This window comes from Phocoena sinus, chromosome 1 (assembly GCF_008692025.1).
Source record: "Phocoena sinus isolate mPhoSin1 chromosome 1, mPhoSin1.pri, whole genome shotgun sequence".
NCBI lineage: Eukaryota > Metazoa > Chordata > Mammalia > Artiodactyla > Phocoenidae > Phocoena > Phocoena sinus.
In genome coordinates, this window is record NC_045763.1 from 116,777,795 (window position 1) to 117,066,152 (window position 288,358).

General features: G+C 39.4%; 4 protein-coding genes and 2 pseudogenes across 4 annotated transcripts; 3 read left to right on the forward strand and 3 right to left on the reverse strand.

Annotated features, from left to right (window-relative positions):
- The first annotated feature begins 989 nt into the window (after nucleotides 1-989).
- Nucleotides 990-141,660, forward strand: LOC116760030 (putative olfactory receptor 10J6). The gene is given in 5 exon segments (XM_032644222.1): nucleotides 990-1,269; nucleotides 1,272-1,482; nucleotides 82,645-82,650; nucleotides 140,711-140,957; nucleotides 140,959-141,660. Coding segments are annotated over 5 exon segments (1,446 nt in total).
- On the reverse strand, nucleotides 66,653-66,835 carry LOC116760039 (annotated as a pseudogene).
- LOC116760033 (olfactory receptor 10J5-like) lies at nucleotides 90,291-91,186 on the reverse strand. Its single transcript, XM_032644234.1, is given in 2 exon segments — nucleotides 90,291-90,679; nucleotides 90,682-91,186. Coding segments are annotated over 2 exon segments (894 nt in total).
- On the forward strand, nucleotides 105,491-106,618 carry APCS (amyloid P component, serum). Its single transcript, XM_032643478.1, is given in 4 exon segments — nucleotides 105,491-105,643; nucleotides 105,966-106,034; nucleotides 106,191-106,545; nucleotides 106,548-106,618. Coding segments are annotated over 4 exon segments (648 nt in total).
- A 35,370-nt stretch (nucleotides 141,661-177,030) lies between the features above and the next one.
- On the forward strand, nucleotides 177,031-177,464 carry LOC116762678 (annotated as a pseudogene).
- Nucleotides 177,465-252,882: 75,418 nt separating this feature from the next.
- Nucleotides 252,883-260,616, reverse strand: CRP (C-reactive protein). The gene is made up of 3 exons (XM_032613043.1): nucleotides 260,553-260,616; nucleotides 253,374-253,496; nucleotides 252,883-252,983 (listed from the first exon to the last, which is right to left on the reverse strand). Exons 1-3 carry the CDS (start codon nucleotides 260,614-260,616, stop codon nucleotides 252,895-252,897), a joined length of 276 nt encoding a protein of 91 aa, XP_032468934.1. The 3' UTR covers nucleotides 252,883-252,894.
- Between the last annotated feature and the right edge of the window lie 27,742 nt (nucleotides 260,617-288,358).

Consider the following 288,358-nt stretch of genomic DNA (forward strand, 5'->3'; position numbering starts at 1 on the left):
ACTGATGTGATTTACTTTACGCAAAAAGCCTTTTTCTGAATATGCATAAGAAAATCAAAATATAATTTAAATATACCTTACAGGAGCTTACTGTCTAAAGGGACCAAAATGTGAAATATTACATGAATTGGACTGAGAGCTATCCTTCAACAAAATGATATATCTTTATTGTAACTCTGTTCTTTATATTCAAGGTCTGCTCTTGCTTTAGATGAGGGACACCTGAATTTGCTGCATCTTCCCTGGTATAATTGTTTACCTCTGCAGAGTAGGTGTATGCCTACTCACAAAGTTGAGTAAGGCTGTAAATCTGCCTTCTAGTTTAGGGAAGATGAAGATGTAGCATAGTTTACAATATACATGAGTGAGTGCTGTGAAGTGTCAGCCGACTTCCATCATTCAGACAGCAGTGGAGAGAGGATGGTGCTTGGTTAAGATTCACCTTCTCCTTCTTGAAAACAAGATGAACATTTCTGAGTCTGCTTTGCTTCTGCGTCTTAAAGGATGTGCAAGGGCGTGATTCATAGTTTTGAAATAAAAGAAGTCTCCAGTCGATCCCTAAACAAATTGTTTTCAAGCATCAAATGAAAATTTCAGAATACAATATGCATTGATGGAGGGGAAGACATGCATTAGTCTTTGAAGAATGGGGACGATTTAAATAAGAGCAGGAAAAGAGGAAGGGCATTCCAGGTGACAAGGAGGAAGAGTAGGTGAAGTGGGAATGTACATGGTTATACAGTGGGGGTGGGGGGAAGGAAAATTAGATGATTCTACTATGCATAGGAAATTGTAATAGATGGCCACAGAACAAGAATATTTTAAGCAAAGTTAAGTAAATCCAAAGATCAACTTCAGTCCACTGGGAAATGTATCCGCAGGTTTACAGCTGAGAATGAAGTTCAATCAATTTCAGAAATGTGATTAAACTGCTTTACTAAAATTATGCAACTTTTATTCTTCTACTTTTCCGATTTAGTGACCACCCAATGAAGAGGGAGAACCACACTCTCACCACTGAGTTTGTTTTGCAAGGTTTCTCCAGCTTCCACGAGCACCAGCTCACTCTTTTTGTGGTATTTCTTACACTGTACATCTTAACCCTAGCAGGTAATATAATCATTGTGGCCATTATCCGTATTGATCATCATCTCCACACCCCCATGTGCTTCTTCCTCAGCATGCTGTCCAATTCAGAGACTATATATACATTGGTCATTCTCCCAAGGATGCTATCCAGCCTCGTGGGTATAAGCCGGTCTATCTCACTGGCGGTTGTGCCATACAGATGTTCTTTTTTGTAACCTTTGGGATCACTAACTGCTTCCTGCTCACAGCAATGGGATATGACTGATATGTGGCTATCTGCAACCCCCTGAGATACACAGTCATGATGAACAAGAGGGTGTGCAACCAGCTGGTGTGGAGGGTCTGCAGCATTGGGCTGATTGTAGCTATGACACAGGTGACACCTGTATTTAGGTTACTTTTCTGTGCAACAAAGGTGGCCCACTTCTTCTGTGACATCCGACCTGTGATGAAGCTATCCTGCATCGACACGACTGTCAATGAGATTCTGACTTTGATCATCAGTGTTTTGGTGCTCGTTGTGCCTATGAGTCTGCTCTTCATCTCTTAAATCCGCATTCTCTCTACAATCCTCAAGATCGCCTCAGCCGAGGGCAGGAAGAAGGCCTTTGCTACCTGCGCCTCCCACCTCACTGTGGTCATGGTCCACTATGGCTGTGCCTCCATTGCCTACCCCAAGCCCAAGTCAGAGAACACCAAGGATCAGGGTCAGCTAATCTCAGTGACCTCCACTGTGATCACCTCCCTGCTGAACCCTGTGGTGTACACCCCAAGGAACAGAGAGGTCAAGGATGCTCTGCTCTGGGCCATCGGAAGGAAGCTTTCCTGACAATTTGGGAACTGTTCTTCTGAGGCTCTTAGCACCCATTCTAAGCAGAACTATGAGGAGAAGAGCCCCATGTACTTGGCTCCCAGAGACCTGGCCCATAAGGAGGAGGAGAAGAGAGGAACAGAAACAGCATCTAACCGGGAGTCTGAAAGCTTTAAATATAGCCCCTGGACAAAGTGCTGGCCCCATTTTTGTGGATAGTTAGATAAACGAGGACAGTATATGCCTGAAGAAGAGGTAGAGGAGTAATGTGGACCAAGGATTTTTCATTGGCCTTTTGGTTTTCTTGTGGCTCTCCACTTAATGAAGACAACAGGGAGTCCCTTAGAAAAAACAGAATCCAGGACACACATTCTTCCCTATAATCCCTTCCTTCCTACTTAAGAGCATGAGAATTGCTCAACTTGGAGTCTCTGTCGCAATCTGCTTGTACATGACATATCAAGTCATAAATCACTGTGTGGACATGAAAAGTGGCCTCAGAATGAGATAGCCCAGGGGAAACAGATTTCCTCTCCCAGCTGCTTTAATTTATCCCAGTTTCTAGCAAAACTGTTTATTAAAGATGGTGACCACAGACAGTTTAATTAGAGATCCTAGCAATTCCAAATCTTGTCAGCCATATTAATAGCCGTTTGAGGACACATTCCAAGATCCTACTGGGTCAGTTCAGCTGCTGTTAATTCAGAAAGCATGTAATGGGTAACAGGAATGAACCAGGCTGTGGGCTAGATCCTGGGGAAGGAAAGATGAAAAAAAAACCTAATGCCTGGCTTCAAAAAACTCAACTCTAGTGGCAAAGACAATTTTTTATTTTTTTGCAGTACGCGGGCCTCTCACTGTTGTGGCCTCTCCCATTGTGGAGCACAGGCTCCGGGCGCGCAGGCTCAGCGGCCAAGGCTCACGGACCCAGCCGCTCTGCGGTATGTGGGATCTTCCCGGACCGGGGCACGAACCCGTGTCCCCTGCATCGGCAGGCAGACTCTTAACCACTGCGCCACCAGGGAAGCCCCACAAACATTTAAAGATATAGTTTCAATTCTTTATGTCAAGTGATATATACAAAAGATCGAAGGGGAATGGGAGGGAGGGAGAGAAAGAAAGAGAAACTCTGTTGGAGATGCCAGGGAAGTCTTCAGAGAGGAGGTGATCTGTAATCTGGACTGGTTTTAAAACAGTTACAGGAGACTGTCTGATGGGCAAATTGTTGAAGGAGAAGAATTCCAAAACAAAGAAATAATATTTCACATGTATGAAAGTTAAGAGAAATGTTTAGGAAATGGAACGTGACTTGGCATGCTGACTTCAGGGTACAAGAAAGGAAATGAAGGGAGATAAGACCAGAAAGTTGGTTGGAGTCAGATTGTAAAGGCCTTGTTTGTTGAACTAAGGAATTTGGCTTTAACTTTTAAACAATGGGAATCATCTAAGACTCAGGAAAACTCGGATTCAGTTTATGAGGCATCTACGTGAACTTTTGGCATCCTTATTGTCCTTACCTAGATCCACTGAGACATCTAAGAAGTTGTATTAATCTATAGACACTAAGCCGAGAAAATCACGGGGGCAAAGAGAATGAGACTAGAGTATTTAGAGGTCATACACAGAAATAATTATGCACTTAGGATGAAGCTGAATCAGGCAATCACAGAGAGCAGGAGAGCAGAGGCTGATCGAGGAATTTCAAGTAGATTTGGGGTTTGGGATCCAAATGAGTACCCAGTGAACAAGAACAAGGAACTAGCTGTCAAGTCAGTGACTAGGCTAGACCTCAGACTTGGGGTCATGATAGCTCCAGGACACAACTTTCACTAGAATTAAACGGTGGGCTCAAAACTCAGAAAAGCCTTCAAAAGAAGATACAGAGACCCAAATAGCACATGTATCTGCTCTCCAGACCATAACAGAACTACCATGCCCTCTCTCAGGGTCTATAGAGGCAATGGTAAAAATCAAACTATACCTAAAGTTCCCTAAGAATATAAGGTGGCTGAAAGAAATGAAGAGAAGTTGTTAACTGGCAAATAAAAGAACTGAATAATTAAAAGCAAAGTATTGCAGGCAAAGTGTTTGACAGTCATTCAATAAACATACATAGAATCTTTACTATATGCCAGATACTGGGCTAGACATGGAAAATATCAAGATAATTCTGCACTAATCCTTGAACAAAGGAGCTCCCAGTCTAGCAGGGGATATGGGCTTATGCAGAACTCACCATAATACAATGTGATAGAGAAATGGATAAAGTGTGCTTAATGTTTATGACAAAGACATAAGCCTTGGGATATATTTTTGTGATTTATATAAAGCTAATCTCATCAAGCCAGAAAGGGCCCTGCATACTGAGGTTCAGTGAAATAAATGTTTGTTACCTGGGCAATAAGGCTGTCTTGATCTAAGTATGGGGCCATCTCCTAAGGCCGAGGGCTATGTGGCTGTGGACGGCCTCATGCAGAGTAACTTATCACTATGGACTTCTAGAACATTTATTACCCAGGTTTTCCAGAAAACTTGTTTGAATGGAATAGCTTCACAGTCACACATCATAGAATCATATGTTTTCAATAGCCCTTGTCACACCCCATCAAGGTCCCGGCCACAGAACTTTTTCTGACCTGCTCAACAGTTCCAGCCTCTCACTGAATATTTGGCTGGATTAAACAACCCAAGAGGAATCCTCCCTGTTCCCCAGGATTATTTTGGTTACTACTCATGCTCAAGATCATCTTATGGCAAGCAACTCTTCCATGATATGGTCCTTAACACAAAACGCTTTCCCAGACATCATCTCACTAGGTCCTCAGAACAATCCTAGGAAGGAGGCAGGGATAAGGCTCTCAAATCTACAGATAATAAGGCTAAGACAGAAAAGGGGTGAAGGCAGAATTGAACTTGCACCACTTAGCTGGCATTTTCTGTTTACCCAGAGTATATCACTACCCAAGGGCAATTCATAGTATGGATAGTAATGTACCAGAGAAATCAAGCTAAGCAAAATTCAAATTCCCCAGGGCCTCAAACTTCCCAAATAAAGCAAAACCTCATCCCTGAACCTTTTTCAAAAGAGAAGAATCCTCTATGGAATAGCCACCTGGGATCCTCATTCTAGCCAATGCAGACCCCCAAAGGAAGAGCATTTCCAGCAGCAGTTCAAGCTGTAGAGTCTTATTCACATAGAACCAGTTAAGATTTTAGGGAACATGAGTATCCACTTTCTCCAGTATTAAATCAAATCAGAGAAAAGCATTTGGAACTTCACAAGCAAACCTGGCCCTTACTTAAAGAGGTTAGGTCTAGTGCTAAGTGCTGGGAGTACAATAGTGAATTATGCTAAATATAATATAGGTAATATATAAAATGCATACTATAATATATAAAATATAATATATAACATATATTTGGCAGACTGATGACTGCTAAATGAAAATTTTAAACAGGTAATGAGAGCACAGAAGTAAGAAAACTTTAGTTCTAATTAATGTTTTTGAATCAGAAATACTGGAAGACAAATTCAGGTTCTTGGCCAGTCACCCAGTTCACTTCTCCTTCATCATGTATCACACCCTATTAGCAGTAGAGAGTGAGACTATGTAGTAGAGAGATTTGAAGTCTCTACTGTGGCCAATAGCTCTTTTGCTTGTTAGAAAACCTCCAACATCTCAAGCTTTAACTTTGGTAAGAAACTCAATTCCAACTCCAAGAAAAATAAATATTCTTTATCTCTATACTTTCCCACCCCTATTGAGCAAATCCTATTTGCTTAGCCAAATCTACTTCTCTTTGGAGGAGAGTTCTCTTTTGGTGAATGCTGGGACCCCATGGTGAACTTTGGTTTGGAGCCCATTTGTACCAGTCACCCACTGCAGCTGCAACATGAGGAATAAGACTTGAAGTCAGTAGACTGATTTCAAGCCCTGGGTCTCTCACTTATTAGCTCTGTATTCTTGGCTGAGTCACTTAAATTTCCTCTCAATTCCACAAGGTCTTGTGAGTGAATCTAACCACCATCTCATTCAGGGAAGTGTGGGGAGATGCAAGGCCTTTAGGATGAAAGTAAAAACGAGATGAGATGGAGGGAATGCAGGAGAGAATACTGAAATAGACTGCTGACTCATTTCTCTAGCCTTTCACTTGGTTGTTAACTTTTTTTTTAAGTGAAGTACACTTGACATGTTATATCGGCTTCAGGTGTACAACGTAGTGGTTCAACGTTTATATACATTATGAAATAATCTCCACAATAAGTTTAACAACCATCTGTCATCATATAAAGTTATTACGATATTGTTGACTATATTCCCTATGCTGTACCTAACATCTCCATGACTTATTTATTGTATGACTGGAAGTTTATACCTCTTAATCCACCTCACCTATTTTGTCCATTCCCCTACCCCCATTCCCCTTGGCAACCACCAAGTTTTGTTTTCTGTAACTATGAATCTGTTTCTGTTTTGTTTGTTTACTTGTTTTGTTTTTTAGATTCCATATATAAGTGAAATAGTAAAGTATTTGTTTTTCTTGGCCTCACTTATTTCACTTAACATAGTACCCTCTATGCCCATTTATGTTGTTGCAAATGGCATATTTCATTTTTTCCGTGTGTGTGTGTGTGTGTTTGTGTGTGTGTGTGTGTGTGTGTGTGTGTGCGTGTATCACCTCCTCTTTATACTTCTGTCTGCCAGTGGGCACTTAGGTTGCTTCCATATCTTGGTTATTGTCAAATTATGCCGCAGTAAAAAAAAGCGGTGCATATACCTCCTCAAATTAGTGTTCTCATTTTCTTTAGATAGATACCCAGGAGTGGGATTGCTGGATCATATAATAAATGTATCTTTAATTTTTTAAGGAATCTCCATACCATTTTCCATAGTGGATGCAATTTACATTTCCACCAAGTGTATAAGGTTTCCCTTTTCTCAACAACCTCGCCAACACTTATTATATTTACTATCTTTTTTTTATAGTAGCCATTCTGACAGGTGTGAAGTGATATCTCATTGTGGTTTTGATTTGCATTTCCTGATAACCAGTGTTACTGAGCATCTTTTCATATGGTCTGTTGGCTAAATGTCTATTCAGGTCCTCTATCCATTTTTTAATCAGACTGCTTGTTTTCTTGTATTGAGTTGAATGAGTTCTTTGTACATTTTGGATATTAACCCCTTACCAGATATATCATTTGCAAATATTTTTACCCATTCAGTAGGTTGCCTTAATGTTTTGTTTATGGCTTCCATCACTGTGCAAAAGCTTTTTAGTTTGATATAGTCCCATTTGTTTATATTTAATTTTGTTGTTCTTGCCTGAGGAGACAGATCCAAAAATATACTGCTAAGACCAATATCAAAGGGATTTTACTGCCTATGTTTTCTTCTAGGAGTTTTATGGTTTCTGGTCTTACATTTAAATCTGTTATCTATTTTGAGTTTATATTTGTATACAGTATAAGAAAGTGATCCAATTTCATTCTTTTGCATGAAGCTGCCCAGTTTTCCCAACACCATTATTGAAGAGGCTGCCTTTTTCTCACTTTATATTACTACCTCATTTGTCATAGATTGACCACATAAGCATTGGTTTATTTCGTGGCTCTCTATTCTGTTCCATTGATCTATGTGTCTGTTTTTGTGCCAGTACTACACTATTCTGATTACTATAGCTTTACAGTGTAGTTTGAAATCGAGAAGCATGATACCTCCAGGTTTGTTCTTTTTCAAGATTTTTTTGACTATCTGCAATCTTTTGTGTTTCCATACAAATTTTAGGATTATTTGTTATACTTCTGTGAAAAATGCTATTGGTATTTTGCTAGGGATTGCATTGAATCTGTAGACTGCTTTTGGTAGTATGGTACTTTTGACAAAATTATTCTTTCAATCCATAAACACATTATATCTTTCCATTTATTTGTGCCATCTTCTATTTCTTTCATCAATGTCCTATAGTTTTCAGAGTACAGGTCTTTCACCTCCTTGGTTAAATTTATTCCTAGGTATTTTATTCTTTTCAATGCAATTGTAAATGAGTTTTCTTAATTTCACTTCCTGATAGTTCAATATTAGTGGATAGAAACACAACAGATTTCTGTATATTTGTATACTGCCACTATACTGAATTCATTTATTAGTTCAAATAGCATTTTGGTTCAGTCTTTAGGTTTTTCTATTTATAGTATCATGTCATCTGCAAACAGTGACAGTTTTAATTTTTCTTCTCCAATTTTGGTTCTTTTTATTCCTTTTTCTTGTCTGATTGCTGTAGCTAGGACTTCCAATACTATATATGTCAAATAAAAGTGGTTAGGGCTTCTCTGGTGGTGCAGTGGTTGAGAGTCCGCCTGCCGATGCATGGGACATGGGTTCGTGCCCCGGTCCAGGAAGATCCCACATGCCACGGAGTGGCTGGGCCCGTGAGCCATGGCTGCTGAGCCTGTGTGTCCAGAGCCTGTGCTCCACAATGGGAGAGGCCACAACAGTGAGAGGCCCGTGTACCACACACACACACACAAAAAGTGGTGAGATAGGTCATCCTTGCTTTGTTTCTGATATTTGAGGAACTGATTTCAGCTTTTCACCATTGAGTGTGATGTTGGCTGTGGGTTTGTCATATACGGCTTTTATTATGTTAAGGTATGTTCTCTCTACATCCACTTTTTTGAGAGTTTTTGTCATAAATGGATGTTGAATTTTGTCAAGTGCTTTTTCTGCACCTCCTGAGATGATCATATTATTTTTGTCCTTTTTTTTGTTAATGTGTTGTATCACATTAATGGTTTATGGATGTTAAGCTATACTTGCATCCCTGAAATGAATCCCACTTGATCATGGTATATGATGTTTTTAATGTATTGTTAAATTAGATTTGCTAATATTGTGTTGAGAATTTTTGCATCTAAGTTCATCAGGGATATTGGCCTGTAATTTTCCTTTTTTTGATGACTTTGTCTGGTTTTAGAAGTAGGGTAATGCTGGCCTAGTAAAATGAGTTTGAAAGTATTGCTTCCTCTTCAATTTTCTAGAATAATTTGAAAAAGATTGGTATTAACTCTAGAATTTGGTAGAATTCACTTGTGAGGTCATTGGGACCTGGACTTTTGGTTTTGGGGAGTTTTTAGATTAACAATTTAATTTCATTACTATTTATCAGTCTATTAAGATTTTCTATTTCTTCATGCTTCAGTCTTGAAAAATTATATATTCGTTGGAATTTACCCATTTCTTCTAGGTTGTCTAATTTGTTGGCATATAATTGTTCATAACAGTCTCATGATGCTTTGTATTTCCTTCATGTCAGTTGTAATTTCTCCTCTTTCATCTCTGATTTTATTTATTTGAGCTCTCTTTTCTTCTTGATGAGTCTGGCTAAAGGTATGTTGATTTAATTTATCTTTTCAAAGAACCAACTCTTAGTCTCATTGACTTTTTTCTATTGTCTTTTTAGTCTCTGTCATATCTACTTCCACTCTGATCTTTATTATTTCCTTCCTTTTATTAACTGTGGACTTTGCTTGTTCTTTTTTCTCTGGTTCCTTTAGGTGTAAAATTAGATTGTTATATTTGAGATTTTTCTCATCTCATAATGGAGACCTGTATCATTATAAACTTCCATCTTAGAACTGAGTTTGCCACATCCCATGGATTTTGGAAAGTTGTGCTTCCATTTTCATTGGTCTCAGGTAATTTTTACTTGGTTCTGTTTTTCAGAGTTTTTTCTTGTAGTTGATTTCTAGTCTCATGCTTGTAGTCAAAAAGATGCTTGATATGATTTCCAACCTTCATTACATTTACTGAGACTTGTTCTGTTGCCTAGTGTGTGATCTATCTTGGAGAATGTTTCATGTGCATTTGAAAAAAAGGTGCATTCTTCTATTTTTGGATGGAATGCTTTGTATATATCTATTAAGTTCATCTTATATAATGTGTTGTCTAAGTCCAATGCTTCCTTATAGATTTTCTGTCTGAATAATCTATCCATTGATGTAAGTGAGGTGTTAAAGTCCCCTACTATTATTGTGTTAATGTCTATTTCTTTCTTTATGTCTGTTAATATTTGCTTTGTGTATTTAGGTGCTGTAATGTTGGGAACATAGATATTTATATGTTATAACCTCTTGTTGGATTGATCCTCTTATTTATCTATTTTTTATTTTTGGCTAAGTTGGATCTTCACTGCTGTGCAAGGCTTTCTCTAGTTGTGGCGAGCAGGGGCTACTCTTCGTTGCAGTGTGCAGGCTTCTCATTGCAGTAGCTTCTCTTGTTGCAGAGCATGGGCTCTAGGTGTGCAGGCTTCAGTAGTTGTGGCATGTGGGCTGTAGAGCACAGACTCTGTAGTTGTGGTGCATGAGCTTAGTTGCTCCACTGCATATGGCATCAAACCTGTGTCCCCTGATTTGGCAGGCAGATTCTTAACCACTGCACCACAAGGGAAGTCCCAGATTGATCCTTTTATAATTATGTAATGCTCTTCTTTGTCTCTTGTTACAGTTTTTGTTTTAAAGTCTATTTAGTCTGATATAAATATTGCTACTCCAGCTTTCTGTTTCCATTTGCATAAAATATCTTTTTATATCCCTTCACTTTCAGTCTGTTAGTGTCTTTAGGTCTAAAATGAGTCTCTTGTAGGCAGCATATAGATGGCTCTTTTTTTTATCCACACAGCCATCCCATGTCTTTTGATTGACACATTTAGTCTATTTACATTTAAAATAATTATTGTTAGGTATGTGCTTATTGACATTTTGTTAATTGTTTTCTAGTTGTTTTGTACTTCTCTGTTTCTTTATTCTTCTCTTGATCTCTTCCCTTGTAATTTGATGACTATCTTTAGCTTTATGTTTGATTTCCTTTCTTTTTTTGTATATCTATTAAAATTTTTTGTTTGTGGTTATCATGAGGTTCATATATAACAACCTATACATATAGCTGTCTATTTTAAGTTAATGATCTCTTAAGTTCAAATACATTCTAAAAGCCCTACCTTTTCCCTCCCCTCCACCACCACATTTTATGTTCTTGAGTTCAGATTTTATATCTTTTAGTTTTACGTATCCCTTAAGTACTTATTGTACATATAGGTTATTTTACTACTTTTACCTTTTAACCTTCATATTACCTTTGTAAGTAGTTGGTTCATTATATTTACCATATGTTTGCCTTTACCAGTGAGACTTTTTCTTTCATAATTTTATTTCTAGTTGTGTCCCTTGGGTGTTTTGCACTACTTCGTCTTTCAGATCACTGATCTGTTCTTCTAGATCATCTAATATACTGTTGATTCCCTCTAGTGTATTTTTCAATTCAGTAATTGTGTTCTTCTGCTCTGATTGGTTCTCTTTTGTATTTTCTTTTTGTTGAAGTTCTCACTGTGTTCATCCATTTTTCTCCCCAGTTTTGTGAGCAACTTTATGATAATTATCTTGAACTCTTCATTGGGTAGATTGCTTATCTCTATTTTGTTAAGTTCTTTTTCTGAGGTTTTATCTTGTTCTTTCATTTGGAACATACTCCTCTATCTTCTCATTTTGCCCAATTCTCTATGTTTATTTCTTTGCATTACATTCATTACCTCTCCTGATCTTAGAGAAGTGGACTTATGTAGGAGATCTTCTACAGAGCCCAGGAGCACAGACCCCCTGCTACCAAAGCTGAATGCAGCAGGGGTGTTCCCTACATGGGCAGCATACGCCTTTCTGGTGTGGCAGGGCTGACTGTTGCAGACACATTAGTATGCAGGGCTGGCCCCCAGCTCATCTGACTGCAAGATCCTGCCTCATGTAGTTGATGTGGGCATGCTGGTAGGTGAGGCATGTTCCCAGTATGGCTGGTTGTGAGGCCCAGTAGCATACTACTGCAGCACATGCACTGGTGGACAGGGAAGGACCCTGGTGTGAGTGGCTGTGTGGCACAGCAGCATGTAACAGCAGCAGGCTCACTAGTGGCCGGTATTAGGCCCTGACATGGCTACCTGTGAGGGATGGCCATGTGCAACTGCTGCCCATGTGCATGACTGGTCATGTTGTTGTTGGTGTTCTATTAGTGCAGTTCTCTGGTGGGCAGGGCAGGCCCCCAGTGCCGTTGGCAGCAAGGCCCAGCATCACCTGACTACCACAGGCATGCTGGTGGGTGGGGAAGGCCCCCAGTGTTAATAGGCTAGAGGGGGAATTCCAAAATGGTACCTGTCAGTGCCAATGTCATCATGGTAGAATGAGATCACAAAAATGGCTGATGTCAGCAACTCAGTCATCAGGGGTAGTCCCAGCTGCTTCTTGTTTCTCTGGGAGGCTCTCCAAGATCAGTGAGTGGGCCTGACCCCACTACCTTTCAAACTGCTGCCTTTGTGCTAGGACTCAGAGCAAGTGAGGTTTTGCATGCAGTGTTAAGAGTGGAGTCTTAAATTCCTATAGCTTTCTTGAACATAAGCCCTGCAGTTTTTCAAAGCCAGGTATTTTGGGGCTTGTCTTCCTGGTCCTTGACACCTGGGCTGGGGATCCCAATGTAAGGACTGGACTACTTGCTCCTTGGGGAGGACCACCATGGTTTTGATTTTCCTCCTATTTGTGGGTCACCACATTGGGAGTGTGGGTGCTAACTAGACCTTTTCTCTGTGTCTCCTGTTTTGTTGCAGTTCCTTCTTTATATCTTTAGTTGTGAAAAATCTTTTCTGCTAGTCTTCAGATCACTCTTAGAGATAGTTGCTCTTTAAGTAGTTATAATTTTGGTATGCCCATGGGAGGAGGTGAACTCAGGATCTTCCTACTCTGCCATCTTGATCCAGAACCCCTGTAACTTCTTGATTTAGTATATTTATAATACAGAACAATGTAGACTCTAGGATTTTTCTTACTGGGGAAGTCTAACTAAAGTTCTTATTTCTAATCAAACTAGGAATGAATGGATACTAGTGTTTACTCCATATAAATTTATTTAATCAGAGGAAAATGAACTTGGAAGTTGTCACTCCATCCTTATAGCAATAAAAGCTGGACAAACTGAAAGTCAAGAACTTTTCTTGGACGTACCAGAGAACTAAGGTTGTAGGTCAAACTGCCAACTGGATATCTAGACAGATGGCTACATCCAGAGAGACACAGTTGAAATATTCTTATCTGATGCAGGAACCACTAAAGCCATAAATCAGAATTCTTAAGTGGTAATTTCAATGAATCGCTGCAGGCTGAATATAGACTAACTTGAAAGTGAACAGCTCCTAGGAGTTGCAATCTTAGGGGAACCCCCACACTTTCATGCATCTTGCCTTCAGGAATCCTACCAGATTCTCATAGTGAAGATTCAAGAATGATCCCTTCATGGCTCTAGCAGGGGAAAGGGAAGAGTAATTACTGTAAAATATATTCAGATCCTTCTCCATAACAAAGACCTACAATGTCAGGGAAAACAACCTTGCTACAGCCTTATCACAGGTTCTGGAAGGAAATTCCTCCATCCAATCAACTCCAGCCCTTCCTGTGTCAATGAAGTGGGTGGGGCGGGGAACAAAGTTAACAGAGGTCAGAAATTCAAGGAAATATATAGGGAATTCCACAGATGGGGAAGGGAGTGAGGACCTGGAGAAAATACTGGAGAAACACAGGTGAAGGTCATGATCCTGAAACACTGGCCCACTTAAAGATTGAAATTGAACAGGAAGATAATAAACTTCTCCCTACACCTTACCACCATACCAACAGGGGTTCAGTGAAATAACAGTGAATTACAACAGAGAGGGCTGCAAGACACAGACTATACAAAGAGAGAAACCAACAAGGACACTAGAGGAATTTGAAGCCCCTGGCCAGATTAACATAAATCTTCCCTTTAAAACATTAAATTCCTATTTATATCACTTCCTGTTACTCAGTATAACATGACTAGCTTATAACAAAAAATTACCAAGTCAAGCTGAAAGAAAAAAAAAACAGTCTGAAAAGATGAATCAAGCATCAGAATCAGATTCAGATATATCAGAAATTTGGAATTATCAGAGAATTTAAGTAACTATGGGAATTTAAAATATATGTTAAGGGCTCTAAAGGGAAAAGTAGACAGTATGCAAAAACAGATGGTTAATGTGAGCAGAGAGAAAGTCTACGAAAGGATAAAAATAAATCCTATAAATCAAAAACAAGGTAATAGAAATGAAGAATACCTTCCATGTGCTTATGATTAGACTGCACACCACCAAGGAAGGGATTAGTGAGTTTGAAAATTTGTCAATAGAAACCTTCCAAACTGAAATGTAAACAGAAAAGAAAGGAAAAAAAAAAAAAAACATAACATCAAAGAACTGTGAGATATACAAAAAAATATAACATATTTGTAACTCCTGTTGGAGGAGAAGGAAGAATACAACAGAAGATACACTTGAAGTAATATTGCCTGAGAACTTTCCAAAATTGATAACAGCCATCAAACTACAGATCCAGGAATCTCAGAGAACATCAAACAGGATAAATATGACCCCTTCCCCAAATAAAAACAAACAAAACACTTAGGGATATTATATTCCAACTACAGAAAACCAAGGACAAAGAAAAAATCTTGAAAGAAGCCAGAGGGAAAAACGAACACCTTACCTATAGAAGGACAAGGGTAAGGATTAATACAAATTTCTTGTCAGAAATCATATAAGCAAGAAGAAGGTAGAGTAAAATATTTAGTGTTCAAAGGAAAAAGCCATCCACTTAGATATTTACATAGAGCAAAGTTATTCTTCAAAGAAAAATATCCATCCACTTAGATATTTATACAGAGCAAAATTATTCTTCAAAAGTGAAAGAGAAATGAAGACTTTCTCAAACAAAAACTGAGAGAATTCATTGCCATCAGACCTGCCCTTTAAGAAATGTTAGAAGAAGTTCTTCCTGAGGAAGAAAAATGATATAGATAAGCATAAAGGATCAACCTAAACAAAGGAAGAGTATAGAGAATAAATAAAAGTACATAAAATATAATACTTAATTTTCTTATTCTTAGTTGATCTAAAAGATAATTACTTGTTTAAAGCAAAAACAGTAACAATTAGTGGAATGAATGAAAGGAATGTCACAAGGAACAGAAGGGAGGAACTGGTAATACTCTGCATAACATGTGAAGCAATACAGTGTTATTTGAAGATGGAGTTAGATCAGTTAAAAGTGTATACATAATATAAATCCCAGGGTAACTATTAAAAATGTTTTCAGAAGAAAAATTGGTATGTTAAGAGAAGAGACAAAATTGAATCACATAAAATGCTCAATTAAAATCACAGAACACCAAAAAGAGGGAAAAAAGAAATAAAGAATAAATTCAATGAATAGAAAGTAGTTACAAACATGGTAGATATTAACCCAAAAATATCAATTCACTTTAATTGTTTAAATACATCAAATAAAAGATATATCATCAGAGTGGATTTTAAAAATAGGATAAATCTATAGGTTGTTTACAAGAAAGCCATTCAGATAGCTTAAGGAGATAAAGAAAAAGATATGACAGGATAACACTAATCAAAAGAAAGGTGCAGAAACTGTATTAATTTCAGACAAAGTAGAATTCAGAACTAGGAAGATTATCTAGAATAAAGGGTATTATATAATAATAAAGAGATATATTCTACAAGAAGACATAGGAATATTAAATGTGTATGTACCTAATAAAAGAGCATAAAAATATCAATACATAAGGAAAAACTTAGAAAAGAGAGAGATGAATCTATCCTATTATAGTTGAACACTTTACCTTTCTGTCAATAATTGATAGACTAAGCAGGCAATACATTCGTAAGGTACAGAGGAACTAAACAGAACTATCAATCAATTTTATCTTAATAGTTGACATTTATAGGATTGACATTTATAGAATCCTCAATCTAAGAACAGTGAAATACAAATTTTTCTTAAGCTCACATGTAATATTCACCAAGACAGACCACATTCTGGGCCATAAAACACAACTAATTTGAAAGAATAGAAATCACACTAAGTATATTCTCAGACCAAAATGGAATTAAACCAGAAATCAACAACAGAAGAATAGCTGGAAAATTCCCAAGTACCCCAAAGATTTCAAAATTTCTAAATAGCTCATGAGTCAAAGAAGAAGTCTAAAGATAAATTTTGAAAATATATTTTGAAATTAATTAAAATAAAAATTATCAAGATTTGTGGGTTGCAGAGAAAGCAGTGCTTAGAAGGAAATTATAGCAGTAAATTCATACATTAGAAAAGAAGAAAAAATAAGCATCAATAACCTAAGTCTTGTCTTAGTAAACTAGAGAAAGAAAAGCAAATTAATCCTAACACAGGCAGCAGAAATAATATTAGAGCAGAAAATAATAAAATTGAAAACAGAAAAATAATAGAGAAAATCAACAAAGCCAAAGCTGGTTATTTGAAAAGATCAATAAAATTGATAAACCTATGGCCAAACCAACCAAGAAAAGAGAAAAGACACACATTGACAATATCAAATGAAGGTGGGGTCATAACTACTGACCCACTGATATTAAAAGAATTATAAAGGAATATGAAAAACTCTTTGCCCAGAAATTTGATAACTTGGATGAAATAGGTCAATTCCTTGAAAGACACAAAGTACTACAACCCATGTGAGAAGAAATAAAGTGAATAGCCTCATATATGTTAAAGAAATGAATTAATAATTAATTGTTTTCCAAAAATTAAAGTGCCAGGGTCAGATGGTTTCACGGATAAATACTACCAAATAATTAAGGAAGAAATAATACCAATTTTCCACAATCTCTTCTAGGAAGCAGAGGCAGAGAGAACACTTCCTAAGTAATTCTATGAGGTCAGTATTACCCTAATACCAAAACCAGATACAGACATCAAAAACAAAAAAAGAAAAAGAAAGGAAAAATAAACAGCTGACTAATACTTCTCATGAATATTAATGAAAAAATCTTCAACAAATACGAGCAAGCTGAATCCAACAATGTATGAAATAAAGTATACATCATGACCAACTGTGATTTATTCCAGGTATTCAAGGCCAGTTCAAGATTTGAAAATCAATCAATGTAATCCACCAAATTAGGGGGCTAAGAAAGAAATTATATGATGTCAATTGATACAGAAAAAGCATTTAACAAAAGTCAATATCTATTCCTGAAGTAAAACTCTCAGCAAAAGAGGAATTGACAGAGGAAATTTCTCAGTTTGATAAAGGACATTTTTAATAACTTACAGCTAACTTCATACTTAATAATGAGATATTGGATGCTAGCCTCCTAGATCAAGAACAAGACAATGATGACCCCTCTTGTCACTCATATTCAATGTCATATTAGAAGTCCTACCTTGTGCAATAAGACACGAAAAAGAAATAAAAGGTATACAGATGGGCAGGAAGAAATAATACTGTCTTTATTCACAATTGACATGATTGTTTATTTAGAAAATCCCAAAGGATCTACAAAATTCTTCCTGAACTAATGAATATGGCAATATCATAGAATAAAAGGTCAATATACAAAAGTCAGTTGTTTTCTTATATCCCACCAATGAAAAATCAAAATCTAAAAAGAAATATTTACAAAAATGTCAAAAATAATAAAATACATATAAATCCAACAAAAATGTATAGGATCTTTATGTGAAGACTATAAAACACTGATAAGAGAAATCAAAATGATCTAAACAGACAAAGACTATGTTCCTGGATTAAAAGACTTATAAAGATGTCAGTTCTTTCCAACTTGAGCTATAGCTTCACACAATCCAAATCAAAATCTCAGTAAGCTATTTTATAAATAACAAACTGATTCTCAAGATTGCATGGAAAGGTAAAATATATAGACAACACAATACAGAAGAAAAAACTTGATCTGAAAACTACCTAATTTTGAGGCTTACTATAAAGGTACAATATTCAAGACTGAGTGGTACTGGTGAAGGAAAATATAGATTAATGGAACAGAACAGAAATTCCAGAAATGACCTACATAAAATATAGTCAACTGACTTTTTTACAGAGGCAATTCAGTGGCAAAATGATAATCTTTTTGACAAATGGTGCTGGAATGGTTGAATACCCATATATCAAAAACAACAAAAACCCCTAGATACAGATGTTACACCTTAGACAAAAATTAACTCAACATGGATCAGAGACTTCAAATGTAAAATGCAAAAACTATAAAACTTTTACAAGAAAATATAGGAGAAAATTTCTTTAACCTTGGGTTTGGTTATGACATTTTAGATACACCTGTAAAATTATGATCCATGAAAAAAACATGGTAAGTTGGACTTTATTAAAATTGAAAACATCTTGTGAAAGACACTGCTACAAGATGGTAAAACAAGTCACAGACTAGGAGAAATATTTCCAAAACATTTATCTGATAAAATACTTCTATCTAAAATATACAAAAAACTCTTAAAGCTCAGCATTAAGAAAACAAGTAATCCAATTTAAAAAATGGGCAAAAGAGCTGACAGCTCATAAAAGAATATCTACAGATGGTATAAACATATGAAAAGATGCTCAGCATCATTTTTCATTAGGGAAATGCAAATTAAAACAGCAGTGAGATATCATTACAAACCTATTAGAATGACTAAAATCCAAAAGAGTGATAACAACAATTCCTGGTGAGGATGCAATGCAGCAGAAACTCTCATTCACTGAGGGTTGAATGTAAAATGGCATAGCCACTTTGAAAGAGAGTTTGACAGTTTCATTCAAAAGCAAATATATTGTCACTATATTATCCAGCAACCACACTGGTAGGTATTTGTCAAGTGAATTAAAACTTCTGTCCACACAAAAACCTGCACACAAAGTTTATAGTTGCTTTCTTCACAATTGTCAAAAACTGGAGGCAACCAAGATGTCTTTCAGTACGTGAATGAATAAACAGTTGTACATCCATACAATGAAATACTATTCAGAGATAAAAAAAAATTAATGAGCAATCAAACCATTGGAAGACATGGGTATATCTTAACTGTATATTGCTAAATGAAAGAACCCAGGCTGAAATAGCTATACATTGTATGGTTCCATTTATATGACAGTGTTCAAAAGGCAAAACTGAAGAGACTACAAACAGATAAATGGTTGCCAGGCATTTGAGAAGGAAGGAAGGTTGAACAGAAGCATATGGAATTTAGTGACACTATTCTGTATGATATTATAATGGTGGGTACATGACACTATACATTTGTCAAACCCATAAAACTTTGCAGTAGAGTGAACCTTAATGTAGGGAAATGAAAGAAAAATCATTTAGGAAATTGAGATCCCAGAATGCAATGCAAGCTGAAGAAAAATAATCTAACTGTATTACAGATGTACAAAACAACCTCACTGAAGCGGGCAAGGGAAAGGTGCTAACTGAAGTATTTTGGAAATGAGTGAAGTCTGTAGGACTAAAGGCAAAAGGAACTACACATAAGCACTCTCTTCTAATGTTTAAAACTGTTTCCCACAGGGGTTCAGGTTAAGAATTCTTAAAGTGCTGTAAATTTATACTGGAATTGAACAATTAAAATATGGATGCCAGATGGTGGAAACCAGATTTTTCACTGTTAGGGTGGGAAGTTACAGACAAGCAAGAGGAGAAGGCTAGAATGATCTACATGGTAATGGCTTATGGAAGCCCAGATCTTGGTTTCTAACACCAATCTCCAATAAGAGGAATTATCCTTAGATAAATGGTTGGTTGTAGAACTAGGTCAGTAAATATACACAATGAGCCTGCAGCATCTTGTAGTGCCTAAAGGTAAGAAAGCGTTAAAACAGACAACTCAATGATTTCGGTTTGTCAAAGGGACAGAAGAGCCAACTGAAAGAGCTTCCAATAGCCAAAACTGGAACAATCTAACATATAAAGTAGTATTGGATTATAAACCAAAAGATAAAATAAATAACCACAAGTTCATACTGAAATGGCATAAATAAATTACTGAATAACTAAGTGGGGGAGAAGAGATGAATCTCCTGGGCAGAACTCCAAATAATTTTTACACATACTCCACCCTCAAGGAAGTGGAGCATAACTTCCTCTTATTAAGAGCAAACTGTACATAGTGATTTTCTTCCAAAGAGTACAATTAAACAGTGAGATAAAAAGAGTAACTTAATTCAGAAATCTATAAAACACTACCTCATCCAGGTAATCAAAATTAACATCAACAGTGATAAGTCATATTGATAGCATGCTCCCTAAATACAATGTGATGAGAATGGCACTTTTTCTCTGTGGTCTTTCTCCCAAAATCTATAACACCTGGTAATTTTCCTTTCCCTGAAGTTTACTTTAACTGGTATTAATATAGACACTCCTATATTCTTTTGATTGATTTTTGCATTATTATTATCTTCCATCCTTTTATTTTCTACTGGCCAGTATCATATTTAAAGTTAGTTTCTACTAGACAGCATATGGTTGGGTCATGTTATTAAAGCCACTCTACTGATCTCTGTTTTAATGTGGTATATTTAGAATATATTTATACCATTTACATTTAATGTAATTATTGACATGTTAGGTACAAGTTCACTATTTTATATTTTGTTTTGCATTTTATCTGTTATTTTCTTTTTCATGCTTTCCTGTGTGTTAATTTAACATATTTCAGAATTCCATTTTGACTTTTCTATAGCATTTTGAGTGTATCTCTTTATATAGTTCTTTTAGTGGCTGCTCATTAGGTAAACAACAAAGAATGGAGTTGATAGATCATATGGTAAGTATACATTTAACTTTATAAGAAACTGCCAAACTGTTTTCCAAAGTAACTGCACCAATTTGCTTTCCCAATATGAATTCAAGTTGCTCTCCATTCTTGTAAGCTGTTGGTATAGTCGCTATTTTTTAGTTTAGCGATTCTGACAGGTATGCAGTTGTAGTATAGTGATTTTACTTTGTATTTCTTTAATGGGTAATAACATTGAACAACCTTTCATGTATTTATTTGTCATTCTTATATCTTTTTGGTGTGGTGTCTGTTTAAATAGTTTGACATTTTTAATTGGATTGTCTTCCTACTCTTAAATTTTGAGAGTTTTTTATACAGTCATCCCTTGAATGTGGGGGATTAGGGGTGCCCACCCTCCACACAGTCAAAAATCTATATATAACCTTGCAGTCTGCCCTCCATATCTGCGTTTCCACATCTGTGGATTGAACCTACCATGGATCATATAGTACTATAATATGTATTTATCGAAAAACATCCACGTATAAGTGGACCCCCACAGTTCAAACTAATGTGTTCAAGGGTCAACTGTATATTTTGGATACAAGCCTACTGTGAGATATGTTATTTGAAAATATTTTATTCTAGTGTGCTGTTTGTCTTTTACTTCTCATTAGTTACTTTGACTAAGCATTTCTTAAAATTTTTGATAAAGTTCTGTTTAATAATTTTGTGTTTAATGATTATGGTTTTGGTATTGTGTCTGAAAACTTGTTGCCTAACTCCATTTCATGAAAATTTTCTAATAAAAATTTCATAGTTTTAGGTTTTACATACAGTTCTAGGATATATTTGTGTCAATTTTTGTATAATATATGAGGTTTAGGTCAAGGTTCACTTTTTTACATATGGGTATCTAATTGTTCCAACATCCTTTGTTGAAAAGTTTATCCTTCTATGAAGAGCAGTATGGAAGTTCCATTAAAAAAAAACAAAAAACAAAAATAGGGCTACTATGTGATCCTGCAATCCCACTCCTGGGCATATATCTGGAGAAAACCATAAATTGAAAAGATACATGCACCCCAGTGCTCACTGCAGCACTACTTACAATAGCCAAGACATGGAAGCAACCTAAATGTCCAACAACAGATCAACAGATAAAGAAGATGTGGTATATATATATATATATATATATATATATATATATATATACAACAGAATATTATTCAGCCATAAAAAAGTGAAATAATGCCATTTGCAGCAACATGGATGAACCTAGAGATTATCTTACTAAGTGAAGTAAGACAGACAGACAAATATCAGATGATATTGCTTATATGTGGAATCTAAAAAAAAGAGAGATACAAATGAACTTAATCTACAAAACAGAAATAGACCCACAGACATAGAAAACAAACTTATGGTTACCAAAGGGGAAAGGAGGGAGGGATAAATTAAGGGTTTGGGATTAACAAATACACACTACTATATATATAATAGGTAACCAACAAGGGCCTACTGTATAGCACAGGGAACTATACTCAATATTTTGTAATAACCTATAAGGGAAAAGAATCTGAAATCACTTGGCTGTACACCTGAAACTAACACAACATTGTAAATCAACTATACTTCAGTAAATTTTTTTTTAATTTTATCCATCCTCCACTGAATTTCTTTTATACTCCTGTCAAAAATCAATTCTACATATTTGTATAATATTGACTATTCTCATTCAGGAATATATCTCTTCTAAGATCTACCCCCACACACATACACACACAATCTCTTTTGTGTAATGCTTCATTTTGTCTTCATTTGGTTCAATTATTTAGGAATTTTAGCAACAAACAGACCCTATGCTGACATCTCTGCAGTATATATGTCTCTGCAGTATTCTCAAAAGAGTGGAGAAACTTCCTCAACCTGCATTGCTCCTTATTACCTGAAAGCAGAGACAGACTAGCTTACGCATGCCCTTCATAAAACCAGCTTGTCCTGCAGCCCCTTTTCCAGATATCACACGAAAATATAGAAAACATGACATTCCTCTCCACTCTTCCTTCACCTCCTCCACCCCTATACAAAACCCTTCACAGAAGTTCTTTCACATACAAACTGTTTTATGTAAATGGATTCCTGTGGGCCTGACCCTGACATGTCTGAATCCCAATGGAAACACAACTTAGCCTCAAAATGAGACACTCATACTACATTCAGAATATTTTTCCATGTTTTCAAAATGTCACCAATAATGGGCTTCCCTGGTGGCACAGTGGTTGAGAGTCCGCCTGCCGATGCAGGGGACGCGGGTTCGTGCCCCGGTCTGGGAAGATCCCACATGCCACGGAGCAGCTGGGCCCGTGAGCCGTGGCTGCTGAGCCTGTGCATCCAGAGTCTGTGCTCCGCAACGGGAGAGGCCACAACAGTGAGAGGCCAGCGTACCACAAAAAAAAAAAAAAGTCATCAATAATGAGACGACTGGAGCTTGAACCAAAGTGATGAGAGCAAGAATGGAGAGGAAATGTTACTACAAAGGATAAACCAGGCTCTAGTCCCAGATTCAATACGAAGCACAAGGAAGAAGGTGAAATGCAAGCAAGATCACTCATCCTCAGTGGAAAAGCATGAGGTGATTCATAAAAATATGAAATATGGGTGAGTTCAGTTGTAAATACACGTTGAGTATGAGATGATTATAGAATTTAAGTGGAAATATTCTGCGGAAAGTTGGAAATGTAGATGAGAACCTCTGAGAATATAAAATGGGGAGCTGTCACTATAAGGTGAAAAAGTTAAGCTGTGAGAATGAATGATTTCTCCGAGGGAGAAATCAGATAGAGAGAAAAACAAAAGACCAAGGATTGAACCTTGAAATTAATGAGTAGCGTTCAAGTGGCTGACTATAAAGACTGGGTGGCAAAATATGTTAATTTAAGCAGAAAAGGGCTAATTGAAAAGGGGCAAAGAGCTTTCCTCTGCTGCAGGCATCAAATTAATTTTAATATATTTTTTATTTGTTTGTTTTGCTTTGTATGTTGTTGTTTTTACTGTTGTGTGTTTCTCTGCTACTGACGCTCAGTAGCATCACTATCCCTTGACCTTGCCTTGCTTTATCCTCTTGAAAAGGAAGGAAACTTTCTGATATCCATGGTCTAGGAAAGCCAGAATACCGAAATTTTACACTAACAACGGTACGATACCCTGTAATAATCATTTTCCAATTTTACCCTTTCAGAAAAGAGATCATCCCTGCTTTCAGCAGTTATATGGCTACCAGATATTTTCTGATTAATTATTTGCATCTACACACAAGTATTCCTTGCAAAACAACCCTAACAGATTCCTTATATATCCAGGAACTCCACAGATTATACACAAGGTTTTCAAAGCAAAGTTTTCAAAATAAGTGCTTAGTTTTCCAATTATAAAGTAAAATATGCCCATTCTGGAAAAGTTAAAATGATATAAAAATACATAAGTATACTGGAATGATTCAAAAATCCAACTAACTGGACATCGCAGTAAGCACATTTCCTATAGTCTTTTTTAAAATATTACTGAGATATATTTTGTATAAAAAGTCACATTGTTTTTTCACTTACTATAGTAAAAGCTTTTTTCTATACTATTACAGACTCTTCATAAGTACTTATAATATTTAAAGGCTTCAAAATGTTCCATCATATAGCTGTCCAATATTTTTAGTCATTAATTATGTTTTAGCACTTGGACTTCCATTTCATTTTTCTTCAGTACAAAAAAAATTGTAGGAAATTATGGGCTCTAATTTTTAAAATAATCCATTTTGAGTCATCCTCACATGAAACAGATTTAATATGAATACCAATTTCAGTTAAATGCAAAAAGATGATGTTTCACGGGATTCTAATATGTTCAGGTTTTCTCTGCATATGAAATTTCCACAGTGCACAAAAATGGTCCAATGATTTTTTTTCTGGGTAATGATTACAAACCTAGAGTTAATCCTTCCCTTCAGTGTATTAACCCCAAATCTCTCTTCTAATAACTCTACTTCCTTTCCCTTAAAAAATATCATCCAAATTACTTTCAACCATTGTCTGCCATAAAGTTCACTTTTGGCTTTTGGTTATTTACAGGTATCCTATACAGTGATGAGAGAAGAACATCTATCTTTATTATATTCAAGTACACAGATCAATGTGCCTAGTGCTTTAAGAAATTATCTTAAGACTTTCCTGATGTTTGCTTCTGGGACTTGATTCTAATGAAACATGCACACTGGGGCTGAGGTATGTGGAATTCTAGGCAGATGGTTATGACTGTGAGTTAAAAATTAGCTGACCAACAGTTTAGAAAAACTTTTCAACTAAAGCAATTTTTACAACATGCAATCTGAGAATAATATACCAATAGTTTCGAAGCAGAGCCATAGAGTGTTTTCTTCACAACCTTCCCTGCTTCTCTTTCTATACCTTATGCTCTCCTTTTGTCTCCTTATCCCTCTTTACCTCCAAAGTTATAGTGAAGATCTTCAGTTTGGCCCTTCTATGGCATCACCAGGCTAGAAGAGACATGGAATGATCTGGCACGAAGTCTTCATTTTATAAGTAAGGTACCTGAGTCTTGAAAAATTTGAGGAACCTGTCCAACAACATGCAGCTCCTAGTCCACGGCTGATTTGAAAGTGGTATATTTTCCAAAATACTATGCTGTATCAAAAAGGTGGATAATTAAAAGCTGAAAATGTATTTCCCCTGGGAGGGTAAATCATTCAGTAGAAAAATGTGAGATGACTTTAGGCTTTAATTTTTAAGAAAATTTTTGAAACTACAAACTCAAAGGCATGAATAAGACAGAGGAAGAGCTAGGACATAAGTCTGACTCAGGATTCCTCTGCCCCACCCCAGGCACGGTGAAGGGAAGGAATCCTGCCTTACCATTTCAATCATTGTGAATATTTAAATAATCTTGTCTTTCCCAGAAATCTTGTACTGCAAACTTGTAAGGCTTACAGGTTAAGGCATTTTTGCCAGGTTGTAAAAAACTCGCACATACTCTCTCTTACCCTAGGATAAAACTTCCAATATATTTTTTTCCCAAAACAAACAAGAACTTCCCCAAAGTGACTTTTCCTCTGTTTTATTTACATAAATACTTTTAAATGGCCATATGTCTTACTAAAAAAAGGGAAGAACAAAAAGGAAAATATTAGGTTCTGTTTTTTTGGGTTCCCAACGACACAAGTCAATGAAAGTTTAAAAATAAGATCCTCTGTCTCTCCCAGTGTGACTAAGCACCAAGAATCATGTTTTGCACAACCCAGTTCACCATTAAATATCTATGGAAGGAAAGAAATACCTAAGGAAAGGAGTAACAAAAGAAGGGAAGGAAGGAGAATGTTATTTGAGCTATAAACAAAGAAGGGATAAAAAAACCCAACATGGTTGAAAACTAACCATGTGTTGGACATTTGACTTATAGTCTTATTTTATGCTAACAAATAAAATAGAGATTTTATCTGTACTTAGCTGTTGAAGGCAATAAAGCACAAAGTTCATATCTAGTTAAGGGGCCATGAAGAGAGAGATTCAAACTCTTACCCCTTCAGTTTTCCCTGTCTTCATGACCATATTTTGCTTGAATTATTGTAACAGCTTCCTAAGAGATCTCCTTGCTTCCATTCTTGCTCCACTCAAAATAGTCACTACTCAACAACCAGAGCCTTTATAAAATGTAAATCAAATTGTACTGACCTCTGCTTGAATCATTCCGGCGGCATCCCTTTGTACTTAGAACAAAATGCAATGCCTTTCCGAGGTCTGCAAAGGTCTACCTGACTTGACCTTTACTTTTACCTCTAACCTCACAACCACACTACCTTCCTTCTGTTCCAAGAATACCAAGCCTAAATCCAGCTTTGGGTCTTTCAACTTGCTATTCCCCTTGCCTGCAATGCTCTTTCCCCCACATCCGGGGACAGCAGTTCATGGCCAGCAGGTCAAATTCAACTCCCAGACTCCTGCCTGTTTCTGTAAATAAAGTTTGATTGGTACACAGTCACCGCCTTTCATTTGTTTTATCCATGGGTGCTTTCACAGGTCAATAGCAGATTTGAATAGTTAGGACAGAGACTACAGGAGCTGCAAAGCCTAAAATATTTACTATCTGATCTTTTCTCAGAAAAAAAAAAATTGCCAATTCCTGCCCTAGATTATGGTTGGTTCTATCTTGACACTCAGAAGACGTTTCCATCTCAAATGTCACTTCCAAAGAGAGGTCTTCCCTGACCACCCACTCTAGAGTAACTCCTTGCCACAAAATCATGCCATCTTGTATTATCGTCCTTATAGCACTTATTTTACCCATTTATTCCTTTACTTGTTTCTTATCTAATTCCCCTCTTTAGAATATGTGTTCCAGGAGAGTTATGACATTCTAAATCTTATTTACAACATTTGTCAGTTATTAACATATAATAATCTCCTGATAAATATTTTTAATAAGTGAATACATGATGGAACGCTTGGTTTTTATTATTCCAATTCAATATTTTCCACTATGTTATGATGTTTTCTAACAACAAAAGAATGTTCCGGCCAAAGGAAAGAATAATGTATAACTAAGCAATTTTTGCTCAATCCTGCAGATCTATTTCAGATTCAGCAGAGACAGACATCACATCTCCCTCAGGAAAACCATAAAGTCTATGAAATGCAGAGTACACATTTGTAGGGTGCATGCAACTTAATTGTCAGGGCCATATCACAGATCTATCTGTAACAACCAGACAAAAGCATCTGGAAGGTTTCCATGGGAAGAGGAATTTGTTCTGGGTGTGCCCTAGAAAACACTTCAAAGCAAGCAGTTTGTCTTCTGAGCTCAGCAACTTTGTTTTTCTCCTTACAGCAATCCCCTCCTTCCAATAATGCAATCTCTGTCCTCCTGCTGACTAATACTGGTGTATTCAAGACACCCAGTTCAAAGCCCACAAGCAAGACAGCCACCTGTGCTCCTGACACTCTTTTCCTTTCAAAGTTTACGCCTCTTAAGGCCCAGTCCTAAAGACCTTCATTTGCTACTGAAAGTTGATAGTAATACACTAGTCAGGTAAATAAAGAGCTGATGGCAAGTCAGCTCATGGATTGCCCCTCCCTGAGCAAACCCCTGTCCCAGAAAGCCAACTGCCTTCATTTAAATGGTCATTAAGGAACAACGTGTTTCAAATCCTTTGGTGAGCCAAGTTATTAACTTTACCTCCAGGATGTCCCTGAATGTGTAATGCACTACTAACCAATTCTTGTTTGGAGTCAGAATGGCGCTAACTAAATGAACATCTGCAATCACTTTACAAGGCTGTAAAGTGAGTGTCTAGGATTAGATGATCTTTAAGTCCCTTCAATGACAAAAACCTATGCTTCTAAGATGAACATCGGAGACTTCAGGGCAGTGCAGAAGTATATGGAGTATGGACATTGAGGTCACATTGATGGGAGTTGTAGTGTTGTATGGTTTGTGGAAAATTCTTTAATCTTTCACAGCCTTGGGTGTCTGGGTATACTATGGAAATAACAATGCCCACCTCCTCTGTGGTTATGAGAATTGTAATGTGCTAACTGCATATAAAGCACTTAGAACTGCACCTTGCTAACAAATGGAAGCTATTTTCATTAGTATTTTTCTAATATGCTCTAGTTTCAATAAATCTGTGGTAGTACAATACTGAATATTATTACATGAGTTATATTTTTTATGAAACTATCATCTTAGAGAGGAGGTAAGACATACTAGCAATAAATTTCAGAAAACTGGAAGAGCTGAGAAGAGTTGATAATATGAGCCAACACAGATAGCTCATGTATCAGAATTCAGGAGGCTAATTAGCAGTTCCACCAATGAATGATGACCTATTGTTGACCTTAATTCAAAACACCTGTTCTCAAAGGGAGACTATTAAGGATTGGAGGGGAGATGGGGTTGAGTTGGCCTTTGTCTTTGAACTGATAGACTGCTCCTGATAATGTAAACTAAGTGAAATGTCTTATTAAAACTAAGATTTAGAAAGGAAGATGAAAGCTGTAGGTAGTTTTTTTTCAGTCCAAATGTGGTTAGAGAGTGACTATCCTATGCTGAGGAGACTTGGGACTTGGTAAAGCTCCTTATTACATTTACCAAAGTTCTTAGCATTGAAAACCATTACTTTCTAAACTTATCCAATTTATTCTGTGTAATGAAATGAAGAAAATCATACTTTCCAAAATTCCTCTCAGGGAGACTTTGTATTTATTCAAAAGAAATTACTTTCTTTGGAGTATGAGACCCTAAGGAAATGTTCAAGTAACACAATACAGCAATAAAAGGATGAGGAATTTTAACAAGAGGGAATTCCGGAGAGGGAGAAAGGGGCCAGGGAGGCACGAAGATGAGTGGGTGAAAAGAGTAGGAGGGAGAGAGAACCCCTACTGACTGAGTGGCAGAGAAGGGAATTAAGAAAAGGTTAGAGGGGTGTTAGATTGTTTGCTTTGAGTGTGCAATGTAAACCCCTTCTTCTGTTTCCCCTAAGAAATCTTCAAGAGTGCCATCTTTATTGCTCACCTGTGATTTTATGGATTATTTTGTAGACCTGAAGAAGGCCTGAGTTCTGTGTTCAAGTTAGCACAGTAAGAAAAGAAAATGTTCCTGGGAATCATAACTTAGAGAACAGTGGGGATGGAGGAGGGAGAGCTAATTTCTAAGTCAGACATAATCATATTTCTTTATGGTTTCTCATAGTTTTAATGAAGTTTGTTTTTTTTTTTTAATTACCTCATCTGTACTAGTATATGGAAAGTTAGAACCAGAGAGGAGCACTCAAAGTGTGATAGGAAGACCCTCCCAACTTAGAAAGTGGAGTTCAGGGAATAGCTCTGTAGCCTTCCCAACAGAATTCTCCCCACTCTGCCAGAGACCTTTCTAGCTTATCCCTTGGAGAATTTTATACTTACTTTATCTATGGCAGTGCTGTCCAAAAGAAATATCATGCAAGCCGCATATGTAATTTTAATTTTTCTAGCAGCCAACTTAAAAAAATATAAAAATAAAGTAAAATGAATTTTAATAATTTAATTTAACATTTTATTTAACCCAATATCTCTAAAATATTACTATTTCACCACGTAATAATCAGCACAAAATTATTAATGAGGTATTTTACATTTTTTACACAAAGTCTTTGAAATCCATTGTGTACTTTATACTTACAGCACAGCTTAATTCAGACTGGCCACATTCGAAGTGCTCAATAGCTACATGTGGCAAGTAGCTACCATTCTGGACAGCAATTAATTTAAGGTGTGAATTCTATACACAGTTATAATCTCAGACAAGTAGATGTCATTTCCAACTGTACCCATGGACAAACTGATAGTGAATTCATGTTTGGAATATTAATTATATAGCATTTGGACATGGAAAATTTATTCTTGAATTATGAGTAAGTGGTTTAAGCGAACCAAACGATTATTGCATATTATTACATGCAGCTACTGAAATAGGCACTTCCACATATTACCCCATTTAATCCTTTCAAAAAACACCTGATAAATGATCATTATCGAGATTGAAACAGTAGACCTGTGCCCAACATCCACTTCACCCTTCTTCTAGTTTGCCTTTCTGAAAGGCAGAGAGTGGAACGCTGAACATTGTGTTTCCCCGACTCCCTTGAAACTAGGGTTCTCAACATGATTTAGATTCAGCCAATCAGATACACATATGTGAGATTTGAAGGCTGGAAGTGAAGCAGAGACTGCATTTGGGGAGGGGGTGCATTTTTGCCATTTCTACAGGCACAGGAACCGATTTTTTGGCAGCAGAATAAAAGATATGCCACTGCCCAGTCTCTATCTGGATATTGAGAAGCAGGGTCCTGGGCATCCATGTTGCTGGGGCAGATCAGAGCAAATACAGCATGGCTCTGGAGGAGGTGGCAATAGTGGCAGCCTCTTTCTAATTAAGTGGACTTTTGAAAGTTGTGGTTTCCCAAAGATAGCCATAAATCCTGTATGCCCTAGAACATTCTGCATCCTGTGAAAACAAAAACAAAAACAAAAAGCAGGAGTTTCCTGCATGACTCAATTCTGCAGTGTGAATGCAGAAGTTATTCCTCAGTGCTCATGGCTAGGTTCTGTTCTTCTCTCCCAGTGGCTCCATAAGTCATTTCCACAGACTACCATCCTCACCCATCACATCAATGATATGCTGATTAGGCAGGGTGAGTTCAAGATGGGTAGCACACTTGAGGGCTTGGTAAGACACATGCACTACGGAGAGAGACAAATAAATCCTGAATATTGAGAAATTTGCCATTTCGGTTTGAGAGGTCCATTGGTCAGAGGTATGCCATGACATCCCCTCCAAAGCAAACAACAAATTGCTATATCTCGTTTCCCTTACCACAAAGTAGAAAGCAGCGACACCTGCTATGCCCCTTTGAGTTCTGGAGGCAATACAGTCCCACATGGGTGTAATGTTCTGGCTCTCACATTACATGAGAAGCTTCCAACTTTGAGCAGGGCCTACAATAGGAAAAGGCTCTGTTGCAGATCCAGGTTGGGGTACAATCAGCTGTCACTTGGGCTATATGATTTGGCACACCTTACTGTGTTGGAGGTGTCAGAGGTAGGAAAAATGCAGCGGCGAGTTTATAGCAAACTCCAGGAAAAGGATCACAACACAGGTCTCTGAGGTTCTGGAGAAAGGTTATACCATCTAGAGCAGAGAATTACACATTTTTGGAAAATCAGTTCCTGGCATTCCACTTGGACCCTAGTAGAGAAAGAATGTTTGACAATAGGACACCAAGTGACCATGCATCTAGAAATGTCCTTTAGGAGCTGGATCCTGTTTGACTCTCAAAGTCAAAAAGTCAGTAACAATCCATTGTAAGATCCAATGGTACTTATGAGATTCAGCACAAGCAGGACCAGAAGGTACAAGCAAGCTCCCAAAACATGTAACCTAGATCCCAATGTCATCCACCATGGTTGCATCAGCATCACCCTCCCTTAACTCACTCTGATGGTTATGGCAGGGGGGCTCTGTATAGCCAGCTAAAAGAGGGGTGATGGGAGCCCCAGCTTGGTTTATGGCTGTGTTGGCTCAATATGTGGGTGCAAGTAAAAAATACATGATGACTGTATAGCATCACTCAGGGGTGGCCCTCATAGACAGTGGAAAAGAAAAGTTTTCCCAGTTAGTGAAGCTTGGGATGGTGCATCCAGTCATTCACTTTGTGCTTAATGAGAAATATTCCAACATTAGACTGTAAATGGCCTCATGAGCATAGCAAATAGTTTAACTAGTTGACCAGGTACCTGAAAGGAAAAAGACTACCTACAGACAAGGAAGTCTGGGATAGGGGCATGTCAATGGACATACAGGAATGGGCATCAGGTGTGAAGATCTTTGCATCGCACATTTATGCCCACCAGAAAGCATCAGCCATTAAGCAACCAAGTAGACAAAATGACTCAGCCAGTTGATATTAGCCAACCTTTGTCAGTGGCAACACTAGTCCTGGCTTGATGGGCACATCTGCCACTGTGGCTGATGTAGAGGTTATGTATAGGCCCAAAAACATGCGTTGCCACTTACCAAGCCTTCTGTAACTATGATCGCCTCTGATTACCCAATTTCCAGGAACTGAGACCAACAATGAACCCCCAGGATGGCACTATTTCTCAAAGAGACAAACCAGCTATTTAGTAATAAGCTAATTATATCGGGGTCTTACTTCCTGGAAGGGCGAGCACTTTGTTCTCACAAAAATAGAAGCTTATTCCAGCTAAGGGTTTGCTTTTCCTGCCTGAAGGGCCTCAGCTTCCACCACTACCAGGTGATTTACAGAGTACTAGATCCATGAGCATGGAATCCTGCATCCATCCTGTATCCATTCTACACAGCATCCAACAGTTGGACCTCCCTCACAGCAAAGGAGGTGCAGCAGTGGGCCCATGACTGTGGGATCCCCTAATTGTATCACATACAATTCAGAAGCAGCCTGACAGAACATTGAGATGGCCTGCCACAGCTATAGCTGGAATATCAGATCAGAAGTAACATTCTCCAAGGACAAGGGACTTTCTGCCAGAATGCAGCATATGCACTGGATCAGAGACAGTACCGTGTCCCCCGTAGGAAGAATGCATAAGTATAAGACTAAGGAGTGAAAGCAGAGTAACCCTACTTACCATCCTTCCCAGTGACCCCCTTGGGAGAATTTGTACTTAAGTGTTTTATTCTGAGCTGAGGAGAGCTGGAAGCCCTGGTCCTCAAAAGGGGCACATCCTGCAAAGGATACAGCAAGTGTGCCATTGAATTACAACTTATGATGCCACCTGGACTTTTTGCATCCAGAGACTAGCAGGCAAGAAAAGGAGTCATCCTGGTAGGGTTAATCAACCCTGATCAGCAGGAAGAGGTAGCAATGCTTTTACATGATGGGGACAGGGTAGAAGATGTGTGGAACTTGATGATCCACTTGGATACTTCTTGGTACTCCCTTGTCCAATTGTGATTATAAACGGACAAGTCAGCAACCCCCTCTCTGTGGAGGATTTGATTACCAGGGACTCAGAAATCTCAGGTGTGGAGGTTTGTTGACACCAAAAGTAAGCCACCAAGACCATTAGAGGTGATAGCTGAGGATGAGGGAAACTTAGAATTGATAATGAAGGAAGGAAATGATTAGTATCAGCTGTGGCTCCAAGACCACCTGCAGCGATGAAGGTTGTAATTTTTTTCCACTAGGCTCCATCTTCTAGGTGTCCCTTCAAGAACAGAGACTGAATGGAACCTTTGATGAGCTACCTCCTGAATGTACATTGAAAATGGATCTGTGCAATGTAAGTGGTGGACTGTGGCAGACACGGAGATAGACTGCTCAGAGTCCCCCTTCGGGAGAGGATTTGTCACCTGAATTTGAGGAGTATGGATAGCTGAGAGCCTCAAAATGTTAACTCCTTCAGATCCTCCTGGACTTGTGAGTCAGGGTGACACTCTTATGGGGATCCGTCCAACCAACACTGTAGTACAGTGGCCTAGCCATTTCTACCAATGTGGGATTCCTTTAATAATTGTTAAATTCTCCAGTGTTCCCCACTGGGCTGGCAGAAACTGTCAAATATAAACCATGATCTGATGACTCACCCTCCCCAACCTTGCTTCCTCCCTTTTCCTTTCATAGGTGTTTCTCTACAATAATCCTTTGCCCGCCTATCTCCAATTCAGATTCTGTTTACTAGAAGATCCAGCCAAAGCAAAGGGTTATCTTCTCTCTTGGTAGACAGAAAGCTTATAAATAAATACATAAATATAAAAATATAATGTTAAAATGTGATTTCTAATGAAATAATACAGGACAAGGGGACTGTGAGTAATAGAGGTACTATTATTAATGGGCTAGGCTTTTAAGGTTTACCTGAGAAGATAGAATGTGAGTAGAGACCTAAATAAAGCACAAATATATAAGACATACAAATAAATATTTGAAGATAGAGTCTGCTTGTCTTCTCCCACATCCATCACACTGAATTTTCCCAATCAACCTTAGCCCTGTTTACTCCATTCTTAGCTAATGGTCTGGTATTCTGCATTACTGAGACTATCAAGACATTTTGACATGGTTTCCTTCAAATCACTTCTCTTAACTCAAATATCTCTCTGTATCTTTATTCTTCCTTTCTTTGCCTGTGACCCTCTCTCTGGGGACGAAGAGTCTGCTCTCATGGCCAACACTAATCTCTCCATTTGTAACCAAAGACAAGCAATGTAGTGGTGTTCTCAACTGCCAAGGAAAAAAAATACGCATTTCTGCCTCCAGGGAACACTGCCATTTTCACAGAGTGTGAATCAGAAACTGCTGATGCTTCATAAAATAAGACAGATGAATCTCAGCACCACACTGCAAAGGACATGTTCAGTAAAGTGTTCGTTAATTCATCACGTAGTGAACACCTGTTTATGTGCCTGGTTTTAGCAGTGATAATAGAAAGATAGCAAGGACCCCAAATCTCCCACCAGCTGTCTCCTGCTATAGATTCTTAATAGGGTATATCAAGAATTCTTAATAGGACATATTCTTATAGATTCTAATAGGGCATATTTTGCACAGATGACACTCTAGGGAAATGCATACAATATCTTATTTTGATGACCTGGGCTGGTTCACATGTGCTGCTTGCAATGTCCTTCAGCCAATCTAACTTAAAGTCTAGACTTAAAGCCTTAGAATTACCTCTGTCTTTTTCTACCAGGTCTACTATAGGAATTTGACTGGATGATTTTTTTTAATGGAATAGTACAATGAGGGACAAAAAGATGATCTTAAGAGTGAGAACCTGTCTTCCTAAGGCCCAGAGAAAAATGACCCAAGGAGCTCACTCTAGGCTTTCCTCTGTGCCCAGTACTGTTGGCTTTTACTGGTACAGGGATGATCCAAAGCCATGGCAAGTAGATGTTATTGCTGGTCCAGCCTCATTGGAAATAAGACAGAGAGCAGCAGTAATAATCCCAACTCACAATCTTCTTGACAAAACACATCTAACCTCTTTGATCCATCTGCTGTAAAATAAACCAGTAAGATAAACCCACTCTTATCTCCCCAACATCAATGCTGAATCATAGATCCCCAAGAAATTTAAGAACTTCTTTTATTTTTTTATGGCTGATAGTTACACCTGTTGTCAAGGATTTATCCTGCTTTTCATGACATGTCAGAAAATAAATATCCATATGATAAACAATTGAGAAAGCAATATTATATGAAGTCCAGTATTTTCTATGTCTAAGTGGATCAGATTTTAAATTCAGTTAGTACTCTTGCCATTGTTGTCTGGATCACTCTGAAGGGTGGCCTCCACTTACAAACATCACCCACTTAAAACCTGCAGCTCCAGCTTCTTCCTCTCTCCCACAACGATTTCATCCCTATTTCTGAAATTGTGATCTCCTGCCATTGTGGGAACAATGAAAACTTTGGGAACCATGGGAATCATGGAGATGAAAATCCATAGAAAATCTTTGTCCACTTCACAAGTGGATGAATTATTTTCTCTAGTAAAAAAAAAAAAAAAAAATCAAGTCTGCTACTTGTCCAGAATCCAAATATAGCCCCATAAACTTTGAAACAATTCCTTCAGGTGTATAACACACAATTTGCAATGTGTGTCTTGGGCACGATGTCTACTCTGATCCTAAAAAGTCTTGTGAAGTGAGCACATTCGGAACTATTAGCTCCATTTTATTGAAGGGAAATATGGTACACATTTTTGTGAATCTGCCAAACTCCAAATTCTTTCCTCAGGGTAACTGCCTGAATCCCCAGTCTCTATGGTCTTCTCTTCAAAACCCATCTTTGTATAATATGACGCTATCTCTGGTCAAAGTTGGTTGAATTAGGAAAGATCGCAACTGGATCATTCTTATTCCCTCAATTAGTAATCTGGAAGTGGGACAGAAAGGGAGATGGGGAGAAAAATGTGTAACAGAAATGGAAACAAAAGAAAGAGACAAGAAGTGGTGGGGAAAGATGAGAAGAAGCTGTCCATGTAGGTGGAACTGTAACGTTACATTTGAGGGCTTTCATCAGAAAAACAGTCATGGGGGGTGGGGAAGAATTACCTAGACTTCAGAGAAAAAGAGAGACCAAAAAATGAGGAAGAGTGCTAAAACTTCAACTCCATGATCTAATTTCTTCCTGAAGTCTTGACTATATTCTTGTCTGTGAGCTTTATGGGATGTTGCCATAACTCACATTGAACTTTTCCTTAAGCAAGGCCTGATTTCTATATTGGCAACCAACATGAAAAATAAGATTCAGAGTTATTAAATTTATACAAGATCACAATGTCAGGTAATAGTTCAAAAATTCAAAATCAAAGTCCAGGTCTCAGACTTCTAGTCAATTAATTATGAAGAGTTATTCTATGCTAGAGACATCTATTATACTTAAATCAAGAGATAGCACAGAAGGTCTTGTGCATTAAATTCAGAAGGAGAAAGACAGCACAAAAATGGAAAAAATCTAAGATGACTGTAGTAGGTTGAATGGTGTTCCCCCAAAGATATGTCCACCTGGAATGTGTAAACGTGACTTTATTTGGAAAAAGTCTTTGCAGATGTAATTAAGAATCTTGAGACGAGATCATCCTGGATTAGGACGGGCCTTAAAGCCAGTGACAAGTGACCCTATAAGAGAAGGAGAATGTGTAAGAAGACACACAGGAGAAGTCAATGTAAAAAGGGAGGCAGATATTGTGGTGATGTATCTATAAGCCAACAAACACCAAGGATTGTCAACAGCCACTGAGCACTCAACACCAGAAGAGCGGCAGGAAATGAACCAGTCCTGTGGATGCCTGGATTTCAGACTTCCAGCCTCCAGAACTGTGAAAGAATACATTTCTGTTATTTTAAGTTACCAACTTTGGGTAATTTGTTATAGCAGTAAACCAGCAATGATTACAGCCACAGTAAACTAATGTAATGATTAAAAGTATAAATAAATATAAAGAATGGAAAGAAATTAGAGACTGAGGAGTTAAGAATAAATTATGGGGGGAGCTTCAAGATGGCGGAAGAGTAAGACGTGGAGATCACCTTCCTCCCCACAGATACATCAGAAATACATCTACACGTGGAACTGCTCCTATAGAACACCCACTGAACACTGGCATAAGACCTCAGGCCTCCCAAAAGGCAAGAAAGCCCCCACGTACCTGGGTAGGGCAAAAGAAAAAAGAAAAAACAGAGACAAAAGAATAAGGACGGGACCTGCACCAGTGGGTGCGAGCTGTGAAGGAGGAAAGGTTTCCACACACTAGGAAGCCCCTTCGCGGGTGGAGACTGCAGGTGGCGGAGAGGGGGAGCTTCGGGGCCGCGGAGGAGAGCGCAGCAACAGGGGTGCGGAGGGCAAAACAGAGAGATTCCCGCACAGAGGATCGGCACTGACCAGCACTCATCAGCCCAAGAGGCTTGTCTGCTCACCCGCTGGGGCAGGCAGGACTGGGAGCTGAGGCTCAGGCTTCGGTCGGAGCGCCGGGAGAGGACTGGGGTTGGCGGCGTGAACACAGCCTGCAGGGGGTTAGTGCACCATGGCTAGCTGGGAGGGAGTCCGGAGAAAAGTCTGGAGCTGCCGAAGAGACTTTTTCTTCCCTCTTTGTTTCCTGGTGCGCGAGGAGAGGGGATTAAGAGCGCTGCTTAAAGGAGCTCCAGAGACAGGCGCGAGCTGCAGCTAATAGCGCGGACCCCAGAGACTGGCATGAGACGCTAAGGCTGCTGCTGCCGCCAACAAGAAGCCTTTGTGAGAGCATAGGTCACTATCCACACCCCGCTTCCGGGGAGCCTGTGCAGCCCGCCACTGCCAGGGTCCCGGGATCCAGGGACAACTTCTACGGGAAATCGCACGGCATGCCTCAGGCTGGTGCAACGTCATGCCGGCCTCTGTCACCGCAGGCTCACCCCACATCCATATGCCTCCCTCCCCGCGGCCTGAGTGAGCCAGAGCCCCCGAATCAGCTCGTCCTTAAACCCCCTCCTGACTGAGCGAAGAACAGACGCCCTCAGGCAACCTACATGCAGAGGCGGGGCCAATTCCAAAGCTGAGACCCTGTGAGCTGTGTGAACAAAGAAGAGAAAGGGAAATTTCTCCCAGCAGCCTCAGGAGCAGCGGATTAAATCTCCACAGTCAACTTTATGTACCCTGCATCTGTAGAATACCTGAATAGACAACGAATCATCCTAAATTGAGGATGTGGACTTTGGGAGCAAAGATATATTATTTTTTCCCCTTTTCCTCTTTTTCTGAGTGTGTATGTATATGCTTCTGTGTCATATTTTGTCTGTAAAGCTTTGCTTTCACCATTTGTCCTAGGGTACTGTCCATCCTTTTTTTTTTAACTTTAAAAAATTTTTTTCATAATAATTCTTTTCTATTTTAATAACTTTATTTATTTGACTTTATTTTATCCTGCTTCTTTCTATTTTTTCTCCCATTTATTCTGAGCCATGTGGATGAAAGGCTCTTGGTGCTCCAACCAGGAGTCAGTGCTGTGCCTCTGAGGTGGGAGAGCCAACGTCAGGACACTGGTCCACAAGAGACCTCCCAGCTCCACGTAATATCAAACGGTGAAAATCTCCCAGAGATCTCCATCTCAACGCCAAGCCCCAGCTTCACTCAATGACCAGCAAGCTACAGTGCTGGACACCCTATGCCAAACAACTAGCAAGACAGGAACACTGTCCCATCCATTAGCAGAGAGGCTGCCTAAAATCATAATAAGGCCACAGACACCCCAAACCACAACATCAGACATGGACCTGCCCACTAGAAAGACAAGATCCAGCCTCATCCACCAGAACACAGGCACTAGTCACCTCCACCAGGAAGCCTACACAACTCACTGAACCAACCTTAGCCACTGGGGACAGACACCAAAAACAATGGGAACTACAAACCTGCAGCCTGCAAAAAGGAGACCCCAAACACAGTAAGTTAGGCAAAATGAGAAGACAGAAAAACACACAACAGATGAAGGAGCAAGGTAAAAACCCACCAGACCTAATAAATGAAAAGGAAATAGGCAGTCTACCTGAAAAAGGATTCAGAATAATGATAGTAAAGATGACCCAAAATCTTGGAAATCCTGGAAATAGAATGCAAGAAATGTTTAACAAGGACCTAGAAGAACTAAAGAGAAAACAAACAATGATGAACAACACAATAAATGAAATTACAAATTCTCTAGAAGGGATCAATAGCAGAATAACTGAGGCAGAAGAACAGGTAAGTGACCTGGAAGATAAAATAGTGGAAATAACTACTGCAGAGCAGAATAAAGAAAAAAGAATGAAAAGAATTCAGGACAGTCTCTGAGACCTCTGGGACAACATTAAACATACCAACTTCTAATTATAGGGGTCCCAGAAGAAGAAGAGAAAAAGAAAGGAACTGAGAAAATATTTGAAGAGATTATAGTTGAAAACTTCCCTAATATGGGAAAGGAATTAGTTAATCAAGTCCAGGAAGCACAGAGAGTCCCATACAGGAGAAATCCAAGGAGAAATACGCCAAGACACATAATAATCAAACTATCAAAAATTAAATACAAAGAAAACATATTAAAAGAAGCAAGGGAAAAACAACACACAAGGGAATCACCATAAGGTTAACAGCTGATCTCTCAGCAGAAACTCTGCAAGCCAGAGGGGAGTGGCAGGACATAATTAAAGTGATGAAGGAGAAAAACCTACAACCAAGATTACTCTACCCAGCAAGTATCTCATGCAGATTTGATGGAAAAATTAAAACCTTTACACAAGCAAAAGCTGAGAGAATTCAGCACCACCAAATCAGCTTTATAACAAATGCTAAAGGAACTTCTCTAGGCAGGAAACACAAGAGAAGGAAAAGACCTACAATAATAAACCCAAAACAATTAAGAAAATGGGAATAGGAACATACATATCGATAATTACCTCAAATGTAAATGGCTTAAATGCTCCCACCAAAAGACACAGACTGGCTGAATGGATACGAAAACAAAACCCATATATATGCTGTCTACAAGAGATCCACTTCAGAAGACCGAAATAGACATTTCTCCAAAGAAGATATACAGATTTCCAACGAAGATGTGAAAGAATGCTCAACATCATTAATCATTAGAGAAATGCAAATCAAAACTACAATGAGATATCATCTCACACCAGTCAGAATGGCCATCATCAAAAAGTCTAGAAATAATAAATGCTGGAGAGGGTGTGGAGAAAAGGGAACCCTCTTGCACTGTTGGTGGGAATGTAAATTGATACAGCCACTGTGGAGAACAGTATTGAGGTTCTTTAAGAAACTAAAGATAGGACTTCCCTGGTGGTGCAGTGGTTGAGAGTCTGCCTGCTGATGCAGTGGACATGGGTTCGTGCCCTGGTACAGGAGGATCCCACATGCCATGGAGCGGCTGGGCCCGTGAGTCATGGTCGCTGAGCCTGTGCGTCCAGAGCCTGTGCTCCGCAACAGGAGAGGCCACAGCAGTGAGAGGCCCGCGTACTGCAAAAAAAAAAAAAGAAAAAAAACAAAACCTAAAAATAGAACTATCATACGACCCAGCAATCCCACTACTGGGCACATACCCTGAGAAAACCATAGTTCAAAAAGAGTCATGTACCAAAATGCTCATTGCAGCTCTATTTACAATAGCCAGGACATGGAAGCAACCTAAATGTCCATCAACAGATGAATAGATAAAGAAGATGTGGCACATATACAATGGAATATTACTCAGCCATAAAAAGAAACGAAATTGAGCTATTTGTAGTGAGATGGATGGAACTAGAGTCTGTCATACAGAGTGAAGTAAGTCAGAAAGAGGAAAACAAATACCATATGCTAACACATATATATGGAATCTAAGGAATAAAAAATGGTCATGAAGAACCTAGGGGTAAGACAGGAATAAAGACACAGACCTACTAGAGAATGGACTTGAGGATATGGGGAGGGGAAAGGGTAAGCTGTGACAAAGTGAGAGAGTGGCATGGGCATATATACACTAACAAACGTAAAATAGATAGCTAGTGGGAAGCAGCTGCATAGCACAGGGAGATCAGCTCCGTGCTTTGTGACCACCTAGAGGGGTGGGATAGGGGGGTGGGAGGGAGGGAGGGAGACGCAGAGGGAAGAGATATGGGAACATATGTATATGTATAACTGATTCACTTTGTTATAAAGCAGAATGTAACACACCATTGTGAAGCAATTATACTCCAATAAAGATGTTAAAAAGAAAAAAGAATAAATTATGATAGCCTGGGATGTTCAAACTACAATGTCCACATGAGAAGGCGAGGGGTTAACAGTCACTTGATTCTGCTTTGGTCATCTAGCCTTTATTTAACAGCTATGAAGTGCCAGGTGCAGAGTCTTTGTAGAGGATACAGACAGTGGGAGAAGGCTGGGCCTTAAGGACCTCACAGTTTGTGAGCCTGTATTGGAGTTGGGCTGTTGAGGTCCAGCCTACTAAAGAGTAAGTATTATTCTGAAGGTTTTTTCAATAAAGGATTATTGAGTTTTTTCTCTTTTTTTCTGCTATGGCTTTATCAGGAATAAATAAAACATCTTCCTTTTTCCCTTCTTCATTAACACCCACATATATATTATTTGCCCCTCCACCACTCCCATCACCCCAAAAAAGAAACATTGAGATGTTTCTCACTCTAGAAACTCCTTAATGTGGCAGAGGTAAACAGTGCTTTTTGCATAAGTTTCAGAACTAGAAACCTTTGTGTTTCAAAAATGGAGCTCACCAAGGTGATCAGAATGGCTTGTCCACAAATGGGAATGATGGAGACTGTGGCTTTAAGGGGAGAAGTAGGTGGCACAGCTCCAAGGGAGTTTAATTCCCTAGAAACAGGAAAGGATTTGACGGATTGAAAGTGCTTGATATATGGAAATCTGCATGTTCCCCATACACAGAAACCCATAAATATAAAGATCTCAGAGAGAAAACAGTTGTATGAATACCCCTGGAAACTAAACTCTATAAAAAACAGTTTCATATTATTTTGAAATTAGAATATCTAAGGGCATCCTTTATTTGTTGCTTGCTGAAAGGAGAAAAAGTAGATCATGGGACATGAACAGTTTTCTTCCCCTCCTCTTTCTCTTTTACAAAAAAAAAATAACCTATATGATTTGCAGAGTAATGAGTCAGATTAACATATGGCTGGGGATTCCCTAGTGGCACAGTAGTTAAGAGTCCGCCTGCCAATGCAGGGGACATGGGTTCGAGCCCTGGTCTAGGAGGATCCCACATGCCGCGGAGCAACTGAGCCCATGAGCCACAACTACTGAGCCTGTGCCCTAGAGCCTGCTAGCCACAACTGCTGAGCTCACATGCCACAACTACTGAAGCCCATGCACCTAGAGCCTGTGCTCCACAACAAGAGAAGCCACCATGATGAGAGGACCACGCACTGCAACAAAGAGTAGCCTCCACTCGCCGCAGCTGGAGAAAGTCCACACACAGCAACAAAGACCCAACACAGCCAAAAATAAATTAAATAAATAAATAAAATTTAAAAACATATGGCTGATTAGTTCATTTGCAATTTGAATGAAAAATTCAGTCTTCTATAACATATAATGTGTAACATTTTTGTACATAAAGTGAACACAGTATGTATTATATGCTCCCCAAGTGATGGTTACATCTCAGGAGAACTTACATAACTTACATAGAAGTTAGGTATTTAATAAAAGAATATTCTGGGATGAATTTGTGACAAATAGCTCCAAAAGAACCTGTGAATATCTCAAGAAACTTCTTGCTTCTTCTTAACCTCTTCTCATTCACCTTACTAAGGAAAGAAATGACCAGCTCTGTACCATGAAAATACAAACAACCTGACACAACAGAAATCTTTCTTTCTGGGGTTTTCCATTATAAATTACATCTTAAAAAAATTTTTTTTTGATCATGGCTAAATGAAATATTTTAAGATTATAATTTCTACCCACAACACTAGTAAATAGAGGTCCCTGTGGCCAAGCTGGCACAGAGGTGAGCTACTTCAAATTAACTCACAGGTGAGGCATGAAACATCTACATCACTGTCCAAAATTCAGTCTGCCCACATTTTCTGGACTGCATAAGACCTGAGTCCAGTACAATCCAGCAGAGGGAAGGGAACCAACTCTGCAACTTCTCATGGGCTTTGATGAGTGGGAGTTTGGTGACAAATTTAATTTGATTCAGAAACATAAAGATATGTGATATTTATTGTCCATAGAGACTTGTGAATTGATTCAAGCCTATTACTGTTGCATGTGGTGAATCTATGCTTAAGAAGGGTAAAAAGTAGGATAATTGGAGCAAAGTTAAACAATATTGACTAAAGACTCATCTTTTGATCTCTCATAATGATTTACTCATTATACTTAATAAAAAAAAATTAAACTCCATTTGATCCATCCATAGCTTTAAAAACTGTGATCTACTATTAGTCTATAAATTCTCATTGGTATTACATCTTCTAAGAGCACATGTGGAATACATATTTCCTTAGCTACCAAGTTTGAAAAGAAAACCCACTGGTACCCAAACCAATTGTAGTAAGCTGGGCCGTCACCCTTATAATTACTGCCACCCCAACTTCTACACACTCTCTCCTCCCTAACAGCCCACTAGAGCAGTGTGTCATCTCTGTGTGTTGCGGTGACAAGCACTGGTCACTCTCTGATCACCAGATGAGTCTCTCTGGGCCTTGAGCTTAAGTAAATTTGTTCTGTTCATGATTCTCTTCTTCTGGTTGCTGAAAATACAATCCTACAGACTCAGTACTGTGACATTTCCTATTTGCTTCCATTGCTGCCGCTGCTGCTACTGTCTCTCCCCACTGTCCCCAATGGCCTTGCTCTCAATATCTAGGAACTGACTCTTAAGGCATCCAAGATCCCAACCCCTCTGATCCAAGTCCCACCCCAGCCCCTTTGGTCAGGTTTAGAAAATGCATATTTTATTGCATAAAATATCAATTGCCTCGAACACAATAAAATCCTGAGAAGTGTTTGTTGCCTAGCCTTTAAAAAGTTTATTGAGCACCTATTGATCTGTTAGTGAAACAAATTTACTGTGCCCATTTTGTTATGGGCAATGAACAAAATGCACAAAGTCTCTGCTATTTTTCTGGTAGATGGAGACATACAATAAATAATTGGTGAATAAATATATAACATGTTAGATGGTAATAAATGCTAAGGAGAAAATCACAGTAAGGCAAGGGGGACAGGAAGTGCTAAGGTTGGAGCTGGGGGAGTCCTATTTTACATGGGACAGTTCAGAAAAGCATTACTAAAAGGTATCTGCAGCAGAAACTTGAAGGAATGAGGAAGCCAACCATGCAACTTTTGGGGGAAAAGTATCCCAGAAGAGAGAATCATGTAGCAGAACTGTGCTTGGCATGTTGGAGGAATAGCAAAGAAGACTGTATGGATGAAAGTCATCTCAAAGAGTAAAGGAGTGAATGGGTTAGGGCAGTGCTTCTCAAACTTGGCTGTGGAGTTTTAAAAAAAAAAAAACTGATGCCTGGGTTCACTGCCTCAGACTGTGATTTAGTTGGTCTAGGGGCATGGCCTGACATCAGGATTTTTTAAAAGCTAGCCCAAGAGATTCTAATGTATAAGAAAGTTTGGACTACACAAATACAGTAAGGTAAGGTTGCTTAGCAATACTTTGGCCCACAGAGGGTCAGTGTCATAGAATGAGATTAGTCAGAGTGGTTGTGTATTTTTCTCCAACTAGTTCTGCTGCCTGTGTTAGATGCAAAGTAGTTGGAAAGTTGGATTTAACTAGGTTTGGAGGTTTTCCAGGTGAGTGCAATGGGGAAGGAGAGAAATAAGGGAGATGAGAATCTATGCAAGAGAGTGATTATAATGAGGGACCAAGGAATCTAAGTTGGGTAAGGAGAGAAGTTAGGACTTGAGGGGAGTGAGGAACAGTGTTAAGATCAATAAGCCTCTACTTCTGCCCCCGATTCTGATGTGTAGGAGTTTCCCCCACACCATAAAGCAATTCCCCACAGCAGCTGGATGCCCAATTCAACCCAATTCTGACACTATCTGCCCAGATAGCATCAGATTCCAAGGTTAAGGGCTCAGTCCCACAAGACTGCTTTCTACTTCAGATGCCAATCACAAGTCCAGGGTGTCACTTGTGCTTCAGACCAACAACCTATAGATCAGAGATTCCCGCGACCCGTTCCTCGTGTTCAATTAATTTTCTAGAGCAGCTCACAGAACTCAGAGAAATATTTCACTTATTACAACAGCCAGAGGTAAGAGATGCATAGGGCAAGGTATGGAGAAAATGCACAGAGCTTCCATGCCTCCTCCCTCCAAGAGTGCCATGCTCCCCCAAATCTTGGCTTGTTCACCAATCTGGAAGCTCTCTGAAGCTAGTCCTTTTGGGTTTTTATGGAGGTTTCATTGCAAAATGGATTAAATCATTGGCCACTGGTAACTAAACACAATCTCCAGCCCCTCTCTCCTCCCTGGAGGTGGGCGGTGAGACTGAAAGTTCCAACCCTCTCATCACATGGTTGGCTTCCCTGGCAACCAGCCCCCATCTGTAGGCCCTTTCCAAAATTTACCTCATTAACATAACAAAAGGCATCTTGATTGCTCTCATCACAGGAAATTTGAGGACTTTGGGAGCTCTGCTAGGAAAAGGACAAAGACCAAATATGTATTTCTTAGTATAAATTACAATAGTACAGAGCTCAAGTCCTATTTGGGCTGAAGATTTGTTCCCTTGGGTACTGGAGAGTTGGAAAGGGAGGCAATGGTGGGTTTAGAGATTACAGAGGGGATACAGTAATTGATAATGGAAAGATCCAGTGTACAACCACAGAAGTAGGTGATGGAGGTAGAGTGAGAACAAAACTCAATGGGGGCTAAGACAAAAACCAAGAGGCCAGAGTTTTGGAAGGAGAGTCTATATGCTTATCAAAATCACTAAGAATTAAGACAGTAGCACTATAGAGAGTGAGTAATCTAGGAGTTTAAAATATTCAAGGAATGGAAGGGAGTAACCAAGAGTGTCTACAAATGACAACAAAGAGATGTCCAGACAGTAGAGTCTGACAGCAGGAACTTCAAAGCTGAAAGGTTTTTGAGGAAGAAGGTGGGGAATTGAACTGGAAGCAACAATGAGGAGCAAAGAACTATCCCATCCCCAAGCTCAATTACAACAAAGGATGAAGGAGAGACAATGCCTGCTACATAAGGCTGCGGAAGAAGCGATGCCATCAAGGAAGAGCCAGGTTTCAATGTGAGCAAAAAGGTAAAGGAAACATCCAAGAGAAGAGGTTTAACATACAGGGATTTTGCCAGTGATGGGTCATGGGTTCCCCAAGGGAAAGGTTTGGGAGTTAAAAGTGTGGGAGGGCAGGTCAGACTGTAACTAAGGATCTGGGTCATGAAGGATGACTTGGTGTACTTTCTGTTGGTATGTGTAAAGCCTTTCAAACAGTGCCTGGGTTAGAGTAAGTGCTGTATAAGTGTCAGATGTTATTAATACTATGGTGACTCATGTGAACAGGGATATAGGTCACGATGGCATTGGTCCCAACAGACTTTTGGGATGATGATCTTCAGCTATCTATGATTAGGGGTGAAAAGATGAGGATAGAGATCTTTACAAAAGCATGTGGAGTTCTGGCCTTGTATCAACAAGGAAAGGGAATGCAGAATACTGGATAAACAAAATCTCATAAAATTAAAGAAAAGCTATTAAGAAGGAAAAAAAATCCATAAACCTTTGGAGAAGAAGAATGCCTTCAGGAGACTTGAAATTTTTAGAAACTCCTGAAAGCTAGAAAACAACTTGGCAGCAGAGAATACTGGATGGTGATGGTAACTTATGTACACACATTCTCTGATACTCCTCCCTTCAAAAGGTGGAATTAATTCCCCTCCTCTGGATGGTGGCCTGGCCCATACTTAGTGACTTGCTTCTAACAGAATAGAATGTACAAAAGCAATGGCATGTGACTTCTGAGACTTGGTCATAAAAGACATTTTGGCCTTCTCCTTGCTCTTCTTCTTGGATCGCTAGCTTTGGAGGAGTCCAACTGCCACATCCTGAGGATATTAAGTAGTCATATGTAGAAGCACACCTGGGAAAAACTGAGGCCTTTCTCCAACCACCAGCTCTAACTCACCAGCCATGTGAATCAGCCAACATGCAAGCAGATCAGATGGGCCCAGGCTAACACCTTGACCTCATGAGAGTCTCTGAGTCAGAACCACCCAGCAAAGCCACTCCCAGAGTCCTGACCCACAGAAACTGTGAGATAACATTTATTGTTGTTTTAAACTGATAAATAACTTTTAGGGTAATTTGTTATGCATCATTTGATGGCCAATATTTTATCTTTGAGCTTGATGTTAGACAGGACATTTTTTTTTTTTTTTGGCCATACCACGTGGCGTGCAGAACTTCCCCGACCAGGGATCGAACCCATGTCCCCTGCATTGGAAGCATGGAGTCTTAACCACTGGACCACCAGGGAAGTCCAGGACTTACATATTTTTAAATAGAAATTTTTCATCTTCCCCTTACTCTCTTTTGGGGGGTATGCACATTATTCTCTACACCCTTAAGCTAGATAAATACCATTTTAGGAACAGGATGGTAGTGGGGTAGCGGGTAGAGATCTTTTTCTTCACCCACTTACTGAGCTTTAACTAACAGACGTCTCATCCTGAAGTAAGCCATGCACCACGTTTGGAGAGCAGAAGGTTTAATTTCTTTTTTATAACATCCCTCAAAACATAGAAAAGAAACAAATTTCTTAGTCTAATAATGCTCAGGAGTTAAACTAAGAGGAATTCACTCTCAGCAGTATAAAAGGTCTGATTGTCTATAGATGTTTGACCCTGGGGCCATACCTCTTCTGTTGTTTTCATTTCTACTACAATTTATTGAATTTTCCTTTCAAGCTACGTACTTGTTGCAGCAAAACAATTGCTACTGTATAAAGAAAACACCAACAATTTTCCCCTTTTGCCCCATCCCCAAGGCAGTCAATGTTAATGGTTTGTTCTGTAACTTATTACCCCCTTTCTATATGCACATGGACAAAGATACATGTTTTCTTTTGTTTTATTTTCACCTGTCCTACACCACATGCACTAGTCTTCAATATGCATTTTTCCTTATTTTATAGATGTCACTTCATATTAATACAAATAAATCTAATTCATTGTTTTGTATAACTGCATAATATTCCATAGTATATATGGACTATAATTTATTCAACAATTCTATTGATGATTAAAACATTTATGATTAAAAATACAGTACAAAGTTTTAGGTATATTTTTACCTACTGGAACGTATATGACTATAGAACTTATCCTTCAGTGATCTATGAGTTGATGGTAAATTTTAAGTTTTGTAATAACGTTCCAGCTAATTGTTAAAAATGCTGTAGCCTTTCACAGTTGAACCACCACTGTGTAGGAGTTCCTGTTTCTCCATATTCTTGACAGGGCTAAAGAGTTACAAAGTTCTGCAATTTGGGAAAAATGGTATCTCAATACTCTTTTGATTTCCATTTCCCTATTAGTGATGTTGAACATCTATTCATGTGTTTTGGGACACTGACCATTCTTTTTGTCTTCACAAATTTTCTGAAAACAACAATGAGAAGGTAAATGTTTTATTTTGTTTTGTTTTTGCATTTTTAAATTAATAGGCTTTAGTTTTCAGAGAAGTTTTAGGTTCACAACAAAGTTAAGCACATAGTACGGAAGTTCCCACATACCCTTACCTCCCCAACACACACACACACACACCCAGCCTGCCCCACCATCAACATTTGTTACAATCCATGAACCAACACTGATACATCATTATCAACCAAAGTCTATAGTTTACATTAAGGTTCTTTGTGTTGTACACAAAATTTTGACAAATTTATAATAACATATATCCACCACTGTAGAATCACACGAAATAGTTTCACTGCCCTAAATAAAATCACTTGTGTTCCACCTACTGATCCCTACCTCATAACCCCTGGGTGTGTGTGTGTGTGTGTGTGTGTGTGTGTGTGTTTGTGTGTGTGTGTATCTATTATATACTATATTGTCTAATATATAATTATATATATATTATATATATATATGGCTTATATATATGGTGTGTATATACACATACACTTAAGTTTTCCAACACACTTTTAAGAGAAAGTTAGGTTCTGAAATAGACAGATGTGGTGGAAGTGGCTCCCAAGGGCCTCAGACTGTGTTCCCCAATAGGATGGTGCCACTGGTTGGATTTCGTGTTCTGGATAGACCGTAGGCATGGCTTCAGGGTCAGACAGAGCCTTAGGCTGAGCTCTGCAATCAGACAGGGCCATAGGTTGAACCCAAAGTTGGCTGGGGCCACAGTCTGGGCTTCGCAATCAGGTAGGCCACTGGTGATGCTCCACTGTTGGGTAAGATCCCCGGCTAGGCTCTCTGGTTGGACAGTGCGTCCAGCTGTATCCTGCGGTTGGGTGGGTCTGGAGACTATTCTTCATGGTTGGGCAGGTCGCTCTCTGAGCTACCTGGTTGGGTGGGGCCACAGGTTATGCTCCATGATTGGATGGGTTCATTGGTCGGGCTCTCTGCCTGGATGAAGCCACAAGCTGTGTTCAGCAATCATGCAGGGCCATAGGCTGGGATCTGAGGCAGGGGACACAGGTTCGAGACCTGGTCCAGGAAGATCCCACATGCCACGGTGCAACAAAACCCGTGTGCCAGGGACACTGTTTAGGCTCCCTGATTGTGTGAAACTAGAGGCTATGCTCAACAGTTTTGTAGGGCTGCTGGCTTGGCTCTTGGCTATAAGATGGGCTCCAGGGCTACCTGGTTTCTCGGGCCAAGCCTTCCGCTCTGATGGGACTGGGAGGCTATGATCAGCAGTTGCGTAGGACTGCAAATTTGCGTCCCTGCCTGGGTGTGGCTATAGCATAGACTCCATGGCCAGTAGAGCCCACTGGCTAGACTCTACAGATGGGCATATAGAGTCACTTGGGCACTGCTACAAACAGGAATATGGTCCACCAAGATATGACTGAATCTCTTCTCTATCTCTATCTGATCCCCAGTGATCCCCATGATACAAGATCTGAGTGGGCATCCCAGAAAGTATACCCAAAGCTGGGGGAGCTAGATGTCCACGTTGCTCTCTGTTCCCAGTGGGGCAAATGTAGACCCCAGGGAGCCATCCCTCAGTGTGGTGCTGTGCCAGTACAGGGAGGGGTGATGCCGTCAAAGTGAAACCTCTCCTCTTACCCTTCCAATGAAGTCCTTCTCTATCTCTGTGTTCTAGGAGGTCACTTCAGCCTTACTCCCAGGGATTTTTACAATTGTGTCTTGTCTATGGATAGTTGATAGTTGGTCTTCTTGTGAAGGAGACTAAAGTTGGGAATGACTTATGTTGCCATCTTGATGTCACCTCCAGGGGCTCCCAGAGCACAGCCAAAAGGGGCAGGAGTCGGTAAGTCCACTTCTAGGTCCACAGCCAAGACCACGGTCTGTATGCATATCACCTGATGCATGGGGGGACATGACTCCTCCTGGGTCCCTTGGTGTATGGTGCTGGTGATAGAACCAAAGTCAAACAGGACTGTAAGGCTTCTCTGGTGGTGCAGTAGTTAAGAATCCACCTGTCAAGGCAGGGGACACGGGTTCAAGCCCTGGTCCGGGAAGATCCCACATGCCACAGAGCAACAAAACCCATGTGCCACAACTACTGAGCCTGCACTCTAGAGCCTGCGAGCCACAGATACTGAGCCCACATGCCACAACTACTGAAGCCCGTGCGCCTAGAGCCGGTGCTCTACAACAATAGAAGCCACCGGAATGAGAAGTCCACGTACCGTAATGAAGAGTAGCCTCCGTTCACCGCAACTAGAGAAAGCCTGCGTGCAGGAACGAAGACCCAATGCAGCCAAACGTTAAATAAATTTATTTATTTAAAAAATAAAACAGGACTCTAGCTAAGTTCACAGGGGGACAGAGCTGTTTCCAGATCTGCAGTTGGGACCACAGTCAGAGAATCAGCCACCTCAGTAAGAGACTGCCTCAGTCTTGGATTGCACTGGGATTTCACAATCTCCTAACTGGATCTGAAAGCTCACACAAAGGCCCTTTTGTCTGAGAATTGATGCCTAATTATTGTTGTTGAGTAGGGGATATAAATGAGGGATGTCTTATTTGGCCATCTTGCTGACATCACCCTCCCCAACTTATTTTTTGAGAGTATGACCTTATATTATAATCTGGCAAGGACAATAGCAATATTTAAAACTGGTAATACATCAAAATCATGTTGTATTTATTCCAGGAATACAAAATTGGGTTGACACTTCAAATCAATCAATTTATTTCACCACAATTACAGAAATAAGAACTGTATCATCATCTCAATGGATGCAGAAAAAGCCTTTTATGAAATTCAGCATCCAATCAGGATGAAACTCTTAGTAAACTAATACCATATGAAAATATTGAAAATATACTGTAGAGCACAGATTTATTTTGTGACATCATTCTGGCTGTTTGAAATGTATTTTGGTTAACTCCTTAATTTTCCTTTGTTCAGGGTAATGAAGAACTGATTAATGAAGAGCTTAATAATTATATGTGAAAGACCTGTTTACACACAAAAAAGCATTTCACAAGCTTGACAAGGCGTTTGAGAAATTAACTGAGTTGAACGGGTAACTTGAAACATAAGCAATGCAAAAGAAGTATTAGAAATATAAGGAAGACATTCTAATAGCAATCAAATGCTAGTCATATTTATTTCCCAGTTTGTGGAAGGGGCTTGGTGACACAAAACATTTCACCCAGAGTTCAAAGATAAACTCTTTTCTACTACCCTAGAATATCTGAACCGGACAGAATCCCAGTTAGTCAAATCTTTAATCACTTCCACAAAGAATGGCCCTTATGGAACCCATTCCCAAAGGAATCCTGCTCCTGTACCAGAACAGTCTTAGGATGAGCCCCTACAAAGGGTCTCTGCCATAGACCCTTCCTCACCAAGGCCTTCCCACAGACCAGAGCCTATCAATGGGCCAGGAAGACTCCCAACACTAGCACTGATGAGCACTGGAGTGGCTAAGGCTTTGAGGATTTCAGAGGCAATATTGTAACCCCATGGTACAAACTGTTTTCTCCAATTCTAGTCCTAACGAGAACTGATTCACCATTCTTGCTGGAAATGCTAGAGACAAGGAGCCTGCAGTTAAGGGAGAAGTCAGTGAAGGCTCAACAAGAAAGAACACGTTTCTGCTGAAGTTTCTCCAGCTGTAGAATCAAGCTCACACAAAAAGTAATAGATTCTCTAGGGAACAAAAATCCTCTTCTTATCTACCGAAAAAAGACAGAAGCAGAAAAATGTTTACCCAATAAAATGTCAGGTAGCAAAAAGAATGGATGAAAACTTTTTATGAGCAATTGCTTTCCTCCTTTTCCTTCACATCCTCTGGCCCCCTCCACCACCTCTCCTACCTGTCTGAGCAAAGCCTAAGGCCAACGGCAGTGTGGGTACATGTGACATAGCTCCATCACAAAGTGTTATTAAGCTTCTTGCCAGTGAGTAGGAGCTTCTGTCACAAAGCTCAGACCTTTCCGAGTTTACACATATGGAATGGGAGGTGGGAAACGTTGCAGAGTACCAATAATCTGTGAATGATTTTTTTACTTCTGTACACAGGTGCTAAGTTCCTGAGCTTCTGAAAGGGAGGAAGGGAATGACCCTTGGCTGAGAAATCAATGCTAATTAATTATTTAAAATATCAGTTACTGCATACATCCTAACCTCTGTAGCCCAGATTCCAGTAATGAAAAGCCCCAGAGTCATTTGAAAGCATTCCAGTCCAGGTAAGAGCCAGAATAGAGAAAGGATGGATACAGCTAACAGCACAGGGTCCCAGGAGCCCAAGTTTGGAGGTCCCTGTTTCACTCTCAAAGTACTGCTCTGCTTGACTTTCCCATTGTCACTGTTAAGTCCTCTTTAGCAGTGGGAAGGTATCACTGAACTCTGGCCTGTTGGCTGTGGGCTGTGACTCATAGGGCATGCATGCTTGCTTCTCTTTTCCTGCTCAGAACCGTCATTCTCCAAAATAATGCCCTCCATCTCCCCCACCACCCACTTCCTCATGCTTTCTGAGTACTCACTATGTATCTAAGCATTGCTAGGTGCAGAGGTGGATACCAAGAAATGCACAACCTAATCTCTGGCCTCCAGAGGCTTACAATTCCTCTGCCACTATAAATTAACTATAAATTCCCTTTTAAAGTTCCTGTCATGCCCTTCATTGCACTCAATCCCCTTTCATCACTGTCTTTACAGTCACGCAAGAACCTCTCCCTCTTTTCTTAAGAGCTAAATAAAAATCTGATTCAGAGCCATTTTTTCTCTTTGTCAGGCTCATTGCAGTATGGTTGGCTGTAAACTCTGATTCGCCCACATCTAAACTGTGAAGCTGAGGATTCAGGGTACACTGGACGCTCAGGGTGGAAATGTGTGATTGGTCTCTTCTTCCCATGTCACTGGTCCCAGGGAGAGACTTGGACAGCCCTGTCTTCAGTCTGCTGGCTGGCATTCTTTGGTTCATTTCTTCTTTGCACACCATTCTCGCACTGCATCATCCCTAAGGGGTCTCCCAGTCTCCCCTGTACTCAGCCCCCAACCTCATTCGGTACCCTCACACTCAGCATATTGTGTCACCTCCTATTTTATAGAGAAGATTTAAAGGGTCTTTCCATTTGGAACCCAAAGCCTCATACATTAACCCTCCCTCTCTGGCCTGCTCTTCCCTGGAGAAAACATATCCCTACTGCTGCTCAAAACCTAGAGATAAGAACAAACAGTCCTACAAATAATTTCTGCTTCACAGAGCACAGTCTGAGGAGGACATTGAAGCTGCTGATATTTCATATATTAGGCTGTGGAGTCAGCATCAGGTTAGGGGGGAAATGCACTAAGTTGCTAATTCTGCAAATAGTATTCTCTATCATCTTAAACTTTCACAGCTTAATTGTAATAAATTTAAATTTCATAATTTAATAAATTTCTGTTCTCAAGTTTTAAATCTTGCTATTAATGAACTAATAAAGACTTATTGGTGCCTAGCACAAATTTGCATATGGTAAGATGCTCAATAAATTTCTTAGGAAAGCATATTTCCCAAGTGCAGCTACATTTTGTTTCTTTTCTAATAAAATTCTGACATTTAAAACTTTTTAAAGTAATCATAACTGTAATCATATGACTAAATTCATAATGGTTCTTAAAGATGATTGCCTCTTTTTCTTCTCACTACATCAGAGTTCCTTCTACTACTGCTGTGATCATATGTAATTTTGGGGAAAATCTGGAAGCAGATTTCAGTGGATTCCCAGAAAAATGTTTTAAACTCTCAATATTTAACAGTAAGGAAACAAACAATCCAACTAAAAATAGGCAAAAAAATTACATCCATACCATGGAATACTACTACTACATGCAATAAAAAAAGAATGAGCTGTTGAAGTATGCAACAACTTGGTCAGATCTATTTACATTGGGTTTAGTTGCCCTTCATGATCTAGTTTTTTACAAGATGGAAAGACAGACTGTTGACCTTCCTGCTAACTTTTCTAATCATATATAAAACTTTACCACTATGATTTCTCCCTGAGCACTGCTTTAGCTGCATCACACAAATTTTGTTATGTTTTGCTTTTACTTTCATTCAATTCAAAATATGTTCTAATTTTCCTTATGATTTCTCCTTTACCCATGGATTATGGTGTTTAGGAAAGTGGTGTTTAATTTCCAAATATTCAGGTATACTCCACATGTATTTCTGTTATTGATTTCTAATTTAATTGCATTATGGTATTAGAAGATACTCCATCATTTTAATCCTTTTTAGTGTAGTCAAACTTGTTTAAATCCCAGCAAATGACCTTGGTGAATATCCTATGAACACATGAAAAAAAAATGTGTATTCTGTTTTTGATGAAATATTCACTAAGTGTCAATTAGGTCAAGTTAGTGGAAATTGTAGGTCTTCTTTTTTTCTTCTTCAATCTATTTTTTTCTTCCATGTTTCTTCTATGTCTTCTTTTTCTTTATATTTGTACTTATATCTACTACATGTTACATCAATTATTAAGAAAGAAGTGTTGAGATCTCCAACTACAATTGTGGATTTGTCTATTTCCCCTTTTAGGTATATCAGTTTCTGCTTCATTTACGTTAAACTCCGGTATTAGGTGCACAGACATTTAAAATTGTTATGTCTTCTTGATAAACTGACCCTTTTATCATCTTGAACTGTTTTTGTTTATCTATGCTAATATTCCTTATCCTGAAGTCTACTTTCCCCAATATAATTTATCCTCTGAAGCCTATTTTGCTGAGTGTTTGTATGGCATATATTTTCTATCTGTTTATTTTTAATCTACCTGGTATTTATATTTAAAATGCATTTCATATAAATATCATATAAGAGGTCCTGCTTTTTTATTCATGGCAACAAATTCTGTCTTTTAATTAGATGTTTAGTCCATTTATTTTAAAGTAGCTGTTTACACAGTTGAGTTTAAGTCTCCCATGTGGCCAGTTATTTACTATTTTATCTGTTTATTGTTCCTTCTTTCCTAGTTTATTTTGCAAAAATCATGCATTTTTAATATTCAATGGTATCTAGTTATCTTGGCTTTTTATCTCCCCCTTCTCCTCCTTCTCCTCCTCCTCATCCTTCTTCTTCATCATATTGTCCTAAAGTTTACAATATGTACATTTAAATTACCAAAGTCTGCCTTGAATTCACATTATATCATTTTTACATATCATACAAGAAAACTGAACAGTATAATTTCACATGTTCCTTCTTATTTGTGCTTTTTGTCATTCACTTTACTTCTACACATGTTATAAACCCCATAAGAAATTGGTTTTGTTAGCATTACACAAACAGTTATCTTTTCAGAAAAACTTAATGAGTATCCAAAATAATCTTGAAAAAGAAGAACAAAATTGGAGGACTCACATTTCTCAATTTCAAAAACTTACTACAAAGCTAGAGTAATCAAGACTGTGTGCTACTGGCATGAAGACAGATATACAGATCAATGGAATAGAACTTAGGGTCCAGAAATAAACCCATATACCTTTTAGGTCATTATAACAGTGTTAAGATAATTCAGTGGGGAATAAAGAGTCTTTTCATCAAATGGTTCTGGGACAACTGGATATAATGGACATCTATAGATTACTTCAACAAACAGCAGATTACACATTCTTCTCAAGCTCACAAGTTCACCAATATAGACTGCATTCTGGACCATAAAACACAATTTAACAAATTTAAAAGAATAAAAATCATACAATATCTGCTCTCAGGCCAAAATGGAATTAAACTAGAAATCAGTAACAAAAAGATAATTGTAAAATCTCAAAATACATGGAGATTAAACACATGCTTCCAAATAACACATGGGTCGAAGAAAAATCTCAAGATAAATTTTAAAATATTTTGAACTAAATGGAAATACAACTTATCAAAATTTGTGGGAGTCAACAAAAACAGTGCTTAGAGGGAAAATTATAGCATTGAATACAAATATTAGAAAAGAAAAAAAGATCTGAAATCAATAATCTAAGTTTCCACCTGTGGAAACTAGAAAAAGAAGAGCAAATTAAACCCAGAGTAAGTGGAAGAAAATAAATAATAATGATTAGAGCAGAAATCAATGAAATTGAAAACAGAAATCAACAGAGAAAAATCAATGAAACCGAAAGCTAGAAAGATCAATAAAATCAATAAGCCTCTAAGCAGGCTAATCAAAAAAAAAGAGAGATAGGACCCTAAGTACTAATATCAGATGAAACAGAGGAGATCACTACAGACCCCATAAAAGGATAATAAAAGAATCCTTTATTGAACCACTCTATGCCCACAAATTTGATAATCCAGATGAAATGGACCACAATTCCTTGAAAGACACAGCCTGTAAAAATTCACACAAGAAGAAACAGACAATCTGAATAGCTCTATATCTATGAAAGAATTGAATCAAAAATTAATAACCTTTAAAACAGAAAGCACGAGGCCAGATGCTCAATGTAAGTTCATCAACTGCAACAAATGTACACCCTGATGGGGCCTTTTGATAATAGGGGAGGCTACGTAAACGTGGGGGTAGGAAATATATGAAAAATTTCTTTATCTTCCTCTCAATTTTGTTGTGAAATTAAAACTATTCTTAAAAAAAGTCTTTTTTAAAGTTTTATTTTTGTACAATTTTTAAAGGTTAGAAATAAAGTCAGTTAAAAAAAGACAACCCGGAAAGGGCCTTCAAGATGGTGGAGGAGTAAGATGTGGCGATCACCTTCCTCCCCACAAATACATAAAAATACATCTACATGTGGAACAACTCCTCCAGGACACATGCTGAATGCTGGCAGAAGACCTCAGACTTCCCCAAAGGCAAGAAAATCCCCAGGTACCTGGGGAGGGCAAAAGAAAAAAGAAAAAAACAGAGACAAAAGAATACAGATGGAACCCGCACCTCTGGGAGGGAGCTGTGAAATAGGAAAAGTTTCCATACACTAGGAAGCCCCTTCACTGGCAGAGACGGGGGTGGGGGTGGGGGTGGGGGTGAAGCTGCAGAGCCACGGAGGAGAGCACAGCAACAGTGGTGCAGAAGGCAAAGCAGAGAGATTCCCGCACACAGGATCGCTGCTGACCAGCACTCACCAGCCTGAGAGGCTTGTCTGCTCACCCACCAGGGTGGGTGGGGGCTGGGAGCTGAGGCTTGGGCTTTGGAGGTCAGACCCCAGGGAGAGGACTGGGGTTGGCTACATGAACACAGCCTGAAGGGGACTAGTGCAGCACAGCTAGCCTGGATGGAGTCCAGGAAAAAGTCTGGACCTGCCAGAGAGGCAAGAGACCTTTCTTTTGAGGTGCACAAGGAGACAGGATCCCTTCCCACTGTGCCCACAAAAGGCAGAGCACTGCCTAAGGGAGCTCCAGAGATGGCAATGAGCCGTGGCTATCAGCTCAGACCCCAAAGAAGGGAATGAAATGCTAAGACTGCTGCCACTGCCACCAAGAACCCTGTGTGCAAGCTCAGGCCACTGTCAACAGCCCCCCTGGGAGCCCATGCAGCATGCCACTGCCAGGGTCCTGAGATCCAGGGACAACTTCCCTGGTAGAACACATGACACACCTCAGGCTGTTGCAATGTCAGGATGGCCTCTGCCACCTCAGGCTCACTCCGCATTCCAATTATGATTACCATACCCCCATCCTCCCCACCCCCCCCCCCCCCCCCCCCCTGGCCTGAGTAAGCAACAGAGCCCTAATCAGCTGCTGCCTTAACCCCTACTGTCCTGGGTAGGGAACAGATACCTGAAGGCAACCTACATGCAGAGGCAGGGCCAAAACCTACGCTGAACCTCAGGAGCTGTGCAAACAAAGAAGAGGAAGGGAACTTTTTCCATGCAGCCTCAGGAGCAGCAGATTAAATCCCCACAATCAAACTGATAAACCCTGCAACTGAAGAATACCTGAATAGACAATGTATGTTCCTAAAATTGAGGCAGTGGACTTTGGGAGCAACTGTACACTTCAGATTTGCCTTCTGTGCCTAATTTCTTTCTAGTTTTATGTTCACCTTAGTATACTATTTAGTGCTTATTATCATTGGTGGATTTCCTGGTTTGGTTGCTCTCTTCTGTTTATATATATATATATATATATATATATATATATATATATATATATATTCTTTCCTTTTTCTCTTTTTCTGTGTATGTGTATGTTTCTTTGTGTGATTTAATCTGTATAGGTTTGCTTATATCATTTGTGCAAGGGTTCTGTGTGTTCATTTTGTTGTTTTTGTTTTGTTTTTCTCTTCCTTTCCTTCTGAGCCATGTGGCTGGCAGGGTCTTGGTGCTCAGGCCAGGTTTTGGGCCTGAGCCTCCGAGGTGGGAGGGCCGAGTCCAGGACGTTGGACCACCAGAAACTGCCTGGCCCCAAATAATATCAATCGGCGAGAGCTCTCACAGACAAATTTGTCTCAACACTAAGACCCAGTTCCACCCAATGGCCAGCAAGCCCCAGTGTTGGAGGCCCCATGCCAAACAACTAGCAAGATAGGAACACAACCTCACCCATTAGCAGACAGGCTGCCTAAAGGCATATTAAGTTCACAGACACTCCAAAACACACCACCGGGGGCTTCCCTGGTGGCGCAGTGGTTGAGAGTCTGCCTGCTGATGCAGAGGACACGGGTTCGTGCCCCGGTCTGGGAGGATCCCACATGCCGTGGAGCAGCTGGGCCTGTGAGCCATGGCTGCTGAGCCTGCGTGTCTGGAGCCTGTGCTCCACAACGGGAGAGGCCAAAAAAGTGAGAGGCCCGTGTACCGCAAAAAAAGAACACACCACCGGATGTGGCCTTGCATACCAAAAGGACAAGATCCAGCCCCACCAACCAGAACACAGGCACCAGTGCCCACCACCAGGAAGCCTACACAAGCCCCTGAACCAACGTCACCCACTGGGGCAGACACCAAAAGTAACAGGAACTACGAACATGCAGCTTGAGAAAAGGAGACCCCAAATACAGTAAGTTAAACAAAATGAGAAAGCAGAGAAATATAAAGCAGATCAAGGAGAATGGTAAAAACCCACCAGACCAAACAAATGAAGAGAAAATAGGCAGTCTACCTGAAAATGAATTCAGAGTAATGATAGTAAAGATGATCCAAAATCTCAGAAATAGAATGGAGAAAATACAAGAAACATTTAACAAGGACCTAAAAGAACTAAAGAGCAAACAAACAATGATGAACAACACAATAAATGAAATTAAAAAACTCTAGAAGGAAACAACAGCAGAATAACTGAGGCAGAAGAACGGATAAGTGACCTGTAAGATAAAATGATGGAAATAACTGGGTCAGAGCAGAAAAAAGAAAAAAGAATGAAAAGAATTCAGGACACTCTCAGAGACCTCTGGGAGAACATTAAACACACCAACATTAAATTATAGGGGTCTCAGAAGAAGAAGAGAAAAAGAAAGGGTCTGAGAAAATATTTGAAGAGAGTATAGTTGAAAACTTCCCTAACATGGGAAAACAAATAGTCAATCAAATCCAGGAAGCAAAGAGAGTCCCATAGAGAATAAATCCAAGGCAAAACACTCCAAGAAACATATTAATCAAACTATTAAAAATTAAATTCAAATAAAATATATTAAAAGAAGCAAGCAAAAAGCAACAAATAACATACAAGGGAAACCCCTAAGGTTAACAGCTGATCTTTCAGCAAAACCTCTGCAAGCCAGAAGGCAGTGGCAGGACATATTTAAGGTGATGAAAAGGGAAAAACCTACAAAAAACATTACTCTACCCAGCAAGGATCTCATTCAGATTTGATGGAGAAATTAAAACCTTTACAGAAAAGAAGTTTAGAGAATTCAGCAGCACCAAACCAGGTTTACAACAAATGCTAAAGGAACTTCTCTAGGCAGGAAACACAAGAGAAGGAAAAGACCTACAATAACAAACCCAAAACAATTAAGAAAACAGTAACAGGAATATACATATCGATAACTATATTAAAGGTAAATGGATTAAATACTCTAACCAAAAGACACAGGCTTACTGAATGAATACAAAAACAAGACTCATATATATGCTGCCTACAAGAGACCGGTTTCAGACTGAGGGACACATACAGACTGAAAGTGAGGGGATGGAAAAAGATATTCCATGCAAATGGAAATCAAAAGACAGCTGCTGTAACAATACTCATATCAGACAAAATACACTTTAAAATAAAGACTATTATAAGAGAAAAAGAAGGACACAACATAATGATCAAGGGATCAATCCAAGAAGATATAACAATTGTAAATATTTCTGCACCCAACATAGGAGCACCTCAAAACATAAGGCAAGTGCTAACAGCCATAAAAGGGGAAATTGACAGTAACACAATAACAGTAGGGGACTTTAACACCCCACTTTCACCAATGGACAGATCATCCAAAATGAAAATAAGGAAACACAAGCTTTAAAAGTCACATTAAACCAGATAGACCTAATTGATATTTATAGGACATTCCATCCAAAAACAGAATACACTTTCTTCTCAAGTGCTTGTGGAACATTTGCAAGTATAGATCATACGGGATCACAAATCAAGCCTTGGTAAATTTAAGAAAATTGAAACCTTATCAAGTATCTTTTCTGAACAAAACACTATGAGACTAGATACCAATTACAGGAAAAAAAAACTGTAAAACATAAAAACACATGAAGGCTAAACAATACACTACTAATTAACCAAGAGATCACTGAAGAAATCAAAGAGGAAATCAAAAAATACCTAGAAACAAATGACAATGAAAACACGATGACCCAAAACATATGGGATGCAGCAAAAGAAGTTCTAAGAGGGAAGTTTATAGCAATATAATTCTACCTTAAGAAACAAGAAAAATTTCAAATAAAAAACCTAACCATAGACCTAAAGCAATTAGAGAAAGAAGAACAATAAAACCCCAAAGTTAGCAGAAGGAAAGAAATAATAAAGATCAGATCAGAAATAAATGAAACAGAAATGAAGGAAACAATAGCAAAGATCAATAAAACTAAAAGCTGGTTCTTTGAGAAGATAAACAAAATTGATAAACCATTAGCCAGACTCATCAAGAAAAAAGGGGGAGAAGACTCAAATCAATAGAATTAGAAATGAAAAAGGAGAAGTAATAACTGACACTGCAGAAATACAAAGGATCATGAGCGACTACTACAAGCAACCATATGCCAAAAAAATGGACAACCTGGAAGAAATGGACAAATTCTTAGAGAAGTACAAACTTTCAAGACTGAACCAGGAAAAAATAGAAAATATGAACAGACCAGTCACAATCACTGAAATTCAAACTGTGATTAAAAATATTCCAACAAACAAAAGTCCAGGACCAGATAGCTTTGCAACTGAATTCTATCAAACATTTAGAGAGGAGCTAACACCTAACATTCTCACACTCTTCCAAAATGCAGCAGAGGGAGGAACACTCCCAAACTCATTCTATGAGGCCACCATCACCCTGATATTAAAACCAGAGAAAGATGTCAGACAAAAAAGAAAACTACAGACCAATAACACTCATGACATAGATGCAAAAATACTCAACACAATACTAGCAAACAGAATCCAGCAGCACATTAAAATGACCATACACCATGATCAAGTGGTGTTTATCCCAGAAAAGCAAGGATTCTTCAGTATATGTAAATCAATCAATGTGACACACCATATTAACAAACTGAAGGATAAAAACCATATGATAATATCAATAGATGCAGAAAAACCTTTTGACAAAATTCAACACCCATTTATGATAGAAACTCTCCAGAAAGTAGGCACAGAGGGATCCTAACTCAACATAATAAAGCCATATATGACAAACCCACAGCCAACACTGTTCTCAATGGTGAAAAGCTGAAAACATTTCCTCTAAGATCAGGAACAAGACAAGGTTGCCCATTCTCACCATCATTATTCAACATAGTTTTGGAAGTTTTAGCCACAGCAATCAGAGAAGAAATGAAATAAAAAGAATCCAAAACCAAAAAGAAGTGAAACTGTCACTGTCTGCAGATGACATGATACCATACACAGAGAATCCCAAAGATGATACCAAGAAACTACTAGAGCTAATAAATGAATTTGGTAATGTAGCAGCACACAAAATTAATACACAGAAATCACTTGCATTTCTATACACTAACAACAAAAAATCTGAAAGAGAAATTAAGGAAACAATCCCATTTACCACTGCAACAAAAAGAATAAAATATCTAGGAATAAACCTTGCGAAGGAGACAAAAGACCTGTATGCAGAAAAATATAAGCCACTGATGAAAGAAATTAAAGATGATACAAATAGATGGAGAGATATACCATGTTCTTGGATTGGAAGAATCAACATCGTGAAAATGACTATACTACCCAAAGCAATCCACAGATTCAATGCAATCCCTATCAAGCTATCAATGGCATTTTTCACAGAACTAAAACAAAAAATTTCACAATTTGCATGGAAGCACAAAAGACCCCATATAGCCAAAGCAATCTTGAGAAAGAAAAATGGAGCTGGAGAAATCAGGCTCCCTGACTTCAGACTATACTACAAAGCTACAGTAATCAGGACAGTATGGAACTGGCACAAAAACAGAAGTATAGATCAATGGAACAGGATAGAAAGCCCAGAGATAAACCCATGCACATATGGTCACCTTATCTTTGATAAAGGAGGCAAGCGTATACAATGGAGAAAAGACAGCCTCTTCAATAAGTGGTGCTGGGAAAAACTGGACAGGTACATCTAAAAGAATGAAATTAGAACACTTTTTAACACCATACACAAAAATAAACTCAAAATGCATTAAAGACCTAAATGTAAGACTGGACACTATAAAACTCTTAGAGGAAAACACTGGAAGAACATTTTTGACATAAATCACAGCAAGATCCTTTTTGACCCACCTCCTAGAGAAATGGAAAAAAATACAAAAATAAACAAATGTGACCTAGTGAAATTTCAAAGCTTTTGCACAGCAAAGGAAACCATAAACAAGACCAAACGACAACCCTCAGAATGGGAGAAAATATTTACAAACAAAGCAATTGATAAAGAATTAATCTCCAAAATATATAAGCAGCCCATGCAGCTCAATATCAAAAAAACAAACAACCCAATCCAAAAATGGGCAGAAGACCTAAATAGACATTGCTCCAAAGGAGATGTACAGATTGCCAACAAACACATGAAAGGGTGTTCAACATCACTAATAGTTAGAGAAATGCAAATCAAAACCAGAATGAGGTATCACCTCACACCAGTCAGAATGGCCATCATCAAAAAATCTACAAACAATAAATGCTGGAGAGGGTGTGGAGAAAAGGGAGCACTCTTGCATTGTTGGTGGGAATGTAAATTGCTACAGCCACTATGGAGAACAGTATGGAGGTTCCTTAAAAAACTAAAAATAGAACTATCATATGACCCAGCAATCCCACTGCTTGGTATATACCCTAAAAAAAACATAATTCAAAAAGAGACATATACCACAATGTTCATTGCAGCTCTATTTACAACAGCCAGGACATGAAAGCAACCTAAGTGTCCATCGACAGATGAATGGTTAAAGAAGATGTGGCACATATATACAATGGAATATTACTCAGCCATAAAAAGAAACGAAATTGAGTTATTTGGAGTCAGGTGGATGGACCTAGAGTCTGTCATACAGAGTGAAATAAGTCAGAGAGAGAAAAACAAATACTGTATGCTAACACATATATATGGAATCTTAAAAAAAAATGGTTCTTATGAACCTAGGGGCAGGACAGGAATAAAGATACAGAGGTAGGGAATGGACTTGAGGACATGGGGAAGGGGAAGCTGGAACAAAGTCAAAGAGTAGCAATGACCTTTATACACTACCAAATGTAAAACAGATAGCTAGTGTGAAGCATCCACGTAGCACAGGGAGATCAGCTCAGTGCTTTGTGATCACCTAGCGGGGTGGGATGGGGGGGTGGAAGGGAGACACAACAGGCAGGGAATATGGAGATATATGTATACATATAACTAATTCAATTTGTTATACAATAGAAACTAACACAACACTGTAAAGTAATTATACTCCAATAAAGATGTTTAAAAAATTAAATTAAATTAAAAAAAAGACAACCTGCAGAAGGGAAAAAATTATTTTCAAATCATATCTGATAAGGGTCTAGTACCCAAAATATATAAAGAACTCTTACAACTCAAAAATAAAAAGATAACCCAATGTAAAATATTTAAAATCATCATTTTGTACTGAAACACTTCAGCCTTATTGTTGAAAAGTAGTTTATATGCATGGACCTAATAATTCTATATTCTCCATTCTGTTACAATTCATATGTATTTTATTATTCCATAGCCATGGCATTTAGTTTAATGTAGATTTATGGTAAACCTTTTTATTCTCCTTTCTTCTTTGTAAAAATTGTTTTGGCTGTTCTAGGTCTTTTGCATGTACATATAAATTTTAAACTGACTTATCAACTTCTATTTTACAAAGCCTGCAGGAATTTTGGTTGAGATTGTTTGAATTTATACACTAACTTAGGGGGAACTGACATGCTAACAATATTAAACTTCCAATCCATGTGCATAATACATATCTTTACTTATTCATGCTTTCTTTAATTTCTCTCAGCAATAATATATAGTTTTCTGTGAAGATGTCTTCACATATTTGTAAAAGTTATCACTAAGTATTATTTTTAATGACTTTTAATGATATTTAAAATTGTTTTCTAATTTTTGCTATTATTTAGAATACAATATATTTGTATATGTTGGTCTTGTATTCTGAAAACTTGTTAAATTTACTTTTTAATTCTAGTACATTTTCTATTAATTTCTTGATTATAAACAGATGAGATCAGGCACATTTTTTTTTTCTATAAACAGATGAGATCAGGCACATTCAGAGTGGTATGGCCATAGAATTTTTCTATAAACAAAAACAGACAATGTGTGAATAAAGACAATTTATATTTATTCAATGATACAATTCATCAATTGTAATGCCTTTTTAAAATGTCTTTAATTCCTTTTCCTTACTTTGTTGCCCTAGTTAGAAACAGGACAATATTGAATATAAGTGATAAAATGTACCTTTGCATTACTCTTGTTCTAAGAGATAAAACATTGTCTTTCACCATTAATTACAGTAATATCTGTCAGTTATGAAAATTCCCTTCAATTGCTACATTGCCAAGATTTTTTTCATGAATGCAAGCTAAACATTATCTATTTTTTTCTGAATCAGTCAAGTTAATCATATATGATTTTTTCCCTTTATTATGAATATGGTGAATTTCATTGATTGATTTTCAAATGTTAAACCCATCTTTTATTACCGAAAGTAAACCTACTTGTTCATGGTGCATGATCCATTTACATATTGTTAGATTTTATTTACTAGTATTTTCTTAACGATTTTTGCAAGTATGTTTATGAGGGATATTTTTCTTTCATTATCTTTTTATGTGTGTTATGTGTAAAGACCGTCTGGTTTTGAATTTGAATGAAGCTGGCCTCATAAAGTGAAAAACACTCTCACTTCCTCCCTAATCTGGAAGTCTGTGAAGAATTTGTACAAGTTCTGTAAATCTTTGATAGAATTTACCAGTGACGCCATTGAAGCCTGGAGTATTCTTTGTGGGAGAATCAAATTTAATTTATTTAACAAAAATAGGACCACTCATATTTCTTTTCTTTTCTTTTCTTTTTGTGGGTCTCACAGGTACATTTATTCACGCACAAGGGCATCAGCACTGCTACAAGTCAACACAATGTCCCATGTTTGTGACCTGCCTACAACATAGACAGACCAACCAACATCCCATTCAAAGAAAGCTGGTTAATGATGACCATGAGCAGGCACAGGACCAGAAGCTTTCAAGGCTTTACTTCTTTTATCAGCACTCCTGATTTTATAAAAGATGAAGCCCATCAACCCCATTCCTACCCAAATCTCCTGGTAAACTTGGGTATAGTAGGGCATCATGGGGATCTAAACGTTCTTAATAAGGCTTTGAAGCATCTCGGGCACAGGATCAGCATCTCAGGCCACCCTAACTCACAACAGACAACTTGGAAAGGTCACTGAGTGCACAGGCACTGCATGGGGCCTGCTGGGAAAGCAGGACCACTCGTATTTTCTATTTTTTCTTGGGTCAAATTTGATCATCTGTGACTTTGAAAGACTTCATCAACTTCATGTAAGTGGTTGAAGTGATTTACACAAAGTTTCTCATAATCTTCCTTTCTTTACCTTTTAATACATACAGGATCTGTAGTAATCTACCCTTTTTTTTTTTTTTTTTTTTTTAACATCTTTATTGGGGTATAATTGCTTTACAATGGTGTGTTAGTTTCTGATTTATAACAAAGTGAATCAGCTATACATATACATGTGCTCCCATGTGTCTTCCCTCTTGCGTCTCCCTCCCTCCCACTCTCCCCCTCCCACCCCTCCAGGCGGTCCCAAAGCCCCGAGCTAATATCCCTGTGCCTTGCGGCTGCTTCCCCCTAGCTATCTACCTTACTACGTTTGTTAGTGTGTATATGTCCATGACTCTCTCTCGCCCTGTCAAAACTCACCCTTCCCCCTCCCCATATCCTCAAGTCCGTTCTCCAGTAGGTCTGCGCCTCTATTCCTGTCTTATCCCTAGGTTCTTCATGACATTTTTTCCCCTTAAATTCCATATATATGTGTTAGCATACGGTATTTGTCTTTGTCTTTCTGACTTACTTCACTCTGTATGACAGACTCTAGGTCTATCCATCTCATTACAAATATCTCAATTTCATTTCTTTTTAAGGCTGAGTAATATTCCATTGTGTATATGTGCCACATCTTCTTTATCCATTCGTCCGATGATGGGCGCTTAGGTTCTTTCCATCTCCGGGCTATTGTAAATAGAGCTGCAATGAACATTTTGGTACATGACTCTTTTTGAATTTTGGTTTTCTCAGGGTATATGCCCAGTAGTGGGATTGCTGGGTCATATGGTAATTCTATTTGTAGTTTTTTAAGGAACCTCCATACTGTTTTCCATAGTGGCTGAACCAATTCACATTCCCACCAGCAGTGCAAGAGTGTCCCCTTTTCTCCACACCCTCTCCAGCATTTATTGTTTCTAGATTTTTTGATGATGGCCATTCTGACTGGTGTGAGATGATATCTCATTGTAGTTTTGATTTGCATTTCTCTAATGATTAATGATGTTGAGCATTCTTTCATGTGTTTGTTGGCATTCTGTATATCTTCTTTGGAGAAATGTCTGTTTAGGTCTTCTCCCCATTTTTGGATGGGGTTGTTTGTTTTTTTGTTATTGAGCTGCATGAGCTGCTTGTAAATTTTGGAGATTAATCCTTTGTCAGTTGCTTCATTTGCAAATGTTTTCTCCCATTCTGAGGGTTGTCTTTTGGTCTTGATTATGGTTTCCTTTGCTGTGCAAAAGCTTTGAAGTTTCATTAGGTCCCATTTGTTTATTTTTGTTTTTATTTCCATTACTCTAGGAGGTGGGTCAGAAAGGATCTTGCTGTGATTTATGTCATAGAGTGTTCTTCCTATGTTTTCCTCTAAGAGTTTGATAGTTTCTGGCCTTACATTTAGGTCTTTAATCCATTTTGAGCTTATTTTTGTGTATGGTGTTAGGGAGTGATCTAATCTCATACTTTTACATGTACCTGTCCAGTTTTCCCAGCACCATTTATTGAAGAGGCTGTCCTTTCTCCACTGTACATTCCTGCCTCCTTTATCAAAGATAAGGTGTCCATATGTGCGTGGGTTTATCTCTGGGCTTTCTATCCTGTTCCACTGATCTATCTTTCTGTTTTTGTGCCAGTACCATACTGTCTTAATTACTGTTGCTTTGTAGTATAGTCTGAAGTCAGGGAGCCTGATTCCTCCAGCTCCTTTTTTCGTTCTCAAGATTGCTTTGGCTATTCGGGGTCTTTTGTGTTTCCATACAAATTGCGAAATTTTTTGTTCTAGTTCTGTGAAAAATGCCAGTGGTAGTTTGATAGGGATTGCATTGAATCTGTAGATTGCTTTGGGTAGTAGAGTCATTTTCACAATGTTGATTCTTCCCATCCAAGAACATGGTATATCTCTCCATCTATTTGTATCATCTTTAATTTCTTTCATCAGTGTCTTATAATTTTCTGCATACAGGTCTTTCGGATCCTTAGGTAGGTTTATTCCTAGATATTTTATTCTTTTTGTTTCAATGGTAAATGGGAGTGTTTTCTTGATTTCACTTTCAGATTTTTCATCATTAGTATATAGGAATGCCAGAGATTTCTGTGCATTAATTTTGTATCCTGCTACTTTACCAAATTCATTGATTAGCTCTAGTAGTTTTCTGGTAGCATCTTTAGGATTCTCTATGTATAGTATCATGTCATCTGCAAACAGTGACAGCTTTACTTCTTCTTTTCCGATGTGGATTCCTTTTATTTCCTTTTCTTCTCTGATTGCTGTGGCTAAAACTTCCAAAACTATGTTGAATAAGAGTGGTGAGAGTGGGCAACCTTGTCTTGTTCCTGATCTTAGTGGAAATGCTTTCAGTTTTTCACCATTAAGGATGATGTTTGCTGTGGGCTTGTCATATATGGCCTTTATTATGTTGAGGAAAGTTCCCTCTATGCCTACTTTCTGGAGGGTTTTTATCATAAATGGGTGTTGAATTTTGTCAAAAGCTTTCTCTGCATCTATTGAGATGATCATATGGTTTTTCTCCTTCAATTTGTTAATATGGTTTATCACATTGATAGATTTGTGTATATTGAAGAATCCCTGCATTCCTGGAATAAACCCCACTTGATCATGGTGTATGATCCTTTTAATGTGCTGTTGGATTCTGTTTGCTAGTATTTTGTTGAGGATTTTTGCATCTATGTTCATCAGTGATATTGGCCTGTAGTTTTCTTTCTTTGTGACATCCTTGTCTGGTTTTGGTATCAAGGTGATGGTGGCCTCGTAGAAGGAATTTGGGAGTGTTCCTCCCTCTGCTATATTTTGGAAGAGTTTGAGAAGGATAGGTGTTAGCTCTTCTCTAAACGTTTGATAGAATTCACCTGTGAAGCCATCTGGTCCTGGGCTTTTGTTTGTTGGAAGATTTTTTTTTTTTTTTTTTTTTTTTTTTTATGCGTTACGCGGGCCTCTCACTGTTGTGGCCTCTCCCGTTGCGGAGGACAGGCTCCGGACGCGCAGGCTCAGCGGCCATGGCTCACAGGCCCAGCCGCTCCGCGGCATGTGGGATCCTCCCAGACCGGGGCACGAACCCGTGTTCCCTGCATCGGCAGGCGGACTCTCAACCACTGCGCCACCAGGGAAGCCCTGTTGGAAGATTTTTAATCACAGTTTCAATTTCAGTGCTTGTGATTGGTCTGTTCATATTTTCTATTTCTTCCTGATTCAGTCTTGGCAGGTTGTGCATTTCTAAGAATTTGTCCATTTCTTCCAGATTGTCCATTTTATTGGCATAGAGTTGCTTGTAGTAATCTCTCATGATTTTTTTATTTCTGCAGTGTCAGTTGTTATTTCTCCTTTCTCATTTCTAATTCTATTGATTTGAGTCTTCTCCCTTTTTTTCTTGATGAGTCTGGCTAGTGGTTTATCTATTTTGTTTATCTTCTCAAAGAACCAGCTTTTAGTTTTATTGATCTTTGCTATCGTTTCCTTCATTTCTTTTTCATTTATTTCTGATCTGATTTTTATGATTTCTTTCCTTCTGCTAGCTTTGGGGTTTTTTTGGTCTTCTTTCTCTAATTGCTTGAGGTGCAAGGTTAGGTTGTTTATTCGAGATGTTTCCTGCTTCTTAAGGTGGGCTTGTATTGCTATAAACTTCCCCCTTAGAACTGCTTTTGCTGCATCCCATAGGTTTTGGGTCGTTGTGTCTCCATTGTCATTTGTTTCTAGGTATTTTTTTATTTCCTCTTTGATTTCTTCAGTGATCACTTCATTATTAAGTAGTGTATTGTTTAGCCTCCATGTGTTTGTATATTTTACAGATCTTTTCCTGTAATTGATATCTAGTCTCATGGCGTTGTGGTCAGAAAAGATACTTGATACAATTTCAATTTTCTTAAATTTACCAAGGCTTGATTTGTGACCCAAGATATGATCTATCCTGGAGAATGTTCCATGAGCACTTGAGAAAAATGTGTATTCTGTTGTTTTTGGATGGAGTGTCCTATAAATATCAATTAAGTCCATCTTGTTTAATGTATCATTTAAAGCTTGTGTTTCCTTATTTATTTTCATTTTGGATGATCTGTCCATGGGTGAAAGTGGGGTGTTAAAGTCCCCTACTATGAATGTGTTACTGTCAATTTCCCCTTTTATGGCTGTTAGTATTTGCCTTACGTATTGAGGTGCTCCTATGTTGGGTGCATAAATATTTACAATTGTTATATCTTCTTCTTGGATCGATCCCTTGATCATTATGTAGTGTCCTTCTTTATCCCTTTTAATAGTCCTTATTTTAAAGTCTATTTTGTCTGATATGAGAATTGCTACTCCAGCTTTCTTTTGGTTTCCATTTGCATGGAATATCTTTTTCCATCCCCTTACTTTCAGTCTGTATGTGTCTCTAGGTCTGAGGTGGGTCTCTTGTAGACAGCATATATAAGGGTCTTGTTTTTGTATCCATTCAGCCAATCTGTGTCTTTTGGTGGGAGCATTTAGTCCATTTACATTTAAGGTAATTATCGATATGTATGTTCCTATTCCCATTTTCTATATTGTTTTGGGTTCGTTATTATAGGTCATTTCCTTCTTTTGCATTTCTTATCTAGAGAAGTTCCTTTAGCATTTGTTGTAAAGCTGGTTTGGTGGTGCTGAACTCTCTCAGCTTTTGCTTGTCTGTAAAGGTTTTAATTTCTCCATCAAATCTGAATGAGATCCTTGCTGGGTAGAGTAGTCTTGGTTGCAGGTTTTTCTCCTTCATCACTTTCAGTATGTCCTGCCACTCCCTTCTGGCTTGTAGGGTTTCTGCTGAGAGATCAGCTGTTAACCTTATGGGGATTCCCTTGTGTGTTATTTGTTGTTTTTCCCTTGCTGCTTTTAATATGCTTTCTTTGTATATAATTTTTGATAGTTTGATTAGTATGTGTCTTGGCATATTTCTCCTTGTATTTATCCTGTATGGGACTCTCTGTGCTTCCTGGACTTGATTAACTATTTCCTTTCCCATATTAGGGAAGTTTTCAACTATAATCTCTTCAAATATTTTCTCAGTCCCTTTCTTTTTTTCTTCTTCTTCTGGAACCCCTATAATTCGAATGTTGGTGCGTTTAATGTTGTCCCAGAGCTCTCTGAGACTGTCCTCAGTTCTTTTATTCTTTTTTCTTTATTCTGCTCTGCAGTAGTTATTTCTACTACTTTATCTTCCAGGTCACTTATCCGTTCTTCTGCCTCAGTTATTCTGCTATTGATCCTATCTAGAGTACTTTTAATTTCATTTATTGCGTTGTTCATCGTTGCTTGTTTCATCTTTAGTTCTTGTAGGTCCTTGTTAACTGTTTCTTGCATTTTGTCCATTCTACTTCCAAGATTTCGGATCATCCTTACTATCATTATTCTGAATTCTTTTTCAGGTAGACTGCCTATTTCCTCTTCATTTGTTAGGTCTGGTGGGTTTTTATCTTGCTCCTTCATCTGCTGTGTGTTTTTCTGTCTTCTCATTTTGCTTATCTTACTGTGTTTGGGGTCTCCTTTTTGCAGGCTGCACGTTCGTAGTTCCCGTTGTTTTTGATGTCTGTCTCCAGTGGCTAAGGTTGTTTCAGCGGGTTGTGTAGGCTTCCTGGTGGAGGGGACTAGTGCCTGGGTTGTGCTGGATGAGGCTGGATCTTGTCTCTCTGGTGGGCAGGTTCACGTCTGGTGGTGTGTTTTGGGGTGTCTGTGGCCTTGTTATGATTTTAGGCAGCCTCTCTGCTAATGGGTGGGGTTGTGTTCCTGTTTTGCTAGTTGTTTGGCATAGGTTGTCCAGCACTGTGGCTTGCTGGTCGTTGAGTGAAGCTGGGTGCTGGTGTTAAGATGGAGGTCTCTGGGAGATTTCCACCGTTTAATATTATGTGGAGCTGGGAGGTCTCTTGTTGATCAGTGTCCTGAAGTTGGCTCTCCTACCTCAGAGGCAGAGCCCTGCCTCCTGGGCTGGAGCACCAAGAGCCTTTCATCCACACGGCTCAGAATAAAAGGGAGGAAAAGTAGAGAGAATTATTAGAAGTATGAGGAAAGAAAGAAGGAAAGGAGGAAAGGAAGGAAGGAAGAAAGAAGCAAAGAAGGAAAGAAAGGAGGGAGGGAGGGAGGAAGGAAGGAAGGTAGGAGGGAAAGAAGGAGAAAATGTAGAGAGAATTAGTAGAAGTATGAGGAAAGAAAGAGGGAAAGGAGGAAAGGAAGGAAGGAAGAAAGAAGCAAAGAAGGAAAGAAAGGAGGGAGGGAGGGAGGAAGGAAGGAAGGTAGGAGGGAAAGAAGAAGAAAATGTAGAGAGAATTAGTAGAAGTATGAGGAAAGAAAGAAGGAAAGGAGGAAAGGAAGGAAGGAAGAAAGAAGCAAAGAAGGAAAGAAAGGGGGGGGGAAGGAAGGAAGGAAGGAGGGATAAGAAGGAGAAAATATAGAGAGAATTAGAAGTTTGAGGAAAGAAAGAAGGAAAGGAGGAAAGGAGGAAAGGAAGGAAGGAAGAAAGAAGCAAAGAAGGAAAGAAAGGAGGGAGGGAGGGAGGGAGGAAGGGAGGAAGGAAGGAGGGAAAGAAGGAAAAAAGACAGAAAGAAAGAAGATACAGTAAAAATAAAATAAAGTATAATATAGTTATTGTACTAAAAAATATTTAGAAAGAAAAAAAAAAAGAACAGATAGAACCCTAGGACAAATGTTGGAAACAAAGCTATACAGAGAAAATCTTACACAGAAGCATACACATACGTGTTCACAAAGAGAGGCAAAGGGGGAAAAATCATAAATCCTGCTCCCAGAGACCACCTCCTCAACCTGGGGTGATTCGCTGTCTAAAGGAGGGAAGGAAGGAAGGAAAGAAAGAAAGAACGAAGGTAAAGTGCAATAATGTTATTACAATTAAAATTAATTATTAAGAAAAAAAAATTTTTTTTTAAAAAAAACCATGGACGGATAGAGCCCTAGGACAAATGTTGGAAGCAAAGCTATACAGAGAAAATCTTACACAGAAGCATACACATACACGTTCACAAAGAGAGACAAAGGGGGAAAAATCATAAATCCTGCTCCCAGAGACCACCTCCTCAACCTGGGGTGATTCGCTGTCTAAAGGAGGGAAGGAAGGAAGGAAAGAAAGAAAGAAAGAAAGAAGGTAAAGTACAATAAAGTTATTACAATTAAAATTAATTATTAAGAAAAAAAAATTTTTTTTTTAAAAAAAACCATGGACGGATAGAGCCCTAGGACAAATGTTGGAAGCAAAGCTATACAGAGAAAATCTTACACAGAAGCATACACATACATGTTCACAAAGAGAGGCAAAGGGGGAAAAATCATAAATCCTGCTCCCAGAGACCACCTCCTCAATTTGGGGTGATTTGTTGTCTAAAGGAGGGAAGGAAGGAAGGAAAGAAAGAAAGAAAGAACGAAGGTAAAGTACAATAAAGTTATTACAATTAAAATTAATTATTGAGAAAAAAAAAATTTTTTTTAAAAAAAACCATGGGCGGATAGAGCCCTAGGACACCTGTTGGAAGCAAAGCTATACAGAGAAAATCTTACACAGAAGAATACACATACACGTTCACAAAGAGAGGCAAAGGGGGAAAAATCATAAATCCTGCTCCCAGAGACCACCCCCTCAACCTGGGGTGATTCGCTGTCTAAAGGAGGGAAGGAGGGAAGGAAAGAAAGAAAGAAAGAACGAAGGTAAAGTTCAATAAAGTTATTACAATTAAAATTAATTATTAAAAAAAAATTTTTTTTTTTTAAAAAAAAAAAAAAAAAAAAACGATGGACGGATAGAGCCCTAGGACAAATGGTGGAAGCAAGAGTATACAGACAAGATCTCACACAGAAGCATACACGCACACATTCACAAAAAGAGGAAAAGGGAAAAAAATCACAGATCTCGCTCCTAAATTCCCCTTCTTCAATTTGGGATCACTCCCTGTCTATTCAGGTATTCCACAATGCAGGGCACATCAAGTTGATTGTGGAGCTTCAATCCGCCGCCTCCGCGGCTGCCGGGAGTGACCTCCCCCTCTCCTCCCTGCTCTCACAGCTCACAGGAGCTCAGCTTTGTACCCGGCCCTGCCCCTGCGCGCAGATCGCTGGAGGGCGTCTGTTTTTTTGCTCAGACAGGACGGGGTTAAAGGAGCCGCTGATTCGGGGCCTCTGGCTCACTCAGGCCGGGGGTTGGGGGATGGGGGAAGGCGGGGCACTGCGTGCGGGGCGGGCCTGCGGCGGCAGAGGCGGCGTGACGCTGCGGCAGAGGCCGGCGTGACGCTGCACCAGCCTGAGACCCGCCGTGCGTACTCCCGGGGAAGTTGTCCCTGGATCCCGGGAACCTGGCAGTGGCGGCCTGCACAGGCTCCGCGGAAGAGAGGCGCGGAGAGCGACCTGTGCTCGCACACAGCCCCCCTGGTGGCGGCAGCAGCAGCCCCAGCGTCTCCCGCCCGTCTCTGGGGTCCGCGGTTTCAGCCGCGGCTCGCGCCCGTCTCGGGGGCTCGCGCCCTCAGCCGCGGCTCGCGCCCGTCTCTGGGGTTCGTGCTTTTAGCCGCGGCTCGCGCCCGTCTCTGGAGATCCTTTAAGCAGCGCTCTTAAACCCCTCTCCTCGCGCACCAGGAAACAAAGAGGGAAGAAAAAGTCTCTTGCCTCTTCGGCCGGTGCAGGCTTTTCCCCGAACTCCCTCCCGGCTAGTCGTGGCGCACCAACCCCTTCAGGCTATGCTCAAGCCGCCAACTCCAGTCCTCTCCCTGCGCTCCGTCCAAAACCGAAACCCGAGCCTCAGCTCGCAGCCCCGCCCGCCCCGGCGGGTGAGCAGACAAGCCTCTCAGGTTGGTGAGTGCCGGTCGGCACCGATCGTCTGTGCAGGAATCTCCCCGCTTTGCCCTCCACACCCGTCGCTGTGCACCACTCCGCGGTCCCGAAGCTCCCCCCTCCGCCTCCCGCAGTCTCCGCCCGCGGAGGGGCTTCCTAGTGTGTGGAAACTTTTCCTCCTTCACAGCTCCCTCCCACTGGTGCAGGTGCCGTCCTTATTCTTTTGTCTCTGTTTTTTCTTTTTTCTTTTGCCCTACCCAGGTACGTGGGGAGTTTCTTGCCTTTTGGGAGCTCTGAGGTCTTCTGCCAGCCTTCAGTAGGTGTTCTGTAGGAGTTGTTCCACGCGTAGATGTATTTCTGGTGTATCCGTGAGGAGGAAGGCGATCTCCACGTCTTACTCTTCCGCCATCTTCCCGCCGACCTTCATCTACCCTTTTTAATTGTGACTTTTTTTCTTGGTTAGTCTGACTAGAAGTTTATCAAATTTGTTTATTTTTTTAAAAGCTTTTGGTTTCTTTTACTTTGTTTTCTATTTAATTCATTTCGGTTTTCATCTTTATTATTTATTTTCTTCTTTTCAGTTTGGTTTTAATTTCCTCTTCCCTTTTAAGCTTCTTAAAGTGGAAGCTCTGATCATTGAATCTGGACCTTTCTTCTTTACCAATATAAGCATTCAAAACTATAAAACTCTAAGAACTGCTTTAGTTCTATCACACAAGTTTTTATATCTTGCATTTTCATTCACTTTAAGATATGTCCCAATTACCCCTGTGATTTCTTCTTTGACGTATGAGATATTCAAAAGTATGTTGTTTAATTTTTTAAAATTTGTGGATCCTTCCATATTCATTTATTTCTAATTTAATTCAATCATGATCGTGCAAGATATGTTATATAATTTTAATCCACTTATATTTATTAAGACTTATTTTAAAGCCCAGAAAATGGGCTACTTTGATGATTGTTTCATGAACACTCAAAACATCTATTTTCTCTGAATATGAAATTTTAAGTTTGTAGACTTCTTTGTTTAGCTTGTTAAAGATATTGTTCCATTGTCTTCTGACTTGCATTGTTTTTAAGAAGTCTGATTTTTTTCTACATTCCTCTATACATAATTTTTTTCTCTTGCTGCTTTTAAGATGTTTTCCTCTTCTTCATTGGTTTCAGCACTGTGATTTGTCTGTGTCTTGGTATGTGTTTTGTGTGTGTGTGTGTGTGTGTGTCTGTTTCTCTTACTTGCACTTTATTGACCTTCACTATTATGTGGGTTTATAAATTTTTATCATTTTAAAATAGTACTGCTGGTATTTATCCAAATATTTTTACTGCACTCCTCACTCTCTATTCTTTCTTTCTGGGATTCTAATTGGTTTTATATTGGGTTGTTTGAATTTTTTTCCACAGGTTCCTGAAACTGTGTTTCTGAACTTTTATTTATGTCTTCCTTTCTTGGTAATTTCTATTGCTTTTTCTTCAAGTTAAATTATCTTTTCTTCTACAGTTCCTAATCTGCTATTAATCTAATCCAGTGAAATGTTCTTTGCAGATAATGTGTCTCTTTTATGTCTAGAAGGCACATTTGTTATTTTATATCTTTCATTCTTCTCACTATATTCATGGTTTCTTTTAATCCTTGAATATATATGTAATATTTGTAAATGTTTTAACATTCTTGCCTGCTAATTCCATCACCTCTTTCATGTATGTATCTCTTTCTTCTGATTTTCTTCTGACTATAAGTGACATTTTCTGCTTCTTCATATACCTAATAGTTTTTTTTGTTTGTTTTGTTTTGTTTTGTGGTATACGGGCCTCTCACTGTTGTGGCCTCTCCCATTGCAGAGCACAGGCTCCGGATGCGCAGGCTCAGAGGCCATGGCTCACGGGCCCAGCCACTCCGCAGCATGTGGGATCCTCCCGGACCGGGGCATGAACCCGTGTCCCCTGCATTGGCAGGCAGACTCTCAACCACTGCACCACCAGGGAAGCCCTACCTAGTAGTTTTTTAGTGAATGCTGGAGATTTTGAATTTCATGTGTGGTGTGCTGCATTTTTTAGCATTGAACATTGTTCTGTTGTGTATAGGTTACTTGTGGATCCTGTTGAGCTTGACCTGATTGAACTCTCTGTTTGATAGGGCAGGACTCAGTCTTTACTTTAGAGTTAGAGTGGCTCTATTCCTTAGGTATGGTCTTACTAGGGTCTCACTTGAGGGCCCAGGACGTTCAGCTAAGCTTCTCTGCTCTAGTTTGTCAAACACCAATGTCTCGCAGCCAAATGTAAACATTAGAACCTCTGTTTAGCTCACATTTCCCCATAATAGTTATATGCCAGCCTTCTAATGCCTGGCTCCACATACGCATACCTTAGTATTCTGCAAAAGACCAAGAGATGCTTATGCATAGTTCTGCAGGTTTTATTTTGTGCAGCTTCCTCTTCTCTGCTACTCTGCTCCACAAGTTCCAGCCACATTGCCATCTCTAAATTTCAACATTTGTCTCCTCAGCTCATGCTTAAACTCTATGCCATGTTTTGCAAAGAGCCTCTAAGCAAAAGCTCAGGGCAATCATGGAGCTTAACTTTTGTGTTTTTATTCTCTCCAGAATCACAGTCTTTCACTGCCTATTGTCTAAAATCTGAAAACAATTGATTCATACGTTTTTCCCACTTTATTTTTTTTTTTATGGTGAAAGGACTAATAACATAGTAGTTGCTGCTTCCTGAGTGGAAGGAGCAATATATAATTGATGTTACACTTTTCTTTGTGTGCCACTTATCAATTTATTGCCCTTCAACTTCAAATTTGCCTTCATTGCTTGCTCTAAAGAAACTGAGCTGGGCCCTTGACAACTGGTACAATGTTAAGCTTTGTCATTTCAGAGCACTATTAGACACACTGCAGGAAGAAGGGACTTTCCATTTCCATTATGCTCCATTTGGCAGTTTTCTTCAGCATGACTTGGCTTCACCAGCAGCAAGTTCCTGCAACATGGGCAGATATTCCAACATCCAGCTCTGCAGTGCATGGCAATCAATAGCACCCCAAAATAAGCAATTTTCCTCAGCATCCTTCTTTGCATAATAAAGTATTTCCAGCAAGATACTACCTTCAGAATAGCTTTCCCCAGTACACTAGAGGGCAGATTTCTGGCACATTCCAAAGTGTGGATTTCCACCAAGTTCTCCCAGCATGGCACATTGCAATGTCTCTGTCATACAGTGGGTTGATGCTGTGCCCTCTCCAATAAGGTCTGGACATTAATCCTTATGCAGGAAGGGTTGTCTCTTCCTCAGGTGTTTGTTGAGTTTTTAAACATTCATCTTTATTAAATTTTCCTGAATGCACACATGAGGGTTCTGAATCAGCAGATTTCTTATTATGCTCACCACACAATCAACAGTCAGAATGACATTGGATCATTAGTCTCTCCGCATTTGCAACCCTGCAAAGTGATATGATAAGAACCAGATGGAAAATGTATTCTACACAAGTGGCAGGACCATTCTGTATGCAAGAGATGGAGAAATATAAATGTCTTCCATTTATACAGAGGAAAGAGATTATTTTTCTCTCTCTCCTTCTGAGAGAGTCTCCTTGGAGACAGGATGCAAAGAATCCTTACTCTAATCTTTTGTTATGCAAATACATCTTTCCAGGAAGAAGATAATAGAGTGTCTATGGCTTTTACAACCTAGAAATTTCTTCATGGCTCCAGGTTCCACCCCTTCTGAAATGTAAACAAGCAGAGAGATAATGCTACAGCTTAGGTGCCTTACCAGAAATGTAACCTTGTAGCTCTTGGGGAGATAAGAGAAGCTTATTGTATGAAAGCAATTAGCTCCACCATCAAAGAAACAAATGGTGTCAGACCTAATATTCATTGTAAGGAGTAAAATGTTCCTAGGAGAAATGAAAGCAAAGCTTCTACTCTGATAGTGTATGCATTTCCATGGCTCAGGAAACTGAGGTTTTTATAGGATCACTAAAAAAATCTAGAGAAAATTTATTTCCCACAATACCCTATCTTAGCCCTAGGGATAGTATCTGTTCCTTGTATCTGCTATTCTTGTATTATTTAGAATTATCTTAATTACTATCTAATATCTTATTGCTCCAGTTCTTTGTTATACCTACTAATTCTTTATATTAAACTCCCTATTCAAATTACCAAGTGACATTTTTCTAATTGGGCCTTGACTGATATAGAATTATAACTTACCCTCTTATACTTATGAAGGCAACAAAGTAATTGCTACTTTCTGTTCAACAGATCCAATTTGCACAATGTCATCAATACACTAGTACATGTAATATTCTATGAAATGTCATGACAGACAAGATTTCTGTGGTCTATATTATGACAGGGAGCAGTAGAATTGTCATAGCCCTAAAACAAGACTTAAAATACACTACTGGCACTGCCAGGTAAAAGCAACTGCTTCTGATTGTACTTAAAATTTGTATGGAGAAAAAGTTATCCAGGTCAATAGCTACTTACCAAGTGTGACATGCTATGTGGATTTGCTCCAGTAACGACACTACATCTGGGACAGGAACAGCAACTGGCATCACAATCTGATTAAGTTTACAATAGCCCACAGTCATTTTCCAATACACATCTGACTTATTCACAGGCCAAACTGGAGGAATTAAATAAGGATGTGATAGCTATTATCGCCCCTGCTTTTTCAAGTCGTTTATGGTACCATTCATCTCTACAATTCCCACAGTAATGTGATATTGCTTCTCATTTACTATCTTGAGAGGGGGAGGAAATTCTAGGGGCTTCCACTTAACACTTCCTACCACATGGCCTGTATGTCAGGGAGGCACTGTGAGGAATTCTAACAGTTACTGAGCATGTCTATTCTAATTTTACATTAGAGAACTGAGGAAATAATGACCGGGTAGGTCCCTGAACCAACTGATCCACTGTGTGTGAGACCAGAGCTAACACTACGCCTATTACCTGACTTGAGTCAACACAGTGGAGCATCACAGTCTATCAACCAGTTTCCAAACCTATGTCAATTCAAAGATCAAGAGTTCCTTTACTGAAAGGGAGGCCAAGTCTCCTTGAGGAAGTACCCTGCATCATTAATACAAACACACACTGTAAATCTTCCACCAAACCTTCCCCCAAAGGGACTTATAGCCATATATTAGAGTGACTTCACCAAGTAATAGGAAATACCAAGACCTTTCAAGGATTACTTGACACTGGCCCAAAATTTATGCTAACATTTTGGTACCCAAAATCTCACTATGGCTCATCAATCAAAATGATGGCTTATAGGGGTCATATGGACAAAATGACATGCACTATAGATGTCAATCAGCCTTTCTCCCCAGCTACCTCAATGTTTGTTCAAAGGCTCCCATGAACAAAATGGCCATGTTAGCAGAGATGAAACCTATACTTAGGCTCAACAATATGGACTTCCCCTTATCAAAGCTGACCTGGATAACATCATTGTTGAGCACCCAATCTGCCAAAGGCAGCAACCAATAATAACCCCTAAATATGACATCATTTCTTGTTAAGAAACAGCCTGGTGGCAGGTTAATGATGATGGACCTCTTTCATCATGGAAGGGGCAGAAATCTGTCTTTGCTGGAATAGACACAAATTCTGAAAACGGATTTGCTTTCCCTACCTGTAATGCTTTCTGCCAGTCCTACTGCCTGTGGACACTCAGAATGCCTTAACCACCATCATGGCATTCCCTGTAGCATTGCATCTGGTAAAGGAATTCATTTCACAATACAGGAAGTACAGCAATGGACTCATGCTTATGGAATTAACTAGTCTTACCACATATTCCATTATCCAGAAATAGCTGATGTATTTGAAAGATGAATGACTTACTAATGACTCAGTTACTCCACCAACTTTGAGATATCTTAAAATGATAGTGTTCTGTTTTAAATCTGTATGTTCTGAATTGGACAATTATATAGCCAGAATTCATGGGTCCAGGAGTTAAGGGGTGGAAGTGGTAATGGCTCCTTTTACTCCCATTTCACCTAATAACTCACTTGCAGGATTTTTCTTCCTGTCCCAGCATCCTTAGCTCCACTGGTCTTAGTTCTCATGGGCAAAATATTTCTAACCAGGGAATGGGACAGAAATAATTAAATTTAATTAGAAGGTGAGATGGTCACCTGGCCATTTGTGACCGCACACATCACTGAACCAACAGTAATCCCATGTTACAATTAATCCATTATATTAAACTTTCTTTATTCAAATTGCTGTGTGATTTCTATCTCCTGAATGGACCATGACTGATAACACTTCTTTTTACACTAAGCAATCATATTTTCTAAGCACTGCTTTAGCTGAATCTCACAAGTTTTAATATCTTTCATCTTAATTTCTATTCAATTCCAAATATTTTCCAATTTCCCTTATAATCTATTCTTTAACCCATCAGTTTTTAGGCTGTGTGTTAATTTCTAAATGTTTTTCCCAGATTTTTTTTGTTTGATTTAGAATTGAATTCCACTATGGTCACAGAGCATACTTTTTATTATTCCAATCCTTATAAATATATTGAGTCTTATGATTCATATGTCCACTCTTGCTTCCATGTGCACTTGAATAAAGAGTGTATTCTGCTGTTGTTGGTTGGAAGATTCTATAAATATCAAAAGGTCAAACGTGGTAAAACGTGGAACAGCTGTTGTATATGCTTATTTACCGTCTACTCATTCAATCAATTGCTAAGCAAGTATTGAAATCCCCAATCAGAATTGTAAATTTATCTATTTCTCTCTTTAACTTAGTTTTTGTTTTATTTATTTTAGAACTCTATTACTAGGAGCATGTATATTTAAGATTGCCGTGCCTTACTGATGAATTAGCTTTTATTTTAATAAAATATCCCATTTTATTTATGATAATATTTCTTGCTTTGAAGTCTACTTTGTTTGATATTAATGAAAAATGAAGGTGAAAGTAAAGGCATTTTAAGATAAGTGAAAATTGGGATAATTTCTACACTACCAGAAATTGCTAAAGAAGTTCTAGAAGATATAACCCCTTCAGTACAATTAGAGTTTGCATGGTATATCTTTCCCTACACTTTTTCTTTCAATTTATCTGTGTATTTTTGTCAAATTTCTTTTTTAAAGAGTGTATAGTTGAGTCTTGCTTGTTTTTATCCATTCTGACAACATCTGCCTTTTCACTGACATGTTTAGTACAGGTGACTCTTGAACACAGGTTTGAACTGCACAGGTATACTTATAGATGAGTTTTTTTCAATACATATATTACTATGTTTACAATCTGAGGTTGGTTGAATTCACAAATGCAGAACCACAGATACAAAGTGTCAACTGTAAAGTTATATGTGGATTTTCGACTGCTGGGATGGGGGTAGTAGGGGTGTGTTGTGAGCACCCTTAACCTCCACATCACTGAAGGGTCAACCATATACCTAGGTTGAATACAGTTCTCAATGCCATTGAATTTCAGTCTACTCTTTTACTATTTTTTCTATTTGTCTCATTTGTTAGCTGTTCCTCTGTTCCTTTATTCCTTCTTAAATATTAATATACTTCTTAAATATTAAAATACTTAAATATTTTTAGTATTCTATTTTATTTCTGTACTGCCTTCATAGGTATACCTCATTGCATTATTCTTTTCATTATTGTTCTATGGGTATGCATTCTTAACTTATTACAATCTTTCTTAGTTAAAATTGTACCACTTCTTGTTAAACAAAGGCATCTTATAACAATATAGTTATATTTACCTCTTTCTTTATGCTATAGTTGTTACGTATATGACATCTATATATGTTATAAGCCTCACAATACTACGTCATAATATTTTCTTTAAATTATAATATATTCTTTAAAACAACTGAAAGAAAAATAAGATACCTTTGTTTACTCACATATTAACATATCTTCATTCCTCTTTATATATCCATAGTGATCTTCATTCCTCTTTATATATCTATAGCTTGCATCTGGTGTCATATCCCTTCAGTCTTAAGAAGTTCCTTTAGCATTTCTGGTAGTGTATAATTGCCTCAATTTTCACTTACCTGAAAATATCTTTATTTCACATATATACGTAATTTTTGAATGATATTTTTTACTGGATATAGAATTCTGACTTAACACTAAAAACGTCACTCAACTGTTTTCTGGTCTCTATTGTTTTCAATTAGAAGTCAGTGAAATCATTGTTCCCTTGCATGTAATTTACCACTTTAACCTGGTGACTTTCAGGACTTCTTTTTTTTTTTAATTAATTAATTTATTTATTTATTTATTTTTGGCTGTGTTGCGTCTTCGTTGCTGTCTGCGGGCTTTCTCTAGTTGCAGTGAGCGGGGGCTGCCCTTTGTTGCGATGCACAGTCTTCTCATTGCGGTGGCCTCTCTTGTTGTGGAGCACGGTCTCTAGGCACACAGGCTTCAATAGTTGTGGCACATGGACTCAGTAGTTGTGGCTCATGGGCTCTAGAATGCAGGCTAAGTAGTTGTGGCACACGGGCTTAGTTGCTCCGTGGCACGTGGGATCTTCCCAGACCAGGGCTCAAACCTGTGTCGCCTGCATTGGCAGGTGGATTACCAACCACTGTGCCACCAGGGAAACCCTTAAGATTTCTTTATCTTTGATTTTTAAAGATTCAGCTCTGATGTACATAGATTTGATTATTTTTATTTATCCTGTTTGGGATTCACTGAGATTCTTGGATTTGTTAGTTTATATTTCTCACTAATTTGGCCAATGAATCTCCAGATATTTTTGTGACACATTCTACTCTCTGAGACTCCAATTACATGGACATTAGAATTCTTGTATTGTTGCATGAATCATTGAGACTTTTCATTCATTTCTTTTCTGTTCTTAGATCAATAGAAATTATTGAATTTGATCTTCAAGTTAATTGACCCTGTCTTTTACCAATTACAATTTTCTGTTAAGATTAGTCAATATTTCATTTCAAATATTTCAATTTTCAGTTCTATAAATTCTATTTCCTTCTTATTACAGCTCTCATTTCTTAACTGAGATTCCACATCTGTTTGTTCATTAAGAGCATGGTTTCCTGTAAATCTTTGAACCTATGTATACTACCTGCTTTTAAGTCCCTGACTACTAATTTGGGCCATCTTAAGGTTAACTTATACAGACTATCTTTCTCTTGATTATGGGTCATATTTTTCTGTTTATTCCAATGTTGAGCATTTAATTGTATACTGGGCATTGTGGAGGATACATTATAGAAATACTTGGATTCATTAATCTTGGTGCACTTGCCATCTTTGAGTAGGCACAATGTCAGGAAGTCTCCCTACAGCACAGTGTTTGGACTTGCTAAGTTCATTCACCTTGACCTGAATCTTCCAATACACGAACGGATGAAGTCACCAACTGAGTCATGTCATTCTCTTTCTTGGGGTTACACGGTACTCTGTGTATAGCACTAATCGCACTCTAATGAAATTGGCTGCAAGCAGATTGTGAGCTACTCAAGAGCAAGGCTCAGGTCTTATCTCTGCATCTAGTGCCTAACCCAGTGCCTGATACTCAGAGTGGATATGCGTGTCATATTTGTTGACGTAACAAAATGAATCATTTAAAAAGTCAGAAATCATACAATGCTAACACAAAATTCACAAAATACTGTAATATGTGGGTCATTTAACTCTGTTAACTCAAAGACTCTTAACATAAGCTCAGTTTCAACCGACAATATCAATGAACCACAATACAAGGTAATTTTAAATGCTTATGGTAAACATTTAAAGAAATATATGCATGAGGTTCAATATACTTTGTTTACAAAGGCAGGAATGAAAACAGAACATCTCAGTAACAGTCTATCAATACTGACTGAAATGAAGCTCCAGGATCTAAAACATAAAGTTTACTCATTCATCATACCTTATTCCCTGATTAGAATAAATTGTGTGTTTGAGCATGTAAATTCCCTGATTAGAATAAATTGTGTGTGTGTTTGTACAGATGGATGGAGTAACAGAAAGAGCATGGAATTTAGGATTAATAGATCTGTAACTGAGGCTCCATTTTTAGTCCTACTTCTATCTCTAATTGTGTATGTGCCCTTAGGAACGTCCCTTAATCTACCCCCAGTGTATTTCTCTGAAAATGAGGTAGTAATATTTATCTTACACAGTGCTGTTAGTATAAAATGAGGTCATAAATGTGAAAGACCTTTGTGAACTGTAAAGAGTTACATAAATATTAGGGATAGTTATAAAATAATTCAAATAAAGCATTATTATCAATACCTTTGACCATGGCATTCATCACATCTAAAACTCCCAAATGTTATCTCTCCCCTCACAAAAATATATGTGCATACTTACACACACACGCATGAACACATACACTACCACACATGTGTACATACTTCATTCAGCAGCAGCATCAAAACTGATATGGGATCATGCACGTTTTAAATATGCCTTTTTAAAAATTAAGCCCTGTGGGTCACTTACTTCCTATCTTAATATGGCTTAATATTATCCCTCCTGCCTACCTCCCTCCTCTCTCCTCCTGGAAACATTTATACTCATTAAGAAAATGTTTTATTCTACTTACTGTTGGTAGGGCTGCAACTATATTCTCTAATCCATCATGCATTGCAAGTAGGGAGTGTGAAAGGATATCAGGTGAAACTGGTTTTTCTCTAGAGAAGCTACAAAGTCAACACTGTGAAAATCCTATTTCAGAATGTTTAAGATCTGTAATAGTCTGTTTCACATTTTTTTTTCTAAAAGGTTAAGTATTAAACTATCTTAACTCTTGGTTTTATATGTCAAGCTATCAAGCAATCAGTTTCGAGCCTGTTATTTTTCTGGTTATGGCTAAAACATACTAACCTAGTATGAATCCAGTTTCCTTCCAAAGAAGGCTTTTTTCCCTCCAGCCCAGTTTTAAGTGACTAATTAACAAAAATGCATGAATGTCAACTGAGCTTATGGAACAAGTGAGAACTGCTTATAGGCGATCCTGCAATGGGGAAAAGTAATTTCAACTATGCTCCCAAGGTTGTCACCTCTATTTTGTCATTTTCTGTTAGTTTACTTTAGGTGAGGGAAGTCTATATGGCAGGCAGAGGGAATATGATATGATATGTCTATCCAAACAAAAAACTGGAAATTCCTGGACAAGACCTTATACTTAATATTTGTTCACACATTCATCTTTCCAAAGGTTTATTAAGTACCTATTATTTGTCAAGCTAATATTCAATACAGCAATGGGCATACAGAGATGAATAATACCCACCTGCTAGTACATCTAGCTTTTTCAGGCTTGTGTGTCTCTGCTCAGGCTCTTTTCTTTCCCTTGACTGTCCTCCCTCATCCCTCCCTCAGACTTCAATTGACCCAATGCCACAAAAAGTTAATTAAATATCACTTCTCTGAATTATTTTCTGACCTTCTAAATAGATTTGACCAGTTCTCTATTTTGCACAACACTCCTGACCCCAAACAACAATCCTGTATGTATGCCTATAGCAAGTTTTGGTATTCTTTGCTATTTTGTCTGTCTTCCCCATCAGACTGTGAATAACTTGAAACAGAGTCCCTGCATTACTCGTTACTGTAACCCCGCAGCTAGTTAACTGCTTAACACACAGTGCTTGAGAAATATACATAGACTGAATAAATAACTGACATTATGGTTATTTTTCTGATGCACAGAAGAGATAAACAAAAAAAAGTGCTAAAAGAAAAGAGGTATTTGCAATGCACAAGAGAAGCAAGATGAAGAAATATGGGTAGAGTGAGACATTAGAGAATTATAACAAAAAGAAAGAAGATAATGAAGATAGCCCCCACATTAACGAGCAATCTAAGTAACATGCATAATTACAGGAGAGAGCAATAAAACGATTCACTGTTCCTGATTCATTGTACTGGAAGGATATGAGACCACATAGGCCTACCCACTTTTGTACTATTTGTTGCACTTCTCCTGTAGGAGCTGCTTCCTCCAGTGAGTCTAAAGTCATGCAAAGTGTGTAAAACAACTAACATTAGTGGGCAATTCACTCATGCATGAGGTGTGAGGGGGAGGGGCAAGAATGATATTTAAACACTTAGGGAATGGAGGGGACGGGATGGGAGAAGGCCAGAAAACTTTCAACACAGAAGACCACATGTGCCTTCTGATATCTCTCCACCCCCCATTATCCCTCATCCTCCCAGCTGAGAACCACACACACCTTCTATTTCCCCAACTTAATGAAAAATAGCAGTGCCCACATAGGCAAAAGTGGACAGGGTCAAAGAGTGCTTCTCTAAGAGAGTTTAAGGAAATTATGGAAGCAAATGATCTATAAAAGAAGAAAATTGGATTCTGTGGTATATTTCTGCTAGGATTTGAGGGAAGAAATACTTATACCAGAGAAAATTCTTTGAGAATATGATGGAAATGACACATTCATACTTGTGCAAAAAATCTAGTAAATAATTCCATAAAGTTCAAAACCCCTCTAAGCCCTTCCAAACACTACTCCTCAAGGCACTATGAACCTCAGGTTGAGATACCTCTCCTAGAGGGATACCCAGCGATGTTTATCACGAGACTCTGACATCAGCTATGATGTCACCCAACTGTGAGAGCCTGCAACGAGGGACACTGGACAAAGAACCCCAGCCCTGTTGACCTCCTCACATCAGGATCTGTGGAACAGAGAGTAAATTACAGGTCACCTAGAAGATGCAGCAATACTATTTCTGTGGTTCAGAACAAAAAAATAAAACTGGAAAGTAAGGGACAGGAACTACCCTGGGGATGGAATCACAATGGAAGTGTGTGAAAAGACATGTTGCCATATCAGTGTCACTTGGTATCTTCCAGCTCTGTCTCAGAGCAGAGATAAACTAGTAGTAAGATCCACAAAAAATATTCCCACATGGACTTCCCTGGTGGTGCAATGGTTAAGAATCCACCTGTCAAGGCAGGGGACATAGTTTCGAGCCCTGGTCCAAGAAGATCCCACATGCCGCTGAGCAACTAAGCCCACGCGCCACAACTACTGAGCCTGCGCTCTAGAGCCTGCAAGCCACAACTACTGAGCCTGCATGCTACAGCTATTGAAGCCTGAGCTCTAGATCCTGTGCTCCGCAACAAGAGAAGCCACCACAATGAGAAGCCCATGCACCGAAACAAAGAGTAGCCCCTGTTCACACCAACTAGAGGAAGCCCACGCGCAACAACGAAGACCCAATGCAGCCAAAAATAAATAAATTAAATAAATTTACAAAAAGAAAAGTCTATTAAAAATATATTCCCGGGCTTCCCTGGTGGCGTAGTGGTTGAGAGTCCGCCTGCTGATGTGGGGGAAACGGGTTCGTGCCCCGGTCCAGGAAGATCCCACATGCCGTGGAGTGGCTGGGCCTGTGAGCCATGGCCGCTGAGCCTGCGCGTCCGGAGCCTGTGCTCCGCAACGGGAGAGGCCACAACAGTGAGAGGTCCGCGTACTGAAAAAAAAAAAAAAAATATATATATATATATATATATATATATATATATATATATATATATTTTCCCACAACCTTCCTCATTGAGGATATAAAATAACATAGCATGAATATGCTTATTTTGATATAAATTTTATTGGGAGAAGGATAAGTTTGCACTGTTGCTGATAGAAGGGAATTCAATGACATTTGCCTTAGACTCTGCAATCAGAATAGCCAGTATCTAAGACAACTACTTCAATGCCACTGCAGTTACTACATAGAAGTTTTAAATCTGAAAGGCTTCCATAGGTTGAAAAAAGAAGTGTGTTTATAACAAGTACATCTGGATAAAAGTGCAGTTACAGAGAACAGCCACCAATACATTCTCTCTCAGCTTAGCCTCTAGGAATAACAGAAATTTTTACCTTGATTGCAAAGAAGGAAGGGAGACACACAGAAATGAATACTAGCTAAGGAGCTAACATGGCTGGATAATGAAAGAAATGACCTTTTTTGCTGAGGCTGTTCATTCTTCAATCAGCAAGAATTAAGAAAATCGTTTCTGAAATGACTGTCACGGGGTAAATGATTTAACTTCTGAGGATGAAAGCCATCCTCAGGCTGTCTCTGCAGCTTCATTTCCTAAGACCTCTTTCACATCTGTTCCAACTGCCTTTTCTCCACTTCTCCTTACCAGACTAGGTCAAGGATTTGACTGTCTGAGAACAGCCAGGTAAAGTGAGGGCCAAAAGAGGTTTGCAAGCAGAACTCCTCAGGCACAGAAACGAGTAGTCTTAATCTGGCTTGGAATGATTCTTGTATCTGGTAACAAAATTTGACAGAGCAAAAACCTTGCTTTCTGCTTTGCCCTTAGAGCATGAGAAGGAAAAGCATTTCAACTCTTTGACATTATTCTCCACAAACATTGTATTTGATGAACTTGTGAATCATGGCATGTTTGTGAGTAGACACACATTACACTGGACCAAAGTTCTCCTGACAAAACAATTCAACCTGTTAAGAAATGTTTCTGCCCACAGCTCTGCATAGGGCATCCTTGACCTCCTTGTTCCTCAGACTGTAAACAACAGGGTTCAGCAGAGGAGTGATGATGGTGTAGGTCACAGAGAGAAGATCTTTTTCTATTTCATTTTCTGACTTGGGCTTGAGGTAGGCAATTGAGGCACAGCCATAGTGGACCATGACTGCAGTGAGGTGAGAGGCACACGTGGCAAAGGTCTTCTTCCAGCCCTTGGTTGAAGGTAACTTAAGGATGGAAGAGATAATGAGGATATAGGAGGGGAAAAACAGGCCCACAGGAACAAAAATCACATATGAACTTACACCATAATTGATAATCTCATTGATAGTGGTATCAATGCTAAAAAGTTTCATGACTAAATGCCACAGAAGGGCAAATGGAACATGGCCATTATATGGAGAACTGCCATAACCAGAACAGTGCCAAAGGACACACAGACTAACCTAGCACACACTCCTTTGTTCATGAGGACTGTGTACCTCAGGGGCTTGCAGGTGACCACATAGCGGTCATAGCCCATAGATGTGATCAAGAAGCAATTATTAGTGGCCAAGATGACAGAAAAGAACATCTGGGTTGCACAGTCTTACAAGGAGATAGGCTGGTTATGAAAAATAAGACCAGAAAGCACTCGTGGGACGATGACCAATGTGTACACGGTCTCAGAACTAGCCAGCATGCTCAGGAAGAAGTACATGGGTATGTGGTGGTGACGATCAACACAAATGACGGTCACAGTGATGATGTTCCCAGCCAGAGTGAAAATGGAGATGCTAAGGAAAACCACAAAGAGGGTTATCTGGTGCTTTCCAAAGATAGAGAAACCCAGGAAGATGAATTCTGCCACTTCTGTGAAGCTCTTTCTCTGCATTCCACTATATCAGTGCCCTAAAGCAATAAAAGGAAGCAGTCATCGAGGGGAAAATACCCATCAGCAACTGGACTTCACAGCAAGGGACAATGACAGCTGAACTGAGAAAGTGAGTCCAATTCCCCCCTTGTGACCAACAAGCTCACACGTATATCCCTGGCACAGAAAGAAAGATAACTACTTTTGTCTCTTTGGGTCTTATACATGTGAACATGATCACGATGGAGCAAACTTCCCCTGTGCATGAAGACTTCCAAGCAAATGCTCACCACACACACACCATAGTGATGTTAGGAAGGGGAAGAGAACAGCCAGGAAAGAGTCATGCTCTGTGTCCCTATCAGTAATGATATCCACCACTTAAAACAAACTCTAGGAACAAAGGGCTCACTAATAAAGTGCATGTCAAGAAAATGATAAAAGTGAGAGTTTTGAGGGGGATATAGCAGAAGGAAGTAGACTTGAAGATGACGAACTGTGTTAAGCAGTCCCTGGATCTGGTGACAGGGCCACCAAGAACTTTTACACAGTATTTCAGTTGAGTTCTGAATCTAGAAACCTCATTTCAGAGAGAGAATGTGGTCCAAATATGTCACCACACCCTCAAAGAACAACTACAGAACAACTTCTGTTGTGATCACTCTACTGAAAGAGTTCACTCAAGTCCCGCCACAGTAATCATTTTTGCTGACCCCAGTAGTACTTTTAAGAACGAAGTCAGGAAAAGAGTTGGGTAATTGGGAGAACATTGTTTAGTTTCCACTGTGATAGGAAAGGATTAGGACAATTCAAGGTGTGGACAAGGGAATGTAAGTACCAGAGTTGAGAGAGGAGGAGAAAGGAGTCTGCCAGCTACTTGGAGCTGAACTGGCCTACCAATTTTTTTTTAATTGGAGTAAAACTGCTTTACAATGTTGTGTTAGTTTCTGCTGTACAATGAAGTGAATCAGCTATATGCATACCTATATCCCCTCCCTCTTGGACCTCCCTCCCCCCCTTCGATCTAGGTCACCACAGAGCACTGAGCTGAGCTCCCTGTGCTATACAGCAGGTTCCCACTAGCTATCTATTTTTAAAAATCTGGTGAACACAGAATTTGATATAATTACAAGAAACAGAGTGCACTAGTCCCCTCTGTTGAAAAGCAAGAGTACACAACCTGTGTGGACAGCATACATCTGATCCTGTGGTTCTCTACAGTGACCATTCCATTGTTCTCCCTCCTTTCATTTTCAGAATTACTGAAATAGACTTCCTCTCCTACCCCCCATAATTCCCTGAAAGTTGGCTTCATCACGGTCCCTCCCACAAAACTGTTCTCTCAAATGTCAAAGAAGTCTTCACTGCTAAAACTGTCAGACTTTGCTTTTTCCTCTTTCTCTCGTCCTTCTGATTCATTTTACACTTCTGAAAACCCTGCCTCCTGGAAATATTCTCTGACCTTGGTTTCCATGACACCACACTATTTTTTCTCTTTTCTCAGCACTCAGTTCTCTTCCATGAAGCTGCTCATTTCACCTATATTGTAGTTGGAAATGTTGTTCTTTGGTCAATCCTTGGCCCTTGCTACTTTCTCTCCACGCTCTCCTCAATTTTTTCAGTTATAATTTCTAAATTAATTGCTCTCAAATCTCTATTTCCATCAACAGTCTTTTCTCCAAGTCTATGATGTACCTTCTTCTGGACTTCTCTACTTGTGGGTCTTGCTGACATAATAAATTTTATTTTTTCAAAAACTAAACATCTACCCTCTTAGATTTGGAAAAGCCTCTCCATCTCAACTTCTCTGTCTTCCTCGATGACCTCACCCATATTCCAGTCAATCAAGGTCAGCATTTTGGAGTCATATCTACCTCATCATCACAGTCAATGGAATTCTTCCTTAAATAATGTCTACTGTCTATTCCATTTTCTGGATTCACAATGACCCTCATAAGATTAGGATACCAAATCCTCTAGTCAGGATAATAAAACATATGCCCATTCTAAAATGTATATGGAAATGCAAAGAACCAAGAATGCCACAGCAATATCAAAAAAATTTTTAAAGTTAAAGAACTTACACTACTGCAGTTGAAGACTACAGTAATCAAGGCAGCATGGTATTGGTGTAAGGATAGACATACAGATCAATGAAACAAAACACAGTCCAAAAATAATCCACACATATACGATCAATTGATTTTTGATAAAGTTCTAAAGTATCTCAATAATAGTATTTTCAACAGTTGCTGGAACAACTGGATATCTAGATGGAAAAAAAGTAAACCTCAAACTTTACCTCATGCCATACACAAAATAACAACTCAACATGAATCAAAGACATAAATATAAAAGTTAAAACTAAAAATTCTAGACAAAAATATGATAAAATCATGACCTTGGAATGAGCAAAGTTCCTAGATACAAAATAAAAAGCATAAACTATAAAAGGACAAAATCACAAATTGAACTTCATCAAAATAAAGCTTCTATTCTTCAATAGACATTGTTAGAAAAATGAAAAGGAAAGCCACAGACTGGGAGAAAATATGCACAATATATATTCTGAATAAAAGTTTAGATATATGTAAAGAATTCTTACAACTCAATACTAAGACGTATTTTTGAAATTGGAAAAATAAACAGACATTTTACATAAGAAGATATACAAATGGTCAATAAGTGCATGAAAGGATACTCAACATCATAACATCATTAGCCACCAGAGTAATGTAAAATAACACCATGAGATACCACTATACACTCACTCAAATGGCTAAAATTTAAAACAAGACCTAATATTGTCAGGGAACTGAAAGAACTGGAACTCTTAAACATTGATGGTGGCCATGTAAAATGGTACAACCAATCTGTAAAACTGTTTGGCATATTTTTAGAAAGGTAAATATATGCTTATCCCATGATTCAATATTTTTTCTAAGTATTCACACAAAAGAAATTAAAACACGTGTCCACACAGAGACCTGTACATGAATGTTCCTAGCAGCTTTATTCCTAAAAGCCAGAAACTGGAAAGAACTCGAATATTTATGGTGTATCTGTGTAACAAAATACTGCTCAGCAATAAAAGGAACAGATTACTAATACAAACAACATGACAGATCTTCTAAAACATTATAATGAATCAAAGAAGTTAGATACAAAAGAGCACATACAGTGTAATTCCATTTATAGGACACTCTAGAAAATATAATTTTATTCTATACTGCAAGGAAACAAACAGTAGCTGCCAGAACTGTTAGGGAATTGACTGCAACAGAACACTAGAGAACTTTTAAGGATGAAGGAAGTGTTCTTGATCATGATGGTAGTTATACAGGTACATAAATTTATCAAAATCCACCAAAATGTATACTTAAATTGGTACATTTTGTTGTTATTTACACTGCATGGTATTTATCATACTGTATAATATTGTATAGTACAATATTATGTAATCTATTACAGCTCATCTAAGTTGATTTTTTAAAAGATTCTCATTTGGCCACAAATAAGATCCTAGGCCTGCAAATCTGTCACTGCTAGATCCACAGTTCCTTAAGGTCTCATTGTGATGTAAGAAACATGGGAATTTTCTAGGACTTGGAAAATCTGGAACCTGATCTGGAAACTGCCAATGTCAAACTGCCAATGTCAAAACATGAACCACTTAAAATTATTCTTGGTATACCCCTCTGATAGGAAGAAGCTACTCAAGAATTTGTAAAAAGTCAACAAAAACAAAGAAGAAAACAGTGTGAGACAATGAAAGATGAGAGAGACAGAGAGAAATGTATTTGTAGATTCTCCTCTTGGGAAAATAAGAGCACTGAAATGGAGTAATATACGATGAAAAGATAGCATAGCAAATGTTTTAATCATGAAGATTACATTCCAAATAAAAGAAAAGGAGAAAAAAAGTTTGAAGATGCAATAAGAATTGCATTTATAAGGAAAAACGCTATTACAGAATTTATTGATACAACGAATCATGTACATTACTTATTTTTTTAACATCTTTATTGGAGTATAATTGCTTTACAATTGTGTTAGTTTCTGCTGTATAACAAAGTGAATCAGCTATACATATACATATCCCCATACCTCCTCCCTCTTGCGTCTCTCTCCCACCCTCCCTATCCCACCCCTCTAGGTGGTAACAAAGCACCGAGCTGATCTCCCTGCATTACGTAGCTGCTTCCCACTAGCTATCTATTTTACATCCGGTAGTGTATATATGTCAATGCTACTCTCCCACTTCGCCCCAGCTTACCCTTCCCCCTCCCCATGTCCTTAAGTCCATTCTCTACGTGGGTGTTGTTATATCTGTCCTGTCCCTAGGTTCATCAGAAGCTTTTTGTTGTTGTTGTTGTTAGATTCCATATATATGAGTTAGCATATGGTATTTGTTTTTCTCTTTCTTACTTCACTCTGTATGACAGACTCCAGGTCCATCCACTTCACTAAAAATTACTCAATTTCATTTCTTTTTATGGTGAGTAATATTCCATTGTATATAGGCACCACATCTTCTTTATCCATTCATCTGTCAATGGACACTTAGATTGCTTCCATGTCCTGGCTATTGTAAATAGTGCTGCAATGAACACTGTGGTACATGACCCTTTTTGAATTATGGTTTTCTCAGGGTATATGCCCAGGAGTGGGACTGCTAGGTCAAATGGTAGTCTAATGGTAGTCTAATCTAATTTTAGATTTTAAGGAACCTCCATACTGTTCTCCATAGTGGCTGTATCAATTTACATTCCCACCAACAGTGCAAGAGGGTTCCCTATTCTCCAGCAGTTATTCTTTGTAGATTTTTTGATGATGGCCATTCTGATTGGTGTAAGGCGATATCTCATTGTAGTTTTGATTTGCATTTCTCTAATAATTAGTGATGTTGAGCATCCTTTCATGTGTTTTCTGGCAATCTGTATATCTTTCTGGAGAAATGCCTATTTACATGTTCTGCCCATTTTTGGATTGGGTTGTTTGATTTTTTGATATTGAGCTGCTTCTATGTTTTGGAGATTAATCCATTGTCAGTTGCTTTGTTTGCAAATATTTACTCCCATTCTGAAGGTTGTCTTTTCATCTTGTTTATGGTTTCTTTTGTTGTGCAAACGCTTTTAAGTCTCATTAGGTCCCATTTGTTTATTTTTGTTTTTATTTCTATTTCTCTAGGAGGTGAGTCAAAAAGAATCTTGCTGTGATTTATGTCATAGAGTGTTCTGCCTATGTCTTCCTCTAAGAGTTTTACAGTGTCTGGCCTTACTTTTAGGCCTTTAATCCATTTTGAGTTTATTTTTGTGTATGGTGTTAGGGAGTGTTCTAATCTCATACTTTCACATGTACCTGTCCAGTTTTCCTAGCACCACTTATTGAAGAGGCTGTCTTTTCTCCACTGGATATTCTTGCCTCCTTTATCAAAGATAAGGTGAACATATGTGCATGGGTTTATCTCTGGGCTTTCTATCCTGTTCCATTGATCTATATTTCTGTTTTTGTGTCAGTACCATACTGTCTTGATTACTGTAGCTGTATAGTATAGTCTGAAGTCAGGGAGCCTGATTCCTCCAGCTCTGTTTCTCTTTCTCAAGATTGCTTTGGCTATTCAGGGTCTTTTGTGTTTCCACACAAATTGTGAAATTTTTTGTTCTAGCTCTGTGAAAAATGCCAGTGGTAGATAGGGATTGCATTGAATCTGTAGATTGCTTTGGGTAGTAGAGTCATTTTCACAATGTTGATTCTTCCAATCCAAGAACATGGTATATCTCTCCATCTATTTGTATCATCTTTAATTTCTTTCATCAGTGTCTTATAATTTTCTGCATACAGGTCTTTTGTCTCCTTAGGTAGGTTTATTCCTAGATATTTTATTCTTTTTGTTTCAATGGTAAATGGGAGTGTTTTCTTAATTTCACTTTCAGATTTTTCATCATTAGTGTATAGGCATGCAAGAGATTTCTGTGCATTTTGTATCCTGCTACTTTACCAAATTCATTGATTAGCTCTAGTAGTTTTCTGGTAGCATCTTTAGGATTCTCTATGTATAGTATCATGTCATCTGCAGTGACAGCTTTACTTTTTCTTTTCTGATGTGGACTACTCCTTTTCTTTCTTTTTCTTCTCTGATTGCTGTGGCTAAAACTTCCAAAACTATGCTGAGTAACAGTGGTGAGAGTGGGCATCCTTGTCTTGTTCCTGATCTTAGTGGAAATGCTTTCAGTTTTTCACCACTGAGAATGATGTTGGCTGCGGGTTTGTCATATATAGCGTTTATTTTGTTGAGGTAAGTTCCCTCTGTGCCTACTTTCTGGAGAGTTTTTATTGTAAATGGGTGTTGAATTTTGTCAAAAGCTTTTTCTGTATCTATTGAGATGATCATGTGTTTTTTTCTCCTTCAGTTTGTGAATATGGTGTATCACATTGATTGATTTGCATATATTGAAGAATCCCTGCATTCCTGGGATAAACCCCACTTGATCATGGTGTATGATTCTTTTAATATGCTTTTGGATTCTTTTTGCTAATATTTTGTTGAGGATTTTTGCATCTATGTTCATCAGTGATATTGGACTCTAGTTTTCTTTTTTTGTGACATCTTTGTCTTGTTTTGGTATCAGAGTGATGGTGGCCTTGTAGAATGAGTTTGGGAGTGTTACTCCCCCTGCTATATTTTGAAAGAGTTTGAAGTGGATAGGTGTTAGTTCTTCTCTAAATGTTTGATAGAATTCACCTGTGAAGCCATCTGGTCCTGGGTTTTTGTTTGTTGGAAGATTTTTAGTCACAGTTTCAACTTCAGTGCTTGTGATTGGTCTGTTTATATTTTCTATTTTTTCCTGGTTCTGTTTTGGAAGGTTGTGCTTTTGTAAGAATTTGTCCATTTCTTCCAGGTTGTCCTTTTTATTGGCATAGAATTGCTTGTAGTAATCTCTCATGATCCTTTGTATTTCTGCAGTGTCACTTGTTACTTCTCCTTTTTCATTTCTAATTCTGTTGATTTGAGTCCTCTTCCTTTTTTTCTTGATGAGTCTGGCTAATGGTTTATCAATTGTGTTTATCTTCTCAAAGAACCAGCTTTTAGTTTTGCTGATCTTTGCTATTGTTTCCTTCATTTCTTTTTCATTTATTTCTGATCTGATCTTTATGATTTCTTTCCTTCTGCTAACTTTAGGGTGTTTTTGTTTTTCTTTCTCTAATTGCTTTAGGTGTAAGGTTAGGTTGTTTCAGATTTTTCTTATTTCTTGAGGTAGGATTGTACTGCTATAAACTTCCCTCTTAGAACTGCTTTTGCTGCATCCCATAGGTTTTGGGTTGTCATGTTTTCATTGTCATTTGTTTCTAGGTATTTTTTTGATTTCCTCTTTGATTTCTTCAGTGATCTTTTGGTTATTTGGTAGCATGTTGTTTAGCCTCCATGTGTTTGCATTTTTTACAGGTTTTTTTTTTCCTGTAATTGATATCTAGTCTCATAGCGTTGTGGTAGGAAACAATATTTGATACAATTTCAATTTTCTTAAATTTACCAAGGCTTGATTTGTGACCCAAGGTATGATCTATCCTGGGGTATGTTCCATGAGCACTTGAGAAGTGTATTCTCTTGTTTTTGGATGGAATGTCCTATAAACATCAATTAAGTCCATCTTGTAATGTGTCATTTAAAGCTTGTGTTTCCTTATTTATTTCATTTTGGATGATTTGTCCATTCGTGAAAGTGAGGTGTGAAAGTCCCCTACTATTATTGTGTCACTGTCGATTTCCCCTTTTATGGCTGTTAGCATTTGCCTTATGTATTGAAGTGCTCCTATGTTGGGTGCATACATGTATGTTATTTAAATCTGAGTGAATCTGTTAAGGAAAGGGAAAGAATTTAAAATATGCAACTTGGGCCAATCTCCTGAAACATGATATTACAGGAGAATTACTCCTGCAGAAAATGAACAAACAAAACCCTATTGCCTCTTCTCCAGAGACCTTGAAACAAACTGCAAGATGCCAGGGACTGTTTAAAAATTTGTAAATATTATAGGTATGTGAAGAAGCCAGAGAAAGAAAAACACTTGATCATAGGATGGGAAAGAATCTGCTAGGCTGTGCTCTTTTTAAATTTTTTTCCCAAGACATGAGCCCAATTGGCATCTTTGTAGTTTCTCACCCCAGCACTCCAGATCCTGGCCCAAAAGATCTGCAAGAGCACAAGGGACTAGAGCTTGCTTAAGTTATAAAGACATGCAGGTATCCCCAGCTCCTTGCAAAACTAATCTGAAAGCATCTACAAAAACAAAAAAAACTGGGACTTCCCTGGTGTCCAGTGGCTAAGGCTCCACTCTCTCAATGTAGGGGGCCAAGGTTTGATCCTTTGTCAGGGAACTAGATCCCCCATGCCACAACTAAAGACCCCACAAGCCACAATGAAGATCCCATGTGCTGCAACTAAGACCTGGTACAGCCAAATAAATAAATATTTTAAAAAAACAGGAAATTCCCTGGTTGCAGAGTGGTTAAGAATCTGCCTGCCAATGCAGGGAACATGGGTTCGAGCCCTGGTCCGGGAAGATCCCACATGCCGCAGGGCAACTAATCCTGTGTGCCACAACTACTGAGCCTGTGCTCTAGACCCCACGAGCCACAACTACTGAGTCCACGTGCCACAACTACTGAAGCCCGCATGCCTAGAGCCTGTGCTCCACAACAAGAGAAGCCACTGCAATGAGGAGTCCGCGCACCACAATGAAGAGTAGCCCCCACTCGCAGCAGCTGGAGAAAACCCACACACAGCAACGAAGACCTAAAGAGCCAAAAATAAAGAAAGAAAGAATGAAAAATAAATTAAAACAAATAAACAAACCCTCGTGCTTCTTCAGGGATTTATAATCTTATAATCGCTTACTCTCTCTAGATAGGACTATAGCCTAGAGAAAGAGAGACACATGATGTGCACGCTGGCCCTGAAAGCTATGTCCGTAGAAGGAGGAGAAGGAAAACCTATAAACTCAGACATCATGAGAGGAATCTCCAAGGAAAAGCCATGTTGACTAGCCCTGCTCTCCTGGGTCTCTTTTCCTCAAAACTTCCTTAGTGTCTCAAGGGAACCACTATAGTCAGATTCCAGACATGTGTCAAGGGATCTTACTAAAAAGGGGACTTCTTTATTTTTCCAAGTGGTTGGTGCTTTGTGATCCTGAAACCATCTTCTCAGATGGCTTCTCTATCCCTATCCTGGACTTGAGAAGACAGAGGATTAGCCTCCACAGTGTTTCCAAGAGAGAGCACTTATGTAAATAAATCCAATATTTCCCAAGGACACACGTTTGTTAATAAATTCCATTTTAGCAAGATAGATTTTCTTAGCCTGAGTATTAGTAGTTAGATCCCTTCTGGGAGACTTTCCAACGGGTGTGGCGTATTCCTGGCATCTAGAGTTCCCTAACTTTGCCCCATGCCCACTCCTGTTGACTGATCCAAGTCCCTTTCCCCTGAGAATCCTTTAAGATTCTTCTGAGACTGTAGCAAATTATGTTGTAATGTTTCCATTTGATCTATGCTTATTCCTCTCTTTCCTACATGGAAGTTATAGAATGGTGTAAAGGCTTTAATGTACTTTTCCTTCTTCCTTACACCTTATGGTAGAAGGCCATTTCGTCAGCCTAGAATTATGCACTCTGATTTAATATAAACACACACACACACACACACACACACACACACACACACACACACACACCAGGATCAGATGCAAGCAGTCATCTCAACTATGGTGTCTGATTCTATTCAGTTAAATGTCCTTAAACCTCCAGAGCATTTCAGTGGAAGTCAGAATAAGGAATTCTTGAGTAGCCCCAAATCCTACTCTACCTTATGTTTCAAATCCAGTAACCTCTTGTTTCAGTCTTTCCCTGAGTTTATAGTGACCTTGATATCTTGCATAACCCTTGACTTTACAAGCTATCTGAAGCACATTCATAAATTCTTTAGTTAATCCTCAGTTATCTCCAACATCTCTGCTTTCTCCTAGCCTAGGTTTCTCTCAGCTCTGACAGAGGCAATGCCGTTACTGATTCCCTTTCCCCCACACTTTTTTGACATTTTTATTTTAACAAGATTTCGAATTTATAGAAAAGTTGCAAGTATAATATAAGGAACTCCTACATACCCTTTTCCTGGATTCACCAATTGTTTATATTTTGTCCCATTTCCCTCATTTCTAACTAAATTAAGTTGGACACATCATGCCCCTACACTCTTAAATACTTCTGTGAGAGTTTCCTAAGAAAAAGGAAATTCTATTACATGGCACAATAAAACTACAAAAATACTGAGTCAAGAACCACTATCTCACACCTCAACACTTACTGGCAGGAAACAGAAATTAAGACCCAGAATTCAGTTTTGCACATCACAAATCCAATGCTTCCCCTTCTGAAATGGAGAATACCCTATTCCTTCTTTGATTCTTCCTGACCCAGTAATGTTTTCAACCAGGGCCCTGAGAAAGGATAACTTATCCTAAAAAAGAAAGAGCAAGAGGAGAATTAGACACGCCCCCCACCTTACCTCTCCTCCTTCCGCCTGATCAAGAACATTACTTCCCAAAGAAACTGGTCTCTTCAAGTGAATGATCACCCAATACACACGTCCATCTAGAAAAATCTGCAAATGTTCACCCCCATTTTTTCCACGTCCCAAATAATTTCTCTTACTTTCCTTTTTACTGCGACTCATCTGCTTCCCAGGCAGGAATGAATACCACTTTTTCTCTCTAGATCCCTTTTTTTTTCCCTCAAACTTACAGAAAACTTGAAGGTGCAATATAAAGAACTTTTTTTCTTGAACCTTTAAAGTTGTTGACACAGGGCTCATCACCTTCAAATACTGTAGTATTCCCTACAAACAAAGACATTCACCTACATACTACAAAGAAATCATCCCAATCAGGAAAGTAACATTGACTCATCACCATCATCCAATCCTCAGATCTCATTCAGTGTTTTGCCAGGTGTCCCAACCATACATCCAGCTCAGACTCAAGGTTTGCATTTATTGGCATGCTTTATTAACTTTTAATCCAGGAAAGTTTCGCAGTCATTCCTTGTCTTTCATAACCTGGATATTTCTAAAGATTACAGGTCAGGTATTTTGTTAAAAGTCCCTAAATTTAGCAGCCACATAGAACAGGGAGATCAGCTCAGTGATCTGTGACCCTCTCTAGAGGGGTGGGATAGGGAGGGTGGGATAGGGAGGGTGGGAGGGAGACGCAAGAGGGAGGAGGTATGGGGATATATGTATAGGTGATTCACTTTGTTATAAAGCAGAAACTAACACAACATTGTAAAGCAATTATACTCCAATAAAGATGTTAAAAAAAAAGAGAGAGAAAAACAAAAGTCCCTAAAGTTTAGTTTGTCTAATGCCTTCTCATGATTAGACTCGGGTTATGGATCTTTGGCAGAACAGAAGTGATGCTGTGTTCTTTCACTGCACGCTATCAAGAGACACATGGTTCTGAATTATCCCACTTCTAATGGTGTACAGTTGGATTGCTTAAGGTGGTAGAAGTCAAGATTCTCTACTTTGAAGTTACTCTTTCTCTTTTAAATTAATATTTTTCAGGGAGGTAGTTTGAAACTATATAAATATCCTGTTTTTTATCAAACTTAATTATTCATCTATATCATTTTAGTTTCATTGCTTACTGTTTTATTCAATGGGTTATAATTACTTTCAGTTTGTATTGATTATTAAATTATTTCCAGTGGGATCCCCTTCAAGCTGGTTTTGATGTCCTTTTGACAGGTCGACATTATAATTTGATGATTTCCTTCCTTTCTGGCAAAAAAAAAAATAAAAAGTAGTCTAGGCTCTCTCTTGTACCTTCCCTGCCTCAGACACGGAATTAGCTATTTCCTCAAGCATCCCTGGTTCTTTTTACTGATATACAGTATGTAGAACACAAGATCTGGATCTGCTTCCAGGCACTTGCATTTCCCCAGGAAACAGCTTTGGGGACACACACGTGCACACACACACACACACACACACACACACACTCACACTGAAAACCATGAGCTCACAGCAATACCTCTAATTTCCATCTAACACTACAGGATATATTCAGGTTTTCCACATTTTCGCATTGGCAATTCTTTTCCAACAGTAAGAAATCAGATGCCCATTATCCTTCATATACTTTCTTATTTTCCAATTCCCTTGTGCGTAGCTAACCTCCCTTCCTACCATTGTCCCTCACCTGCACAGATGTTCTCCTCACCCTGCTCCAGCTCCCAGTCCCTGGGCTGGCTCCTGCTGCCTGTAATACAAATGGTCACTCCTCGGCCCTCTACATTTGCACTTGGTCACCAGTGTTCCCCACTAATTCCTTCCTCTGAGTATGAATGTCTTCTTTGCTGGGTCCCATATAATGGATTTAAGTCTAAATCTTTCAGTAAGGAAAGAGTTAAGGAGAGGAAAAGGAAGAACCTTATTTGTTTGGGGCGTTTTTCACAAACTACACTGGTAATTTGTTGATCTACAATGAGAAATTGTAAGTATCAGGCATCTGTTATGTTCTCTGAACTCTGATAAGAATCTTTAATCCATGGGAATAAGCATAGCAAGGTGCTTGACTCAGTATTTTCCCTTCTTTTCTCTTAATTGTCTCTTCACTATTTTTTTAACTCTACAAATTTGTATTACTGCTTGTTTAGTTCAAGAAATATCTAATGAGTCCCTAACATACACGAGGCAAAGTGCTAGATGATGGGTGGGATCCAGAGACAAGAAGGATAAAATAGAATCTTTTGTAAGGTTTTCTAAGGATGTTCAGATTAATATACAAATAACTGTGAGACAATACTGTAATACCAGAAAATGTCATAATAATGATTTTTCAAGAACTTATTCTGTAAAAAGCACTGTGTGCATTTACTACCCACTAAAACCCCACAAAGGAGGGCAGTTATATTACTGTCCTCACATGAGGAGCTGCAGGGTCAAAAGTTTGAATGCCTGCTTAAGTTTGCAAATTTAGAAAATAAGTGAGCTGGATTTGGAATCCAAATTTGTCCAAAATCTTTGCCCTTCATCACTATGGCATTCAGAAGATGGAAACATCCCATCTTATCAGATCAGGAGAGACTTCAGGAAGCAAATGGCATATAAGGTAGACTTTTAAGAACTGGGGTTTTAAGAAACAGATATGCCTGAAAGCTACTTCGGTTACAGAGAAGAGAATGAATCAAAGGATTTAAAGGAGAGACTCAGGGCATGTATCCACAAGTAGAAGAGGTTGAGTGCACAGTGGGATTTGTGGAAGAAGTAAGACAAGACCAGTAGATTGGGAAAGAACTGTGAATGGTTCTAGACCCCAGGATAATGAGCCTGCATTTCATTCAAGATGCAAAAGGTAACCTAAGCCCAACTCAACTCTAAACCTCACCAAGGCTGTCAGAGGAATGACAATGTGGAGGACTGCTTCCAGGAAGTGGCAGTTAGGGTCTGGCCAGCTCAGAGGATTCGAACAGAAGGAAAAAAGGCTTCTGGAAGGTGGTTACTAAGTCAGGGCAATCAGTCCCAGAGGTTGGGAGGCAAGATGAAGTAAAGAGGATGAAGTGCTGACCAAAACAAAAGGGGAGTGGGCAGGAGGAAAATAACCAAAATAAGATGTAGAGCAGTTTAATGGGATTAAAAGTGGAATAGATGGAATAATGTCTGTGTTTAAGGAATTTCAGTTTGAAATATGGAGAGGAGAGCAAGGTTAAGTTATTGTAACTCCAATACATGATGGTTCAACTACAAAAGAGATGGAGGTCACTAGATGTAGCCCATCAAAAAAGTCACTCTCTTATCTGCAAAACCTAAGTACTGCATGGCACACAAGAGATGTTCACAAAAATTGTGTGTAGTGAGTGCACACCTGAATGGAAGGCAGTATTGCCACAGATAGACATTGAACCTCACCTTGAGAGGCTGGAGGCAGAAGAAAACAAAACTCTCAGATTCTGACATCTCTGAGGATAGTGAATGAGGGTCTGGGAGGGAAAGGGTCATGAGAAAGGGGAAAGGAAAAGGGACAGATGAAAGATGAGTCAGAACAATTCTTCAGAAACCAGAGGCAGTGTCCTCCATTGCTCTGAATCTCTGTAGCAAAGTGCTGGCATATCATATTGATTTAGTAGGGGAGGAGTGGATTCAGTGTCTATAGCAGAAACCAGAATCCCAGAATGTCCCACAAACAGACTACTTCACAGAACAAAAAGAAGGAAAGGTCCTGCACCCACAGCCCATGAGAGGCCCAAGTTCAGGGAGATACCCCCCCCCATGTGGCTCAGGAGCTCCCAGCAGAGCACACAGCCATCAGCAGAGGGGCCCCTGGAGGTGGAGTCAAGCCCTCCTGATGTGGCCGGCATGGCCCCTCATCTCATCTGTAACACTGCAGCTCCACACTACTCTCTTCCCAGCACCAGAATCTGGGTCAGAGTGGGGTGGAGCTCTGGCAGTGCCTTGTATCTAATAAGTAACTCCCACTGATTTTCCAGCCCTTCCTTCCCCACCAGTAGCTCTGACTGTTGGCACGAGGGGGCAGGCCTGGAAAATCACTCACACATTATTTGTGCTCTCCATCCCCCATCCTCACCCAGAGGTGCAGATAAACCCTGAATAGCCTGAGGTCTAAGAATGAGAATCTCTACATGGGTGAGTCAGAAGCTCTGTAGATAACCAACCACTATGCTGTGTGCTACATTTATTCTGGTCACCACTGCTTCTCTAACAGCCCCAGGCCAAGGATATGTAGCCACTGCTATGGGTCTCTGTTCTCACCAATCTCCCAGAAGCCTTTGCTCAGACAGGTTGGAAGGTCAGAGTATATGAGTCTGTGCGGTAAGGAAGGTGGGAGGGACCATGGGAAGGAAAGACTAGAGATTGCTGAATACAAGACTAAATTTATGATTTCTCCTGTTGACATTTTAGTTGAAGATTGCTGTATTTCCTTCTTTCTCTCACACTCATGAATAGGAAGGTGTTTATTTTTCCTAAATGGCCTAGTAACACTCATGTGAGCTTGATCACACAGCTGGAAAAACCTCTGGAGAACTTCACTGTGTGCCTTTGTGCTTGCCCTGACCTCTCTCCATGCCTCTAGACTCTTCTACAGATGCAGGCCAAGAATAATGAGATGATCATTTTTAAACCTAGTATCAGAGAGTACCATGTTATCATTGGGGGTGACAAGATTTCCTCCAAGGTCTATAAAGGGTTCCTTGCCCTGGTGCACATCTGTGCCAGTAGGGAATCCTCCTCTGTTGTTGCCGAACTCTGAGTCAACAGGTTGCTTTAAGTGATAAAGGGACTGAGACAGGATTACTCTGTGGGGGCTTACCCCATATTGTCCTGGGGCAGAAGCAGCATTCCTGTAGAGGTGGGCTGATCAGAGCCAGTCCTCTGTGAGAGGGATTGGGGATTTGTATCTGTCCATCTCCAGAAAAGACCTGTTTGTGTATGAAGGTATCTACATTAGACCTGTATCTGCCCAGACAGGTGGGCCCTGAACTGTAGGATGCAGGATCATGTGCTCACAAGCTCCAGAAGTCAAGTTGAAGTTCTGCTCCAACAGGACAAAGATAGTGGGAAGAAAAATTACCCACAGGAAAGACTACCTCTGAAGACAATTATACTTATGCCCTATGCTATTGCTGTTTTCTTTGAATTTCCCGTCTACTGAGCCGCTTAATTTACAAGAAAAGTACAATGACTCCTAGCATTTGTTCAATAGTTTTCATGGCCCAAAACACCTCCCATTTAAGGCTCATGTTTTTGAGTTGTGCTGTTATTCAGAAAATAAGGAACAACAAGGATATGATAAAAACAAAATTTGTTGTAAGGGGAAAAAAAAGTAAAGCATTTAACACTTGATTAGTAGAAGTTTTTAGACTTCTCCCTCAACGGAGTTTATTCTCATTCTACTCACAACTGTTTATTTCTATGGAATTTAATTGAGGGCCTGCTAAACTGGATTTCTGGGTCACAGTTAATAGAACAGAAAGGTAGAACAGGTCTGGGGTTGCTCTACTCACTAAGAGCTGTGGCTCCTCCTTCCTTCTGGCACATCCTCAGACCTGATCTAATAAAATGCACATCTGGAAACTAGGGGAGCAGGGCTGTCTGGTGCCACATAACTCAAGGCAAATCTTCACCTCCAGTAGCCCCTGGAGCACTGTAAAATAATCAGTGACATAAGTGTCCCAAAGTCATCAAGAAAATACTACATGCTGAATAATACTCATGTCACCTTTGCTTAAAACCCTCTAAGATTCCCAGGCATTTACGGTAGAAGTCAAATTTTGGCAGGGAATAGGGTTGCTGCAGGATTTGACTACCTGTCTGAAGGTCCACCATATAAAATGTTCAGCCTACTGACTGGCATGTAATAAATGATATTATAATTAACAATATTAGCATACTATATACATTGCTTATATTACTGTTGTTGTTTTTATGTAAAATACGTGGCACACTGTCCTGTTCTTAGTTGGTGCTTAGGGAGAATGGGTTTCAACTCTCTCAATTCCTTTCGCAAACAGAAAAGAGCAAGAGATGCTAGATTTAGGAGGGAGTTCAGTTAAGCATGTCACAGGGGCACTGGCCATGGTTGCAGAGAATGGAGTCAATGAAGATCAGAAAGCAAGAATTTAGGAATAACCCAACAGTTTAATCAAACTCCACCCCCTCAAAAAAGTTGAAACCAACCGGTGACAACTTAACAGGAACAGATGAAAGGCACATAGGCACAGCACAATGTAATGAACACAGAAGATTCCAGAAACAGATGATCACGCTAGAGAGTTGCCTCTCTATAAAGAATTCCTAAAAACTGAGGAAGAGCTGCCACAATGGGTTTCTTACAAGTCAGGTCCCATGAGCCTCCCCACCAAGTAGGAGGGAAACGGTAAGTGAACTAGGTAGGCAGGTGTTTTATTGATATGGGGAATGTTTAGATTCCCTTTGCTATCTCCTGACTTAACCATATATTTTCTGTTTATGATGTATCTCATGACTCTATATTTTGAATATAGTAGTCAAATAAAAACCAGACATGACCCTGCCTATTCTATTTAATGAAATATAATGACGATAACTTTCTGCAAACATTAAATTAATGCAAATTCTGAAGGAATCAGGGAGGGAGGAAAGATAAATGTTTCATTTTTGTTTACAAAAGTATCATCTCCTAATTGTTAAAAGTATAGATAATCTAAGAGAAAGGGGTTCCTTATATCCAGAATATAGAACATTAAAAATCTAGCAATGTCCCAAACCAAAACCACAATCATTCTTTATCAATACATTCAGTCCCATGTAATTAATTCTTGTTCTGCTTGATCTTGGGTGAACAGTTTAATGAACCTGTCAGTTTCTCTGTTAGAGTTCTAGAAATCCTGACTCAGTCCAGTGGTATGGTTTCAAAGTTACAGAAGCAAAGCCATCAGAATCCTGTAGCCCAGAGTTCTTGTCATAGTCTTTTCCAAGGGACTCTGAGAAGACAAAGCACTCTGGCCTGTAGATAATTGCAAATGCTTCCCCGGAAGAACCAGAGCAAAACAAAAACTATCTGTGGGTGATGCTAGACTTAAAACGGCATGGGTAAGATATGATAAAGAGTTAATTTAATAAGAATGTTTGGTTGTTTCTATGACACTCAACATTTTAAAATAATTATTAGAATTATGACTGATTACATTGGACATTTCATTAATTCTAGGAAATTAATACAATTTCTGAAATACTTACATTTATATTAACCCATACAAATATAACCTAAGTTAACATCTCTTATTTGACAATGCCTTTCCATATAATCCAACCTATCAAATAAACTAAATTAGTTTAACATCTCTCTTTTTACAAAGTGAGAGAACAAATCCTCTGAGACTTTCCAGGGGCCCTCTAGGAAATCTCAAAGTCAGTTTGGAGTCAAGAAGATTTCATTTAGGATTTGATTTGGGGAAGGCAAAATTGTCAAAACTGTAAAACAAACAAAAAAACCTTAGCTCTTTTAAAAGTGATAAGACTTGGTTCTCTTAAATAATCAAGAATAAGGTTAACATAAGGCACAGGAAATTATGCTGATAAGACAGAGAATCTTTGTTTCCTAGGTGGATGACTTAAAAAGTAAAGAAAAATCTTTTAGGATCTATTAAGAACAGACCAACAAACCAAGAAAACTCTGTTATATTAATAGAAAGAAAAACAGATTCTAGTTTTGCATCCTTATATTTTTGAGCTCATTTTTTTAAAACCTTATGAATAAATCCATTCAATCTCAGCCAGCTTAACCACACATGAAATTACTTTTCCTCTAAACCTCCTACAACTTTCCATATCCATTCAGGTTTTTTTCCTTTATTCTCTTCTTTCTCACTCAGGGACAACCAGTCACTTCACCTCAGGACAAAATTATTCTATTTTTCCCTTAATGAAAACACATGCCTCATACCTTGCAAAAGTTTCCTTATGAAAAACACATCCTACTTTTTTGTATACTTTGCCTAAAATGTTGTTCCCCTTATAATTTGTGGTAGTTTTATTTTCATACACTGATTATACTATTTTAACCATTAGTAACCCTTCTTTTATAGAAAAAAGTCTAGGACGTAGACAGCTGTGAACTGCCTGTCACACACCAGCATTCTGTGATAGACTTGCAATTTTTTTTAATATACCATCTCACAGTTTTATAGGTCCATGCTTCCTCATATTTTTCTATATGGTAAAAGGAACGTGTTGACAGACTCAAATATATTTAGCTTCTCTATACCAAACAAAATTTAAAAGCCAAAAGCATATAAACTTAAATGTAAGTTCAGTAATGAATATTTCAGCAATTTATGTTACTTAGAAATGGTTGAGATGTTTAATGAATATCTGTTATTTAACTTAGCATAACTCTAAGGTTGTAATTTACCAAAAAAGATTCTGGAAACAATTTTTAGGCAGACATATTAAACCATTACACAAAGCTGGCCATCATCTCCAGTTATTTCCCCGTTAACTCTTTGTACAGCACACGCATGTTAGGCAAGCGTCAGGAAAATATAAACAACAACAACACAAAAAAAACTGAAAAAAATAAGTTAAATGCTTGGGAGTTTTTTGTTTGTTTTACTGTTGTACTTGATTTACATAAAGCAGTGGCTATCAAGCAATTCATTTTTATTCCATCTTTACTTGTACATTTGTTTTTAGATTGAATTTACAATTTTTATAATCTTAAACATCTAGTAGATATCATATCACCCTGTTTGACCAGTAAACCCAAGTAGAATAAAAATGTACGCTCATACTGTAGTCAGTGCTGATCATCAGAAGGCATAGCTGTTTTTATTCAGTCAATGGCATTAAAATAGTCTTCAAAGATTTGCTCAAATCACAAAAACTTGAAAAGCATTTGGGTTAGTTCCTATATTTCTGGAAGTGTTGGTAATATTTAATTTACATAAACACTCATTTACCTCTAAGCTGATTTAAACAGAGCTCCTCTACAGGACTTTATAAATTTGGTAATACCACCCAGAGGTAGGAAAATATCACAGATGCATAACATATTTACACACATACATAAACATACAGGTGCAAAAAGATCTTATACCTTTTTTCCATCTAAAATTTGAGCCATGAGCCAGGTACACCCAGTAATACAAAAGCTCACTGGGGCTTCCCTGGTGGCGCAGTGGTTGAGAGTCTGCCTGCCGATGCAGGGGACACGGGTTCATGCCCCGGTCTGGGAAGATCCCACATGCCGCGGAGCGGCTGGGCCCGTGAGCCATGGCCGCTGAGCCTGCGCGTCTGGAGCCTGTGCTCCGCAACGGGAGAGGCTACAACAGTGAGAGGCCCGCATACTGCCAAAAAAAAAAAAAAAAAAAAAAAAAAAACCTCACTGGTGTATTTACACTCTCTATTTATCTAAATTGTGTTTTTGACAGATAGAACAAGTCAAGGTTAACCACTCAATACGGGGGTTAAATCCTTTTACCAGTATTCGTGGAGATTTTTAAGATCTTTTGCCCTGTCGTATGGACACAGGACTACATTTTAGGTAAGAGACTGAGGCGACATGAAGCAGCTGTCTAGATGTCTCCAAAGTCTGAGTGGATAAAATAGCCAGTCTGTTTCCAATTGGCCTTCTTCATTTTTCTTTTCAACCTCACGCGATTGCTTTTGGGCATCCCCAAGTCCCTTGAGAGCCCTAGTGGGGGCAGGGAGCATAAGTTCAAGTGCCTGAGGGGCTGAAGTGAGAAGTAAGAGGGCCCAGCAGGGTGAACAGAGGATGGGGGAGGGAGGGGCTTGAAGAGGGGCACAAAGGATTCAAAGGAGCTGAAGGAAATATTGAAGGTGATGAAGGAGGAAGGGTGAGTGGAAGCAATGGGAAGGGAGAGGTCTCGGGGGAACCAGTTTGGGGAGATCTTCAGTTTCCCAAAGAGGTCCTGAAGTTCCATATCAACCTTAGTAGAATCATGCCAACAAGAAAGGAAGCAGAAGTTAGCAGAACATATAGTCATATGGGGTTCAAGAAGGGGGTTTCAGTTGACTGAGAAGCTCCAATGGGAGAAGCAGAATCAAACAGAGAAAATAGAAGCTTCAAAAGATCCAGGAAAAAAAAAATTTCCAACCTAGGAGTCAAGGAGTGGATCCCCACTTGACCATTACTCAGCCATAAAAAGAAATGAAATTGAGTTATATGTAGTGAGGTGGATGGACCTAGAGTCTGTCATACAGAGTGAAGTAAGGCAGAAAGAGAAAAACAAATACAGTATGCTAACACATATATATGGAATCTAAGAAAAAAAAAACAAAGGTCATGAAGAACCTAGGGGTAAGACAGGAATAAAGTCACAGACCTACTAGAGAATGGACTTGAGGATATGGGGAGGGGGAAAGGTAAGCTGTGACAAAGTGAGAGAGTGGCATGGACATATATACACTACCAAACGTAAAATAGATAGCTAGTGGGAAGCAACCGCATAGCACAGGGAGATCAGCTCGTGGTTTGTGACCACCTGGGGGGGGACAGGGAGGGTGGGAGGGAGGGAGACACAAGAGGAAAGAGATATGGGAACATATGTATATGTATAACTGATTCACTTTGTTATAAAGCAGAAACTAACACACCATTGTAAAGCAATTATACTGTAATAAAGATGTTAAAAAAAAAAAAGAGCCAGGAAGAAATTTTCTAGCCCAGGAAATCAGAAAGTGAATTTCCATTTGAAACAAAGAACCAAGGACAGGAGTCAGGGATTGAACAAATCTCTACTCGAAACAAAGAGCCAGGAAGAAAGACTTACAGCCCAGTAGGTACCCTGCAAAGAAAGAAGCCTGGGCCTCTAACCCAGCTTCTAGAGTATACTGAGAATCTTAAGAACCAAAATCTGTCAATGGACTGTCATCTGGGGCACTGGTTCAAGAGCTGGACCCTGAACAATCAGACAGGAATGAAGACAGAGTCTTCAAAGGTGCTGGGTGTCAGGGCCTAGGTGAGAAGTCCAGGGGTCCAATGATGCATCTGACCTGATCCAAGTCATGGCACCACTACTGCCAAAGAAAAGCCAGAGCCAGGCAGTAGGTAAAGTAATAAAAGTAGGTCTTACTCAGAAATATTGCATTGGGGGGAAGAGACCTCAGCATAGAACTGGGCTCAGTTCCAAATGCAGCATGGACAAGTGGGCATTTATAACCAAGGAGGAGGGTGGGGGTCAGTATGTTCCAAAGAGGAAGCATCGGGGTAAAGGAGATTCTGGTTCAACTAACTTGACAAAATTCTTGCTGACGGCAGACCAGGGTGAACAGATATCAAGGGTGGGGGATGATGAACTGGATTAGATATCGAGGGTGATCAGATATAAAGTGTGGGGGATTGTTTCTCAATTGACTTGGCAGGATTCTTGCTAAAACTGGGTGATGTGGGCCTTACAAGGACAGACACAGAAGCCCAACATCAAAGCCTAGTTAAGAAGAGGGCTTCGAGAAGCCTGACTGAAGTCTGGTCAAGGAGAGAGCCTTTGTCACCTCAGACCCTGAGAGAAGTCCAGGAGGCAGGTGGGCTAAAAGTCAATACCCCTTCCGCTGGACTCATGTGGGAGGAAGAATGACATCAAGAGGAACCAAGGACCCCTCACTAAAATTTCCTTTTATACACCTGGTCACTATCTCTGGAAAATGCAGGGAAGAGGATGAAAACAGGAGACAGTGTCCAATTATTCCAGAAGGTTATCAGCCAAAGGCAATGACTTATATTATCAGGTCAGACTAAGTTTTAAACTAAATAGAACATTTTCTCCCTGTTACCTGCTGAGTCCTGGCTCATGTAGAAGACCAGAGAGTTACAGTGTGAGTAAATTACTCCACCCCACTACACAGATATGCCTACTGGGAACTTATGGAAATGTGTGTTAACAAGGATTTTTATAATGGTAAAGGCTGTGTCTGTCTTATAGACCCCTCTTCTGTGAAACATGGAGAAGTTCTCAGAGCTAACCATACAACTTTGATATCCCATACCATCGTATTCATTCACTCATTCACCTAATTAACCACTATTTGTTTCACAACTACCCTGAGCCAGGTGCGATGCTAGGCACAGAAGATATGAAGCTGAGAAAAATGACACTGGTCCAAGGAGTTTTGTTACTGGAACAAAGTCCTCCAAGTCAGTAATTAACCAATGTACTAAACAATGGCTTCTGAATTTTGACCTTTCTCCAATCTCCAAGTAACGCTATACCTCTTCTTTTTCACAATCTCTCTGAAGAATAGAGAAACCCCTTTCAGAAATGTTAATTCCCATTGGGAACGTCTATAAGTCACAATAATAATAGCTTTTCTTAACAAATCTAATGGTGTTAATTGAAGTGAAACTTCTGGACATCTTTCTTGAGTACTTTCTGTAACTGTCAGATACACTGGCAGTGATGGCAAAGGAAGAAAAAAAAATCTCAGCAAGGAAAAACACTTGTGGCATGAAAAATCCACCAGAAAGAAAGAAGGATATGGACAGCACAGAGGCCTAGAATCATAACTGGAGAAAGATATCAGAGTCAGAGATCATGATAATTTCTGACCCTTCTGGTTGTCCTAAGGTCAGTCAAGACCTAGGAAACAATGGATATACTTAATGCCCTATGATAAATGCCCAGTGGGCAGAGCCATAATCATTAGCATCCAAGTCCTTTTTTTTTGGCCCTCTGCTACATTCGTAAAGGGATCTTCTTACTATATAGGAGTCAACCTGGCTCCAGAATAAGCTGCTTTTCCAAGATAAAAGCACATATGATAATACCCTACCCCATTCCTCTCTTTCCACAGTTTACTTAGGTAAATTCAGTGTAAATTCCTGAACTTAGAGTTAGTAGTAGACTACTTGTGCCTACAGTAAAATTTAGCTTCAGGTTGAATTGGGATGAAAATAACAAAAAGATGTGGCCTGGAAGTGCTAATCGTTAGTTCCTTTTGGAGTGGGAGACAACCTTTTTGATGACCCGAAGAAACACCAATGCTGACATGGAAAGAGAAACCAGACCTGGATCACTTTTAACCACTGACTTGAGAAAGGTAATAAGTTCATTGGGTTATAAATTGACTTCATTTGGGCTTCAGAGTTTTCTAATACCCTCCCAGGCTATGCATACCAGGTTGCACCACATGAAATTATTACTATTTATAGTTAAAACAATCAAATATCAGCAATTTCATGAGGTTCAACCTAATAAATGCCCAGAGAAACAACGTCACAGTTGGGGCAGTACCGTATTTACATCTGGAAAAATACAACAATAGAAGTCAAGGTTGACTGATACACTGCAGCTGATATATTACATAAGGCCTGTGAGCTACAAAAGGCCCATTCAGCTGTATCCGCACTAGATAAATGCCCTCTGATGAAAACAGAATATGCTGCAGAAATGTCTTCCTTCATTGTGCCCTCTTGGGTACCATCTCTCCCATCCCACAAGCATGGACAGACAGAATAAAGCATTCAGAGAGAGAAGAGAGAAGAGGGAGGGAGAGGGAAAAGGAGGAACAAGGGGGAGGTAGGGGAAAGATGTTATGTAAGTTTAGAGTGCTTTCAGCTGCCAATACCTGAATTCTTTCTGGATTGACAATGGCTTAAACTAAAGAAGGTATTTTTTCCTGTCTCACATACTAAGAAGTTCAAAATAGGAGACCAAGGGTGGTGCATTTTCTTCTTATTTTTATTGGAGTATAGTTGCTTTACAATGTTGTGTTAGTTTCTACTGTACAGCAAAGTGAGTCAGCTATACATATACATATATCCCCTCTTTTTTGGATTTCCCCCCCATTTAGGTCACCACAGAGCACTAAGTAGAGTTCCCTGTGCTATACAGTAGGTTCTCATCCAGGGTGGTACACTTTTAATGTTTCCTTCTAAAACAAGTTGACTCTAACTGCAGAGGTCACAAAATGGCTTCTGCAGGTCTAGCCTTCATGTTCATGCTCAAGGCAGGAAGAAGAGAAGACAGCACCAGAAATATCTATCCTATTTTTCAGAAAAGCAAGTTTCCAAAACTGTGTTACATGGACACCTACATGAAAAAAGATGCTGGAATAGTGGGTATTTGGTGGCAAGCAAGGTTATGGCATCATTGAGTTTTCCTGAAGCAGCACTCCAGTATGACCGGCTTCATGCGTTTCAAGAGACAGCTGTGGCAGCCATGGCAGGAAGAAAACTGTGTGTTCCAGAGTCTGGCCATTAGCTATGCAGCTACTAAGAGGCTTTGCCCCAGCAGCATCAATGGCTTCCTGAACCTGGATTACTTAGAGTGGCCTCCTGATCCCTTTCCTTCCTGACTTTTGCAGAGACAGAAGCACCCCTGGCAGGCTTGTTCAATAGTCTTGTTCTGGGAGTTTCTAGAGGCCCAGCCTAGAGTCTGCTCTCCTGTCCACAGTTTTGTAAACATTTAATGACCTCTTTTAAATCTTTCTATTTATGGTTTCTGCTTCCTGCACCAGGGCCCTAACTGATGCACCAGCCTATTTTCCCTGCCACAGGTAGTGAGGTGGAGAGGCAGCTTTGTGGTGCCTCAGCTTCTGCCTAGGACTGTAAAGGAGAAACTAACAAGAATTAATTTCCTTAGCTACCTAAACTTCCCCAAGAGAACACATATTTACTCTCCAGGTCAAGCTTTAATTGCAAAGATCTGAATCTTTATTAGTGTTCATGGTTCTGACATTATTTCTTTCCTGAACAAAGGACACTATGTTTGTATCCTCAGGTTTTGGATTTCCTCTCTCGTTAGTTTTCTTTCTCTTATATAAAATGATTTCAGGACTAATACTCTGATGCATGGCTACATCACAGGGTATTCAGCCTCTGGAATTTGTAATAATTTTTGGAAGCTGTTTCGCTATAAAGAACAATTTATTTAGAATTTGTTCATGGATTTCTCCTTTCATGGAGTTACATTTAAAGAATAGAGACTGTGGGGAGAGAGAGATGTACAGCACAATTTGCTGTAATTGTGTGTTTACTCAAGTCAGTTGTAGCTGGTCCTGACCTGAACCTCAAAGCCATCAGAATATAAGCTCTCCAAGGTGAGGGAACATGTAGACTTACCACTGTGTGCTCAGCACCTAGAAGAGGGTCTGAGACATACTGGGGGCTTAATAAGTGTTGAGTGAATGAATGTATATGGACACCTCAGAAACCACTCCCCACCCAGCCTCCAACACCAGTCACCAGGATAAAGTCATTGGAAATGATACCATCCTCACCTATGTGTGCATGCTGGCCTTCATCTTCTTACTCGGTGTACATGGTTTGCTCTGGATAAGATGATCAGAGTATGAAGAAAGCAAAGACTGTGGCTAACCCTGGGACCCAGAGGGGCTCCTTCTGGCTCTTGGACCCATCGCTTTCCAAGATCAGTCTCTAACCTCAGTGAAGAAAGCCCTAAATCTCACTGCTAAAACTTCACTAGATTGCTCTCTTACCCCTAAACAGAGGCAGATCAAGGTATGGATTACTTAGGCAATTTCCCAGATTGCCCACTCTAAATGGTACTTAAATAGCACTAAGATGTGAAGAGATAGACAGAATTATACTATTTAAGAAATTAGATTTGAAGAAATATTTTTGCAGTTGAAGGATATGATGAGTGTGTGTATGTATGTGTGTGTGTGTGTGTGTGTGTGAGAGAGAGAGAGAGAGAGAGAGAGAGAGAGAGGAGGATAAGAGTGCCAAAGAATATGCTTATGTAATAGATACTCTCTAAAGAGCTATGTTAATAGTTTAAAACACAAACATTTATTACCTTACACAGTTTCTGAGGGTCAGGAATCCAGGAGCAGCTTAGCTAGTGGTTCTGGTCCAGGGTCTCTCATAAGGTTGCAAACACGATGACACCCAGGACTGCAGCCATCAGAAGGCCTGGTTGGCACTGGTGAATCCACTTCCAAGATGGCTCACTTACACAACTGTTAGTCAATGCCTAAGTCCCTTGCTGGATCCTGGCAGAAGGCTTCAGTTCCTCACCAGTTCCTGGGTGCCCTCATGACATGAGTGATCAAGAGCAGGTGAAAGAGCAAGCAGGAAATGGCAGTGCTTATGACCCAGTCTCTGAAGTCACACCCTGACACACCCACTTTTCTCTACTCATTAGAAGTGGGTCACTAAGTCTAGTCCAGACTCAAGGGAAAGGGATTAAGCTCGCCTTAACAAAGGGGGGCATATCAAAGAATTTATGGACGCTGTAAAACAACAACTCTCTCCTAAGAAAGGTGGAAATGGTTAAGTATAGGGTGTTTGCTAAATTCAGCATGCAATTTTAGGGCTGTCAGGGGGAATACACAGAAGATTGGAAGAAGTTTGCCTTTCTCGTTCCTCCCCAAGAGTGCCAGAATTTTCCTCTAAATTAATGATTGACAACTATTTAAATAATGCTCTCCAGCTTGTGAAAGAAAGCATACAAAGATTAAAAGATAAGGCAATTGGACAGCTCAAGCCCCCTTTGGCCTTCCTGGCTCACATAAGGGGAGAAAAAGAAAAGACTAAAATTTTCAGAGCTGGAGGAATCAGACTCCCTGACTTCAGACTATACTACAAAGTTACAGTAATCAAGACAATATGGTGCTGGCACAAAAACAGAAATATAGATCAATGGAACAAGGTAGAAAGCCCAGAGATAAACCCACGCACCTATGGTCAACTAATCTATGACAAAGGAGGCAAGGATATACAATGGAGAAAAGACAGTCTCTTCAATAAGTGGTTGCTGGGAAAACTGGACAACTACATGTAAAAGAATGAAATTAGGACACTCCCTAACACCATACACAAAAATAAACTCAAAATGGATTAGAGGCCTAAATGTAAGACAGGACACTATAAAACTCTTAGAGGAAAACATAGGAAGAACATCCTTTGACATAAATCACAGCAAGACCTTTTTTGATCCACCTCCTAGAGTAATGGAAGTAAAAACAAAAATAAACAAATGGGACCTAATGAAACTTAAAAGCTTTTGCACAGCAAAGGAAACCATAAACAAGATGAAAAGACAACCCTCAAAATGGGAGAAAATATTCGCAAACAAATCAACAGACAAAGGATTAATCTCCAAAATATATAAACAGCTCATGCAGCTCAATATTAAAAAAAAAAAAAACAACCCAATCCAAAAATGGCCAGAAGACCTAAATAGACATTTCTCCAAAGAAGACACACAGATGGCCAAGAAGCACATGAAAAGCTGCTCAACATCACTAATTATTAGAGAAATGCAAGTCAAAACTACAGTGAGGTTAACTCATACCAGTTAGAATGGGCATCATCAGAAAATCTACAAACAACAAATGCTGGAGCGGGTGTAGAGAAAAGGGGACCCTCTTGCACTGTTGGTGGGAATGTAAATTGATACAGCCACTATGGAGAACAGTATGGAGGTTCCTTAAAAATCTAAAAATAGAATTACCATATGATCCAGCAATCCCACTACTGGGCATATACCCACACTGGGCATAAAACCACAATTCAAAAAGACACATGCACCCCAATGTTCATTGCAGCACTATTTCCAATAGCCAGGTCATGGAAGCAACCTAAATGCCCATTGACAGACGAATGGATAAAGAAGATGTGGTACATATATACAATGGAATATTACTCAGCCATGAAAAGGAACGAAATTGGGTCATTTGTAAAGATGTGGATGGATCTAGAGACTGTCATACAGAGTGAAGTAAGTCAGAAAGAGAAAAACAAATATCATATATTAACGCATATATGTGGAACCTAGGAAAATGGCACAGATGAACCAGTTTACAGGGCAGAAATTGAGACACAGATGTAGAGAACAAATGTATGGACACCAAGGGGGGAGAGTGGTGGGAGGTGGGGGGTGTGATGAATTGGGAGATTGGGATTGACATGTACACATTGATGTGTGTAAAACTGATGACTAATAACCTGCTGTATAAAAATATAAATAAAATAAAATTCAATTTTATATACATCAAATTAATTAGATATAAGTACTGTATGATAAATCAGAAAAAAAGACAGGTGAATGTTAAACCTGGTTATTATTATGTTTTCTGTGAGCCACTGGACTTCTTCTACCAGCATTTGTATCAAGACTATGTTACTGAAATAAATTCTGAACTCATTACTTTAAAACCCTGGTCAGTGCAGGGACTAATGGAAAACGTAAGCTATTGATTTCTGTAGAAGGATTGCAAGTGTTCTTAGATAAGAAAAAGAATAAAGAAAAAGGTTACTGAAAAGGAAAATGAATACATTTCCCTCAAATCATTTTAAGGTACATAAAGAATATGAAAGTCAGGATAATATACATGGTCTTCAATCTCAAACATGCCACAGTTACTTTGCAAGAAAGTGGGAAAGTAGCTTGACCTCTGGACTATAATGAACTGGAGTATCTCTTTATTTATTAATAAAGAAACATTTTTAAAAAGACTAAAATTTTTCTGAATAAACAAAGATTTAATCACCTCTCCTCTCCAAAACCTTACCACCACATCAGACACCCAGTCTAGTAACAGTGGATTGCAAGTGAGAGAGCTGTAAGACAGACTCTATTTAAGAAGTTTGAAGGTAAATCCAAAGAAAAGAGGGAGGAAAAAAACAAGGACACTAAAGGAAACTGACACCTACAGCAAATAGTAAACACAGCTTATCTCTTAGCCGGATAAACATGTCTGAAATCTCATACTAAAGACCTATTTACTTCAGTTCGTATTACCTATATTATGCTTAGCTTACAAGAAAAAAAGTATAAGATGTGATACAAGATGGGAAAAAGTCTGAAGAGACAAAGTAAGCAGCAGAACCAGACACAGATATGGCAGAGATTTTGGAATTATCAGACTGGAAATTTAAAATAACTATGATGAATATGCTAAGGTTTCTAATGGGAAAAGTGGACAACATGCAAGAACAGATGGGCACAGTAATCAAAGAGATGGAAAGGCTAAGAAATAATCAAAGGCAAATGTTAAAAATCAAAAACACTTTAACAGAAATGAAGGATACCCTTGATGGACTCATCAGTAGACTGGACACAGTCAAGGAAAGAATCAGTGAGCTTGAAAATCCATCAACAGAAACTTCCCCAAGTGAAATTCAGAATTAAAAAAAAAACAGAGAGAGAGAAGAAGCAAAACAGAATATCAAAGAACTGTGGGACAATTACAAAAAATGTACTATTACACACACAATAGAAATATCAGAAGGAGCAAAAGGAGAGCTATTTGAAGTAATAATGACTGAATTATTAATGACAGACACCAAAACATAGATCCAGGAAATACAGAGAATACCAAACAAAACGGATACCAAAAAATCTACACCGAGGCATATTATATTTAAACTGCAGAATATCAAAGGCACCCAAAACACTTACCAACATATGCATAATCATAGAATCAGAGAAGAGAGAGGGGAAAAAATTCAAAAAAATAATGGCTGAGGGCTTCCCTGGTGGGGCAGTGGTTAAGAATCTACCTGCCAATGCAGAGCACAAGGGTTAGAGCCCTGGTCTGGGAAGATCCCACATGCTGCGGAGCAACTAAGCCTGTGCACCCCAACTACTGAGCATGCCGTCTAGAGCCTGTGAGCCACAAGTACTGAGCCCACGTGCTACAACTACTGAAGCCCACGTGCCTAGACCCCATGCTCCACAACAAGTGAAGCCACTGCAATGAGAAGCCCACACACCACAATGAAGAGTAATCCCCACTCGCCACAACTAGAGAAAGCCCATGCACAGCAACAAAGACCCAATGCAGCCAAAAAAATAAAACAATAAATAATAATAATAATAATGACTATTTCCCAAATTTGAGGGAAAATGTTAATCTACACAGACAAGAAACTCAACTCTAAGTAGTATAAATACAATGAAATACCCATTCAGATACATCATTGCCAAAATGTCAAAAGCCAAACACAGGAAAGAAAATCTTGAAAGCAGCAAGAGAAAAACAACTCATCATGTACACAAGAGAATCCCAATCAGATCAACAAATGACTTCTCATCAGAAGTAACTGAGGCCAGAAGACAGTGGGGTGGTAATATTCAAAGTCCTGAAAGAAAATACTGTCAACCGAGATTCCTATATCCAGCAAAACTACCTTGCAAAATTGAACACGGACTTCCCTGGTGGGGCAGTGGTTGAGAGTCCGCCTGCTGATGCAGGGGACACGGGTTCGTGCCCTGGTCTGGAAAGATTCCACATGCCGCGGAGCAGCTAGGCCTGTGAGCCACGGCCGCTGAGCCTGCGTGTCCAGAGCCTGTGATCTGCAATGGGAGAGGCCACAACAGTGAGAGACCTGTGTACCGCAAAAAGCAAAACAAAACAAAACAAAAGAACGCAAAATAAACACATTTCTAGGTAAACAGAAATAGAATTTGTTGTTGACAAGCCTGCCTTAGAAGAAATACTACAGAAGTTCCTCAGGCTGAAAGGAATTGACATCAGATATAATTTAAATCCAATGGGGAAAAAAACCAAAGAACTCCATAATGGTAATTATACCATCTTTTATAGTTACCTATATAATCACATACTTTTCTTTCTTATCTACATTTATTAAAAGAGAAAGTACATAAGACAATACCTAAGACTTTCACTTCCAGTAAGCTGAAGTACTTTTCCCTACTCTCTCACTAAGTACAAATGAAAACCCTGGACATTGTATATGAAATAAACATAAAAAGACTGAAAGATGGAGAGAAGGAGGAAGACCAGTTAGAGACCACAGGACCTGAGGAATGACACAGTGGGGAGCTCACTGCATTTTCTTTTGGCCTCATACACCCCAGACCGCAAACTCAAAAAGCCGGTGACCCGAAAATATCAATGGGTGCAGACACACAAAAGCATCCTGCTGTCAACAAAGGCTGAGTGGACGACCTGGACTTCCACCCCCACCTGGCAATAAAGAGGTGGCCATTCCCTCCCTTCAGAGCAGTGTAAGAGGAGGCCTGCTGAACCGTAAGTTTAAATAAGATCCAGAGTCTTATAATACTAAAAATATTCAAGTTTCAATCAAACATCATTCATCATACCAAGACCCAGAAATACTTCAAATTGAATGAAAAAAATACATTCAGATACCAAGCCCAACATGACACATAGGCTGGAATTATCTAATAAGGATTTTAAAGAAGCCATCATAAAAATGTTTCAATGAACAATTACAAACATGCTTGAAACAAATAAACTAAAAAAAACTCAGCAAAAAATAGGAAGTCTCAATAAAGAAATATAAGATATAAAAGATGAAGCAAATAGAAATTTAGAACTAAAAAAATACAGTAATCCAAATTAAGGATAAGTTCAACAGAAGAATGGAAAGAACAGTAGAAAGAATTGGAATTTGAAATAGAACAATAGAAAGTATCCAATCTGAACAACTAAGAAAATCAACTGAAAAACAATGGATAGAGTCTAAGGAACAAGTAAGACTATAATAAAAGATCTAATGTTCATGTCATCAGAGTGCCAGGGAAAGAGGAGAAAGAGGATGGAACTAAAAAAATATTGGAAGACATACGATTGAGAGTTTCCCAAATTTGTCAAAAGACATAAACCTACAGACTCAAGAATCTGAGCTAACCTCAAACAGAATAAACCAAAAAATATCCACACTGAGACACATCATAGTCAAACTTCTAAAAACAAAAGGCAAAGAAAAAAATAATTGAAAGCAGCCAGAGAGAAATAATGAAAACAATTTGAGTGACAGTGGATTTCTTGTCAGAAACTGTGGAGGAGAGGAGGAAGCTGCACAATATTTTTCAAGTGCTGAAAGAAATGAACTGTTAACCCAGAATTCAACATCTAGTGAAAATAGTCTTCAGTGATGAAAGAGATAAAGACATATTCAGAGAAAGGAAAGCTAAAAATGTGTCACCAGCAGACCTACTCTAAACGAATGGCTAAAAGAAGTTCTCTAAATTGAAAGGGAATAAAAGAAAAATCCTTGGAATATTAGCAAGGAAGGAAGAACACAGTAGGCAAAAATATAGGTGAAAATAATAGACTGCTCTTCTCCTCTTGAGTTTTCTAAATTATGTTCGGCGGTTGAAGAAAAAATTATAACCCTGTCTAATATGGTTACCAGTGTATGCAGAGGAGATATTTAAGATATATATTATGAATAGGAGGGTAAAGGAATCTCAGTCATAGTTATGTAAATCTATACACGTGATAAGATGACATAGAACTACACACACACACACACAATACCTATGTCAAATTCCTGGTTTTGATGTAGTACTATGATTAAGTAAGAGGTAACCATTGGGGAAAACTGGGTGGAAGGTACACTAGACTTCCTGTACTATCTTTGCAACCTATTCCTGTCTCATTCTACGAGGCCAGTATTACCCTGACCCTAAAACCAAAGACTTCACAAGAAAATGAAACTCAGGCCAATATCTCTTCTGAATGTAGGTGCAAAAATCCTCAACAAAATAGTAGCAAATTGATTCCAGCACAATATAAAAAGGATTTTACACTATAACTTAGTGGGAACTAACCCAAGAATGCAAGGTTGATTTAACATTCAAAAATTAATTATATGGTATATCCAAACACCAGAATATTATTTAGCCATAAAAATGAATGAAGTACTGATACCAACTACGACATTGTTCAGATGAACCTTGAAAACTTTCTGCAAAGTGAAAGGAGCCACATGAAAGACCACATATTGGATGATTCCACTTATATGAAATGTCCAGAAGAGGCAAATCTACAGAGACAAATTCACAGAATAGTGGTTGCCTAGGGCTGGAGGCTGGAGGGAATGAAGATGACGAGTGACTGCTACTAGGTAGAGGGTTTCTATTTAGGGGAAGAAAAATGTTTTAAATTTAGATTATGGTGATGATAGTGACTCTATAAGTAAACTAAAATCCACTAAATTGTATATTTAAACAGTGAATTCTATGAACTATAAATTGTATCTCAATAAAGTGGTTTTTAAAAACCACAAAAGTTCCCCTCACCCCATATAAGGAACAAGCTTGCCCACTTCCCACCCCCTAGGGAGGGAGAGAGCAAAGGAACCTGTCACTTGTTCTTGCTCCCCACTGCTGCAGCAGGGGCCCCAATAAAGCCTTGCCTGAAAAAAAAAAAAAACACACAAAAGTTTTTTGCAATCTGTGTATAATTTAACACAGAGGCAACACCCCTCCTGCTCAGAAATTCCTGAGGATGTTAACACACCACAGCTCAAGACATAGTAACTATCCCAGGAAACTGGTAAATGTGTATGCTTTGTTTACAAAGGCAAAGAAGAGGATAATACCTTTGAGAAATTTCTAGTAATAATGTTTGACCAGAGATATATTTGGACCAAGAAAGGATATGTTCAATTATCAGAAAACTGACTTATGTGCATATTAGTCCTTATCCTGTGAGAATGGATAAATGTGGTGTTGTGGGCAGGGAGAGAGACAGAGGTGTGTGTGTGTGTGTGTGTGTGTGTGTGTGTGTGTGTGTGTGTGTGTGTAAGTCTGGATATGGAATTTAGAGTTAGTCCACATGGGTCTGAGGCCCAGTTCTTTCCAAGCCCCATCCTGTCACTTATTGTATGAACTTTGGTGGGTCTCTTCATTTTATGGGTGTGGGCTGTGGAGTCAGAGAGCCTGAGTTCAATCTCAGGACTCCACTCCCCAGGGTGGGTCCTAGGACAAGTTGCTCAAACTCTGTGCCTAAAATGCAACGTATAACATTACCTATCTCCGGACTTCCCTGGCAGTCCAGTGGTTAAGACTCCACGCTTGCACTGCATGGGGCGCGGGTTTGATCCCTAGTTGGGGGACTAGGATCCTGCATGCTGCGTGGCGCGGCATGCATAAATAAATAAATAAATATTGATATTACCTATCTCATAGGGTTGTATGAGGATTAAAAGATTGGACACATAAACAACTCAGAAGAGTATCTGGCTTATAAGTTAGCTCTACCCATAGTGATAAGAGCAGCAGCAGTAGTAAAATAGGGAAAATAATGCTTGTAAAAGTATTACACATCTCAAATTAGAAAATGCAGGTAAAATAAGAGTTTTAAAATTAATTAATACATAATTTTAAGGAAGTATTTAAGGAAATATTATTAAGTAATGTGATTTCCTACTACAGTGTTTGTCACTTTCTAGACCTTCCAATATTAGTTTCCTTCCCCCAAGGCCACACCACCCCACACACAGACACACACAGACACCAGCAGACTGAATTGCAGACTGGTACCTTTTAAATCTGCTTTTATAAAAACCTTGTCTATGTGCTAGGCCCATCTTTTGGGCCTCTAGGACTCATCTCTTCTGCCACCTTCTCTCTTCTGCCAAAGGCACTTGTCACCTTCGTGAAGACTTTGCTTGACTTATTGTTGGGTTTGCTGCAGCTATTTCCTCCCTTAATGTTTCTTTTTTTTTTGCGGTACGCGGGCCTCTCACTGCTGTGGCCTCTCCCGTTGTGGAGCACAGACTCCGGATGCTCAGGCTCAGCGGCCATGGCTCATGGGCCCAGCCGCTCCGCGGCACGTGGGATCCTCCTGGACCGGGGCACGAACCCATGTCCCCTGCATCGGCAGGCAGACTCTCAACCACTGTGCCACCAGGGAAGCCCCTTTAATGTTTCTTACAGGTTGAAAAAAAGGAGTAGGAGGAGAACGTGGCCTAAGCTACAGAGGGATCTGATGCATGAAAAAGAGCCCATGGATTTCTTCTTTTCCAGCATGTTTTTCCTCCTTTTCACCCCGAGATAAAGAAAGACTATAAGGGGGCCAGAGGAAATAAGGTCAGATGCTTCTACTGGCTACAGAACGCCAAAATACACAAACACAAGGCCCGGTACTTTGTAAATGCTCATCAGTTCATCCATCCCAAGTTGTATTAAGAGCCCTGTGCCGGGTACCAGGAATGCAGAGATGGATGCAAGCATACCTGTCCTTCTCAAGTTTCTTCAAGTTTGAGCTAGCCATGCTACTTCCTTTGCTTACCCTCATCTTTCTCACCCTACCCAATTTCAGTTCACCTATGTGAATACCCTAACCTTCCATCCTGATTTCATCCTCTCCTGGACTACACCAGGTAGAACTGAGTGCTCATTCCTTTGTGACCAAACTCTCCCCCCACGGTCCCTACCACCCTGACCTCCCCTAGCTGTGTACCTATCCCAGCTTCTGCATATAGACACACCTCAGACATACTGCGAATTCAGTTCCAGACCATCAAAATGAAATGAACATCACAATAAAGGGAGTCACAAAAATGTTTTGGTTTCCCAAGTACATATGTTTATACTAGACTGTAGTCTATTAAGTGTGCATTATGTTAAAAAAAAAAGTACATAACTTAATTAAAAATATGATCCTGTTGGTAAAAAGCCACTCATCAGCTTGTTCAACACAGGTTGCCACAAACCTTCAATTTGTAAAAATGAAACCACAAGATCTGCAAAGCACAACAAAGCAAAGAGCAAAAAGATATGCCTACCTTTTATTATTATTACTATTATTTTAACATGATGGTCTCTCTCTTGAGAGCCTGAGCTCCTTAGGGATACAGAACCTATCTGGCTTAGGACAGTGACTGGTACATTATAAATACTCAGCACTTATATTTTGAGTGAAAGTATGACAAATTTCCTACTAAAAGCTATATATATTTTAATGGAATACACCATGATAAATAATACTAAAATACTTAAAATATGTGCAAACAACTGTGGCAGCAGACATAAAGGAGCAACTAGTGCTGCCTGGGTTGAGCAGAGAGTGGAAAAGAGAGTAGTTGTCAATGATGCTGACCATGATGATGACGGCAGCCCCGATCAATCTATTTTCTATCAGGCACTCTTCTTGTCACTCCTCTCTAGCCACACAGGACGTCTCGCCATTTCTCATTCTGGGATTTTCCTGACTTCAGCTTTTGAATTGCTTTGTGATGATTTTGATCGAGATGTATCTAAAGATGTATACGTGCACGCATGCGTGCATACAGCACTGCAATATAAAATATACTACTTACTATGGGTCTGAGTCAAAATAGTTTTACAAAACCCTAATCTAGAGCAACAGATTTTTATCTTTGGTATATGAGAGATTTCTTTGAGAATATGATGAAAAAATGCACACGTGCCCACACTCACAATATTTTGCACACAATTTTAGGGAGTTCACAAACCCACTGAAACCCCTTCAAGAACCCCTTAAGGATCTGTGGACTTCAGCTTTAGAACCGACCCTTATGGTATATCAGATGCTGATCCTAAGACACTAGCATCACTTATTAACCCTCCCTGTCTTCTGTGTGAGACAAAAGAGAGATTCCAGGAGAAGGCAGCCCCTATGCCTGGGACCCTTGACCTTCAGCGGTCTGTTGAAGAAAGAAAAATCACAAGTGGTCAAGGTGTGCCTCAATCTTGATTTTGAGGTTAAAAATATGACAAAAGTGTAAGATAGAAAATGAAAAGATTGGCCTTGGAGTTGAAATAACAATGGGTCATTTATATCCAAAATATAGGAATGTGTAAAAATAGATGTTACTATACTAGCCTTTTCCAATGTATTTTCTAGTTCTAACAGTGGAGGTACATAAATATTTCTTAATTAAACACATAACCACCCGTCCAAGAGACAAAAGTGTAAGTTATGAAAGAGCTCTTCAGAGGCAGAACTCCATCGGGAAAAGACATGGGACACAAATAAACTTTCAGCCCCTGCTCACCCGTCAGACGGGAAACTGGGCATTGCTGGGCTCAATTTATTAGAAATTGCATTTCACACCTAGAGAAGAGCAATCAAAGTCACTTGCCCAGAATTAGCCATTGCCACTCCAAATAGCTACCACATAGCCATTATGGAATTAACAACTTTCAAAGGCTTTAGAGCAGGGGTCCCCAACGTTTTTGGCACCAGGAACCGGTTTTGTGGAAGACAATTTTTCCATGGACCGGGCGGGGGGTGGGGTGCAGATAGTTCAGGCAGTAATGCAAGTTATGGGGAGCAAGTGGCAGAGGAAGCTTCGCTCGTTCACCCGCCGCTCACCTCCTGCTGTGTGGCCCGGTTCCCAACAGGCTACGGACCGGTATTCATCCGTGGCCCAGGGGTTGGGGACCCCCGCTCTAGAGGGACAAGAAATTTTTGAGAAGAGGAGTTCTCGATGAAGGCACCATTCCTTGAGAAGGGACACCCCTCTGTTCTCCCTGTGCTCAGTTTCCAGGGCTGCAATAGTAATGTTGTTTTAAAGGGTCTTTGTTTTCTCCTATAAAAGTAAAGGGTACTCCACCTAAATACCCACTCTTTAAGTGGCCAGTGGGGATGAATTCATGGAAAGAAGGGCCTCTCTTTTTGCAATTATTTATTTTTCCATCAGCAAATGGTTAAGGAGAGTCTTTTTGAAATGCTTATTAAGGATCATATAACTGAGATCATGGAAGTGGGGACAGTCTCAGGTGGTCCCTGGGATTCTTTAACTGAAGTCACTGGGTCACCATCACTGGGTCTGCTCCACGCACAGGCAAAAGTCAAGTACCAAATGGCCAGGTGAGGTGGGAGCCAGGAGGATTTTCAATTAAAATGCCCCCACATAAGAAGAAGTCATCAAAGTGCTCCTGGAGTATTGCCGTCTCGGCAGTCACGTGTACCCTGATCAGAAAGACTGGCTTCTGCCTTCTTTCTGCAGCATGAGTAGAAGAGCAGGTTAAGTGCTTGATCCAGTTCACAACACAGCTTTCTATTTGGTCTACGCATGAGCTGTGAAATGTTCGTAAGGAGGAAAAACATTGGCCAGGACTAAAGGTCTCCTGATGAAATGAGTCAATCTGTTAAGAAATGCTTCTGTCCATAGCTATGTACATGGTATCCTTGGTCTCCATGTACCCCACACTGTAAACAACAGGGCCCAACAGCAGAGAGATGATGGTGTAGGTCTCAGAGATGGTCTATTTTCTACTGAACTGACCAGCTCGGTCTTGAGGTAAGTGATAGAGGCACAACCATATCAGGCAATGACCATGGTGAGGTGGGAGGTACAGGTGGCAAAGCCCAGAGACGAAGCGATCCAAAGCATGGTGGAGGTGATGAGGGCGTCAGTGCAGGAAATGTAAACCAAGCCCATGAAGCCTGAACATATGTGTGGGGAATAAAAAACTGTTTACTCGGGGCTTCCCTGGTGGTGCAGTGGTTGAGAGTCTGCCTGCCGATGCAGGGGACACGGGTTCGTGTCCCGGTCCGGGAGGATCCCACATGCCCCGGAGTGGCTGGGCCCGAGAGCCATGGCCACTGAGCCTGCGCGTCTGGAGACTGTGCTCTGCAACGGGAGAGGCCACAACAGTGAGAGGCCCCCATACCGCAAAAACAAACAAACAAACAAACAAAAAACTGTTTACTTCATGGATAGGAGTAGCAATAAAGGAGTGTTTCATGGCAGGAAGGAGATCACAAAAGAAATAGGCCACCACAGCATCACAGAAATATAAGTGGAACAGGGATGACATCTAGACAGCTGCTATACCTGGGCCAGTACTAAAGAAAACACACACCAACTGGGCACACACCCCCTTGTTCACAAACTCTACACCTCAAAGATTTTCACATGACCGCATAACAGCTGGTGATGGTCAAGACGACAAAGAACAGGAGGATTGTTCTGAGACATGAGACTTGAGGGTACTAGGGAATGAGGACCGATGTATATGGTCTCTGAACTAGCCTGTGTGCTCAGGAAGAAGGATGTGGCCAATGTGGTGAGAACCAGGACAGTGGCATTTCCTGACAAGGTGAAGATTCGCACAACAGCACTCATGACGACAGAGGTGCCCGTCAAGGTGAACTCTGTCAGCTTCTGTGAGCTTCTTTCTCTGTATTCTGTAGTTTTAAGGATGTGAATTAAATGGGTGAGCATGGGAAAATTCTCTTGTACTGACATGGACTCTAGGTGCTGGGCAGAAACATGACATAGGGCAAGATAAGATGACAAGAGTGAAACAAGACAGTTCTAGCTAAGACCTCTTGCAGCCGCCCAAGTGAGAAATCTGCCCACGTTTCTTCAGTGCATGTATTCTCTGTCACTACAGGCTGAGAAATGCATTCCTATACATAGAGAGGGGAACTTTTCTCTTCAACATACTTAAGACACAGTCACACCGAGTTCCTGCCATTATATTTTTTCTTCTTTTCACAGCTCCTCCCCCAGATGCTGTTCTCACAAAGGGATGATGAACAGCAAGGAAGTGGTTATGGCCAGTGGGTTCCAATGAATAAAAAAATTTTAATGGATTAAAAAAATCCATTTCAGCAATCAAGATGAATTTTATAAATACAAGGTTGAAGATGAGTGATGCCAAATAAATGAGTGATAATTGAGGGATGTAGAGAAGCATAAAGACTGAGAAATGGATATTGTGACATTCTAGAGGCGCATGACAGTTGAATTCTGAAATCAGAAGTGAGATTTCATTGAGGGAGGCTGATCTAGACAGAGGCCTGAACCCAAAAGGAGACAATGACAAATTCATCAGGCAATTTCTTTTATAAATGAACCCTGAAATTAAGACCAAAGAACTGAGATCAAGGGAAGACTCCCATGTACCAACAGGACCTAGAAAGGGAGAGGCCCATCTGTGACTGTGCCAGAATTGGGAAGGGCAGGTAGGAGTCAGCCAGCAGCCTGGAGCTAGAATTTAGAGTCTGAAATCGCTTCTTTGGTGGAAAGGTCAGTCATAATCTCAGGTGAACACTGATTTTTCTCTGTCACTGGGTGAAACGTTATGCAGTGGGAAGCAGAGACACGACAGCCTCTCTGTCAAAAACAGACCATCTATAATCTGCATGGGAAACACACAATGGATCCTGAGTCCCCGATAGAAATCTTGCTTCTTTCCTTTTGATCCTTGTCAGAATTACTGCACAGGTTCCTAAGGAAGGGAAGACCTCCCTTTTTCTCCCTCCATCATCCTCTTCAACGTGGCTCCTGTCACACACCCTTTAAGGAAATTGCTCTTTCAAAGGTCACCGATGAAATTTTTATTGCTAAATCCAGCATCCTTTCTACTTAGATCTCTCTGATGCATTTAATACCACTGGACACTGCCTCCTGGAAACTTACATTAACTTGGTTTCCATGACAATATACACACCATCCTTCTGTCTACCAAACATTACTTTTTGTCTTTCTCCCTGACTCTCCCTTGCTTCTAACCCTAGGAACCCAAATGTTCCCTCACATCAGTACTTGGTTCCTTGACCTTTGCTCTCTTCTTCCTTCCACTGAAAGAGATAATCTTTTTCTGTTTCATCATCACTTATACGTTGATTCCTCTGAAACCTCTATTTCTAATCTCAAGTGGCACTCACATATTTCAAGTTCTCCACTGGCCTGTTCTACATGTAGGTCATACTATCATTTCAAATTTAGCATTTTAGGAACCAAACTTATCATTTACCCTCCACCTCCTCCAAATGAACTCCCTTTCAATTGTTTTATCTGCACTAATAGCACCATATTTTTCCAAATCATATGCAATCAGAAGTTTAAGATATGGGACCAAATTAGAGTTTACTCTATGTATCTTTTTTTTAATCTCAGATTTGCCCTTTTTCTTTTACCATAAGACTCTGCCATCAGTCTAAGATTATTTACCTTTGATTTTATTCAACCACCCGTCAGGGTGATAATCAGTTACTCTTGCTGTCTCCATTGCCTCTTTGCTCCATCTACTACAAGTAAATGCTCTTAAATTTCCTTACGGCCAACAGAACATATGGCAAATAATTCTTTATTAGCACCAAAATCCTCTTCTCTTCTCTGACCCCATGTTCTTTTCTCCTTCAATCTCTTCCTATCCAGGCTCTCCCAGTGGTTACTGTGACTTTGTCTTCCATAAATATCCCAGGCTTTAGAAGGAATCTTTCAAGTATTCTTTAATCCCTCAGGTAATCTTCAGTTAGGTCTCGCATCTCTGCCTTCTTCCAGATCTGAGTGTATGCCACGCCCTCTTTGCAGCACTGCCAGTGCCCTCTCCTCCCATCCTCTCTGAAGGCACACTTTACTGCATGCCAGCTGATGTCACCAGGACAACGCTACTTGAGGCACACGGGTGACCCTGCTTCTATTCAACACTTGCCATCTTTCCTCCCCTATCCTCAGTCTTTCCAGAGCCACCCAGACAGGAACCAACACCTCTCACCTGAATTTTCACCGGCAGGAAGGTACCCAGGAACCTCTCAGCAACCACAAGGATTGGCTCACCTTGAGAACTCAACTCAGTTCTACAGACCCAGGATTCATTTTCCTATATTCTGACGTCAGAACCTTCCTTCCTGCAACAGAAAGAATCCACAGTTTCCACTTTGGCTGCTACTGAAGCTCAGGCTAGTTTCCTCCAAGGCATAAGAAACATATTTGAGAGAAGGAGACTAAAGAACAGAATCAGGCCCCACCTCCCCTCCCTTCTTCCCATTCTACTCTGAAACCTACTTTCCAACCCAGCTGGTCTCTTCACAGTGGCTGAACATATATTTTCACGTCCAGCTATAAACTCTGGCACTCGATCCTATCAGTCATATACACTTATCATCCCCCAGGCCAGCTCCATAGCCTCATCTCCCATTAGAGAAGATGCTCTTCTACACTGATCTCCAAACCATCTTTGGTGGACAGAATGATACTTTAGTAATTTTTGATGAAAACTAGAAGCAGTTGCTGGACTCTATATTCTCTAAATTTTATGGCATTCATTAATTAACATATGGGAAAGGGAAGAGCCTAGTACCTGGGTTCCCAGTAAAGGTTATCTCCCAGCTCTTACTTACAGCAGATTCGCTTATGCTACTCAATTGGATTCTACTTTCTGTTTACTACTGTTCTATGTAAAAAGTCTCCACCCTGCTTGAATCATGTGATTCCACTAACATACACTGGGCTCCTTTCATGTGCAGAAATAATAGCTAAGTAAAACAGGTGATATAAAAAGGAATAAGACCTAATGCTCAGCCTTAATCAAGAGAGGATAAGAGATAAATACACTAATAGCTATAATATGAGAAAGACATGGTGATATCCATAAAAAGATTCAAAATGACAATAACCATCCAGACATTTTTCCACGCACTTTATGCGATTACAGTATCCCATTGATGTTCACAATAACACCGTGAGGTGGATAGTTTTATCTTTGTTTTGAAGAAAAGGAAAGCAAGGTTCAGAGAGGTTGAGCGGCTTTCACAAGACTCAACCACTAGTATTATGGGTGCCCCCCATAATCTGGTCTCCGCTTACCTCTTTAAGATACAACTCTTAGCATAGCAATTGGCTTCCCAATTATAACACTACAAAATAATTGTGAGATGTTATTATTAGTTATTTTCATTACTATGAAAACCATGGAGCAGAGTGTCTGGCATATCCTCAACAGATATTAAGTCCCTTCTCAGAGAAGCAAGGACCCCAAAGAAAATTTGCCTGCGTATGAGAAATAAGGTAGGCTTTGTCCACAGATAACAGAATATGAAGCCAAAAGACAGCATCCAGTGGGGCTTCAGAATAACCGAGCAATTACTTTATTTACCTATTTATTTATTTATTTATTTATAGCTGCATTGGGTCTTCGTTACTGCGCACAGGCTTTCTCTAAGTGCAGCGAGCAGGGGCTACGCTTCATGTGGTGCATTGTCATTGTGGTGGCTTCTCTTGTTGCGGAGCACAGGCTCTAGGCATGTGGGCTTCAGTAATTGTGGCACACGGTTTCTGTAGTTGTGGCTCACTGGCTCTAGAGCACAGGCTCAGTAGTTGTGGTGCACGGGCTTAGTTGCTCCACACCATGTGGTATCTTCCCGGACCAAGGCTCGAACCCATGTCACCTGCCTTGGCAGGCAGATTCTTAACCACTGTGCCACTAGGGAAGTCTCCAAGTGATTACTTCTAACTCATGTGTCCATTCACCCAGGATGGACAAAGAGGCAGCCACCAGACCCAGTAAAGTAGGTTGGAGCATTTAGCAACACGGCCCCAGGGCTGGGCTTACCAGAAAAGTCTATAAAGGACTTTGCCCTAATGAGAGGGCTTGAAGCTCTCTCTATGTTTTATATGGGAACTGTGGGGAGGTCTGAGGTTAAAGCAACAAGGTCTCCTTGAGTCTGGGATATGCCTTAGCTCAGACTTGAGTTGGGTGAGGATAAAAAAAGAGATTTTCTCTTGTCCTCACTAGAAAGCAGCAATGTATAGTCACCTTTGGAGAGTAACATGGAGATTTTCTAGGCCTTCATGGTACTTCCTCTACTTACAAAGAACAGGTATCCAAGAACATTCGAAGAACATAAGGAAAACTGAAACATGACCTGAGTCACCTTTAATCCTTACCTTGATGTGACTAAATAGCTGATTAACTTATAATCTAAACTCCATTTGTGCTCCAGACTTGTCCACTTAGGTTTTGTCTGACCGTGGCCATTCTTCTGTGAGTTCAATATGGGAGATGCAAAGCGGCTCCACCATATGTTGGGGCAGTGGTCAAGGTACACACATCATGTCACATACAACCACAGGATACAAAGCAAAACGAATCTAATGTTATTGATAAATTACACTGAGGCCCATAGTCTACAAGGGGCTGATCCAACTGTGTCTGGAGCAAGGAGGCAAAGACAAATGTAAAGCATTTCATCCAGAGCTCTAGCTGCTACAGTAACTTCTCATTGTAACCTCATGGGGTTCTTGTGAGGATTAGATGTGATGAGACATTCACAGCACCTACTCAGTACACGTTCTGGCACCAAGTAAGTGCTAAGTGTCAACTAAGACACAAAGGAAAATGAGAATTACCACCTAAAACTTCAAATCATCTGCTTTAAACTTCTTGGTATATTCCTACAAACAAAAAGAAACATTCATGCTCTATTTTCAGTCTCTGCTCCCAACCCTAATCCTTCCCTAACCAAACCCGTGTATGTCTCCTGCTAGTAGCAGAAATGGGATAAGTTCTTCCCATAGACACTGAGGGGCACCACATCTGACTTTTATACAAGTACATTTTCACCGATAGTAACTAAACAAGGGCAACACACTAACATGGATTCAAAAGAACAAAAGATAGTGCCATGTGACATTCAACACATCTTTGTCTGAGTTGAGCTATTTTTCTCCAGGAGAAAAAGAAAGAACCAGGCCATGTGAGACCAAAGCTTGCCCAATATTCCCTGCATGATTCATTTGTAATGAGATCTCCCAGCTCATTTCTGGATTCTGACTCCACGCAGACCCACGGGATGCACAGTAAGTCTCTTGGCAAATGAACCCTGGAGACAAGAGCTAGACAACAGGAATTCTCCTCTGAGAGTCCCTTCCAAATCAGATTTAAAGGGGCAGCTCCTCGAAGGTCAGAGGTGCTCAGGGTGAATGTGTCACCCTGTGCTTCAAACAGAGTGCAGTGAACTGTAAGTGACCTAATAATGTAATAAGGCTGACCTAGAATCTAATAAGGCTGAGTTTTGTAAGGTACCAAGATTCTATTATTTCTTCTAGCAAAAAAATGACAATCATCAGTTTTCTTGGCATTGCAGTGACGTCTTGTAAGTAAGTCATAATTGCCTGCTATGCTCTAAAACCAGAAAAGAGCACAGGCAGATTCTACAGACTCAAGAAGGTGGGGGAATTCCTTCGAGTACGAGAAGGCTTCTGTCCCAAAGAAAAGTCATCATTCTCTTGTTTATTCAAATAGTTCCCATAATCACCATTTTCTTAAGAAGTCAGCTCCTCCATTTCTGGATCCTTACACCTATTTTGTTTAATGAAAGGAAAAGAAAGGAAAGGACAGAATGGCAAGTTTGGCAAAAAGACAATGTCATTATTTTTTTAGCTGCACAACTCTTTTTAACACAAAATTATAATTATAGAGACTTCGACTACCTTGCATATTTTACTTTTTAAAACAGATTCTGTTTCTAGGCACAGATTTTGCTTATAAAGATGTAGATAATTTTAAGTACCCATGAGTTTTGTCATAATTTCTTCCCCTTGCAAATGGTATTTCCTTTATACCCTCAAATTATTTTCCCCCTCTATCTTATTTTTCTTTTTCCTCTAGTCAGAGTATCGGCTTCATGACTAAAATTTTGATGCATGAGCACATTTCAGTATTCTTACTCCCCCACAGGGCTTTTGTCCTTCTGGAGTATTTAAATCATTTTGAAAGCTCCTTTCTATTCTATACTATGCTTTTGAGATTGTCTACTTGTATGTCCCTCACACAGAAACACCCCGAGGGTTCAGGCACAGAGAGGAACCAGATTTGGGTGGTAGAAGGGCTGCTGCTCCAGTACCCAGCTGCAGTCACTTCTGGCTGGGGTGACTCAAAAGAGCAACCAGGGGGAAAAGAGGAGGCAGCCATCTGGTGCTAAAATCATCCTTAAGTTCATTGACACCTGTTCCAACTGCTGAGAACTCATCCCAGCCAATCTCCACCAGTGGAACTGACCTACCCGTTCCACACACTTCTTCGGCCCCGTGGTGCTCTCTATGACCTATCCTCCCCTCCCCTCCGAAGGTGAACACTGGGGTCTGTTCACCCAATGTCTTCCATGCAAGAATGGAAGACACCCCAGGAGGACTCACAATGTGATCTACTCCCACATCCCATACTTCCCCATCTCCTTCACTGGGGCCTGCCTCACCTCCAGGGGCAGTAATAGCCCCGTGTTGGTCATTTCAGCCACACAGTCCTTGACAGTAACAATTTTGGATTGCACTTCAAAAAGAGACAGGTTAGGGCTTCCCTGGTGACGCAGTGGTTGGGAGTCCGCCTGCCGATGCAGGGGACATGGGTTCGCGTCCCGGTCCGGGAAGATCCCACATGCCGCGGAGCGGCTGGGCCCGTGAGCCATGGCTGCTGAGCCTGTGCGTCCGGAGCCTGTGCTCCGCGACGGGAGAGGCCACAACAGTGAGATGCCAGCGTACCGCAAAAAAAAAAAAAAAAAAAAGAGACAGGTTAAAAAGTGAGATAGGAGGCAATTGCTCTTAATCTGTATTCTTAGTCTTTAATGCTAAAACATCCCTGGAGATGTGACAAGATGGAGTGAACCGCACCCTAGAACTACTGATGTGGACAGCAATGGTCGGGAGGAATACTTGGAAAAATATTCCAAGAGTGATGAGTGTGTGACACCTACTCTAGTAAGTACAGCTAACCACCAAAGTGCACTTTATGGAGGGTGAATCCCACTCACTACAGGGCTTTTTGTTTATTTTGGCTAAAGGGCATGTGGAAGCTTGGGCTGTGCCTGAGTTCCTCTGGAAGGAGAAATGATAGCTCCTCCTAGTGGCAGAACATCACCCTTCCCTCACCTACTACACAACTTGCCTCTAAATAACTACTAACACGGAAAGCACGCTGCTTTGAACATTTGCATTGAACATTTGCATTATGTGCTCCCACGTGTCTTGAGCTGGCCTTCTTTTTGCATTTTTTCCCTCAAGTTCTAAGAATATCCTGCCTTAAGATAGTCTTTCATTGTCTGTTCAATCCAATTCAAATGTTCACCACAGGCAATAAACTTATTTCTCACCCCTCTTTTTCTCCTGGGCTTATGTACCTGGGCCACATTCCCTGGTCATCAGCCATCCTGTTTATAACTTCACAATTTATTCAAAGAAAGTAACTTTATTTTTACCTGAGGTATACTTATAGCATATCCAGCTGATTCGAGGTGAAAGCAGTACTTTTCAGGCCCTAAGGACACCAGGGATTTTCTTCCTCCTCCTGACTCAATTCAGCTTTTCTTCTTCTTCCCTACTCCAAATATGTCTATGGCTTTCCTGGCTTAATACTTTCTTAACCATTTTTTGTAACTCACTGCAATAGGCTCATCAGGAAAGGGGAAAGGCACATACGATCTGCTGTTCTCATCAATGACATGTTAAAAGTTCTTTTTTGTTTCCTCCCTGTAACCAGGCTTTCCAGCCCAAGACTCTACTGAAACTGGCCAGTACCTCACCAGTGACCTCCTTCTTCCTCGATCTAATATCTGTTCTCAGTTGTCATCCTCCTTGACTTCTCTAAACTATCCATGAGCTATACATTTATGCTCAAAATTAAAATAACGGCCATAATCCTCATAATCTCACCATATATTATAGGTGAGATTCCTATAATCTCACCCCCACCCGAAGATAACGGTCAACCCGTGATAATATCAGCTGTATATTCTTTCAGACTTTTTGCATATATAAATATATGCATTCACACACACAGACACTTTTAACCATATGGCAACCCACCGTGTTATTGTTCTTTATATAGCTTTCTATTGCTCTTATTTAATGCATTCCACACATCTGTCTATGGAAGTACCTTAGAGTAGCATTGTTCAACACAACTTTCACCAAGGAAGGAAATGTTTGATATCCGTGCTGCCCAACAGAGTAGCCACTATTCATGTGTTGCTTTTGGGCACTTGAAATGTGGCTAGTGGGACAGATGAACTGAATTTTTCCTTTAATTTTAAGTAGCCACAGGTCTACAGCTCTACCTCATCCTTCCTAAAAAGCTGCTTAGGTTGCACTGACACTCTTTCATCTCTACCTATCCAATTGGTATCTTGGCAGCCTCTTAATATAAATTACTTGAATTAGTGGCACACTCATTTCTACTTTAAATGTCTACCTTCTTATTTCCCACAATGGTACTTTCCAGAATATCCACAACATTTTCTAGATTGTGTTTCCCAGATTCCTAGGAATCTAGATTCACTAAGAATCTAGAATGTTTTCTAGATTGCTACTGTAAGTTTCCTAGATTTGCCAAAATCCTCCAGCCTGCTAGTGTTATCTTGTTCTTTGCAGAAAATGGTTCAAACCGCCATTTGATATGTGGTGGCGATCCCAGAGTCCCTCACCAAATTTCCAGAAAATACTGTGTGCGCTTGCAAGGGGGAAGATAGGACAAGAGAGGCCCTGTACTTCTTCCAATCATTACTAGCAAGATGTTTTCTTCCTCCCTCTGGATTTTACCTCTTGCATATGGTACCCTTTTTCTGCACTGCCATCACCCAACTCTCTCCACTTTTCCAAATACCACTAACTCAAGATTGTACATATGACAGCTGTAAATGAAAGTTTGGGGCTCTTGGGGGGTTTTACATCACAATATAGTTTAGCAAACAATTTAAAATCAATTATTACACCTCTTTTATTTTTAAAATTCCCTCTGCCAAAAAGAAATCGGTTCTTTCTTTCATTAAAGTTTCAGCCTTCTGACATGTTGCTGGTCCTCCTCTCTTTTCCAACAATTTCCCCCTTTTCTCCTTATTTTACTCACACCTAAACCCTCAACCCCCTGTTAATACTTTTACAACAAAGCAACTTTGCCAACAGTTTGTCTCAGCTAGACCATCCTGGCTGAGCCCCCCAATACCTCAACTTCACTCCCACTAACGTGTCCCTAAAGACCAGCTCTCCTGAGATTAATTCTGCTCCCTGTACACTGTTCCCAGAAGTTTTTCCTAAGTGGCACCAGTGATTTTAATTCAATAAGTCTAACTCTTTCATCTCCATTTTGTTGTGCCAGCTTCTCGTACTTTCCCTAGAAGATAAACAAAGGCAAAGCTGGGATGGTGGAGGCTCAGGTGCCCTGCAGCTTACATGTCATTAAAAGAAACAACCTTCCATCCACGCTCTACAAAAACAACAACATATTCAGGATAAGAACTTGAAAGGATATGTGAAGTAGTCTCACATATTGGTCATTCCCTAGAGGCTTAAGAAAAGATTAAGGAGACAGTAAAAATTGAAAAAAGGGAGGAGGCTAAAGTAGCCATAGAGCTATGCCAGCACCCTCCTGATTATACAGTGAGGAAATAGACTCGTGTGTGTGTGCGTGCATGTGTGTGTGTGTGTGTGTGTGTGTCCCCACACTTCTCTCTCTATCCCTGTTTTAGAGGCCACGATGGGAATTTCTCCATGTTGACTCCCTGCATTGCTTTCAGGCACTGAAACTGAAGAATGCAGAGAAAAAACCTCACAGAAGTGACAGAGTCACAGAAGTGACAGAGTCACATTTTCCTAGGATTCTCCAGATTCCATGAACACCAGATCACCCTCTTTGCAGTTTTTCTCATCCTGTATACATTAACCCTGGCTGGCAATGCCATCATCGTGACCATTATCCACATTGATTGTCACCTCCACATGCCCATATACTTCTTCCTGAGCATCCTGGCCAGTTCAGAGACTGTGTACACATTGGTCCACCATTCCACGGATGCTCTCTGGCCTCATAGCCCAGAACCAGCCAATCTCCTTGGCAGGCTGTACCACTCAAGTGTTCTTCTTTGTTACCTTAGCCATCAACAACCGCTTTCTGCTCACAGTGATGGGATATGACCACTATGTGACCATCTGCAACCCCCTGAGATACACACTCATCATTAGCAAGAGGGTGTGTGTCCAGCTGATGTGTGGAGCCTTCAGCACTGGCCTGGCCATGGCAGCTGTCCAGGTGACATCCATATTTACCTTACCATTTTGTCACAGATTGGTTGGTCATTTCTTCTGTGACATCCTCCCTGTCATAAAACTCTCCCGGATTGATACCACTGTCAATGAGATCATCAATTTTGTTGTCAGTTTATCAGTGATCCTGGTTCCCATGGGCCTGGTCTTCATCTCCTACGTTCTTATCATCTCCACCATCCTCAATACCGCCTCAGCCGAGGGCCAGAAGAAGGCCTTTGCCATATGTGCCTCCCACCTCACCACGGTCATGGTCCACTACAGTTGTGCCTCCACTGACTACCTCAAGCCTAAGTCAGAAAATTCTGTAGAACAAGACCTCCTTCTCTCAGTGACCTACACCATCATCACTCCCCTTCTGAACTGTGTTGTTTACAGTCTGAGGAACAAGAAGGTCAAGGATTCCCTACGCAGAGCTGTGGGCAGAAACATTTCTTAATCCACTGACCCTTTTTATAAAGAGCAGTATGTGTTCTCATTGCATCCAACCTCACAAGTCTGTCCTGTGCAGTCTATCCTGTAATGAGATGTGCACAACTTGCTTCAGCACCCTTATTACAAAAATCACCATCTTTGCCTCCACATATTTCAAACTTTTGTCCAGGCATTTTCAACTGGGCATTTAAGAGGTGAGGAAGGTGGGCATGATTTTTTAAAAAGCATACCAGATTTCCAGGGTAGGGCAGGGGACTTCTTAAAAGCATATTAAATGTGGTCATTTTATGTTTGAAAAAAAATTTTTTAATCTCTATTACTTTCAAAATACAACCTGCAGAAAATAAAACTGGATAAAATCTTCCCAGCAGGATAATAGTAAACAGTAAGGAAGAAAATTATACTAGAACCTTTGGGAAAGGTGAGATGCATGTTATTTTTTTTAATTAAGAAAGTTGGAAATCACTGGTTTAGCCCTTGAAATTTCAGCCTTTATTATTTGATTTACCCTAGAGGCTTTGCTTCCATCCAATATGGTCTTCAGAATGCTGACCAAGGCTGTAAATGGTGAACAGCTCTTGTCTCTCTGTGCTAATCCAGTTCTCTCTGGCTGCTGGTTCTCTCCATGGAGTCAGCTTCTCTCTAGTCATGAAGAATAACAAGTTGTTCAAAAAAGAGCTCTACCCTATTTGGAGTGAGAATCATAAAGGTATTCTTCATTGGCACACACCACGGCACTTCCTGGATAACACCAAAAAGAAAAAATAGAACAAAACCAACAGCACCAGCAGTCAGAAGTAGTTCAGAGATTTGTTTAATCACTCAATTCACCAAAAAAAGGCTAAAAAGAAAATAATCTCTACTTCTACTAGTGTCTCTTTAAGGAAACCATGTTTTTCCCCAGGGCTTCCCAGGAGTTTTTCTGGTTTCATGCCACTGGTACATACCTGCTATACTGTTGTCTTGGGTGGTGCTAGGGGGAGTCAAAGACTCTTTTGTCCGTGCATCTTTCTACTAAAGTATTTTGTGTTAAAAATGTTTCTCTGCTCATCCCTTAATGTTCTTTGTCTTCTTACTGAAGGGAGTGATTTCCTTTCCCTCTACTGAGAAGGGGTAGGTAACATCCAAGGAGCTCATCTAGAGTACAATCTAGCTTTACAGACTTTTGAGATCCTAGGTGGGAAGACCATACTTCTTTCAAGGTCTGGTCATCTCTTTCTAGCTTCTGTCCAGTGTCTTTGAAATTTCTGCAGCATAAGAAGCAAGGCTTCCTACAGAAGCTTTTGAGAGGTCAAGAGCTCGGTCTGAGAGTCCTGGACTTGTCATAGGTCTTCCCTGACAGTGCTCTCAGGATCAGTCCACCCCGCAGCCATCCCCCCCCACACTCATAGACGACATCCCCTGAGGAATAGACGCATGCCTTCCTCCAGAATGAGAATGAGTCTCCTTGACACTATAAACGGACCCCCTCTCACTACCACCAAGACTACCTATAGGGCTGACTCTTAATTGTTACCCATCCTCCTCAATTCCCTCTGGACTAGCAACTGCTCTTAGATCTGTCCTTTTGTATGAAGAAGGAAGGCTGTGGGACAGGGAGGGTCAGTGTGAGCAGGAAAGTGGGGTAACAATGAGAAGCTGGGTGGTGGTCAAACCTGTTCTAACCATGTGCAGCTGCAGCGGCTGCCTCCCCCTGCTCATTACTCCCTTTCGACTTCTCCACTGAGCCATTCTTTCAGCAGTCCAGGGATCAAAGACCAAAGGTTTCTCCAGTGTTCTTCCTCCATCTCAATGCCCACAACAACAGATACATCACATGCCCCATGTGTAATCAGAAGTTAAACATCAGAGTTGGGCCCAAGCAGAGCTGCCAGAAAAGATGAGTCTGAAACCTTGAAGGAAAAACATCTCCTTCTCCAGATCTGTTGCCTACAATGACTCAACTACATGTGCAATTTATAAAAATATATGTGCTGCTTTTTTTAGATAATAAGCTGCTGCATTATGTGGTAGGAAGGGTAGATGACCTGGAATCACAAGTCCTGAGTTCAGGTCCTGGCTCTATCCCCATCAGCACATTTTATGAAGATAATGTTTTTCATTCTGCCTCACTAGCCATCAAAAACAGTTTTAATGCCCTTACCTATTTATCCTGTGCTGTTATCCTGTTTATAAATGCTGCCTTACATTTTCTAGAGCAGTATCATTTACCTCATTCCCACCTAGGCAATTTGTTGATCTTTCTTATTTGCCCCAAAAGTTCTTTGTGCAAAATTATATTAGGATAGCACTTTTCCCATTGTGCTTTCGTTGCTTACTTGTGAGTCTGTTTCTATCACTGAATCACAAGCATATTGGGATCAGGAACTGTTTCTCTCACTGTTAATCCCTGTGCCTGGTACAGTGCTGGGTAGAATGGGTGCTTAATAGTCAAGTACCGACTGTGTACCAAGCACTATGCTTGGACTTGCTGGCAAGTTTTGATCAGCTAGACACACCTGCCCTGCCTTTCTGTGTCCTCTGCAGTTGGCCCTCACCTAAAAACAAAGAGTAATAAACAGATTCATAGCGACAGGGTCACTTGGTTCTATACTTCCTCCTTCCCTGGATTTTCTAATAAGCCAACTGCTCAGTTGCTTCAAGACCCTTCTCACTGTCAGTATTAATTTAGTCATTGCACTATTAATCCCTTAGCAACACAGAACTAAAACAGTTGAGTTTTTTTCATTAAAGAATATGGAGTTACCATTAAAAAAATCATTTCTACCCATACTACGGTATAACCTTCAAAGCTTATTTAAAAAGAAATAAGTTTTTAAACAAAGAGTGATATGCTATATAAAATTAAGAATCAGGACACTTATCATAAGGTCCTAAGTAAAATAAGTCAGACAAATACTGTATGAGCTCACTCATATGTGGAATCTTAAAAAAAAAAAAAAAAAAAAAAAAAAACCTCATAGAAAAAGAGAACAGGTTGGTGGTTGCCAGAGGCAGGGTTTGGGGAAATTGAATGAAGGCAGTCAAAAGGTACAAACTTCCAGTTATGAGATAAATTAAGTTCTGAGGATGTAGCAAACAACATGATGACTCTAGGTAACAATACTGTATTACATATTTGAAAGTTGCTGAGAGAGTAGATCTTAAAAGTTCTCATCACAAGGGAAAAAATTTTGTACCTACATGTGGTAATAGATGTTAACTCGTGGTATTCATTTTACAACATCTATATATATCAAATCACCATGTTGCATACCTTAAACTTATACAATATTACATGTCAATTAGAGCTCAACAAAAACTGAGGAAAAAAAGAATCAAGATATCTCCAAATTACACTTTTGGGAAAATGACAGACAAATCCATTATGAGGCCAACAATTCTTCCAAAATGTTAGATTTTAAATCATTTTATGGCAAACGCTCAGGCCCCCTTTTAACGGGGCACTCACCACATCATTTTCCAGTCCCTATTTCTCCTGCCACGAAGGTAGTAAGAGGGGAGAAAGAAAACACGGAAACACCGCCCATCTGCCATAAAAAGCTTGGTTGTGGGATTAGCTCTGGAAAATGGGAGAGGAAAGAAATAGGCAGGAGATGACACTGAGGTATAGATTAGCGGCATATGTCATGTGGCTCTAGCTCTTCAGAAACTCATCTCTGAAGGGAACAGGAGTTCCAAACCAGTAAAGTGAGTGGTATACAGCAGAAGGCAACTGCCATTTACTGAGGGTTTACTACATGGCAGGCACTATGCTAAGTCGTAGTCATATACATTATTTCACTTAATAATACTTCAGCTTTATAGTACTTTGCATTTCACGACAGTCTTCAAATATAATATCCTACTTTCTCCTTTCAATAACCTTATGAGGTATGCATTTTTATGCCCACATTTTAGGTTAATGGTAGAAATGTCAACTGACTTTTGCTTCAAGTCACACAGTTGGTAACTGACTGAACTAGAACTGATACCACGATCCACTAGTTGACTTCAAACTATGTCTTCTTCACTGTATTACCACCATTTCTCATCTGTAATCTTTTTGAAAGACACTATATTCTTTGAGTTACTCTGGTTTCATTCTGGACATCACTGCCACCAAAAAGTCTTCTCTAAATAACTTACGAGGTGTTCCTTCCATGAGCTACCACACCCCTCTAAGCCGGTGGCTGCCTTAGCAGTGCATTCAAGTTGCCCATTTCCTAGTCTGCCTCCCTCACCTCACAGCAAACCCCTTGACAGAAGAACTGCTTCTGTATCCCCAGTGCCTAGCACAGTTCTTGGCTTAAGACAGATCAATAAATATTTATCAAACCTGAAAGCTAACTGCATAATGGGCCCCTTTGAACCTGCTTCTTGATGGCTAAGTATTGACGAGTGTCCACTGCTCTCCTGTGCTGTGAAGCATCCAGGCTCTCTGGATGGCAGTTTTTGCCTCTGTTTGGAAGAGCTCACAGATTCTTCTGCTTTGGAAATTTTGGGTACCTTCTGTTATTCCTTTTTCTCCTTTCTTGTTTTCCGGATATGAGCTGTCACATTTCCGAGCTGTCCGTGTGCTGGACTGCAGCAGCCACCCTTTCTTACACACAGTCTCCAAATCATGGCTGAGGAATAAACGCAGAGGAGCCACACAGAGAGGCAAAATAAGACTCCCTGAGAGAGAGCATTGCATGAAGCAAAGAAACAAGAATCTGGAATCAGACTGCATGGGTTCTAATCTTACCTCTGCCCCTCACTAGATATTCTCGCCTCTCTAGGCATCTATTCCCAGATCTTTCTTAATGGGGTAGTGACAGTCCCTAAAATTATTCCCACTTTTAGAGCTGGAGTTTAGCAAAGTTAAGTAAAATTTGATCAATTCAGGAAAGGTATATTGCATGCTAGACACTGGGGCTAGAGTAATAGTAAGCTATCACAATCCCTGCCTTCCTAGTGCTAAGAGGGGTGTCCAAAAATTAAGCAAGTAGTGATAAATCTTATGATGTGAGAAATACTGGATGCTATTGGAATACATATTGGTGGGTTCTAACCAAATCTCAGGGGTCAGGGAAGAGCAAACTGAGGAAGTAGAGTCTAAGCTTAAGATCTGAAGGCTCGGTAGGAGTCAGCTCGATGAAAGGTTGGGAAAGGTCTGCAAAAGCAAGATCAAAAGTGTATTCTAGGCAGAGGAAGCAGCACTTGCAAAGCTATATAAGAGAAGATTTGAAAAAATTATAAGAGTTTAATAGAGCTGGGGTATAAAATTCATGGGATGTAGACAGAAAAGCAAATTGAAAAGTTGGTAGCAATCACATGAGTAACCCATACTACAGAGTGCGTATCCTAAAGACACTGAATAGTATTTATACGTCCTTAAGTAAAGCAATGATGTGGTCTATTCAGAAAGCTCACTCTGCCAGCAGAGGGGAAATAAATTACAGAGGGGAACACTGGCAAAAAGACTGACTAAGGAGTTATTATGGGACCACAAAAGTCAAGTGATGGTAGACTGGGCTGGTGAGGAGGCTGATGGAGAGAAATGGACAGGCTTGAGAGTCTTGTGGGAGGTAAGACTGACATTTCTTGGTTATGGGTTAAATATGCGGGGGGAGTAATGGAGTCAAAGAGGACCTTGAGATTTCTGGCAAGTGGGTGGACTGTGGTGTCCTTAACCAGTACAGGAAACCCTGGAAGAGAAGCAGGTTGGGAGGTGAAGAAGGAGACAATGAGTTTGATTTGGGGCTTTTAAGGTTGAAGGGTCTGTGAGTATTCAAGTGGAGACATCCAAGAAGCTAGATCCATAGATCTGGAACTCAGGAGACTGTTCTGAGATAGAGATATAGTTGTAGGAATCATAAATATATAGATGGTCATTTTTAAATGGGAATGAATGGTTTCACTCAGGGAGAATGTGTAGAAGGAGAGAAGTCCACCTCAAGCAGAATGCTGAGGAGTGGCAGAAAAGATGCGATCCTGGTGCAGGGATGTAGGGGTGGTGCTGACAATAAACTATCAGGAAAGCAAGAAAGCGAGGAGAGGAATTCTCCGTTCCATGTGCCAAAGTCCTCAGTGATTGGTAAGTTCTATTGTTCCTTGTGGATGGGAGAGGAAGCCTTTCTGGTTCCTTCTACTCCCCAGTACCACTGCATGTAACCCTGCATGGCATGTGGTGCCCTCCTCCCCACGGGGCTGTGCGTATAAGTGACAAAAAACTGCTGCCAGTCTCACCTGTCCAGTGTCGGGTGGTCTGTGTCTGGGCATCTTATACCATGTAGAGCGGAGGGAATCCTTCACCAACAGGGTGAACGGCTAGTGATCAGAACACAGGGTAGATGTCATGACAAGAACATATGAGTTTCTTATGATCAAACGAACTCCACTGAGTGGGCTGGGCTTGAGTTAACTTGCAGGTTCCTCAGGTGAGGGCAGTCTGACAAGGGGGCCCAGCAGCAAAAGAATACCCATGTCTCCTGGAAGTAGGATCTCAGAGGGAGGGGACTCTGAAGTCTCATGTCAGGGAACTGTCTGAAAGTTTCTGTAGGGCCTTCCAAAGAACTCATGCATGTGCCGGAGCTGCACCAAAAATCTGTCAATGACAGTGAGTGAACCATGGTAACCACTAATAGTGTGGCTACAAACAAGGCTGTCAATTGAGTTAAGAGCAACTTGTCTCTGTCCCTCTGCTTACTCATCACCACACCTTGAAGAGCTAAGTCTCAAAGCAGTGGGGAAGTTTCAGAACCAGACTAGCATTTCCCCCAACCATAATTTCCAAGGTTGCTAAAGTAGAAAAGGAAGATAGTGAAATAGTAGACTCTGCCTTTCTAACCCCCTACCCACAATGCAAACAGCTGGAGTAGGAGGAAAATCACACAAACCATTGTCCCCACTGAATTTGTATCCCCAAAGCCACAAGTCGGCCCACTACAGGGCCAGCAGAGCAGGGGATCTCAACTTTTACTAATTGAAAGAGAAGTAAACATTGTGGACTCTGCCCCAAATAGCATTAAAAGGCAGGAAACAAATTCTACAGAGCCTGATTGGAAACAGAAGTTGAGGCGGAAAAAATCAAAATGTTTATACCTATCCAACTGTGTTAAAAGTGATCGATAAACTGATTACACATATAGAATTTTGTGAAATTGTTTAGCTCTCAGTGGAATCCATCTAGTAACGTGTGAGATTTTGTTCACCCTTCAGAAGTAAGAGCTTTGTACACATTTTCAAAACTATTATTCAGATGTGCACAGGACTGTACCTGCCATTTTGCAGAAGCTCAATAAACATTTGTTGAATGCGAACAAATGTGTGGATGAGGTTGGGCCCTGAGTGCAAAAAATGGGGCAAACTATGAATGAGGCTAAGGTCTTAACTGGCCTAAAACAGAGCTTTGCCTGTATATGCAAGACTCCTTTCTCTCAGGCAAAAAAAAAAAAAAAAAAAAAAAAAAACTTTCCCATCCAAGTCTGTAGGAATGAAGGGAGCAGGGAAGAGATATTAAATTTATCTGATTATTTAGTTGTGTTCCTTCTCAGGCACCTGTATGATCAGAAGAACAATAAATCACAGACCTGGGTTTCATATCTGATAGACCCTTCCCATCCCTTTAATTGTACCTCTCTCCCATCCCCAATCTACTATTATTTCCCTTATTTAAGGCACCACGAGCCCTCTGATAAACCTTTGAGAGCTAAGTGCTAAGAGCCAACAGGTAAAGAACAAAGCCTCCACTGGGCCTGATGTAAGCGATGCACCTGCCACACCAGGAACAAAGGCAGCTTCCCCCAGTCCGCACCAGAGACTCACATCTTCCCGGGCCCGGTTCACAGGCTGCCTCCACAGGGCTCTTGAGAGACGTGGTGAGGTTGTAGTTTGACAGATTCCTATATGGCTAATTAACATTCATAATAAGAAACAAACTTGGACTTGTAAAGGTAGTCTGTAGGTATCATAGGACAGTCTTTACACAGCTGAAGTAGTAAGATTCCAACAGGAAGTCCAAGGAAATTATTAACTTCCAGTTCATAACAAATTACATGACCATTCTTCATTTGGAGACCTGCACTATCACTGCTTTTGAGACAGGTTTACCTTCCTTGAGCCTGGATCTATAATGATACTTTCCCGAGCCTTCTTCCCCTAGGGGAAGAGAAAGGATATGGCAAAGAAGGAAAGAACATAAAGATGAACAAAATATAACAATATGAAATTTTGGCTGTATATACTTATATTTGAACATTTCGTCTTTTGTTTTTTCCTTTTCTGTAATAGAAGGGTTGGCCTATAAGGATTGAAAACATTTCTTCTATTATTAATGACTTGGCCCTGTTTCAATATAAGCTATTGGAGTTCTTCCCAGTTGGATAAAAGGGGCTGAAAGTGGGAAAGGCAGGAAAGGAACAAGGAAAAGTGGAGAATTCCAAAGACTGGGATCCAGGGAGAAAAGTGACTCAAGAGACGAACCACTGCCTAGGAAGTGATAGCCAAGCCGGTCTGGAGAAAAAGCACAGGGAGGGAAGGGCATTGTTTGGGCACCTCGGTGCATCGAGATGCCCTATGGATCAACTGCCCAGCCTCCACACATGGCCCACACAGAGGGCTCATGTCAAGTGATGTTCCAGTCTTCACCCATAGAAACTTTGATCCACCTGCACCTGTTCTGCACCTGCTGACCAGGGATCTAATCCGTGCTTTTTAACTGTGGCAGAGTATTCTACTATATTCGTTTAATCCATCCTCTAGTAATAGACATCTAGTTTGGCATTAATCCTCTTCTGTCACTAACAATGCTGCAGTGAATAAACCTCTTCACACTATCTGACACATGTGCAAGTATAAAGCCACATGGACAAATTCTAAACACAGAGCTTGATGGAAAAAGTAAGATACAAGTATATAACATCGTAATTCCATAAACCTACCTGAAAATGCATGCATATAAAACCAATAAATTTCTAGGAAAACATGCAAAAAAGATACACATTAAAGACATTAGAATGATTATGGGAAGGTATAAGAGAGCTAAATCATCTCAACTGTAACAGGAAGTTAAGAGATTAAATTTGATAAATCAATAAGTAGCATAGAAAGAGAGAAGTAAATACCAGAAGGTATAGCTAAATGAATTACTTCTAGGAAGTAGGATTTAGGGGTGAGGAGGGATAAAGAAGGAAAACTGCTGTTTTTCATTATAAGCTTTTTAGTATTGCTTGATTTTTAAACTATGGGCATGTATTACCTTAATAAGAATAAAATTTGGAAATAAAGGTAATAAAAGTCAAAACAAAAAAAATTAGCCCTAAGGGCAAAGATATGGAAAATAATGTATTAAGATTTTGAATTTCAAATCCAAGGGAACTTTTTAAGGTTTAAATGTTTATAAAATTAAATTTCCCTCTAGGAAAATTACATTACCACAGTAATAAATGAGACTGCTCTTTTCCTCATATCCTCACTAACATTAGGAATAAACTTTTTAAAAAGTCTTCATGGTAAGTTTCTGAAGAAAGTTAGGGAGTGCTTGTTTCTTCAAAATGGATATTTCTGACATTACTCTCAAATATACACACACACACAACCAGCCCAGCTACAAATTTCTGAGGCCCAGCAAAATGAAAATGCAGGATCCCTTGTTCAAAAATTACTAAGAATTTCAAGGCAGCACCAGGAGAGCTTTAAACCAAGTTCAAGGCCCTTCTAAGTACAGGCCTGGGCAACTGCACAGGTCACAGGCCCATGAAGCCAGCCCTGCAACATACATCTATTTTCTGCCGTTGAATTTCTGAAGGTGAAGAACCTGGGAATTTCCACTTTTAATGAAGAATCTCAGGTGTTCTTAATCAGGGTTCCCAGGAACTATACTTTGAGAACTGCTCTAGACCCACCCATAAGGACCAGAGAAGCACTGAGAGGCACCTCCTAATGACAAAGAACAAGTTTAGCTGGCTTGAAAAAAAAAAGAGCATAATTAACCATAGAGCACTTCTCAGTCTTAATTCACCAGTGACATGAGATGAAGGAGTTGGATTACAAAGGACCCTTGAACAACACAAGGGTTAGGGTGTCAACCCTCCACTGCATCTAAATTATAGTCAGCCCTCCGTATCCACAGTTCCTCCATATCCAAAGATTCAACCAAATGCAGATCGTGTAGTACTGTAGTATTTACTACTGAAAAAAATCCACATAAAAACGGACCCCTGCAGTTCAAACCCAGTGCTATTCGGGGGTCAACTATATATGCCAGAAGACAAGGACATGCATGATTCCACAGGCAGAAGGCCCTGGACTGAGGTTTAGTACATGAGCTTTGGTTATCAAGGGGAGTTACTAGCTGGCAAGAGCAAGACAGGGTCCTAGCTCTTGTGCCTGGAATGGACAGATCAGGTACTGGAACAGAAAGCCAGAACAGGGAAAGTGAATGTATTAATCCAACCATTATTTCCCAAGGTTTTCTGATACAGAGCCCATCTCCAAGGAACTCACAGTCCAGTGGGTGACTCAAACAAGTGAGTCGATACTGATACATGTTCTAATAGAGTCAGGTCTATGCACCATGGGAGAAGAGTGGAAGCATAACAAAGGAAAGTAGGACGGGGAAGGGGGAAGATAGCAGTCTTAAGGAAGAGTGGGAGTCCAAGAGGGGAGGAAGGGGAGGGAGGAACTGCAACACAAAAATACTGAAGAGCCAAAGTGAAAGAGCACGTGTTGCTAGGGGAGTTAAGGAGACACTCAGTACCCTGGATGGTGTTTAAGGTATTAGGAGATCAAGGACCAAAGCCCTGTCACCAAACAGGGGGCTCCATGAACAGGTTACAAAATTAAGGGTATCATACAGGCAACCAGCCCCATGGAACCTGAATGTGGAGAAAAACAGGCAGAGAAATCCTGCTTAGCTTCTCGCCTAAAGTCCAGAATCAAGGTCCCAGATTCTCTGGGAACCCATACTGGACCAAGACTCTACATAGGGATCCAGAGAACCCACCTTCAGGAATCAAAGTGAGACATCAACAGTGGAATGAATGTGAACAAGAAGGAAAGGCTGAGAGTTCTTCCCTTCCCAATTTCCCTATGTCCCTCACATGGCTGAGCATTAACCCCAAAATTGATATCCTGGTGGCTGTGTCACCTAAGCAGGCCAAGATGGACCATACCCTTCCCTTGAGCCCAGCCTGCACCAGAAGCTGGAGCTCTGATGCCTGAAACATCACAGATGCACCTTGCCAGATAAGAACATAAAGACTTCCAAATCCATCCTCTGAAAGCTCTGACTGTCATATAGGTAAGTTGTTGTATCTTTTTTTTTTCCCCAGTGCATATTTTTTTTTCTTGGTTTATGTCCGATTATCATATATTACTTAAGACTTTACTTAATCCATTACAGGCACCCTAGAACTTATTTGTTTTCAAAGATCTCAGAAGTGGCCACAGGTTATTTTTACCACACAGTCATTTACACATAAATCGTATTTACAGAGGATTGTCCTATATCACCTATTTGAATTTGTTTCTTTACAAAACAAGATTCCCTCCAGGTCCAGAGCTTATGCATAAGTATCTGGTTCCTCTGCCGTCTCAAATTGCAGTACTTCCCCCCATGCTTTGGTTTCCTATTTTTTTCTCTAAGTGCATTGCCTTCATGGACACATCATTTGCTATCTTGATTCTTAGACGTATAGGAATATTTCCATGGTCTTTCATTCTTTTTGAGTTTTCTTCCTTGTGGTATTTTTAGTTTGTACCATCACACTGTTTTTGCTTATATTTTTGAGACTCTTTCTTAATATAGTATGTGGAAAGTTCCCTGATGGCATCATCCTTGCATGGAACTACTTCCAGACCTCAGAGAAGGAAGAGTCCAACATATGGAGTGTGGATAACTACAGTGGCTCAGGGTTGGCAAAAAGGACATGACTTGGTGGACTGATGCTATAAAAAACCTGAAAATTATATATACACAAAGTCACTTCCCAGCCCTCCCCAAATCCAAACTGTGGCTTATCACTAAAGAAAAGATGGTGAGAGTGGATTTTTACCCTTCCACAATCCTGGGCTTTAATGAGATTTGCTATTTTCCTTTTGAAAAGGCCTTAACATTTGGAAGGCTAAACTGTGATGTAACTTCATGTGAATAAAAATATATGCACATAATGCCCTGACCCATGAAAAAAAAGGTACATAGAAGGTAGCAAAGTATGAAGAAGCACTGAGAAGTGCGATTCTGATTGTTCAGAGGAGGGGGACCTTGGTAATCGCACCTCATCCTTGCACCTACCTTCTTGTACAGAAAAACTTAGGAAGACAGAGATAGGTAATGAGCCTACTGGGCTTATACATCTGGATAGAGACTTGCCTGCTGGGGAAAGGAGGAACTAGAACAATATGAAGTTGGTCTCACAGGTAAAGCTGGGATATAAAGGGCATTAAGATGAGGCAGAAGGACAGCTACAGAAGCAGAGGGATGTCACCAGAATGTTTCCACTTCACGTGATCACACAGCTCCTACCACTCAACCCTCATTTTACTGCATGTATAAGGAAACTGAGACCCACAGCAGCCAAGGTCAGAAAGCTCGCTCTTAGTAGCAAGCTTTATATTGCACCCCAGTATGCTGACTACTCTACCCCACCAGGCTCCTTCACAAAAGGGGATATCCAAATTGCAAATAAACATGTAAAAATGTTTCACTCTTCAGACTCACAGACACAGAGAACAGACTTGTAGTTGCCAAGGGGGAGGGAGGGTGGGGGAGGGAAGGATTGGGAGTTTGGGATTAGCCAATGCAAATTATTACATATAGAACGGATAAACAACAAGGTCCTACTGTATAGCACAGGGAACTATATTCAATATCCTGTGATAAACCAGAATGGAAAAGAACACTAAAAAGAATGTATGTGTGTGTGTGTGTGTGTGTGTGTGTATGTATAACTGAATCACTTTGCTGTATACCAGAAATTAACACATTATAAATCAACCATACTTCAATTAAAAATATGTTTCACTCTCATTAATGATCAGGGAAATCAGATTTAAAACCACAATGTCTTAGTCTGTTCATTCTGCTATAACAAAATACCACAGACTGAGTTGCTTATAAAAAATACAAATGTATTTCTCACAGAGGCAGTAGTTCCCAGATCAGGGTGCCAGCATGGTCCGGTGAAGGCCCTGTTCCAGGTCACAGACTTCTCACTGTGTCCTCCATGGTGGAAGGGGCTAGGGAGCTTTCTGGAGTCTCTTTTCTAAGAGCACTAATCCCATTCATGAGGGCTCTGCCCGCATGACCTAAGCACCTCCAAAATGCCCCACCTCCCTACCATCACCTTGTAGATTAGGATTTCAACACATTAATTTTGGGGGGACACAGACATTCAATCTATAGCACATGATGAAATTATCACTAGACATTTGCCAGAATAGTTAAAATTTTAAAAACAGACAACGCCCCAAGTTGGTGAGACAATGTGAAATTCTCATGCACTGCTAATAAAAAGGTAAAATAGTATATAACCACTCAGGAAAAGTATGTGGTAGTTTCTATCAACACTAAATATGTATTTATCCTATGACCCAGCAATTTTATTTCTAGGTATATACCCAAAATACGTACATATTTTCACCAAAAGATGTGTACAGTAATGTTCATGAATGCAATATCCGTAATAGCCAAATAGTGGAAACTTTCCACATTTCCATTAACCCTGCAAGGAATAACTTGTGTGACAGCCACACATTAGAATGCAGCAAGATTGAATAAATTACTATATGGAACCAAGTGAGTGAATCTCACAAACATAATGTTGAGGAAAACAATGCAAACTGCTTGATTCCATTTTACACAAAGTTCAAAAAGAGGTATAACCAACCTATGGTGTTAGAAGTCACGACAGCAGTAAGTTTCAGAAAGAAGAAAGAGAGGAGTCACTGGGAGGAGACACGAGGAATGCTTCTGGAGTCCTGGGAACATTCCACTTCTTGACCTAAGTGGTGACTACATGGGTATGCTCACTTTATGATAACACACAATATGCTCATGACTTATGCATGCATATGTATTTGTGTATTTATGTGATTTGTATGCATATAATGCTTCCATTTTAAAGCCTTCTTTAGAAAAAGATAATGTATGTAAAGCACTAAATATAGTGATTGACACGTATTAGGCTCTTGATATTAGCTATAATGAATAAAATGATGGAAGTTCAACAATGTGCATTTGTAGTATTTTGGATCATGTTAATTCCCTTATTAATACCCTGCAGCCAAAGCTGGAGTAGAAAACGTGTAGTGGGAGGGACCCAGGGGAAAGACCATTAGAGCAACCATGCCATTTGGAAGAATGGGGAAAGTACCAATCCCATCGTCTCTCCCAGAAGCTCTAGTGACCCTTCTGTCATTTCCTCATTGTATGTAAAGAGTGAATCATGCCTTAGATAGTTCTTTAATATTTAGTTACTTGGGACACACATATGCTTACTGATAGACTTTTCCCTTTTCTCCAATTCACATCAATTACCATTTACCACCCTATGCTTAATTAAAACCCATTTAATTATAAACGTTCAAAGAATTTCTGCTCCCATGAACATGCCTCTTTTACTTTTTTACAAAGAGAAGGATTCTACACTCTCCCTATATATGTAGATATAGCTCCTGCTTTGCATTAAGTTTTGCCTTTCATCTTTACCTCCTTATTTCAGAATTCCTTAGCTTACAACTCTTGCCTGATTTAATCTTTATGGCTGTCAGCAGTGAGTCTGCAGAACTCTGGGGAGAATTTCCCTATTACAGAGTTCTTCCCTCTCAATTGGGCAGTCATCCCTAGTCAGCCTCATCTATGCCCATTTCCTTACAGCCTCTCTTGGACAAGGAGCACAGGTTTGCCTCCCTAGTTACACTTCCTCTTTTCCTTATGTGGGAAGATTTCACAGTCCAGCTGGCACACCTGCTTCACTTCACCAAACACATTCCTTACTCAAGGGCATGCTTGAACCACATTTCTAATTGGTCTATCCCTTTCAGCCCTAAATGAAAGGCTCCTGCCAAGAAGCAGGCTCCATGATCCCTGGGCAGTACTTCTCTGGTTGAATATTTACACCCCACAAGCCATCAGAACAGAAAAGTTCTCCCTCGATAATTGCTGTATCTCTAGCTCTATGCCTTAGTAGGCAATCCATCCATATTTGTTTTTGAATTTAACACCCTGCGGTTGGGACGGCAGATGTCTTAGGCAGAGTATCGCTGCACTGTTTCACTTCACTGGAGACACAATAGACAGTAAGCTGAGCTAGTAGGTTGCACAGGGCCGGGACAAGCAGAAAGATGGATGCTAACCAGTGCCCTGGTTCATAAGGCCACAGATAAAATAGCAAAATCAACATTAAAGAGTGTGCGAGCAAACTACTGTGTCTACAATTTGCAGGTCAAAACTTGCTATGTCTAAAGCAAGAATTAGGAGTATAGGTGCAGAGTTGAAGAGTTTCTAGGATTTAGGACAGAGTAAATATTTATCACACGAATGAATGAGTGAATGAATTAAATAGGGCTTCATGGGCACTAAGGAAATTAAAAGCCAAGGGCCCAAATTATAGTAGGCAATTGTAGACCACCATTGTGTGATGTGGACTACTACATCCCATTGTACAATGTTACTATCACAGTACAATACTAGCACAAATGTAGTACTGGGGTGTGAGATAGTCACAGAACTCTGTCTTCTTTATATGCTGAAACCTGTATTCCTCTCCAACATTCCCCTGAAATTGCAATCACAAAATCTGGCTAAACACAAATCCAATGGCCATAAAGAGTAGTATAGCAATTTGCTCTCCTACAGCAATAAATGTCTCTTTACCACACATTTCCCAACACACTGTTTTCAAACTTTTTGATCTCTGTCAATCTGATTGATGAAAATTAGCATCTCAGTGAAATTTATTGTGCATTTTTCTAATTATAAAGGAGGCTGCACATCTTTTCATGAGTTTATGAGATGCTTGTATGTTCTTTCCTCTGAACTATCTAATCCAGTTTTACCTCTTTTTCTAGTGAGTTATTGGTTTATTCCCCAACAATCTATAAATGTCACTTATATAGTATAGGACTCAGTCCTTTGGAATATGACTTGTAAATATTTTTCCTAGATAATCTGTCTTTTGACTTTGCATTTGTCATGAAGGTTTTATAATATAGTTGAATTTATAAATATTTTTATGACTGCTATATTTTGTGGCATGCTTAGATAAGCCTTGTCCTAACCAGAATTATTTTTAAAGACTTCCTTGATTTTTCTACTCATTATTGCTTTTTGCACTTAAATCTTTAATCCACTTGGAATCCATTTTGGTCTAGGAATGTTAGGTATGCATTGTGCAACATTTTTTTTCTACATAGGTCAATGCCATATACTGATTTGAAATAATTCCTTTATCAGAGCTGAAATTCCCACATGCATTTGGGTCCCTATGTGGGCTTTCTATTCTGATGCATTGGTCTACTTATGTGCTACTATAAAACTATTTCAATTTGTATAACTTTATGTTTAATGATAAAAATTTTCCTGGCCATTCTTGCTTTTTAATTTTTCTACATGAACTTTAAAATCAACTTGCCTTATTGTAAGAAACAAACAAAAACAAACCAAAAATGTCCTACTGGTGATTTAGTAAAATGACACTAAATTCCTGACTTAACTTGTATAACCCTGTCCAATAACATGGCATCCTTCTCAACTTATGAAGTCTCCTTTATGTCCCACAGGGGATTATAACGTTTTCTTCAACTAGATCTTACACATTTCTTCAGATTATTCTTAGAAACTTTACTCGTTGGTGCTGTTATGATAACTGGATTATTCACCATCATATCCTCCAACTGTTTATAATTTGCAGATATGAAGGCTATTGTTCTCTTTACGTGGATTTTATATACACCCATATTTCTAAATTCTCTTATCTGAATAAAATTTCACTTGATTCTTTTGGGTTTTTCAAAAGAACAATCCAGGGCTTCCCTGGTGGTGCAGTGGTTGAGAGCCCGCCTGCCGATGCAGAGGACACGGGTTCGTGCCCCGGTTTCGGGAAGATCCCACATGCCGCGGAGCGGCTGGGCCCGTGAGCCATGGCCGCTGAGCCTGCGCGTCCGGAGACGGGAGAGGTCACAGCAGTGAGAGGCCCGCGTACTGAACAATCCAAACTCCCTCCCTTCTTCTCCCTAATTATATAGGTTAGTACCTCTACAATGATGTTCACAATTTTTCATGATGGTGGACATCTTCTAGGCATGTTTTTGCTGTTGATCTTGTAACATGACAAATTATATTGTTTCCTCTTTCTGAATCATTTGTAAATCCTGGAATAAACCCCATATGGTCTTTATATATTATGATTTTTAAAGTGCTACTAGCTTCTATTTTCTAGGACATTTGCATCAATTTTTATAAATGAGATTGATCTATGGGTTTTTTATATTCAATCTTTATTATTTATCAATTCTATGCTTACTTCATCAAAGAATGAACGCTTTTCTTTTATATGCTCTAGAACTGCACTGTCCAGTACAGTAGCCAATAGCAATACATGGCTGCTTAAGTTTAAGTTAATTGGAATTAAATAAAATTAAGATTTGGCCCTCCATAGAACTAGCTGCATTCAAGTGTTCAATAGTCACATGCTTCCCTATACGGGTCAGTAGAGTTAGAGCATCCCTACCACCACAAAAAGTTTTAGTGGGCAGTAATGCTATAGAACAATTTAAAAGGCAATCAACTTATCTGTTGTTTAATGATATTCAAAGAATAACTCTTAGAAAAATGTTGCTATGTCTTTGATGGAAATTGATGTTCTGATTTTTCTACTTTTTCTGGAATTACTTGTGATCATTTACATATTCCTAGAAAATTATCCAGTTCTTCAGTGTTTTCAAATTCATTCAAATAGACTTAGAAAACTAGGCTGTTATGGTTCTCCCTATTTTCTTTTAATCTGTAGGTATTTCCTCAATTATCTTTTGCTATATGAGGAATCTGTGCTACCTGCCTGTTTTCTTGATTAGATTAGGTGACGGTCAACTACAGTCCCCAGTTATTCAATCAAACACTTATCTAGGTGTTGCTGTGAAGGTATCTTGTAGATGTGATTAAAGTTTATAATCAGTGTACTTTAAGGAAGATTTTCCTAGTAACCTGAGTGGGCATGGTTCAATCAGTTAAAAGGCCTTAAGAGCAGAACTCAGGCTTCCCACAAGAAACTCTGCTAGGGACTGCAATTTCAGCTTGTGCCAGAGTTCCAGCCTGTCCTTCCTGGTGGCCTGCCCCAAGGATTTCAGACTTTCCTAGGCAGGACCCACAATCATATAAGCCATTATGTTTCTCTAGAGGAGCCCTGACTGATATGGATTAGCTATTGGTTTTTCTCTTTTACTCATTTTTCATTACTGATTCTGTTTCTCTAGTGGAACCCTTTCTATACATTAGCTATTGGTTTTTCTGTTTTATTAATGTTTCAAAGGAATAGCTTTCATTTACTTTTATCTATCATTTTTTCTGTTTCCTAAATCATTAATTTTTGTATTTATCCTTCTTAAGTCCTTCATTCTGCTTTCCATAGATCATCTTATTGGATTTTTTAAAAGCTTCTTGAGATATGTGATTAATATACTTTCATTCTTTCTTGTTTATAAGATAAATTTTGAGATGATTAATATTTCCCTGAGTAGTGCCTTAGAAGTATTTCACAAGTTATTACAATGGAGTTCTAACATTGCTATTGAATTTCTAAATATTCTGCAATTTTGGGTTTAGATTTTTTTTTTTTTAGTTGTCTAGTTGAGTAGTTGAATGTTGTTTTAAGAGAGGCTGTTTTTTCCCACAAAATGGGAAAGATGATAATTCTTATTTCCTTAATTTATTTTTTCATTATTTAATATGTTCTTTTATTAACTTATGATTAGAAAATGTTTTTTTTTAGATTTTTTTGAATGTGGACCATTTTTTAAAGTCTTTATTGAATTTGTTACAATATTGCTTCTGGGTTTTTTATGTTTTGGTTTTCTGGCTGTGAGGCATGTGGGATCTTAGTTCCCCAACCAGGTATCGAACCTGCACCCCCTGCATTGGAAGGTAAAGTCTTAACCACTGGACCACCAGGGAAGTCCCAGAAAATGGTTTTCTATTCCCTTTATATTCTCTTAAAATTTGTTATTTTATTTATGGATTAATGTGTGGCCAAATTTTGTGACTATGCCATGGCAACTTGAATGAAAAAGGCACTTTGTTTTCAGGCTATAGAGTTAGGTATATCAATTTGATCTTATTTTTGAGATTGAAAGTTTCTATATTCTTAGATACCTTTTGTCCACTTGACAGTGAACTGAGAAAAGTGATTTAAAGTCTCCTACTCTATTTCTTCTCATATCTTCGATAATTTTTCATTTATAAATGTTCATACTATATTAATGAAAGTATATTTGTAAATACTCTTCTTCATTACAAATTGCACCCCTGAGTATTACAAAGGACATTTCTTTTGTTTTTGTTTAATGCTTTTTGTCTGCTCTGAATTCACCCATGTTTGATATTCTTTTTGCTTGAATTTGCCTAATGTAACTGTTCTCACTTTTTTTTTTCTACATCTTTATTGGAGTATAATTGCTTTACAATGGTGTGTTAGTTTCTGCTTTATAACAAAGTGAATCAGCTATACATATACATATATCCCCATATCTCCTCCCTCTTGCATCTCCCTCACACCCTCCTATCCCACCCCTCTAGGTGGTCACAAAGCACCGAGCTGATCTCCCTGTGCTATGCGGCTGCTTCCCACTAGCTATCTATTTTACATTTGGTAGTATATATAAGTCCATGCCACTCTCTCACTTCGTCCCAGCTTACCTTTCCCCCTCCCCGTGTCCTCAAGTCCATTCTCTATGTCTGTGTCTTTATTCCTGTCCTGCCCCTAGGTTCTTCAGAACATTTTTTTTTTCCTTAGATTCCATATATATGTATTAGCATATGGTATTTGTTTTTCTCTTTCTGACTTACTTCACTCTGTATGACAGACTCTAGGTCCATCCACCTCACTACAAATAACTCAGTTTCATTTCTTTTTATGGTTGAGTATGTCCTCACTTTCATTTTCAACCTTTCTGAATCACTTTTAGAATTGATTATTGGCTTGTGATTTAATCTAATCCTTTAAAATAAGTTTGGCCTATTTAAATTTATTGACATAATTTGTGTTTTTATTCTGCAATTATATTATTTATATTTGAACATATGTGCTACCAAAGCAAGCACTATTATACATTAAAACTGTTTTGTTTTGTTTTGTTTTTCACTTAATATATAGTCTATGTTTCATTCCTTTGTTTTGGATGTATTTTTTGTGATAATTTAAACATTTTGTTATTTTTTTGTTCTAATGGTTCTCTTTATAACTATTCTTCATATAATACCCTTTAAACTATCTTTTTAGGGAGTACATAATAGTTACCATGAAGTGTATTTCCTCTTCATCCCTTTTAGTTCCTTCTCCTCCACTATCCAATTTTAGTTTATTGCATTATATTTGTATTCAAGTATACTTATACCTATAATACTTGACATTTCTATTTTATATTACATCTTTTGATTTCCAGCTACAAAAGATGAGGGAATCAGTATATCCGTACTACCTCCTACTTTCTACTCTTTTCTCTCTATTGTAATACTCGTGTATTACATATGTAATTACATCACTTAAAATCTATTGTGTGTCAAAGCACATAACATTTACAATCTCTTCTGGCCCCTTAATTGTCACAGTTGTTAAATTCTAAGTGTTCAACTAAATTATCCTTGCCATTCTCTTTGCTGTACATTTTCTTGTCATTTCTTAGTTGGTTATATTTACCCACCTGTAGATTTTTAAAGAAGAGCTCATGAATTCTTTTAATTTTTTCACATTAAAAATATAAAGGCAAAAGACAAAAAGATTTTTCTGAATTTGTATTTAAACAATAATTTGTATGGAGGCAATTTTTTAGGTCAGATTTTCTTAAAGAATTTTGCAGGCACTGTTCTACTGTGTCATTGTACATGGCTCTAGAGAAATCTGATGTTGGCCTGATTTTTCTTTCTGTCAGAAGTGATTCGACATTTTTGCATGTCTTCCAAAATATCTTTATTATTTCAATTTTCTTCTTCTGGGATTCCAATTATGTGTATTTTGGATCTCCTTTACCTAATTCCATATATATCATTTTTCCCTTTCCCTAATTAATGTTTGACTGTATTTCCATTTCATTTTGACTTTTTTTCCTGATTTCTGTACTTGGTATCCCTTTCCAAGTCCTCATCAGTGTCCTCAGCCCTGTCTATTCTCCCTCTTCTCCTTCAAATTTCACTTTCAGTGATGTGATACATGTTTTCTTCTACTTCAGTTCTTGTTCCTCATTGCTCAGGCTTTATCTTTTCCCTGAACTCTTATATCTGCTGTGGTGTTTTCTGTTGTTTGTGGAAGCAATTTCATTTTATATTTTAACTTGGGAATAATTTTCATTTCTTCTATAAAGATGTTTTGCTGAGCTCTGTTCTTCATATTCCAATTGTTTTCAGTTCCTTCAATGATCTCATTTTCTTGTTGTATTGTACAAGAGATCCTGCAATGTTTCCTTTTCTACCTACTTATCTTTGACTGAGTTTTTTTTTCCTGAACATAGACTGTGTTCCATGCTACCTGAAGTCTTCTTTATGATCTTTGGCTTTGGTTATACTGTTTATCAATTGCTTCTCTCAGCCAATTAAGATAGATGGCTGTAAAATTCTTCAGTGAAAAATCTACCCTTTTCCTGACTCATATACCACTGAAACTGAATGTTTCCACATACGGCTTGTTACATGATTTCTCACTTAATCCCACTTTCTCAGGTTCTGGCAACAAACTGGGTCCAGAAAAGCTTCTCCTACCAGTCTGTTTGCTATATTTACCATTAATGAAAATGAAAAATTTACTTTTTACCTCCATATGTACTCTCAACTTTAGGAAGTACTCCTTGCTGGAAAACTCTCCCTGTTTGCTTCTGTTTACAACCCTGCTTGATTTTCTCTGCTTTTAGAAGCCATTCCACTTACTTTCTGATTTGACATTTTTAGCTGTTTCCTAATTTTTCCAAATATATAAAATTATATTTTGATTCTAATTCCTCTCTTTGCTATTACATCATTCACAAGAAGAGAAAGAAAAGGTCAACGTTACGCTAACAACTTCAAGCTGAACATCTCTTTAATGATTACAAATATATTTGGCTCAGCATCCAGTCAACAAAGAACTAAGACAAAAACAAATATTCCAAGACACCAAAGTATCACAAGAAGGCAATTGTTTTTTTGTTAATGTCTTTGCTTGGGAGTCATTAGATCATGTGAATTATGTAAATTCAGACGGCAAATCACTGTGATGTGCAGGCCTGGGATGTCAATTTTTAGGGGATTCATTTTTCACCTAAAGTCTAGGTATATATCTATTTCCTTGCCACTTCCTTATTTTGGTAATGAGTAGCATTTTTCCTAATCCTCCTTTCCCTTAACATGCAGTTCACCAAGGGTCCTAGATTTATACAGAAGCCTCCATCCTACCTCTTCATCTCCCAAAGCGTATTTTCCTTTACCTATACAGGTGTTAAAGCCCAAACCAACCTCCTGGAGTTCTCACTACTTTAAGGGCAGGAACTAGGCAAGTTTCTCAGGTCCGAGACAGTCTAGTCAGGCAAGAAAAGGAAATCAAAGGCATCCAGATCAATTAACCAAAATAATTCCTAGAGCAGTGGTTCCCAACCCCTTGTTAGGAACCAGGCCACACAGCAGGAGGTGAGCCTCGGGAGAAGGAGCAAAGCTTCACCTGCTGCTCCCCATCACTCCCCATTGCTCGCATTACCACCTGAACCATCCCCACCCACCCACCCCATCCATGGAAAAACTGTCTTCCACAAAACCAGTCCCAGCGAGACTGCTGTCCTAGAGAATAGATCTACAGTAACGAATTTTCCCCTCCCCTAATAATGCATAGCTATTAAGTGCTTTGGCATTCACCTGAGACCTGCCCTCCAATCAAATGAAGGATCTGCATAGGGAAGGCTCCTATCTCAAATCTTTGAGCATAGAGAAAAGCTGAGGATGGCCTGGTATAATTCCAGACCTCCACAATAGGCAAGACTTTTTTTAAAAAAAAACACACACAACAGCCAGCCAAACCCAGGAGTAAAACAGATTAATATTTTCTACCACCAATGTAAAGATTTCCTCACGTGGTCATCAGCATGGGTCCTCAGTGGTTTTCCTCTTCCTGTCCGTGTATACTACAAGGTATCCTACCCCTTGGCCATATTAAGACCTCCCATTTGGAGGGAGTACCTTGGGGAAAGGCACATCATGGGGAATTCAGGCCCGAAAACTCTGCCAAGCCTATAGGTGAAGAAAAGTATTTCAAACCTATACTACTATATCCAAATTATCAACCAGATGTAAGGGCAAAGCAAAGACTTTCTGGAACATGCAAAGATGGAGAACATTTACTGCTCATGTACCATTTCTTAAAAGAAAAAATTATTCTAGATTATTTTTCAGCAAAACAAAAACTTCAGGAAATCATAATCTACTGCCAGTTTCCAGTAATAGCAGGCAAAATTACTCAGAAAACAACTAAAACACTAGATAAAACCTTTTTTTAAAAACCTTTTTACCTAAAAAAAAAAGAGAATAAGCAAGAAAATAAATACAAAACCAAATTGAAGGTAAAATAGAAACCCAAGGAGATAAGTGAACATGGAAATCTGCTTTGGCCCTAAGGGTATTTGCCAATCCTAGCCAATCTGAACTTTCTTTTTAGTGGTCTCAAAGGGCAGGAAAAATAGAATCAACGCTGAAGACCTGCACAAGATGGGAAATCTAATAGAAGCCTCTCCCTACAATTAACTAAGACCCTAATGGATTATATCCTTAGGACAGTGTGAACCAGAAGCAAACAAACACTTGTGCAGTCTTACTATATGGATTTACATCACTGCACACTCAGGGAATCTCAAGGCTTGAACTTGGACTATGATGATCCTAGATCAGTGGTCCCCCCAGGCATCTAAAACGCAAATGCAAATCCTCTCTGGAGGAAGAGATATTCATTCTATATATCAAATCATTCATATTAATAATATTTTTAATTTACAGTGAGAATAACCTAGTCAAATAAATCAGGCACATGAGGAAACAAACTCTGTGAGCAAGTACCAGAAAAACAAACATCAGAAAATTACCCACAAAGCTTCATATATTGACATTATCAGACACATTAGAAAACTACTGTGCTTGCTAGGTTAAAAGAAATTGAAAAGCAAGCTTGAAAATATCTGCTCTGAGAACAGGAAAAACTAGCACTACATATTTGAAAAAGAACCAAATAGAAATTCTAGAGCTGAAAAATAACTGAAAACAAGGCTGCAATGGATCTGTTTAAGAAATAGACAACTTTATAAGATAAATTATAAGAAATAACCAGAATGCAGCACAGAGCAATTAAAAAGGTAGCAATGTCCTAAAACAAATAGGCTAACAGTCATTTCTTCAGCAAAGATGGGTCAATTTGGGATTAGCAGAGAAATGCAATTCAGGATCTGCAACAACAGCAAGCCACACGCAAGTCCCCACACAGCAAGGGAAGGAGAATGCTTTTATGGAGGGAAAAGGAAGTTGGGAGGGCTAAAGAAAATCAAGAGTCCATGGCTTTTCATTAGCAGAGTTGTTGCCAGGAAAGAAGAGGAGTCTTCCTTCCTGTGGGCCTCTGCTATCACCACCAGGCATGAGAGCTGCCCCTTCTGTTCTCCCACCTCTACTTACTTAGGGTTTCTTCCTATTATCTTTTTACGGTAGAAATCATAAAAAAGACAGAAAATAGAGCAATGCAGTGTAACCTACGTTTAATCAGATACTCAGAAGAAAAAGAAAGGCAACAGAGTACAGACAATATTCAAAAGGATAATGGTTGAGGCTTTTCTAGAACCAAAGAAAGACACTAATCCAGACATTTAAGAAGACCAAAGCTCTCTAGTAGAATAAATAAGAAATTCACATCTAGATATACCATTATGTAACTGCAGAAAACAAAGGACACAGAAAAATCTTAAAAGAGCCAGACACCCTCCCCAACAAAAAAAGTACCCTCTAAATAGTTTTAAAGAAAAGCTTCAAAAGAGCAACTGCCAACCTAAAATTCTATACCCAGTGAAAACTCTCAAGGTTGAAAGATATTATAAGTAATAAAGAAAATGTGAGATGCCACAATGCATCTACCAAATTGACAAAAACTAAAATCTAAGATAATGCCATGTTTCAACAAAGATGTGCAACAATTTGAGCTCTCAGAAACCTTTTAGTACTGAGAGTATAAATTAATATCATCCCCTTGTAAAACTATTTTCTAGCAAACCTAAAGATATGCATTTATTATAACTTAACTATACCACTCTTAGGTGTATGCCACCAAAAAATGCTTTATCTGTGGTGGTATAATAAGGATATATTGTCTTTGTCCCTGGTTTCTAGCACAGAGGTTCAAAAATCCTTGAAGTGAGTGATAAGAATGTCTTTGTTATGCTAATGAGATGACTCATAGTGGGCCCCCACCTAACTTCAAGACCAGTGCTGGTCACCAGAAAAACCAAGCACACCATTAGAAAGTTAGGACTTTAAGCCTCCTAACCTGTAGGTAGAAGAGGGGAGCTGGAGATTTAGTTCAATGGTTTAATCAATCATACCTATATAACAAAACCCCAATAAAAACACTGGATACTGAGGTGCAGTGGAACTTTCTGGTTAGTCAACACATTGATGTGCTGGGAGGGTGATGAACCCAGATTCCATAATGAGAAGGCTTGGAAGCTCTGATGTCCCCCCACAAACACACCATACTTTGCCCTATGCATCTCTTTGGCTTTGTCTAATCTGTATTCCTTACAATAACACTATAATCATAAGTATTGTGTTTTCAATGAGTACTATGAGTCATTCTAGCAAATTATCAAATCTGAGTTCATGGGGACTCCCAAATGTACAGCCAGTCAGTCAGAAATGTAGACTGCCCCCAAGACTTGCAGTGGGTATCTAAAGTGAGGCCAGTCTTTTGAAGGACTGAATTCCTGTGGAACCTGAAGTGAACTTCAGGTGGTCAGAATCACAATTTTACTGAGGTCCACCACAGTTCGGATAGAAACCAAACATTTTGAAACTCCTAGCTGTCCAGGCAAAAGTGTGAATGTCCCTGAGATTTGCAGGTGGCATCTGAAGTGGAGACTATCTTACAAAGGACTATGCCTTTAATTTGGGGGGTCTGCACCAGCTCTGGATAGTTAGGGTCAAAATTGAATTGAATTGTAGAATATCCAACTGGTTTCAGAGAACTGGTGTCAGAACATGCCTGTATACTGTATACTAGCGTACACTAGTGTGCTCATAACAGCACTGTTTAGAGTGTCCCAAAACCAGAAATGACTCAAATATCCATCAACCCTATAATTGATAATAAACTGTGGAATATATGTATGAATTACAGCTACATACCACAAAAATAGGTGAATATTAAAGACATGATATTGAAAAAAATAAGCCAGGTACAAAATAACATATACTATATAGTTCCAAACATAAAACTTCAAAAACAGGCAAAGCTAAATTAACTATTGTTTGTGATGCAAACAACAGATAGTAAACAGTAAAACTATAAAGTAAAGCAAAGAAATGATTACCATACAAATCAGGAGAGTGTTTTTTTTTTTTTTCCTATTAGGAAGGGACTATGTTGTGATTGTCAAAGGACACATATGCAGATTCCGGGGTGCTAGAAATATTCTATTTGTTAACCTGAGTAATGATTTTCACTTCACTTTATTTCATGGTTTATGTATTTTTTTCTGAATGTATGCTATATTTCATTATTTTTTAAAGTTTTTAAAAAGTAGAAGTAGTGATTAGGAAAAAAACTATGAAACCCATAGGCAGGTATATATAATTGCTGAGAATGTGGCAGTGAACTATTCAGTAAAAAGGATTTTGTTAAAAAGCAGAAATTTAAAGTAAAATAATGCAGAACTTAAATTAGCTTAAAAATGTAAGTTGAGAGAAAGTAAAAGGATGCTTTAAAAAACCTTGCTTAGATGCAAAAGGTTATACAAACAGATAATATCATGACATGTATAAAAATGTAGATTTAGATTATTTGCTAAAATAATACCTTGCAGAATAGAAACAAAGTTTTGACATCCAGACTAGAGCATTAATTCTTAATGTTTAATCTTAAAATCATCTGCACGGATAGAATGGAGGCACAGATAGAGAAAATACAAGAAATGTTTAACAAGGACCTAGAAAAACAAAAGAACAAATAATCAGTGATGAACAACACAATAACTGAAATGAAAAATACACTAAAAGGAATCAATAGCAGAATAACTGAGGCAGAAGAACATATAAGTGAGCTGGAAGATAGAATGGTGGAAATAAATGCCAAAGAACAGAATAAAGAAAAAATAATGGGACTTCCCTGGTGGTGCAGTGGTTAAGAATCCACCTGCCGGGGCTTCCCTCATGGTGCAGTGGTTAACAATCTGCCTGCCATAGCAGGGGACACAGGTTTGAGCCCTGGTTAGGGAAGATCCCACATGCTGTGGAGCAACTAAGCCCATGCACCACAACTACTGAGTCTTCACTCTAGAGCCCATGCTCTGGAACAATGAGAAGCCACCACAATGAGAAGCCCACTCACCACAACAAAGAGTAGCCCCTGCTCTCCACAACTATAGAAAGCCCCACGCAGCAACAAAGACCCAATGCAGCCAAAAATTAATTAATTAATTAAAAAAAAATAAAAGAACAATCCACCTGCCAATGCAGGGGACACATGTTTGATCCCTGATCCAGGAAGATCCCACATGCCACGGAGCAATTAAGCCCATGCCCCACAACTACTGAGCCTGCACTCTAGAGCCCACGAGCCAAAACTACTGAAGTCCACACACCTAAAGCCCATGCTCCACAACCAGAGAAGCCACAACAATGAGAAGCCGCATATTGCAACAAAGAGTAGCCTCTGCTAGCTTCAACTAGAGAAAATCCATGCAGAACAACAAAGATTGAACGTAACCAAAAAAAAGAAAAAGAATGAAAAGAATTGAGGACAGGCTCAGAGACTTCAGGGACAACATTAAACACACCAACATTCAAATTACAGGGGTCCCAGAAGAAGAAGAGAAAAAGAAAGGGTCTGAGAAAATATTTGAAGAGATTATAGTCAAAAACATCCCTAACAAGGGAAAGGAAATAGCCACCCATATCCAGGAAGTGCAGAGAGTCCCATACAGGATAAACCCAAGTAGAAATATGCCGAGACACATATTAATCATACTAACAAACACTAAATACAAAGAGAAAATATTAAAAGCAGCAAGGGAAAAGCAACAAACAACATACAAAGGAATACCCATAAGGTTATGTGCTGATTTTTCAGCAGAAACTCTGCAGGTCAGAAGGGAGTGGCAGGATATATTTAAAGTGATGAAAGGGAAAAACCTACAAACAAGATTACTCTACTCATCAAGGATCTCATTCAGATTCGACAGAGAAATCAAAAGCTTTACAGACAAGCAGAAGCTAAGAGAATTCAGCACCACCAAACCAGCTTTACGACAAATGCTAAAGGAACTTCTCTAGGCGGGAAACACAAGAGAAGAAAAAGACCCACAAAAACAAACCCAAAACAATTAAGAAAATGGTAATAGGAACATACATATTGATAACTACCTTGAATATAACTGGATTTAATGCTGCAATCAAAAGACACACACTGGCTGAATGGATACAAAACAAGACCTATATATACGCTATCTACAAGAGACCCACTTCAGACCTAGGGACACATACAGACTGAAAGTGAGGGGATGGAAAATGATATTCCATGCAAATAGAAATCAAAAGGAAGCTGAAGTAGCAATACTCATATCAGATAAAATAGACTTTAAAATAAAGACTGTCACAAGAGACAAGGAAGGACAATACATAATTATCAATGGATCAGTCCAAGAAGATATACAATTATAAATATTTAAGCACCCAACATAGAGGACCTCAATACATAAGGCAAATACTAACAGCCATAAAAGGGGAAATTGACTAAAGAAGTTCCTTTAGTAACACAATAATAAGGGGGGACTTTAACACCCCACTTATACCTATGGAGAGATCATACAGACAGAAAATTAAAAAGGAAACACAAGCTTTAAATGACATAATAGAGCAGATAGACTTAACTGATATTTATAGGACATTCCACCTGAAAGCAGCAGAAGACACTTTTTTCTCAAGTGCACATGGAACATTCTCCAGGATAGATCACATCTTGGGTCACACATCAAGTCTCAGTAAATTTAAGAAAACTGAAATTATATCATGCATCTTTTATGACCACAACCCTACGAGATTAGAAATCAATTACAGGGGGAAAAAATGTAAAACACACAAACAGGGACTTCCCTGGTGGTGCAGTGGTTAAGAATCCACTTGCCAATGCAGGGGACATAGGTTCGAGCCCTAGTCCGGGAAAATCCCACATGCTGCAGAGCAACTAAGCCCATATGCCACAACTACTGAGCCTGAGCTCTACAGCTCGCAAGCCACAACTACTGAAGCCCACATGCCTAGAGCCTGTGCTCCACAACAAAAGCCACCACAGTGAGAAGCATGCACACCGCAATGAAGAGTAGCCCCCGCTCACTGCACCAGACAAAGCCCCCGCAGAGCAATGAAGACCCAATACAGCCAAAACTAAATTAATTAATTAATTTAAAAAAAACAAAACAAAACATATAGAGGCTAAACAATATGCTACTAAATAACCAAGAGATCACTGAAGAAATCAAAGAGGAAATCAAAAAATACATAGAAACAAATGACAACGAAAACACAATGACCCAAAACCTATGGGATGCAGCAAGAGCAGTTCTAAGAGGGAAGTTTATAGCAATTCAATCTCACCTCAAGAAATAAGAAAAATCTCAAACAATCTAATCTTACACCTAAAGCAACTAGAGAAAGAAGAAGAACAACAAAAAATATCCCAAAGTTAGTAGAAGGAAAGAAATCATAAAGATCAGAATAGACATAAATTAAATAGAAACAAAGAAAACAATAGCAAAGATCAATAAAACTAAAAGTTGGTGCTTTGAGAAGCTAAATGAAATTGATAAGCCACTAGCCAGACTCATCAAGGAAAATACGAGAGGATTCAAATCAATAAAATTAGAAATGCAAAAGAAGAAATTACAACCAACCCCGCAGAAATACAAAGGATCATAAGAGACTACTATGAGCAACTATATGCCAATAAAATGGACAACCTGGGAGAAATGGACAAATTCTTGGAAACGTACAAACTTCCAAGACTGAACCAGAAAGAATTAGAAAATAGGCAGACCAATCACAAGTAATGAAATTGAAATTAAAAATCTTCCAACAAACGGAAGTCCAGGACCAGATGACTTCACAGGCAAATTCTATCAAACATTTAGAGAAGAGCTAACACCCATTCTTCTCAAACTCTTCCCAAAAACTGCAAAGGAAGGAACACTCCCAAGCTCATTCTATGAGGTCACCACCACCCTGATACCAAAACCAGACAAAGATATCACCAAAAAAGAAAATTAGTGACCAATATCACTGATGAACATAGATGTAAAAATACTCAACAAACTACTACCAAACAGAATCCAACAACACATTAAAAGGATCATACACCATGATCAAGTGGGATTTATCCCAGGGATGCAAGAATTCTCTAATACACACAAATCAATGTGATATACCATATTAACAAATTAAAGAATAAAAACCATATGATAATCTCAATAGATGCAAAAGAAGCTTTTGACAAAATTCAACACCAATTTATGATAAAAAACTATCCAGAAAGTGGACACAGAGGGAACCTACCTCAACATAATAAAGGCCATATACTATAGACCAACAACAAACATCATTCTCAATGGTGAAAAACTGAAACCATTTCCTCCAACATCAGGAACAAGACAAGGATGTCCACTCTCACCACTATTATTCAACATAGTATTGGAAGTCCTAGCCATGGTGATCAGAGAAGAAAAAGAAATAAAAGGAATACAAATTGGAAAAGAAGCAAAACTGTCACTGTCTGCAGATGACATGATACTATACATAGAAAATCCTACAGATGTCACCAGAAAACTACTAAAGCTAATCAATGAATTTGGTAAAGTTTCGGGATACAAAACTAATGCACAAAAATCTCTTGCATTCCTATATGCTAGCAATGAAAGACCACAAAGAGAAATTAAGGAAACAATCCCATTTTACCATTGCAACAAAAAAGAATAAAATACCTAGGAATAAACCTACCTAAGGACACAAAAGACCTATACTCAGAAAACTATAAAACACTAATGAAAGAAAGCAAAGATGATACAAACAGATGGAGAGATGTAACATGTTCCTGGACTGGAAGAATCAATATTGTGAAAGTGATTATTCTACCCAAAACAATCTACAGATTCAATGCAATCCCTATCAAGCTACCAATGGCATGTTTCACAGAATTAGAACAAAAAGTTTTACCATTTGTACGGAAACACAAAAGACCCCAAATAGCCAAAGCAACCTTGAGAAAGAAAAAAGGAAATGGAGGAATCAGGCTCCCTGACTTCAGATTATACTACAAAGCTATAGTAATCAAAGCAGTATGGTACTGGCACAAAAACAGAAATATAAATCAACGAAACAGGATACAAAGCCCAGGGTTAAACTCACGCACCTATGGTCACCTAATCTATGACAAAGGAGGCAAGAATATCCAATGGAGAAAAGACAGCCTCTTCAATAAGTGGTGCTGGGAAAACTGGACAGCTACATGTAAAAGAATGAAATTAGAACACTCCCTAACACCATACACAAAATTAAACTCAAAATGGATTAAAGACCTAAATGTAAGATCAGACACTATAAAACTCTTAGAGGAAAACACAGGAAAAACACTCTGACAAAAATCGCAGCAAGATCTTTTTTGACCCACCTCCTAGAGTAATGGAAATAAAAGTAAAAATGAACAAATGGGACCTAATTAAACTTAAAAGCTTTTGCACAGCAAAGGAAACCATAAAGAAGATGAAAGACAACTCTCAGGATGGGAGAAAATACTTGCAACTGAAGCAACTGACAAAGGATTAATCGCCAAAATATACAAACAGTTCATGCAGCTCAACATCAAAAAAACAAACAATCCAATGAAAAAATGGGCAGAAGACCTAAACAGACATTTCTCCAAAGAAGACATACAGGGGCTTCCCTGGTGGCGCAGTGGTTGAGAATCCGCCTGCCAATGCAGGGGACGTGGGTTTGAGCCCTGGTCCAAGAAGATCTCACATGCTGCAGAGCAACTATGCCCATGTGCCACAACTACTGAGCCTGTGTTCTAGACCCCGTGAACCACAAGTAGTAAGCCCACCTGCTGCAACTACTGAAGCCCATACACCTAGAGCCCATGGTCCACAACAAGAGAAGCCATCGCAATGAGAAGCCCACGCACCACAATGAAGAGTAGCCCCTAAAAAAAAAAAAAAAAAAAAAAAGAGTAGCCCCTGCTTGCCACAACTAGAGAAAGCCCATGCACAGCAACAAAGACTCAACACAGCCAAAAATAAATAAATAAATAAAATAAATTTATTAAAAAGAAAAAGACAACATACAGGTGGCCAACACCCACGTGAAAAGATGCTCAACATCACTAATTATTAGAGAAATGCAAATCAAAACTGCTAATCAGAATGGTCATCATCAAAAAATCTACAAACAATAAATGATAGGGTGTGGAGAAAAGGGAACCCTCTTGCCTGTGGATGGGAATGTAAATTGATATAGTCACGCTGGAGAACAGTATGGAGGTTCATTAAAAAACTAAAAATAGAACTACCATATGACCCAGCAATCCCACTACTGGGCATATACTTTGAGAAAACCATAATTTAAAAAGAGACATGTAACCTAATGTTCATTGCAGCACTATTTACAATAGCCAGGATATGGATACAACCTAAATGTCCACTGACAGATGAATGGATAAAGATGATGTGGTACATATATACAATGGAATATTACTCAGCAATAACAAGGAACAAAATTGGGTTCCTTGAGATGTGGATGGACATGGAGTCTGTCATACAGAGTGAAGTAAGTCAGAAAGAGAAAAATAAATATAGTATATTAATGCGTACATGTGGAATGTAGGAAAAATGTACAGATGAACCTATATGCAGGGCACTAATAGAGTTGTAGATGTAGAGAACGGACTTGTGGACACAGGGGGGAAGCAGAGGTGGGATGAATTGGGAGATTTAGAATGACATATATACAGTACCATGTGTAAAATAGATAGCTAGTGGGAACCTGCTGTATAGCACAGGGAGCTCAGCTCAGTGCTCTGTGACAACCTAGATGGGTGGGATGGGGGTGGGGTGGAGGGAGGTCCAAGAGGGAGGGGATATATGTATACATATAGCTGATTTACTTCGTTGTACAGCAGAAGCTAACACAACATTGTAAAGTAATTATACTCCAATAAACACACACACACACACACACACACACAGAAAGAATTTGGAAATAAAAGGACAGAGAGATAGATTGGATAAACTCTACCAAAAGAAAAGCAAGACTAGCAATATAGAAATAAGATGAGATAGAATTTAATGTAAAATGCATTTAATACAATAAAAGTGATATATTTTATAATAATTATAATCCACCAAGATTTAACAGTTATGAACCTTTATGAAACAAAGAGCATGATATTGAAATGTATTAGGAATATGAAGAGAAATTGTCAAATCCACAATGGTAGGGAAGGCTTTAACATGACTTCTAAAGAAACTTACAGATCAAATGGACAAAAGAACTCAGATGATTTAATAATACGATAAATAAACCTGTTATTAGATTTATAAAATTTTGAACCACACAGAAAATACATATTTTTCTCAAATATCACTAAAACACTTATAAAATTGACTAGCCCCAATGAAACTCTCAATATTTTAGGGCAGTGTTACTCAAAGTGTAGTGCCCATACCAGTGTTGATCTACAAAGTATTATAATTCCAGAAGGAGGAAGGAGCTTATTCCAGAAAGTAAATCATTTAAGTCACTCAACACATCACGTGTGATCAGCTGACTTTTTCTTCTTTCTTCCTTTTCTTTATTTTGTTTAACCAAAATATTCATTTTGAAGGAATGAAGCATTGACTTCTGTCCTGGGTAAACACCATATCATAATGAAGATGGGTAATTAAAACATCAAAAAACAAGCATTTAATAATAGAAGAACTAGAGGAAAAAAACATTACCCATTGAGAAGTTTTTAAATTCTTTAGTGTTTTGAGGACCCTCCATAGTGTTTTCCATAGTGGCTGTACCAATTTAGATTCCCAGCAGCAGTGCACAAAGGTTCCCATTTCTCAGAGAAAGACAAATATTGATACCATTTGATTTCACTTACATGTGGAATCAAAGAAAACAAAATAAATGAACAAAAAAACAGAAACAGGCTCATAGACACAAAGAACAAGCAGGTGGTTGTCAGAGAGGAGAGGGTTGGGGGAGACAGGTGAAATAGATGAAGGGGATTAAGAGGCACAAACTTCCATTTATAAAATAAGTCACAGGGATGTAATGTACAGCACAGGGAATATAGTCAACAATATTGTAATAACTCTGTATGGTGACAGATGGTAACTAGACTTACTGTGCTGATCATTTTGTAACGCATAAAAATATCAAATCATTATGTGGTACACCTGAAACCAACATATCGTATATTAATTCTAGTTCAATTTAAAAATAATAAAATTAGAGGCTTCCCTAATGGCGCAGTGGTTAAGAATCCGCCTGCCAATGCAGGGGTCACAGGTTCAAGCCCTGGTCCAGGAAGATCCCACATGCCTCCTAGCAACTAAGCCTGTGCACCACAGCTACTGAGCCTGTGCTCTAGAACCCGTGAGCCGCAACTACTGAGCCCACGTGCCACAACTACTGAAGCCCGCATGCCTAGAGCCCGTGCTCCACAACAAAGAAGCCACCACAATGAGAAGCCCACACACTGCAACGAAGAGCAGCCCCCGCTCACCGCAACTAGAGAAAGCCTGCGCGCAGCAACGAAGACCCAATGCAGCCAAAAATAAAATAAATAAAATAAATAAATTTATAAATAAAAATTAAATTAAATTGAGGAATTAAAAAAATAAAATTCTTTTAAAGATAAATCTGGAATTTAAAATATAACAACTTCAGCCGGCCGGTCGGCGCGACGGGCTTTCTGTCCTAGAACCATGGCCCAGTTTGTCCATAACCTCGCGGAGAAGTCCCTGGCGCTGGTCAGCGCTGCTGTGACTTACTTGAAGCCTTGATTGGCCACATTTTGGCACTAAGCCAAGGTTGAGCTGGTTCCTCCAACCCCTGCTGAGATCCCTACAGCTATTCAGAGCTTGAAAAAAATTATCAATAGTGCTCAAACTGGTAGCTTCAAACAGCTTACAGTTAAGGAAGCTCTACTGAATGGTTTGGTGGCCACTGAGGTGTGGATGTGGTTTTATGTTGGCGAGATCATAGGCAAGCGTGGCATCATTGGCTATAATGTTTGAAGACCAGTTTTTGCTTTATTATTTGGGTGTTCTTGGACCATGTGTGAGCAGACTGCTATTTGAATAAAATAAGACAATGTGTCAAAAAAAAAACTAACTTCAAAGCTAAATCAGATTCTTTAGAAATTAATGGCAATAGGAGCACAATATTTCATAATATATGGAATGTGGTCAAAGGGGTAATCCAAAGATATCACATAGCCTTAAATGTATTTCAAATGTGATTGAATGTAAACTAATTAAAAACTCAATTTAAAAAGTCAAGAAAATTATAAAACAAAAATATCCAACAAACATATTAAAACAGTAGACAAAAGGCATAAAGATAAATGAAATTAATAAACTGGAAAAGAAAAGAGTAGACTTTGATCAATAAAACTTAAAGGTGATTCTTGGAAAATGCCATGAAGTAAGCATAGTTCAGAAAAATATGACTGTGGGAAAAGAAAAAACAAAAGCCTTGCCAAGGCTGAGAAAGAAGCTGGACAAACAAGAAACTGTGAGACTGAGGCTCTGGAGGACTAGACTGTGGCTGCGATGTTACTTTTAAGAGGATGGAGAAATTCCTAACTGCAGGCTGAGATATTTGCTTCTGATGACATTAGATAATTCACAGTGAGCAAAAGACAAATAAGGTACCCCAGGCTTTGGCTCAAAATAAGAGAGAAAATAAGAGATATTTTATGACTATGGTAAATGATTCTCTTACTGCCTATACTCACTAAGCTGAGATCCACTTTGAGAAGTTCATTTTGCAGGCTGACAAATTAAAATGCCTGTTGAGTTCACACCCTCTCCAGATTTCTTATATGAAAATTACAGCCCTGATGAAAAAGAGTGGATTCATGACCCACAGGATGTAGATACTATCAAGGAACAAGAAATGGAGAACTCCGACTCTCCACAGCCCTAAACAATTCCCACTCCATGTGCCTTGCTGCTTCCTGGGCATCTTGGAAGTAATACAGCAATCTCCAGTATGTCTCACCCTTCTCTGTTATTCTATCAATGTCTGAAAAATTAGTACCCGAGAAGGAGATATGCAGAATCAGATTAGGGAAGAAAGTAGTCTCAGCTAGAAGGGATTGCCAAAATGTGCTAATCTATCATAGGCACACTCACCTGAGGTAATGCATTCAAAGTATTAGAACAGGCAGACAGATACGGCTCTGAAAATCATCTGGGTTGTTTAATGGAAACCTGGATCTAATCTTGGCCCAGGCAGCACTCACGTCTGGAAATCCTGGGCCCAATATAGCAGATGACATTCAAAGGCTGCAGAAGACAGTTAAATTATATCCATTAAATTATATCCATATGATTCTTGCTCATTTCTTTGACCCTTTCATTTTGTGTGTGTATAAACTTGTTACCTACATGTGTTACCATATGTAACATGTGTATGTTACATAAATATATATGTATACCTGTATACATATACATGTGTATATAAACTTCTCTTATTTCCTTTAGGGATCAGTTAGCAAGGAAAGACCTGAATACTTAAAAAGGAGTTCTCCTGGATGACCGAGATTTTTTTTTTTTTTCCTGGTATGCAGCAGCTTGGGAAACAGCTGAAATAAAAATGGGATGGGAATGAAAGAATTCTAGGGGTAGGTGGACCCAGCTGGCAGTACAGGACCAGTTGAAGTAAACTGGGCATAGTTTGTGCAGTAATCAAGGCTCATGAAAGTCCTTATATATAGAATTGACTTTCTCTGAAGTTTTCAGAAATAAATCAATAATAAAACCTCATTTGATTTGTATGATCTAAAAAACAACTCTAGGACAAGAGCAGAATGACTCTAACCAGTACATCAGAGTGTTATGAGCTTATGGAGAGCCTCCCACTCAATTCCTAGACCACAGTTTTGAGGCTCTGGTATAAAGGAAAGTCTCCTGCTATGATACTATGACCCATGGAAAAAGAAAGCTTTTACGGTAGGAATACCAAGCAAAAGCCAATGGATCCTACCCTGTCTTCTGTAATAAACAAAGGCAAAGCTGATTTCTGGGTCAAATTGAAGATTAGTACCACCATTAAAGAGTTCAAAGATGCAAATATGTTGATTCCTATTAATTTCTACTCAAATTCCTGCTAGAACTAATAATAAGTCTGATGGGTTTTAAAGAAGGCTAGTGGAACTTACAAAAATTAACTTCAAATGGATTAAAGACTTAAAGATCTGAAATCATAAAACTCCTAGAAGAAAACATAGGGGGATAGCTCCTTGGTATTGGTATTGGCAATGATTTTTTTGGATTTGACAGCAAAAGTACAAGCAACAGAAGCAAAAACAAAATGGGACTAAACCAGAGCAAAAAGTTTTTGCACAGTGAAAGAAAGCATCAAAATGAAAAGGCCACCTACAGAACGGGAGAATATATTTTCAAATCATGTATCCAATAAGTAGTTAATATCCAAAATATGTAAAAAACTCACATAACTCAACAGCCAAAAAAGAAAACACATGCACACACACAAATTTTAAAATGGGCAAAGGACTTGAATTTTTCCAAAACAGATACTCATGTCCAACAAGTTTATGAAAAGGTGCTCAACATCACTCATCATCAGGGGAATGCAAGTCAACCATAAGGAGTTATCAGCTCATACCTGTTAGGATGCCTTTTATCAAAAAGACAAGAAATAAATCTTAGCAAGGGTGTGGAAAAAAGGGAACCCTTGTGTACTGTTGATGGAACTGTAAGTTGGTACAGCCTCTATGGAAAACAGTATGGAGGTTCCACAAAAAATAAAAAATAGAGCTACCCCGGGCTTCCCTGGTGGCACAGTAGTTGAGAGTCCGCCTGCCGATGCAGGGGACACGGGTTTGTGCAGGAAGATCTCACATACCACGGAGTGGCTGGGCCCGTGAGCCATGGCTGCTGAGCCTGCGCATCCGGAGCCTGTGCTCCGCAACAGGAGAGGCCACAACAGTGAGAGGCCCGCGTACCGCAAAAATAAATAAAGAACTACCATATGATCCAGCAGTTCCACTTCTGGGTATATATCCAAAGGAAACAAAATGAGTTCTCAAAGAGATGTCCCATTTTATCTGCAACATTATTCACAACAGCTAAGATACAAAAACAACCTAAGTGTCCATCAATAGATAAACGGATAAAGAAGATGTGGTATATACATACAATGGAATCATTCAGTCATGGGAAAGAAGTAAATCCTGCCAGTTACAACAACATGGACGAATTGGAGGACATTATTATCCTAAGTGAAATAAGTCAGACAGAGAAAGACAAACTGCACAATCTCACTTAAATGTGAAATCTTTAGAAATAAATAAATCAAACTCATGGAATCCAAAATTGATCGTTACCAGGGCCTGAAGGATCAGGCAGGGAAGAGCCACAAACAAAGGGGCACAAACCCTCAGTCATAAGACAAGTTAGTCCTGGGGATCTAGTGTATAGCTTGGTGACTATAGTTAATACTGTACCCTATTCTTGAAATTTACTAAGAATAGATCTTAAGCATTCTCACCACACACACACAAAGATACCACATGAGGTGATGGATGTGCTAATTAACCTGATTGTGGTAATCATTTCACATTATACACTCTAAATATGTATAATTTTATTTGTCAATTTATCCAATAAAGCTGGGAGAGAGGGCAAAGAATACTGGTGAAATATTTCAAACTTAAAGAAACAGTCACTCCATTGTGGCTGCTATTTGTATACCCAGATACCACAAATGGCCAATGCATCTTTGCAGTTTTAATACATAGAGAACACAGAAGCAATTTGTCATTTGTTCCTGCATGACATATATAACTTTCACCTTTGGAATGCCGTTTGACACCATTTAATCTACAGGGGCCTTAACCATCTCATTATCCCTTAGGACTTCACACCAGCTCACTACATTAGCAATGTCATGCTGATAGGTCCTTGAAATAAGTAACAAGTACCTTCCATGTTTTAGTAAGGCCTACATGGTGAATCGCACAAAAATAGAGAAAGATGTGTCATTTCAGAGTGGACCATTCAGGAAGAGCCCAGAAAATACTTGTGCCATTCATAGTTTTTATGGGAGTTCCCCACTGCAGACAAGATTCTTAACAGAGTCAAGAGAACATTTTATTGCTGTCAATCACCTTCCTTCTCTGGCCAGCCCAGTCCTCCCTAAGTGGACTAATAAATTATAAGGCCATGATGACCAGGGCAGAAGATATATATGGGCTCAATAGCATGGACTTCACTCACCAAGTCTAACTTGGTTACTCCAATGCTGAACTCCCAACTCTCAAGTGGAAACTGACATTATCCTCCATCATAAATGGGGTAGCAATTTATCCTCAAAAAACAGACATATTAGGGATTTGGATTTGTTTCCCTGCTCATCACACAACTGCAAGCACCACCTTTGGTGGATATACTAAATCTCTTATGCACTATTATGGTGTCCTACATAATAATGCCTCTGATTGAGGGACACACTTCACAATGGAAGTGAGGCAATAATCTGATGCCCATGGAAGGAACCGGCCAAATCATTTTCCTATTAGTTTTGACTTATGATGGGCTTTCACAATGATATATACTTCTTGTGGTTCCTGCAGGAATTTTTTAAATTATCTTTTCATTTTTGTGTAAAATGTGACAAATGATTAAAAGTTTAAAAATTATATCTCCATATTATTAACTATTGCATTTAAGATTCATTTTTATACAATCGTTAATAATTCATAATACAAAAAGACTTTCACATTTAACAAGTGACATGCTATTTAATTTGTTTTAAGATACATATGAGGGGCTTCCCTGGTGGCGCAGTGGTTGAGAGTCCGCCTGCCGATGCAGGGGACACGGGTTCATGCCCCGGTCTGGGAGGATCCCACATGCCGCGGAGCGGCTGGGCCCGTGAGCCATGGCCGCTGAGCCTGCGCGTCCGGAGCCTGTCCTCCGCAACGGGAGAGGCCACAACAGTGAGAGGCCCGCGTAACGCATAAAAAAAAAAAAAAAAAAAAAAAAGATACATATGAATATCTAACTGCATTATACATATTAAAAACTGATATTATATCATGTTTGATTTGGAACCCAAATGTAGCTCTCTGTAAATAACACATTGTTGGATATAATCATGACAAATTTTCTCTCTTAATACAGAGGATGCTTAATGTACTACATAAGAGTTTTAATTAGCTGAATGCCACTTAAAGCTTTGGTAAGATCATCTTGAAGTAAATTTGCTGAATTAATGTCGTTAACTCATATTTCAACATCAAGCTTCATCTCTTGCACTTTTTAACTGTCCATTATGGGTATTAATTAAATAACAAGCACCTATAAAGCATATCATTTAAAACTATATAGTGGCCAAAACCATGAAGCAGGTTTTGAGGACACTGACCTGATTGCCATTAACCACAGAGATGCCCACTCCATATATACTCAAAGGTACCAAAACTGTTCCATTTCCAAAAGGAAAACTAGACAATGTTAAATATTTTAATAAATACTTAAGTAAATACTATTACTATGTCTAACAACACAGACCTTCTTGGATACATCTTTGAATCCTGGGAGTTTGTGAACCACCAGATGGGAAATGCTAGTGTGTGTACTTTATCACTTAAGACTCAGCCATGATACCAGCTCTGAGATACAAGCTGGGCTGCTACATTACAGATGTTATTAAGCTCTGACAAGGGACCAGATGAATATTCTCACAGCTCCACACTGTCACACGTCTGACAATCAAGGCATGGAAGGGGGAGTGGCACCTCTACCTGTTTACACTTACCTTGACTAACTCCAAAAAGGATTTGAGACAGCTTGCAAAAAATAAAATTTGAGAACATTAGTTCCAAAATAAGTAAACGAGGCAGTTAGGTTTAGGATAAAGGAAAAATAAGCGTAAACAATTGAGTATTCTAGAAATGTTAATACCTAAGGGAAGAATGTTTACACTAGAAAACACAGTAAAGGTCAATTCTATCTCAATAAAGGTGAAGGGAAAAAAAAATATTCTCCTGATTTGGTACAGAGACAGCCACTAGGCCACTTTGGAATCATCAAGCCACTAAGAGAGGAATCAAAGAAGGAAGTTACCTGGTGTGATTGACTAGCTCCGTGGGAAATGGGGTAGCTACTCTGAAACGGGAACTAAACATTTTAGGGAGTTTTAGAGACTGAAGGAGATCCTGTGACCATACTCCCCTCTCTTTGTCCAAACTCTCCTGATGAAATTAGTGAGACAAGCTGGGATATAGTAAACACTCAACACCAAACATCACATTCAGATTGAATCACATTCACCTGAAGCTGCCACAACACCACGTGCTGCCAGGAAAATTCCTTGTTTTCTTGATCAAGGAAACAAGAGCACGTTAACATTGGGCATATTAAAAGACAACCCAAATCCTTAGAGACAAGAACACCAATGGCTTAGATATCTCAAGAATAAAGATAAGTCCACTACAAGGGGAAAAAAATCACAATAAAATGAGGTCCTAAGACAAACAGAGCACAGAATCGGCAGTCAGAAATCCAAATTCAAGAAAGTCTTGTGACCAATAACAAAAATGAGGGTTGTGGCTTCCTTCTATTTTTCATTGCTTACTATTTGAATGTAATTATCATCCCTTTTCCTTATCTTTATAAAGAGGAATTATTTTTCCCTTCTTTTTCCTCCTATTTCCATTGACCATTGTGTATAGAATGTGGTGGTGTTTACGGCATTTACATTGTCAATTTGTACGTAGATTGAAGAATTTTGATATGGGAACACAACAAACTGGAGAAATAATGGCACAACCCAAGGAGCCCAAATTTAGGGAAACAGTGGCAGATGATACTTCCTCAAGATACAGTAAATAGATATGACTCTGGGTTGTCTCCAACAAGTGGGAACAGCAGTGATACCTATATTATCAAATTCACCACCTGATCACAGCTGATGATGTAGGGGCAGACACAGGACCCAAGTTGAGATGGCAAAATTGTCTCCCAGGAATCTGAAGCTTGGAGTGGAGAGCACAGAGACTGCAATTTGAGTTGCATTAACAGCAAAAACACAAACACACGGAGCAGGTCCACAGACTCTGCTGCTGTGGAATACAAGAATGGTCCACTGCCACTGTCCTTTCTCACTTTAATCAACAGTGCCTTCAATTTCTGAGATATTTCAATTTCCTTTCACTAAATTCCTATGTTGTTAATGTCATTTATGCTTTAGAGGGGCTTAAGTGAGAGCTGTGAATTTTACTTCTTACAAATATAACTAGTACAAAGTCAGTAAAATTCTAATCAAATTTTCAACATGATTTTTTATTAAAGCTAATTTTAAAATTCACCTGGCAAACTAAATGCACAAGAACAACTACTGAAATGTGGGAAAGGGAAAAATGATTGGAATAATTGGCCTGTCAGACATCAAAATATACTATAAAGCCACAGTAATTTAAATACATGTTATTGGTATGATAATGACCAATAGATGAAAGACAGAGTAAGTCCAGAAACAAATGCACTTACAAGTGAATTTAGAAATTTCCCAGTGTTTATGTTTTATGTTTATCTAGGAATGTGTTTCTATCACCTTCATAATTACTGCAAACAAAATTTGGGTTGACAGTTTTTTTTTTCAGCACTGTGTTTCAACCCACTGCCTTCTGTCCTCAGTTATTTTTTTATGAGAAGTTAGCCATTAATTGTACTTTTGTTCCCCTGTATATGATGAGCCATTTTTCTCTTACTGCTTTCAAGATTTTCTTGTCTTTGGCTTTCAACAATTTGACTATGGTGTTCTAGTTGTGGATATTCTTGTGTGTTTTCCTACTGAAATTTGTTGAGTGTCTTTGATCTGTAGATTAGTATTTTCAAAGTTGGGATATTTTCAGTCATTATTTCCTAAAATAGTTTCTTCCCATTTCTTCTAAATATTTTCCTGTTCTTTTCTCTCTTCTATCCTTCAGACTCCCATCAAATGTACATTGGCATGCTTGATATTGTCTCGCCAGTCTCTGAAGGGCTGTTCACTTTTCTTCAATCATGTTCTCTGTTGTTCAGATTAGGTAATTTCTATTTATCTATCTTAGAGTTCATTGATTCTTTTTCTTCATCACAAATCTGCTGTAGAGAACCTGTAGTGAATTTTTCCTTTTGATTATTATACTTTTCAACTCTAGAATATAAATTTGTTTCTTTTTTAATAATTTCTATCTCTCTCACTGTTTTCATCATACTTTCCTTTAATTCTATAAACACTTTCCTTGAGTTCTTTGATCATATTTATTAAAGCTACTTTGACATCTTTGTTAAATTCAACTTCTGAGGACACTCAGAGAATCTACTGTCAACTCTTTTCCTAACATAAGTACACTTTTGTGTTTCTTTGCCTGCTTCATAATTTTTGTTGAATAATTGACATACTAGGTAATATATTAAAATGAAACTGCATTCTGACTTCCCTACCACCACAGGCTGCTGTTGTTTTTTATTTGTTTACTAACTTGTCTGAACTAAATATGTGTAGTCTACCTAGCAATGTGTGGTAACTTTTATATTTATTCTTGTATTTTTTGCTTTTATAATTTTTTCCTTTTTTTGTTTTTAAGCCTGACTTCCTAAGGGTTACCCCATGTCTGAATAGCTTACCACTCAGACAGATATTGTTCAGGGGTTGTGTTCAAACACCTTGAGCCACTAGGCTTGTTGATGCATCTACGTGTAGGCTGGGGAGCACATTCAAACACCAGGCTGTACTCCGGTTTTCACTGGCTTTTACTTTCCACTAGGTTCTCTTACATCTCCTCTGTATAAGTGTGCAGGCTCCACTGGGCAGAGATGTGCAGGTAGCTTGGACCTACTCCAGTCTCCCGTTAAACTGAGATATACGCAGACTTTATCAAACCCTCTCTGGCAGTCTCCTGTTCCTGTTAAAATTCCTGGCTAGCCTTCTGGTTGCTCCAAGTAGCAGCACAGCCTCAGGCTAGACAAGACATTGGCCCTCCCTGTCTGCTGACCACTGAGATCACTGCTGCTGTCAAATGAGGCTCCTCTGGCAGTGGAAGCCAGGCTCCTGGGTTCACAGCCAGGTTCATGGCCTGCCAAGAGATCTGAGAGGGCAAAACAGGAAATCCCTGGACAAGTATGCCACAGACTTATGTCCTTCTTACACAAATTCAGTAGTTTTCATGAATAACAGTTTCTAAGTCTGTTGAACGCTTTTAGTGAATTCAGAGTATTGAAATGGTTATTTTTGACAACTTTGTCCAGCTCCGTAGTTGCTTCTTTAGAGAAAAGATTTCTTAACCTCTTAACCACATCCTGCTGGAGATAGATTTCATCTAAAACTTATTTTTCAACTAAATGTTTTGATTGCAAAACATTTATTAATTACTAATATAGCAGTTGAAATCCAAGTATCAGTACAAGTGGTTGGAGTGTTTAGGAAACGGAAAACTAGCTAATGTGCTTGACTGATTAATCTGAGTCACTAAACAAATATACGTTTAAACATGTATGTTAAAATATAAGAATAAGCATGAGGAACAGAATGCTTAACTTCTAAATTATTAAAAGGTAAATACTAAAATAAAATCTTGTCAATCCAATAAAAGGCAGGAGGGGAAAGAGGGAAATTACACAAAATTCTAAATACCAAACCCAATATCAGTAATCACATGCAATATGATTAGGTAAATCTAATATATTAAAACTTAGAGATTCTCTGATTATGTTAATAAACTAAAGCATGCTGTTCACAGAAACAAACTGCAAACAGAATGACATAATAAAGAAAAACACCACCAGCACAGGAAAGGAAATACCAGGCAAATAATAAGACAAAGGAAAACTGGTACAACACTATTGATACCACATAACATAGAGTTCACACTGTCAAAAGAAGGAAATGGGGATATTTTTTATAATAGAAATAATGTTAATAAATGACATATTTTATAATAACATTAATGTTTTATATTCATATGTATTTAGAAATAATATCAGTCATGAAATTTTATATAACTAGCAAAATAACTTTGAAATAAAGTAAAAGTAAGAAGAAATCATAGAACCACAACAAGAAAAAACAAATCCAATGTCTATGGATGGACTATGACACAGCTCTATCTGAAAACAGTAGATTAATTTAAAAAAAAACATACAAAAGAATAAGGGGGCAGCTTCAAGGCGGCGGAGGAGTGAGATGTGGAGTTCGCCTTCCTCCCCACAAATACATCAGAAATACATCTACATGTGGAAAAACTCCTACAGAACACCTACTGGATAGTGGCAGAAGACCTCAGACTTCCCAAAAGGCAAGGAATTCCCCACGTACCTGGGTAGGGCAAAAGAAAAAACAGGGCTAAAAGAATAGGGACGGGACCTGCACCAGTGGGAGGGAGCTGTGGAGGAAAAGTTTCCACACACTAGGAAGCCCCTTCACTGGTGGAGACAGAGGGTGGCGACAGGGAAGCTTCGGAGCCACGGAGGAGAGCGCAGCAACAAGGGTGCAGAGGGCAAAGCAGAGAGATTCCCGCACAGAGGATCGGTGCTGACCAGCATTCACCAGCCCGAGAGGCTTGTCTGCTAACCACCGGGACAGGGTAGGGCTGGGAGCTGAGGCTACGGCTTCAGAGGTCAGATCCCAGGGAGAGGACTGGGGTTGGCTGCATGAAGAAAGCCTGAAAAGGGCTAGTGCACCACAGCTAACTGTGAGGGAGTCCTGGAAAAAGTCTGGACCTGCCTAAGAGGCAAGAGACCATTGTTTCAGGGTGCGTGAGGAGAGGGGATTCAGAGCACCGCCTAAACGAGCTCCAGAGACGGGCGTGAGCCGAGGCTATCAGCGCAGACACCATGGGCATGAAATGCTAAGGCTGCTGCTGCCGCCACCAAGAAGCCTGTGTGCAAGCACAGGTCCCTATCCACACCTCCACTCCCGGGAGCCTGTGCAGCCCGCTACTGCCAGGGTCCCGTGACCCAGGGACAACTTACCCAGGAGAACACACGGTGCGCCTCAGGCCGTTGCAACGTCACGCTGGCCTCTGTCACTGCAGGTTCGCCCCGCATTCCGAACCCCGCCCTCCCCCCAACCTGAGTGAGCCAGAGCCCCCTAATCAGCTGCTACTTTAACCCCGTCCTGTCTGAGCGAAGAACAGACACCCTCATGCAACCTACAACCAGAGATGGGGCCAAATCCAAACCTGAACCCCAGGAACTGTGTGAACGAAGAAGAGAAAGGGAACTCTCTCCCAGCAGCCTCAGGAGCAGCGGATTAAATCTCCACAATCAACTTGACGTTCCCTGCATCTGTGGAATACCTGAACAGACAATGAATTATCCCAAACTTGAGGCAGTGAACTTTGGGAGCAACAATATAAATACTTTTTTCCTTTTTCTCTTTTTGTGAGTGTGTATGTGTATGCTTCTTTGTGTGATTCTGTCTGTATAGCTTTGCTTTCACCACTTGTCCTAGGGTTCTGTCTGTCCACTTTCTTTGTTTGTTTGTTTGTTTTTAGTATAGTTTTTAGCACTTGTTATCATTGGTGGATTTGTTTTTTGGTTTGGTTGCTCTCCTTTTTTTTTTCCTTTTTCTATTACTTTTAAATTTTTTTTATTTTAATAACTTTACATTTTTTTTGTTTGTTTCTTTCTTTTTTTCTCCCTTTTCTTCTGAGGTGTGTGGCTAACAGGGTCTTGCTTCTCTGGCCAGGTATCAGGCCTGTGCCTCTCAGGTGGGAGAGCCAAGTTCCGGACATTGGTCCACCAGAGACCTCCTGGCTCCACATAATATCAAACAGCAAAACCGCTCCCAGAGATCTCCATCTCAATATTAACATCCAGCTCCACTCAACGACCAGCAAGCTACAGTGCTGGACACCCTATGCCAAACAACTAGCAAAACAGGAACACAACCACACACATTATAAGAGAGGCTGGCTAAAATCATAATAAGGTTACAGACACCCCAAACACACCACCAGACACGGTCCCACCCACCAGAAAGACATGATCCAGCCTCATCCTCCAGAACACAGGCACCAGTTCCCTCCACCAGGAAGCCTACACAACCCACTGAACAAACCTTACCCACTGGGGGCAGACACCAAAAACAACAGGAATGACGAACCTGCAGCCTACAAAAAGGAGACCCTAAACACAGTGAGTTAAGCAAAATGAGAAGACAGAGAAACACACAGCAGATGAAGGAGCAAGGTAAAAACCTACCAGACTAATAAATGAAGAGGAAACAGGCAGTCTATCTGAAAATGAATTCAGAGTAATGATAGTAAAGATGATCCAAAATCTTGGAAATAAAATGGAGAAAATACAACATTTAACAAGGACCTGGAAGAACTAAAGAGCAAACAACGATGAACAACACAGTAAATGAAATTTAAAATTCTCTAGAAGGAATCAACAGCAGAATAACTGAGGCAGAAGAATGGATAAGTGACCTGGAAGATAAAATAGTGGAAATAACTACTGCAGAGCAGAATAAAGAAAAAAGAATGAAAAGAATTGAGGACAGTCTCAGAGACCTCTGGGACAACATTAAATGCACCAACATTCGAATTACAGGGGTCCCAGAAGAAGAAGAGAAAAAGAAAGGGACAGAGAAAATACTTGAAGAGATTATAGTTGAAAACTTCCCTAATATGGGAAAGGAAATAGTCAATCAAATCCAGGAAGCGTAAAGAGTCCCATACAGGATAAGCCAAGGAGAAACATTCCAAGACACATATTAATCAAACTATCAACAATTAAATACAAAGAAAAAATATTAAAAGCAGCAAGGGAAAAACAACAAATAACATCCAAGGGCATCCCCATAAGGTTAACAGCTGATCTTCCAGCAGAAACTCTGCAAGCCAGAAGGGAGTGGCAGGACATATCTAAAGTGATGAAAGGGAAAAACCTACAACCAAGATTACTCTACCCAGCAAGGATCTCATTCAGATTCAATAGAGAAATCAAAACCTTTACAGACAAGCAAAAGCTAAAAGAATCCAGGACCACCAAACCAGCTTTACAACAAACACTAAAGGAACTTACCTAGGCAGGAAACACAAAAGAAGGAAAAGACCTACAATAACAAACCCAAAATAATTAAGAAAATGGTAATAAGAACATACGTATCAATAACTCCCTTAAATGTAAATGGATTAAATGCTCCAACCAAAAGACATAGACTGGCTGAATGGATACAAAAACAAGACCTGTGTATATGCTGTCTACAAAAGATCCACTTCAGACCTCGGGACACATACAGACTGAAAGTGAGATGATGGAAAAATATATTCCATGCAAATGGAAATCAAAAGAAAGATGGAGTAGCAATTCTCATATCAGACAAAATAGACTTCAAAATAAAGACTAATACAAGAGAAAAAAAGGGCACTACATAATGATCAAGGGAGCAATCCAAGAAGATATAACAATTGTAAATATTTATGCACCCAACACAGGAGTACCTCTATACATAATGTAAATGCTAACAGCTATAAAAGGAGAAATCGACAGTAACACAATCATAGTAGGGGACTTTAACAGCCCACATTCACCAATGCACAGATAATCCAAAACGAAAACGAATAAGGAAACACAAGCTTTAAATGATACATTAAACAAGATGGATTTAATTGATATTTATAGGACATTCCATCCGAAAACAACAGAATACACTTTCTTCTCAAGTGCTCATGGAACATTTTCCAGGATAGATCATATCTTGGGTCACAAATCAAGCCTTGGTAAATTTAAGAAAACTGAAATCATAGCAAGTATCTTTTCTGACAACAATGCTATGAGACTACATATCAATTACAGGAAAAAATCTGTAAAAAAAATACAACTACATGGAGGCTAAACAATACACTACTTAATAACCAAGACACCACTGAAGAAATCAAAGAGGAAATCAAAAAATACCTAGAAACAAATGACAATGAAAACACAATGACTCAAAACCTATGGGATGCAGCAAAAGCAGTTCTAAGAGGGAAGTTTATAGCAATACAATCCTACCTCAAGAAACAAGAAACATCTCAAATAAACAACCTAACCTTACACCTAAAGCAATTAAAGAATGAACAACAAAAAAAAACCCAAAGTTAGCAGAAGGAAAGAAATCATAAAGATCAGATTAGAAATAGATGAAAAAGAAATGAAGGAAACAATACCAAAAATCAATAAAACTAAAAGCTGAGAAGATAAACAAAATTGATAAACCATTAGCCAGACTCATCAAGACAAACAGGGAGAAGACTCAATAGTATAAGAAATGAAAAAAGGAGAAGTAACAACTGACACTGCAGAAATACAAAGGATCATGAGAGATTACTACAAGCAACTATATGCCAATCAAATGGACAACCTGGAAGAAATGGACAAATTCTTAGAAAAGTACAAACTTCCAAGACTGAACCAGGAAGAAATAGAAAATCTAAACAGACCAATCATAGGCACCGAAATTGAGACTGTGATTAAAAATCTTCCAACAAACAAAAGCCCAGGACCAAATGGCTTCACAAGCAAATTCTATCAAACATTTACTGAAGACCTAACACCTATCCTTCTCAAATTCCTCCAAATTATAGCAGAGGGAGGAACACTCCCAAACTCATTCTATGAGGCCACCATCACCCTGATACTAAAACCAGACAAAGATGTCACAAAGAAAGAAAACTACAGGGCAATATCACTGATGACACAGATGCAAAAATCCTCAACAAAATACTAGCAAACAGGGGGCTTCCCTAGCAGCGCAGTGGTTGAGAATCTGCCTGCTAATGCAGGGGACACGGGTTCGAGCCCTAGTCTGGGAGGATCCCACATGCCATGGAGCAGCTAGGCCTGTGAACCACAACTACTGAGCCTGCGCATCTGGAGCCTGTGCTCCGCAACAAGAGAGACTGCGATAGTGAGAGGCCCACACACCGTGATGAAGAGTGGGCCCTGCTTGCCACAACTAGAGAAAGCCCTTGCACAGAAACAAAGACGCAACACAGCAAAAATAAATAAAAATAAAATTAATTAATAAATTCCTACCCCCAGCATCTTCTTTAAAAAAAAAAATACTAGCAAACAGAATCCAACAGCACATTAAAACAATCATACACCATGATCAAGTGGGGATTATCCCAGGAATGCAAGGATTCTTCAATATATGCAAATCTATCAATGTGATACACCATATTAACAAGTTGAAGGAGAAAAACCATATGATCATCTCAATAGAAGCAGAAAATGCTTTTGACAAATTTCAACACCCATTTACAATAAAAACCCTCCATAAAGTATGCATAGAGGGAACTTACCTCAACATAATAAAGGCCATATATGACAAACCCACAGCTAACAGCATTCCCAATGGTGAAAAACTGAAACCATTTCCACTAAGATCAGGAACAAGACAAGGTTGCCCACTCTCACCACTCTTATTCAACATAATTATGGAGATTTTAGCCACAGCAATCAGAGAAGAAAAGAAATAAAAGGAATACAAATCAGAGAAGAAGAAGTAAAGCTGTCACTGTTTTGCAGATGACATGATAACTATACATAGAGAATCCTAAAGATGCAACCAGAAAACTACTAGAGCTAATCAATGAATTTGTTAAAGTAGCAGGATGCAAAATTAACGCACAGAAATCTCTTGCATGCCTATACACTAATGATGAAAAATCTGAAAGAGAAATTAAGGAAACACTCCCATTTATCATTGCAACAAAAAAAAATAAAATACCTAGGAATAAACCTACCTAAGGAGACAAAAGACCTGTATGCAGAAAACTATAAGACACTGATGAAAGAAATTAAATATGATACAAACAGATGGAGAGATATACCATCTTCTTGGATTGGAAGAATCAACATTGTGAAAATGACTATACTACCCATAGCAATGCAATCCCTATCAAACTACCGATGGCATTTTTCACAGAACTAGAACAAAACATTTCACAATTTGTATGGAAACACAAAAGACGCTGAATAGCCAAAGCAATCTTGAGAAAGAAAAATGGAGCTGGAGGAATCAGGCTCCTGGACTTCAGACTATACTACAAAGCTAATCAAGACAGTATGGTACTGGCACAAAACCAGAAAAAATAGATCAATGGAACAGGATAGAAAGCCGAGAGATAAACCCATGCACATATGGTCACCTTACCTTTGATAACAGAGGCAAGAATATACAATGGAGAAAGGACAGCCTCTTCAATAAGTGGTGCTGGGAAAACTGGACAGCTACATGTAAAAGAATGAAATTAGAACACTCCCTAACACCATCCACGAAAATAAACTCAAAATGTATTAAAGACCTAAACGTAAGGCCAGACACCATCAAACTCTTAGAGGAAAACATAGGCAGAACACTCTATGACATAAGTCACAGCAAGATCCTTTTTGACCCGCCTCCTAGAGAAATGGAAGTAAAAACAAAAATAAATGGGACCTAATGAAACTTAAAACCTTTTGCACAGCAAAGGAAAACATAAACAAGACAAAAAGACAACCCTCAGAATAGGAGAAAATATTTGCAAATGAAGCAACTGACAAAGGATTAATCTCTAAAATTTACAAGTAGCTCATGCAGCTCAATATCAAAAAAAACAAACAGCTCAATCCAAAAATGGGCAGAAGACCTAAATAGACATTTCTCCAAAGAAGATATACAGTTTTCCAACAAACACATGAAAGAATGCTCAATGTCACTAATCATTAGAGAAACGCAAATCAAAACTACAATGAGATATCACCTCACACCAGTCATAATGGTCATCATCAAAAAGTCTACAAACAATAAATGTTAGAGAGCATATGGAGAAAAGGGAGCCCTCTTGAATTGTTGGTGGGAGTGTAAATTGATACAGCCACTATGGGGAACAGTATGGAGGTTCCTTAAAAAACTAAAAATGGAAGTACCATATGACCCAGCAATCCCACTACTGGGCATATACCCTGAGAAATTCAAAAAGAGTCACGTACCACAATGTTCATTGCAGCTCTATTTACAATAGCCAGGACATGGAAGCAACCTAAGTGTCCATCAATAGATGAATGGTTAAAGAAGATGTGGCACATATATACAATGGAATATTACTCAGCCATAAAAAGAAATGAAATTGAGTTATTTGTAGTGAGGTGGATGGACCTAGAGTCTGTCATACAGAGTGAAGAAAGTCAGAAAGAGAAAAACATATACTGTATGCTAACACATATATATGGAATTAAAAAAAATAGTTCTGAAGAACCTAGGGACAGGACAGGAATAAAGACACAGATATATACTGTACCAAAAAAAATGAAAATCTAAGTGGTGCTTAGATTTTCATGTCCAAATGAATTGGACAATTTCTAGGAAAATATGAACTTTCAAAACTGGGGGAAAAATAGGAATAAAATGTTAAAAAGACCAACACTGTAGAAGAAATTGAAAAGTCTATGTACTGGTCCCAGATGGTTTATGGATAAGTTCCAGATTATTGCTAAGAAATAGATCCTTCCCAAAATATACCAACTGTCTCAGAATATAGAAAAAGACAAAAGCTAAACAACTCATTTTATAATGCTAATATAACAATACAAATTCCAGACAAGAAGAGAATAAGAAAACTGTACACTGATCTACCATCTCCCACCTTCTCTCCCTCCTCCAGTCAGTAACTCTTCTTGCCTGTTCACTTGATGCCAGCTGTTGTACTATACTAGTGTAGTTTAAGGTACTGTATATAAGATTTAAAATGTTTTCTTTATTTTTTGTGTTTTGTTTTTATGTATTATTTTGTACAATCTTATTAAGAAAATGTCTAAAAGATATATACCCAGCCCCACATGGCCCAGCAGCAAAGCAAGCAAGCAACATAGCTAAGAGACTGCAGATGTGCCTCTCATTCTTGTGAGTTCTTACAAGAATCTATATTTGTAGGATAAAAATCTGCAGTGACCCTGGGAGAGACTAATGGGCTACTCCTTGCATTCTCTAGTTTGGCAAATTGGGAGGATGTGAAAGTGGGATCAGCCAGAAAATTTTAAACTATGAAATGAGATCATCTTTGGTTAGTCTACAATATAGTCCCTTAAGAATTTCAGAAAGGAGCTGACTTCTTGGGAAAGGCCACCTTTGCTTCTGGAGGAAAAAGAAAATTGTTTGAAGGTCCTTTTAAGTTTCTGATGTATTTTTAGCCCTCCCATTGAACTTGGAAAAGATGTTGAAATAATCAAATGTAAAATGTTTCAGCTGAGCAGGCTGTGCTCTGTTAAGTGATGTAACTTGCATGTGCCGTTTAACATATCTTTATCAATGCAGATTGTATTCTAATAGGTAAATTTATCTTCCCTGTGTGAGAGTTTCTTACTGATTCTTGGGAGGTCCATGTATTATTTTTCAAGTCCTTACCAAAAGAGGAGACTAGAAAAGATATTCACATTTAACGTTTCATCACTGGAGAAGAGTGAGAAAACAAATTTAGCCAGACTGTTGCCCCGACTGGACTTAATGTCCCTTAAGTGATGTTATTTAAGACAAAATAATCAGGATATTGTCAAAGGGACTGATGTCTGTCTACCACGGGAAGCCTAAGGATAAAACCACACCTCAGAATCGGTGTGTATTTCAGTTTCCCAAAGGAAATGAGCCGTAATACTTATCCTAGTAGACGGGCAAGCTTTCACAGGTAAATCTTGGGGCTTCACCTGAAGAGAGTGGGAAACTATTCCATATCTTTATGCTTCTAGAAGCTGGGTCCTAGATTTAAAAGGTTTAGGTTCAAAGGTACTCTCATTTAGGTGGGGAGGGGAGGGTACCCCTTTAATATGGGCTCAGGGATATCTGTATAGTAAAAGAACCCAGAGCCAGGCAAAGACTGGTCCAATAGGGCACCCATATAGAGCAGTTTGTGCCCCCAAACTCCCAAACTATATTCATCTGGGGTTTATTTACTTTCCCTGTACATTCATTAATCTATTTTCTTATTCTCAAAGTTTCAGGTTAACACTGGGCATTTCCTTGCAGTGCAGGTTTAAGGCAATAGCCAAGAGTTTGGTTTTTGTTTTTCTGGGGTATGGGGTTTGTTTGGGTTTTTGCCTTGAAAATCCTCTAAAAGAATTTAGAAAAGTCTATGTACCTTCTCATACATTGTTAGTTTGGCAATTAAAATTTTTCATCACAAGTTTAAATAATTGCAAAGGACATAATTTCTGGCATATTGTAAATACCACCATTTTTAAATCAAATTGTTACATCATTTGTTAAATACATTCCACAGAATACTGAGATTCATATACTTCATCCATTTAAAAAAACATTAACAAGGTCTATTTTAACAGTCAAAACTTTACATCACTCCTTTTCCTCCTAGAACTTATAGTTCCAATCCATTTCCCCATAGAATTTTATCATAATGTAAATTTTATTCTTGAAAGTATTTTATTGATCACCCTATCATAATTCTCTGCCACAAAAATAAGTAAATTAATGAAAACACATTTTATTTAATTTCCAGTGGCTGTAAGGATCTAAATGCTAAAGAGTTTCTTCTAATTAGGTTATTATTCTACTTTTTATATGTAGGTGATTTTGATAAGTAATTTCAAATTTAAAACATATGTTCTTGCAGGAAGTGAATTTCTTAATGAGATAGATGTGGCTTTTAAAAATTAGTTCATATATACATAGATGAACATTTTTCATTACTAGAGACAATTTATCAATTTTATTGCATTTTATGTAAGCATTTGAGAAAACTGTTCATATATATAACTAGGTGCAAACACAAGGAGCTTTATTATAGTCACGCCCTTCATTTCCTTTCATTTTTTACAAGCTACATACAAAACAAAATCAATAATCAACAAAAATTAATTTAAATCACCTATCCACTGACAACCCCTTTAAGTCTTCCTTCAGCTTCCTTCAGCAAAGAATTGGAACCACCTGAGTTGCAAAAGCCTTTGTTACCAATCACTGCAGCCATTCACTTTCTCATTACCAGCATCAGTATTCTCAAGTGTTCCCTTGGTTGCTCCCTAGAAGCAAGCAAGCAACCTGGGGTGTTTACTGTCCACCCCAGGACAATGCACATAGTAAGATCTAGAATTGGTGAGACTGAGGCCTTTCCTTAACACAGTGTGAAAGAGTAGAAGGGGAAGTCAGAAAAGAGAACCTGCAGACCACTGGCATATTCTCAGGCAGATCAATTTTAGGAAAGAAAACATATGGAAATTGAGAATCCAGAATCATTGTTCCTGTTACTCCTTGGAAGGCCAGGAAAATATTGCCCCAGGTTGAAAACAGGTGGGATAGGTGAAAGGGGTAACACCCTGGTCTTGAGATAAATAAATGCTAACTGCAGAATGTTGAGGCACAGATGCCTAGCTGAGGTGGCAATGACATTCAAAGGATATTTGTGGAACTATTTATCATTCCAGAGATTCCCAGAAATATTTGGCAATAAAAAATGGATTTCTTGCAGTCGATGTGACGGGATCCCAGAGTGTTTGAGCATGTAATTGAAATAGCATCTGATTTTTAAATAGCAGGAAAAATCTGTTCCCCTTATTCTCTCAATTACCCAAAAGCAACGTGGAGAAGAAAAACAAAATGGCAAACTATCGTCGATAAAACCTCAAGATATCCATTACTCTTAACATATTATATGAACCACAAGATATCTGTAACTCTGAACACAATATAAGTGTGGCTACCATATGCAATGAAGATAAAATTGGGGTGTAGGAAGATAACAAAGAAGAAAATAGGTAAAGAAAGCATCTTGGAATATACTTAAGAAATATGCAAAAGAAGAAAAACATTGAAAGGTACACCATATTCTTAAATAGAAAAACAACATGTTAATTTCAGCACTTTCATAATCTACGTTTTTATACAATCCCAGTGAAACTACCAATAGGGTTTAAAATTAGGCAAGCTGACCATAATGTTCCTATAGGAGAACACAGAATCAAAAATAATCAAGATTAAAAAAAGGGAATGAGGAAGAAATGCTCTAGGAGATATTTAACCATATTATAAAAGCTAGAGTAATTAAAACAGTGTGGTGCTAATACATGAATAGACATATCAGTGAAACAGATTAGAAAGTCCAGAAACAAACCAAAAAAAATTTTTTTAAACCATACAGGAATTATAATAAAGGCTAATTTTCAAATTGGTGGAGAAAATATGGATTATTCAATGAATGGTGTTGGGACATCTGGGCAGCAAAGCATTAAAGAAGAAACACTTGGCTTAATACTTTATATTATATAATAGGAAAAATTCCAAATTGAGCAAATATTTAAATTTTAAAACCCAAAACCATAAAAGCACTAGGAAAAAAATGGAAGAACATTTTTATCATCTCAAAGTTGGAAAGGCCTTTCTACAGGTGAAGAAAACTCCTGAAGTCACAAAAGAAAGTATTGATAAACTCACCTCTGTAAAAATAATACATACATGGAAAAGTCACTATTATACCAAAAGATAAATGACAAACCTGGAGAAGTATTTCCAACTCACATTATATTCAAAAGCCTAATTTCTTTCTTGTATAAGAAACAAAAACGACAGCCAAAGAAAACAAGTGTGAACAAAAGATATCAAAAGACAATTCACAGAAAGGGAAAATATCAAACAACTCTAAAAATTAAGAGGTATTCGACTTCAGTCACAGTAAGGAGAACGCTAATCAAAACTACAAGCTCTGAGTTTTCACCAGTCACGTTAGCAATGGGCAAAAAGTTTGAGAACTCACTGGAGTGCTCTGGTGGTCTTTGAGCAGCTGTAATCCGACTCCAGGCCCATCCTTCCCTACTCTGGGATGCTGGAGCTGTGGCTGCTCACCGTGTCGCCGCTTTGCCATCTGGCGCCCGCATAGGTTCTACCAATAGAAGGTACTGGTGGGGAGCAAGGAGGCTGAAAAAGGAAGAAAGGATGTGCTTCGCCCTCTCAACAACCTGCTCTGACCCACATTACCCCAGCAACTGTTTTCACCTGTGGAGTCAGTGCCTAACCATTGCAGCAGCTGATTCCAGTTTGCAGTTTTTCCATTACTTGAAGAGTCAGCCTGACCTTTCCCCTTCCGGTGAACCTTCGCTAAGCAATTAGTGCTCCCTCCTCGAAGTCTGGTCCGGGTCCACAGTGTCCCTCCTCCAAGCTCACAGCACCAACGGAATAAAATCCTTCTGTAAAGAGGTCTGCATTTCAATACTGTAAGTTTCCCTCCTCTAAGCTTCTAAGTTTTATTTCAGCCTCTTCATTTGCTCCTCCAGCCTTAGAGATGGCGACTGCTTTTTGCAATTGCTACCTCCCTGGTACCTCGGTATTCTCTTCTTAACAATTTTGTACGGAGGTAACAGTTCTTCACATGAAACTCTGTTTCCGTCATTGGTATGGCATATGATTGGATCTTAGCTGGTACAGTAGCCAAAATTGTGGAGACATAGGCAGTCTCATACGTTATTGGCGTTAACTGATGCATACACACATACACACAGAAAGCTGACAATTTACCATTAATTTCACGTTTAGGAATTTATCACAAATTTACTCATTTGTGTGTGAAATACTGTGTATAAAAGGAAGTTTATTGTAGCTTTGTTCATAAAAGCAAAAGATTGGAGGGGAAGCTAAAAGTTGATCAATAAGGGAATGTTAAACAAATTACAGTGTATTCATTAGTGACACACTTTGCAGAAATTAAAAAAAATTTTTTTTTACTTTACATATTGCCAGTTTATTTCTTTGTTCCAGTTTGACAGTATCAACATAATTGATTCTGAAACTGATATGATAGGTACTCAACAGTAATTTTTCTTTCAGTTGTTCTGGTTAACACAGAGGAGGTTCTTTGTTGATGCCTTCCTAACAACAGCTTATATCTGGAATTTATGTTTTTTATACCATTTATATACAGTTATAAAGATTTAAAGTAAATGTTGGCAGCCGAAGACACATTTTTTTCCCTTCCTTCTGTCACTTACCTGCACAACTCAGGATACCTAACTGATCAAGGATTGTGTGATATAAAGGTAACAAAGCACAAAGGAGCCTATCTTTCTTGCCAAGGTGAGATGAAAGTATTCTAGGGAGATTTCCAGTTAATAACCTCTTGTTTTGGACATAATCAGTACTTTCTCTTTAAAAATGTGTTTTCAGTAGCTCACTGGAGATAAGGAGTTCACATTTCAGGCAAGAAATATATTGTCAAATGTTTGCCTTGATATCACTTGCAGGCCCTTGATATGAATCCCAGGCCAGGCTAGCTGGAATCTGGATGGTTTCTAGCACAAGCGAGGATTAAAAATAAATTTTAAAAAGCTCTTTGCTGTACCAATATGGAATGATCTCTAAGATAATGGTAAGTGCAAAAAGAAAAGTGTGAAACAGTGTGTTTTTATGCTTCTGCTTGCATTTTTTAAGTTTAAAAGTATACATGTTTGTGTAGATTACTTTTGGAAGGACATACAAGAAACTGGATACCTAAGGAAGAGGGATGAGAGAGACGCTTAAATTTGCTATATACCCTTTTGCACCTCTTAAATTTTGTAATATATACATGTATTACCTATACTAAAGAAAAAGGTAATGCAAAGTTGAATCATTAAACTATCAAATGGGAGGGGGAAAAGAAATGCAGAGGATTTTATGGTTCAAAATTGCAAACTGTGCAAAAATGTTTACTCTCTCTCTCCCAAGGCCACATTAAAAAGATGTTAAAAGAACAAAAATGACATAAATTCACAAAAACGAAGAGAACAGGAGGGAAGCTATTAGCAAGTGAAATATTTCTAAACATTTCTGGAAAAGGAAAAAGCAAATGAGAGGTTCTGAATCTGGGCAAAGGAAACCTGGAATATATGAGGAAGGAGAGGGAGCTACAGAGCATAGGAGAGTCTACCCAGGAGAGTCTAGAAAAACGCTAATCTGACTTCAAGACTCTGAGAACCACAGAACTAAAGCCTGAAAACTGTTAACAGCATCACCCCTAACTATCCCTTCCATATGGTTTGACCAGAATACTAGGCAGATAAGTATTTGGCCAAAAATCAATACATAAACAATGGGCACTTTTCTAAAAGAAACTGACCAAAATAGAACAAAGGGAGCTAGTCATGGCCCTGGGGTCCCAAAGGTCTGGAAGCCCTTTAGCATCCTACTTAAGGATCCCCAGGCTAATGACTGGCTCCCCACTCACTCACCTGAAAAAAGAAAGTCCACCAGTGAACACATACACACACACACACACACAACTTTTTCTATGGTCTTAATTTTAACTATGATGCATAAAAAGTATTATTATGTACTTGGAAAAGAATGCAGCATGAAAATAAAGATTGAGATACTGAAGGAGAAAAGCAACACTGGAGGCAGCACAGATTATTTAGGGAACAGAAGAGAACTTAAAAAGGAAACTCAAATATTCTCAGACATTATAATCTCATAGAATGAGAATGGGGGCATTGGTTCCCAACCCCCAGAGTTCCCCAGGTGAAATCCAAATCTGACCTCTGAATGCAGAGGGCAAGGAGAGACTGAAGAAAGAGGCAGACCACTCCAAGTTGGTAGGTGGCAGATTTAATAAGCAAGAGAATTTACATAGAGGCTTGTCTTTGGTGTCCACAAGATGAGTAGATCTCCACACCTGCCCACCAGAATCTTGAAAGTTTATATAGAGGCCTTAACAGGGTTCATTTGCATATGTAGTCCAAATGCTCTCAGCAACACATTGCTCTCTCCAGGTGGCATCCTTGAAAATGACTCCTAGTAGGGGAAGGAGGGCTGAAGGTATTTACATTCCAAGGACAAGGGAGGGGTAAGAAGCTTCCAATTTCCCTGGGCCAGCTACTGGATCAAATGGTGGTCACATCCTCTGGATGACCTCCTCCAACAGGGGTGTTATGGAAAAGGAGCAATCAGAGAACCCAAAAAAAAGCACTTAGAAATAAAAATACATAATTGCCAAATTTAAAAATATTAACAAAAAATTTGAATATAAAATAAAGAAACTGTCTCTGAAAATAGAATCTAAACACAAGGAGACAGAAAGCAAAGTCATAAAAACATCAACCCAGAAGTTCCCATATCCAGCCAATGTGAATTCTAGAAAGAGAAAATGCAGAGTGGGTAATTATTGAAGAAATAATGTAAGAAATTCCCAGAATTAGGCAAACAACTTTCCAGACTAAAATGGTGCACTAATTGTGCAATAAAATAAACGAATAGAAAAATACCCACATCCAGTCCCACATTCTTGAAATTTTAGAACACCAAGTGTCAAGAGACTATCCTAAAATTTCCTGAAAGGAAAAAACAGTTCGGTCAATAATGAGAAGCAAATTGACATCAAACTTGGCAAATCAACATGTATTTTAAAACTTAAACCCTCCAAAGTAATAAAGCAAAAATTATTTCCAATTTAGAATTTGATAGTCAATCTATCAATTCAGTATGAGAAAACAATAATGACTTTTTTTCAGACATGTAGAGACCTAGGGCATTTATCTCCCTCGTATCAAATTACCTTAAGACATGCTCCAACAACTTTAAGATGTAAACCAAAAAAACAAAAGGTATGCAATCAAAAAACTGGGACTCCAGCCAAGGAAAGTAACAAGAGTAGAAAGGCGCAAAATGACATCTCCTCAGCCAACCTAGAGTGTAATCAGCCCAGATGAGAAAAAAAGGATAGTTGGCTCCAAGAAAAGAGGTATCAATAGATCGGCGTGGGGTGGTAATGATAAAAAGATACCTTTGGTTTGGCAGTATCATTACTGCTGCAAAGACAGACAATATAAGAAAAAAGGCAATTAGAAATTCAAAAAAAAAAAAAAGCTAGAAGGGAAATATAATCATAGCATATAATTTGGCTCTGCAGTGAACAATATTCACAAAATCATAATCATATAAACGCTCCTGAGTTTCAGCTTTTGGAATCAATCTGTAGACAAAGCTCATAACTTTTATTATGTTAATAGATTAGAAGTACTATTAAAATTTAGTAACCTAAAAATGCAGAAGAGAGAGGGAAGTGAAAAGGGGAGGAGAGAAGTAAAAGAAAGTGTAGGGATATTAATGTTTTCATCCAGTAAAATGTAAAGTGAGGAGTAAAGAGATAACTAGGTATAAGAGTGTTTATGATGACTAGAATTTCTAAAGTATACGTTACAGAGTAGTCAATAGACTAACTAACATGGTGATGTACCTTCACTTGGGGGAAGTGGTGAATATGCGCTGACTATACTTCTATCATTAAAGGATGTCTATACCTCTGGGACAGCATTAAACACACCAACATTCGATTTTAGGGGTCCCAGAAGGAGAAGAGAAAAAGAAAGGTACTGAGAAAATACTTGAAGGGATTATAGATGAAAACTTCACTAATATGGGAAAGTAAATAGTTAATCAAGTCCAGGAAGCACAGAGAGTCCCATACAGGATAAATCCAAGGAGAAACATGCCAAGACACATATTAATCAAACTATCAAAATTAAATACAAAGAACAAGTATTAAAAGCAGCAAAGGAAAAACAACAAATAACATACAAGGAAATCCCAATAAGGTTGACAGCTGATCTTTCGGCAGAAACTCTGCAAGCCAGAAGGGAGTGGCAGGACATTTAAAGTGATGAAAAGGAAAAACCTACAACCAAGATTCCTCTATCCAGCAAGGATCTCATTCAGATTCTATGGAGAAATTAAAACCTTTACAGACAAGCAAAAGCTAAGAGAATTCAGGACCACCCACCAGCTATACAAAAATGCTAAAGGAACTTCTCTAGGCAGTAAACACAAGACAAGGAAAAGACCTACAATAACAAACCCTAAACAATTAAGAAAATAGTAATAGGAACATACATATTGATAACTCTCTTAAATGTAAATGGATTAAATACTCCAACCAAAAGTTATAGACTGGCTGAATGGATACAAAACAAAACCTGTAAATATGCTGTCTACAAGAGACCCACTTCAGACCTAGGGACACATACAGACTGAAAGTGAGGGGATAGAAAAAGGTATCCCATGAAAATGGAAATCAAAAAAGAGTTGGAGTAGCAATTCTCATATCAGACAAAATAGACTTTAAAATAAAGACTATTACAACAGACAAAGAAGGACACTACATAATGATCAAGGGATCAATCCAAGAAGAAGATATAACAATTGTAAATATTTATGCACCCAACATAGGAACACCTCAATACATAAGGCAAATACTAACAGCCATAAAAGGGGAAATCGACAGTAACACAGTCATAGTAGGGGAATTTAACACCCCACTTTCACCAATGGATGGATCATCCAAAATGAAAATAAATAAGGAAACACAAGTTTTAAATGATACATTAAACAAGATGGACTTAATTGATATTTATACGATATTCCATCCAAAAACAACAAAATAAACTTTCTTCTCAAGTGCTTATGGAACATTCTCCAGGATACATCATGTCTTGGGTCACAAATCAAGCCTTGGTAAATTTAAGAAAAGTGAAATCATATCAAGTACCTTTTCTGACAACAATGCTATGAGACTAGATATCAATTACAGGAAAAAGTCTGTAAAAAATACAAACACATGGAGGCTAAACAATACACTACTTAATAACCAAGAGATCACTGAAGAAATCAAAAAGGAAATCAAAAAAATACCTAGAAACAAATGACAATGAAAACATGATGACCCAAAACCTATAGGATGCAGCAAAAGCAGTTCTAAGAGGGAAGTTTATAGCAATACAATCCTACCTTAAGAAACAAGAAACATCTCAAATAAACAACCTAACCTTACACCTAAAGCAATTAGAGAAAGAAGAACAAAGAAAGCCCAATGTTACCAGAAGGAAAGAAATCATAAAGGTCAGATCAGAAATAAATGAAAAAAGAAATGAAGGAAACAGTACCAAAGATCAATAAAACTAAAAGCTGGTTCTTTGAGAAGATAAACAAAACTGATAAACCATTTGCCAGACTCATCAAGAAAAAATGGGGGAAGACTCAAATGAACAGAATTAGAAATGAAAAAGGAGAAGTAACAACTGACACTGCAGAAATAAAAAAAATCATGAGAGATTACTACAAGCAACACTATGCCAATAAAATGGACAATCTGGAAGAAATGGACAAATTCTTAGAAAAGCACAACCTTCCAAGACTGAATCAGGAAGAGAAAGGAAATATGAACAGACCAATCACAAGCACTGAAATTGAAACTGTGATTAAAAATCTTCTCACAAACAAAAGCCCAGGATCAGATGGCTTCGCAGGCAAATGCTAGCAAATATTTACAGAAGAGCTAGCACCTATCCTTCTCAAACTCTTCCAAAATATAGCAGAGGAAGGAACACTTCCAAGCTCATTCTATGAGGCAACCATCACCTTGATACCAAAACCAGACAAAGATGTCACAAAGAAAGAAAATTACCGGGCAATACCACTGATGACATAGATGCAAAAATCCTCAACAAAATACTAGCAAACAGAATCCAACAGCACATTAAAAGAATCATACACCATGATCAAGTGGGTTTTATCCCAGGAATGCAAGGATTCTTCAATATACACAAATCAATCAATGTGATAAACCATATAAACAAATTGAAGGAGAAAAACCATATGATCATCTCAATAGGTGCAGAGAAAGCTTTCGACAAAATTCAAAACCCACTTATGATAAAAACCCTCCAGAAAGTAGGCATAGAGGGAACTTTCCTCAACATAATAAAGGCCATATATGACAAATCCACAGCCAACATCGTCCTCAATGGTGAATAACTGAAACCATTTCCACTAAGATCAGGAACAAGACAAGGTTGCCCACACTCACCACTATTATTCAACATGGTGTTGGAAGTTTTAGCCACAGCAATCAGAGAAGAAAAAGAAATAAAAGGAATCCATATTGGAAAAGAAGAAGTAAAGCTGTCACTGTTTGCAGAAGACATGATACTATATATAGAGGATCCTAAAGATGCTACCAGAAAACTGCTAGATCTAATCAATGAATTTGGTAAAGTAGCAGGATACAAAATTAATGCACAGAAATCTGTTGCATTCCTATACACTAATGTTGAAAATTCTGAAAGTGAAATTAAGAAAACACTCCCATTTACCATTGTGACATAAAGAATAAAATACCTAGGAATAAACCTACCTAAGGAGACTAAAGACCTGTATACAGATAGTTATAAGACACTGATGAAAGAAATTAAAGATGATACAAATAGATGGAGAGATATACCATGTTCTTGGATTGGAAGAATCAACATTGTGAAAATGACTCTACTACCCAAAGCAATCTACAGATTCAATGCAATCCCTATCAAATTACCACTGACATTTTTCACAGAACTAGAACAAAACATTTCACAATTTGTATGGAAACACAGAAGACCCTGAATAGCCAAAGCAATCTTGAGAAAGAAAAACAGAGCTAGAGGAATCAGGCTCCCAGACTCCAGACTATAATACAAAGCTACAGTAATCAAGACAGTATGGTACTGGCACAAAAACAGAAATATAGATCAATGGAACAGGATAGAAAGCCCAGAGATAAACCCACGCATATATGGTCACCTTATCTTTGATAAAGGAGGCAAGAATATCCAATGGAGAAAAGACAGCTTCTTCAGTAAGTGGTGCTGGGAAAACTGGACAGCTAGGTGTAAAAGAATGAAATTAGAACACTCCCTAACACCTGGTTTAAGCTCAAAATGGATTAAAGACCTAAATGTAAGGCCAGACACTATAAAACTCTTAGAGGAAAACATAGGCAGAACACTCTATGACATAAATCACAGCAAGGTCCTTTTTGACCCACCTCCTAGAGAAATGGAAATAAAAACAAAAATAAACAAATGGGGTCTTCCCTGGTGGCACAGTGGTTGAGAGTCCGCCTGCCAATGCAGGGGACACAGGTTCGTGTCCCGGTCCGGGAAGATCCCACATACTATGGAGCAGCTGGGCCCGTGAGCCATGGCCGCTGAGCCTGCGTGTCCGAAGTCTGTGCTCCGAAACGGGAGAGGCCACAGCAGTGAGGGGCCCACATACTTCAAAAAAAGAAAAAATTAAAAAAATAAAAATTAAATAAACAAATGGGACCTAATGAAACTTTAAAGCTTTTGCACAGCGGAGGAAACCATAAACAAGACCAAAAGACAACCCTCAGAATGGGAGAAAATATTTGCAAATGAAGCAATGGACAAAGGATTAATCTCCCAAATTTACAAGCAGCTAATGCAGCTCAATATGCAAAAAACAAACAACCCAATCCAAAAATAGGCAGAAGACCTAAATAGACATTTCTCCAAAGAAGATGTACAGATTGCCAACAAACACGTGAAAGAATGCTCAACATCATTAATCATTAGAGCAATGCAAGTCAAAACTACAATGAGATGTCATCTCACACGGGCCAGAATGTCCATCATCAAAAAACCTACAAATAATCAATGCTGGAGAGGGTGTGGAGAAAAGGGAACCCTTTTGCACTGTTGGTGGGAATGTAAATTGATATAGCCACTATGGAGAATAGTATGGAGGTTCCTTAAAGATCTAAAATTAGGACTACCATTTGACCCAGCAGTCCCACTCCTGGGCATATACCCTGAGAAAACCATAATTCAAAAAGAGTCATGTACCACAATGTTCATTGCTGCTCTATTTACAATAGCCAGGACATGGAAGCAACCTAAGTGTCCATTGACAGATGAATGGTTAAAGAAGATGTGGCACATATATACAATGGAATATTACTGAGCCATAAAAAGAAATGAAATTGAGTTATTTGTAGTGAGGTGGATCGTCCTAGAGTCTGTCATACAGAGTGAAGTAAGAGAAAAACAAATACCGTTTGCTAACACATATATATGGAATCTAAAAAAAAAAACATGGTCGTGAAGAACCTAGGGGCAAGTCGGCAATAAAGACAGAGACCTACTAGAGAATGGACTTCAGGATATGGGGAGGGGGAAGGGTAAGCTGGGACAAAGTGAGAGAGTGGCATGGACATATATACTCTACCAAATGTGAAAGAGATAGCTAATGGGAAACAGCCACACAGTACGGGGAGATCAGCTCAGTGCTTTGTGACCACCTAGAGGGGTGGGATAGGGAGGGTGCGAGGGAGGGAGACGCAAGAGGGAAGAGATATGGGAACATATGTATGTGTATAACTGATTCACTTTGTTATAAAGCAGAAGCTAATACACCATTGTAAAGTATTATATTCCAATAAAGATGTTTAAAAAATAAATAAATAATAAAAAATTTTTAAAAAGGAGGTCTATAGATAATGTCTAAAATTGACAAAGTAAGGAATAACAACGTAAGACTTTTAGAGAAATGGAGGCTACCTCCATAAAAACATAAATAATTGGAAAATTTCAAAGTGATTGCCTGTGTGGAGTAGGACTGGGGGTAGAATGGTGAGGCAAGAGACTTGCTTTTCTTTAAAACTCTTCATCGTTAAAGCTATTTTCTTTAAAACTATTTCATCTTTTAATTGTGAGCATATATTATTTGGATAAAATGCATATATATCCATTAAATTTTGAAGGTAGTGTTACTTCACATATTTGTAAGGTTTTGGACATTAGGGTTTCATATAGATGGGGGAAATGTGAATAGGACCAGTAAATATCTTATGAGATCATTTAAACCGAACTAATACTCTTTAGTTTTCTAGTTTAGTTTTTCAACCATTTTCTTCAAGGATCTCAATAAAAAGAATGGAGCATTTGAAAACTCTACTAAATTTCCTAGCAACTCACGAATAAAGCTGTTCCTTCAATTCCCATTTGGTGGGTTAAGATAGGAAAAAAAAACACTGAATAAGATATGAGACATGGATTTAGACCCCACTTCTGAATCTGACTCGCCATATGGCTTTTAGAAAAGCCATCCTCCTACCTTAACCTTGGTAAGCTCCTCTGCAAAGTGAGAAGATCGCTCTAGATTATTGGATCTCAAAGGAGGTGCTGTACTGTGGGTAAGTGGATAAAAGAGTGAAGGATTTCCTGAAAAATTCAAAACGCATTCCAGTTTGCATTGCTCTCATTCTTAGTATTTTCTCGTAGGCACATCATATCCTTTTACTCATCTGTAACTTACAAAGCCTTTTTTGTATTGGGTGTGCAGGACACATTTACAGTGGGGATTCCCACCACAGCAATCTCCTGTAGGCAGCTGCTTATCTCCTCTGTACTACAAATGTCAGAGAAAGCAACCCACTCTCAGTATCCCATCATGTCTCGTACTGATGCCTCTAGGAACTGCTACCTTTCTATCACCCTCCTTTAAGTGCCCCTGTGTTTTTCATAGTGGATAGAGCTGAATTGGCACTAGGCATCTTCCACACTAATATTCACCGTCATCATTCTTCCTTTTTTGTTCTTTATTGCCATTCTCTTTTCTTTCTTTCACTCTTCTGTTGCTTCCTACAGCTTGACCCTAGTTCAGCTCCTACTGGGTGCCACTGACTGAAGGTCATTCTGCCCTTGACACCAAGTGTGTATAATTCTATACTCCCTCCTGCAAAAACTAGGAGAGTGGCTGCTTCTAGTGTTTTTCTATCTCCTACAAGGTCTCTCTTTGGTTGACTCATCCTGGGTCCCCTTCCTCAGTCCTAGGACCTCCTCCAGACATTGACCTCCCGCATCCTTTCAAGTCAGGCCACAGCACACACTATTTACCTCTCAGCAAAAGCCACATTTAACTTTCTGTCAGAGAAAATACAGGCTTATTATTTTTTTTAATAATTTTTTAAATTTTTATTTATTTATTTTTGGCTGCGTTTGGTCTTCGTTGCTGTGCGCGGGCTTCCTCCACTTGCGGCGAGCAGGGGCTACTCTTCACTTTGGTGCGCAGGCTTCTCATTGCAGTGTCTTCTCTTGTTGCGGAGCATGGGCTCTAGGGGTGCGGGCTTCAGTAGTTGAAGCACATGGGCTTAGTAGTTGTGGCTCACGGGCTCCAGAGCGCAGGCTCAGTAGTTGTGGTGCACAAGCTTAGTTGCTCCGTGGCATGTGGGATCTTCCCGGACCAGGGCTTGAACCCATGTCCCCTACAATGGCAGGCGGATTCTTAACCACTGTGCCACCGGGGAAGCCCTACAGGCTTATTATTGATGAACACCCTAGACCCAAATCCTAATCCCAAACATTCTCCCAATGCTGTATTTTCTCTTTCTTCAAGCATAAGGCCCCTATACCATCCTGGGTACAATTTTGAACTGACAATACATAAAATGCCACTATAAGCTGGTGCTCCTGAAGTGCCTTTAGTCCACTGAACTCAGCATCCCAAGAGAAAGAATACTACTGAAGCCTTTCTCTTGATGCACAGGAACAGAATCAAAAGATGTTCTGAAAAAAAAGTAAAAGATGTTCTGGGCTTACTTTTTTTCTTTTAACTAAATAGCAAGTATGGATAAACTCACCTCTATTCAGAAGAAAGAGAAAAAGAAAAAGGAGAAAATAAGTTCTAAGAAAAACATTGAACACAAAAGAAGGAATAAAAACATAAACAGACACTTCTAAACATTTGCCCCAGAATATATTAAACTATTTGAAAACAGCTTATTTGCCCTCTGGTAGAAACAAGAGAAAATTAGGTCCTTGGCTTGATGAAAGACAATCTTTAAACCTTCCCAGGTTTTCTTCTCTTTTTATTCAAGTGGGGACCTCAACTTCCTTTGTTGTCCTAATTATAAACTTTTATGATTAATAATATCTTTTCCTACACCCGACACTTTTATCCCTTTAACTCAAGGAAAGAGTCTAGATCAGTGCTGTCCAATACAGTAGCCACAAGCGACATGTGGCTATTTAAATTTAAATCAATTAAAATTAAATAAAATGTAGAACGCAATTCCTCAGTCACACTAGCCACATTTCAGGGACTCAGTAACTACATATGTCTAGTCGCTACCATATTGGACAGCACAAATTAGAATATTCCCATCATTGCAGAAAGTTCTACTGGACGGTGCTGGTTTAGGGGAATTCTCATTTCAGTCAAGGCTGATTAAAGCCCCTTTGTAATAATGGTATAGAAAGGTAACATCGCTGCAGAGGATTTAAAAAACTCAGAACCAAAATGGCTTGCCCTTTTAGATGAGGTTAAAACTCTTAGTGCTATAAAGCAAGATGCAAGCAGTCCACATATAAAAGATAGGAGCACTGACTTGGCTGTACATGTTTATGGACACTGTGAGATGGAACAGGAAGAGAATTATTGAAATATTATTGAGTCTGGCATACATAAGCTGAATGGACAGTACTCATGTTACCGACCAGGGTTCTTGGCCTGCTTAATCAATAGAAATTTATAAGAGGACAGACAGGGAATTCCGGCAAGGCTTTATTGGGACTTGTGCTGTAGCACGAGGGAGTGAGAACAAGTACCAGGTTTCCTTGCTTGCTCCCTGAGTAGGGGGCGAGCTAGTTCCTTATATGGGGTGAGGGTAGGGGCGGGTCTAGGGGTTGGGCCAGAGGCGTGGCTTAGGAGGTGTGCCCACCCCCTTGGTGGTGCTGTGTGCAGGGGGCTATGTGCATGCACAGTACCCTGCTTTTGCTCCTGGCTCCTCAGAAGTGGCAGTTGCGTTTTTGTATCTTGTTGTTCATAATTTGCCCTGACTGCACATGCATGCAGTTATTTTTAGTCCCTTATAGTTTCTTTGTATTTCGTTGCTCGAGGAGATGTTTGTCCAGGTACAAGCACTGCAGCAAAGGGTCCCACGTCCCAGGTCCCAGCCTGTCTCACTCAGAGGCAGGGTTGAAAGGCAGTATGGACTGACCACTGTAGGAATACAGTACATCGTACAGTACTAAATTCCCTAAGCCAGTTTTTTTGAGATCAGCCCTGGACTCAGAGAGTGACAGCTATGAAAGGGTGAAGAGTAGAGAGGAATTGGAGTAGGATATTGTAAGACCAGCATTCTGTTTCCACTATAGAAACTCACCAGCCCCAGGGCCACTGTGTATGGTGTGCAGGCTGTTCACTACACACGGGTATCTAGCTGAGGGAGGGAGTGGGAGCTGTTATCTCCCCACACTCCACTCACCAAGCCATTCACCCAGCACAGAGTTAGTCCCCCATTCACACAGAAATACCTCATGGACTAGCAGCAGTCCAGACGAGCCCTGTGAGGTTTTTTTTCATTCCTCTTCTTTAGGATCTCCATTGTATCTTCTGTAAATGAATGTGATAGGCTGAAGAGCCTGTCTATATATGTCCTGATCCCTGAAACCTGTGAATATGTTACCTTTACAGATAAGGATGTTGAGATGGGTAGATTATGCTGGTAACCAGATGGGCTCGATATAATGACAAGGGTGCTTCTAAGAGGAAGGCAGGAGGTCAGACAGAAGAGAAAATGCTATACCATTGCCTTTGGAGATGGAAGAAGGAGCCACAAGCCAAGGAATGTAGGCAGCCTCTAGGTGCTAGAAAAGGCAAGGAAATCAATTCACCCCTAGAATCTCTAGAAAGAACACAGCCCTGTGGATACACCCATTTTAGACTTCTGACCTCCAGAGCTGTAAGATATTAAATTTGTGTTGGTGCTGTGTTAAGCCAATAGATTTGTGATAATTTGTTACAGCAGTGATAGAAAACCAGTACAATAAGGATGCTGGATTATGTCTAAAGTCCTTTTCCATGTAAAACATAAATTCCATAATTTTGATTCCTTCTGAGAAAAGCACAACATATAGATTGCCTTTCACTTAAGAAGAAATGTTCATTCATTGATGTTAATGAAGAGCAGAGAGGGGAAGTCCAGTGTCCACTCTGCAGCACTCCAGGGTATAAAGGCAAAAATTCCTCAGAGTCTGAGACACGATGCTGGTGAGGTGTCATCTCCAGTGGGCATGCTCAGGACTGCTGCAGTGGGACAGGGTCACAGCCCCAGGATGGCAGCTGGGGCTTGGTGAAGACTCCACCGTGAACCCCATACATTGGCACGCCCCCCCAACCCAGGACATCAGGACTGAAGGTCCACCTTCAGTGGTGGACCTTAACAATGATAGACATTGTTAATCTCTTCTGGTGACATCACAAATTCCCACATGTTCACATCTCCAGTGTCTCCCACCAAGGACTGGTTCTTATCAAAGATCACTCTTCCCCCAATAAAGAGATCTGCTTCTGCCCCAGAATGATGCTTGCCTCTGTCCCCATAAAGTGCCCCTTCTCCAGACTCCTCCTCAGCATGGGCTTCCCATCCACCCAGAGCTCAACAATTCCTGAAGCTACTCTCAACTCCCAGATGTGCAGCAAAGCAAGAATGGCCTGGAGACCCAGAAGAGGGCTGCCACCCCACTCAATGAGTGCCATAGACATCAGTCTTTCCCTTATGAGGGAGTCTTATTAGCTTGGGCCCAGGCATCACAGAAAGAGGCTGCACCCCCAGGCAGGCAGTGTAGACCTGGATTAACTGATAAAGACCATTGGTTTCTTTATCTGTGCTTATCTGGTTACATAGGATTTCTCTCTCTCTCTCTCTCTCTCTCTCCCCCTCTCTCTCTCCCTCTCTCTCTCTGGAAAACTCAAAAGCCTTTTGTGCCTATGTCTGTGGAAGTAAAAAATAAGGAAGAAATAAGAAATTGAATTATCAAAAAAAAGTTGAATTATATTATATATATATATTATTATATTTATCAAGGAAAATATTGGAAACTAGAGATTTACTCTGCTTCTTCTCCACAATTCTGTGTATTCTCAGCTCCATTCACCCTCTCCTGAGCCCACACAAAGCTTTTTAAAGTCACAGCCCAGTAGACCAGAGCTCAGGCATAGGCTGGGGCTGCAAACAGACTGCTGGGCAGCGGCCCAGGGGGCTGATGAGATGAAGGAAACTGAGAGCTTTGCCAGCTTCACTCTTCCTGTTGTTGTTCTGGACGGTGAGGATGTTCGTGGCTGAGTTCTTAGGACCTAGATGTCTTAGACAACTTCAACTCCAGATATTAGCTAATGTGTGAAACATTTTCCAAAACTACCTCTGAAGGCTTTGTTTTGGGGCAAAGGGAATAGGATCATTCCCAAGTTGGGAAAATAACAAGCAATTTGTTAGAGATCTCAGGCATTCCTGCAGCTTCAAATCTCTATAGTCATGCTTGAAAACTTGGGGAAAATTCATTCTTTCTACCAGTTTAAGGAAATTATTCAAAATATGAAAAAGTTTTTCTTAACACCAGTATTATTTAGAGAGTTAAACACTTAGAAATAGACCAAATATTCATTCTGCTCACTGATTCAACCCAGAAACCTCTCAAATGCTTTGTGTTTCTAACCTCCAGTTAACATTCCCCCTTAAGCACTACTAAGATCTACCTGGGTCTCTCCAACATGACTGCCTTAGACCTACGTCAGCTGCCATCACCTCCCACCTGGATTTCCAACAACCCTCTTATTGTCCTCACAGCTATTCTCATCCGCCTCCAAAGCAGTCTTCACAAAGGATCTGGAACAATCATTCTAAAACAAAAACATCAACTCTCACAATTAAAACATATTATTAGCTCCCTGTATTTTAATTTTCCAGTCATAATAGAAAAATAAGGCAAGAAAAAATGAGCTTGGGATGGGTGTTAAGTGAGCCAACCCCCTTAACTCTAAGAAGCTTAGCATGCATTACAAGCTCCTTACCAATCAGAGCTCTCTTTAATCCTCTAGCTCCATTTCTCTCCACAACCCACCTTGAACCCCAGCATCCAAGGCCGGTTGGTCTTTCAGTTCTTAAAACATGCTGGTACCTCTCTTTTTTTTTTTTTAAAGGAACATTTATTTATTTATTTATTTATTGAGGCTGCATTGGGTCTTCGTTGCTGCACATGGGCTTCTTCTAGTTGCAGTGAGTGGGGTCTACTCTTTGCGGTGCGCGCGTTTCTCATTGTGGTGGATTCTCTTGTTGCGGAGCATGGGCTCTAGGCCCGCAGGCTTCAGTAGTTGTGGCACATGGGCTCAGTAGTTGTGGTTCGCGGGCTCTAGAGCACAGGCTCTGTAGTTGTGGAGCACGGGCTTAGCTGCCCTGCGGCATGTGGGATCTTCCCGGGCCAGGAATCAAACCCTTGTCCCCTGCATTGGCAGGTGGATTCTTAACCACTGTGCCACCAGGGAAGTCCACTGGTGTCTCTCTTAACCCAGATGTTTGCATATGTTGTTCGTTCTGATCACAACCTCATTTGACCAGGTAATGCTTGCTCTTTTTCCATTTTCAACTTAAGTGAAACACCCTCCAAGAATGATTTCTGCACCACCCAACTCTCAATAAGGTGACTCTCCCAAATTTATCAGCTGTGTTGTCTTTGGCTGTTGATTTGTTCATGTTGTCCACTATGACAACATCCTTGAAGATGGTGATAAGGCTCTGTCATGAGCACTATTATGTTCTCAGTGCCTAGTCCAGAGTCTGTCACATAGTTAGGGGTAGATCACTATTGAATAAATAATGCAGGGGTACCCTCTGAGGTAGTATTTGCTATTGTTGTTGCTGAATATATCCTATTCTAAGCAAGTAGCATAAAGCTTCCTCATGTCAGGGGAAGGTTCGTAACAGCAAGCAACCAACCAACACTGTTGGAGATAGTCTTCTATTGAACATGTGTTCATCAAAACCCTGAGCTGTTGCAGAGCTTGTACTGGGAGCTGAGAGATGTAGACACATGGAGGCATCCAAGGAGAATGAAGAGAACCCCAGGCTAGGAGAAGGGTAGAAACTGGCAGGTCCTTTGTGTATCAGGGATCCTGACTCCACTATCTTCCAGCCCTCTGGGGAGGGAGCAGAGTCTTTGAGAGGATGGATGCAAAGTGTACATCTAGATCCTTAGGACTCCCAACCTAGACCAAGGTGCCTGTGATCTATTTGGCAGAAGTAGCAGAGCTGCAGACCTCAAGGATCCAGGCAAGCTTGAACAATAGGCATCTCTGCAGTACTCAGTGGATCTTCCTGACATTTGAGCGTTAATGTTAGACTCTTGGAACCTTTAGCTGACCTTGGGTCATTGGAAAGGGAGCCCCAATAATGACTAAGTTAGAGTGTTCAATAACTCTATGGGACATAAGCCCAGAGACTTTTTTTTTTTTTTTTTGGCTGAGTTGGGTCTTTGTTGCTGCGTGTGGGGGCTACTCTTTGTTATGGTGCACAGGCTTCTCATTGCAGTGGCTTCTCTTGTTGCAGAGCACGGGCTCTAGGCGCACGGGCTTCAGTAGTTGTGGCTCATGGGCTTTAGGGTGCAGGCTAAGTAGTTGTGGTGCACGGGCTTATTTGCTCCGCAGCATGTGAGATCTTCCTGGCCCAGGGCTTGAACTCACGTCCCCTGCATTGGCAGGTGGATTGTTAACCACTGCGCCACCAGGGAAGCCCCCAGAGACTTATTTAACTTTATTTAAGGCAAATAGAGATGTGGCATTTCTTACTCACTTGAGTGTATTGAATAAGATTTATATTCCCTACATAAATGAATGGCTTGATGATTTATACTACATACATGTGATGGATGAAAAAACAAGCAGTCATTCAAACTAACAGTGGCATACCCAGAGAGAAATAAGCCTCACAGTGACAAAGTTCTATACATGGTGTTTATTACCTGGTTTTATTCTCTCTGGACACCATTATTTTAACCTAAAAATCTGAATCCATTCTGTCAAGCTCTCTCAATACAAGAATACCTGAAAGATCTTCATCAAAAATCTTCAGAAAAATAGCAGATGGATCCATTGAGAGTGACTGAACTTTCATTCTGTAATGAGAACAATAAGTTTATTTGTTATAACTACTTGGCCTTTCAGGTTAGACCACGTGTAATGATTTGCCTCTTCTGTTTCACCTCATAGAAGAATAAGAGAACCCTTCATCCCTGAAAGATAATGAACTAGTGTCTGTTCTGGTCACATCTAGATGCTCTTTCTTGAGTCCCCTGGTATTCCAAAACCCCATACAATTTGATCTACTTCTTTGTTCTGATGACTTGATTATCAAGTCTCAGTATGTGCTTATGCACCTGCTCAAAATAAAGCCTGGGAGTGCTTGTTCTCTATTGACTTTTCTGAAACATCTGACCTTTCCCAGACCTCATCAATCTGGGAAAGAGAATTGAATCTCATTAACTGAAAGCCCTTCGTGACCCTTTCCCTAACCCCAGATACACTCAGTTATTTCTGAGGGTCCTAGTGGTGCTCATAGGAGTTTAGTCCCCTCTTGGACTTTTACTGTCTTTCACTATTCTGAAGCTCACAAAACCTCTCTCCCTCTCGCTGCAAACACTGTCCTCTGTGAGAAGCTCTATATTTATTCCAGGGATTCTTGGGCTTCCAAAGCTGCCCTCACCAGGTGCCAAGCCTGGGTGCTCTCTCTTCAGTCCTCAAGGTAGCAAAGTTTTGCTACCTTTCCCCATGAAGTAGGGGAAATTGATATCTCCCCAGCTCAATAGAGAATCAAATCTACTTTCATTGTCCTCTCTATGTGTCTGAGTCTTTCAAACCTACAGCTTATTTTATTTCTACCTATCACCCCAAATCTCCAAAATGCTCAAGAGTGGATCAGTGGGGCCCAACAAGGAAAAGAATCTGAGATACACACCTTAAGCTATCCTCCCATCTCCAGTTTTTCCCCAAATGTCCCAAACAAATACCATCTCTTCTCTGTAGGACCAAAAGTCCTTAGGCAAATTAACTCCTCCTGGTTCTGCCTCTATTTCATTAGACATGTCCTAATCCAATTTTACAGTCTCTGCTATATAAGAAAGCTATAACTCACTCTAATTTTATAGTAGACCACTTGTTTTTATTTCCCTAGTCCCAACCATCTATCCCTGCCTATTTCTAAACCATAGACACAAAAGCAAGATGTCTTCTCTGACAACCAGGATCCCCTAAGATTTACATAAAGCTTTAGTTAAGATTTGCAGAGTGTGTGTGGTTTTCTTTCATCTAATCTTCCTGTGGAAAATTCTAAAGCTGTCAAATGGGCCTTTCTCTTGTCCTCTATACACAACCAGACAAAGTGAAGTGATCTAAAAATTACATCTCAGAGCCTCAAAACTTTCACTGTAAATTGATCACAAAATATTGACTCATTTATTTTAAAAAGTCATGTCCTGCTCATTATAACTTTTTCTCAAATATTCCCCTCCAGGAAAAAATGTGTGTGTCCTCAAATTCCATTCAGAATCTCACCACCCTTGAATAGTTTCCTGACCCTCATTCCATCCACAATCTTCCCCTCCCTCATTTCAAAGGAAAAATAAATCACTCTATTAGTCCTTAACTCCTGTAGTTCATTCTTTATTAATCTGTTACAATACATAGCTCATCGGAATATAGTTGTTTATGTTTTCGTCATCTGTGAGCTACAAAAACTGAGGCTACATCATCTTCATTCATTCATTTATTCAATCATTCATGTATTCAACATATATCTTGTTTCACTATGTGCCATTCACTGTACTAGCCCTCTAGCTCAAGAGACATTAAATGACTAGTTTTTGCCTGAGAAAAGAGGAAGAAATGTTCAAATGAGAAATAAATAATTTCCCAAAGCCTCCAAAAAATGACTTTCCATTCTTTGGTTGCTTCTTTCTAGTACTTCTGCTGTGACACTTTAGGTTGTTCTGCCAGTCTATCATGCTTCTCATCACTTCAAATCCCTTAGAGTAAAAGACTACAAAAACAAAAACAAACAAAAAAAAGATTTATACAAAAGGACACTGTATTTGGTACCTCCAACTCTGGTTCCCTGAAATTCACATTCCTGAGACGCTCTCCGTCATCACTGCCTAATGGTCTCAGAGGTTCCTCTCTCCCCCTTTTGAGCGAACTCCTCAAAATGGACATAAATCCTTCCCCCAATTCTTCATAGCACAACTAAACCCATACTGTTATATTTCTTAGATATGTTTCTGATATAACAATTCTCAGAGCCTAAGGCTCTGGCTTATGCTCCTTGGACGGCCTCAGCCTACTTCTCTCCTGTGATACTGTGATTTATAATAAGTATATATTTGGTTTCATCCTGTTTCCGGAACAGAGCTCCTAAGACCGTTGGAATTTCCTGACAAGAGCAGTAAATGTTCTTTTGTTATGTTAATGAGGTGACTTTTGAACCCCACCCAGTGACGGGGACTGGTTGTCAATGGAGCCATGGGTGTCATTGGAGGGTTGTAACTTCCAGTCCCACACCCTGAGCAGGGGAGTAGAAAGGGGCTTGGGCTTCAGTTCAGTCACCAATGGCCAATGATTTAGTCAATCATGCCTATGTGATGAAGCCTCCATAAAAACCCAAAAGGACTGGGTTTAGAGAGCTTCTGGGCTGGTGAGCACATGGAGATTGGGGACAGTGTCATGCCTGGTGCTCCATGCCCCTTCCGCATACCCTGCCCTGTGCATCCCTTCCAATTGGCTGTTCCTGAGTTATATCTTTTTACCAGTGAACTGGTAATTAAAATCTTTCTTTGAGTTCTGTCAGCCACTCTAACAAATTAATCAAATTCAAGGAGGTAGACATGGGAACCTCTGATTTATAGCCAATTGGTCAGAAACACAGGTAATAGCCTGTGTTAGGCATCTGAAGGGAGTGGGGGAAGTCTTGTAGGACTCTTCCCCTAACCTGTAGTATCTTTTGCTATCTCCAGGTAGATAAAGTTCAGACTTGAGCAGAATTGGGTTGAACTGTGGGACACCCAGCTGGAGTCCAGAGCATTGCTTGTTGGTGTGGGAACTGCCCACCAACCCCCCACCCACCCACCCCCCCACACACACACTGGAATGGGGTCTAGGAACCCAGAAAGATCTCCCAACTCAAGGGATGCCCTGAGACAAGAGCCGAGGAATACCCTGACACTTTTCTATCCTCCCCCAAGTCTAGGCCCTGTGAGCAAGGGCCTAACACAGGAATGAGTTCCCTCTCCTTCCTGCTAAGCTCCACCTTGATCTTCCTGTGAATTAAGATATCCTCTTCCCATAATAATCAACACTAGAAATATCTAGACATCTTGTGAGAGAAACAAGATCCTACTTTTGTGTGATCCTTATCTATGGGCCCAAACTCCCAATATAATAATAGCCCAAACTTAGGACAAGAAATAAGCACATGGGGAGGGCAATAGGGGAGGATATTTTCCTTACACTGTTAGCTCCTGTGGGCCACTTCTCCATCCCAGCATGTTATTCTATTTCCCTTCTTTGGACCATTAATCTTACTTCTTATATGTCCCTTGCCCCTTGACTGTGGACTCGCCTCAGACCAGTTTTCTCAGCTTTGACTTCAGAACACCTAACCCAGAGCACTTTGCTAGTACATGCACACAAACTTTAAAATAGATAAAAGTAAACATCCCTCAGGAGACGATGGATTGCATCATGAAGCAAGCCTGCTGCAAACATGAAATGCCATACAAGTTTTGTTTCCTTGTAAAATGAGCGCATATTTTGCACTCTAATTTCTATTATTTTTTTCATATTCATTTTAGGTTTAAAATTACTCAGAATCACATTAAACAACCCAACCATGTCCCACCTGTCTTACTGCCCTGCAGGTAAGGTGTTGATGTACTACGCATGTCACTTTTAATATCTGGACTGAATTGAACTGAACTGGCACTTGTTAAATCAAATTCAGCAACCAGATGATTGCTCTTGTCTGTCTGGGTATCATAATATTTCAAGAGTCTGGGCTCACTCATATAGATACAAATAGAATCAGCTTTTGGTGGTGGTGGTTTTGTGAGGACAGAGGCTGTTTTTTTGTTTGTTTTAATGTTTGATTATCATGTCAGAGTGATCACCTAGATGAGATACCAGAAAACTGCCAATAATGTGCCAACATGTACAACTTGTAATTGGTGGAAATTTTGATCAGCATATTTTTTTTAACATCTTTATTGGAGTATAATTGCTTTACAGTGGTGTGTTAGTTTCTGCTTTATAACAAAGTGAATCAGTTATATATATACATATGTTCCCATATCTCTTCCCTCTTGCATCTCCCTCCCTCCCACCCTCTCTATCCCACCCCTCTAGGTGGTCACAAAGCACTGAGCTGATATCCCTGTGCTATGCAGCTGCTTCCCACTAGCTATCTGTTTTACGTTTGGTAGTGTATATATGTCCATGCCACTCTCTCGCTTTGTCACAGCTTACCCTTCCCCCTCCCCATATCCTCAAGTCTATTCTCTAGTAGGTCTGTGTCTTTATTCCTGTCTTACCCCTAGGTTCTTCATGCCATTATTTTTTCTTAAATTCCATATATATGTATTAGCATACGGTATTTGTCTTTCTCTTTCTGACTTACTTCACTCTGTATGACGGACTCTAGGTCCATCCACCTCATTACAAATAGCTCAATTTTGTTTCTTTTTATGGCTGAGTAATATTCCATTGTATATATGTGCCACATCTTCTTTATCCATTCATCCAATGATGGGCACTTAGGTTGTTTCCATCTCCAGGCTATTTTAAATAGAGCTGCCATGAACATTTTGGTACATGACTCTTTTTGAATTATGGTTTTCTCAGGGTATATGCCCAGTAGTGGGATTGCTGGGTCATATGGTAGTTCTATTTGTAGTTTTTTAAGGAACCTCCATACTGTTCTCCATAGTGGCTGTACCAATTCACATTCCTACCAGCAGTGCAAGAGTGTTCCCTTTTCTCCACACTCTCTCCAGCATTTATTGTTTCTAGATTTTTTGATGATGGCCATTCTGACCGGTGTGAGATGATATCTCATTGTAGTTTTGATTTGAATTTCTCTAATGATTAATAATGTTGAGCATCCTTTCATGTGTTTGTTGGCAGTCTGTACATCTTCTTTGGAGAAATGTCTATTTAGGTCTTCTGCCCATTTTTGGATTGGGTTGTTTGTTTTTTTGTTATTGAGCTGCATGAGCTGCTTATAAATTTTGGAGATTAATCCTTTGTCAGTTCAGCATATTTTCTTACTGAGAAATCAAGTAGCTTTTGTCATTTGTTCAGTTAAAACACCTGCTGGTCCACTGGACAGTTTATTTTACCATTTTGGGAAAATACTTGCCAAAGGAATTTGTCTCCAACAAAGAAAGATGGTAATGATGCTGCTCCTTATTTTACCACCAAAGTTGTAATTTTCATCACATACACATGAGTAAAGAATTTCAAATGATTCAGACTCCACATTCAACTTTCTTCAATCAATCTCAAAGTTCATCTTCATTTCAGTATGTTTGTTATATGCCATAAAAACCTTAATAGTTTTGCCTTACACTTATTTATTAAGAGTATTCAGGCTCTTACAAATTGCTAAATAAGTCAAATTTGTGGCCCCTCTGTCAATGATTAAGATAAGAATTTAATGAGTTCACCTTGTCTAGATACTTATCCATTCTGAGGACATCATTTTTCTATACAGTTAAGTAATAAATCAATCTTCAATTTGTAATTTATCCATTCTGAGGATATCTTTTTTCTGTTCAGTTAAGTAATAAATCAGTCTTCAATTTGTAAACTCTCACCAACATCTTCTCCAAATTGAATTGGGAGATTGGGATTGACATATATACACTAATGTGTTTAAAATGGATAACTAATAAGAACCTCCTGTATAGAAAAAATAAATAAAATTAAGTCTTGGAGAAAAAGAGAATTTAGTATGAATCTATATGGCTGGTAGGAAAAAATATACTTTCAAAACTATTTCCCTCTTCATAATAAATTTCCCTTAGAATATAACTTTTATTAAAAACTGAAAATTTAACTATATTTAAAAAATTTAAGTTAATTATTTGGAGGGATAGTTTTTCCCTTCCAAAAATTTCCCAAGTACCACAAATGACTGTGCAAAAAATATAGCCAAACCTAAATTAAATAAGTTACTTTTAGTTAAATAATTTTGAAAGAAAAATTATACAAATTATTTCAAATTTTTACAGGAAAAAAATTATATTTAGGGAGGTGAATACATGTGAATATTCTTCCTAAGATTTTGAATGGAACCTCCAGAAGTTAAGAGGGTACAAATTTTATCATATAAGAAAAAAAAGTTTTATGCTCATTCACAGCTTTTTTCTTTTTTTTTCCTTTATTTCTTTCATTCACATTTAAACATACTAAAACCTGTATTTGAATAGGTTTCCAAGAACATCCTAAAGCTTTTAATTTGGATGCTGCTGTTTAGTAACAGTTCATTCATTATGACAAGGGGTAGTTCTGTCATCTTCTCTGTTTAGTTCATATTTAATGTTTATTTCACTATTTAAAAGCAAGATAAAACTTAAATGCATATTATGAAGTAAAAGATATCAGTATGAAAAGGCTACATATTGGATGATTCCAACTGTATGACATTCTGGAAAAGGGAAAACTATGAAGACAGTAAAAAGATCATTGGTTGCCAGAGACTGGAGTTTGGAGGGAGGGATGAGTAAGCAGAGAACAGAGGATTTTTAAGGCAGTGAAACTATTCTGTATAATACTATAATGATAGATACATATCATTATACATTTATCCAAAGCCATAGAATGTACACCACCAAGAGTGAACTTTAATGTAAACTACACACTTTGAGTGATAATGATATGTTAATGTAGGTTCATCACTTATAACAAACGTACCACTCTGATTCAGGATATTAATAGTGGAGGAGGTTGCTCATGTGTGGGGCATGGAATAAATGGAAACTCTGTACTTTTGGCTCAGTTTTGCTACAAATCTAAAGCTGCTCTTAAGAAATAAAGATTATTGGGCTTCCCTGGTGGCGCAGTGGTTGACAGTCCGCCTGCTGATGCAGGAGACACGGGTTCGTTCCCTGGTCCGGGAAGATCCCACATGCCGCGGAGCGGCTGGGCCCGTGAGCCATGGCTGCTGAGCCTGTGCGTCCGGAGCCTGTGCTCCGCAGCGGGAGAGGCCACAACAGTGAGAGGCCCGCGTACCGCAAAAAAAAAAAAAAAAAAAAAACTAAAGATTAATTTTTAGAAAGCAGGATATATTTATTCTAGAAAATGCCAATGATTTTTTCAACTACCTGTAATCTCTTCCCCTCCAAGAAAACCACTTTGAACACCTTAGTTTGAATCCCTGTTGTATTTTTCTAAGCCTACACGCACATATGTGTGGATGTGTGTGCTTTCCTTATTAAAAAATGGGAAAATATGGGTATCGATATTCATTCTTTTAAGATGCATTGTGGGCATATGTTCATATCAAAACATTTTAAAACACAATAAAGTAAGCTTTATGCATAATCCCCTTGGTGGATCCTGTGCATTTATCCAGTCAGTCTCTCTTTGTAATGATGATAAGGCACACACTACATTTCCCAGGCTCCCTTGTAGCTCAGATTCTGGATGTGAATAAGGTTCTGCCAATTCAGTGAACTTACATGAAATTTGAAGATGGGACTCAGAAGGAAGCCCTTTTGCTCCCCTCTTTCAGGTAGTTTTTGCTGTCTAACAAAATCATGGAGACATGAGATTTCCTTGGGGACCGTGTTCCAGTGCCCATTATTCAGCAATCTGGGCATTGAGAAACAGCTGCCACTATGTCTTGATTCTAACTCTCTGACCCTGGGATGGTAACTATGGAATTGTGGGGGGTTTGTTTGGTTTTTGCTTAGTTGGTTTTCCAATTTTATTGAGTTATTTTTGACATATAATGTTGTATTAGTCTAAGTTGCTCAACATAATGATTTGATATATGTATATACTGAGAAATGATTTCACAATGTTTCATTAATATCTATCACCTCACATAGTTATAATTTTATTTTCTTATGATGAGAACTTTTAAGGTCTACTCTCCGGGCAACTTTCAAATATACAATGCAGTATTCTTAAGTATAGTTACCATGCTGTACATCCCCAGAGCTTAATTATCTTATAACTAGAAGCTTATACCTTTTAGCTACCTTCATCCATTTCCCTCAAATCCCCACTTCTGACAATCACCAATCTGTTCTGTTTCTATGAGTTTGGGGTTTTTTTAGATTCCACATATAAGTGAAATTATACCTTTCTCTGTCTGATTTATTTCACTTAGTATAGAGGTCTATCCATGTTGTTGCAAATGGCAGGATTCCCTTCTTTTTATGGCTGCATAATATTTCACTATTTTTTTTTCTATTTATAATTTATCTCCTTTAGATATATAACCAGAAGTGGAATTGCTGGATCATATGGTGGTTCTATTTTTAGTTTTTTGAGGAACCTGCATATTGTGTTCCAATTGCCTGCACCAATTTACGTTCCCACCAACAGTGTACAAGTGTTCTTGTGCATGTTCTTGCCAACATTTCCATGTTCCTGCCAACATTTGTTATCTCTTGTCTTTTTGATGATAGCCATTCTAACAGGTGTTGGGAGGGATTGTGTTCTTGAACTTGGAGTTCCAGTGGTGGCCTCAAAGGAGATCTTGGTATGTCACTTTTTGATTGATCTAGGAGTCATTCCATTCCCAAAATCCATCTAAGAGCCTACTTTTTCAGTTCTTCCAATGATTTTGCAAACACTTAATTCCCTGTATTAAATCACTCCCCACTTAAAATATTTAGAATAGTTTCTCTTTCCTACATGGAACTCTGACTGACACAATCTCAACACACTAAAAATTTTGTAATAAAGTAATAGAGAATTCCCACCTCTGCTTATTTATTGTAACATGAACATAATCTTTACCAATATATCTGCCTACCTTTGATCTATCTATCTATCTGTCTATGTACCTATCATCTGTATATCCATACACATAAAAATGTTTTGTGTTGAATGGAAATATGCTGCATGTGCTGGTCTGCAACTTGCTTTTTTCCCCCTGAACCGTTTTCCTGAATGGTACATGTGGATATATCTCATTATTTTTTAATAGCTATACAATGTTCTATAGTATGGTTGTAGCATAATTACTCAACAAATCCAAAAATTCCCCCACTGATGAACATGTGTGCTTTTCCAAATGTTTGCTGTGAGAATGTTGTAATGAATATCTTTTTACATATTTCCTTGGGAGCTTTGATTTTACTGATGTAGGATAGATTTCTATAAGCAGAATTACTGGGTCAAAGAATATAAGCATTTCAAAATTTAAATAGATACTGTCAAATTAAATTCCAATAAGCTGGGGGGGACCTTGAAGATGGCGGAAGAGTAAGACGCGGAGATTGCCTTCCTCCCCACGGATACACCAGAAATACATCCACACGTGGAACAACTCCTACAGAACTCCTACTGAAGGCTGGAAGAAGATCTCAGACCTCCCAAAAGGCAAGAAACTCCCCACGTAACTGGGTAGGGCAAAAGAAAAAACAGAGACAAAAGAATAAGGACGGCACCTGCACCAGTGGGAGGGAGCTGTGAAGGAGGAAAAGTTTCCACACACTAGGAAGCCCCTCCGCGGACGGAGACTGCGGGAGGCGGAGGGGGGAGTTTCGGGACCGCGGAGTAGTGCACAGCGACGGGTGTGGAGGGCAAAGCGGGGAGATTCCTGCACAGACGATCGGTGCCGACCGGCACTCACCAACCCGAGAGGCTTGCTGCTCACCCACCGGGGCGGGCGGGGCTGCGAGCTGAGGCTCGGGTTTTGGTTTTGGACGGAGCTCAGGGAGAGGACTGGGGTTGGCGGCTTGAACATAGCCTGAAGGGGTTAGTGCACCACGACTAGCCGGGAGGGAGTTCGGGGAAAAGCCTGCACCTGCCGAAGAGGCAAGAGACTTTTTCTTCCCTCTTTGTTTCCTGGTGCGCGAGGAGAGGGGTTTAAGAGCGCTGCTTAAAGGAACTCCAGAGACGGGCGCGAGCCGCGGCTAAAAGCGCGAACCCCAGAGACGGGCGCGAGCCGCGGCTGAGGGCGCGAGCCCCCGAGACGGGCGCGAGCCGCGGCTGAAAGCGCAAACCCCAGTGACGGGCGCGAGCCGCGGCTAAAACCGCGGACCCCAGAGACGGGCGGGAGACGCTAAGGCTGCTGCTGCCGCCACCAAGGGGCCTGTGTGCGAGCACAGGTCACTCTCCACACCCCTCTTCCGCGGAGCCTGTGCAGCCCGCCACTGCCAGGTTCCCGGGATCCAGGGACAACTTCCCCGGGAGTACGCACGGCGGGTCTCAGGCAGGTGCAACATCACGCCAGCCTCTGCCGCAACGTCACGCTGCCTCTGCAGCCGCAGGCCCGCCCCGCACGTAGTGCCCCTCCTACCCCCATCCCCCAACCCCCGGCCTGAGTGAGCCGGAGGCCCCGAATCAGCGGCTCCTTTAACCCCGTCCTGTCTGAGCGAAAAAACAGACGCCCTCCAGCGACCTACACGCAGAGGCAGGGCCAAATCCAAAGCTGAGCTCCTGTGAGCTGTGAGAACAAAGAAGAGAAAGGGAAATCTCTCCCAGCAGCCACAGAAGCAGCGGATTAAAGCTCCACAATCAACTTGATATACCCTGCAACTGTGGAATACCTGAATAGACAAGGAATGATCCCAAATTGAAGAGGTGGAATTTAGGAGCGAGATCTATGATTTTTTTCCCTTTTCCTCTTTTTGTGAATGTGTACGTGTATGCTTCTGTGTGAGATCCTGTCTGTATACTCTTGCTTCCACCATTTGTCCTAGGGCTCTATCCGTCCATGACTTTTTTTTAAAAAATTCTTTTTCTTAATAATTAAGTTTAATTGTAATAACTTTATTATACTTTAACTTCGTTCTTTCTTTCTTTCCTTCCTTCCTTCCCTCCTTTAGACAACGAATCACCCCAAATTGAGGAGGTGGTCTCAGGGAGCAGGATTTATGATTTTTCCCCCTTTACCTCTTTTTGTGAAGGTGTATGTGTATGCTTCTGTGTAAGATTTTCTCTGTATAGCTTTGCTTCCAACATTTGTCCTAAGGTTCTATCTGTCCCTTTTTTTTTTTTTCTAAATATTTTTTAATTCAATAACTATATTATACTTTATTTTATTTTTACTGTATCATCTTTCTTTCTGTCTTTTTTCCTTCTTTCCCTCCTTCCTTCCTTCCTCCCTCCCTCCCTCCCTCCCTCCTTTCTTTCCTTCTTTGCTTCTTTCTTCCTTCCTTCCTTTCCTCCTTTCCTTCTTTCTTTACTCATACTTCTACTAATTCTCCCTACTTTTTCTCCCTTTTATTCTGAGCTGTGTGGATGAAAGGCTCTTGGTGCTCCAGCCAGGAGTCAGGGCTCTGCCTCTGAGGTAGGAGAGCCAACTTCAGGACACTGGTCAACAAGAGACCTCCCAGCTCCACATAATATTAAACGGTGGAAATATCCCAGAGACCTCCATCTTAACACCAGCACCCAGCTTCACTCAACGACCAGCAAGCCACAGTGCTGGACAACCTATGCCAAACAACTAGCAAAACAGGAACACAACCCCACCCATTAGCAGAGAGGCTGCCTAAAATCATAATAAGGCCACAGACACCCCAAAACACACCACCAGACGTGAACCTGCCCACTAGAGAGACAAGATCCAGCCTCATCCAGCACAACACAGGCACTAGTCCCCTCCACCAGGAAGCCTACACAACCCACTGAAACAACCTTAGCCACTGGAGACAGACATCAAAAACAACGGGAACTACGAACGTGCAGCCTGAAAAAGGAGACCCCAAACACAGTAAGATAAGCAAAATGAGAAGACAGAAAAACACACAGCAGATGAAGGAGCAAGATAAAAACCCACCAGACCTAACAAATGAAGAGGAAATAGGCAATCTACCTGAAAAAGAATTCAGAATAATGATAGTAAGGATGATCCGAAATCTTGGAAGTAGAATGGACAAAATGCAAGAAACAGTTAACAAGGACCTACAAGAACTAAAGATGAAACAAGCAACGATGAACAATGCAATAAATGAAATTAAAATCACTCTAGATAGGATCAATAGCAGAATAACTGAGGCAGAAGAACGGATAAGTGACCTGGAAGATAAAGTAGTGGAAATAACTACTGCAGAGCAGAATAAAGAGAAAAGAATGAAAAGAACTGAGGACAGTCTCAGAGACCTCTGGGACAACATGAAACGCACCAACATTCGAATTATAGGGGTTCCAGAAGAAGAAGAGAAAAAGAAAGGGACTGAGAAAATATTTGAAGAGATTATAGTTCAAAACTTCCCTAATATGGGAAAGGAAATAGTTAATCAAGTCCAGGAAGCACAGAGGGTCCCATACAGGATAAATACAAGGAGAAACACGCCAAGACACATATTAATCAAACTGTCAAAAATTAAATACAAAGAAAGCATATTAAAAGCAGCAAGGGAAAAACAACAAATAACACACAAGGGAATCCCCATAAGGTTAACAGCTGATCTCTCAGCAGAAACCCTACAAGCCAGAAGGGAGTGGCAGGACATACTGAAAGTGATGAAGGAGAATAGCCTGAAACCAAGACTACTCTACCCAGCAAGGATCTCATTCACATTTGATGGAGAAATTAAAACCTTTACAGACAAGCAAAAGCTGAGAGAGTTCAGCACCACCAAACCAGCTTTACAACAAATGCTAAAGGAACTTCTCTAGACACGAAACACAAGAGAAGGAAATGACCTATAGTAGCGAACCCAAAACAATATATAAAATGGAAATAGGAACATACATATCGATAATTACCTTAAATGTAAATGGACTAAATGCTCCCACCAAAAGACACAGATTGGCTGAATGGATACAAAAACAAGACCCTTATATATGCTGTCTACAAGAGACCCACTTCAGAACTAGAGACACATACAGACTGAAAGTAAGGGGATGGAAAAAGATATTCCATGCAAATGGAAACCAAAAGAAAGCTGGAGTAGCAATTCTCATATCAGACAAAATAGACTTTAAAATAAGGACTATTAAAAGGGACAAAGAAGGACACTACATAATGATCAAGGGATCGATCCAAGAAGAAGATATAACAATTGTAAATATTTATGCACCCAACATAGGAGCACCTCAATACATAAGGCAAATACTAACAACCATAAAAGGGGAGATCAACAGTAACACATTCATAGTAGGGGACTTTAACACCCCACTTTCACCCATGGACAGATCATCCAAAATGAAAATAAATAAGGAAACACAAGCTTTAAATGATACATTAAACAAGATGGACTTAATTGATATTTATAGGACACTCCATCCAAAAACAACAGAATACACATTTTTCTCAAGTGTTCATGGAACATTCTCCAGGATAGATCATATCTTGGGTCACAAATCAAGCCTTGGTAAATTTAAGAAAACTGAAATTGTATCAAGTATCTTTTCCGACCACAATGCCATGAGACTAGATATCAATTACAGGAAAAGATCTGTAAAAACTACAAACACATGGAGGCTAAACAATACACTACTTAATAATGAAGTGATCACTGAAGAAATCAAAGAGGAAATAAAAAAATACCTAGAAACAAATGACAATGGAGACACAACGACCCAAAACCTATGGGATGCAGCAAAAGCAGTTCTAAGGGGGAAGTTTATAGCAATACAAGCCCACCTTAAGAAGCAGGAAACATCTCGAATAAACAACCTAACCTTGCACCTCAAGCAATTAGAGAAAGAAGACCAAAAAAACCCCAAAGCTAGCAGAAGGAAAGAAATCATAAAAATCAGATCAGAAATAAATGAAAAAGAAATGAAGGAAACAATAGCAAAGATCAATAAAACTAAAAGCTGGTTCTTTGAGAAGATAAACAAAATAGATAAACCACTAGCCAGACTCATCAAGAAAAAAAGGGAGAAGACTCAAATCAATAGAATTAGAAATGAAAAAGGAGAAGTAACAACTGACACTGCAGAAATAAAAAAAATCATGAGAGATTACTACAAGCAACTCTATGCCAATAAAATGGACAATCTGGAAGAAATGGACAAATTCTTAGAAATGCACAACCTGCCAAGACTGAATCAGGAAGAAATAGAAAATATGAACAGACCAATCACAAGCACTGAAATTGAAACTGTGATTAAAAACCTTCCAACAAACAAAAGCCCAGGACCAGATGGCTTCACAGGTGAATTCTATCAAACGTTTAGAGAAGAGCTAACACCTATCCTTCTCAAACTCTTCCAAAATATAGCAGAGGGAGGAACACTCCCAAATTCCTTCTACGAAGCCACCATCACCTTGATACCAAAACCAGACAAGGATGTCACAAAGAAAGAAAACTACAGGCCAATATCACTGATGAACATAGATGCAAAAATCCTCAACAAAATACTAGCAAACAGAATCCAACAGCACATTAAAAGGGTCATACACCATGATCAAGTGGGGTTTATTCCAGGAATGCAAGGATTCTTCAATATACGCAAATCTATCAATGTGATAAACTATATTAACAAATTGAAGGAGAAAAACCATATGATCATCTCAATAGATGCAGAGAAAGCTTTCGACAAAATTCAACACCCATTTATGATAAAAACCCTCCAGAAAGTAGGCATAGAGGGAACTTTCCTAAACATAATAAAAGCCATATATGACAAGCCCACAGCAAACATCATCCTCAATGGTGAAAAACTGAAAGCATTTCCACTAAGATCAGGAACAAGACAAGGTTGCCCACTCTCACCACTCTTATTCAACATAGTTTTGGAAGTTTTAGCCACAGCAATCAGAGAAGAAAAGGAAATAAAAGGAATCCAAATCGGAAAAGAAGAAGTAAAGCTGTCACTGTTTGCAGATGACATGATACTATACATAGAGAATCCTAAAGATGCTACCAGAAAACTACTAGAGCTAATCAATGAATTTGGTAAAGTAGCAGGATACAAAATTAATGCACAGAAATCTCTGGCATTCCTATATACTAATGATGAAAAATCTGAAAGTGAAATCAAGAAAACACTCCCATTTACCATTGCAACAAAAAGAATAAAATATCTAGGAATAAACCTACCTAAGGATACGAAAGACCTGTATGCAGAAAATTATAAGACACTGATGAAAGAAATTAAAGATGATACAAATAGATGGAGAGATATACCATGTTCTTGGATGGGAAGAATCAACATTGTGAAAATGACTCTACTACCCAAAGCAATCTACAGATTCAATGCAATCCCTATCAAACTACCACTGGCATTTTTCACAGAACTAGAACAAAAAATTTTGCAATTTGTATGGAAACACAAAAGACCCCGAATACCGAAAGCAATCTTTAGAACGAAAAAAGGAGCTGGAGGAATAAGGCTCCCTGACTTCAGACTATATTACAAAGCAACAGTAATCAAGACAGTATGGTACTGGCACAAAAACAGAAAGATAGATCAGTGGAACAGGATAGAAAGCCCAGAGATAAACCCACGCACATATGGACACCTTATCTTTGATAAAGGAGGCAGGAATGTACAGTGGAGAAAGGACAGCCTCTTCAATAAATGGTGCTGGGAAAACTGGACAGGTACATGTAAAAGTATGAGATTAGATCACTCCCTAACACCATACACAAAAATAAGCTCAAAATGGATTAAAGACCTAAATGTAAGGCCAGAAACTATCAAACTCTTAGAAGAAAACATAGGAAGAACACTCTATGACATAAATCACAGCAAGATCCTTTCTGACCCACCTCCTAGAGTAATGGAAATAAAAACAAAAATAAACAAATGGGACCTAATGAAACTTCAAAGCTTTTGCACAGCAAAGGAGACCATAACCAAGACCAAAAGACAACCCTCAGAATGGGAGAAAACATTTGCAAATGAAGCAACTGACAAAGGATTAATCTCCAAAATTTACAAGCAGCTCATGCAGCTCAATAACAAAAAAACAAACAACCCCATCCAAAAATGGGCAGAAGACCTAAATAGACATTTCTCCAAAGAAGATATACAGAATGCCAACAAACACATGAAAGAATGCTCAACATCATTAATCATTAGAGAAATGCAAATCAAAACTACAGTGAGATATCATCTCACACCAGTCAGAATGGCCATCATCAAAAAATCAAGAAACAATAAATGCTGGAGAGGGTGTGGAGAAAAGGGGACACTCTTGCACTGCTGGTGGGAATGTGAATTGGTTCAGCCACTGTGGAGAACAGTATGGAGGTTCCTTAAAAAACTACAAATAGAATTACCATATGACCCAGCAATCCCACTACTTGGCATATACCCTGAGAAAACCAAAATTCAAAGAGAGTCATGTACCAAAATGTTCATTGCAGCTCTATTTACAATAGCCAGGACATGGAAACAACCTAAGCGCCCATCATCGGATGAATGGATAAAGAAGATGTGGCACATATACACAATGGAATATTACTCAGCCTTAAAAAGAAATGAAATTGAGCTATTTGTAATGAGATGGATAGACCTAGAGTCTGTCATACAGAGTGAAGTAAGTCAGAAAGAAAAAGACAAATACCGTATGCTAACACATATATATGGAATTTAAGGGAAAAAAATGTCATGAAGAACCTAGGGGTAAGATAGGAATAAAGACGCAGACCTACTGGAGAACGGACTTAAGGATATGGGGAGGGGGAAGGGTGAGTTTTGACAGGGCGAGAGAGAGTCATGGACATATACACACTAACAAACGTAGTAAGGTAGATAGCTGGGGGGAAGCAGCCACAAGGCACAGGGATATTAGCTCGGTGCTTTGTGACAGCCTGGAAGGGTGGGATGGGGAGAGTGGGAGGGAGGGAGACGCAAGAGGGAAGACATATGGGAACATATGTATATGTATAGCTGATTCACTTTGTTGTAAAGCAGAAACTAACACACCATTGTAAAGCAATTATACCCCAATAAAGATGTTTAAAAAAAAAAAAAAAAAAAGTGCTGAAGGAGAATAGCCTGCAACCAAGACTACTCTACCCAGCAAGGATCTCATTCACATTTGATGGAGAAATTAAAACCTTTACAGACAAGCAAAAGCTGAGAGAGTTCAGCACCACCAAACCAGCTTTACAACAAATGCTAAAGGAACTTCTCTAGACACGAAACACAAGAGAAGGAAACGACCTATAGTAGCGAACCCAAAACAATATATAAAATGGAAATAGGAACATACATATCGATAATTACCTTAAATGTAAATGGACTAAATGCTCCCACCAAAAGACACAGATTGGCTGAATGGATACAAAAACAAAACCCTTATATATGCTGTCTACAAGAGACCCACTTCAGACCTAGAGACACATACAGACTGAAAGTAAGGGGATGGAAAAAGATATTCCATGCAAATGGAAACCAAAAGAAAGCTGGAGTAGCAATTCTCATATCAGACAAAATAGACTTTAAAATAAGGACTATTAAAAGGGACAAAGAAGGACACTACATAATGATCAAGGGATCGATCCAAGAAGAAGATATAACAATTGTAAATATTTATGCACCCAACATAGGAGCACCTCAATACATAAGGCAAATACTAACAACCATAAAAGGGGAGATCAACAGTAACACATTCATAGTAGGGGACTTTAACACCCCACTTTCACCCATGGACAGATCATCCAAAATGAAAATAAATAAGGAAACACAAGCTTTAAATGATACATTACACAAGATGGACTTAATTGATATTTATAGGACACTCCATCCAAAAACAACAGAATACACATTTTTCTCAAGTGCTCATGGAACATTCTCCAGGATAGATCATATCTTGGGTCACAAATCAAGCCTTGGTAAATTTAAGAAAACTGAAATTGTATCAAGTATCTTTTCCGACCACAACGCCATGAGACTAGATATCAATTACAGGAAAAGATCTGTAAAAAATACAAACACATGGAGGCTAAACAATACACTACTTAATAATGAAGTGATCACTGAAGAAATCAAAGAGGAAATAAAAAAATACCTAGAAACAAATGACAATGGAGACACAACGACCCAAAACCTATGGGATGCAGCAAAAGCAGTTCTAAGGGGGAAGTTTATAGCAATACAAGCCCACCTTAAGAAGCAGGAAACATCTCGAATAAACAACCTAACCTTGCACCTCAAGCAATTAGAGAAAGAAGAACAAAAAAACCCCAAAGCTAGCAGAAGGAAAGAAATCATAAAAATCAGATCAGAAATAAATGAAAAAGAAATGAAGGAAACAATAGCAAAGATCAATAAAACTAAAAGCTGGTTCTTTGAGAAGATAAACAAAATAGATAAACCACTAGCCAGACTCATCAAGAAAAAAAGGGAGAAGACTCAAATCAATAGAATTAGAAATGAAAAAGGAGAAGTAACAACTGACACTGCAGAAATAAAAAAAAATCATGAGAGATTACTACAAGCAACTCTATGCCAATAAAATGGACAATCTGGAAGAAATGGACAAATTCTTAGAAATGCACAACCTGCCAAGACTGAATCAGGAAGAAATAGAAAATATGAACAGACCAGTCACAAGCACTGAAATTGAAACTGTGATTAAAAACCTTCCAACAAACAAAAGCCCAGGACCAGATGGCTTCACAGGTGAATTCTATCAAACGTTTAGAGAAGAGCTAACACCTATCCTTCTCAAACTCTTCCAAAATATAGCAGAGGGAGGAACACTCCCAAATTCCTTCTACGAAGCCACCATCACCTTGATACCAAAACCAGACAAGGATGTCACAAAGAAAGAAAACTACAGGCCAATATCACTGATGAACATAGATGCAAAAATCCTCAACAAAATACTAGCAAACAGAATCCAACAGCACATTAAAAGGATCATACACCATGATCAAGTGGGGTTTATTCCAGGAATGCAAGGATTCTTCAATATATGCAAATCTATCAATGTGATAAACCATATTAACAAATTGAAGGAGAAAAACCATATGATCATCTCAATAGATGCAGAGAAAGCTTTCGACAAAATTCAACACCCATTTATGATAAAAACCCTCCAGAAAGTAGGCATAGAGGGAACTTTCCTAAACATAATAAAAGCCATATATGACAAGCTCACAGCAAACATCATCCTCAATGGTGAAAAACTGAAAGCATTTCCACTAAGATCAGGAACAAGACAAGGTTGCCCACTCTCACCACTCTTATTCAACATAGTTTTGGAAGTTTTAGCCACAGCAATCAGAGAAGAAAAGGAAATAAAAGGAATCCAAATCGGAAAAGAAGAAGTAAAGCTGTCACTGTTTGCAGATGACATGATACTATACATAGAGAATCCTAAGGATGCTACCAGAAAACTACTAGAGCTAATCAATGAATTTGGTAAAGTAGCAGGATACAAAATTAATGCACAGAAATCTCTGGCATTCCTATATACTAATGATGAAAAATCTGAAAGTGAAATCAAGAAAACACTCCCATTTACCATTGCAACAAAAAGAATAAAATATCTAGGAATAAACCTACCTAAGGATACGAAAGACCTGTATGCAGAAAATTATAAGACACTGATGAAAGAAATTAAAGATGATACAAATAGATGGAGAGATATACCATGTTCTTGGATGGGAAGAATCAACATTGTGAAAATGACTCTACTACCCAAAGCAATCTACAGATTCAATGCAATCCCTATCAAACTACCACTGGCATTTTTCACAGAACTAGAACAAAAAATTTCGCAATTTGTATGGAAACACAAAAGACCCCGAATAGCCAAAGCAATCTTGAGAACGAAAAAAGGAGCTGGAGGAATAAGGCTCCCTGACTTTAGACTATATTACAAAGCAACAGTAATCAAGACAGTATGGTACTGGCACAAAAACAGAAAGATAGATCAGTGGAACAGGATAGAAAGCCCAGAGATAAACCCACGCACATATGGACACCTTATCTTTGATAAAGGAGGCAGGAATGTACAGTGGAGAAAGGACAGCCTCTTCAATAAATGGTGCTGGGAAAACTGGACAGGTACATGTAAAAGTATGAGATTAGATCACTCCCTAACACCATACACAAAAATAAGCTCAAAATGGATTAAAGACCTAAATGTAAGGCCAGAAACTATCAAACTCTTAGAAGAAAACATAGGAAGAACACTCTATGACATAAATCACAGCAAGATCCTTTCTGACCCACCTCCTAGAGTAATGGAAATAAAAACAAAAATAAACAAATGGGACCTAATGAAACTTCAAAGCTTTTGCACAGCAAAGGAAACCATAACCAAGACCAAAAGACAACCCTCAGAATGGGAGAAAACATTTGCAAATGAAGCAACTGACAAAGGATTAATCTCCAAAATTTACAAGCAGCTCATGCAGCTCAATAACAAAAAAACAAACAACCCCATCCAAAAATGGGCAGAAGACCTAAATAGACATTTCTCCAAAGAAGATATACAGAATGCCAACAAACACATGAAAGAATGCTCAACATCATTAATCATTAGAGAAATGCAAATCAAAACTACAGTGAGATATCATCTCACACCAGTCAGAATGGCCATCATCAAAAAATCTAGAAACAATAAATGCTGGAGAGGGTGTGGAGAAAAGGGGACACTCTTGCACTGCTGGTGGGAATGTGAATTGGTTCAGCCACTGTGGAGAACAGTATGGAGGTTCCTTAAAAAACTACAAATAGAATTACCATATGACCCAGCAATCCCACTACTGGGCATATACCCTGAGAAAACCAAAATTCAAAAAGAGTCATGTACCAAAATGTTCATTGCAGCTCTATTTACAATAGCCAGGACATGGAAACAACCTAAGCGCCCATCATCGGATGAATGGATAAAGAAGATGTGGCACATATACACAATGGAATATTACTCAGCCTTAAAAAGAAATGAAATTGAGCTATTTGTAATGAGATGGATAGACCTAGAGTCTGTCATACAGAGTGAAGTAAGTCAGAAAGAAAATGACAAATACCGTATGCTAACACATATATATGGAATTTAAGGGGAAAAAATGTCATGAAGAACCTAGGGGTAAGACAGGAATAAAGACGCAGACCTACTGGAGAACGGACTTGAGGGTATGGGGAGGGGGAGGGGTGAGTTTTGACAGGGCGAGAGAGAGTCATGGACATATACACACTAACAAACGTAGTAAGGTAGATAGCTGGGGGGAAGCAGCCGCAAGGCACAGGGATATTAGCTCGGTGCTTTGTGACAGCCTGGAAGGGTGGGATGGGGAGAGTGGGAGGGAGGGAGACGCAAGAGGGAAGACATATGGGAGCATATGTATATGTATAGCTGATTCACTTTGTTATAAAGCAGAAACTAACACACCATTGTAAAGCAATTATACCCCAATAAAGATGTTTAAAAAAAAAAAAAAAAAAAAAAAATTCCAATAAGCTTCTACAAATTTACACTCCCAGCACAAATGCGTGAAACTGCTTATATCTCCATAACCTGGCTATAACTGGATATTAATGACTTTTTCTAGCCAATCTAATAACATTTAAAAAGTAGCATACTATCATCTTTAAATCGCATTTCTTGGATTACAAGTAAAATTGAGTGTCATTTCAGATTTTTACTGGCTATCTGCAATTTATGCACTATGATTGTCCTTTCACATGTACCCTTTGCCCATTGAATTAATTTTCGTATCTATTTGTAAGTATTTTTAGTATATTAAAGATATTATCCCTTTGTCTGTCTGCCTCTCTCTGTCTCTCACACACACACACAGAAAGAGAGGAAAGAGACTATTCTCCCAGTTTGTTGTTTGTTATTTGTTGTATTTTTTTTTTTTTTTTTTTTTTTTTGCGGTACACGGGCCTCTCACTGTTTTGGCCTCTCCCGTTGCGGAGCACAGGCTCCAGACGCGCAGGCTTAGCGGCCATGGCTCACGGGCCTAGCCACTCCACAGCATGTAGGATCTCCCGGACCGGGGCACGAACGCGTGTCCCCTGCATCGGCAGGTGGACTCTCAACCACTGCGCCACCAGAGAAGCCCGATTTGTTGTAATTTATATTGACTCTTGCTGTAGCAAGTTTTTCATGTAGCCATTGGTTTACTGTGTTGCTCAGAAAAGGCTCTGTGACCTTGATATTTTACAAATATTTTTCTAAATTTTTAAATAATTTTTGGGTTTTGTTGTTTATAGTTAAAGGGTTAACCCACCAAATTTTTAATTGATTGTATTGTATAAAATTAACATTTAACTTTATTTTAGTTCGAATGGATAGATAATTGTCCCAATACCAACCATTGTCTAAGCCATCCTTTCCTCCATTGAACTTAATCGTTTTACTCCGCATATACCTGGATCCGTCTCTGAGTTTTTATTTGTGTTTCACTGGTCTATTGTCCAATTCCTATTCAAATGCCATATTGATTTGATTATGCTGCTTTATAGATAGTAAGCTCTGGAATCTACTAAAAAAGCAGTTCCCCTTACTATTTTTTTCATTTTGAAACATTTCTTGCCATTTGTAACATATTTATTCTTCAAGGTCAATTTCAGATTTATTTCCTTTTATTAAAATAAGCTGGAAATTTTATTCAAATTAAATTAAATTTACATATTAATTTAGTGATTAATTTAATGATTGACATCCTTGGAATGATTGAGAGTTTATAATATATATGGAATATATATATGACATGTCTTTCCAATTTATTCATGTCTTGTACTTCAATAACACCTCTTTTCCTTCATATAGACCTTGTGGCTTCTATTAAGGTTCTTCCTTAAGAGATTGACAGTTCTTACAGAATACAACAAACTAGCATGGATTCATGCTTCCTTCCCTTGAACCAAACTCTGGAGAAGCCACTGAAGTGAGAGGGAGGTTGCTGGATCCCAGTACAAAAAATAATGGAAGAAATGGTTGGAAAGATGAGTTGACTGAGCCCCAATGTGAAAGGGAAAAAGGTTCAGGCAAAAAGAAGCCATGCCCCATGACTGGGGGAGTGATGGGAAGCAGTTGTCTAATTGGACCTTTTATTCTCTGGCCCACATTGCCCTGGGAGGACTATTGCTCATCCCTTCACAATGGCTTGGTGAGAAAGCACACCACCAGCCCAGTAATAGCACCAGCCCTAAGTGGCAGACTCACAGCAGGGTGACTCTGAGTGCAGAGTTGATAACCAGAAGTGCACTTAGTCTGGTCAATCACTAAGCATTCCCTTCCACATCCTCCCCCTCTATCTCACTCTATGATAGCATCAGTCACGATAGAAGAAGATAGCCTCTGGAAAACAGAAGTACTTGGGGCAGAGATATTAAGTGGGTGGGATTCATGAAAGACAAGGTCGTCTGGTGAGTCGGATGAAGTAAATAGGAAATGGTTGAGACCATATTACAGAACTAGAAGCTCTCTACTCTGGAATACACCCCATTCCCCCTCTCAAACTCACCAATAGGACAACAAGCCAGGGCAGAGGATCTTATCCTCCCATCAAAGTACATGTTACCTGTCAAGATAGTTGATAGCTCCAAAAGAATATGAGCTTGCACAGAAAAACGTTAGCATAATAAGTCTGAGACTGTTATACTTAGAACGGTCTGTTTGCAAGGCTGGACTTTCTCTTTAGCCATAAGAAGATTCAAGGATATTTAAACACATACACACACACACACACACACACATACACACACACACACACACACACACACAGAGCAAACATCATACTTAATCACAAATTATCGGAAACATTCCCCTTGAGGTTACGAAAAAAATGGATGGTGACAATTACCATTTTCATTCAAGTGAAAGTGCTACACAGTAGAATGAAACCAAAAATAATATATGAGTCTATACTGATATAAAAAAAGGAATGAATTAATGAAGAGAAGAGAGACTTTTTCCTTTTCAGTAGAATGTCATTAATAAACTAGAAGGAATGATGGAATTAGAAAATCACCATTTGTTAAATTATCACAGTAATAATTAATTCAACTAAGAAACATTGATGGATGCTAAAACTAGTGAGTGAAAGTTTGATGGGGAAAGGTATATTTACATAGTCTTGAAGTATTTCCTCACAACATATTTATGAAATGAAAAGAGAAAAAGAGTAACTTTAAATGGAGAAAACCAAATGAAACCACTTTAACCAAATGATCAAGTAATGAGACAAATCAAAATGTGTTTCTCTTGTTGGAATGCAGTGAGAAGTATACAGCCTCAATTCTGAGATACTTCTGCCAAAGTTTATAACCTGAATCTAATCATTGGAAAATACCAGGTAAACCCAAATTGAGAAATATTCTGGCCTGTAACCTTCAAGTGTTAAAGTTATGAAAGTTTAAAAAAGACTGAAAAGAATAGGAAATGCTCCAGATATTGAAGGAGACTAAAGAGACAAGACAACAAATGCAACACTGATCCTGGACTGGAACGGTTTGCTATTGTTAACAAAAACAAACAAACAAACAAAGACTGTCACTCATCATCCAGTTATTCAAAGGGTTAAGTTGCAACCCTCTGCCAATGCCCACTGACAGTCAGCCCTGAGAGGAATTCAGGATGGAAAAAAACAGGATGAGGCCCTCTGTGCTTTGGATAAACAGGCCCTTAGATAGTTAGATGCACATTGCAGGAAGAATTTCAATGACCCCAGATTCTTGCATCTTCCCATACATAGAAAAGCACTAAAACCATGAACTTGAGGTGTCTGTTCTTTGTGATGAGCAGTAATCTTTTACCAAGATGTATGCTTGACTGCACTATTCCCTAGCCAAAAAAATAAATAAATCATACCTAAGCTGGCTCCTCCCCTACCTCTTCAGAGCAGTTTCTCAGAGCTAGTGAGAGGCTGTCTCCCAGGCTATAGTCCCCAGTAAGGTCCCTGAATAAAATTTAATTCACAATTTTCATGTTGTGTGTTTTTCCTTCAGTCAATCCTATACAGGACATGATTGGGACAATTGGTGAAACTTGAATGGGATCGGTAAATTAGATAATAGTAATACATCGGTATTTCCTGATTTTGATCGTTGCATTGTGGTTATGTAAGAGGTCTTTGTTTGCATGAATTTTACTTTGAAGTATTCCAGAGTGACAGGGCATCATGTTGTCAGGGAGGAAGACACCTTCCTTTACCTTTCTAGGTTCTTCTGGCTGGTCTAAGAATTAAATTGACATGAGACAGATTAACAGGAGAAAATCAGACAAACGTATAAATAACAGGGATACATGGGAGAAACCCATGAAAATTGAGTCAAAATGGTCACCAAAATGGTCCAAGCTACCACCTTGAATACCATCTTCAGCTAAGGACAAAAGAAAGATGTTGGGAGCAGGGGAGAGTTATGGGAAGTTGCCAGGAAAAGCACAGTAAACAAGAGTAAATCTGTGATGCAGATTTAAGTCATTCCCTTCTCCATTGATAAGAAGTTTCTAGAGATTTAGAGTCATCCTTCTCTTCCTGGTACAGAGGAGAGGAGATACCCTTACACATGGAGATTTCCCTTATACAGGTAAGTGTCTCTTAAGAAAGGGTAACTTCTACTCAGTTTTCAGAGCTCCTCTGCTATTTCTTAAAAGTAGCTAAATGAAAATAATTAAGTTGCCAAAGGGGCATATTTTGGGGTGACATATTCTGTTCCCCTCCCCAAAGTGATTTCAGGTGCCCTCAGCCTGCAGTGGCTTAAAGCAGGGTTTTGGTTCCCAGCCAGAGATTGAGGTTGCGTCACGGCAGTGAAAGCAGCAAATCCTAGCTGCTAGATCAGTGGTCAGAGACAAGGCCCTGGCTCTTCGGCTTTGCAGAAGAGAATTCCCCAAAGACAAAAAGTAGTGAAACAAGTAAAGTGTTTATTAGGAGAAAAAGAAGAGTACAGTATTTCTGGATATACACACAGGCGGACTCAGAGAGAGAGAAAGTCACACCCCCATGGTAGTTTAAATTACTTATATGGGGCATTTCTTCTGGGTTTCCATTGGCCAATCATTTTGATTTGCCTGGTTCAGAGTCTGCATTTGTTATACCTCAGTATCCTCCCATGTGTGCATGCATCTCTTAGCCAAGATGGATTCCACCAAAGAGGCCTATGGGTAGTTGACATCACCTACTATGGGGTTGGCGCCCTCTCCCTTTTTTGACCTCCAAAGAGCTTTCTAGTCGGGAAGGTTTCCTTGACTTCGAGAATGAGAAATATGTGGTCTCTTATCTCCCATCTGGGCAGGGCCCAGCCTCCTCTCTCACTTGTCCTTCTGTTCTAATCTTGGAATATCAGTCCACAGGGGATGAATCTCCAGTTGTTTACCCTGGGGGGCCCAGCTACCTCTGGCCTCAAAAGACAGTTAAACATCAATACGTCAGCACAAGCCTTAAATACACACACACACACACACACACACACACACACTTGGGAGAAATCTCCCTCCTATCAAGAAGTTCATTGTACTACAATAGTTTCCATATCCTTGAGAAAAATTCACTAGTATGTATCCTGCCTCTTGTTATGGAGACTAGCATTTGGAATACTTCTGTCTCTGAAAAATTTAGAGATATGAGATGGTTTGCAATTGGCAGATTTCTCCTGAAGTTACTTGATCCCTCTGTCTACTCCATTTATTGTTAGTAATTTTTAAATTTCCATTTCCTTTCCTGTTTTATTCCCAGAAGCATATTGCTGAAGCAAATGCATACTCTGTGGCCATTCCCTCCCTCCTCTAAGAAGCAAGCTATCATACATTTATAACAGGCCATTCTGTGAGCAAAATTACAGTTTTACAATTTCTCACTCTTTAAGTATTTCTTCATCCTCAGCAGCATCCAAAACATTTCTTCGCTGCTGCTGCCTCCTCCAGAATTAACTAATTCATCAAATATTTATTGAGAAAATACTATGAGCCATACCATTCTAGAACCTGGGATGGGTTCTAGATGGGAATAATGTCTCAGATCTCATGGAATTTACAATCTACTAGAGGAGGAAACAATAAAAAAGAACTCCCCCCTTTTTTTTTTCAGATAATGGTATCTGCTTAGAAAACAATAACAGTTGCTAAAAATGACTGGGGAAGGTCCTTTCTAAGGAGAGGACATCTGATCAGAGACAAAATGTTGTGGAACCAGCCACGTGAGGATCTGGAAAAAGGGCAAATGCAGAAGCTTTGTGGAAACAAATCAAGCATAGTTAAACTCACTATAACGTAAGCCCCAGGTGACCGTGATTTTGTCTATTGCGTGTGTGGTTGTGGTCATTTCAGTGGTTTTACTGCTTATCCCAAGCCCATGTCTGTCACATCACAGGCATTCGATGTATATTTGTGGAAGAAATGAACAGACAACATGGCCGAAGGCCTGGGATCCCAGAGTGAGGGAGAGATGTGTAAGGCTGTGACTGAGGGGAGCGGAAGTCAGAAATCACAGAGCCCTGAGCACCAGGTAAAGGGTTGTAAATTATTCTAAGTGCAATGGGAAACCTTTGCAGGTTTTTCTCAGAAGGGGACTTGGTCTTATATACATTTGAAGAGATCATTCTCGCAGCTTCCACCTGTGTAGCAATGCTTTCTCTTTGAGCCTGACCTCCCAGCAAGAGGTTGGAGGACTCTGAATTTGTGCTGTGTAGTTAGTGCTTGCAAAGCCTCGCTCTCACAGAAGTTCAGTGGTGACCCCCTTGTCCTCCAGCCCGGCTCCGCCCCAGCCACCACCTTCCTTCAGATTTAGAGTGTCCAGGCCCCAAGTGACTTGAGCTATTCAATGGTACAAAAACCTTTCTTTCTACCTTCTTTTCCTCAGAACTTTGATCTGATGCTTCTTCCTCTAACATCCCACTTCCTTTCTCTCTGTTCTTTTGAAGCCATCCCGCTGCTGAGCTGTGAAAGCTGCAGCCAACTGCCCACACTGATCCCATTCCTTTCATTCCCTGTAGGACCAACACGGACCAGATCACAGTATCTCCTGTTCCTTTCCCACTTCCTGTTGTTTTGACTGTAGAATAAAGCCTGCCCTTTAAGTTGACTTCATTCTCTCTGAGTTTCTGATACTCTCCTAAAAATCCAACATTTCTGACCACATGCCAAATTCTGAAGCCTCCTCACCCTTCACTGCCATCCTCATTCTGCGGTAGAGCAAACCTGTTCCCTGTAGCCACAAGCGTCCCAGGCACAGACTTTTCAAATGGTCCCCTTGTTCCTTAAGTTTGTGATAATTTCCATATTTTTTTTCTCTGCCACAAGCTAACACACTGTTCACAGAGTCAGAGTCTTCATTTGATGATGAATACCTTCAACCTATTGGGTCTCTGATCCAGAGCCTGGGTCTTTGAAATCCACAGCTGTGATCCAGCTTGAAAGTGAGCAGGACCCTGTGTGGCTCCTGGGCACAGAAGTGCTTCAAACAGTTGCTAATCAGGAAAGGGAGGGGATGCAGAGACAATGGAGGAGCAGGCAAGAAACAGTAGTGCAGCCTTGGGGCAGGGTCCTGGTTCTGCCTCAAGGGATACATATACAGATATCTTTGAGCTCTTTACAGAACTAAAACCACCAACAAATGGAAGATGTTACCATTCTTCATTCCAGAGGATATCACAATTTGATAACTTTGAGAAGCTCATCAAAAGACCACCTGAGGCCAGATTAAAAGAGTGCAAGCCCTGCACACAGCCTAATTCTTATCAGCAGCTCTGCCCTTGAACCACTGCTATAAAACTCCTCACCAAATCCTCCTGGGTTGGACACACAGTCTTGAGGGACACAGCCCACCGTGTCCCTCTTTGCCTGGCAAAACAATAAAGCTATTCTTTTCTACTTCACCCAAAACTCTGTCTCTGAGATTTAATTCGGTGTCGGGATACAGAGGCCAGATTCAGCTTCAGCCCTGTCCCTAATAATAGCAGACCCTCTGTGCTGTCTATGAGAGGTTGTCCAATACTCTGTTGTTGCACTAACATGCCTGAAGTCTGCTCAGCCCTCCTTCCTGCTGCTTGTAGGTGGGGAACCTCAAAATATAGATCTCTCAATACAGAAGCTTCTGTCTGTCTTCATGCTCCGGTTAGAGCTCTGAAGAGACAATCTCACCTCTTCACCTCTGAAGGGACAATCTCACCCTGTGGGTTCTAAAGGAACTGAGCAATAGACATAGGACTCAGGAAAGATCACAACATCAGCCTTGTGCCTGGTGCTGGGGAAGGGAAAAAATTTCCCTCTACCTTTTTAGGTTCTTCTGGCTGGTCTAAGAATTAAATTGACATGAGACAGATTAACAGGAGAAAACCAAATTTAATTACATATGAATGGAGGTCCCATAAGAAAAATTGAGGCAGGAGATAGAGGGGCTCCAGGCTAGGCATTTAAAACTGGCCTCCTAAGCCCAGAGATAAACCCACGCACATATGGACACCTTATCTTTGATAAAGGAGGCAGGAATGTACAGTGGAGAAAGGACAGCCTCTTCAATAAATGGTGCTGGGAAAACTGGACAGGTACATGTAAAAGTATGAGATTAGATCACTCCCTAACACCATACACAAAAATAAGCTCAAAATGGATTAAAGACCTAAATGTAAGGCCAGAAACTATCAAACTCTTAGAAGAAAACATAGGAAGAACACTCTATGACATAAATCACAGCAAGATCCTTTCTGACCCACCTCCTAGAGTAATGGAAATAAAAACAAAAATAAACAAATGGGACCTAATGAAACTTCAAAGCTTTTGCACAGCAAAGGAGACCATAACCAAGACCAAAAGACAACCCTCAGAATGGGAGAAAACATTTGCAAATGAAGCAACTGACAAAGGATTAATCTCCAAAATTTACAAGCAGCTCATGCAGCTCAATAACAAAAAAACAAACAACCCCATCCAAAAATGGGCAGAAGACCTAAATAGACATTTCTCCAAAGAAGATATACAGAATGCCAACAAACACATGAAAGAATGCTCAACATCATTAATCATTAGAGAAATGCAAATCAAAACTACAATGAGATATCATCTCACACCAGTCAGAATGGCCATCATCAAAAAATCTAGAAACAATAAATGCTGGAGAGGGTGTGGAGAAAAGGGGACACTCTTGCACTGCTGGTGGGAATGTGAATTGGTTCAGCCACTGTGGAGAACAGTATGGAGGTTCCTTAAAAAACTACAAATAGAATTACCATATGACCCAGCAATCCCACTACTTGGCATATACCCTGAGAAAACCAAAATTCAAAAAGAGTCATGTACCAAAATGTTCATTGCAGCTCTATTTACAATAGCCAGGACATGGAAACAACCTAAGCGCCCATCATCGGATGAATGGATAAAGAAGATGTGGCACATATACACAATGGAATATTACTCAGCCTTAAAAAGAAATGAAATTGAGCTATTTGTAATGAGATGGATAGACCTAGAGTCTGTCATACAGAGTGAAGTAAGTCAGAAAGAAAAAGACAAATACCGTATGCTAACACATATATATGGAATTTAAGGGAAAAAAATGTCATGAAGAACCTAGGGGTAAGATAGGAATAAAGACGCAGACCTACTGGAGAACGGACTTGAGGGTATGGGGAGGGGGAGGGGTGAGTTTTGACAGGGCGAGAGAGAGTCATGGACATATACACACTAACAAACGTAGTAAGGTAGATAGCTGGGGGGAAGCAGCCGCAAGGCACAGGGATATTAGCTCGGTGCTTTGTGACAGCCTGGAAGGGTGGGATGGGGAGAGTGGGAGGGAGGGAGACGCAAGAGGGAAGACATATGGGAACATATGTATATGTATAGCTGATTCACTTTGTTATAAAGCAGAAACTAACACACCATTGTAAAGCAATTATACCCCAATAAAGATGTTAAAAAAAAAAAAAAAAAAAAAAAAAAAACTGGCCTCCTGTTTGCACTTCTTGGGGTGAAAAAAATATGGGTTCAGGCCGGACACTTACAACTAGCCTCCTGTTTGCATTTCCTGGGACAGGAGATATGTGGGCTCCAGGTTAGATATTTACAGCCAGCTTCCTGTTTGCTCTCCGAAATGGAAGCCATGACCGAGACAGGGTAAATAGCCAGACTTTGCCTCCTGTGGGCACCTTAATGTAACAGTCATGACAAGCACAGAGAGGGGCTAATCCTTGTTTGAGTAAAGGCTCAAGAGGTCACATATTTCCCCTCCTTGGGGCAAGGGAGAAATTGCACATGTGCAGAAAGGCTCCTGGGGGGTCAAAAAAGAGGGGGAACCACCTCATAATATGTGATGCTAAGGCCACCCCACAGGGCTCTAGGCTGGAATCCATCTTCCAAAAAAGTAGCACACGCATGTTGGGGAGGGTCCTAGGGCAGGTCAGGTGTGGAAAAAGAAACCAGATAATTGGCCAAAGGTAAACAAAGACCTGGAAGAACTGCCCTTTATAAATTACTTAACCACCTCTTTTCTGCTCTCCTCCTCATTAGGGAGGATGCCCACACTCTTTCTCTCTGGGTGTGCATCTCTGCCTTGCTAAACTATTTCTCTGTGTGCTGTCCCACTTGTTGTTGTGCTATGTCCCTGTTTTTATATTTTCTATACCTCCATGAGAAATACATTTTTCACTGGGGGCTAGAGCCAGGGAAAAGTAGCTTCTAGCCTCTAGCTGTTGCTTGTCTGGTGGCTAGGATTCCTGGTTTTCACCCAGGCTACCCAGGTTCAGTTCCTGGGCAGGGAATTAATATCTTGCTTCACGCCACCACTCACTGCTGCCTCTCCGAGATCAACGTGAGACACAAGGATAAGTTAGGGAATTGAGACTTATATGCCACTGAAAGAAGGAGAATGGGGTAGGGGTTTGAACCTTCAAAGGGGAGAAAGGCAATTCACATAGAGATGGAAAAACAAATGTTTGGTAAACAAATGTTTGCTATGCCATACAGAGACAAGGGGAGACAGAGAGGGCTTTGGTCTCCAGGCCCTGCCAAGTTCCCCCTACCACACCTAGCTCATATTCTTTGCAGGTTTCTCGTGAGAGTGCTCTTCCTGGACCAGGTCCTTTATCTAAATTCTTTTAGGCAGTTAAGGGGGAGGTAAAAAGAAACACTTTCTGAGTCTTCAAATTCTTAAAAATAATCATCCTAAAATAATCCTCCTGCCAAAGATATAAACTTTGGGGAGGAAAATTTTGATCCACTAGAGAATCCAGCTTAGATCTAAAGTAAGAAAGGTCTTCCTGAAACTTTCCCTCTCCAGATCTAAGTTTTAGGACAGAACATGTCAATGAAAATTAATCAGTCAATCTAAGAAAGAAATGGAACATTTTATTCAAGCCAAATTTGAGGATTATAATCAAGGAAGAGCATCTCAGAAAGCTCTGAGGACTATTCCACTCATTAGAAGTCAAGGCACAGTTATATAAGTTTTTTGAGACAGAGGGCTGAACATCAAATGACGTCTTATTATCGACAGTTTACACAGTCCCTATCTAAGTGTCATTGTGGTAGGTCACATGATCCCTTACAAGATCAAGGAATATTATCTTTTTTTTTTTTTTTTTTTTTTTTTTTTTTTTTTTTTTTATGCGTTACGCGGGCCTCTCACTGTTGTGGCCTCTCCCGTTGCGGAGGACAGGCTCCGGACGCGCAGGCTCAGCGGCCATGGCTCACGGGCCCAGCCGCTCCGCGGCATGTGGGATCCTCCCAGACCGGGGCACGAACCCGTGTCCCCTGCATCGGCAGGCGGACTCTCAACCACTGCGCCACCAGGGAAGCCCCGGAATATTATCTTTTAAGGAGTGGTCTTGTTGATGCTAAGAGAATGGTGCTCTTTATGGTTGAGCAGGTATTCCTGCTGATGGGGGAGATTTGGTCAATGCATGATGCAGGTACACCATGCAGAGTGGGGGAAGGGAGAAGGCCAACAGACAGAGAAGAACTTTTTATATTTAAATTTTTCTTGCCTTGTCATAAAATATGAATTTTATTTCACAAGCAGCAACAAGAATCTCCACACATGGTGGAGAGCAAAGGATCCCAGAGCCCCAGAGGTTATCATATGCATATGAAATTTGACCCCTGAGCTGTGGACCCATGGATGTTAGACTTGGGAAATGGTACCAGCATGATGAGTCTTTCTTCATTCCAAGGGGAGGAGCCAGTCAGAGGGATGTAAAATTTTCCCTAGCCTATGACCCTCTCCAAAAGAACCAAAGACCTCATCTTGCCTATTATGATGCTATTATCAAAGGTGTCCTCTTCAGCACTCCAGGTCATTCCACTGAGAGAGAAATGAAGACACAAATATCTTAAAAAGTGCACCTATGTGAGTCTGGAACAGTTGGCAGAAATTGGTAGAGGTGAGGGTCATTTAAAATGGGAGTTGCAGAATGTCAGGGCTGGGAATGCATGACTAGAAACTACTAATATAAGCATCAGTCCACCAGCTAGCTAGTTTAAATTATTAAGGAATCTAATTGTGTCCAGGTAAGCAGGAAGGGGGATTCAGAGAACTCACTTCTCACACTATATTAGAACAAATAGGAGGACTGAAAATTACTAAAGTATAAAAGAAAATTATTTAAAGCATGTAAAAGATTTACTTCATAAAAGATTAACCACAGGAAATTTAGAAAATTTTAGGCAGTGACTGCATTAAACTCTCAAGCAAATTGAAGAAAAACAGAGACTTGATGAAAGATGAAAGTTGAAGAAGAAAAATACACTAAATCCAAGAAAGAATTTAAGACAACTCAAAGCATTGTAGAATTTTAAATGACATTAGAAATAGTAAGGATCCCAATACGCTAAAGAGAAAAACAAATCACTTGTAGGGGAGCAAAATCTGCCACCCCAAAATGTTTCTTTGGCATGTGGATTATTTCAGGCTAAAACAATCAAGGCCCAAAAGACTCAGGAAGAAACTCTGACCTTCCCCCTAACTGCCTAAAAGTATTTAGATACAAGGACTGTTTCCAGAATATAGCTATCACTGGAGATACTTGCAAAGAATATGGGCTAGGAGAGGTGGGGGAAACTCTGCAGGTCCTAGAGGTCAGAGTCCACTCTGTGTCCCATTGTCTCTGGTGGTCCAGCAAACATTTATTTATCAAACGTTTGCTTTTCCATCTCCGTGTGAATTGTCTTCCTCCCTTCTGAAGTGCCAAACCACTACCCCCAACATCCTCTTTTGTCTTTAACTGAAGATGATAAAGTGAGGATTTTGGCAAGTTACTCAATTTTTCTGAGTTCCTCCCATGTATACATGTTATTAAATTTTGTTTGATTTTCTCCTGTTAATCTGTCTCATGTCAATTTAATTCTTAGATCAGCCAAAAGAACTTAGAAGGGTAGAGGAAAAATTCTTCCTCCCTAACACTAATATGAAGGTTAGGTTTGAAAAAATAAAAGCTCAAAATATAAGGATAAAGGACACTGATAAAAGTGATCTGGATGATGATAAATGAGAAGAAAAAATAATGGAAATTTCACACAATGAAAACTGGTGATCCTGAAGAAAAAAATAGAACAAATTAAACAGAAACCACAACAAAACATTTCTTTTTTCAATTTTTGAATATTCAAATTGAAAGGATTAAAGAATTAAAGATAATTCTAATATGTAATGACCTCATCCTGATGGTGGGAGAAGAATGCTGGAAAAATTCTATTCCTGTATTCTTTTTCTTTTCATTAATTAATTAATTATTTTTGGTTGCATTGGGTAGGTTGCTGTGCATGGGCTTTCTCTAGTTGCAATGAGCGGGGGCTACTCTTCTTTGCAGTGAGTGGGCTTCTCATTGCGGTGGCTTCTCTTGTTGTGGAGCACGGGCTCTAGGTGCACAGACTTCAGTAGTTGTGGCACGTGGGCTCAGTAGTTGTGGCTCACAGGCTCTAGAGTGTAGGCTCAGTAGTTGTGGCGCATGGGCTTAGTTGCTCTGCGGCATGTGAGATCTTCCTGGACCAGGGCTTGAACCCATGTCCCCTACATTGGCAGGTGGGTTCTTAACCACTGTGCCACCAGGGAAGCCCTATTCCTGTATTCTTTAGATAATTCAGTAAAACACAGTAAATGGGGTGGGTGTTCCTATAAAGGGAAATGAAAATGTTGGCAGGACTACAGTTAGACACATGCAGTCTTTTAGGTGAAAAAAATTTGGCTCACTTTTTCTTAAACACTCATTAAAAGGCAATGGCTCTCAACCTCAGCTGAACACTGGAATTACTTGGAGAGCTTTAAAAAACATTGATGCTTGGGTCCCACACCCCCAAAATCAGATTTAATTGGCTTGGGGTGTGAACTGGTAATTCTAATGTGGAGAAATGTATAAGACCCTCTGATTGGCACTGTCCCATGGAAAAAGAGTGCTGAAAGGAGAGGGAAATACACTCCTCCCAGGACACAAGAGCCCAGTGTGTAGGGCAGTAAAACATCAGAGCCAGAGACAAGGGAAATGTAAGGTGTAATCCCCAAAAGGCAACTTCAGGATTCACAAAAGGGCCTCAGGGCCATAGCTGTCATTTGATGAACACCTCACCATGTGTTTTATTTTTTATAAATTTATTTATTTATTTGTTGGTTTGCTTTGGCTGCATTCGGTCTTTGTTGCTGCGCATGGGCTTTCTCTAGTGGCGAGAAAGGGCTACTCTTCGTTGCGGTGCGCGGGCTTCTCATTGTGGTGGCTTCTCTTGTTGAGGAGCACAGGCTTTAGGCACGTGGGCTTCAGTAGTTTTGGCACGCGGGCTCAGTAGTTGTGGCACATGGGCTCAGTAGTTGTGGCTCACGGGCTGAGTTGCTCCGCAGCATGTGGGATCTTCCCGGACCAGGGCTCGAACCCATGTCCTCTGCACTGGCAGGTGGATACTTAACCACTGCGCCACCAGGGAAGTCCCTCACCGTGTGTTTTATACTTCAGTGCCCACCAGTCCAGGACATTAGGACTGAAGGTCCCACCAGCATAGACAGTGCTAATCTCTTCTGGTGATAACACATAGTCCCACATGTTCACATCTCCAATGTCTCCCACCAGAGGCTGGTTTTTATCAAAGCCCCCAGCAAATGCATCCTGCTCCTGCCCCAGGACGATGCTTGCCTCTGTCCCCAAAGAGTATTCCCTCTTCATACTCCTCCTCACCATGGGCTTCCCATCCACCCAGAGCTCTGTAATCCCTGAGGTAGACTCCCAGGTCACACAGAAGTGCATTGGTGCAGAACTCTCAGGAGGCTTGAAAAAGACATCAGCTCCACTCACGGATACACTGTATACACCAGTCTTTCCCTTGAAGAGGAGGATCTCGTTATATTGTTAACTTGTGGCATAAGAGAAGAGGCTATAGTCGTGGGTCAGATCGGTATAGACATGCAGGCACACGGTCAAGGCCTTAAGTGGCTTTGTTAGCTGTGCAGTCAGCGTCACAACGGAATTATCCGACTCTTTGGGGAACACAAAGACCTTTGTGTGCATATCTGTAGCGTAAAAAAACAGAGAGGGGAAATGTCAGCTGCAGAGTTTTTTTAAAAAACAAAACTCAACTGAGTAAATTTAAGATCTAATTGTCATTATTCAATGACTCATGAAATGGGCAGCATCCCGTCTAGCAGATAGAAAGGAACTTTGAAGAGCTGTACAAAATGAAAGCCTTTTATAGACAGAAGAGGGTAGGAAGAGGAAGTTCCTAGAAAAGAGTGGATTATTTCAGGCAAGGTCACCTTCCTCTAGGGAAAGAAAGGGGTCTTATCGGGTGAATTACCTCATTAGAGAGGCCAGGTAATTCCACACTGACAGCTTAAAAGTCACATTCCTGGGAGAGGTGAAACTGCAATTAGGTTAGGTATTGCATCTTGACTTGCTAACATGGGACTTGACACAAGTGACTCCATTTTAGGTCAGTTGTCTCTTTTTTTAAACGATTCCCCCCTTTTGATCAACCTGAGGTATCTCCAGCTGGTGTGCAGGACCAGAAGCCAAATGGAGTCTTCTTTGACTGTGAGATGTGTACCTAAGGTTCAAGTCCCTGGATTTTGGCTGCCATTTGGGTAGTGAGGAGGACCATGGGTCCCTTCCAAAGAGATTCAAGGACAGTCTTTGTTCTTAGTGATTCCAAGTCAGGATGGGAGAAAATTGAAACATTCATTTGCAGATTCATAGCCAAATTCTTAAAGAAAATAGAAGAATTCAGCACCCAGTCCAATTTGCAGATATATAACAAAACCTCAGGGACAATCAACAGGATTAGAATTTAATATCTACAAAGGTGCACACATAACTTTTCTCTCTAAAATCACCCCATTTTTAAAAATCAAAGATAACCACAGTGAAACTAATTTATTTGTATTAAACTTGGCCTGATTATTTACATAAATGCAGTAAGAATAGTGATTGACCATATAAGCTCTTTGGAAGACTGCTCCATTGGAACCTTGTAAGTAAAGTACCAAGCCAATTTTTCCAAGGGGCTTTACTGACTCCAGAAAGTCAACCTTAGTTCCTTAAAAGTGTCTGGTCATATCCAAGTCTATGCACATCTCCCTCAAATATGACATTTCTGTCAAAGCCTCAGTAGTACAACCAGTGTTTCCAATTGTATACTGTTACAAGGAGAACAGATTCTTATTGAATTTATGTAAATGACTAACTATGATGCCATGAAAAGAATATTTAAGAATTTTCAAATTTGGGAGAAATCAGGTAGAGAGAAAAAGTAAATGTTTCATCTTTGTTTACAAAGGTATACTTGGCCAAATTGCTTTAAGTCATAGATAGCTTAAGAAAAAAAGGTATCCTGAAATCTGGAGAAAAAAATATTAAGAAAACTGCAATATTTCAAACAAAACAATTATAATCATCTTCCTTAATTCCTTCCATCCCGTGTAATTGATATTTGTTTGCTTGAATCCAGTTTTTCCATTAGCTCTGTAAATTTTTACTCAACTTAGTTTTATGATGTTAAAGCTACAAGAAACCTGCACTTGTCAAAGTCCTTTCCAATAATCTTTTTGAGGATGAAGCACATTTGCAGAAACACTTTTGCAAAAGCATCTGAGTAAACAAATAACTGTCTGGGGGCTAACCTGGTGGCGCAGTGGTTGGGAGTCTGCCTGCCAATGCAGGGGACGCGGGTTCGTGCCCCGGTCCAGGAGGATCCCACATGCTGCAGAGCGGCTGGACCCGTGAGCCATGGCCGCTGGGCCTGCGCGTCCAGAGCCTGTGCTCCGCAACGGGAGAGGCCACAGCAGGGAGAGGCCCGCGTACCGCAAAAAAATATATGTATGTATATAAAAATTAAAATAACTGTAAATGACAAAAAACTTTAAAATGCCCATTGTTAAAGATCTGTTGAGGGCTTCCCTGGTGGCGCAGTAGCTGAGAGTCGGCCTGGCGATGCAGGGGACACAGGTTCATGCCCCGGTCTGGGAAGATCCCACATGCCGCGGAGTGGCTGGGCCCGTGAGCCATGGCCGCTGAGCCTGCGCGTCCGGAGCCTGTGCTCCACAACAGGAGAGGCCACAACAGTGAGAGACCCGCATACCGCAAAAAAAAAAAAAAAAAAAAAAGATCTATTGAGAGCTCATTATAATGGAACTGACAAGGAAATTTGGTTGTTTCTGTGACATACAATGTTTTAAGATAAGACTGGAATTATGACTAATAATCATTACACCAGGATATGTCAGATTTCTAGGAATTCTCAAAATTTTATAAAATTTATAGTATATGCAAATACAACATAAAGAAGGCTTAGTATTACTTCTTCTTTGACAATGCTTCCAATATAATTTAATATATCAAATAAGCCTAATTTGTTTAACATCTCCTTTTTATAAGGGGAGAGAACAAGTGTTTTGAGATTTTCCAGGGGTCCTCTGGAATATCTCAAAGTTACTTTGAGGTCAAAATGACTTCATTTAGAATTTGATTTGCAGGAAGTTTGTCAAAAATATTAAAAGATTGTAAAGCCCTTGGTCAAATAGGATCATAGGTCATTGCAAAACAATACTTAGTTATACATTTAACCATAATGACAATTAAAGACTTCAAAGGCAAATACAGAAAGTTAAATAGTTGTAAAGGAAAATGTAGCTCTTTTAATAGAGAAGACTCAGCTTTCTTAACTAATCAAAAGACACGATAAGGAGAGCACAGGAGGGCTTCCCTGGTGGTGCAGTGGTTGAGAGTCCACCTGCCGATGCAGGGGACATGGGTTCGGGCCCCGGTCTGGGAAGATCCCACATGCCGCGGAGCGGCTAGGCAGCTGAGCCTGCGTGTCTGGAACCTGTGCTCTGCAAAAAAAAGAGCACAGGAAGTTATTTTGACAAGACACAAAATCTTTGCTTTCTAGGCAAATTACTTGAGGTAAGAAAAAAAACTTTTACAAAACTTTTACAATCTCTTATCAAGAGCACACAAATAGTTCAATAAAACTTTATTGTTTTCACAGAGAGAAAAGCAGATTCTAATTTTATGCCTGCTTCCTTTTAATATTAAAATTTATTCACTCAATTAAATTCATTTCCATTTTAGCCAGTCTTGACCATGCATAAAACCCCTTACCAAAGATTCCTTTTCCACAAACCTTCTACAACTTTCTTCTTTACATTCATATTTTGTCCTGTGTTTTTTCCCTCTCCCATTCTGAAATAAGCAGTCTCTCTTTAGGACAAAATTACTTTATTTTCATTCAACAAAATGCTTTTTCATTCCTCATACCTTCTTTTACTGAAAACACACATCTTATTTTCTTTACATATGGAGATATTCATCTCATTATTTCTGTTTTTAACCCTTAGAAATTTTAAGATTTAGTGAAATAAAGAAGTAAATAGTTGTGAACTGTCTTTTACTTTAGCATTTTGTGGCTTGGCAAATGTATAAATACTTTTTATTGTTTTTAGAAATATCTGCTTTTTCATAGTAAATTTCTCAGTGTGGCACAAAACATGTTTAATAGAACCAAACATATTTAGCTCCTCTGTAAAAGGAAGCCAAAAGTGGATAAACCTATGTTCAGTAATTAATGTTTCAGTATTTTATCTTATTTGGAAATGATCTAAATATTTAATGACTGTCCATAATTTAGTTTAACCTAGCAAAACTTTAAGGTGTTAGTTTACCAAAAAGATTTGGGGAAATGATTTTATTTTTCTTAAAAAAATTTTTTTTTGGTATTTTTAAATTTTTTTATTTTAAAAAATTTTTTTGTGGGAAAACTATTTTAAAAGTTCACCTAAAAACTTTTTTCCCACTTACATCTATTTAATTCACTTGTTCTCAACAGTTTGTCTACTCACGAAAATTTCATCATACCAAGTTATTTCTCTTGCTGACAAATTTTGAAACAGAGATGACATGAACTTATTTGACTAGTAAACCCAGGTAGAATAAAAGTTGTATGTTTGCATTATTTTTAATGTTGGTAACTCTAAAGATATAACTCTGTAGACATTTTAATTAAACCAACAAGCTCAAATTATCATTAATATTCAATAGTTTCCCAGATTGTGTGAACTTGAAAAGCATTTGGGTCAGTTTCTATTATATTACTGAAAATTTTAGAAACACTTTATTTAAGTGCCAAATTTTCTTTAAGCCAATTAAATAGTGCTCTTTTACAGATTAATTTTTGGCAATATTATCCATAGGTAGAAAAATACCATACATCTACAACACAAATATATAGAGAGACACATATAAGTGACAGAGGCAAACAGAGACTTTATAGCTTTCATTTTAATATTACTGCCACTATACAGGTACAATAATACACAGCTCACTAGTTATAAAAAAGCTGGATTTAAGTTGTTATAGTAGATAGAATAAGTTAAGGTTACCTGCTCAGGTGGCTAAAACTTTTTAATAATATTTGTTATTATTATTATATATAATATAATGTTATTTGAGAAGACACTTAAAAGATTATTATATATTATAATATATATTATATTATATATATTATATTATAATATATAATATATTATAATATATAATATGATGTTATTTGAGAAGACACTTAAAAGATTTTTCATTCACCTAAGTTTTAAGTGACCTCTTCCTCTTTTGTTTTCCCCCTAATAAGAATTACCTCCCTGGAGTTTGTAGTTTAAAGAGATTGGCCTAGAAAATAATTCCTGGAGAAGACCAGGTAGGACATTTACACCTCAAAGGTACAGGGAAGGAATGCAAGTTCCTCTGAGAAGAACTTTGCTTCTTAAAGCCAGAATTTTTACAATATTTATTTGAGATAAATATGGGAAGTTTCAGGATTGGTAAAAGGAACAGGTGGGCTTTTAGCTGTTTCTAGAGAAGATAAGAGCAATTGTTCTTAATTCCTCAAAGAATTGGGTTGCAGCCTAAAAAATACCAAGGAGCTAATCCTCCCATCTAGCCATATTATCTTCTGTTTGCTCTCCTTCCCTCCCAGGTACATAGTTTTATTTCTGGCAGTATTGAACACCTCTTGGATGTGTCCAAGAGGTGTCCCCCAAAGAGGTTGCAAAAGATATTTTATTCCCCTCTCCACAGAGACCCAGGAGAGCTGGCTCCGATAAGAATTTTTACCTTTTGCTGGCTTCTGCCAGTTTTCCCAAGATCCCCTCTGCAAGCTCCGATATCTATCAGAATTTGGCAAAGTTTTTAATTAATTTTAATTTAGTTTCCCTTTGGATGTTTAAGGGAATAACATAGCAGTTTACCAGAAAAATCCCTCAGAGTCTCATCAACTCTGGGAGGGGCCCATGTGGGGCCCTCCACTGAAGGTAGACATGGGGTCTGTAAGGCCACTTTGGTTTACAGTAATGTAAAGACAATTCAGACAGAGGATCAGTAGACTCTGAGACTCAATTAAAGAGCTAAAGAGGAATAGCAGGAATCACATCAGACTTTTGTATTAGGTACTTCTTGTATCTTTTTCATTAGCCTTTTGCAATGCATTTTTCAATGAAGCTAGTTTGGAATTTTGAAGCCTTTTGGAGACTTCTGCATGCTGATTAAAACTGGTATCTTATTCTATTTGTTTGATTTGAGAACCCTTACTTTCAGGTGCACTTCTTAAATAATCATATCTAATTGGAACATTCCCCATAATGGCCACTGTAATTCTAGATTGTTTTTAGTAAGGTTTAGCCATTTTTGTAGGTATTTATATCTTTTAGCAGTATAGTTCATAGACATAAAGTAAGCAGGTGTGCTGGAAGGCAGCGTGCTCAACTCTTTTGAATTCAAGGATTTGCTTTTTTTTTTTAGTTAAGACTTTGGGTCTCTCAGAGGCAAACTAATATCTAAGAGGGATGTGCCACTGGGTTGGGGATTGTGTGGTGTTTTACAGTGTACCTTCTAACATGGAAATTTTCTTGAGGTTGTCAGGTAATCTAGTGTCAATATAAACTGTCCCATGACCAACTTATCCTAACACGGGAGTTTAGTTATGTGGTGAGCACTCTAACAGCTTTTAAGTGCCTTAGCCATGCTTACCAATTTTGTGGGTTTTTTTTTTTTTACTTCTACGAATCCCATTAGCAATAACCTTTATTTACTAGACCCGGTCTAGCTTAAGTTGGACCCAGTATGATCTGAAACCCAGTCCAGTTTTTCAGCTGGTAACAGCCAGCAGTTCCCAATATGGAATTTGGGGGTTGGGGAAAGGACTGAATCAGCAGACCCCCAAGAATAGGGACTGCAGACTGGGGTTCCACACAACGGAGAACTCCAGACTGAGCCATCAGTCATTACCAACATGGAATCTGGGAACAGAACCAAGGGCTGTTTCCAATCAAATAGGGAACTGACTGGCAAGCCAATTAGATCAGGAGCTTGATGCAAAGAGAGCAGAGCTCAGAACATAGAGCAACTTACCCAGGGCCCTTCTGAAAAGGACAGAACTCCAAAAGGTCTGAGGGTACAATGCCCGTGTTTCTTGTTTTAGAAGATCTTGGAAGGGCTCTGTGGATTCCATCGCTGACACCAAATCTGCTAAATTAAGTCAGATTCAACCGAGTACATTTAAAGATCCAATTGGCTTTAATTCAATGATTCATGAAGCAGGCAGCCAGCCATCTAGCAGACAGAAAGGAATTTCAAAGAGCTGTACCAAATGAAAGGGGTAGGAAGAGGAAGTTTCTAATGAAGAGTAGATTATTTCAGGCAAGGTCACCTTTCTATGGGGGAAGGAAAGAGTCTTATCAGGTGGGTTACCTCTAGTCTTAACCAAGTAATTTCATATTGACTGGTGAAAGGTCACATTTTGGGGAGAGGCTGAAGCTGCAATTAGGTTAGGTATTAGGTCTTGGTTTGCTGACATGGGGCTTAACACAAGTGACTCCGTTTGGGGCCTGTTGTCTCTTTTCTAACCTTGTTAGGCCACAAACATGTATTCTCTCACTATGTATAGAGAGATTGGATTTAGAAACCACAGACTGCCCTCTTTCCCAGAACACAACCCCTCCCCCACTCTGACTATTTTCCCTAACTTGGCTTTGCATAGGTAGCCCTGATGCAAGAGCCCAGCGCCCACCTGAAGCAGTGCCTACCTGTCTGGGAAAAAGCATTAGGGAGGCTAATCATGACCAGGAAACACAGTGACAGCTTCTCCATGTTCCCTCCCTGCAGTCACTGTGCCCAGAATCTAGGATATTCTCCTGGAAAGAGTAGCAGCGGCTGGGCTATCCGGGGCTTTGACGCCTGAAATCCCTCTGACTCAGGTCTTTTCCGCTTGGACCTTATAAGTGCAATAGTCCGATTGTCTCAGCTGATGGTTAAATGATTTTCCAAAATCGCTCCTTGGAGCCATAAATCAAAGCTCTAAGAGCAAACAAACCAAGACAAATCACGAAACAAGAGATCAATATGGGTCATTTATTAGAGACTCCATGGTGCCTACTTGGTGCTCCAACAGCTCTGTGTGGCAGTGCTTTGTGAATTAAAACAGTCACACCCTGTGAATCCATTCTGGAGAAATGCTGTTAAAAGTCTGGGGGTGAGGGAGACATTTTACTCACAAAGACAACCATAACACCCCTTAGGATAGTGAAAAATTAGAAAACTGGGGCATGTTTAAGGAAACTGGATACATCTACATCCACTAAATAGAATGGATAGTCCTTTAAACTATTGGTTGGTTGTGAATTTTATGCTACAACATGTGAAAATGCTTATAATAGTATAATATGGGAAAAAATAGCATAAATTTGTTTATACACTATTTTTTAAGTGAAGTAACTAGTTTAGGAAAAAATCTATTAGGGATACCCCCCAAAAAGTAAGTGTCCTTATCACGGTAATGAAATTATTGTATGAAGGATACTTTTCTCTCATTAACAACATTTCCAGAATGTAGTTATATTGCTTATAAAATAAAGTGTGTGTGTGTGTGTGTGTGTGTGTGTGTGTGTGTGTGTGTAATTAAGAAGCAAGGAAAGAGAGAATAGAATAAAGATAAGTAGTCCTTGAAGCTCCAAAAGCTACTGTTTTGTTTTATGAATAGGACACCCAGTCTGTGGCTATTTGGCTTTAATCCCAAAACATTATAATTTCATGTAAAAAGAATCTTGAGCTTATTCATCATGAGTTTTCCCATTGACATTCAATGAGAAATTGATAATAGACATTATTTATTATTTGACTGGAAGAACTAACTGACATGCAGATAGCATATTCTAAACACACGAGAGAAAAGAACTATTGCAAATTATAGTATTGATACATTTCTGGAAAGGTTTGTTTTGTTAACTATATAATGGTATATAGTTAAATTTTCTTTTAAATTACCTTTCCCAAACTCTTTGCATCTTATTTTTTAAAAGACTGACTTAAAGTAATTGCTGCAAAAATTTTTCTCTTCTTACTGTAACCATTTGCCCAATTCAAGATACATGCATAATTTGAACAGAACAAAATATATATAATAGGTAAAAGATTGGGACAAAGAAGGAAGGTGTTTTCCCAGTACCCAAACTGCCTTCTCATTAGCATTGGGCTCCCCAGGTAAGTCAAAAGAAGGCACCTACGAGTATGATGGGTGGACTCTTTGGAAATGTTATTGATTTCAAGGAGCCCATCACATTATCAGATCTATGTCCATAATGGATATTCTGAACACAGCTTAAAATTGAAAAAGGGAGAGAGGCAGAGAGACATAGAGATAGGGAGAGTGAGAGCTAAAGCAATAGAAAGAGAAGACAGAGAAAAAGGAAAAGAGAATTTGAAAGACCTTCTGGGTGAACCGTTTCACAAGCCACCCCTGGTTCCAGTAATCTGCCAAGACAGCACTGTAACCACTCATGCCATATGACAGAGTCTTGGGTGAACTTTACCAGAAGAGAGGTGTAAGAGATCAGTTTGCCATGTGACGTTTTCCCTGCTCACATATGTTTGTTTGGGAGGCTTCTCCTCTCTTCCTTTTACAGTTCATGATGTCCCTGTAAAAATACTTAAATATTTCAGCTTTTCTAGACATCTTGGCACTTTGGTTTCTCCCTGTTTTAAGTCCCAGTAGATCAGAAAAACATTTCAATTGTAGAGACACCAAGTACTGACTGGGGATAAAGAAAAACATTGCAAGATAATGTTTGTTATCTTGTTATCACAGTGCAGTTTTAATGAATAAATAAGAGCATGGTACATATAGAGCTATCATTTTATTTAATCCTCAAGTACCTACAACTCTAGACTCCAGTGCCTAAAGAGCAAGTTTGATATGCTCTCACAGTTCAATCTGGAACCACTATAACATGGGGAAAAGAGGAAGCAACGGACATGTCGGTCAGAAACAACACATCCAGTCAGAGAAAACAGTAGTCTTTTCAAAGCTATCACTCAGCCTAGAACAGTGGTTCTCCAGCCCCCACTGTTGGAGACTCGGCTGCACATTGTAATCAACTAAGGAGCTTTAAAAATACTGATGCCCGTATACCCAAACAAAACAATAATTCAAAAAGATACGTGCACCCCTATATTCATAGCAGCACTATTCACAGAAGCCAAAACATGGAAACAACCTAAATGTCCATCAACAGATGAATGGATGAAGAAGATGTGGTACGTATATACAATGGAATATTACTCAGCCATGAAAAAGAATGAAATAATGCCATTTGCAGCAACATGGATGCAACTAGAGATTATCATACTAAGCAAAGTAAGTCAGAAAGAGAAAGACAAATACCATATGATATCACTTATATGTGGAATCTAAAATATGCTACAAATGAACCTATCTACAAAACAGAAACAGACTCAGACACAGAGAACACACTTGTGGTTGCCAAAGGAGAGGGAAGGACTGGAGGTTTGGGATTACCAGATGTAAACTATTATATATAGGATGAATAAAGAACAAGGTCCTTCTGTATAGCACAGGGAACTATATTCAATATTCTGTGATAAACCATAATGGACTTAATTATAATTAAAAAAAGCATGTCTCTATGTGTGTAACTGAGTCACTTTGCTGTACAGGAGAGATTTGCATAACATTGTAAATCAACTACACTGCAATTTAAAAAAATTAAATTAAAAAAAATACTGATCCCTGGATCTCACCAGCAAATAATCTGCTGTAATAATCTGGTGTGTGACCTGGAAAACTGGATTTTTAAAAGCTCCCCAAGTGATGATAATATTAGCATCTAAATTTGAGAATCATTGTCCTAAAGAATTTCTCATATGATTCCGTACCCTTGAGGAATGCTTCCTAGAATATGAAATGATGTCTAAGGGCACATCTAACAGTGGGAAAGGTAGGGGCTTCCAAGTCAAAGAACTTCAATAGTGTGTCAAGGGCATAGCTTGCCTAATGTTATGTTGATGCCAAAGCTGAATAGGATTTTTATGTGCAATCCATTCTCCCAAACATAAAACAACAAAATGAAAAGCTGGGAGATTGCCAGTGCCCCAAAAAAGGTAGTTTACATGCTGGATATATGGCATCCTGGAATGGCTTCTCCATGAGAAAACATGCATGCATCTCCATACCCTCCCTACTCCACTAGGGGTGTAAGTACAGCCTATGAACTTTTACTGCATGCGGCAGTAGAAAACAGTGGTTAGAAGCATGGGGCTCTGTAGTCAGACTGTCTAGGTTCAATTCCAACTCTGGGCAAGTTAATTAACCCCTCTGGACCTCAGTTTCCTCATCTGTAAAATGAGGACTATAAAACAGTACTTGCCTCATAGGTTGTCATTAAACAAATAAATATACCTAAAGGACTTTAGAGCAGTGCATGCAATATGGTAAGAGCTCAGTATGCGTTTTTAAGGTGTTTTTAAGACTGTCTGTGATCTGCCCTGTGTGCTTAAGCAATTACCATCCTGGGAGTGGTGGTGGAAACTTACAAGATTACTTATCTGTGTGTATTAAAGGACATGGGGTAGAGGGATGAAACTGAATGAATCTTCAGATAATGTACCAGAGGCAGGGCAAGGGGATAGATAACCTGACTCAAGATGTGCTAGATCTTTCTTTAAAGATCACCACCTGCCTTCAAGCTTATTGGGAGCCAGGCATGTCTTCCAGATAAGACATCTGAGCTGCCAGGAAGACACTAAAGTGATGGTTCTAAAAACATATTGGGCAAAAGAGCTTGTGAATTGCAGATTTCTGGGCTCTATAGCCAGAGACTCTAATCTGGTAGGTCTGAGGTCAATGAATCTACAATAAACACCTTAGGTGATGATGATGCTTATATTAAGCAGCCCACAATTTAAGAATCACTGGACCAGGCAATCTAGGAAATTTGAGCTAGGAATCTGCATTTTCTGAAGAAGAAGGCTAGCAAGGCCACTTAATCCACTTTCTGTTACAGGAGAAATGAAAAGATGCATAGATAAGATGGAGGCGGAGAACAGCAAGGAAGGCATACAGGCAAGTTTTGCCAATCCACCTGAGACTAGAGGTTGGTTATCTTAGGATAAAGTTATTTAGAAATCAACACAGCACTTCTCTTCTTTCCCTGGGAGTCTAAGGATCAGAAATCTATGCTTTTGAAACCTGATTTGCAATTTCTTTTTTTTTTCTTTTTGGCCACATGGCTCACAGGATCTTAGTTCTCCAACTAGGAATTGAACCCAGGTCAACCACCAGGAAATTCCCTGGGTATTTATATTGTTGGTGTTGTTGTTTTAATGATCTGGAGTTGTTTGCTTTTTTTTTTTTTTTTTTGGTCAATCCTTGCTTCCGTGGAGATCAAACTTAGCGATAGTGGAAAACATAGGGAAAAAAATCACAGACTTACCATCCTACCTAATTTGTCAACTAGTACTCCAAATCCATTTCCATCAGGCTCAGTCCCATTTCTGAGGAGGCTTGTAGTCTTTCCTCCAGGCCCTGGATGGACCACAGGGAAGGGTCCTCAACCACTCATCCGGCTGGAGACATGCAAGGCTTATCATTATACCCAATGATCCAATATTTCTTCCCAACACAGGGAGATTTTAGGTGCCTGATCTGCACATCACCATGTTGCATCCTCTGCTAAGGTGCTCACACTTGGGTCACTTCAGGTCTGGACCTGAAGGCCTGGCTCATATTCTTATACCAGCATGGCTATTTTCAGTCTTCAAAGGAAAGTGTCCTATCAGGTAGCAGCCTCCAGCATCTGCCTATGGTTTTACATTTATAATCTCTGACATATGCAATTGGTCTACCCCCAATGTTTGGCTGTAAATGTACTAAAGTATCTCTTTATGCTACTTCCCTTGTCACACCTAAGCTTCATTTCATTGATAGAAGTGTATAAATCCATTCTCCTACCCCCTTTGAAGGAAAGAAATGTTTATTGTCTACTGTGCATGTGGCCTCCGTATAGTTTATTTTTCTCAAGGCAGCCCTATACAGTAGTTTTTATTGTAGGTTTTATATATCATTTGGTCCTCTTTTTTTTTAATGTCAAGTTGAATTTAGGCTTTATAGCTTTATTTATTTTTTATTCATTTTTTGGCCACGTTGGGTCTTTGTTGCTGTGCGCAGCCTTTCTCTAGTTGCAGCGAGTGGGGGCTACTCTTCATTGCAGTGCACAGGTTCTAGGTGCACAGGCTTCAGTAGTTGTGGCACATGGGCTTCAGTAGTTGTGGCTGACGGGCTCTAGAGCGCAGGCTCAGTAGTTGTGGTGCACAGGCCCTGTGGCATGTGGGATCTTCCCGGACCAGAGCTCGAACCCATATCCCCTGCACTGGCGGGTGGATTCTTAACCACTGCACCACCAGGGAAGTCCCTCTGTCTTTTTAACTTGAGCCTTAATACCTGATTTTACTTCTGGACAAACTGGATGCATGATCCCTGCTATAAAGGAAAACCAGTGCTAATGACATGGCTTCATTGACATCAGCGAGAAGTGGCCTTCCTGGATAATTGATCTTACTCTCCATTTACTGTGACAAAGAATTGCTTAGGACTAACTCACCTAAACCAAAATCATCCTCTTCAGTAGATGTCATCTAATATTTAATTGGATTATGTCAAACTACTCTGTATAGTACAACAATACACCAGTCACCTTGAGATTTATTCTCTAACAAGATTACTATGAAGTATTTACCAGTAAGCCAAATTTCTTAAACATTCTAGGAATGCTTTATTGAGATTTGTTAATGTTCACCAAATGCAAATACCAGCTTTAAAATTTTTTCTGGCTAAAATTATCAGGGCCGGAGGTTGTCCACTAAACTATGTGTAGTAAGGTACCAGTAATTGAATTCTGAGAAAAATATTAGCTCAGCCCACATCCCTGGGGAGTTGGGATGGTCTTCTATAATTAAGACATATCTCCTGACTGGATTCTTTAACTAGAAAAAAAGTGTCAACCCTTCCTTCTGCTTAGCTGAATGTCAGAGTGTATGGGTCTGCCCTAATTAGACAACAGAGAACATCTGCACTCACATATTTGCCTAAGAATGTATCCTTAACTTCTGTGCTTCCAAATGGTTATGAAAAGTCAATTGGGGAATCAATATTCATAATACAATACTCATAAATTTATCCTCCTAATATTCTGAACTTAATTTTTGGCAAATCAGACTCTTCACTTGCTGTCAACCCAGACCACTTCCACCAAATTGTATTTCGGTGGTATATAAAGAACTTATGTTAGGGATATCATACAAAACAGCCTAATAATAATAATAGCAGATAACTGTTTTGAGAGCTTACTATGTGCCAGCACTACCTTAAGTGCTCTATATGCATGATCTTACTTGATCCTTTCAACAACTCTTTGAACTAATTACTATTATTTCTCCCCACTTTATAGATGAGATAACTGAGACATATAGAGGGTTATGTTACCTAAAGCCCCATAGCCAGTAGGTTGTAAAGTCAGGATTTAAACCTAGGCAAGCTGATTCCAGAACCTCTATGCTTAACTAGTCTACTATATGCCTTCCCTAAAGTAACTGCTTGATGTGTAATCACAGGGAACCCCATCCTTCATACTTGGATGTGACCTCTGTGGAATAACTTCAACAGTTCACTTAGTACTGAAAGGCCAAGATGAAGGACACCTCTGGAAGGAACCAGCAGCCATCATCCTTGAGGGGTCCTTTTCTACCAGGGACCCAAGCAGCCAGGAAAAGTGCATTCCAGCCATTAAACCTAAAAGCAGATTCTTGGATCTCAATGATCTTTAGTTTCTGTTCCTCAAATTGGAGTAATGATAGAGTGAGAATTCTTTTTAATTGAAATATAGTTGCAGTACAATATTATATGTTACAGGTGTATGATGTGGTGACTCACAATGTTTAAAGGTTATACTCCACTTATAGTTATTATAAAATATTGGCTATATTCCCCGTGTTGTACAGTATATCTTTGTAGCTTATTTTGTATATAATAGTTTGTACCTCTTACTCTATCAAGTGAGAGTTTTAAACCCCCATAACTGACCTCATATGAATTACCAGCTATCAAAAGAGGGGCTGTGCTCGTCAGAGAGAATCCCTATAGGAGGTTAGAGGGCCATAGGTATGTTATTGCAGAAGAGGTAATGGTCATTCTGAACTCACAGGAACTTGGTTTCAGAGGATCTTTAGAAAAGTTAGTCTCCACTTCAAATGCAAGCATCAGACAACAGCTCAGACTCGCTAATATAAATAGAGGCTTTATTGGTTTGTGACCTTGGGAAGTCCAGCTATCCCCCTAGATGTCTGCATTTCAAAAAGATGGCTCCTGGGGCTTCCCTGGTGGCGCAGTGGTTGAGAGTCCGCCAGCCGATGCAGGGGACACGGGTTCGTGCCCCAGTCCGGGAAGATCCCACGTGCCGCGGAGCGGCTGGGCCCGTGAGCCATGGCCGCTGAGCCTGCGCATCTGGAGCCTGTGCTCTGCAGCGGGAGAGGCCACAACAATGAGAGGCCCGCATACCGCAAAAAAGAAAAAAAAGAAAAAAAAAAACTAGGGCAGAAGCATTAAGACTGCAGAGAAGGGGAGAGATTTGAGAAGCAGGTCAGCAGGAAAATTGATAGGAATGAAAAACTGATAAAATTTGAAGCTATAGAGAGCAGTGTTCAAAGATATTTAGCTAATTCTCTTACGGCAAACGCTGTGAATGAGGTCAAGGTGGCTTGATTGTTAGTACATGGACCAGTTGGTTTCACTTACTCAGTGGTCAAACACTACAATTTTAACCTTGGTAGGCATCTAAGAAAGATGATCCCAAGGTCAAGAAAAATTGTGCACATAGATTGGTACAGCCGCAGCATCTCTGTTAGGAAAATGAGAGAAAGTTCATACTGTATTATTTATGGGCAATGGCATCACCTTCTTGAAAGGCAGCCTATTGCAGAGCCTGACACAGAGTTGGAGCTCAGTAGTGTTGTGGGGTAATAGATGAAGAAATAATGAGGGAATGTAGGAAGGAACTGCAGGGAAAAAAGGCTAGATGCTAAATGTAATCAATGGTGGACAGAACTCAAGCACAAATATCTTCTTCCCATCTGAATTCCTACAAATGATAGAGAACATTTTTAAAAGAATAAAAGAAAGAGTTCCATGGGCAGAAAGAAATGTGGGAGATGTTTGAAAGACAAAAAACAGGTAAATCACATAGATAGAAGAAAAGTATAACCCAAAATATATGCTGGGGAGGGCTGTTCTGAAAATCTGAGGTGTTTCTGAGAGCACTCCAAAGTAAAGGACAATGGAAGCAGGTGGTAGAACAAAGTAGTGGAGAGATTGGTTGAGTCACTGTCACCATCCCTTGCCTTCTTAGTCAAGCATTAAGTATCAGAGGTCATTGACCTCAACCTGGGCAGTGAGAATACTTTTACCTGGGAAGTAAGGCATCCATGAGGCTGGAGACACCTACAAGGAAACTCTAAACTCCCACATCCAGAAGAGAAATTACTGGTACACCTTGACAGCACTTCTTGCTCATTCCTCAAAATCCCTGGAGACAAGCTACAGAAAACAGTAACAGCATCTACAGACAAGCTGGAAGAATTAATGCCATGAAAAGGGGGCACCCCATTCCACAAGCATAGGAACACTCACCTTAGGAAACAGAATTTAAGAGCAGTTGAGAAGTTATTTGTTGAGAAATATAATTAAGACTTGTGGGCTTCCCTGGTGGCACAGTGGTTAAGAATCTACCTGCCAATGCAAGGGACGCAGATTTGAGCCCTGGTCCAGGAAGGTCTCACATGCTGTGGAGCAACTAAGCCCATGTGCTACAACTACTGAGCCTGCGCTCTAGAGCCCGTGAGCCACAACTACTGAAGTCCACACACCTAGAGCCCATGCTCCACAACAAGAGAAGCCACCACAGTGAGAAGCCTGCACACCACAACAAAGAGTAGCACCCACTCGCCACAACTGGAGAAAGCCTGCACGCAGCAACGAAGACCTAACACAGCCAAAAAATAAATAAATAAGATAAACTAAAATAAAAATAAAAGTACAATTAAATATATATATATATACTCAGAGCATACAAAGCATAGATGGAAAGAAAGAAGAAAGAAAGAAAGAAAGGAAGAAAGGAAGGAAGGAAGGAAGGAAGGAAGAAAGAAAGAAAGAAAGAAAGAAAGAAAGAAAGAAAGAAAGAAAGAAAGAAAGAAAGAAAGAAAGAAAGCAAGCAAGCAGACTGGAGGGAGGGAGGGAGGAAGGGAGAGAGGGAGGAAGGGAGAAAACTATGAAGAAAAAGATAGAGAATTTTGAAAAAGAGAAAGCTACCTGACTTATTTTAACAAGTTAACATGACAACCCAAATAAAAATAGTTCAAGAAAAGAAAATGAGAAGTTAATCTCATCTATGAACATAGATGCAAAAACCTTACATAAAATTTATGCAAGTCAAATTAAACTACATAAAAAATGTTTTAGGGTTTCCCTGGTGGCACAGTGGTTAAGAATCCACCTGCCAATGCAGGGGACATGGGTTCGAACCCTGGTCCGGGAATATACCACATGCCGCAGAGCAACTAAGCCCATGTGCCACAGCTACTGAGCCTGCGCTCTAGAGCCTGCAAGCCACAACCACTGAAACCTGCGTGCCACAACTACTGAAACCTGTGCACCTAGGGCCTGTGCTCTGCAACAAGAGAAGCCACCACAATGAGATGGCCATGCACCTCAATGAAGGGTAGACTCACTCGCCACAACTAAAAAAGCCCACACAGCAACAAAGACCCAACGCAGCCAAAAATAAATAAATAAATAAATAAACTTTAAAAATTTAAAAGAAAGTTTTAAACATCATGACTAAGTAGAGTTGGTAAGCAAACAAGAGCAAATGGCAAATATTCCCGCTTGCTGAAGCACCATTTACTGGGGACACTCACCATCACAGCTGTGTGCTCATAAACAATCACATTCTAGAGCAATGCTCAGAGACCTAATAGGGCAAAACATCAGACTCTAAAGAGGGACCCCCTACCCTTGGGTTGTGAGGCTGCATGATTAGAGAAGTACTGGCTTCTCCCCTGTGCAATAAGAGTCAGTGACACAATGGCAATATGGCATGACAACTGAGCATTCATGGCTGGGGTGGGCCTCGCTTTTCCCCTGGTGTGGTTGGGGGCTGAGGTCCAAGCCTTGTAGTCATAGCTAAACAACTCTAACTCAAGCTTAGAAAGGATGAGCCATATATACATTCACAGTGAGACCATGCTGGTATGACTGAAAGGTAGGTGTTCAAGCCTTGCAGCTGACAAGGATTGGTGCCTGAGTTGTTTCCATGGGGATTTACATTGGCCAGCACCTTTTCTGGGTAGCCAGCTGCAGAGGGTCATCTTGAACACGGTAAATAATTAACACTTACCTCTCAGAGGTTTTCTTCAGAAATTCAGGGATAGTTTGAAATTAGGACAATCTATCAATATAATTTATACCACCTTGACAGACTTAAATGATGACATCATAAGATTATTTCAATAGATACCAGAAAATTTAGAAAAATTATCATTTATCCATCGTAAGTAAGAGTAAAAAGAGTAGATACTAAAAACCTAGAGCAAATATCACTCTTAAAAATGAAATTTTAGAAGCCTCCCTTTAGGGTCAGTGACATGGCAAGTTGCCTACTATCAACTTACTTCACTGTCCAATCCAAAGCAGCAAGAAAAGAAAAAAAAAATGATCTGATGATCAGAAAAGAAAGATGCACAGTGATTTACACATATGATTGTTTATATTTAAAATCCTGCAAAACCTGCACATAAACTATTAGAATCAATAGGAGTTCAACATTTGTGCTGATATAGGATAACCATTAAATGCATTAAAAATGGTTCCCACAGCAGAAATCAATTAGAAAATATGACTTATAAAAGATCCCAGTCACAATAACAATAAAACCCATACAATACCTGGAAGTAACCACAACGGAAATGTGCAACTCTTTTATTTAAAAAATTATAAAATATTATTAAAGGACATAAAAAGGAATAAATTGATAGTTAAATTATACCCATCAATTAACCCAATACCATGATGGTGCTAATGCTCCCCAAATTACTGTATATGTTCCATTAAATATGTTCATGTACTATGACCCAATAATACTTCTAGGAACATAACCTATAAAAACTTTCTCAGAGACATGTGCAAGGAAATTTTTTGCAGCATTGCTTGTAATTGGGGAAAAAAATAGAAGGAATCCAAATGTCCACCAGTTGGGAAATGCATATTCATATGAAGAAGCGGTATACGTCAGTTAAAAAGGATGAAATAGATAAGTATACACTCTTCTCTGCAAAAAATAGAAGTGTCTGGCTGCAAATTAGGACATATATGATTGGTAACTGAAAGAACAGTGTCAGAATAATATAGAAGTTATATCCATTCGTATGCCATCTTCCCTAACAGGTTAATGTTGTGAAGCAATAAAGACCACACTTTCATACCATTAAAGAAAATACTTAGTAAGATATGGAGATCTTAATGAAAAGGCTGCAAGTTCTTTCTAAGTGCCATTAGTGCATGCAGTAGACGGTTTAGTGGCTTCAAAAATTGCCATGCATTTCATAGCATTAAGTTATATTGTGGTGCTGCTTGTGCTGATGAACAAGCTGCCAAGCTATTTCTCTCCAACCTTTAAAAAAAACCATTTTTGATGATTAAAACTACACTAGGGATCAGATTTTAAATTTTGATGAAGCCAACATCTATTGGAGGTGATTGCCCTCAAAAAATGCATCTAAAAGGAGGTCATGTGAGTACTGGGCTGAAGGCTGCAAAAGCGTGACTAATTGTGAGACTGGTAAAAGTGTATGAAAAGCCTTCACCATGCTAATAATTTGATTGGGATTGTTACTGTTCATGTTAGTGCTCTGGTGTGTTAGTGTATAGGTTTTTCTTTTTTTTTTCTTTTTAACATCTTTTTTGGAGTATAATTTCTTTACAATGTTGTGTTAGTTGCTGCTGTATAACAAAGTGTATCAGCTATACATATACATATATCCCCATATCTCCTCCCTCTTGTGTCTCCCTCCCAACCTCCCTATCCCACCCCTCTAGGTGATCACAAAGCACCGAGCTGATCTCCCTGTGCTAGGCAGCTGCTTCCCACTACCTATCTATTTTACATCTGGTAGTGTATATATGTCCATGCCACTCTCTCACTTCAGCCCAGCTAACCCTTCCCCCTCCCTGTGTCCTCAAGTCCATTCTCTATGTCTGTGTCTTTATTCCTGTCCTGACGCTAGGTTCTTCAGAACCATTTTTTTTCTTTTTTTTTTTTAGATTCCATGTATATATGTTAGCATACAGTATTTGTTTTTCTCTTTCTGACTTATTTCACTCTGTATGACAGACTCTAGGTCCAACCACCTCACTACAAATAACTCAATTTTGTTTCTTTCTATGGCTGACTAATATTCCATTGTATATATGTGCCACATCTTCTTTAACCATTCATCTGTCGATGGACACTTAGGTTGCTTCCATGTCCTGGCTACTGCAAATAGAGCTGAAATGAACATTGCAGTACATGACTCTTTTTGAATTATGGTTTTCTCACGGTATATGCCCAGTAGGAGGATTGCTGGGTTATATGGTACTTCTATTTTTACTTTTTTAAGGAACCTCCATACTGTTCTCCATAGTGGCTGTATCAATTTACATTCCCACCAACAGTGCAAGAGTGTTCTCTTTTCTCCACACCCTCTCCAGCATTTATTGTTTCTAGATTTTTTGATGATGCCCATTCTCACGAGTGTGAGGTGATACCTACTTGTAGTTTTGATTTTCATTTCTCTAATGATTAGTGATGTTGAGCATCCTTTCATGTGTTTGTTGGCAATCTGTATATCTTTGGAGAAATGTCTATTTAGGTCTTCTGCCCATTTTTGGATTGGGTTGTTTGTTTCTTTGATATTGAGCTGTGTGAGTGGCTTGTAAATTTTGGAGATTAATCCTTTGTCAGTTGCTTCATTTGCAAATATTTTCTCCATTCTGAGGGTTGTCTTTTTGTCTTGTTTATGGTTTCCTTTGCTGTGCAAAAGCTTTTAAGTTTCCTCAGGTTCCATTTGTTTATTTTTGCTTTTATTTCCATTTCTCTAGGAGGTGGGTCAAAAAGGATCTTGCTGTGATTTATGTCATAGAGTGCTCTGCCTATGTTTTCCTCTAAGAGTTTTATAGTGTCTGGCCTTACATTTAGGTCTTTAATCCATTTTGAGTTTATTTTTGTGTATGGTGTTAGGGAGTGTTCTAATTTCATTCTTTTACATGTACCTGTCCAGTTTTCCCAGCACCACTTATTGAAGAGGCTGTCTTTTCTCCATTGTATATTCTTGCCTCCTTTGTCATAGATTAGGTGACCATAGGTGCATGAATTTATCTCTGGGCTTTCTATCCTGTTTCATTGATCCATATTTCTGTTTTTGTGACAGTACCATACTGTCTTGATTACTGTAGCTTTGTAGTATAGTCTGAAGTCAGGAAGCCTGACTCCTCCAGCTCCATTTTTCTTTCTCAAGATTGCTTTGGCTATTCGGGGTCTTTTGTATTTCCACAAAAATAGAGATTTTTTTTCTTCTAGTTCTGTGGAAAATGCCATTGGTAGTTTCATAGGGATTGCACTGAATCTGTAGATTGCTTTGGGTAGCATAGTCATTTTCACAATGTTGATTCTTCCAATCCAAGAACATGGTATATCTCTCCATCTGTTTCTATCATCTTTGATTTATTTCATCAGTGTCTTATAGTTTTCTGCATACAGGTCTTTTGTCTCCTTACATAGGTTTATTCCTAGGTATTTTATTCTTTTTGTTGCAGTGGTAAATGAGAGTGTTTCCTTAATTTCTCTTTCAGATTTTTCATCATTAGTGTATAGGCATGCAAGAGATTTTTGTGCATTATTTTTGTATCCTACTACGTTACCAAATTCATTGATTCACTCTAGTAGTTTTCTGGTAGCATCTTTAGTATTCTCTATGTATAGTATCATATCATCTGCAAACAGTGACAGCTTTACTTCTTTTCTAATTTGGATTCCTTTTATTTCTTTTTCTTCTCTGATTGCTGTGGCTAAAACTTCCAACACCATGTTGAATAACAGTGGTGAGAGTGGGCAACCTTGTCTTGTTCCTGATCTTAGAGGAAATGGTTTAAGTTTTTCACCATTGAGGACAATGTTGGCTGTGGGTTTGTCATATACGGCCTTTACTATGTTGAGGAAAGTTCCCTCTATGCCTACTTTCTGCAGGGTTTTTATCATAAATGGGTGTTGAATTTTGTTGAAAGCTTTCTCTGCATCTATTGAGATGATCATATGGTTTTTCTCCTTCAATCTGTTAATATGGTGTATCACATTGATTGATTTGCATATATTGAAGAATGCTTGCATTCCTGGGATAAACCCCACTTGATCGTGGTGTATGATCCTTTTAATGTGTTGTTGGATTCTGTTTGCTAGTATTTTGTTGAGGATTTTTGCATCTATGTTCATCAGTGATATTGACCTGCAGTTTTCTTTCTTTGTGACATCTTTGTCTGGTTTTGGTATCAGGGTGATGGTGGCCTCGTAGATTGAGTTTGGGAGTGTTCCTCCCTCTGCTATATTTTGGAAAAGTTTGAGAAGGGTAGGTGTTAGCTCTTCTGTAAATGTTTGATAGAATTTGCCTGTTAAGCCATCTGGTCCTGGGCTTTTGTTTGTTGGAACATTTGTAATCACAGTCTCAATTTCAGTGCTTGTGATTTGTCAGTTTATATTCTATTTCTTTCTGGTTCAGTCTCAGAAGGTTGTGCTTTTCTAAGAATTTGTCCATTTCTTCCAGGTTGTCCATTTGATTGGCATATATTTGCTTGTAGTAATCTCTCATGATCCTTTGTATTTCTGTGGTGTCAGTTGTTACTTCTCCTTTTTCATTTCTAATTCTGTTGATTTGAGTCTTCTCCCTTTTTTTCTTGATGAATCTGGCTTATGGTCTATCAGTTTTGTTTATTTATCTTCTCGAAGACTCAGCTTTTAGTTTTACTGACCTTTGCTATTGTTTCCTTCATTTCTTTTTCATTTATTTCTGATCTCATATTTATGCTATGATTTCTTTCCTTCTGCTAACTTTGGGTTTTTTTTGTTGTTCTTCTTCATTCTCTAATTGCTTTAGGTGTAAGGTTAGGTTGTTTATTTGAGATGTTTCTTGAGGTAGGATTGATTTGCTATAAACTTCCCTCTTAGAACTTCTTTTGCTGCATCCCATAGGTTTTGGGTCACCATGTTTTCATTATCATTTGTGTATAGATATTTTTTGATTTCTCTTTGATTTCTCTCATGATCTCTTGGTTATTTAGTAGTGTGTAGTTTAACCTCTATGTATTTGTATTTTTTACAGATTTTTTTTCCTGTAATTGATACCTGGTCTCTTAGGGTTGTGGTCAGAAAAGATACTTGATACGATTTCAGTTTTCTTAAATTTACCAAGGCTTGATTTGTGACCCATGATATGATCTATCCTGGGGAATGTTCCATAAGCATTTGAGAAGATAGTGTATTCTGTTGTTTTTGGATGGAATGTCCTATAAATATCAATTAAGTTCCTCTTGTTTAATGTATCATTTAAAGCTTGTGTTTCCTTATTCATTTTCATTTTGGATGATGTGTCCATTGGTGAAAGTGGAGTGTTAAAGTCCCCTACTATGATTGTGTTACTGTCAATTTCCCCTTTTATGGCTGTTAACATTTGCCTTATGTATTGAGGTGCTCCTCTGTTGGGTGCATAAATATTTACAATTTTTATATCTTCTTCTTGGACCGATCCCTTGATCATTATGTAGTGTCCTTCTTTGTCTCTTGCAATAGTCCTTATTTTAAGTCTATTTTGTCTGATATGAGAATTGCTGCTCCAGCTTTCTTTTGATTTCCATATTCATGGAATATCTTTTTCCATCCTCTCACTTTCAGTCTGTTTGTGTCTCTAGGTCTGAAGTGGGTCTCTTGTAGACAGCATATATATGGGTCTTTTTTTGTATCCCTTCAGCCAGTCTATGTCTTTTGGTTGGAGCATTTAAGCCATTTACATTCAGGTAGTTATTGATATGTATGTTCTTATTACCATTTTCTTAATTATTTTGGGTTTGTTATTGTAGGTCTTTTCCTTCTCTTGTGTTTCCTGCCTAGACAAGTTCCTTTAGCAATTGTTATAAAGCTGACTTGGTGGTCCTGAATTCTCTTAGCTTTTGCTTGTCTGTAAAGGTTATAATTTCTCTGTCAAATCTGAATGAGATCCTTGCTGGGTAGAGTAATCTTGGTTGTAGGTTTTTCCCTTTCATCACTTTAAATATGTCCTGCCACTCCCTTCTGGCTTGCAGAGTTTCTGCTGAAAGACCAGCTGTTAACTTATGGGGATTCCCTTGTACGTTATTGGCTGTTTTTCCCTTGCTGCTTCTAATATTTTTTCTTTGTATTTAATTTTTGACAGTTTGATTAATATGTGTCTTGGCATATTTCTCCTTGGATTTATCCAGTATGGGACTCTGCACTTCCTGGACTTGATTGACTATTTCCTTTCCCATATTAGGGAAGTTTTCAACTATAGTCTCTTCAAATATTTTCTCAGTCCCTTTCTTTTTCTCTTCTTCTTCTGGGACCCTTATAATTTGAATGTTGGTGCACTTAATATTGGCCCAGAGGTCTCTGAGACTGTCCTCAAATCTTTTCATTCTTTTTTCTTTATTCTGCTCTGTGGTGGTTATTTCCACTATTTTATATTCCAGTTCACTTATCTGCTCTTCTGCCTCAGTGATTCTGCTATTGATTCCTTCTAGAGAATTTTTAATTTCATTTATTATGTTGTTCATCATATGTTTGTTGTTCTTTAGTTCTTCTAGGTCGTTATTAAACATTTCTTTTATTTTTTCCATTTTATTTCCAAAATTTCGGATCATCTTTAGTATCATTAATCTGAATTACTTTTCAGGTAGACTACCTATTTCCTCTTCATTTATTGGTCTGGTAGGTTTTTACCTTGCCCCTTCATCAGCTATGTGTCTCTCTGTCTTCTCATTTTCCTTAACTTACTGTGTTTAGGGTTTCCTTTTGCAGGCTGCAGGCTCGTCTTTCCCATTGTTTTTGGTGTCTTCCCCCAGTGGCTAAGGTTGGTTCAGTGAGTTGTGTAGGCCTTCTGGTGGGGCCAGCTGGTGTCTGTGTTCTGGTGGATGAGGCTGGATCTTGTCTTTCTGGTGGGCAGGACTGCATTCAGTGGTGTGTTTTGGGGTGTCTGTGACCTTATTATGAATTTAGGGAGCCTCTCTGCTGATGAGTGGGGTTCTTTTCCTGTCTTGTTAGTTGTTTGGCATAGTGTGTCCAGCACTGTAGCTTGTTGGTCATTGAGTGGAGCTCGGTCTTAGCATTGAGGTGGAGATCTCTGGGAGAGCTTTTGCCATTATATATTACATGGAGCCAGGAGGTCTCTCATGGACCAGTGTCCTGAACTCGGCTCTCTCACCTCAGAGGCACAGGCCTGACACCTGGCTGGAGCACAAAGACCCTGTCAGCCACATGGCTCAGAAGAAAAGGGAGAAAGAAGGAAGGAAAAAATAAGAAGATAAAGTTATTAAAATAAAAAAATTAAAGTAATAAAGAGAAAAAAATGAAAAAAGAAAAGAAATGAGAGTAACCAAACCAAAAAACAAATCCACCAGTGATAACAAGTGCTAAAAAATATATTAAAAAAAAAATTGGCAGACAGAACCCTAGGACAAATGGTAAAAGTAAAGCTATTCAGACAAAATCACACAAAGAAGCATACACATACACGCTCACAAAAAGAGAAAAAATGAAAATATATATATATATATATATTTACAAAAAAGGAAGAGAGCAACCAAATCAATAAACAAATCTACCAATGAAAATAAACTCTAAATACTAAACTAAGATAAGCATAAGACCAGAAACAACTTAGATGCAGAAAAGAAAACCCAAGTTTACAGTTGCTCCCAATGTCCACCACCTCAATCTTGGTATGATTCGTTGTCTATTCAGCTATTCCACAGATACAGGGTACATCAAGTTGACTGTGGAGATTTAATCCGCTGCTCCTGAGGCTGCTGGGAGAAATTGCCCTTTCTCTTCCTTGTTCGCACAGCTCCTGGGGTTCAGCTTTGGATTTGGCCCTGCCTCAGCCTGTAGGTTGCCTGAGGGCGTCTGTTCTTCGCTCAAACAGGACGGGGTTAAAGTAGCAGCTGATTCGGGGGCTCTGGCTCACTCAGGCCGGGGGTGGGGGGTACGGATGTGGGGCGAGCCTGCGGTGGCAGAGGCCGGTGTGATGTTGCAATAGCCTGAGGCGCACCATGTGTTCTGGGGAAGTTGTCCCTGGATCACCACACAGGCTTCTTGGTGGCTGCAGCAGCAGCCTTAGCGTTTCATGCCAGTCTCTGGTGTCTGCGCTGACAGCCGCAGCTCGCGTCCGTCTCTGGAGCTCGTTTAGGCGGTGCTCTGAATCCCCTGTCCTCCTGCACCCCCAAACAATTGTCTCTTGCCTCTTAGGCAGTTCCATACTTTTTCCTGGACTCCCTCACAGTTAGCTGTGGCGCACTAGCCTCTTCAGGCTTTGTTCATGCAGCCAACTCCAGTCCTCTCCCTGGGATCTGACCTCCAAAGCCCAAGCCTCAGCTCCCAGCCCAACCCTGTACCGGAGGGTAGCAGACAAGCCTCTCTGGCTGGTGAGTGCGGGTCGGCACCAATCCTCCTGTGCGGGAATCTCTCTGCTTTGCCTTCTGTAACCCTGTTGCTGCGCTCTCCTCGGGCTCCGAAGCTTCCCCTCCGCCACCCCGCCCCATCTCCGCAAGTGAAGGGGCTTCGTAGTGTGTGGAAACCTTTCCTCCTTCACAGCTCCCTCCCAGAGGTGCAGGTCCCGTCCCTATTCTTTTGTCTCTGTTTTTTTTTTTTTTTTCTTTTGCCCTACCCAGGCACTTGGGGAGGTTCTTGCCTTTTGGGAGGTCTGAGGTCTTCTGCCAACGTTCGGTAAGTGTTCTGTAGGAGTTGTTCCACATGTAGATGTATTTCTGATGTATTTGTGGGGAAGAAGGTGATCTCCGTGTCTTACTCCTCTGCCATCTTGAAGGTCTCCCATGCATAGGTTTTGAGTGGTCTGTCCCTAATTACCTATGGTCTAGTTATCCGACAAACCCTGCTATTTTTAGTGCACAATTATGCTGAACATGAGGATTTTCAGAAATGCACATATCACATTATAGCAAAAAAAAAAAAGCCTGTATTTCAAAAGTGCTGACTCTTAAGACAAAGTTGAATAAAAAAAGGCAAGTTATAAAAGCTACTTAAATGTTATCTATTACTCAGCTTTTAGAATTCAAGATAATATTATATAATGTATATAAATATCTACATATGCATTGTGTTTATAAAGTATTTTTTAATAAATCATTTATGCTAAAAACCCACAACTCCAGTCTAATAAGGAGGGAAACATAAGATAATCTCAAATTGAGGGACTTCCTATGAAATACCTGACCAGTACTCTTCAGAACTGTCAAGGTTGTGAAACACAAGGAAAGACCCAAAAATTGTCACAGACCAGTGAGGCTCAGGACACATGATGACTAAAGGTAACGTCATGTCCTGGATGGAATCCTTGAACAGAAAAAGGACGTTAGTATAAAAACCAGGGAAATCTGAATGAAAACTGGAGTTCAATTTATAGTAATGGACCAATGCTGATTTTCTTAGTTTTGACAAATGTACCACTGTAATTCAAGATGTTAAAATTAGAGGAAATTGGGTAAAGGGCATAAAGGAACTCTCTGCCTTATTTTCACAGAGAACTTATCTATAAATATAAAATTATTTCAAAATTAAAAGTTTATTTTAAAAATGTCAACTTATTGAAAAAATATGTAAGAAAGACAGCACTGGGACAGAGGGTAAAGTTTTCTTTAAATTATTTGAGTTTTAGTTTTAAAAATCCTGATGCAAATTTCCAGTTCTTGGTAGGATCATTTCTCAAAATAAAAAATATAATTTAGAAAAAAAATGGAATATTTTTAAGTTAAAAATAACCAGTAGAAGAATGTATATACATACAACTTCCAAAAAACTCAAGAGAGAAAATGCAAGTGTTGAGGTATAAGGATGCTTATAAATTCTACTCTCCTTTCCAACTGAGTTTTGAACCAATTGAGAGAAATTAAGAAGGCAGACAGAGTTCAAAGCATTGACTTTAAAACTGAAGGGGCTGGGGGACTTGGTTGGTGAAGATGACTTAATACCAATCCCCAGATATAAAAAGCTTTACTCACCCAGTCCCAGGTGGTGCTAGACCAGACAGATTACTCCTCATAGGTGAAGAGTATTTACTGTCAAAGTCACCAAATAGCTGAGAGTAGACCCAAACAAGTGCTATTTGCAGACAGGTAGGTCCCAACACACACACACACACACACACACACACACACACACACACACACACACACACGGAGGGGAGAGAAAAGGACTGACATACATATGCTCAGTTCCTTATCCCAAAGTCAATAATAGGACAAGTTATTCCTTTCAGAGTAAATGACAGATAAACTGTAAATGCTGGTAAACTGGTTATCTGGAACAAAAAGCCCTGATTTGTAGTGTTTGCTGGTTCTATGCTTTAAATAGTCCCACTAGGGCTGATTTCAAACTACCAATGTGATGTCACTGAATGCAGAGTTGGGAAGAAGTGTACCAAGCCTGTGTTAGCCAGCTGCAGGACACAACTGACTTCTCCCCTGGAGATGAATGAGGATAAGGGAAGTGAGGTCAGGGACATTCCTCTAATGCTGCTTTCATCCTGTGGAAGGAAACATCAGGAATGGGGAGCAAATATTTCATTCAAAAACACCTCTATCTTTTGTTCTTTTAAGCTAAAATGGCTCAATTAATATACCTGTGACCAGCCAGAGATGTAACTATCCCCAGTGCTCCTTTATAAATTCTCCTATGACTGCTGGCAGAATAATAGTCAGAATAATAGAATAATTAAATTAACTCTGAGGCCATGCTACAACCAAGTCTAAAATTAACTCCCTACTGTTCCCAGTTCAAATTATTTCTAGTCATATCATCCAAATATGGTTCCGTCAAATGTTCTGCAATGAAATTAAATGACAGTGTTAATGTGTTTCAGTAATAATTGCCCACAACATATAATGCCGCAAATCTAAATACGAGAAACTCTTCATCATTAAATTTCCAGGGAGAGATTAAAGTCTAAAAATTACATTCCCTCGTAAGTAAAGTCCAAAGTCAAATTTTCTCACCTTGTGAGTTAAAAATCCAAAGAAATTAGCCTTTAAATTCATTCTCCCCAACTTCTAATTCTGCTTTGTCTAAGCCAGCATCACGCTGCAGAGACACATTCCCTCCGTATCTGCAGCCTGGGCTTCTTCCACCAAGAGGAGCATGGCTCCTACAAGCTCTGCAAAGTTGAATGAGCTCTTTCTTTAAACAGTTCAAAGAGTTCAACAGAGCACACAAGATCACCACAGCATTGACTCCCACCTACAAAATGTAGAAAACAAGCTACTACCACAGCTACTAAATGAGATATCCCAGACAAAATTATTTTCTCCAAACCCAGGACTCAATGTTGCCAAAGACAATAATAGAAACCTGTAATGGTTGAGAGAATGAAAATAGTTGAAGAAAATTTTGGTTTAGCTTCACAAGACACAAGTGAACTGATGTCGATTGTCCTGAGTCAATATATAAACTCATTTGGGAGCAATCGCTTGAGAGATTAATCTGAAGTCCATGGATTTACCCCTGCTGGGAGAGTATTCTACTTCTGCTCACTCTGAGAGCAGCACTGGGGACATTGGAAACCTTTTGAACAGTTTAGTAATCTAGGATGTTGGCAATGCCCATCACCATGTCTCATTTGATACATCTTCCTTTTTCTTTCTGTGTGATCAAATACTATTGATTCCCATCCATTCCTTTGAGCCTTATGTTTTTGACATCTCCTGTTTCTGACACCCCCTGGGAGCTCCCACCTAATGGCACAGCCTCAGAAGTACATTTAGGGCAGGAATGTTTGGTTCTGGGCCCCAGAAGCTGCTGCCATGGCCTCTTCCTGAAGAACTGTTCAGGCTGGTAAAGTACATTTGGGAAAGGTCTCTCTCCTGTCCTCCCTTTTGTTTCATCTTGGTCATCACCCTAAGCAGATCTCTGAACTGAAATGGTTGTTGATGCTTCTGAATCTCAGCCCGTAGGGCCAAATACACTACTTAAGAAATCACTTCGGGACTTCCCTGGTGGCTCAGTGGTTAAGAATCTGCCTGCCAATGCAGGGGACACAGGTTCGATCCCTGGTCCAGGAAGATCCCACATGCCACGGAGCAACTAAGCCCATGTGCCACAATTACTGAGCCTGTGCTCTACAGCCAGTGAGCCACGACTACTGAGCCAGCGAGCCACAACTACTGGGCCCTCATGCCACAACTACTGAAGCCAATGCGCCTAGAGCCTGTGCTCTGCAACAAGAGAAGCTACGCAATGAGAAGCCCGCGCACCATAACGAGGAATAGCCCCCGCTCGCCGCAACTAGAGAAAGCCCGCATGCAGCAGCAAAGACTCAACACAGCCAAAACTAAATAAATTTTTTTAAAAAATCACTTCATGAGCTTTCGATGCTCCAGGCCATCTCTGAACAGCATTCTTTCTGCCACATCACTTTCTTATGTAATTAACAAAGCCAGAGCCAAATTTGGAGGGGATGATGTGACTTGGGTAAAAAATAAATAATAAAATATACCTGCTATTCAAATGTAGCTTCAATATAGTACCCCCTAGGACCCCTTTTCAACCAGACTGCCACTCCTAAGCCCCTTGAATACAGAAATTCCAGCACCACCACCACTGGTCTTTAGTACACTCTGTTCAGCTACAGATCTTGCTTTGGGACAAGAACTAATTCAGGTGTGACTGATAAGTGAGGGAATGATATCAGTGTAATATAGATGTTGCATCATTGTTTTTTCTCAGCCAGTTACTATTTTCCACCACCAAGTAACAGCAGCTATCACAAAGTACACCAACACAAGGGAATACAGCAAACTGGAGGAATGCGAAACCAAATATTCTTCCTGGGTCCACCTGGGCATGTGCTCTGTCTTAGAAGTACCTTCTGTGCTGTCTCTCATCTTGATGCATTTTGCCTTTATCTCCACTACTCAACCTTTACTTATACACCTCTCTATCAAGTTAGATTTATCTGGGTTTTTTTTAAGGTAAAGTCCACTATTTGGTTATTGTAACTTGATATATGAATGATAATAGTTTTATTGGAATAGTCACTGTTTTTGACATTGAGCCAATTACATCATTGCATAAGTTTTTGATGTTATGCCCTAAACCATATTTACCCCCATAATCCCTATTACTTTTTAGGATATAATTCTAAAGAACAAATTTTCTCCATGATATACTGTATTACAGCATAAATGTCAACATTGAGAAATATTCACAGAGAGATTGAATATCATATGAGATCATTTATATGGGATTTTCTATTTTTGAAAGCACTTTTATCAGGAACAAGAACCAGGAATCCAGGAAATTCTCTCTCTCCACCTTTCAACTCTGCTCAAACTGAAGGAGAATCTCTCACTCTTAATTCAAAAGTATGAATAGAGAAATAATCCACCTAGTCCAGTTTGGGTCAGGAGATCACCATTGGTCCAAATCAAATGTAGTCAGTGATTTAAGAGCACATAGTGGAAACAACAGTTGCCAAAACCCACCCTTGGATGTGGAGTGGAGGCTTAGTTATGGGAAGAAAGGGGCTGGGACTAAAGCCAGAATACATCCACTATGTAGGGAATCAGAAGACCTGCATTTCATTTCCACTCTGAGCTAGGCTATTACTTTTACATCCATTCCTTTCCTCTCTAGGTCCTCAAACTCTGTGCCATAAGGGCTTTGGTCTAAAGCATCACTTTTCAAATTGTGTTACTTGGAAAGAAGGTCTCTGGGAAAGAATTAGGGATTTCACCCACAGCTAACACCTTCCAAAAAATAGTGAAGATTTAAACAGCTTAAAAAGATATACATTGCTTCTACCAGTTTTTGTTTGTTGTTGTTGTTGGTTTTTGGAGGGGGGGGTGTTGCCATAAAGTCTTATTTGGTCTCAAGTTTTCAAAAGAAATGTATGAAAACCATGATTCCATGTGGTCTCTAAGGTACCTCTAAGCTCAAAATCTTCCTCAGTTCTGATCCCCAGTGATTACTGCTTCAATAGGCTGCCTACTAACAAACACTCCCGTCAGGTGATGGTGCATTGAAGAGGGACAGGGAATTCCCTGGCGGTCCAGCGGTTAGGACTCTGTGCTTTCACTGCTAAGGGCGTGGGTTCAATCCCTGGTCGGGGAATTAAGATCCCACAAGCCGTGAGGGTGTGGGGGGAGGGAGAGCAGTTCCAACAGAGCTTAAGCAAGGTTCCAAAACGTTCAGCAAACAAATACTGAAGAGCCTGACACATGGGGAGAGAGAGGTTTAATCTCTGAGGTTTGCCCTTCAGGACATGAACACTGAGAGGATCTGAAAGAACCTTGGGGCCACACCCGGGGCTTGGTGAACACTTCGCCAGGCACCTCAGCCATTGGTTCCCTCCAAGGTCAGGACATTAGGACCAAAAGTCTCACCATGATAGACACTGTTAATCTCAACTGGTGACAGCACAGTCCCACAAGTTCACATCTCCAACGTCTCCCACCAAAGACTGATTATCAAAGTTATCGCCAAAGGAATCCTGCTCCTTCCCCTGGAAATGCTTCCCTTTGTCCCCATAGACAATCCCTTCCTTCTCCAGACTCCTCCTCACTGTGGGATTACCATCCTCCCAGAGCTCTGCAATCCCTGGGGCAGACTCCCAGTCCACATAGAGGTGCTTTGGACCAGGAGAGCTCTACGGGATCTTGAAAAATGTATCAGAACCACCCACAAACCCACTACACACTTCAGTCTTTTCTTTAAAGAGGAGGACCTCATTTTCTTGCTCCAGGTTGTTATATGCCTAGAGACTATATCGTGGGTGAGGTTAGCATAGAATCTATCATATACTGTGTGCCAGGCCTTGATGGGCTCCACCTCATGTGACTCGATGGGGAACACAAAGGCTACCCTTCCCTTCTCTGTTGGAGAGAAAAGGAGATACAGGAAAGAAGTTAGACAACCTGGAACACGAAGATCTCTTGTCTCACTTCTCCACAAAATTAGGAGACCACATACCTCACTCTCTCCCTTAACCCTCCTCCATGGTAAGAGTTCCCTGGACCAGCTTTGAGCAACCTCAGTTCCCTCAGGCCAGACCACAGGCACAGCCTTCACCAAACTCTACCTTCCTGAGCAAAGAACACTGAGGGTTGATGAGCACCAGGAAACATGGCAACAGCTCCACCATGTCTGCTCACTGTGCCGGCTGAGTACAATCATGTTCTGAGGACACGTCCATGGAGAGGACATGGGAGGCTGATGTCCAGGGCCTTGATGACTCAGATGCCACCTCTCAAGACCTACTCCTTTCTGGGCTTATATCCACAGCATGGGGGGGGCATCGATGTTGGTGTGTGAATAATTTCCCAGACTCGCCCCCTTGGGACCAGGAGTCAGGGCTCCAGGGCTAAAGGTAGCAGAATCATTCCAAAGAAGGGACATCGATTAGGGTTGCATTGTGCTGGAGTTCCAACTCTGAGAAAATGATTGGAAACCTGGGTAATTAGGGGAAGCCAGTTGTGTCTTCCCAGGCTTGGCTACACTCTGCCCATGTGGCCCCTCTTGGAGGCCCAGGGAGGGAAAAACTGAGCCAAAAGGAATAAAGTTTTTACTTCCATTTTATGGAATAGACATGTCTCCCTTCACCAAGGGCTGTGACAGGGGCAACCTGGATACAGACCCTGCAGAGGTGTGGAAGGGAACGATTACTAGTGCAAAGAATGCTTCAAAACTGCCTTATAGGGCCAAGATTCGAAGCTTTATCAGAAAAGGAAGGAAAATCATCCCCAGCAGGGAAGTCTATGTGGGTTACATATTAGAGGTTCCTGTGACTGCAGAGCTCCTGTTCCAAGAGGTACAGATTCAAAGTCAAGGGAGGCGAAATGTATTGGGATGGGACAAAAGGATGTCTCTGTCTCCATATTATGGCCTGAGTTCCCACACTGCTCCCCATTTCTCCACTTCTAGGTCTCAGGGAACAACCTGAACAGAGAACCCATGCTTCGGGGGGAAACACAATTGAACAACAGAGCTAGAAAGAACTTTAGAGGTTATCCAGCCCCTACACCTCAGAGATATTGGGTGACTTGTAAGAAACCACACAGCCTGGTGTTCCTCACTGGTCCAGTGCTATTGCCCTTCCCCTGTCCTACTGGGAGGACCTGGAAGGGCATAAACCCTGTCCATATTCAGGCCAGGAGCCAGGAACAGTGATGATGCGACCTCTTTGGGAGTGTTCACTGATGAATAGCAGACTTGAAAGTACCCTTGTTGTGCAACCACCTTGCCCAAAACTCTTCCTTTATAATTGAGGACCCTAAGGTCCCAACAGCTCTTACATCCCTCTCATGAGCTCTATGGATTCAGCTTGTTTCATCTGTTCTTTGTTGTCCTAAATCATAAATAAAACCCAGAAAAGAGTCAGGGTTGTCTTAAAGCAAAAGACAAGGTTTATTGTTTGCAAGGTTTGCAAACAGGGGATATGTGCCCAACGTACATCCCTGGAGGGTGAAAGAGGTGAGGGATTTTCAGAAGCAAAACCTGCAGAAGTCACAGTTGGGGGACTTGCAAAGGGGACTGGATGGCCCTTGCAGCCTGACTGCAAGTGCTCAGCCTGACTGCAAGTCTTCTGTGATTGGCTGTCACTGGAGCTTCTCATTGGGGGCTTTTCCAGGTAGGACCCTTAGCAGAATCATAAGTCCTTATAGTTGTTTGTCTGTTGTTTTTCTAAGAACACAAAGTATGTGATTGAACGCCAGATCTGTCATGACTGCCTGGCTCCGTTTTACTTTGGGTCCCTGTTAGCCACACTGGGTCCATTTTCTATGTTCCTTCCACAGGGGATACCTCTTATTTCTACTTTTCCTTAGAGGATTATTTTATTTTTACATCTTCAAAGACCTACTCAGTCTCTTGGGCTTCTCACTTGATTTGCTACAGAATCAATGTCTCTCAACAGTTCTACTCCATTTATTTGCTATTCCCCCTCCATGTAAATTTACAGACCTTTTGCTTTAGGTTTTGTTTTTCTTTGCTACCATAAACAGTAATGAAACAGATGTAAGGAAATAAAAATAACTAACATGAGATGTTGGATGAAATCTGATAAAGCACTCATAGAAAAAGGTATCTAGATTCTTTCCAGGTTCTTCCTTTGCAGGCATTGTTCTTTATAGTTTTATGAGTTAGTCTGCACTCACCAATAAAGT

What these genes read in the sequence shown, in the direction of transcription:
- CRP (XM_032613043.1), bottom strand. Translation starts at nt 260,616, where the DNA reads ATGGAGAAGCTGTCACTGTGTTTCCTGGTCATGATTAGCCTCCCTAAT. An exon ending in TAATGCTTTTTCCCAGACAG is followed by an intron (nt 253,497 to 260,552) that starts GTAGGCACTGCT and finishes TTTACGCTACAG; the next exon opens with ATATGCACACAAAGGTCTTT. An exon ending in GCATGTCTATACCGATCTGA is followed by an intron (nt 252,984 to 253,373) that starts CCCACGACTATA and finishes CTGTCTATGCTG; the next exon opens with GTGGGACCTTCAGTCCTAAT.